General features: G+C 46.2%; 5 protein-coding genes, 4 long non-coding RNA genes and 2 other non-coding genes across 17 annotated transcripts; 5 read left to right on the top strand and 6 right to left on the bottom strand.

Moving 5' to 3' along the window:
- Positions 1–1956: 1956 nt before the first annotated feature.
- On the top strand, positions 1957–32587 carry RRN3 (RRN3 homolog, RNA polymerase I transcription factor). 2 transcript variants are annotated; one of them, XM_059154698.1, is made up of 18 exons: positions 1957–2113; positions 3826–3931; positions 5366–5422; positions 11149–11238; positions 11349–11478; positions 11900–11959; positions 12333–12396; positions 14152–14221; positions 17498–17596; positions 19964–20056; positions 20996–21134; positions 22605–22735; positions 23758–23888; positions 24805–24989; positions 27092–27200; positions 28844–28996; positions 29959–30046; positions 30708–32587. In XM_059154698.1, the coding sequence occupies exons 1-18, from the start codon at positions 2025–2027 to the stop codon at positions 30867–30869; spliced, it is 1956 nt and encodes a 651-aa protein (XP_059010681.1). In that variant the 5' UTR covers positions 1957–2024; the 3' UTR covers positions 30870–32587. The 2 variants fall into 2 exon arrangements, with proteins under 2 accessions (XP_059010681.1, XP_059010682.1); XM_059154699.1 differs by having other exon boundaries at positions 1965–2113; positions 3877–3931.
- Positions 32588–34868: 2281 nt separating this feature from the next.
- NTAN1 (N-terminal asparagine amidase) lies at positions 34869–47428 on the top strand. Of its 2 annotated transcripts, XM_059155622.1 has the most exons (10): positions 34869–35028; positions 40573–40675; positions 40752–40817; positions 41118–41226; positions 42753–42826; positions 43936–43989; positions 44493–44546; positions 45279–45376; positions 46581–46694; positions 47091–47428. In XM_059155622.1, the coding sequence occupies exons 1-10, from the start codon at positions 34948–34950 to the stop codon at positions 47268–47270; spliced, it is 933 nt and encodes a 310-aa protein (XP_059011605.1). In that variant the 5' UTR covers positions 34869–34947; the 3' UTR covers positions 47271–47428. The 2 variants fall into 2 exon arrangements, with proteins under 2 accessions (XP_059011605.1, XP_059011604.1); XM_059155621.1 differs by lacking the exon at positions 40573–40675 and having other exon boundaries at positions 34871–35028.
- Positions 47429–47959: 531 nt separating this feature from the next.
- Positions 47960–98113, bottom strand: PDXDC1 (pyridoxal dependent decarboxylase domain containing 1). Of its 4 annotated transcripts, none has more exons than XM_059155617.1 (23): positions 97946–98113; positions 82248–82321; positions 81650–81712; positions 79650–79730; positions 77655–77801; positions 76155–76344; positions 73900–73968; positions 72585–72663; positions 70210–70294; positions 69258–69306; positions 68860–68961; positions 67929–68054; positions 64101–64151; positions 58496–58559; positions 56205–56293; positions 55125–55230; positions 53573–53744; positions 52857–52975; positions 52455–52576; positions 51168–51260; positions 50986–51082; positions 50031–50135; positions 47960–49631 (listed from the first exon to the last, which is right to left on the bottom strand). In XM_059155617.1, the coding sequence occupies exons 1-23, from the start codon at positions 97964–97966 to the stop codon at positions 49372–49374; spliced, it is 2364 nt and encodes a 787-aa protein (XP_059011600.1). In that variant the 5' UTR covers positions 97967–98113; the 3' UTR covers positions 47960–49371. The 4 variants fall into 4 exon arrangements, with proteins under 4 accessions (XP_059011600.1, XP_059011601.1, XP_059011603.1 ...); XM_059155618.1 differs by having other exon boundaries at positions 81650–81709; XM_059155620.1 differs by having other exon boundaries at positions 82173–82321; positions 97946–98098.
- Positions 79027–79096, bottom strand: LOC131820227 (small nucleolar RNA SNORD45). Its single transcript, XR_009349541.1, has one exon. It is a non-coding gene; the product is annotated as a small nucleolar RNA SNORD45 (small nucleolar RNA).
- Positions 98114–115392: 17279 nt separating the features above from the next.
- MPV17L (MPV17 mitochondrial inner membrane protein like) lies at positions 115393–126302 on the top strand. 2 transcript variants are annotated; one of them, XM_059154584.1, is made up of 4 exons: positions 115398–115759; positions 118719–118789; positions 122831–122860; positions 123148–126302. In XM_059154584.1, exons 1-4 carry the CDS (start codon positions 115450–115452, stop codon positions 123325–123327), a joined length of 591 nt encoding a protein of 196 aa, XP_059010567.1. In that variant the 5' UTR covers positions 115398–115449; the 3' UTR covers positions 123328–126302. The 2 variants fall into 2 exon arrangements, with proteins under 2 accessions (XP_059010568.1, XP_059010567.1); XM_059154585.1 differs by lacking the exon at positions 118719–118789 and having other exon boundaries at positions 115393–115759.
- A 30007-nt stretch (positions 126303–156309) lies between these two features.
- BMERB1 (bMERB domain containing 1) lies at positions 156310–262209 on the top strand. The gene is made up of 6 exons (XM_059154586.1): positions 156310–156578; positions 222287–222410; positions 250502–250575; positions 257080–257194; positions 258491–258573; positions 260946–262209. The coding sequence occupies exons 1-6, from the start codon at positions 156473–156475 to the stop codon at positions 261056–261058; spliced, it is 615 nt and encodes a 204-aa protein (XP_059010569.1). The 5' UTR covers positions 156310–156472; the 3' UTR covers positions 261059–262209.
- LOC131819461 (uncharacterized) lies at positions 166776–176065 on the bottom strand. Its single transcript, XR_009349194.1, has 3 exons — positions 176002–176065; positions 175754–175834; positions 166776–166910 (listed from the first exon to the last, which is right to left on the bottom strand). It is a non-coding gene; the product is annotated as an uncharacterized LOC131819461 (long non-coding RNA).
- On the bottom strand, positions 218689–225167 carry LOC131819464 (uncharacterized). Its single transcript, XR_009349197.1, has 3 exons — positions 225016–225167; positions 219929–220057; positions 218689–218800 (listed from the first exon to the last, which is right to left on the bottom strand). It is a non-coding gene; the product is annotated as an uncharacterized LOC131819464 (long non-coding RNA).
- LOC131819462 (uncharacterized) lies at positions 228792–249036 on the bottom strand. Its single transcript, XR_009349195.1, has 4 exons — positions 248905–249036; positions 242873–243069; positions 242247–242359; positions 228792–229344 (listed from the first exon to the last, which is right to left on the bottom strand). It is a non-coding gene; the product is annotated as an uncharacterized LOC131819462 (long non-coding RNA).
- On the top strand, positions 248897–249060 carry LOC131820214 (U1 spliceosomal RNA). Its single transcript, XR_009349532.1, has one exon. It is a non-coding gene; the product is annotated as a U1 spliceosomal RNA (small nuclear RNA).
- LOC131819463 (uncharacterized) lies at positions 262208–268443 on the bottom strand. The gene is made up of 2 exons (XR_009349196.1): positions 267101–268443; positions 262208–262818 (listed from the first exon to the last, which is right to left on the bottom strand). It is a non-coding gene; the product is annotated as an uncharacterized LOC131819463 (long non-coding RNA).
- Between the last annotated feature and the right edge of the window lie 524 nt (positions 268444–268967).

Raw genomic sequence — 268967 nt, 5'->3', positions numbered from 1 at the left:
CAAAAGTATATACATATATATATATAAATAGTTTAGGAATATATATGGTAATTACATAAGAAAAGTTGAAATGGTTTTAAAGTTAGGGTAGTAATTAGCTTTGGGAAGAAGCAGAGAGAAGGTGGGACCTGGGAGGAACATACAAGAAGCTTCAACAATACAGGTTCAAGTTCTGTTTCATAAATTGGGCCATCATTCATCGGTATCCATTTTATTATAATATATAGCCTGCATTAACATGTTTTTTCATGCATGCCAGGCTTTTAAAAAAGAAAGAATAAAGTAATTGTCAAATTGTTTGCCAGTGCAGAGTTAAATTTCTACTGACAGTGAGAGTGCCAATGAATGTGATTTAATTTTTTTTTCCTTCTGCTTTGGGGATGGAGGGCATGAGATTCCAACTTCCAAGTCTGTCTTGGAGTATCTGTGAATTAGGGTGCAATTTCTTCTGCTCTCAGGACATTGATGATATCTCACCAACATTCCGAAGGAACTCTAAACCAATGGCATAAGAAATGGTGGGACCGGGTCGCCTAGGTGGCTCAGTGGGTTGAGCCTCTGCCTTTGGCTCAGGTCATGATCTCAGGTTCCTGGGATGGAGCCCCGCATGGGGCTCTCTGCTCAGCAGGGGAGCCTGCTTCCTCCTCTCCCTCTGCCTGCCTCTCTGCCTCCTTTTTAATCTTTCTGTCAAATAAATAAACAAAATCTTAAAAAAAAAGAAAAGAAAAGAAAAGAAAAAAATGCTGGGACCGTATGGAGTTGGCAGAGAGTTACTGATTTTACACTGTTGCAAGATAGAACAGTGCTTTATATTTAACAAGTTGCTGTCGTTGGTTTAATATCCTTTTATGGTTCTATACAGTTTCCAAGGGTTGCAACATTTTCCATTCCTAGAAACTGAGGGTAGGGGCAATCCCTCTTTCCCTCTGCTTCCTTCCCACCCACCATGCCTTGGCACCTGCTGTTCCCCACGCTGGAAAACCTTTCGCTGCTTTGTTATCTGGCCAACCCCTGGACCTCCCTTAAAAATTTAAGTTTTAGGGCGCCTGGTTGGCTCAGTGGGTTAAGCCGCTGGCTTTGGCTCCGGTCATGATCTCAGGGTCCTGGGATCGAGTCCCGCATCGGGCTTTCTGCTCGGCAGGGAGCCTGCTTCCTCCTCTCTCTCTCTCTGCCTGCCTCTCTGCCTATTTGTGATCTCTCTCTGTCAAATAAATAAATAAAAAATCTTTAAAAAAATTTTTAAGTTTTAAACAATGAGGGTTTTGAAGGGCTGGGGGGGGTGGGAAGTTGGGGGAACCAGATGGTGGGTATTGGAGAGGGCACGGATTGCGAGGAGCACTGGGTGTGGTGCAAAAACAATGAATACTGTTACGTTGAAAATAAATTTTAAAAATTTTTAAAAATTGAAGTTCAAAGGCTAACGCCTCTTGCAAACTGTCTCGTCTCACCCCAGACCACCACAGCGCGGGGATTTCTGGGCAAATCAAACCTCATCCCCAAGATGCGTTTGGACGTCTGCGAGGGTAGCGCCAAGGGTACAGAGCCCAGGATGCTCCGTGGAGCAGCCTAGTTCGAATCCCCCGGCTGCCCCCATCGCTGCGCGGGTTTGGGTTAATTAGAGCCTCGGTGTCTTGACTTTGACCGAGGGATGCTTTGACTCCGACAAGGTCATACTCGTGGAACCCGGTGACCGCTTAGCACCTCCCGGGGGGTTCTCGCGCTTCCTTCACGACCCCGGGAGCTGCTCGGAGCCGCCCAAGATCTCTCCTCCGCCAGCGCGGTGGCCACTCCGAACCCCGCAGCCCGCGGAAAGTCCTCCAGCTGCGAGGAGGGGCCCTGACGCGGAGCGGGGAGGAGAGCGAGCTCTGGCGGCGCTCTAGCCCGCCGGGAAGCGCCGCGCTCTCACTCGCGAATCCTGATTGGCTGAAGGCCGCCGCTCGCGCGTGCGCCTTCCGGGCCACCGGGCATGCCCGGAGGAGCACGACTTCCGGTGCGAAGCGCCGTCGTCGCGCTCGTCCGGCCCAATGGCGGCCCCGCTGCTTCACACGCGGTTTCCCGGGGATGCGGCCGCCGCAGCCTCTGCAGTCAAGACGCTGGGCGCGTCGAGGACCGGGTGAGAGTCCGGGATGCTTCCTTCTGCGCCTCTGGGACCGAAGCCCAGGGTCCGGGGTTAGGACAGCGGGTGTGTGAAAGGGCCTGGGGCAGAGCTGAGGGAATCGTGGGAGCAACGGGGAGAGGCTCATCTCAGGTTCTCGGGAGTAAGGCCAGGCCCCTATAAGTGGGTGGTAAAGGTGGGAGAGGGGGGCTGGGAAAATGAAGCTGTTCTCCGTTCCGGAGTCCCCATTGCTCCCCACGGGGCTGTCTCGTCGCGCCCCAGGCCGGGGGACTTACCTTCTCCTTTCCTCATCTCTCCGGCTTCTTCGTCTAGACGTGGAGAGAGTTCCCTGAGCTCTTACTTCTCAGGCGAACGTTGTCTTTGATGGCAAATGAACTCGTCATTTTCTGTTGATGTTTGCAATTAGTTTCCACATACACGGTTTTTTTTTTTTTTTTTAAGTCTTCCTCAACTGTTTCTTTAAAAAACGATTTGTCATCTGAGAGAGGGAGAGCGAGCTGGGGGAGAGCCCCCGGGAGAGCGAAATCTCGAGCCCATCTCCCCGCGGAGCTCAGCGCTGGAGGTGGGGCGCGGTCTCAGGACCCTGAGATCATGACCTCAGCCGAAATCAAGAGTCCCACGCGTAACCGACTGAGCCACCCAGGCGTCCCCGTCTTTCTTAACTTTGAAAGCACCTAATCCCCATAAAAAATTTTGGGGGTTAACTTTTGGAGTCATTAGTAGGTTGCTTTTTTTTTTTTTTTTTACCCCCCCCCCCACTACTCCGCTCTGAGTAAAGGGGGGGAAAAAAAACAAAACTTTATGAAACACTTAGCAATTGTATCCTTCATAGTATTTATTAAGTGCCTATACTTTTGTGGTTATACAGTCAAAAACAGGAGCTGTCAAAAGAGACCTCTGCTGTCAGCAGAGCTTAAGGAGGGAAAGACGGTGATCAGGCAAGCAAATAAATAAAAGAATAGCGTGGTTTCGGGTAGAGGTAGCCTGAAGAGATAAAAACAGGGTAGTAGGGGGAGTGAGGTGATGGATCCTTTGAATTTTGGCCCCCCTGACATTTGACCTTTAGCTTGAACCAAGACAGGAACTCCGTGTGTCTAGATCTGGAGCACGAGTATTTCAGATAAAGGGAACAGTAAGAGAAATGGGAATCAGCTTGGCAAGTCTGAAGAATAGCAAGGACACTATGGTCGCAGCATGTTAAGTGGAGGTGAGGTCAGGTAGGTAGGGGCCAGTTGAAGACAGTGACACAGAGTTTGAAATTGTGTTCTTTTTTTTTTAAGATCTTATTTATTTGACAGAGAGATCACAGGTAGGCAGAGAGAGAAAGAGAAGAGGAAGCAGGCTCCCTGCTGAGCAGAGAGCCTGATGTGGGGTTCGATCCCAGGACCCTGAGATCATGACCTGAGCCAAAGGCAGAGACTTAACCCATTGAGCCACCCAGGCCCCCCGTGAAATTATATTCTAAGTGAGGTGGAAGACCTTTGTAGAATGCAACAGGAGAGTAGAGTAGCAGGATCTGTTTTAAGTTTTGGAAAGATCATTAGATCACTGATTGAAGACTTTGGGAGGTTAAAGTGGAAGCAAGGAGGCCAGGTAGGAGGCTTTAGCAATAGTCCGATGGAATGATGTTGGCTCCATAAATATTGACTGTTACAATTTTTATTATTCTCTGTCCTGCACTTAATAGTGTGATAATCTTGGGTCTACAGGCTTTCAGATATGCTCACATTAGAAAATGATTTCTTCAATTCTCCCCCAAGAAAAACTGTTCGGTTTGGTGGGACTGTGACAGAAGTCTTGCTGAAGTACAAAAAGGTAAGAGGCGATAATGTGAGGTTTGGTGTCCTGTCTCCTGCCCACTCCTGCTTGCTTGCTTTAAAAGATTATATTTATTTGACAGAGACACAGCAAGAGGGAACACAAGCAGGGGTAGTGGGAGAGGGAGAAGCAGGCCTTTTGCAGAGCAGGGAGTCTGATGTTGGGCTACATTGCAGGACCCTGGGATCATGACCTGAGCTGAAGGCAGACACTTAATGACTGAGCCACCCAGGTGCCCCTGCCCCCTGCTTTATTGAGATGTAATTGATACGTTGAGGTTTAGTGGTTCTTCTTCTTCTTCTTCTTCTTTAAGTTTTATTTATTTGACACAGAGAGAGAGATCACAAGTAGGCAGAGCAGCAGGCAGAGAGACAGAGGGAAGCAAGCTCCCCGCTGAGCAGAGAGCCTGATGTGGGGCTCAATCCCAGGACCCTGAGATCATGACCTGAGCTGAAGGCAGAGGCTTAACCCACTGAGCCTCCCAGGCGCCCGAGGTTTGGTTAATTTGTTGCTGGTTAGGATACACTCAGGTCTTTATAAAACTAAAGACCAGCAGACGTAATAAAGTGAATTTGAGATGTTAGTCTTGAAGTCAGTTATTTAATAACAGCATTATATTGTCAGCTTAGAATTAGAGTAATAACCTCTTTGCTGAGGTTGTATATCTTCACATGCTTTACTTAGAGAGTATCTTTAAAAAACTTGAGCAAGTGCTAGAATAAAAGTCATTATTAGATCAGAGCATTTTTCTTTCTTTACAAAAAAAAATTTTTTTTTGAAGATTTTATTTATTTATTTGAGAGAGACAGTGAGTAAGAACACCAGAGCAGGGAGGGTCCGAGGGAGAAGCAGACTCTCCACTGAACTGGGAACCCATTGCTGGCTCGATCCTGGGACCCCGGGATCATGACCTGAGGTAAAGGCAGACTCTTACCTGACTGAGCCACCCACGCACCCAAGAGCATTTTATATCTTAAGGAATTCCTACGCATTGTTTGGGACAATAAACCAGCTCTATCAGTAGTGGTTGGTTTTGTTTTTTGTTTTGATTTTGTTTCAGTTTAGAAGTGCTTCTACTAAATCTCGGTGATGGAGGGAAATTATGAATGTTTGTTTTTATACGTATAAGCATTTTAGATCTGCATATGTGAATGGATGGTATCTTGTGTCATCAGTTGTTGTATTTAGGTGTCAGTACACAAGTATACCTAAATGTGAACAACCTTTCAGTATTCATTTTTACTTTTTTCCAAGCTGCCTAGCTGCACTTACATGAGTTTTTAAATGTTTGGAGTTAACAATTTTATAGTCCTGATGTGTGAAAGTTATGATGTTCCTTTTGTAATAGTTAAAAGTCCTGCTGTTCATCTTTAACAGGAAACTGAAGCAAGCAGAACTACTTTTTTTTTTTTTAACCCTGTTCTTGTTTAGGGTGAAACCAATGACTTCGAGTTGTTGAAGAACCAGCTGTTAGATCCAGACATAAAGGTAATTAATTTACATTTGATTGTTAGCAGAATTGTTGCTACTTCGTACAGATTCAGTTTGCACTTTTGGTCCACTTCCATTCTCTAGAACTTGCTCTCTCTGTATTATCCCTCACTGTAATGCAGCCCCTCTCAACCAGGGGCACTTTTGCCCCCAGGGCACATTTGGTGTTGAACTGGAGACATTTTTGGTTGCCCGGTCTTGGGGAGGGAGGGCTACTACTAGCATCCAGTGAGGTGGGTGACGGGGTTGTGGCTAAAAGTCCAGCAATGCACAGGGTGGCCCTCCACAACAAAGAATTTTCAAGTCCAGGGTGTCAGGTTGAGATTGAAGTGCCAGTTCTCAGATTGAGATCTGTGCTTTATCTTTCCTTTCTGGAACCTCTTTCCTCTCTGCTCCATGCTGCTCTCCTGTCTCTTAACTGTGAAAACAAAAACACAAGTTGACTTGTCTTTCAGGCTAGTTCCCTTTTCAGTGTTTTTGGAAATGTTTCAAGAGATGTACCTTTTAAGATATGTACCTGTCATGTAGGCACAAGTCAGTGAATTTTGTTTCCCTTTTCTTCCCTGTATTTTCCAATTTTGGAAAGAGTTGTCTCTTACAATGGCCCTAGTAGTCCTATTGCCTGGGATCAAATACTTACATGGTTTTCCCAGTGTGTGATCTTGGGCAACTTGTTTAACCTCTCTCCCTTTGTTTTGTCTTTGTAAAACCAGGGAGACAGTAGAGAGGGGTCTTTTAAATGTAGAGGTTTTAGAGGATCCAGTGCGTTAATATATGAGAAGCACTTAGAACAGCCCCTGACACAAAGGGCTTTGTAGTTGTTAGCTCTCGTTCCTGCTGACAGCCTGCACTTTCTCAATTCTGTGCATTTTTAAATCGACTGTGAAGTCCTCTGTTGTGATTACCGGGACAGAGAATACCAGTCCTTTCTTACATGCTGATTTTAGCGGACTTCTCCCCCCGCCACCAAAGCCTCACATGAACTTGTAGCAGTTGACACTGTTGGCTGCCCACTTCTTAAAACCTTCCCTTCAGTTTCTGAGATCTTCTGTCTTCTTATCACTTACATTTAATCATTCCTGTGACTGGTTCTTAAATTTGGTGTTGGTGAGGTTTCCAGACTTGACGCTTTCCTTCCTCCGAAGATTCTTCTTTCATGATCTCCTTAGGCCGTCGTGGCTTTGGAACTCACCCATGGCCTGGTTAACTTCCAGGTTTGTATCTACAGCTCAGAGTGCTCATGTGGGCTCCAGACTTGTTTGTTTTAAGGGTTTATTTATTTATTTGAGAGCAAGAGAGAGAGAGAGCAAGCAGGCACACAAGCAGGGTGGGGTGCAGGGAGAGAATCTCCAGCAGACTCCTGCTGAGCACGGAACCTGACATGAGACTTGATCTCAGGACCCCCAAGATCATGACCCCAGCCAAAATCAAGAGTAGGATGCTTAACCGCCTGAGCCACCCATCCTCCCCTTCCCAATTTGTTTCTTAACTGCTAGCCCACAAGTATTACAAGTGCCTCAGATTTAGTATTTTCTCTCTCCCAAATGCACTCCTCTATAGTCTTCTTTATGGGCCTAACTGACGTGTTGCTGACCTAGTTCTTGAGCTAGGAACCTTGGGGTCTGTCTCGACTTTGTCTCCTCTCATTTCCATTGATTCACCAGGGCCTTTGGAGGAAGAAAAAAATCTTTCAAGGCTTCTTGCATTGTTGGTACTCTTTGGTCTGGATTCTTCCCTTTACTCCTTTAGGTTATCTACATTCCGTTCTCCTCCGGCTCCCCGTATTGACCCTCCCCTCCCCCGCCAAATATTACCCTCCACAGTGCAGCTTAAATAATCTCTAAAGCATATACTAAACATGTTATTTTCCTGAGGGAAACCTTCATGGCTTTGCAGGAAAGCCCACCTTAGCATGATCTGCTGCATTTCTTTGTATGTTCGGTCTCACTACTTTATTCCATGGATTTGCCACTTTTTTCGTCTTCTTTTCTTTTATAAATTTTTTTAAAAAGTCATCTCTACACCAAGCATTGGGTGCCACTTCTTTTCATCTTTATCTCTTTGCCTGTGCCTTTTGTGGCTGCAAGAAGGCCTCTGTATCCACTTTAGTTAGTCCCTGTGGGAGCATGGGCTCTGGCTTCATGGCCTCGTCTACTGGCTTTGTGACTGAGAGTAAATATGCAGCATTTCCGTGCCTCATTGCCCCCAGCTATAAAGTGGGAAGCAATGTTAGCACCTGCCTCATGGGATGGTTGTAAGGATTAAACGACTTACTATATGTTCAAATCTTAGAACAGTGGCTGGCAGTAATATAAATTACTATATTAGTTTTACTGTTATTATTACTTTATCTACAAAATTCCTGTTTGAGATCCAGCTGAAGTATCCCCCCCCCCCAAGATTTTATTTATTAGAGAGAATGAGCAGGGAGAGGGGTGAAAGGAGAGAGAGAGACAGACTCCCTGATGAGCAGGGAACCTGAGGCAAGGCTTGAGCGTAGGACCCTGGAATCATGACCCATGCTGAAAGCAGACTCTTAACCGAGGTGCCCGTGAAGTGCCCGCTTTAATGGAAATTTCTTTGGTTCTCTCTAAGCTCATGGGTGTTCATTCACTCTGTTCCCCACCCTTCCAGCACATCTTCCTAATTACAAATCTGACTTACAGGGACTTTGGTGACCATTTATCTCTGCCCCCTTTTGATTCCCAGATTTGTCTGTTGACTTGTTTGCCATATACTCTAGCTGAAACGGAACTACTTTTGGTTTTCTGAATACATGCTTGTTGCTCTATGAGTAATGGAGCCCCCAGAGAACATTCGGTCTGTTGAGAGACAGCAGAAGTGTCACTTCCTGTTTGAAGCTCTCCCTGACCCTTGCGTTCTTCCATTGGTACAAAGGACTATTTTCTTTGTGTTCTGTTGTTGTTTTTAGGATTTTATTTGTTTAAGTAATCTCTTCGAGCGCCAGTGTGGAGCTCAAACTCACAACTCCAAGATCAGGAGTTGCATGCTTTGCCAACTTAGCCAGCCAGGTGCCCCACTGTAGTGTTTTTTTTTTGTTTTTTGTTTTTTTTTTTTTAAGATTTTATTTATTTATTTGACAGAAATCACAAGCAGGCGGAGAGGCAGGCAGAGAGAGAGCAAGAAGCAGGCTCCCCGCTGAGCAGAGAGCCCCATGCAGGGCTCGATCCCAGAACTTTGGGATCATGACCTGAGCCGAAGGCAGAGGCTTTAACCCGCTGAGCCACCCAGGCGCCCCCCCACTGTAGTTTTTATCAGCAGTTCTCATTGTATCTTGATGTACTAACAGTTGCATCATTTGTGTCTCTTGTTAGTTCAGAGAGTGTTGCAAGTGATTTTCAGTACTAAAGCAGCAGAGTCTGCGACTAGTTTACTTTAAAAGAAGGAGCAGTTCAAATGCTAGCTTTATCATTTTGTTGCACCTTTTTTTTAGTGGAAAAGGGATAGGATAGAGTTAACTCATTTTTTATTTGCACGTACCTTAGCTTGTCTTCTCTGCTTCAAGCCTCGGTGAGCTACCAGTAAAGTTACCTTTACTGGTTGTGGACATGATGAAATTACCATAGTGCACATGAGTTGGAATTTCCTTGATTTTACTGCCCGCTTACTTGGGGTTTCATCAGGAAAAGGTCGGTCCCATTGAAGTTTGTTGCTGCACATCACAGACGGTCAGCGGTTGAATGAATGGGGATGGGCTCCTTCTCTTTGTGGAGCAAGGCATTGTGGGAAAGTGGACAGTGTAGTTTTTGACCCAGTCAGACAGGTTTGAACCCAGTTCTTTATTAGCTTCTCAAACGGGCAGGTTGCTTATTAATTTCTCTTGGCCTCAGTTTCCTCAGCTGTAAAGTGGGAACACCAGCAGTCCATTTTAAGCATTGTTAGGGTTGGTAAGAGATGCACTTGTGTGCTCTTGGCACCATGCCTGGAGCCTGCTGTGATCTCACTAAGTGGCGCCCCCATCAGTGATCTGTAATTGCAAGCACAGCCCTGGCTGGTTGTCACGTAGGTACAATATGGTCTGTGATAATCTCCCTAGAAGCACAGCACTGTCTGTTAATCGTCTCTTGTGATCGTCTTTTGTTTGTTTATATGGTCCTTTCCCTCCTGAGCCTGAATCAGCATTAACCATTTCTTTCAAAATTGGGGGTTTATAGTTTGTTCTTATGTATGTTGTGCATATGCATTTATACAAACAATATGTTTTATGTTTACTTAACTGATAACATTTTATACATGGCTTGTTTTCTTTTAGCCGTTTTTTGCATGTCACTAGACGTTATTAATAACGAACAGTTATTTTCTTGCCTAAAAAATGCAGGCTCCCATGCTGAGCAGGGAGCCTGATGCAGGGCTCGACCCCAGGACCCTGGGATCATGACGGGAGGCAGACATTAACCGACTGAGCCACCCAGGCGCCCTGACACTTTTTTTTTTTGAGAGAGAGAGAGTTGGGGGGAGAGAACATGCACGAGCCGGGGGAGGAAGCAGGGAGAGAGAGATTCTTAAGCAGGCTCTATGCTTAGTGCAGAGCCTGATGTGGGACTTGATCTCAACAATACCGAAATCATGACCTGAGCCGAAATCAAGGGTCAGACGCTTAACCAACTGAGCCACCCAGGTGCCCCTATATGTAACAGATCTGAATATGTGTGTGTGTGTATTAAAAAAATATATACTTTATATATATAATATTTATTTATATATATTATTATATTTATATATTTTATCATAATATTTGTATTGTATTATACATTTAAATATAATATATATAAAGTGTATATATACATAAATATACAAATATATAAGTATATATAAATATATAATATATAATAATAAATATATTTATATTAATATATTTATATTAATATATAAGTATATATAAATATATATTTATATATATAAATATATACTTAAACATATTTATATATAAATATATTTAAATGTATAATATAATATAAATATTATATAACAGATATATACACACACACACTTTTTTTTAAAGATTTTATTTATTTATTTGACAGAGATCACAAGTAGGCAGAGAGGCAGGCAGAGAGAAGGGGGAAGCAGGCTCCCTGCTGAACAGAGAGCCCTGCTGAACAGAGAGCCCGAGATCCCAGGACCCTGAGATCATGACCTGAGCCGAAGGCAGAGGCTTAACCCACTGAGCCACCCAGGTGCCCCTGGATCTGAATATATTTAAGTCTAGTTATAGATTGGCTTGAGAAGAAGTTACATGTATTGACATCTCTAATTAATTAGCTTAGACTGAATGTTAACATGTTCACACACCAGCATGAAATTAGAGGAAATTGAGGTAACTCTTGGTCCTTATGGTGTTACAGTATTTGAATTTGCTATCATTCTGCAGTTTGAAAAATTCTCACGTGTCAACATTTGAGGTGTTTCCACTTAGGGCAGACAGAAGCAATCAGAATGAAATATTGCATTTAATTCTCTTTCCTGTGTGTCAGAGTTCATGTGTTACTTTTTTTAAAACAGGGAAAGGTATCGTATCGTCCTTTTGTTTTGATACAAACTAAGAAATTTTTGGTTCAATTTTGGCTTCAGTACAAGTTTGTGACTTTTTTCTCCTAATTTAAATATTATTGTCAGGTGCTTGGTGCAAGATAGGTATCGTCTTTTCAGTTATTTTAGAGGATTTTGTGATTTTGACAGGACTTTTCTTTGTTTGCCTTAAGGATGACCAGATCATTAACTGGCTGTTAGAATTCCGCTCTTCCATCATGTACTTGACTAAAGAATTTGAGCAGCTGATCAGTATTTTATTGGTAAGTTGGCCGCTTATGTCATTGACTAGTTTGTGATTCAGTACTTTGAAAACAGAACACATTGTATCAGTAAAATGTTTCTTTTGTGTGTCTCTCCCTCCCACCCCTAGAGACTGCGCTGGTTGAATAGAAGTCCGACTGTGGTGGAGGAGTACTTGGCTTTCCTCGGTAATCTTGTATCAGCGCAGACTGTCTTCCTTAGACCCTGTCTCAGCATGATTGTTTCTCATTTTGTACCTCGTAAGTGGTGCTTTGCTTTCTTTGCTTTTTCATTTTTTTAAACACCTCTTTATTAAGATACTGCCCTCTCAGAACCCTGTGGGGATTGTACCAACATGGAAAATTCTGAGATGCATATTGGCAGCAGTTTGGGTACCTCTCTGTTCCCTGTAAGGATTTCTGTGGCGGCATCTATATTTGTTGCTGTGATTTTTTTTTTTTAATGTAATTTGCGTTAGTGAGATTCTCAGGAAGTGTTAAAAGTCAGGAATTTTTAGCTTTATCTGTAAAGTTACTTGACTTTTTTTTTCTTTTTCTTTAGACTGCACATTCAATCATTGTACTAAGTTTGGACAATGGAAAAATCACTTTTTTGTGTACCTGTTGATTGTTTAGGTTGGTGACACAAAGAATGACGTATTTTTGTTTTTCCCCTCAAAAGCCCGAGTGGTCATTAAGGACGGTGATGTCGATGTTTCAGATTCTGATGATGAAGATGACAGTAAGTATAAAGAGGACTAAAGCGAGGGTTTCCTTCTGTGTCTGGCAGAATCATGCTGAAGGTTAAAGTATAGAGGCAGCTTTAGGATTTATTCTAATGCTTAGACTGCAACAAATGACAACCTCTGATAGACTCTTTTTTGTTACATTCAGCAGTCACATGTAATCAGTTGCCCTTAGCACATTACTTATGTCATCAATCTACTTAGTCTTCATTGATGGTTGGTTCTGGAGAAATATCTTAAATTTAATATTTTGCTAATAAATGACTCAGTTTTGGTTAGGAGGTGTTTTTAGCTAAAAAACAAAAAACACATAATTTTTTGGTTTTCAGTTTTATCTTAATGCTCATACTCTCACTTTTCTCCTTGTAGATCTTCCTGCCAATTTTGACACATGTCACAGAGCCTTGCAAATAATAGCAAGATATGTCCCCTCGTGAGTATCCTTTTGCTTCTTTCTTTGATCATGGTCTTTAAGTCTCAAGAAAATGGTAATCAGTTAGTGGGCATTTACTATGTTCATAGCATCAAAACTCAAGTTGTATGGTACATGTTTTTGTATCCTGTGATAGAACATTCTACAAAATGGCATTTTAGTTTTCTCTTCATTGTCTGTATTGAAATTATTTAAAAATTGATTTCCGAATTAAGGACTTAATTTAAATTATGTAAATTCTTAAAGCTTGTGTGCAAATTTTCCTCCACATTTTGTATAGTGGCTGAAATTTTGTTTTTATCTTCAATAAGATGTGATACCCCAAAATTTTCAGTGAACAGCCCATGTATCATTCCATATAAATAAAAATTGCAGTTCTAATTTTGTATGTTGATTATATTAAAAGAATTCTTTTCTAAGGATTTATTTTATTTTAGAGAGGGAGAGCCTAAGCAGGGGGAGGTACAGAGGACGAGGGAAAGAATCTCACACAGACTGCCCTCTGAGTGTGGAGCCTGACGTTGGGCTCCATCCTACAACCCTGAGATGAAATCAGGAGTTGGTTGCTTAACCAACTGTGCCACCCAGGCACCCCATATTTGCATTTCTAAAAAGTTAACAGTTCTAAGAAAAGCCTGGGTTTCTTTTGGAAGGGTGGACTTCACGTTCCCCTGTGTCGCGGCCAGCGCGACAAACCGACTAGGAACGTGAGGGTAAGAGGATGGTGAAAAGAAATGAAGAGACAAAGAGATGGGGGCAGGAGGAGCACCAAGGAGGATGTCCCCTAGTGCCCAAGTTTATTTTGCAGAGCTCTGATTTATACCACACAGTAAGGGAATCACCTCCTGTACATCTGGTGCTAGTTTCTATTTTGGCCTGAGAGTAGCCAGCCATGCAGAGATATCAGACAGCCTTGACCTTCGTGGTTTGGACACCTAGGCCATAACACAATATTCACAAAACACAGGAGCCTTATTAACTTAATCTTGAGACAGCAGCTGCAATGGCAACAAGCCAAACCTTACAGTGTTCTCATAACAATCACCAGGGGAAAACGGTGGCACTCTAGCTCGCCACCCATGAAAGTCCTCGGTTGAAGAGGTTCCCAATAACTGTTGCTGTATTGGGTTAACCCCTTCTAGGCACCAGGCTCCCAACACCCCTGTAAGTTTATTATTTGCTAACTTAAAAAAAAAAATGCTCAAGATGATACTTTTTTTCTGCTTTTTAAAGTAAGATATGTGGGATGCCTGGGTGGCTCAGTTGGTTAAGCAGCTGCCTTCGGCTCAGGTCATGATCCCAGTGTCCTGGGATCGAGTCCCACATCGGGCTCCTTGCTCTGCAGGGAGCCTGCCTCTCCCTCTGACTCTGCCTGCCACTCTGCCTGTGCTCGCTCTCTCTTTCTCTCTGACAAATAAATAAATAAAATCTTTAAAAAAAAAAATAAAGTAAGATATGTGGGAAAGCACTATAGAGGGAAACGTTTAGATTTTAAACTGACGCTCTGTTGCTTTTGTAGGAAAAATGATTGATTTGATTTGCCATTGATATCAAAGTTAATAGGAGGCTGTTTCCTGCTAAGTTGATGTAGATCTTCTCTGAAGCTATGTGTTTATGTCAAGTTGTGATTATTTGAAGTAGTTAGTGACCATTTGCTTCCTGCATCCATATTTACTCTTAGAATGGAAATGTCACCTTCCAAGAAAGTCCAGTTAACATGGATTGATCTTTAAATTTTTAAATTTTTTTAAATAGGACACCGTGGTTTCTTATGCCAATACTGGTGGAAAAATTTCCATTTGTTCGAAAATCAGAAAGAACACTGGTAAGAAATCTTTTCATGGGGAAAATAATGGAAAAGTTATCACTTAGTTTTACGTGATGTTTTTTTTTTTTTCTTAGCAGTTGTCTTCCAGATTAAACTCAAGACTAAGAATTTGACTCAGATTCCTTTCTTAGGAACTCACTGAGGATCCCCAGGCTCTTTTTCCCTTATGCAAGTCAGGGAAAGAGTCCATTTCAGAAATATCTGAATAGGCTTAGTGATAATATAGATAAAAATTGCTAGAAGGTAATAGTTTATACATTACCAATTGTAAACAAGCCTTATTTGCACATGAAGGCAGAACTGTCTATGGATGAATTTTTCCCAAGTTTTGTGTAATATTTAGATGACCTGTGGTTTTCAGTAATGACTAATGAATAGTGGTTTCCTACTAAGCATGCTTTTTTTTTCTAAGTAAGGTATTATGTGTATTAAATACAGAGTTAATAAGGTTTGCTAATGTTTGTGATAGTCTGTTTCAAGTGGCATATTATAAATCTTGTATCTCTTATGACTATTGATGTAAAAATACTCAACAACCCACTAGAAAATGGCATTTAGCAACATAAAGAGTTAATGGACTATGGCCAAGTGAAATTTATGCTGGGAATGCATGGTTCGTTTAATACCTGTTAAAATCAGTTAATAAAACACACCATGTCAGTAGAATAGATGGCAGGAACCACATGATTATTTCAGTAGATTCACAAAAGTATTTGAGGAACACCAAAACCCTTTCATGACAAGAATAGAAGGCAGCTTTTTCAACAGGTAACATCCCTCTCAATGGTGAAAGAGTGAGAACTTTCCCCTAAGATAAGGAACAGAACAAGGATGTCTGCTTTTGCCACAGTTGTCTAACAAGGGCACACAGGAAAAGGAAAAGACACCCAGATTGGAAAGGAAGAAGTAAAAATGCCTCTATTGACAGATGACATGATCCTGCATTTAGAAAAATCCTGAGGAATTCTCAAAGCACTATTAGAACTAAGATGAGTTCAACCTGGTTATAGAATACAAGATCGGGGGCACCTGGGTGGCTCAGTGGATTAAGCCGCTGCCTTCGGCTCAGGTCATGATCTCAGTGTCCTGGGATCGAGCCCCGCATCAGGCTCTCTGCTCAGCGGGGAGCCTGCTTCCCCCTCTGTCTCTGCCTGCCTCTCTGCCTACTTGTGATCTCTCTCTCTGTCAAATAAAATAAATAAAATCTTTAAAAAAAAAAAAAAAAAAAAAAAGAATACAAGATCGGGGCGCCCGGGTGGCTCAGTGGGTTAAAGCCTCTGCCTTCGGCTTGGGTCATGGTCCCAGGGTCTTGGGATCGAGCCCCGCATCAGGCTCTCTGCTCAGCAGGGAGCCTGCTTCCCTTCCTCTCTTTTCTCTGCCTGCCTCTCTGCCTACTTGTGATCTCTGTCAAATAAATAAATAAAAATCTTAAAAAAAAAAAAAGAATATAAGATCAATATACAAAAGCCAGTAGTACAAGATAATTTAATGGGGCAAACAAGTCTTTTCCACAAGTGGTTGTGGGACAAGCGGAAGTCTACATGAAAGAATGAAGCAGGGCCCCCCACATGTTAAACAAAAATGACCTCAAAGTGGGTGAAAGACCTAAATGTAAGCTAAAAAAAGGGCTCTTAGTAAGAACACATAGATGAGCACTTTTGTGACCTGGGATTAGGCAACAGTTTCCAGATAGGATGCCCAAAACACGAGAGCCACAGAAAACCAGACCAATTCGACTTCCTTACAGCTAGTCAGCTCTGCTTCAGGACCCCTTCCAGAGAGTGTAAGACCGCTCAAACCTTGCGAGTCGTATAGTGGATAAAGGAGTAATCTAGAATATACGAAGCACTCTTCCAATGTCTTGATAATACAAAGGCAAATAACTCAAAAAATGGGCACACGACCTGAGCAGGTATTTGTCCAGAATTGATAATGCTTACGGTCAATGCGCAAAAGAAAAAAGGTCAACATCGCTAGCCATCAGGAAAAGGCAAGATGAAACCCTAACAAGGTTTCACTTCACAGCCCCTGGGATGGCTGTACTTAGAGGGACAGACAGTGACAAGTAGTGGTGAGGATGTGGAGAAGTCAGATCCTTCCCTTGTTCCCTTGCTGGTGAGAGTGGGGAATGGTTGGTGCTGGAAGTGCTTTGGGAAGGCCTCTAGACCGTCCCTCAGAAAGGTTGAACAGAGAATTGCCATATGACTTAGCATTGCCACTGCTAGGTGTCTAACCAGCAGAAAATACACGTCTACACAGCACTTTACAAGATTATTCAGAAGCAGCATTATCTCTAATAGCCAGAACATGGGAACAACCAAATACTCATGGGTCAGTGCATCAACAAAATGTGTTACATGTATACAGTGGGTATTATTGGGCAATAAAGCAGAGTGGCTACGAAGTGAGTGAATCTTGAAAACATGCTAAAACGTCACATAGCAGAAGATTCCACTTCCATGGCAGGTCTAGAATAGGCAGATCGTTAGACAGAAAGTCAGTCAGTGGTTCCCTAGGGCTTGGGAGGACGTACACTACCCAAAAATGCCCTGCCCTTTTTAGGTGATGAAAATGTTATAAATCAGTTGTGGCGACAGTTGTATAACTCTGAATATACCGGATACTGTTGAATTGTACACTGTAGATGAATGACGTATATCTCAACAAACCTGTTTTTTTTTTTTTTTTTTTTTTTTTTTTTTTTTTTTTTAAAGATTTTATTTATTTGACAGAGAGAGATCACAAGTAGGCAGAGAGGCAGGCAGAGAGAGAGAGGAGGAAGCAGGCTCCCTGCTAAGCAGAGAGCCCGATGTGGGACTCGATCCCAGGACCCTGAGATCATGACCTGAGCTGAAGGCAGCGGCTTAACCCACTGAGCCACCCAGGCGCCCCTCAACAAACCTGTTTTTAAAAATGCTATAGAGGTATACAGATTACAGATTTAATTAATGGGGGTGTGGTGGGGGGCGTTTGGCTGGCTCGCCAGTGGAGCGTGCAGCTCTTGAGCTCAGGGCTGTGAGTGTGAGCTCCACATTGGGTGTAGAGATTACTGAAAAATAAAATCTTAATAAAATCACCCTCCCCAAACAAATTTAATTTACTGGGGGGTAATTAGATTAATTAGACTGAACGATGGAGGAACTGTATAGTTTCTGTGTTGCTGAATAGTCTGTTTTTTTCTGTTTAATTGAAATTAAAGATTGTGTAATTAATGTTTTCTTATGTCATTATGAAATACCCTCTGTTGAAGTGTTTTGTCTTTTTATGTTTTAGGAATGTTATGTTCATAACTTACTAAGGATTAGTGTGTATTTCCCAACCTTGAGGCATGAAATTCTGGAGCTTGTGATTGAGAAGCTACTCAAGTTGGATGTAAGTATTTGATAATCGGTTTTTCTCATTGATTTTCGTTTATTAAATACGTAGTCGTAGTACGTGAAACAGTAGTAGCAATGATGGAGAAGAATCCACATTTCCACCTTTCATTTCTTTGAACATTTCTGGAGCTTGGTGGATGTGCTGGGTTATAGAGATGGCCCCATCTCTCCTGGTCGGGAAACAAGGCATTAGATGGTCACAGCCATGTGAAAGTCCAGTCGTGGTAAATGCTGTGACTGGAACACACGGTCGTTACGTGCTGGTAAACCCGATACCGTGCGAAGGGGTGAGGAAGGCGTTCCTAAGGAAGCGATGTTGAATTCTTAGACCTTTTTTTTTTTTTTTAAAGATTTTATTTATTTATTTGACAGAGATCACAGATAGGCAGAGAGCCAGACAGAGAGAGAGAGAGGAAGGGAAGCAGGCTCCCCGCTGAGCAGAGCCCAATGTGGGGCTCGATCCCAGGACCCTGGGATCATGACCTGAGCTGACGGCAGAAGCTTTAACCCACTGAGCCATCCTGGCGCCCCATCTGAGACCCTTTTGTAAAGAGGCCTGCGGTGGGGTGCAGTGGGAATGAAGGAAAGTCCTGGATGCTAGTGACGGGGGAGAAAGGGCGAACTGGTCCTTGAGACTGGGTTGGAAGTGGGGAGGTAGAGGGTAAGAGAGCGCTTGCTCCCCGGGGAGTAGAGGCGGTGTTAGCAGTTAGAAGTCAGGAGGAGGTTGGGAGAGGAAGAGTTCGTTGTGGATGGATTGGGGGGCAGCTGGGCACCAGACGGAGTGGTAGCGGTGGGGAGGGGCCGGGGCTCACTGTGCTGTGGTGCTGGTGACGTGGGAGACAGGAAGTGTGCCGAGGGGGAGGGAAGGCCAGGGCAGACACCTGCAGGGGATCTGGGAGGAGGAAGGGTTTAGTCAGTGGTGTGAGCTACTGTTGATGTTTTTAAGAAGGCTGAACAGAGCCTAAGTCCTTGGAGTTGGTGATTAGGGAGTCTGTTGCCTTGTCCCTGGAGGGGGAAGCTGCGTTTCGGGGGGGGCAGTGTGTGTGGTTGTCGAGTGGGGCTGTTGGAGGCCTTGGTGAGGGTGTAGGAGGGGGTGGAGCTGGGCTGTTGGTGGACGGCAGAGTGGGAGTGAGGGAGGAGAGCCCTGGTACCGTGGCGGGCCGAGGCCGCAGTGCAGCAGGCCTGGGGAGAGCTGGAGGAGGGTGGGCAGGCTGGTGCGCGGCTCACTGGGAGGAAAGCTGTCCGGCCTGCTGCCTGTGCCACCTGTAGAGTCTTCCCATGGGTCGCACTGGGCAGCGGTGGAGAGCACATTTAGAAAGAGGTCGTGCAGAGAGAGAAAAAAGGCAGGATTTGAATGTTGTGTGGAACAAGGTGTCTGAAGGACCATATACCAAAGTGACTATTCACTAATTCAGGTTGACTTGCATTTTGTCATTCTTCTGCTCAGCTGACGGATGATATGCTTCTTGTACAACATGTAAGAGTTGGGATGCATGTTGGGTTTGTGGAAGCTGATTTAGACCAGCACACTGCATTTCGTAATGATTTTATGGAAGTGTGTAGTGAAAGGGTTTGATTTGTAGTCTCGTAAATTCCTTTGTGACCCGGGCCAGTTCATAGGTTTGCACCATAATTGTATATTGAGTCACAGTATCAGAAGGGATGCTCCTGTGGACTTCTTTAAAGTATGTAATGTGAGGGGTGCCTGGGCGGCTCAGTCCATGAAGCGTCTGCCTTCTCGGGGTCCTGGGATTGAGCCTCATGTCTTCTCCCTCTTCCTCTGCCTGCTGCTCTGCCTACTTGTGTGGTCTATCTCTCTGTCAAATAAAGAAATAAAATCTTTCTCCTTTTTTTTTTAAGTATGTATAGCAGATCAATTTCCAGTACCCAAATAAAGTACTTGTATTTTTTTTTAAAGGAAGAGAGGGAGCAAGTTGTGGGGGGCAGGGTGCAGAGGGAGGGAGAGAGACTCTCATGCAGGCTCCACACTGAGCACAGAGACCACTGTGGGGCTCGATCTCACAACCCTGAGATCACACCCTAAGCCAAAACCGAGAGTTAGATGCTTAACCGACTGAACCATCCAGGCACCCCAAAGTCATTGTATTTTTTATTTTACTTTATTTTATTTTTTAAGATACTATTTGAGAGCATGAGAGAGAGCAAGCATGGAAGCAGGGTAGGGGGGTAAGGGGAGAGGGAGAGGGAGAAGCAGGTTCCCTGTTGAGTAGGGAGCCCTGTCCCAAGACCTGGGATCATGACGTGAGCTGAAAGCAGACACCCAACTGACTGAACCCCCCAGGCACCCCCGAAATAGTTGTATTTTCACTGCCATCATTTTTCCCCCTTTGTTATAATGTAGGTGAATGCATCCCGGCAGGATATCGAGGATGCTGAAGAAGCAGCTGTTCAGACTGGCAGTGGGCCAGATGCCACCGAAGGACTCTTCAATATGGTCAGTGTCCCCCAGGGTGGGTGGGGGTGGCTGACGGCCCCCCATCTTCTCCAAGGCTTTAGGTTAAACAGTTGTTGGGCAGACTTGGAAGTGAGGTTGAAGTGAACGGCTGCCGTCCGGTTGCTTCCTGTCCAGCCGACTTCGGTTACTTCCAGGGCTTTGAATGTGGGAGTGGTGAAGTAGGTTTCATTTTTGTTCTTAGTTTGTGTTTTCTGTTGTTCTGTTTTCTGTTTTTTGTTTTGTAAACCACATATAGTTTGTGAAGGAGTGATACATAGGAAAGCATACCAGTGTGATTTCTCTGTTTTATAAGTCTTAGGCCTTAATGCAGTACTTCTCTGCCTGGGGCTAGGCTTACTGGAGGAGGAGGGCTTGAGAGGGGCATTTAGGTCACTAGGGACAAAGGGCGTGAAGAAGCAGGAAAGGGCAGGGGAGGGAACTAAGCGAGAGTTTGCTCCCAGTAGGAAAACAGCTGCAGCCTGATGACCCCAGATCCCATGTGGGTCCCAGCTTGAAGTCAGGGAGACAGACTCCCGTGACCCCTTGTCAGCTGGGCACTTCAGCTGGGGAGGGGAGGAAGGAGTGCAAGGCTGTTCTCCAGAGAACCGGTGCTCCCAGCAGCCGGGGCACGGGTGCCCTGTCCTGGGGGAGGAGACCTGGCACCAGCAGGGCCCAGCACAGTGGGTCCCAGGAAAGCTGTGGTGCTCACGTGGCCTTGTGCCGGGTGGGCCTTCCCCGTGACTCTCCGGCTGGGCTCGGAATCTTTAGAATGCCATTAGGGGTTCCGGGTCACACCTTTGGTGGGGAGCCTCTGCCTAGGGCGGGGGCCGGTGTCTTGTCTTTGTTTTATCTTTCAAAGGAAATAATCAGCACTGGGAATTTTCCCTCTTACCCCTTTTACCCCAGTTTTTAATATCCGTTTGTCCCTTATCTTCAAAGGATGAGGATGAAGATACTGAACGTGACGCCAAGGCTGACCCTCAAGGGCTCGATCACATGGTGCATCCTGTAGCCGAGCGCCTGGACATCCTGCTGTCTCTGCTGCTGTCCTACCTCAAGGACGTCTGCTTCGTAGATGGTAATGACCCGCACTCGTCGCAGTAGCCGCAAGTGAACTCGGCAGCGCCCCGGCTGTGTGCTGGGTGTTTCTCCTACGTGACCGAGTCCTCCTAGAGGTCCTGTACAAATCCCCGTTTCAAGTACGAGGAAAGGAGGGTCTAGGGAGATCCCGTGACTGCCGGTGTGACACAGCTGGAGAATGTCGGGACCGGATTCGGGCTCAGCTGAATTTGTCTTCAAAGCCCCTGATGGTTTCACTGACTGTTGTAGTTGGGGATGATTCCTGGAGTTTGGTCAGTTTTAGGTGGAGATCAAAACACACTCGAGTTGCTCAGGACATCTAGGAGTAGCGCACGTCAATACAGGGTTGGTGCTAGGGATGGAGTTTGGGGGTGTAGTGCTGTGTTATGCTGTGAACACTTCGGGGCACTTCTTGCCATCCTGGAACTTTGTGCATCTGGAGGCTTTGCCATGGAAACAGGATTCTTCTGTTCGCATTGTGAAGATTTGAGAATGATAGTTGGCCACTCAGAGTAATTTCTAAGATTGGAATCTGAGTTGACTGTATTATTATTTTAATTTTTTTGTGGTTATTATATAGTTGAGAGAAAATTTGCGAACTCTAGGAAAGGATTAAAAAAGACAATTTAAATGTCTGCGTTTGTACTATTCAGAGAACCATTATTAGCATTTTGATCTATGTTTTTCTTTTAGGTTAGCATGTGGATATTTAGGAGTGTGTTTTTCACTGGGTTTGGGGCTCGTGCTGCACACAGTGATTCATAATCTGCCCTTTTCCCCCTGCTGTGAACATTTTCTCTGATCATTCACTATCCGTCTAGGCTGCTGTTGATTGTGTGGATTTAACTGGTCTCTTATTTTTTTTCTCCCTCCCCCCTCTTTTTTTTTTTTGAAAGATTTTACTTACTGGAAAGAGAGAATGAGCAAGTGAGGTGAGGGGGAAGGGTAGAGGGAGGAGAAGCAGGCTCCCTTCTGAGCAGGGAGCCTGATGCAGGGCTCGATCCCAGGATTCTAGGATCATGACCTATGCCAAAGGCAGACACTTCACCGACTGAGCCACCCAGGCACCTTCCCCCATCATTTTTTTGCTATTATAAATGTGTGATGAATATCCTGTGTTTGTGTGTGTGTGTGTGTGTGTGTGTCTGGTAATGCGCCCGTGATCAATTTCTGGCAGTAGAATTAGTGGATCAAAGGGTTCTGCTACATAAATAGTAAAATTGCCCTTTAAAAGGGCTTCCTATTTATGGCACCACAGCGGTGTGTGAGGGGAGGGCCTGCTTCATTGTCGGTGCCGGATTAGTATAGTTATGAAGGAGAATCTGTGCAAAATAAAAATGGCATTTTGTTACAAACATAGCTTAGTGGATGATGTTTCTTACTGGTATCTTATTTTTAGAAATTTGGTAAACGAAAGTGGCAGCTTAAAAATGATGTGTAAGGCTGAAATGTGAAACTGTCTCTTTAGGCAAGGTAGATACCAACAGAACAAAGGATCTGTATCGAGATCTCATAACCATCTTCGACAAACTCCTGTTGCCCACCCACGCCTCCTGCCATGTACAGTTTTTCATGTTTTACCTCTGCAGTTTTAAACTGGTGAGTACTCTCAGCATGGTCTTATTTTTTTCTTGCCCATGATTTTCCCTTAAAAACTGGGGTGAGTGTGGGGGGAGTTGGGAAAGGACACAGGAGGTGAGCCTTTTTTTTTCTGAAGCTCACTTTTCTGATGCCTCTAATGATAGCTCTTCCTAGGCCAGGTGCTCCGAAAGTGGCATTCTGCGTTTGCTCCACTAGGTGGTGCCCTTCCCTCTCCTTCCAGCCCTGGCTATTAAAATCCCGTGGATCTTTAACTGTTTCTCTCCTCATTCTCTCAGTTGATCCTAACGAGCCCCGAACAACTTCTAAATCCAGAGTTTTAAAACTTTAGGCATTGGCTTTCTGTTTGGGGGGCGGGGGAGGAAATATGGACTACTGTTCCTTTGCCACTGTTTTGTAGCTTTCTAGAAGTGTCAGGAGAGTACTGGGCATGGATAAGAAGGTTAAATTCTTTGCCCCGAAGTATGTGTGCCCCGAAGCTTTTGAATATAGCTATTTGGGGAGAAGTTGGAGTTTGTGCCTTTTGTTTAAAAAAAAAGCTTTAGTCTTTTTACTGCGATGAGCATCATTAGTCAAACACTGTCCTTGAATCTGTGTCTGTGTTTCTGGGTAAGGGCTTGGCACTGTCACAGTCCTGCTGCACGGTTCCCCCGCGAGTGTGGCTTGTCCCTGCTTTCCATTTCTGGCCGAATGGCGGGATCAGTTGCAGATTCCAAGGCCCTGTCACTGAGCCTGTGAAATCTGTAGGGTTGTATCTAAATTTCAGCTTGTTTGGGAAACTTTTTTAAGGCTGGGGAACACCTTTAGTTTTTAATACTATCATCTCAGAATGTTGTAAAATTAAGAACCATGAGAACTGCATATATTCTTTATCTAGCAGTATGACAGATACACTAGCACTGTCCTCTATGGTTGTGGACAGTCTTAGGATTCCGATAGCCAGAGATTTCTTCAGCATTAAAAAAGATTAGAGCATTAAAAAAGATTTTAAAAAAGCATTAAAAAAGATTCTCTTTTTATAGGGATTCGCAGAAGCATTTTTGGAACATCTCTGGAAAAAATTGCAGGATCCAAATAATCCTGCCATCATCAGGCAAGCTGCTGGAAATTATATTGGAAGCTTTTTGGCAAGAGCTAAATTTATTCCTCTTATGTAAGTAACCTAATTTTCCAAGTGCTTTTTCATGTCATGCTTTAAAAAGATTATAGCATTGTTTTAAGTCAGAGAAATACCTGCTCTAATTTTTGTCTGCCTTTAAAGTGAAAAAATCTATCCCCCATTCTGCGTAAGACGTTTACATTTCCAAAAGGCAATTTCAGAATAAAATGTCTCCTTTACATATAAAGCCTCATATGGAAAGCTTCTGTCCTCTGTTTTGCATAGTTACACTTGAACATGAAGCCCCATTTGTCTTCATGGATATTGTACAGTGTTTGTATACTGTTTTGATTCTTTTTATAGGTTTGTCATTTTTCATTTACATTCCGAATCAGTTGTATCTTAAAGCTGAAGAAAAAACTCTTTTAAAGGTAATAGAAAGATCTGTTTAGGAGGCCAGCTCTGGGCCTACTTCTTCCAGTGATGTATTTGGGCCAGTCCCTGACCACCGATAGCCCTCTGTCCACTCTACCCAACATTGTAGGCCATAGGACTTCATCAGAACCCTATAAGGAAGGGCGAAGTCAGTCACACACAGTCTCTTCCTTGTAAGATGTTGCTAAGTGTGCCCTTTCCTGCGGCCGTATTGCTCTGAGAGGGCAGGGAGGCCATCGGAGGAGTCCTTCAGAGTCCATAAGGAGACACGGTCCATCCCTTGGGGCCGCGGGCAGCTTTAGGGGCCTGTTCTTGCTAGAAGGTCGCAAGTTCTACTTTAGAATTGAAAAGCTGTCTTCCTGCCACCCATCCATTTCCTTCTTTTGTTTGCTGCTTCTCTGTGCCCACAGGGAATAGACGAAGAAGCCTGCAGACTGACTGTTCTTTGCATGTAGTGAGGCAACTGTGTGTTTTTATGTCACTCTTGGTTTTGTGTGAAGCAAGTGAAGTTGACTTGGGTTTTTCTTGTCCCTAGTACCGTAAAATCGTGCCTGGATCTTTTGCTTAACTGGCTGCACAGATACCTTAATAACCAGGACTCAGGAGCAAAGGCATTTTGTGATGTTGCTCTCCACGGACCATTTTATTCGGCCTGCCAAGCTGTGTTCTACACTTTTGTTTTTAGACACAAGCAGCTTTTAAGTGGAAACCTGAAAGAAGGTCAGTGGTGTGGGGTTGATGGGGGTGAGCTGGATTGTTCTGGAATACTGGCAGTCTTGAGAAAGTGGGGGTCATTTCTTTTTTGAGAATTTGATGAAAACTGTGGAGTCAGAATACTGCCCATGCACTCAAACTTTGACACATAATTTCAAGCAGCCCTTAGACCCCTAAAGCCGTAAGGCCCCTGTTGAGCAGAGAATGGCTTGGCGGTGGAGCACCTCTGTTTTAGAGGGTGACGTCTAGGCTGATTGTGAGCCGTGAGGGGGCTCTTCCTTGGGTGAGGCCCAGCACAGTGCTTTCTGCTGGTCCTTGTGTCGGCCTGGGGAGGGCGGGCATCGTTCCCCCCTCCCAGGGGGACTCTAAGCAGACACAGGATATTGATTGGCAGGATTAGATGAATATGATTCTGAAGCTCAGGGTCATAACAGTCAGGCTGCTTTGTCTAGGGGCTTAACCGTTAACCTACCAGTTTGCGGTTTTGCTAATTTCTAAGGGTTGCATAGAATTAAAATCTACCAGATGAAGTTTGTTTGTCAGGTTAGTGTGACAAGAACAGTACCAGTTAAGTCCGTTTAAATGGTTTTTTTACTTGCATGAATAACTCAAATGGTTTAATAGGCTGTTTCCTCTAAACCTCAAAATCTGACATTCCGGGCTGGGTCTCTGGTTGTTGTGGGGGCTGTTGTGGGCATGTTAGGATGGTTAGTGCCCTCTCTCCACTAAATGCTAGTAGCACCCTCCTGACCGCTGCCCGGACTGTCCATTGTGACCACTAAAACTCTCCAGACACTGCTACAAGTCCTCTTGGGGGCACAGCTGCCTTGAGAGTTGAGAACCACAGCTCTGAACTGAAACTTGTGTGTGTTACATTGTATTGTTTACTCATATTCTGTTACTTCTCAAAAGGTTACAGCTAGTTATATAAATGAGGAATAGGACAAGGTTTTAGCCCTACTTAAGCAAAGTATCTGCTGTTTGGGGTATAAATAAATGGTAAGACTTGGTTAAAGAGCATGTTCTTGTAAGCCATGATGGTATCCCATTTTTAGTTTTATCAGAATATTCATCAAAGAGGGGGCACTTGACTAGCTCAGTCAGAAGACCGTGTGACTCTTGATCTCAGGGTTGTGAGTTTGAGCCCCACATTGGGTGTAGAGATTACTTAAATAAAACTTAAAGAAATACATTAAAGAATTATCTAAAAAAATTTACTTAAGCATAAGTTGGTTTGCTTGCAAGGTATCTTTTACTAATAGAGGAGAGAATTCTGTGTATCTGTTCTAGGAGAGTGGTGTCTAACTTTTACTTCTACCTCCATAGTTTCCTTGTAAGCATAAAAACAGCTATCACACACAGGAATAACTTGCTCAGCTTCACTGGTAATTTCAGATGTGCAGCAGGTCCTGCTGTTGGCTTGCTCTCGTCAGATTGGCATACATGTCTGTCTGACGATGTCGGGAAGGAAGAACACCAGATCATAGTCATTACCTCTCGGGAGTAGAGAGCGCACTTGTTGCCTTAGCTCCATACTGACTTCGAGATTAACTGAGATCAGATCACATGGTTTTTTTTTCCTCTACAAACTCAGAATATCCTGAGTTTACAAATACCTAAATTCCAAATTGTCATAGAAGTTTATAGCCCACTAGGGATGTGCACTTACTTCCAGGTCTTTGAACGAATACACTGTTTTCTTTAGAAAAGTTGACTTGGGGGCGTCTGGGTGGCTCAGTGGGTTAAGCCTCTGCCTTCTACTCAGGTCATGATCTCAGGGTCCTGGGGTCTCTGCTCAGCAGGGAGCCTGCTTCCCCCACCCCGCCCCTGTCTCTCTGCCTGCCTCTCTGCCTACTTGTGATCTTTGTCTGTCAAATAAATAAAATCTTAAAAAAAAAGTTGACTTAGTCACAAGTGGGTGTGGTTTGGCCTGGTGACTTTCTCCAGGCTCGTGTGTATGTGACTGCGTGGCTCTCACCTACTTGAACCATTTCTGTAAGTGACTTTGTGAGAAATATTTCTGGTGTGTGAAGTACTCCGTGCTGCTTCAAGGTATTTCGACTGTTAAGTTTGTACATTTTAACAAATGTGTTGTTTTTTAATCAAAGGTTTGAGATACCTTCAAAGTCTAAATTTTGAACGTATAGTGATGAGTCAGCTAAATCCCCTGAAGATTTGTCTGCCTTCGGTAGTGAACTTTTTTGCTGCAATCACGAGGTAAGTTACTTACACTTTATGGGTGGAAATTACTTAAAAATAAGTTTATGTTAGTATCAGTATTGTACAGTTCCACTACATTTCTGTGAAATTAGTAAAATTAGTCACTATAAAACACATAAAAACCTATAACCCCATCATTTTAGGAAGCATTGTCGTTAAGCTTTTGTTTTTATACTTCGATACTATGGGAAGTTGCTAGTGCTTTGTGTTCAGAGATGATAATTAAGCAGAGGCCTCAGCACTTAGAAATGAGTAAGGCGACTAGGAAGTGGAGAGGTGCAGACCGAAGGTGTTTCTCAGGGTAATACACAGAGACCAGCCGCAGGAGGGGTACGCAGCGGCCGGAGAGGGGCTGGCGAGTGTCTGTCCTGTCAGGCCGTGCGCGGCAGGGGCTGGGTCCCCGCGCACCTGGAGGCGCATCACGCAGGACTCCCTGCGTCCTCCCAGTCCGGGTGGTAGTGCTGAGTCCTGCTTCAGTCCGGGATGGTGGCACCCTGGGGAGACGGGCCGACCTGTGAGAAGGGGCTCCCCGAGGGCCGAGCCGGTGCGCAAACGCAGGCGGTCTAGTGTTACTCCCCGGGTGATTCTGCTCTTGGTACACAATGAGTTGGGGACTTTGAGCCCTTGATCCGGGTGTTCAGGGTAGGATCATAGCTTAGAATCTTCAGCACGTAAGGGTCTGTTCTGTTAGAGACGGAAATAACTCTTCATCCCTAGTCCCTTAGACCACCTGCTGCTCTTACTCGGTAATCTTAGTTTTCCTCTGCTGGGCTTGTAGTTCGGGGTCTTCTGTCTCCTGGGATTTCAGAAATGATAACGGGATCAAGGAAAGGAGCAGACGACGAGCAGGAGTACGGCGGGGGGCGGTGTGAAGGGTCCCAGCACAGTGTAGGGGAGAGCAGGCGGCCGACGAGCAGCAGAGGCAGGAGCCGCTAGACTGTTCATGGCAGGGAGCCCGCTGTGCGAGAGGCTGCGGGTCTGGGGTCCGGAGTGAGGCCGAGAGCAAGAGGTGGGCCCAGAGGTCTCTGTCAAACTGATGCAGTGGCCTGTGGCCGCTGTTTCACTTCCCTAACGGGATGGGGATTCCTGTGGACCCATAACTTGCATTTGATTTGATCTGCTGAGTCTTACTCTGTCCATTTGTTTTTAATCAATTGTTTGTTGGGATTTAGGCCATTACATTTTGAGAATTGGGGGCGGCAGCTTAGGGGCCTCGTTACAGGCGTGTCCGGTGGAGCCCTCACCCCAGTGGCCAGGCCTGTCCCTCAGCAACCACTGTCCTTGGAGCACCCCCTTTCCGCCAGCCTCATTCTCTTACAGGTTGCAGACGTCACTTAGTTTGCAGCATCTTGCAAACCATAAGAATCCTCCCTCAAACACACTGATTTTTAGTGAGTCGTGCGTATCCTAAGCTTGCTGGCGGTGTAGAGCGATGGCCACACCTTCCTGCTCCTGGGCAGGTGTGTAGGCAGCAGGCCTGTAAGCTGCCCCCTAAAAGCATCGCTTCCTTTTTTACGTTTTTTTCCTTGGACGTGTTCTTTGTGACAGCATCTTTGTGGTCAGCCTGGTTGTCACACAGACAGGCACCTCCATGCAAACTTAGCCGCAAGGTTAACTCATGTCTCGGCTCTGTTCCGCAGTAAGTACCAGCTTGTCTTCTGCTACACCATCATCAAGAGGAACAATCGCCAGATGCTGCCGGTCATTCGAAACACGGCGGGCGGCGACTCGGTGCAGACCTGCACGAACCCACTTGACACCTTCTTCCCCTTCGATCCTTGTGTGCTTAAGAGGTGGGACTCTTAGCCTGCGACTGGATGGGGGGTGGAGGGACTGTATGTGGGACATGTATTTGCTGGGGGTTTTTTTGTCGTAAGTGGTGCTCCCGCTGTTTATCAGTGGCTCAGGGTCCCCTTCATGTGTTTCGGATCCCCAAGGCAGAGAAGACCTTTTAGAGGCTGAGGGCTGTGCAAACCTATAGTTCAGGAAGAACCCCAGATTGACACCAGAGGTTTCTCATTTACCTTTTGTTTTTCTGTAAACCAGTTGGTTTCAGCCTGAAAGGGACTGGGCATAGAGGTGCCTGGATGGGAAGGGCCTTTTGTGACTCAGAATTTTCTGCCAGGTGACTTGTTCCTTCCTTTAGAGAGCACATTCCCCGCTGTTGCCAAGGATGAACGGCAGCCGTGTAGTTTATCTGGGTGGGTGATGGTGAGAAACCTCCAGGCCAGTCTTGAACTTGGCGTTTGTATAAGGAAACAGGATTTCTGCGTGCTGTGCAGTTTCTCACTAGCAGCCCCACATTTAGGATTGTCTGGTCTCCCAAGGCATGGTTGACTGAAGCCACCACATTGGTCTTTTTTCCCCGACTAATCTTCAATAGATTTACCGTAGGAATATGAAAAAATGAAATTCCAGAGTAATATAATTTTGTTTTCATTTGGACATATTCTAACTCATTGTCGGTCCTGGCAGAGTTGAGAAATAATTTCACTTGAAAATAAAAAGATGGAAAAAAGAAAAAAAGAAAATAAAAAGATGAGAAACAGTAGCTGAATACGCCTTCTGAGTAGATGAAGCTTTACAGACTGGGAGCCCCATTATGTACGGTACTGACATCCAGTATTTTTTTGCACGACAATTATTTGAGCCGTAGTTTTTATTTTGGATAGTGGATCCTGTGAGAGAAGAGCCAGACATATCTGACCTTTAATGTGGCCTTGAACGTGAATTTGAAATTGACCTCTGTCCACAGGTCGAAGAAATTCATAGATCCTCTTTATCAGATATGGGAAGACATGAGTGCAGAAGAGCTTCAGGAGTTGAAGAAACCCATTAAACAGGTAAGTTTGTGACTCAGCACCCTGGGAAGCTCCAGTGTGGTTACAGACCACAATCAAATGGTCAACAGCAATGTCACACTTAAAAAACACATTTTATTAATTCCGCCTTTGCAAAAAATCCAAACTCAAGTTATATTCTTCTTACCAAAAGAATTTTTTGGCTTTTTGATGAATGTTTAGACACTTGGTAAGTGAACTTTGCAAAGTGAAGGTTAATCAGCTCAGCAAATTCACATCTTCGTGTGATCACCACCACCAAGTACCAATCTCAAATTTATTTAGGTCTCGTTTTTCATAAGTAGTCGTTGGAAACTCTTTTTTTTTTTTGTATTTAGCTTGGCTTGGTGGGGGGGATCGTTCCTTCCCTCATTCACACTGTGTTAGGCACAAGGGTGAGGACGCTGAGCAAGAAAGACGTGTGCCACTGCCCTCTATGAGCTTAAAGTCTGTTCAAAAAAATCAGACCTAATGAGTCGTTACAACGTGTGACGGACAGTTGCGTGGGTGGTTGGTAATGAAAAAGGACGCGTCAGGGGAAGCTTCCAGAATTAAGATACGTTTCTTTACTTTCCTCTTTCCAGAAGTGGCATGTTCCTGAGAGGAACTCTTGAAGTTTCACACCGCCTGGTGTTCCTACTGATAACCTCTGTTCTTTATGCAGGAGGTGGTGGAAGATGAGGATGATGATTTTTTGAAAGGTGAAGTTGGGATCACTCCAAGCTCCTTTGACGCGCATTTCCGAAGTCCCTCGAGCAGTGTGGGCTCCCCTCCCGTGTTATACCTGCCAGACCAGTCCCCTGTGATCGCAAGGGTTTGTGATTGAGATGGGCATTCCTCCCTATCATGCCCGTCAGCACCAGGGCTCACCCTGTTTGGACTAGAGTGAGGACATGCCTCAGGCATCTTACTTGCAAAGTAGACCTACTCTGCCGTCCGAACGGACGCGGTTTTTTTCTTTTTTACTCCCCTCCAGACAAGGAAAAGACTGGATATCATGTGCAATATTTTAGAATGGAGTTGATGATAAATGTTGAGGACTTGGCTGTTTAATGTATATTTTATTTCTGTTAACAGCTTTCGGACATCATTGTGAAATTTCTAATACTGGCAATAGCCTATTTTAACCAATTGCATTTTTCATACAGGTTTTGTCTGAGCCGTAGTCACAAGACTGTATTGATCTGATTTCTTTTCAGTGAAAAAATGCTCTATGTAGACGCTATTCGGTGTCTTTAAAATGATTTACTTTGGACACATTGTTGCGCCTCAGCGGGAACTGGATCTGTGTGTTGGGATTTCAGTGGGGAGTGGGTGGGGGACGGGAGGAAGGTGCGGAGGGGGCCAGAGCTGGTCCCTGATACTGGAAGTTGGAGCTGTCAGAGAAGATCCCCAGGGACTTTGGAGACCAATGAAATCCTAGAGAGAAGTGATGGAGGATTTAGGGAAACAGACGCAGACAAATCATACACTCTTGAGTTTAAAAATGGATTTAAAAGAAACACAGAGTTTGGGGGAAATGGAATTCCCATGCATGGAGAGTGGGGTTGGATTTTTATAAAACGCAGCACCTGACATTTTACCCTGGGGTTCCCAGGAGCTATTAGAACGGAAACTACTCATTTTTAGTGCAATGTTACTTGGATTTTTTTTTTCTTTTTTTTAAACTAGAATCAGTTGGTCATTTTGAGAATTTCTCTGTGCTAATGGGGCGGGGAAAGGGGGGTTTGGGTCATCTGGTGGGATGGTTTCGCTAGCAGCAATAGACCAAGGTCCCAGCTCTGGCTTCTGTCTCCTGGCTCTTCGTACTGTGGATTTCAGCTCAGTGAGATCTTCCTCTGGGGAGGCTCTTTTTGTACTTTTATAACTAAATACTGGGAGGGAGGAGTCGACACAACCTCACTTTATGACACGTGTGCAAACACTGCTAGATTCATTTTGTAGCCAATGCATATTTTAGCTTCATTCCTTATTTGTGAGCTTTTTTGTTACTTGTGAAAATGGACATCTCTAAACATATTTATTTTTCTGCCACTTTTCCTATTATTTAAAGCAAGCGATATTTTCTTGATCACAAATATTTTGTAATGAAATACTTTCTCTTTCCTAGGGCTTTGTATGCTCTTGTATAATTATATTGATGGCAATGTAGAGTAAATATGTTTTTGGAAAACAAATTTTTATGGGTTTCAAAAGTTTTGGATATTGCAGATTTTCTTTTGGTGACTTGGTGGAAAGTGTTTCGAGAACCTTTGGGTTCTCTGTTCCTTTAACTGTTGGCAAAATGGTGGGGTTTTTGTACCCTGGGTAGATGAGTACATGAAAGTGTGTCCCTATAAGGTAACAGTAAGTGGGCCTTTGTGGGTTGAAAAGTGCTAATGTAGTTAAGGCTATCTTTGTAAACAAATCTGTTTAATTTCAAAGGAGTTGGAGGGAAAAGATATTGTGGAAATAAAACAATGGCATGGTTAATCTGGACCTTTGGTTCTTACACCAGTAAAGGAGTCAAGGGAGGTACCCCAATAAAGAGGCTTCTAACACTGATGTCGTGGTTTCTGTGCTTTTTACTGATCTCTGTTAAAGCTCTGTGAGAAACTGCAGCTGAGCCCTTACTCCGTCAGGGGCAGAAGTCACGCCACAGCGGCTGCGGGTGCTGGGAGACGAAGTACATGCTGGGGACGAGAGCGACTTCGAGGAGCAGCCAAGTGTCAGGGACTCTGTGGGCACACCCAGCCACTAGAGTCCCCCAGGCCTGAAAGGGTTCCAGCAGAACAAACACTTATTTGAAAAACGCACATGCTTTAAAGGAACATCAACGGGGGGGGGGGGGGGGGGGGGATTGGGAAATTTCCTTGGGAATTCTAGAAAAAGGATTTTCTATTCCTCTTATTGAAAAGTAGGCCTTCATTCGGGGCAGAGTTCCAAGGTCTGTCCTGTTGTCTGTCTGCTGTGGTTGGCTCTTCCTTAATGAGAAGTGGTGAATTAGCAAGTGTGAAAGGGCCAGGGACTTCTCAAGTGTCACGGATAACACAATCGGTGTTTCTCTAGCCAGCTGTGTGACCTTGAACAAGTCTGAGCTCCACTAGGAGCTGTAAGGTGGACGTAACTATTACCGACCATAGGGTTGTGAGGATTCAGTGAAAATGCATGGAAAGGCAGTAGCTGTTGGGCTGCCTCGTGAGAAGGTAGTTAAGCAGGAAGTACTTCCATGGCAGCGTCTTTACGAGGCAAGGGTAACGTTCACTCCATCCACACCGGTTGCCTCCTTGGTACCAGCTGAAGAGATCTCACCTGGAGAGAAGCGGCCAGTGTTTGCCACCTGCCAGGCATTGCTTCTTAGTTTTGGTCCTAGAATCCCCCTGGGAGCTTTGAAAAATGAAGGTGGTGGAATTCAGATGTCACTGCAGTGTTTGCTCCGTGAGGCGGCTGTTCATCTCACCGCTAGTTTCGTAAAGTTGCCTTCTGGTTACCGTAATGTGGAGTTGGGTCTGTTTAAGGAGTATTAACAAATTTCATAACAGAGAGCCCCTAGGTGAGAGGCCTCGCACCCAGATAACCCGTCCTCAGTAGGGACTAGATGGTATCTTGTTGATCTTCATTCCCAGGGTTCTGAGCCCATCAGTGCGGGCCTCCTGGACGCCAAGCAGCAAGTGCTACTGATGAAGTCCCAGAACCTAAGTCAGGTTCGGTGGGGTGAGGAGGTTCGGAGCCGACGACTAAAGAAAGAATTCTTAAGACATCGTTGGTGCAAAATTGTGGTTTATTAAAGCACGGGGACAGGGCCCGTGGGCAGGAAGAGCTGCGGCTGCCCCGGGTTGTGAAGGTGGGCATGTTATATACCCCACGGTTGGGGGGGAGGTGGTGAAGGAATGGGGGATTTCGACAGAGTTCTCACATGCTAGGGAGGGTCTACAAGGTGCCGGGGGGAGTCTTTGCCATTATGGCTTGATCAATGTCGTCTTTAGGTCAGGCACTAACATCAAGATAATGGGGGATTCTTGGTGGGGCATTATGATCCGGCCATCATCTACATTCCTTTCTACCCCAATCTCCTCCAGTTTATGGTGGGAGGGGGACATTAGGGCTTCAGGAACCAAGAGTTATTTGCCTCTGGAAATTTGTGCTATTGATAAGGTAACCTCCCTGTTTAGGTCTCTAGGACATCTTGTAGAGCAAGGGAGATTCCTGTTCTGCAGGACTGTGATCCCTGCAAGTTAACCATTTATCGTTTTATGGCAGTCATGGGTGCCTGAGGAATGCCACACATATGGAGGGAGCAGGTGAAGAGGGGGTGCAAGGCGCCAGCTTTTGCTGTGTCCTCAGCCAGCCTCCTGCTCCCTCATCACTACTGAGGGTTTCTGCGTGTGTGGGGCTTGCCAGCTTTCAGCTCTATTTTCGCAGTTCAACGTTCATTGTTACTGAACACAGTCCTGTGGAGGAGCACAGCAGCTTCTGCAACTCAGGTAACCTGCTCAAGGTCACGACAAGAAGTAGTAGAGCCGTGATCTTGACTCGAGACGGTCAGATCCCGGAACCCACACTCCGGCCAGGCTGGCCGGCCCGCGAACCGAGCCAAGCAGGGCGCCAGGAGCTGAGGCCCCGCCTTTCCTGGGCGTCCACGCTTTCGGGACTACATTTCCCAGCGCTCCCTGCGGAGGGGGCCGGTCGCGGGCCGCCCCCTCCCGCTTGGACTACATCTCCCACAGGGCCGTGCGGCCCCGCCCTCGGTTTCCCCAGCCGCTCCGGGATGCACCGCCCCCTGCCCCGTGGGACTCCAGTTCCCGGCGGCGCCCGCGGGGGGCGGGGCGGGGCGCGGCGGGGCGGCCCGGGGGCGGGGGCCGCGGGCGGCCCGGGGCTGGGGAGGCCGCCGCCTCCCTGGGCCTGCCGGGGCGGCCGCCTCCGCGATGCCGCTGCTCGTCGAAGGGCGGCGAGTGCGGCTGCCGCAGTCCGCCGGGGACCTCGTGCGAGCCCACCCGCCTCTGGAGGTGAGCGGGGCCCGGGCCGGGGGCAGGGGGGCTTCGAGGCGGGCCCGAGGGACCGCGGCGGGCGGGCCCGACCCCCCTCGCCCCGCCGCCTCCAGCCGCGCTCCCGGAGGCAGAGTTTAAACTTGGCGCAGCGGAGCGGCCGGCGGCACGTCGGGAGCCCCGGCCGCCGGCCGCGACTCTCTGCCCCGGTTCGGGGCGTCGGTGCGGCTTTCCCCTCCCTGGGACGTTCGAGGGCGTCCGCCGAGGCCGGGCGAGGGGCCGGCGGCCCAGAGAGGTCAGGCGACTTGCCCGAGGTGGCACAGCACGCGGGTCGGAGGGCGCCCGGGGACTCCGCGACCGGGGGCAGGCCGGCCCCCACCCCCAGCCGGGCTCGGCCGCTGGAGGCCAACCGGGCAGCGCCCCTGCGCGCCGGCAGTCGTGGGGGACCGCGCCCCGCGGGGAGCGGCTCCTCCCGGCGGGGCTGCGGCCAGGGGCATCCGGCTGCTCCCCCGGGCTCCTTCCTCCCCACCCCCCACCCCCCACCCCCCACCCCCCACCCCCCACCCCCCACCCCCCTCCGACCCGAGGCTTAGGGCCCCCGGGTATTTTTAGCCAGAAGAAAGGGCCCTGCTTTTCCCCCAGCTGAGCCTTGTCGAGGACCACGCCCTGATGGAAGGGTTCGGTTTTGTTTCGTCTTCCTGCTTTTGTCCTCAGCTAGTTCTCCCTGAACCCTCAGTCCACGCTTAGGCAGGGAAAGGGGTTCTTAATGCAAACAAGAAACGGGTCCAGGTCCGGTTGAGGGGGAATCCGTCAGCTCGTGGACTGGAGTCCGTTCGTTCGTCCTGAGCTGCTGCTGTCTGTCGGGCACCGGGTGCGCCTGTGTGTCCTACAATCAGGGCCGAATGCTTCCCCGCCGAGTGAGAGGGGCTGGTCTTAATCACAGAGAGGCTCCGACGCCCTGGGCTGCTAAGTGCCCTACAGGAAGAATGCCGGTTTTCCCTCTGAGAGGTGAGGCACGGGAGCTTGACATAGCCCCCGGGGGCTCGCGGAAGGTCGCTTTGGGGTTTCCTGTTCTCCGTTGCACACTTTGGAATTATTTTGTTTGCATACTTGTGTCGATCTGTCCCCCCACCACCCCCACCCCCCCGAAGTGGGCTTCCTGAACAGTCTGTGTCTGTTACTGCTCCGTGTCCTCCGAGCCTAAGGCAGTCTCTGGTCACGAATCTGCACTTTGTAAATACTTGTTATATCCATGAATGAACAGAGGAACCCCGAGAATGACCCGAAGGATGGGGAGTAGCGGGGGAAAGGGAAGACTCCGTGGTCCCCAGCCTGCAGGTCAAGGAAACAGCTGTGATGTTAGCACCTGGGGTCCGAGCGGACACCGGGCCCTGTGCGAAGCGTTTTCCTGGGGCTGCATCGCTGTTACTCGTTAACTGTTACGAAGTCAGAGTAGGACTCACCAAGGGGAAAATCTTTCAGCTGCCTCCAGAATTTAGGTGACACTCTTTTTATGTTTCTCTGAGAATCTGTGATAAAAGGTCAGAAAAATGAGAGTCCCAAGCGTCAGGCTCGGTGGGGAGTCCGGCCCGGCCTGTGTAGGGGGACGGGGGCAGCGCGCATTCCGGGAAACTGGGGGTGCTCACCGGCCTTTGCAGCAGTCTTGGGGAAGAAGGATGGGCGCAGGGGGAGATGGAGCAGGGGGAGGAGGGTGAGGGCATTCTAGCTGAGCTGCGTGGCCAGGAGGGGAAGCGCCCCCAGGGCGGCTGGACTGGCCAGGGCAGAGGGCGTGAGTCGACGCCCCTGGCGGTCCCGGGTCAGGAGGCGTTTCGGTGGATCTTTCAAAGAATAAGCAGTGGGGGGAGAGGCGAGCTTTCATTAAGTTTTCTGTAACAAGTAGCCTGTCCCCTTTGTCAGAACATATAAATGTCAAGAGGACCACAAGCACAACCACAAACCACGGCGTCCTGGTACCCGTCTCGACAGAGGGTTTTCTTTATATACGAGTGATGTGCTTCTGAAAGTGAGCGCAAACTGCATATTCTGGTCGGTGATGTGTCTTTTTCATGGAACGATGTGGCCTGTGCCGCGGTGGCAGTTAGAAGCCGGTCCCTAGCCAGGCCCGGCACAGAGCAGCCGCCGCCCCCGTCCCTGGAACTGGGGGACTGGGCCCCACCTGTGGAAGCAGGTGCTCTCACTAGGCCTGTTTTAGAGATGAGCCCATTTGAGAGATGAGCCCTTGGAGGCACACACAGGTGGAGTGAGTTGCCCAGAGTCCCGAGCCCTAGAAGTGGCGAAGCCGGCGTGGGGACCTTGGTGGCCTGCCTTTGGCTCTAACGCGGCTCTGCTCAGTGTGGACCCCGACTCTCCCCACTATTTGGGGCTACTTAGGTGCCATTACCAGGTAAGACCATGGAAAGCTCCGTTCCTCAGCCACACTGGCCATGTTTCAGGTGCTCGACAGCCGGGTGTGGCTGGTGGCTACTCTGTGAGGCAGGGCCGGTCGAGGTCATGGTCCGCACCCCAGAACATTCCTTCAGGGCGTGCGCTCTTTGAGCCTTTGCTTTTACCAAGTCCCCCCCTGGGGCTCCGTAACCGGTGCCCCCCAGCACCTTGCTAAGTGTGGTGCCGTAGGATTCCAGGACGTGAACGCACCGTAACTTAGTTCCTGCCTCTGCACGCAGGATGTTTCCAAGTCTCCTGCGTTACCGACATTCACAGAGCTCAGTCTTCCTCAGCCTGTTATGGTTCCCACCCGTGGAATTGCTGGACTCGAAGGGGTTCCGAGCAGAAAAGGGGTGTGACGGAGCCACGTTCAGAACTGACGCAGGGACGGCGGCAGCCATCGGGGAGGGTAGTGTGGGTGGCGAGGGGGACCTCGGGGTCAGGGAAACAGGCAGGCAGGGGGCAGCCCCCTAGTTAATCCTCTCGCGGGCTAAGGAGCAGACGGCATCATTCCCTGCTCCCCAGGGCAGGAGAATTTGCAGGAAGAATGGACAGACTCCAGGAGTAGGGTAAGGGGACACTGGGTCATTCTGTAACTGGCCAGGACCGGGGTCAGCAAACTGCAGCCCCCGGCCTGATGCGGTGTCTGCACAGCCCGTGAGCCACGAGTGGCTTTTACATTTTTAAATGGTGGGGGAGGAGGTGGAAATCCAAAGAGGCGTATTTCGTGACCTGTGAAATGACAAGTTAATTCAGATTGCGGTGTTGTCCATCAGTAGAATCTTCTGGGTCCACGGCGCCAGCCCGGTTGTTTATATGTTGTCTCTGCTGCTCTCGGGCTGCATGGCAGAGCCTGGTGCTTGCAAGACGAGACCACACCAGCAGAGCCCAAAATAGTTCCTCTCGGGCCCTTTTCAGAGAAAAGTTTGCTGAGCCCTGGCTTCAGCGAGCCGCGCGAAGGCACAGGAGTTGGGAAGTGAGAGGCTGCCGGGCCAGGGGCTCCGTAGGGATCTGAGTGTCCAGAGAGCGTCGGAGGTCCAGAGGACGGGGCTCCTTCATTTCGGGACAGGGTGGGAGGTCACCAAGGAGCTGTCGGTGTTTTTCCACAGTGGGGACGTGTGGCTAAACTTTTTCTTAAAATTGGGAAACCAAAACAACATGTTCTTTTCGCTTTGTGGCAGCATCTCGTCTTTTTTTTTTTTCTTTTTAAGGATTTTATTTATTTGACACAGAGAGAGACAAGTAGGCAGGATGGTGGCAGACAGAGGGAGAGGGAGAAGCAGGCTCCCCGCTAAGAAAGGCGCCCGATGCGGGACTCGATCCCAGGACTCTGCGATAGAGACCTGAGCCGAAGGCAGAGGCTTAATGACGGAGCCTCTCAGGGGCCCGGGCATCGTCTGTTCTGATAATGAGTTTATGTGATTTCTGGTCTTGACTTTGCTTTCGGGCGGTGACCCCTCGTGAAGGTGGCCTGCACCCTCCTTCCCGCAGCCCCGAAAGAATAAAGCCAGGGGTGTGTGTGCAAGGAATACCGGAGAGGAAACGCTGCGCTCTCCCGGCTCTTGCTCTCCCTGAAGGTGAGAAGGCGCCCTGGGTGTCAGGATGGCCAGTCCCGCCGGTCCCTCTCGGCCCCACTGACGCGGCAGGTTCTGGCTCCTTCTGGTTGGTTCCACGGAGGAGCCGCTGTCCTGTTCACAGCTGCCTTGCTTCCACTTAATGCAAGTTTGCCAGAAGAGAACAAGGTGTAACTAATCCAGCTGATCGTGGTTAGTGAGTGAGTTCATTTGTTTTTACATCTTGTGTTCTACGAAAGTCTGCAGCCCGGGTGAGCCCCAGCCAGGAGACAAGCCTGTGAGCCCCGAAGGCTCTGCTGCAGGCGCCACGCTGCACGCACCCGTCTGCCCACTGAGATGGGGATTTGTTCCCTTGCTTGTCGCGAGTAGGAAGGAAGTAAGGACACAGCCCGTGTGTCCTATAATGATCGCAGTGTATGTCCACCTGATGCCTTTGAAAAACTTCAGATGGTTTCATTAAAGAATTGAATGCCTGTGGGGTTTTTAAAAAAAAAATTTTTTTTTTTTTTTAAAGATTTTATTCATTCTACAGAGAGAGACCGAGAAGGAACACAAGCAGAAGGAATGGGAGGGAGAGAAGCAGCCTTTCCACTGAGCAGGGAGCCCGACACGGGGCTCGATCCCAGGACCCTGAGATCATGACCTGAGCCAAAGGCAGAGGCTTAACGACTGAGCCCCCACAGTGCCCCTAATTACTATTTTTTAAAATGTGTTTTTAGGCTTAGAGTCTAATAAGAGTATTGAACCTCTAACTCCAGTGTAACTGCCGTCCTGGGGGATAGGTTCCCTTCGGGCGCGCCGTCTGGGATCCTGCACTTGCACGCACGGGTCTGTGGAAGAATTCAGGCTCATGTTCAAGGAGAGGAAGTCCTGACACCTGATGGTACCCCGGCCTTTCCACGGGGTGGCGAACTTCCGGCCGCTCATTTCCGGTTTTCTGCACCGGTAGGGACTCCACCCAAGAGCATCTGCAGAACTGAGCTTCCCGGGTGTAGCGGCCCCTGAGCCCTGCCGTAGAACTGGCACACTTAAGAGCTTTTATGTTTTGGGGTTTTTTTTTTTTTTTATACTTTCGCATGTTGTCCGTGTACCTCGCCGAGCCACCTTCCTCTGTAGTCCCCGGTGTTGCTGGCCGCCCGGCCGTCGTGAGCCGCGTGGGGAGGTGCGTGTTTGGGGTGCATACTCAGTGCGGGGGTCCCACAGTGGGAGGGCCAGACTCGGGACGGGGACAGTCCTAGCCTCCCTCCCACAAGGGCTGTGGCTGCAGAGCGGCTGGGGCGCTCGCCCGGACCCCCCGATTCCCTGCCCAGTGCCAGAGCTGGGCAGAGTCTCTTGCTCCCGAGTTAGGTCTCGTATTGTAGGTTCATCAAAGCCCAGAACCGCACCGTTCCTCCGCCTTGTCCCCTGCAACAGCCGCCGCTGCCCTGTGAGCCTGGCCCGTCCTCTGCGCAGTGCCCACGCGCCGAGCCCTGCCAGCCCTCGCTGGGTACTCAGCCCTACTAATTGCCATCACGATTTTATTTTATTTTTTTTCTTAATTAAACAGGAAAGAGCCAGACTTCTCAGAGGTCAGTCTGTTCAACAAGTGGGACCCCAGGGCCTTCTGTATGTTCAGCAAAGAGAGCTGGCAGTGACCTCCCCAAAGGATGGTAGGTTAGGAAGCAGTGAATTGGGCGTTACCCCCCAAGGCTACTGGATATTTTATTTTCTTTCTTTTTCAAACAGGCTCCATCTCCATTCTGGGTTCTGATGATGCTACCACTTGTCACATCGTGGTCCTGAGGCACACAGGTAGGGCGAGAGGCGCGAAGGGAACCGTTGCTGAAAGCGGCCGCCCACGTGGGGCCATCAGAGCCCGTGCCCGAGTGTCCCCGGGTCCCCTCCGAAGCCCAGCCCCACTCCCCTTCTCTTGAGTCTGCACGGCATCTCCCGGGGCCCTGGTCGGGAGGCTCCGTGGGCAGCACAGGTGTTTCTGTTCCTCCTCCGTCCAGGCTGCCCCGAGGGATGCGGTCCGGAGAGACCAGAGCAGGTGCGCTGTGCGTCCGGGGTTCTCAGTGGGAATAACCCGAGTCATTCCTCCCTTCTCTCCAGGTAACGGGGCCACCTGCTTGACCCACTGCGATGGAACGGACACCAGAGCGGAGGTGCCCTTGATCATGAGCTCCATAAAGTCCTTCTCCGATCACGCCCAGTGTGGAAGGTGAGCTCCACGCCCGTCCATCCCGCGCAGTCGGGAGCTGTGCGCCGTGGTGTGGAGGGGCCGGCCAAGCGGAAGGTCATGGCCATGGCCGGCTTGCTCCAGGGAAGCACAGCTGGCACAGCGCCGGGCCCTCATCTGTGGTTGTGGGGTGACGGGTACAGGCTGACGGTCCCGAAGGTCTGACTTGGAACCTCCAGCGGTCTCCTCGCTCCTGTGCTTTTAGAGGTTCACCTGTCGGACGTCGCTCTGTTAGACCCCAGATGCCGTTCCCTGGGTTCATTCATTCATTCATTCGTTCGTTTGCTCTCAGCCATTTGGCAGGGACTTCCTCCCAGCCAGAACCCGTCCCCAGGCCACAGCCACAACCACAATAGACAGAAGCTGCCCGGGGCGCTCACATGCTAAGGCGGGGCGGGGGGGGGGGGTGCCGCGGGAAGCCCCACGGGCTGGTGCGCACCCGGAAGGGCTGGAGGCCGCCCAGGCAGGGAAGCTCGGCCCGGGTTTCCTTCGTGGCAGCCAGGCCAGGCCGGCTTCAGGGGCCGGTGAGCCGCGCAGGCAGTGCCTGATTTCCCTGTGCCCTGGGCCCCACCGGCAGGAGGCATCCTTGTGCGGTTCTGGAACTGTCAGTGCGCTGGCAGGGGTGCGGCAGGGTACCCTGGCAGGCGAACCCAGAGTCCCCAGGCTAGCCCTGTGGATGTCTCGGCTCCTCTTGCTGGCTTACGTTTGTGGGGGCCCCTTGATGCTTGTCCTGGTGCTGGCGACGTGGCCAGTTCAGGTTCCGACCTCAGGAAGATTTCGTTGGTCCTGGAAAGTGCTGTCCCTCGCTGGCCCTCACTGTCCTGGGCTGCGGACAGATTAGCAGACGAGGGCGGGGAACACAGTGTCCAGCAGGGGAGCTGGGCGTTTCCAGCCACGGGGCTCCTCAGGGCTCTGCTGTGCTCGTGTGCGCGGAGACCGTCCTAGGGAGGGTCACCCCAAAAGAGTGGCATGGTGTCCCCAGCTTGGAAAAGCTGGTGTACTGGGTACACACATGGCTTTAGGAATAGCCCCGTTTCCTTCTGGAAATGGAAGTGCTACTCCCTCCTTCCGGGTGAGGTGGACGGGACATCGTGCGGTGAGGGCCCCCCACAGCCCCCGCAGCGGCTGCCGCCTCCCCTACCCAGCCCTGCACCCTCTCGGGCTGAGTGTGTTAAGAGGTTTCTGGAAGCTCCTGGCGCTGGGTGGGTGAAAGTGTGAGGCAGTCCTGTCCCTGCAGAGCTCGGCGTCTCGTGGGCAGACGCAGCTCCCCTCGGCCATCAGGGCCCCTGGGCGGGGTCCCCAGAGGCTCGCGCAGCCCTGGCAGCCACACCCGTTTCCCCCAGTGCCGCCCAGACGTGTCCTCCCTGCGCCACGGCCCGGACGCGGCCCGGAGGAAGCACTGCTGTAGAGCGAGGCTTCGTGGACGCGGAGAGCTGAGATCCCAAGCACACCCAGGGTCCCCGTGGCTGTCGTGCGGGCCTCTGACCACCGTCCCGTCTCTTTGCCAGGCTGGAGGTGCACCTCGTGGGAGGCTTCAGTGACGACAGGCAGTTGTCACAAAAACTTACTCATCAGCTTCTTAGTAAGTGCCGTGCTTTCTCCCCAGCTCTGATCAAAGTCTGCACCCCCTGTAGCTTGGGTGAAGTCCTCATTCGTGCCACACCCCTGGGGGGGGGGGGGTCCCTGCAGCTTGGAGCCCTGGGCATGGCCCTGCCGGGACTCGTGCAGAACAGAGCTAAGTTTTCCGGGGCGGAGTTTTCTCGTGCAGAACAGAGCTGAGATTTCCTGGGCACCAGCAGTCGGCACCGTGCAAAATAGTCGGCACTGAACTATGTGAAGACAGAACCCTGCTCTGGGCAGGAACGTCCGTCTTCATCTGCAGAATATTAAAACCAACGATGCCACTGTAGTCCTACTAAAGTCGCATGAAAAAAAGCCCCGCTCTGTCCCCGTGCTCACACGCAGGGGACCAGATGCTGCTACAAGCTGCGAGCGAAGCGACCTGGCCCCGGGGCTTCAGTGTGTAGGTTTCATGTCCTTGGACGCAGTAATTCCCACCTGGGACTCTAAGAAAATCATCTGTGTTGTGCATAGAGCTTTAGGCCTAAAGATGGGCAGTAAGAACATTCTTTACGTTAGGAAGCAGTTAAATGTCCACGAGTAAGTAGTTAAGGAGCCACTAAGCAAGACTCAGGATTACCTGGCAGGCAGATGCATAGTCGGGACACAAAGTTGCTCCCAGTCCCGCAGCCCCCGGTGTGGGCTCAGCAGGGCACGGGCGGTAAGGAAAGGCACGCGCTGGGATTGTGGCCGTTAATAACCCACGCACTCCTTACACTTGCCTGTATTTTCCTTTTATTTATTTTTTACAGTGATAAGCCTTTTTATGACTGTTGATCGGGACAGAATTTACTTAATAGTAAAGAGCTTACGAGTCAGCGGTCCCCCCACTGCCCTCACCAGGGGGTCAAGAGGGGATGGCCCAGTCGGTTTCCTTTGGGCCCGAGGCTGGGAACGGGCCTGTCACTCGGCAGGTGGGGTGCGGTGGCATCAGTCGGCGGGAATCTGGCCTCTGCAGACGGGCCAGGTTGTGGCTGGAAGGTTGGACAGGCATGGCTCGGTGGCTGCTGTCCCTCCGGCCCTGTCCCGCCTCGCTCAGCCTGTGCTGCTAACCGAGAACTCTCGTTGTAGGTGAATTTGACAGACAGGAGGAGGACGTTCACTTAGTGACGTTATGTGTGACAGGTGAGTTCTGCCATCCTCCCCAAGACGGGTGCCCTCCCCCTAAAGTAAGACTCTGCACGAGCACCTCGGTCACGGGAGATGGTCTGGCAGCGCTTGGCTGACGCGTGCCCCACTGGTATCCTGTGCGGCCACGACCACCCCCAGCGCCACCTCCTGACCCTGACCCTCCTGACCCTGACCCGACCTTCAGGGCCACTCCCCTCTCCTTCCTGGGGCTTTTCAGAGGCTTCTCCAGCTCCTGGGAAGGAGCAGCAGCCACCACGCGCGGCAGACGGCGGAGGGTGTGGCGTGCCGGGAGGATCCAACTGGGGATGGGGCTTGCGGACCCCAGCCCCACGGCTGAGGGACTTGGCAGGGACACAGGAGAACCGTCCCTTGCATGTTCTGCTTTTTTTCCCCTTTCTGTGGTGTGGGCTCCTCCGAGGCTTTGATTATGGAACATGAAAGCAACTGTTGAGTATTTCTTAAACATTAAATCTTGAACTTTTTTTTGTTGTTGTTAGAATTAAATGACCGGGAAGAAAATGAAAACCACTTTCCAATCATTTACGGCATCGGTAAGTAGTAGGTTTCACCGAGGGTCAGAGGCCAGTCCCGTGCTGGCGGGAGCACGTGGTGAGCCCGCGGGGGCACCGTTTCGGTTCCTGTCCTGGCTCCTCTGTGGGCCCCACGGGGGGGCCCGGGCAAGGAGCGTGCCTTCTCTGACCTCTGTCTACGAAACCAAGAATGTCCACACCCTGAGGCCATGAAGGACAAACAGGGGAGCCGGTAGGAGGCAGACCCGGGTGGCAGTGGTAACGGGGCTCCAAGCAGCGGGGGCCTTTGCGTCTCCCACCGATAAGCGACCTCGTAAGGTCTGGTTGTGAACAAAGTTCCTCCTAAGGAAGGTGTAAAGCTCTCCCGGCTCCAGAGAAGCCGGAACACAAACACTGGATCTGGCCATGATCCCAGGCCACACTTGTGCCCCGGGCCAAGCAGGGGGGTCGGCCACGTGCCCGCCGGGAGGAAGGGCAGGCTGCTGGGGGCGCCGCGCAGCCACCCTGGGTTGGGAGCACAGTCTCCCCGCGGCTGGCCCAGGCCCCAGCGGTGCACGCGGCGGGCTCGGCTGGAAGGCCGTGGTGTCCCTCTCCACAAAGGGGGCCGCTGGAGACCCCTCACAGTGGAAATGGAACGAGAGGACTCTCCTCTCTCGGGGAGACTCTGCACTGTTACAGGTGTTGGAAATGTAAGATCACGCGAACTTTCCATTTGCATCTTAAGTCAAGGAAAATGTTGTTTGTCCCCCGCAGCTGTGAACATCAAGACCGCGGAGATTTACCGAGCATCCTTCCCAGACCGGGGCCCGGAGGAGGCGCTGCGGGCTGCCCGGGCTTTAACAGGAGGACCAGTGAGTGTGAAATCATCTTTGTGTTAAGGGGTTCGGGGAAGAAAGGGCATCGCACTCCAAAGCCTCAAGTTTTATAGACCTTAGAAGTGAACACTTCATGGGAGTTTCTTTAAAGCGATGAAATGATCAGGGGTCACCTCTCTCCCCTCCACACACAACACGGACGAGTAAGGAATGGTTTTAGGTTGCAGGCGCTCGGCCTCGAAGGGGCACAGGGAAGGAACGGGCGCGCCCAGCATCCGGTGCAGCGAGAACGAACCCCTTGTTGTTGGTGCAGCCTTGGCCTACACACGACTCACGAGGAAAGGAGAGCCGGGCAGCGGGGAGCGGCCCCTGCCTCTGCACCTCGGCAGCCACACACGTGTGGACCACGTCCTTAAAGGGCGATCTGCCGCCACAGGTGGATTCGCCCACCAGAATCATCAGGTCACTTTCCACAGGTCTGATCATCAGGGATGCTTTGTAATACTAATACCTTAATTTTGAAGGAAAAAGAACCACCCGAGCCTTACATGTCATTTAAAAATGCCTGAAGGGTTCTCTGGCCCCTTCCTGGGGTGAGACCAGCCCGCGCAGTCACAGCCCGCGAAGGGACGTGCGCGCTGACAAGGTGGGGACGTCCTCCTGGGACACGTGTGGGTTCAGAGCGCGCTCTGGTCAGCCTGCGCGCGGCTGGGAGACGACTCCTGCGCTCTGTCTGGCGGCACCATGGCCTGGGCTCCGCTAACACCTGCACCCAGTCCAGTCTCAGAGCCCAAGCCCGACGGCTGCCGGTTAGAGGCCCTGCCCCGGCAGCTGCGGGGCTCAGGGCCCGGTGGCCGGCAGACACGCACTTGAACGTGGCGCTCTCTCGCTGCCTTCGATTGGGCGGCGGGCGGCCTGTGCGACCTGCTTCTGCGTGGCCGGGTCCGCAGCTGCTCCCCGCAGTGCCGTGGGCCGCTGCAGGCCAAGTGTCTGTCCCTCTGGGCCTCAGGTTTTCACCCCACGTGGGAAAAACGTGGTCTTCCTAGAGGACTGTTTTTGGGACTGAAGGAGATTCCGCTTGTTACTCACCCAGGGCCGGAGTAGCTTCTGTGAGACATTTTCGAGAAGCTTGTCCTCAGGGTAACCGCGGGGCTGTGGGCCTACCCTGGGCTGGCTTTACTGGCGGGCTCTGAGGAGCGGGGAGCACGCGTCACGTTCTGCCCCTGAAATGTCGTTTTAGATGATTAGTATCTACGATGCAGAGACCGAACAGCTGCGTCTGGGGCCGTACTCCTGGGTGCCCTTCCCGCACGCCGACTTCTGGCTGCAGCAAGACGACAAGCAGATACTGGAGGTGAACACTTACGGGTTGGGTAAATCTCCGCACGCTGGTTTCTTCATCTGTGAGGAAGAAAAGGTGCTTAGAGCAGAGCTGCTCGGCTCGCGGCGGGCAGCAGTTACTTCTAGGCTGCGGTGGGCAGCCCCCGTTGAACTTCTAGGTCAGCGGGCAAGTCCCGTCCCAGCCGCGCGTCTGCATGGGTCGGGAGGCGGATGGAGCCAACCTCCTTGCCCCATTGGCGCGGGACCCCTCCTGTCTGGTCACTCTGCAGTGGCTCGATGCTCGGTGACCTGAGTGTCCAGGTCCGGGTTTAAGAACGTGGAGACCCTGCCACAGCTCCATCAGGAAAGGGAGAGAAAGGGAACAGCCAGGTTGTTCCTCTCTCTCATACGCACAATCTTCTCTTTCCAGAACCTTTCCACTTCGCCTCTGGCTGAGCCGCCCCACTTTGTGGCACATATTAGGTCTACCTTGATGTTTTTAAAAAAACACCCATCTCCCACCAGCGCACTGTTTCCTGGAAACAAGGCTCTGCTCTACAAAAAGAATGAAGGTGGCTTGTGGGAAAAGATCTCTTCTCCCGGAAGCTGAACGCGGGATCACCAAAGCAAGCAACTTGCCGGCCTGACGGACCACCGCGGGGCCTGCAAAGAACACGCATCCGAGTCTCCATCTGCCGCGTCCTAGGTCTCCCTCCTTACTGTCCCTTCAAATGACTTTCAAAATAAAATCTTATTTTGGCAAAGGCATTTGTTACAGGGGTTACTTTCTGCTTCTCGGAAGCTGACCTCCAGCCTCTCCTTTTTGGTAACAAGGGCACCAGAGGAGCCGCCTGCCTCGTGACTCTACAAGCAGTCGTCTCAGATGCGCGGTGAGTGCCTCTCCTGCTACGTCAGGGAGTAAAGGGAAAACGGTAAGTTTGTTTTAAAAACCGTATTTAAAATGCACTAAAATTCTCTGAAAATTGATGCATCTCACAGAGGGGTTTTTTGGCCCCCCAAATGTTTTAGAAGCGTCATTTTCAAAGCTGGTATCCTACTTCTAGATGAATGCTAGGTTCAGAATCTGGTCGTCTGCTCTGCAGTATAATCAAAATAATCTGCTAGGAGATTGTATTTAATGAGAGCTACACAAAGCCACTGAAGTCTGTTCTGTCAGGTGTAAGGTCATTAAAATGCCCCAACTGTGATATATGCCAGTCCTACCTGTAGAGACCTTTAGCTTCTGAAAAGGCAGGCACGGGGTCTGATCAATGACTGTGTACAAACTGAACTCACTGGTAACAATTTCAAGAACCTTTATTGAAACCAACATTCAAATAGTGTCTTAAGGGTGAAATTCTGTTTCAGCAAAACCAATTTAACAATTCCAAATATATATAAAAACGTTTAAAAATTAATCTTGTTAAAGGTGATAATTTCCCCTTTCCCCATTTTATCTGCTATACTTCATTGCACCAAATAAACAGGGAAGACTAATCATCTGTACCCAAAAAAAAAAAACCATGTTGACAAGTGCCAAATGTCAGAGATCACATCCAATCAGAGTCTAATTATAGGCTTAATATGGTGTAACTAAGGCTTCCAACAGGACAGTCCACAAGCCCAGTGTGAATCCCCACTACCTTGAGGCGGCCGTAGCCTGACTTGGCCGGCCTGAAGGCACAGGGGCCGTTACCTAGGATAAATGAAGAGGCGCGGTAATTCTGGAGAAGTAGAAACGGGCAGTAATTAAGGGCTTACTTCTAGTTATTTCCGCAGTGGTCTGGCTTGCCTAGCCTGGGCAAGGGGACGTTGCTGGTTCTTGTTTCTGAGCTGGGCCCAAAGAGGTGAGTTGCTAGTGGGGAGAAGCCACAGAAGCTCCCATGTCAACCGGGTCAAAGATCTACTTGTTCTAGAATTGGAACTTAGTTCACATTGGTTAAGAGAAGCATCTCTATCAGGTTTTCAGATATTAAACATAGAAATGAGCACAGCCTGCACCTGTGTGCCAATTTAAAAGCTTTACCCATATTTAAAAATATACATATATATGGTCAAGAGTTTTACAGTTACTCTTCATAGATAGTCCTTTAATGTGTTTACAAATAGTACATAAAGGGAGAAATGACCTGTGGCGGGGGGCTCCCGGCCCCCACAGCCCTGGGGAAGCAGCAGTGGGCACAGGAGGCCCGGGCTCGCTTACTATCCCACTGAATCCGTCTCCGTCGAGCTGAATCCACACCCGCCGAGCGCTGCGGCCCCACCAAACCGAGCGCCCGCCCCGCCCGCTGTCCCCCGCACTGGGTGGCGCGAGCCCAGCGTGCTCTTAACGAAAGCGGCCTCAGCAGAGAGGTACACGTAACCGCATATAGCGTCTTACACTTGGGCCTAGAAAGGCGAGCGCGAGTGTTCCAAGGGGTGGGCACTTGAGCTCTAAGTGTTGTGAATCAAAGTGTTTATGTAACGGGGGAAACCGGTGCAAACTACAGCTGGGCAGACAGAAACGACAGGAGTTGCTCCACAGACCCATGGAATGAGACAATCAACTGCCCTTCTAGAAAGTCTGGCTTTCAGGCACAGATGTGTGCAAAAATGCCAGTTCCGCACAAACAACAGTCATTTCTCTCGCATTAGCACGTGGCACGGTTCACATTGTCAGTAGAACTTCTTCCCTGAAACGATACTACAGTCTCCAAGCACAACACTGACTTTTATCTTAAGCTCTCCGGTTCTTCTACCTGCGGACGGTTGTCTTCTGGGCGCTGGGCCCCGCTCTGGAGGGCGCCCGTCTGCTCGGCGTCCTGCGGGGCGCGAGTGCTGGGAGGGGGCTCGGGGCCGCCGGGCTCTGGGGTGTCGGGCTCGGGCGCGCCGCTCAGCTGCTCCGCCTTCTCCAGGTCCTCACTGTGGCTGACCGAGCTGGTCTCGCTCAGAGCGTCGGAACCTCTCAGGGATCTCCTGAAAGGCTTCTGGCCTAGAGAAAGTCACGGACCGCGCTGAAAGCTCCCGGCGCGCTCCCAGAGCAGCCCTGCGATCCCCAGCCCGGATGCCCCGGAGGGAGGAGGTGAGGAATGGGCAGGAAGCCAGTGTGGCTCAGGCCGGTTGACACCAGGTTAGACACGATGCCAGCCCTCGGGACCCTACCGCCCCATGAGGCGCTACAGAGAAATTTCTCCAAGTTAAAGCTCCAAGCAACTGCCAAGGTTAAAATGAAGTGAGTCTTAAGAATAACAGGACTTTGGGTGAAAGCACCAAGAAAACAGAAGGATGCAGGTAGCACTGAGCAGGAAAAGCCCCAGGACGTGAAGGTCTACGTTCCCCAGAGGAACTGCCAGTTCTCAGGGTTCATACGCCCCCGGGAGACGTCCCGTACCTGGAAGTCTCTGCTTTGTGCGTGTGCCCGTGGGGGTCTGCGGGGGTGTGACGCCTGTGCCTTGTACCTTGTAGACATAGGTGTGTTCCGTGGACTCCAGGGAGCCTGCCGAGGAGAGAGCGGTAAGCGCGTGCCACCCGGGGAGCTGACCCAGGCAGTCTCGTTCCCCAAGAAGCTTCCTCCGGCCCTGCAGCCTCGCTCAGACCAGCAGAGCCTTTGGGTCTCCAGAAACGCACCGGGAACTGGATAAGGCCCCGCAGGAGGTGGAGGGGTCCCCATCCTAAACCTCCCCAGGGATCCTGCACCGCTGGGACGGTCCTCGGCCGGCAGGGTGGCAAGAGCATGCCTGGGGGTCCACATGCACGTGGGGAAGGCGATTTGGCCACAAGGAACAGACACCTTGCTGATGGCTGAGGCCTGGCATGTCAATCAGATTATGGCCCGAGGACACCCTCATTTCCTAGGGAGGGACCTCAGGCTGAGGGCACTGTCCCCCACCAGAACAAGAAAGGAAGAGAGCGACAGCGGGACATCCTTCCCGGCAACTGCTACTACTTGCTGGCTGCCGGCTGTGAAGTAAGCTGGCCCGGGCTCCAGACTACGACCTTCTCGTCTCCCGAGAAGCTGGGGCCCAGCACGCAGACTGCGGGAAGCACTCGGCTAAGCGCCAAGCCAAGGGCGCTGCGTGGAGGACGTGACGGGCCGGGGAAGCACGTTCCCACAGGATGGTGGGGGTCTGCTCTCATGTCGCCGCAGCCAGGGCGCCGGAGAGGAAGACAACACCGTAGTGTCCCCGGGGCAGATGCGTCCTGGCTTCTGGGACCAGTTCCTGGCACAGACCCAGCGCCAAGCTCGGGCGGTGTGCGCACCGGGCTCCTCCACTTGAGTGGGGCATCCCAGGAACCAGGATAAAACTCGCAAAATCAGTGAGACCTGGGATGTTGGTCAGTCCTACCTGCTGTTAAGTTAAAGGTTCTTCCCTTCTGTGAAGCTTGTACCGGAGAAAACCAGTTGAGCACGGACCCCACGACGGGGATCTGCCGCAGCACCCCCTGCAAAACACACGCGCTGCTGCTCACGGCCATCCCGCGGGCGGCCCCGGCGCGGCGGCGGCTGGGGGGTCTGTCTCAGGCTCACCTCTTCCAGAAGCCGCTCTTCGTTTGCCTTCTGCAGCTGAACCTGGGCTTCCTGGATCCCTTTTCGAACCACCTCTGTCATGTTTTCTAGAAGCTGTGTTAGGACCAAGAAAGACTTTACTTGTCCAAGATTGCTGAAGATTTTGTTTAGAGAGAGAAAGAGTGTGAGTGAGAGTGTGTGTGTGTGTGTGTGTGTGTGTGCACGTGCGCGCACAAGTGTGGGGAGGAGCAGAGGGAGAGAGAATCCCAAGCAGACTTTGTGCTTAGCCCAGAGCCCAGTGTGGGACTCGATCCCATGACCCTGAGATCATGACTTGAGCCAAAATCAAGAGTGAGACACCCGGCCAACTGAGCCACCCAGTTACCCCAGCTGTCGAAGCTTGCCTGAGACCTAGAACTATTACCACAGCACAGGCGACATTTTTCAGAAGTGTAGTAGTAAATGAAATCTTGCACTTTTAAGTGTCAGGATAGAAAGTAAAATAGTAAATTAAACAGAAGAGGATAAAATGCCTGGATAAGGTAAGACACATGTTGGTGGCCAGCCTCATCTGTCAGGAAAGGGACGAGAGAAATGTGATCTGTGTCCCCCCGCCAGAAAACAGACACGCGGCTCAGCACTCACGGAACGGAATTGGAAGTGACAGATTGAGTCTAGAAAAACCTTTAGGAAGTCTGCCTGCGACTGAAGAGAGCTGGCTCCTCAGCTCACAGCCAGCCTCCTCTCCCTTCCCTAGCGGGAGTGGCCCACGCACATGCTTTGGTTTCCTCAGAGCCATCTTGCCTTAGTTCCTTTTCTCTGCTTCTAAGGGATCTCTACTGACTCAAGTACCTGGTCTGCGGAACATCCGTGAGGTCTATAGTCTGGTCTCCTTAACAGTTGGCCAAAAGAAGGTCTCTTACTGGCAGGAAGTTCTGCTGTGAGAAACATGCGCCTCACGGAGCCCCCGGAACAGCTACGCTTGGGAAGTCTCCCCTCACCCTGTCAGACAGGGGTGACTCTGTCTTCCGAACGCTCTGCGACCCCAGCTTCTCCCCCACGGCACCTACTGCCACGCCTGGCTTTGCGGTTCTCGGCCTCCCAGCTGTGAGCCCACCCGGGGCAGGGGCTGTGTCCCGTTCCCATGGGCTTCTGGGTTCCGGGCGCAAGGCTTAGCTCAGAGGAAGCCTTCACACACTTTTCAGGAACAAACAGGTATTTCTGAGGGGAGCGGCTTCCTTTGGGACCTCCGCTAGCTGCCTCGAGAGAACCCAGAAAAGGAATGAGACGTGGATTAGTCTTACAGACCCGTGAGTTCTCCTCAATTTCTCGGGCTGTGACTGCAATGGTCTCTACCAGTTCCGAAATATCAACATCGTCACTCGCCATGCCAATGTAGATGCAGCTCTTCATGCTTTTGTACTCAGGGCCTGCGGGAAGATACAACCAACTGACTCGGTTCCCCCGTCCTGGGGCCCAGTTTCCTGTACGACGGCATGACCAGGCACAAAGGAGCCTCCCTCCCCGGGCGAGAAAAGTGCTAATGGGGACACGGGATGTCCGGACAGGCTGTGGGAGCGGGAGGGAGCCAGCCCACCCTAGAAAGAACTAAACCAGCATTTCCTCCCAGGAAACAGAGCCCAAAGTCCCTTAACCAGTCAGAAAATGGCCTTCCGAAGTTCAGAGTTGACTTATAAAAATAGTAGTTACCCATTTTAAATGTAAGGTCGGATTCCAGTTCATTTAACTTTTTCAGGAGTGCAGCATGGATTTTTTCCCCTTCTGGATCTAACTTCAAACTGCTCTTGTCATCGTTAGCATGTTCGTACCTACAGACGAAATCAAGTGACAGTATTTCAGTCTGAAAGATCAGACGCCTCTTCACACACAGGACTGCGAGGGGTCTAAGCTCTGGCTGTTTCCAGGAAGGTGAGACACTGGGCCAAGGAGCCTCGGAGTGTCTTAGGGTCAGACACTGTCAAGAACATGGCAAGGAAGGCCCAAGTCTCCAGTCCGTGAAACTTGAGAGGCCAGGTCTGGAAGCCTCGTTTGTAGCAGAAGCAGGGAGTGTCCCGGAAGGGACAACCATGTGCACCAAGCGACGGAGGGCAGAGCCGTGTGCTCGGCCGATGAGCTGGTCCCTGGTCTTAGTGATCTGTGGCTCCCTGTACCCCGTGGGAGTAACCATGAGCTGTGCACTTATAAGCACCCCTCGCCCCCAGTCACCTGCGAGCTGGTACAGAAAATACAGGGATCGCTATTTTACCGAGGGCAAGGGCGGCCACGCTGCGCTGCGCTGGGCTTTTCTAAGCGTCCAAAGGGTCTCACTCAATTTCTAAGAGATGCGTACGCTGTGCCCATGCAGAGCCGGTCCACAAAATGACACACCCACGGTCTCTGTACGGCCAAGCGGGACGAACACGTACCTGACAACCCCTATTCCAGGCCAGTTCGGGTCATCGACGTGCAGGAGACCTGCTGTGGCTGTCACCTCCTGCTTGAACTCCTCCCGCAGCTGCAGTGTGCAGGTCAGGACGGGCAGCTTGCTCTGCGCGCAGGCCACGAGCTGATCCACGTCCTCCCCCCGCGTGCCTAAAACTGAAACCGTCCCCAGAGAGCTCAAGGAATGTGTAAGAACATGGAGGACAACAGAGGGCAGGGCTCCCCTCTCACTGTTCGGGAATTCGGCAGCTACGGGGACATCTGGTTAGCAGGAGCTGAAACAGTAGAAAGGGGGAAAAAAAAGGCTACCAAGCCCCTCTGGAGAGAGCGGGCGTTGGAAACGGACACAGCCCGCTCCTGCAGGTTAGGACACGGAAGACAGAGTGAGCCCCGGCACCACCCATAGTGACACTCGGACAAAGAAATCAGATTCTTCTCACGGACTCAGAGCATGTCACGAACAACGTACGACACGCTAGAAAGGCCGAGGCAAGCACATGGCTGTCGCCGCACACGAGCATCATGGGAGGGAGGATTCTGGCAGGGGTGTGCAGGAGGCAGGAGGGCGGGCTGACCACAGCTCCCAGGACAGCCTGACGCCCCCACGGCTGCAGGACCCGACATCACTACCCCCGCATGCGACTCAGACAGGGCAAGGGATCCCACTGAGCCTCCGTAGTGCTGCCCCGGTGTCCTCGGCTCGCTCCACTGGGTTTACAGACTAAGCCTCTGGGGCTCAGGCCCCACACAGCAGGTGCAGAAATCACTGCAGACAAGGCCACTAGCCGTCTTCATGGCAGGCTTTTCTTTGCAGGACAAATGCCCACACCCCTCTACTTTGAGGCTTTAGATCAAGTATCTTTCCAAAAATGTTTAAAATATCTGATAAAGAAAAAAATCAAAGATTTTCAGAAAATCTTTTAAATCATCTCAGAAAACAGAATCATCACAGTTTTTAATGCATCTGTCAGCGATTTCTCAGTCCCATGACCGGAGGTGGCCCCACCTCCGGCCCCCCCAGGGCAGGCGGCATCCCAGATGGGCGCAGGTCTGGACGGGAGGCCCCTCGCTGTGGCGCCCACATGTGTGAAACGGCCAAGACGGGAGCGCGCCCAGGACGGTCCATCGTGGGAGCCCACGTACCTGCAGCCGTCTAAAACAGCGGCTCTGTGCAAACCACCTGGGGAGCTCTGAGGCCACAGCCATGGCCTCTGCCCCACAGACCCGCATCTCAGCAGGCAGGGCAGCCCCGGGGTCCGCAGCTCCACGATGCAGACTGAGCACCACGCAGGAGTCAGCAAAGGGCCCCAAGACACCAAAACACAGGGAGACTCGAGAGACTGGAGAAGGCTATTTCTGAGAAGTTACTCTGGAAAACTCATCTACCTATGCGTAGCGCAAAGGCAAAGAAAAAGCCCCTTCGAAGGTAGAGCGGAGTACCCCACGGAACAGCAAACGAAGCCACAGCCCGGACTTGAACACACAGTTCACCGCTGCTCCCAGAACCAGCGCGGGCAACCCCCAGAGACCCGTTACCTGCCGCGGTCATCAAAGGGCTGAACCGGATGCACACGCCCTCCACTTCCAGGTCCATGACCGTGAGGCCGCTCGTGGGCACCAGCTGTCTGAGCTGCTCTCCTAGCTGCAGGGACAAGGGCACGGTGATGAGGCTCCCCCAGGGAGGGACCCGCCGGTCTCCCCACCCTCACCCACGCTCACCCCCCAGCCCCAGGCCCGGAGGCTCCCTGGGGCAAGGCCTCCGAATTCTTTTGATTCTCTTTGAATACGTGTGGCCACTTCATTTAAACGGATTAAAAGTTCTACACTTTTTGTTGCTAAAAAATACAACTTCAGTGTAGAAAAATCTAGGAAATACAGGCAAACCAAAAGAATAAAATAAAAATTACCCACAGCACACCACTGAGAAGCACCCACTGCTCAGGTCTGATAGACCCATCCGGGTGTCTTTTTTCTGTTGCCATAAAACACGACATTCTACGTACTGGGCAGTAACCTGCAGCCTTTCGTGTAAGCTACGATGACCATTTCCTTTCTGCCATAAACACCCAGCGACATGGCTTTTAATGGCTATTCTGCCTGTCGTCGTATGAATGGATCCGGACTCATCAAAGCCCCCAGGTGGGGCCTGACCCTGTTACACCACATGGCTGTGGTGGACACCCTGACACTGTTCAGAAACATTCTTTACACACAAATCCGGGAAGCACAATTTCTGCATCGAATGGCAGCAGGAGCACAATGTCCTCGGTCTGTGCCGTCCGATAGCCAGGTGCTGGGGTGCGTCTGGCTCACGAGCCCTCTGACACCGCTACAGACGCTCACAAGGCCCAGGCGGCTGCCCCACAGTCCCCGTATGGCATGTGGTTTCGAGCCGTCCTCAGCGGCCGAGAAATGGTCAGCCGAGGGAATCACGCTGGAAGGCCCCGCCCGAAGTTACGTGGCCCGGGGACCGGTGATCCAAGGAAGAGCCTTGGAGGGAAGCCCTGGGCCTCCACGGGAGCGTCCCTCCGGGGTCTGACTTCCCCGTCGTTAGCAGTGAGCACGCGCGCCCCCAACCGGGCTGGAGAAGAAAGGGCACCGGACCGCGGGTCTTACCCAGCGATTCAGGGCGTCACAGCAGTGTCTTTCCCGGCCGACTGCTGAAGGTGCTGCGCTGGGCATGGAGACGGCTCTGGGCACTGGATCTGACACGGGAGTACAGGGGAGTCACCTTCTAGAAACACAGCGCTATATGCACCCCTCAAACCCTACTTCACTGAGCTCCCAACATGAGCCCAGGGAGAAGTTGCAAACATTACAGAAACTAAAATGTGTAGCTCGTGATAAATGAGTAAACAAAACACGGTCATCCTCCAAAAGGAAGGAGGTTCTCTCACAAGCTCAATAGGGATGACCTTGAGGACATTCCACTAAGTGAAACAAGCCGGTTACAAAGACGCATGCCGTAGGACTCCAGTGACAGGAGGTTCCCACAAGTCAAACTCAGACGGTGGATGGGGGTCGCCAGGGGCTGGGAGGGAGGCCGGACATGGGGAGTTAGTGCGTAATGAGTGTGGAGCTTCAGTTTTTAAGACGTCAATGTTCTGGAGAGCTGCTGGACAGCGACGTGCATACATTTAACCCCAGTGGACTGTACACATAAGATGGTAAACTTTTCCTTTTACCATAATTAAAATTTTTTGAAAATGTGTATCAGGGGGTTTTAAGCTTCCACATTTTTTTCCTCATGAAAAATATAATGCTTGAATATAGTCTCACAAATAGAATTCTTAATTTCATTTAAGAAGTCTTTCTGGATGCCTGGGTGGCTCGGTCGGTTAAGTGTCCACCTTCAGCTTGGGTCATGTTCCCACGGCCCTGGGATCAAGTCCCACATCAGGCTCCTTGCTCAGTGGGGAACCTTCTCCCTCTGCCTGCTGCTCCCTCTGCTTGTTCTAACAAATAAATAAAATTAATCTTAAAAAATGGAAGAAAGAAAGAAGTCCTTCTTTCAAGGAACCTTGAGAGGAAATGAAAGTCTAACACTTTAAGTCACCAACTAGTCTTATCAGCCACTGTGTGAGGTAAATCAGAGAACCCCAGAGGACCCAGAGTGGGCCTCACAACAAAAATTATCTCCTTCCATCTAAATGGTCTGTGTGCCTGTTCGTACCAGGTGCTGTGCTGAGCACGTGGGATATAAGGCAGACAAGGCTTCTGTCATCCTGCTCTTTCTATTCTATTGAAAAACACCATAAAGAAAAAAATTAAATGACCATATTCTGTTGCTGGTGGGAAGAAAGAAGGTAGGGACTCTGATATAGTCACCTAAGACAGGACAGACACAGAAGGCCTCTTCGAGGAGGCTGTACATTCTGGAGACCTGAATGAAGACAGGGAGCCAGCCAGAAGGCTGAAGGGCAATGTGCTTGAAGCAAAGGGAACAGCAGTTGCAAAGGTCTTGCTCTAGGACAGAACAGAATGTTCTAGAAATTCAAGACCAATCTGACTATAGCACAGTGATCAAGATGAGAGGTGGCCTAAAGGAGACAGCAAAGGGTAGACCCCACAGGCCTCACAAGGTACAGAGCTTGGACTTAATTCAACAGAAACAGTAAGATGCTGAAGGGTCTGGCAGTGACCAAGCACCATGGGACTGCCACATCCATCACCACCCACTCTGCATTCAGAGAATGATCTGGAATGAGGTGTGTGCAGTCCACAGAAGTGAGAGCTCAGTTCAGCGGGTACTGTGGCTGTCCAGAGGACACATAACTGTGCCCTGCGCTAGGATGGTGGCACTTGGGCAGCCTTTAAATATAGCCTCATGTTATTCCCAATGTCAACTGCCCATGTCTTTAATGTATGTTTACCCTGTATTTTAAAGTACTTAACAAATAAACTACGATAAGCACAAAAAAACAAGATTCGAGGGCCCTACTTCAGATACTCACATTCACGGTATCTAAGTGTGTATCCAGATCTCTATTCTCAAGGGACTCTGACCCATTCATTCTAGCTCTAGTCTAGGGACTAGCATTTGGAAACCACTGCTTTGATCATAGGAAACGATCAACAAAATGCTAAGGCATTTAGGCCTGGAGTTTTTGTGAGGTGGTGCTTTGTTGTTGTTTTCCCAGTGAGTGAGTGCAAACACAGGCGAGAGCGGGGTGGGGTTGGGGGGGACAGAAGGAGAGGGAGAGACCTCAAGCAGGCTCTACACCCAAGGTGGAGATCACGACCTGAGCCCAAATCAGGTGCCCCTGAAAATTATTAACATTTTCTGAAACAATGACTGAAGATTTTAGCAGTCAAAATATTTTGGACTATCTATATACGTTGTAATGGTCTAAAATGTGAAGCCCTTAAATACAAATACAAAACCAACACTTTTTAGAATCACTTACCTGAGCCTGGTAATTCCTGGAAAAACCTGAACACCACAACTGGAGAACTGAGCTCATCTTCCACCTGAAAAATCAATCTGCTATTACCAAGTAACATTAAATCCCAACACCTGCAAAATAAAACCAGGGGTTTGAACAACAGGCTACAGATAGCATGTTTTCTTAATCAACATGTAAAACTCAAAGGTTAATTTCAGCTGCTACAGAAACAGCAATCAAGGGTTTAGTAAAATTCTTAGAAGTAATTCTCAGCCGGCTCCGAGAAGGCTCTCCTGCACTGTGACATCTTGACACTGAATGGCGCGCTGAAATTAAAGCAGGAGGAAACTGCGCCACTCCTGAACGTAAGCCTGCCATTAAAGTCAAAGGAGGCAAGGAAAAAGTATAACCAGAATCAGTGTTCGGAGAGCTGAAGCTTTCAAGAATCCAGAAATTAACGCTAACTCAAGCAGGACTGACTGTAACTTTTTTTCTTTTTCTAAGATTTTAGAGAGCAGGGCATGGGGGTTGGAAGAATGGGCTCCGTGCCCAGTGTGGAGCCCAACATGGGGCTCGATCTCATGACTCTTGAGATCATGACCTGAGTGAAACCAAGAGCTGGACACTTAAGTGACTGAGCAGACATCCAGGTGCCCCTGACTGCAACTTTTTATATTCACAGACAAAATATTCTCACATTGTAACACTCTCAGAACAGGATGTAAGTCTTGCTGGCAAGAAGATAAACACAGTCTCGAGCTGAAGCTTCCTATCTTCTCCATCACTGAAGGGGTTCTTATATTTGGGACAGGTCAGATGACTAACTTCATTAATGGATTTCATTACAGACAAAAACATTCACTGCATTAAGATAAGCCAGCATGAAGTTCATGTCCACCATTGCACACACACACAGCGGGCCATCAGCTCCATCAGAGGGTCAGGATACAAAGGGAACAGCAACACCCTTGACAGAATATGGCACACAGGGACAGAAGATCTCTGAGCATTCAACAATTCTAGTCATAAAACCTATTTCCTGGGGTGCCTGGGTGGCTCAGTGGGTTAAGTCTCTGCCTTCAGCTCGGGTCATGATCTCAGGGTCCTGCGATCGAGCCCCGCATCCGGCTCTTTGCTCAGCGGTGAGCCTGCTTCCTCCTCCCTCTCTCTGCCTGTGATCTCTGTCTGTGAAATAAATAAATAAAATCTTTTAAAGCAAACAAACAAACAAACCAAAAGCCTATTTCCTATTTTCCAGGGCACCAGGGTGGCTCAGTCAGTTAAGCATCTGCCTTTGGCTCAGGTCATGATCTCAGGGTCCAGGGACTGTGCCCCTCATCGGGCTCCCTGCTCAGCGGCGAGCTTGCTTCTCCCTCTCCCTCTGCCCCTCTGCTCGTGCTTTCTCAAATAAATAAAATCTTTAATAAACAACAACCACCCCCCCCCCACCTATATTCCAAGGCTCTCCATGGTAGAAATGCTAACATCCAAAGCCAGGAAGGAGCTGGCCCAAGGTCTTCTCTACTAACCTCTCAAAGGATCACACGGATGTGACTTAGATCAAGCAGAGTGTGTATCCAACCTAACAACCAACCGGGCTGATTCCTGCGCTCACCTGTCATCTCCTCTGCCTGTCACGTAAATACATCTAGTAATACTTTAAAGCTGGAGGGGCTGAATGTCTAAATAGAATGGAGCAAACCCAAGATGAAAACAGCCACAAAAGCAGCAAACTCCTACAGCCAGTCCCCATCCTCACTTAGGATAAGGCAGGACAATTTGAGTACCGAGACTTCTATATATAGTTTAATACAGTCCTTGGTTTCTTGTTTCTTTGAGCTCGGTGGTCTCAAATGTCAGTGCATGAGAAATACTGTCCAGGGTTACGTGCACAGAATTCTGGATCTAGCACACGGCAGACTGAAATGCTGGATTCAATATCCTGATAACCCATAAAAACCTTTAAACCACGGCTAGGCTCAGAAGAACAGTGAACCCAAGAAGAAGAGAAAGCAAAGAACATTGTCGGCCGAGCCGGAGCTAGAGGAAGGGGAGCAGACAGAGGAAGGCGGCTTTCACATCTAGTGTCTGCAGGCCCATGTGCGGATGGTGCTCAAGGACCCTCGAAGGACGGTCCTGAGAGGAAAAACCACCCGCTGGTCAGCAAGAGGCTTCCCGCTGCCTGAGGCTCTGTCCGCAAGGGAGAGAAAATTCTCTCACGAGAGACCAAAGCATCAGTGCACACCGCACTGGGCTTGATGTCCTAAGTGGCACAGGAGTCCTAAAGCTGTGGACCTGACGGGACACGGACCTGGACCAGTCACACACGCAAAAATATCTAGCTCACAATGACAAGTTACCACACACACACACACACACACGGAGCAGGAATCAGCAGACACGATCCAGGGGTGACCCAAGATTAAGCAACAATCAGAAACAGACGGTGACCACCATGCTTACAGAGAAATGGAGACCATGCTTACAATTAAAAAAAAAAAAAAATGACCAAAAGCACCAACTTGAACAAGAACTAAAAAGAACATGTTGGAAGGAAGAAAAAGTCACTGAAACACAAAGCAAATGGCTGACGCAGATGAGAGGCCACTCAGGAGCAAAGAAAGGTCTGGAGAAACTCCCGAGGCGGCAGCAAAGAGGCAGCGAGGGGACGTGTCAGAGGGACGGGCGAACACGGAGCGACGAGGTTCAGTATGCTGCCAACTCAAGGTCCAGAGGGAAGAAGAGGTCACAGTTGAAAAAACAAACTTGACAGAATCGATTAGGGAAAAAAGGAACCCTCACGTTTAGTAAGTGCAAGTCCCAAGCAGGAGTTCTTAGAAAATCGCCATTTAGACCCACCACGGTCAAAGTAGCAGAACCCAAGGACAGAGACGATCTTAACAGCCAGCAGGAATGTCAGCTGCACACAGGGGCCCTGTGAGGTTTCAGGGGTAAGGGGGAAACACTAGCTTCCGAGCTTAGAGCGCAGCCCACGCACCCAGCAGAGCCGGTCAGACAGACAGTGGCCACAACGCCGCTGCTGAGAAGACGGGCTCCGCCCCCGGAACGAGCAGCCGCCCCAGGTATCCCGGCGGCCAGACGAGACCCTGGGTTGCTGAGCAGGGGAAGCGTGGCTGTGCTGTGGGGCCGGGAGGCTCCTGAAGGGTCAGCCATCTGACCGGGGGAGGAGGCCCATGGGGCCTTGGAGAAGAGCTACGGTGCTGCAGACACAGCTTGTCTTAGACACGCTGGGTGCAAGTCCTGGCTCAGCCACCTACTACGATGGGACTTGGGACAGGCAGCCACAGTGAAGACAGAAGTGGCGTCACTCCGCCACAGGAACGTCCAGCGAGGACTCAATGCCTGGGACTCTATGGCAGCGCCGCCCAAAGACCCAAAGCAAAACCATCCAGTGATGACTGGTAGTTCATGAGGCCTTACATTCTTCATCCCGCTCTGTCTCACGTTATCTGATCTGCTCTTCGTAACCGGTCACCGAAGCAGGACGAAGAGTAAGTTCTCCTGAAAACTGACCGGGAACAGAACGGCCCCCTGGGTAAGAACACGGGCCTTGCGGTGTGAATCCGAGCTCCACCATGTCCTAGCTGTGTGGCATGAGCAAGTCACTGAACTGCTCTGTGCCTGCTTCCTCACCAGGAAAGAGGGGACAGCCATTGTGACCAACTCACAGAGTGAATTTATTATTCATGCTTAATACCTACTCCCGGCCAAATACTAAACTTGGCACAGTGTGAAAAAGCCAAAAGACAAAAGTCGCTGCCTTTACAAAGCTTTTACAAAGCAAAACAAACAAGGAAGACACACATGGTCTCAGGTAATAAGAACTGCAATGAAGGACACACCCGGGGACAGAGTGATGGACGGTGGCAGGGCTGGTTTACACAGGACAGTCAAGCAGGGCCTCTCTGAAGGCATGACATTTGGTTTTTGTTTTTGGGTTTTTTTTTTTTTAAGATTTATTTATTTTTTTTTGAGAGGGGCGGGTAGGAGGAGAGAGTACGAACAGGGCAGAAGGAGGGAGACAGAGAATCCTTGAGAGCCCAACTAGGGGCTCAGTCCTAGGATCCAGAGATCAAGACCCGAGTGGAAATCAGAAGTTGGATGCTCAACCGACTGAGCCACCTAGGCACCCTGAAGACATGGTATTTGAACTCAGATCTTTTAAGGCTAAGAAACGAATGAAATGAAAAGAAGGGAAAGGGATAGTGTTTCCAGCTAGAATGAAGAGACTCCAGGGAGGGGTAAATGAACGAACGCCCAGGCTCAGTGCCGGACACAGCGCACCGCACGCGTCTCACTCCCAGCAGCTGGGAGAGGACGGTTACCGCAGCGGCAGGGCCGCATGGGGCTGGCCAGCGGCTGTACGTCTCCGGAGAAAAGCATCCACTGGAAGGAGGGCTGGGGAGGGTTCCCGGGCCTTACACAGATGCCCCAAACCCACTGGGGAGTAACCAGCACCAGCACAATCTCCCAGCCTGGAGGAGGAAGGAGAGGGAGAGGGGACATGAGGAGCCCAAGTGGGCTCAGCGAGGGAGGGAAAGAAAGTCCCCTGGCCCAGCATTGCCGTGACTCCTGCCGTCTTGCTCCTGCTAGTCCATAGTCTGGGCTTTTCCGTTTACTAAAGGAGTCCAACCGACATACCTTCACTGACAACTGAGCTCACGGGCTTAGGCAGTTAAGAAAGAGTGACTCAATGTCACAGGGCCTCAGCACTACGGCTGAAATTAGAACCCAAGTCTCCTGATTTACATGCATCTCTCTGCTTCTCCAATGGGCCACTGTCCTCTTCCAAGCTAGAATTTGGGTCATCTCAGGTCAACTGAGCTCCAAGCTCCTACTCTGAAGCAAACGCAGAGCAGCTCTCATCTGGCACTGAACGCAAATTGTGTATTCAATGGAAATCTACTTTATTAACTTGAACCCCAAACTAACTCAAGTATTAGTTTTACACTTAACTGTGTCCTGCAGCACCCAGTGACCCTGTTTTAAATTAGAATCTGACCTATATCTTCTGAAATTCTAAAAATATGATGAAGAAAACATGCAAACATTCAAGCCTGTACTGATACTTAGTTATTAGCCCTGCTAAACCCTCACCTCCTTGTCTGGTAACTACCCCTAGACAGCACTCTCTGACAGTCTGGCATCTTGTAGGGAGATACCCGGGAAGACGAGAGCAAGGTCACGTGCTTATCTCTTCCTTACTCCCCACTCGGTGCAAATGACAACTCTGGTGTCAGAAGGTTTATGAAAATGTCGTCAAAATACTGTGAGAGACAAAATGACTTTTCATATCAGGAAGATGGGTGTTTTAAAATCGCTGTTGGCAAAGTCAATCGTGTTTGTGAGATCTTTGTGCATTTCTAAATGCATTTTTTGTGTGTGTGCATTCTATTTAACAGAGTAAGACTACAAATGATTATATGAAAAGCACCAAGGGGGTTTTAGCAAATGGTAAAAATTTCTAGGGTTTGTGCTTTCTAAGACTTAAAGTCATTCATGATTCTCCTCCAAAGAATGCGGTTTTATTAAAATTATCACAATGATCACTCTAACTTGAACCTTAACTATTTACTTCAAAAACAGATCAAATTATATACTCTACCAGGATTTTGATGTGGTTCACTTTCTTCAAACCTTCTTGTAACCGCTGACTCTGCAAAAGACAAAAAACAGCTAATAATCACTGTGATTTCATTACATTATATGTATTTAATAATTACTTATTGTAATTTCAGTAGATAAACATAACTTTTATTTTTTTTTAAAGATTTTACTTATTTACTCCACACAGAGAGAAAGATCACAAGCAGGCAGAGAGGCAGGCAGAGGGAGAGGAAGAAGCAGGCTCCCCGCTGAGCAGAGAGCCCTATGTAGGGCTCGATCCCAGGACCCTGAGATCACGACCTGAGCCAAAGGCAGAGGCTTAACCCACTTAGCCACCCAGGAGCCCCAAATGTAACATATTAAGAACTGGTTTTCAGGAGGGTCTTTGAAGGCCTGCAAATCTTTCAGTTAATGACTCCTGAATTAGGCTGCCAATTCTTGCTTTTCAACATCTGCAAACGTTCCCCCATCTTTCAGTTGAAAGTTACATGTAGTGCTTCCAGAAAAGCTTTTTCTATTAGACACAAGTGAATTTCTCATATTAGCAACATAAGTCATTCATTCTTTCAAAACCTACTCAGTACATGTCAATAAGTACAAAAATGAACAACCGTATCAAACTGAAAAGCTTCTGCACAGCAAAGGAAACCAACACCAAAATGAAAAGTCAGCCTACTGACTGGGAGAAGACACTTGCCAATAAATTATTTAATAAGGAGTTAATGTTCAAAATATATACAAGTCCTACAACTCAAGGGGAAAAAACCAAAATCCGATTGAACAATGGGAAGATGTGAATAGAGATTTCTCCGAAGAAAACACCCAGACGGCCAACAGGTACAGGAACAGATGCTCGGTATCCCCCTCGTCAGGGAAACGCAAGTCGAAACCACAATAAGCTGTCTGTCAGAACGGCCAGTATCAAAGAGAAAAGATACAACAAAGGTGGGCAAGAATGCGGAGGAAGCGGCAAGTCCTGGAGCACTGCTGGCGGGACGCAAACTGGCACAGCCCCTGCGGCAAACTGTACGGAAGTTCCTCAAAAACTTAAAAACAGAACCACTGTATGATTCAGCAGTTCCACTTCAGGATATTTATCCAGACAAAGCAAAACCCTCCAATTTGAAAAGAAAACTGCACCCCCACGTTCACTGCAGCATTGTTTACGACAGCCAAGATACAGAAACAACCCGAGTGTCCATCCGTGCATGTGTGAGTAGAGAGGAGGTAGTGCAGAATCTACACACACAACGAAGTTCTATTCACCGTAAAAAAGAATGAAATCTTGCCATTTGTGACAACACGAATGGACCTTCAGGACAATACGCTAAGTGAAATAAGTGAGACAGAGAAAGACAAATACTGTATGACAACACTTATATGGGGTATCGAAAACAAAAAAAACCCTATAAGCTCATAAATACAGAGAACAGACTGGTGGGTGTCAGAGGCAGGGGGTAGGAGGGTAAAGATGGGTAAAGGCGGTTGAAAGATACAAATTTCCAGTTGTAAAATAAGTCAGTCACAGGGATGTCATGTTCGGCATGGTAACGATGGTTCTGAACTATACTGCGTATCTGCAAATCGCTGAGAGTAAATCTTCAAAGTCCTAATCACAACAGAAGACAATTTTGTAACAATGAATAGTGACACGTGTTAACTGGACTTGTAACTGTGGCGATCACTTCCCAGTATACACAAACACCGGTTCGTTATGCTGTTCATTAGGCTGTCCTCCGAAGACTGATAAAACGTTACATGCCAGTTAGAGCTCAAAACCCCCCCAACAAAGCTACACAAGTGCAAAGGCACACAAGACACAGAACAGGACACTGGGGAAGAAGAGCCAAGGTAAGCGAGGAAACGCTGTTCAGAGAACAGGTCTACAATACACACACCTGAGTTCAAAATCTCACCCAACTCCATCTGCCACTTACTAGCTATGACCTTGGACACCTTGTTCAGCCTCTCTGTGCTTTGGGTCCGTCAATGAGAAAACCAGGAGGGTAGCTACCTGACAGGGTTGTACGGCAGGACCTGGAAACTGCCTCTAGAACACCATGTGCATCGCCTGTGCGATGACCCCCTCCTCGTTGTACTGCTATCTCCGCCCCAGGTCTTGTTACTGATGTGGGATCAACAAGCAGATACTTCACGGTGTTGGGTTCATTCATTCCGCAGTTACTTACTGAGCATCAGACACTGGAAAACCCCTCACGAAAACTACCCAGTACGCCGTTACCCATGGCCTTCGTGTCTAGGGACGTTCGAATGAGACCGCGCACGCGCACTGCTGCGCGCAGAGTAAACACTCTGTAGCTGCTTCCCAGGAGGAGGATAGGGACGGTGATGACGATGATGATGGGAGGAAGTGGAGGAGGAGGGTACCCGGAGAGGCATGACCATACAGATCACCACATGTGCTACGTGTCCCCGCAGTCTCACGCACACTCGGAGCAGCGGGGAGTCAGCGACAGGCCATCAGAGGCACTCGGCGGTCCTGGGACCAACTATAGCGCTTGCTTGCAGGAAGGCAGAGCCGCAGTGACCTCCATAGCTTGGGAGCGGACGTCTCATTATTTTCCTGTGCTCTGCAACCATGAGGGAATTGAGGAGCCCTCCCCTGACGCCCAGACCTCCCCTGCAGTGCCCGAGTTACCACGGCAACAAAGGCCTCTCCCTTCTGAACAACCAAACCTCAAGACATGAGCCGACAGTCCAGTGACCACATTTTTTCCAAAATGTGCTCCTGTAAACTTAATGAACAGAAACCTCAAAATCATCTCATGTAAAAATCAAACTACTTCATTTACAGTGTTTCTGCTGCATCAGAAATGAGTGTGAGAATGAACGATCCTGACATAACAAACCCGAAGACAGCTGCTACAGGGACGCGAAGACACTAGTTTCCCCTAAACATAAAAATGACACGTGAGGAAGTACTGATTCCACAGAGCACATTTAAAACAAAGATTTATTTTTAAATCAGTCTGCATGGGATCAAGCACTACTGAAAGAGCCTCACAGGTCTGAGCTCATTCAATCCTACAATCTCTTATTACATCACCCGTCTACCAGGTAAGCAAACAGGCGACGTCAAGCTTCCAGACGCAGCTCTCAAACGCCATAAACATGACTTTCTTTGCTATCTAGAGCGTAATTACATCTTCACAATGAGAACACCTCACGGAAGGAAGGAAAATTACAGAACTGTCCCCAGTGCCTTGCCATTTGGGAGCCCAAACCAGCTGGTATTAAAAATATACAGCCCAGGGGCGCCTGGGTGGCTCAGTGGGTTAAAGCCTCTGCCTTCGGCTCAGGTCATGATCTCAGGGTCCTGGGATCGAGCCCTGCATCTGCTCAGCAGGGAGCCCACTTCCCCCTCTCTCTCTGCCTACTTGTGATCTGTCAAATAAATAAATAAAATCTTAAAACAACCACGCAGCCCATCTATCACCAACCCGTAGCAGCCGTATCTCCGCCCCCCCGCAGAGACAGCCAGTCAGGGGCCTCCTTCCCCCCCACCCCCACCCCCCTCGTATGCTTCCTTCTCCAATCCTTGGCTCTCATCTTGTGACTCCTCCTCTCATCCTGTGTTCACACGAGCATTCCTCTGAACTCATTTCTGTGGATGCAACTGCTGGGACACCCCTGCAGTCCCTCCCAGAACTTTGCACAGGAAATGTACGCATGCTCTCCGGTCCCTTCGGAGAAGCCAAATCCAGGCAACAAGGTCATGGACGGAGGGGGAGGCAACGGGGCCGTTTTCTGTCACTGCTTGTGCCACAGTATTGGTGGCTCATTTAAACTTGAGGTTTCTACTCACCAGCTGGCAGGCGTGCTTAATCCTCTCCACAATCCCATCAAGCCCCAAGTACTGTAAAGACAACCACAGCGGCAGGGCACGGAGTTTGTCCGCTGGCTTGTTTGATGTAAGACCGGCAACTAAAGTCTAAAGAAGCCAATATGGTTTTAGTGATCAAAGACAACGAAGACACAGATTAGTCACCATTTTCCTCTGCACTTAGTGGGTGTCAGATGCTACAGCAGGCACTTGGCTGGCCTCTGATCACCTAAAGACCCCAGGAGGGGAGTATTCTAGACAACCCAAGTCAGAGAACTTGCTTTCAAGGGTTCACAGCTCAGATGTAGCAAAGCCAGGATGAGAATCCAGATGGGTCCCGTCTCAGAGCCAAAGCTGTTCTGAGTATCCTCAAACAGGGGACCATTATCAACTGAGCAAGACATTAACTGCTTTAGTAAGAATCACTCAAAACTTATTTTGCATAGGCCTGTCACTGAGGGATCGGCTATTAAGAACCACTTCTTGGGAAAAATACGCTACAATTTTCTAGACAATGGAGATAGAGAGCTTTAATGACTTTTAATAGGTCACTTCTGGGAACCTTTTCTAAGGAAATAATTTGAAGTACAGAAAGATGCTCATTATTTTAGTAACAAAAATTTGAAAACATCCTCAAAGTTGACAAAAGGAGAATGATTAAATTGAGGTAAGTAAAAGAATATTACACAGTCATAAAATGTCATAAAATGTTCTTCATACACATGGGGGCCTCTGAGAATAAATAAAAAAAAACATACACAGTACTGTTTCATTTATGTTAGAAACATTTTTTTGATTAAAAAGAAAGTCACAGAACTGGCATTAAGGAAATTTTTCACTTTTTCCATGTTTTGCTCCCAGACTCCAGAGTGATTAGCCACTCCCCAGTCCCTCCCAGTGAGAGTGAGCTTACCAAGGCTGGGTCGTCGTGTTTATAAAGGGTGACCGCAGGGACAGCTGGCAAGCCCAGCCATGGACCTGGAGTCAATGTCATGCTGTCACATTTGGTCGCAGCCTACCAAAGAGAAAACAACTTTTTGCTACAGACTGTCAGAATCCATTAAACCCAATGCCCTCCTCCATTCATTAAAAAACATGAAAAGCCATCAGGGATTGTTGTTGTTGTGTTTAAGTAGGCTCCATGCCCAGCACAGAGCCCAACACAAGGCTTGAACCCACGACCTTGAGATCAAGACGGGAGCCAAAATCAAGAGTTGGATGCTTAACCAACTGAGCCACCCAGGCGCCTTGGGGATTAAGTGATTTTAAATCCTTCTTAAAAACACAATATTTATTAAATCAGTCACATACCAGCACTGATGAGGAGACATAACCTAGAGCCAAGGTTGCCAGATTCACACTGGAAGAAAAAAAAAAACACAAATTATTTATTGCTGCTTATTCACTGAGTTTATACTTTAAAAAAAAAAAAAAAAAGGCTGTGACATTAAACTGACATTAAACTGACATTAAAATGTCTTTCAGCGGGGTTATAAACATATCACCAGAAAATGCAGTATATACAAATTTCAGCAAAACCTTGAAAATGCACTTTAATCAAATGTGTTTCAGGGGATGTCACCTGCTGATGCAACGTAATGGCTGTCTTATTTTTTATCTTTCAAACCTATTATTTTCCAGTCATCAGTGCTTTCCCAGAGTGACAAAATAACCCAGCCCATATGGTGTGCCGGGGCTGGTCTCCTGTAGCTGCCCATTATCATCCCCTAAGCCACTCTGGGAAAGCACCCCCACCTCCTCCATCAGACCACAGCTCTGGGTGGAGACACTGCCACCTGCTCCACGGGCGAGCATATCACCGACATAATGGAAGTGGTACCTTTCCCTGGCCACGGTGAGGGACTCAGTAGGAGACTTTTGCTGGGACTTCTGACCCTCAGGACGAAAACCTGGAGAGCAAGCTGCGGCCACTGCAACTACTTTGCACCAACATCGCAAAGTCTCTATAGGAGGCACCAGAGAGGAAATGAGGCCCAGTGACGGGGACAGAGGGTGGGGGGAGGAAGATGCCGAGCCCTGGCTGATGCTGCGCCCAAAATAATCCTAACACCACCTTTTTAGTTATGTAAGCCGATACAATCTCTTCTCGCTCATGCCACTCTGGGTTATTTTGTTACTTTTACTACCGAACCCAAAGAGCCCTTAAAGATAAACGTTAACAACAAAGTTAAGAGCCTGGACGCCCGCCCCGATGAGCACTGCGCACAGGCCCACCAGAGAGCCAACCTCGCCCTCCACTCACCCCTCCATGTGAAGCCACATGCCATACTGCTCACAGAGTTCCTTTAAACGTCCAATCTTGTCCGTGTGCCCTACTGCCGCAGTTCCTAGGACGAAAGACACAAAAAAGGATACTAAAAGGAACACGTACTTTCTGAGTCTTTACAGCATGAGAGAAGCTTTGAAATACATTATCTCTCGGAAGAAAGTAACATTACATCCATTTCATTGAGATTAGCTATGTGAACTGGCTTAAAATCAACTTTTACAAGTTGGTTATTCAAATTCCGACGTGTGCATAGTCTCCACTGTCTGTATCTATAGAAGCAAGCTTGTTAATACTGTTATTTAAAACCTCTTTATTAAAGCTTTTTTTTCCCCTACCTACTTGATGTTCTTTCAGGAGAGAGGTATTCAAATCTCTCACTAAGATAGTGGGTTTGTCCATTTATGCTTGTATTTTATCAATTTTTCCCAAGGTTTTCCTTTATCTATTTCCGTTATGCTCATCAGCATTCGTAACTGCTGTGTCTCAGTGGATTACATGCACTGTAATTAGTGTGGAGTCTACCTTATCTCACACTAACACGCCTGCAGTACTTTCGTTCTGTCACTATGTGCCCAAGATACCCATTTTCACGCTTGCTTTTTGTCACTTTCTGGGTTATTTTTATGTAGGTGTGTCTATTATAAATGTAAATAAATTTGCGGGTTGTTTTTTTTTTAACTCAATACGAGAGGTTCTTTGTTTTAAAATAGACCATGCACTCTAAAGTCAGCTGAAACATACTGAGCGCTTTACCCTGTGCCCTGGTTAAGTCCGTTACACTGCAGGCTGGATGGGCGGGTCCCTTTTCCCGGAGCGTGAGTAAAACAGGACTCCGTGCTTTCTCCTGACTGTCCCAAACTTCCAGTTACCAGCATCCCACCTTATTAGGTTGCAAACCCTCACCAACTGCCTCAACAAACACAACCACTGCAAGTGGTTCTTTTGCAGGATTTAGGTCTATAAACCATTTCTAACTGATTTTTGTATATAGAATGAGGTAAGCAAAAGGTTCAGGTTTTTTTTTTCCCCCATGTGCATATCTCCTTGTCCCAAAATCACTGGTGGAAAAGACCTACCTTTCTTTCTTTGAAATACCTTGGCATCTTTGTAACACGTCAAGTGACCCTGTACATGTGAGTCTATTTCTAAACTCTATTGTCTTCAATTAATCCCACACTGTCTTGATTATCTGTGGCTTTATACTAAGTCTAAAGGCCAGATATAGCCTGAGTCTTTGAATTTTGTTCTTTTTCAAAATTATTTTGGCTATCCTCAAATCCTCTGTATTTCCACATAAATTTTAGAATTGGCTTATCAACTTCTGGAAGAAATTGAAGCCTGCTGAAATTTTGTAGAATCTACAGATTAATTTGGCAAATTAAGACTTCATAATATTGAGTCTTTCCACAGATGCATATGCTGTATCATTCTTGAATTTCTCTCAGCAACATTTATAGTTTTCAGTGTACAAATCTTGCATATATTTTATTATATTTATCCATTAAGTTTTCATTTTTTTGATGCTATTATGAATGGCATTTTTAATTGAATTTCAATGGTTTGTTGCTGGTATACGGAAATCCTGCAACACTGATCAATTTGCTTATTTTCAGAAATTTGCAGAAAATTTGCAGAAAAGCCAATGGCTTTTCTGTAGTTTCCTTACGACTTTCTGTCTATATAATCATGCCATCTGCAAGCAAAGACAGCTGGTTTTTTCTAGTACGTGTGTCACATCGTTATTTTTCTTGCCTTACGCACTGTCTAGAGCGTCAAGTACAATGCTAAATACGATGAGGGAAGCAGAACAGAAAGGGGTGGTTGAACTGCCATGTTCAAGGTGGACATTTAAGGATGACATTTTAAAATTCAATTTAGAGGGGCGCCTGGGTGGCTCAGAGGGTTAAGCCTCTGCCTTCGGCTTGGGTCCTGATCTCAGGGTCTTGGGATCAAGCCCCGCATCGGGCTCTCTGCTCAGCAGGGAGCCTGCTTCCCCCCTCTCTCTCTGCCCCCCTCTCTGCCTGCTTGTGATCTCCCTCTCTCTGTGTCAAATAAATAAGTAAATAAAATAATAAAATTCAATTTAGAAAGGAAGCACACGAAAGAGAGAAGTACTTACAACCTAAATGAGAACAGACACACATCCAATAAACTGACTCCCCAAACAAACCCACAATTAAAGGGAATAAAAAGAGCCCAGTGTAGTACTGTAATTCTCACCACGGTGCTGATACAAACTATCTTAACTATGTGGCCCACAAACATTACTTTAGACTTTTTGTTTTTAAGGCTAAGTACCTAGTCTTTTTCTCATATCTGAAATGGTAGATTGAGTTCATAATACCCACCAGCATTTGCTACAAGCAACAGGGGCAGTTTTCCTCGTTCTATATCATCTTTAATCAGTTTCTCCAGGAAGGCAACATCCTAGATAAAAAGGCAAACCACAAAAACATGAAGCAACTTGCATAAAAAGCTATACAATAAAAAATTCTAATTTTCAAAAGAAGCAGATGACTCTCAAAATAAATCATGCAAATCAGTTCTTATCCTTTTTTTTTTTTTTTAAGTAGGCTCCACACTATGACCCTGAGATCAAGACCTAAGCTGAGATCAAAAGTCAAATGCTTAACCAACTGAACCACCCAGGCTCAACTCTTATTCTTGACCATTTTTCTATTTTCACTGATCATAGAGACAAAAATCAAATCGTTTACCTTGAAGACTAAGTACAAAAATCACTTAAATGAGATCAAAGTTAAAAACTGCATATATACAGGACAAATATTTCCCTAATTTTAAATACTTATGAGAATATATTCTCTCAATCCCCCCAAATAGCCAAAAATTTATTTCCAATATTACTCATTGATGGATCCAAACCAGAAGATCAAACTATCTTGGAAAAAGAAAGAGGGAACCCTAAAATCTATGCCTTTTGTTTCTGGCTTCAGTATGAAAAGGCTTAACACTTGGGCGTCTAAAAATCAGCAGAATAGGGGGCGGGAGGGAAGGAAAAAAAGAAAAGATGAAATCAGAGAGGGAAACGAACCGCAAGAGACTCTTAATCACAGGAAACAAACTGAAGGCTGCTAAAGGGGAAGTGGAGTGGGGGACGCGGTAGCTGGGTGATGGGCATTAAGGAGGCCACGTGATGTCATGTGCACCGGGTGTTATGTAAGACTGATGAATCACTGACCTCCACCACTGAAACTAATAATACACTATGTTAATTAATTGAATTAAAATTTTAAAATTTTAAAAATTAAGGAAAAAAGGCAGAATCCAACTCCAACCCCACATTACAATAAAGAACCTCATTTTCAAAATCTGCCATTTATAAATCCAGACAACAATGATAACCTTTCAAAGGATGAGCTTTAGAAGAAATTCTGGTGCTTAATTGGACTCCCAGATTACTACTTAGAGCACGTGATATAGTAATGAAAAGATTCCTTAAGAGGCAGGTGTTCCTGATCTACCTATCACCCAACCTTCATGGACATTCAACCCCAGAAACATGTACTATGCAGTGGAAAGATAAAAGTGATAAATGAACAGGCCAATAATTATCTGGAGGCGAGCAAACAGAATTCAGTCGAAAGGAAGACAAGGTTTCAAAAACAATTCTGTATTATTTTACAAACCAAAAAGAGAACTCACCATCTGATGCTGGGATCCAAACATGGTGTTACATGGCACACGACACAAGCAGGGGAAGGGCAACCCAAGCTACAAGAAGAAACACACCATTTCGTAAGAAAGAGCTCTGCCACCATTCACTTACGCCCCCTAAAGAATGTGGCTCTAAGAAACTCAAAATTACCCTTTTTAAACAGTATCTCTCCTTAAAAACTCTTAATATTATGAACAGATGCTGAAGTACATCTAGAGAGTCAAGTTTAAAAAAAGAGTGAATTTCCAGGAGCAGAAATTCTTTTTTTTTTTTTTTTAAGATTTTATTTATGTATTTGAGAGAGTGCATGCTTGTGAGAGAGCACAAGCAGGGGAGGGGGAGAGGGAGATAGAGAGAAGCAGGCTCCTGGCTGAGCCAGGACCCCGATGTGGGGCTCTATCCCAGGACCCCGGGATCATGACCTCAGCTGAAGGCAGAGGCTTAACCAGCTGAGCTACCCAGGCGCAGAGATTCTTGTAAGAAGATACAGACAATGTAATATCCTGTGTCAACAAAATGAGTAACTATCAACTTGTGTTCTAAATGGGTAACTATCTTTGTTATATTCTAGAATATACCAAAAAATAAAAACACATCCAAACCAAGAAACAACCAAGCTCTAAGCATTTTGGGAGATAATTTAGGATCCTTCCTCCAAGCATTAGTGACAAATAACACCAGCAAAAGGCATCCAAAGAACAGGATCTCATTTACGGATCCACCCACTCCTAAAACAGCAATAAATATGGATCAGCAGATGTACATTTCTTAAAAGAAACGCAGTCAGTGCTATGAATGGAGATAGTAATTGTCAAATAAATTTTATATTCTTTATTTTTAGCTTCCCAATCCTTGAGGAGTTTATAGTTTAAGAAATTTTTAAACAGTGGCAGCATATTGTCCTATGTAACTAAGACTTGGTAGAACCATTTCGAGACCAAAAATTTAATGAGCACACTTTCTCCCCCTTAGCGGATTTTCTTTTAAATTATGTAAATGAAGCCCAAGTCAAACACACACACAAAAATATAGAAGTTTAAAGTGAATATCCCCTCCCACCCCTAAGCCATCAAGCCACTATTGTTAACAAATTAGGATAAAACCTTCTAAATATTTTCTAAGTATTTATAAAAATATTTTTTGAGGGGCACCTGGGTGGCTCAGTGGGTTAAAGCCTCTGTCTTTGGCTCAGGTCATGGTCTCAGGGTCCTGGGATCGAGCCCTGCCTCAGGCTCTCTGCTCAGCGGGGAGCCTACTTCCTCCCTCTCTCTCTGCCTGCCTCTCTGCCTACTTGTGATCTCTGTCAAATAAATAAATAAAATCTTTAAAAAAATTTTTTTAAAATATATTTTTTGATATGAAAAACATGCACATGTACACTTTCTTTCTTTAAAGCAAGCTCTGTGCCCAACCCAATGTGGGGCCTACACTCATGACCCCGAGATCAAGAGTCACATGTTCCACTGACTGAGCCAGCCAGGCACCCCACACATAAACACTTTAAAAAACATGAATATGACCACTGTATATATACTATTCTGCCATCTTCCTGACTTAACAAAATACCTTTATACATTTTTTTTTTCAAGTAAGCTCTATACCCAGTGTGGGGCTTGAACTCATGACCCCAAGACTAAGAGTTGCATGGTCTTGTGACGGTATACCGGTGCCCCCATACAGCTTTTGAAAATGGATTGCTGTTCCTAAGCATTGGGAATGTCCCAATTCCAACTGGAGTCACTGTCCGAATTGTCCCAACCGTCTTGCTGACCCAAGACAACTGTGGGCCCATAAGAACCTGGCCTGTAGTAGTTAGGAAGTAATGTGTTCCAGGTTTCTGTAAGGATATTATAAATCTGCTCTTTCTGTATACACTCAGAAGAGGACATAAGGGGCGCCTGGTGGCTCAGCTGGTTAAGTATCTGACTCTTGGTTTCGGCTTGGGTCATGATCTCAGCCCATGTCGGGCTCTGCGCTTTAAAATACCCACCGTTGGGACGCCTGGGTGGCTCAGTTGGTTAAGCAGCTGCCTTCAGCTCAGGTCATGATCCCAGCATGGTGGGATCGAGTCCCACATCAGACTCCTTGCTCAGCAGGGAGCCTGCTTTTCTCCCTCTGCCTCTGCCTGCCATTCTGTCTGCCTGTGCTCGCTCTCTCCCCCCCCCTCTCTCTGATAAATAAATAAAATCTTTAAAAAAAATAAAATAAAATAAAATAAAATACCCACCGTATACCACCTTACCTGATTACAAAGGTACTGGCCCAGGCCAGGCCTAGCAGCAGCGCTAAGATATATGACAGGCTTTTTATTATATAACACATTGAAACCATCCACTACGAAGTCTTCATAACGAGAATGAATAGCAAGCCTGCAGATCTTTGCAAGTCCTTCTCTTTCTTCTTCGTGGAAATAGGCGCAGCCATTTTCATACCTGTTAAGAGACAGCCATATATCAATATGGTCTTATCGTTGGGTAACTCACATTTTACAATCCTAGTCTTATAATCCTGGAAATAATTCCTTTTTAACCTAGAAACTGTCACTTAGAATGGTCAGAGGGAGGTAGGGGTCACCTGCATCATAGATGGCTGACCATACCTTACAGCTGGAGGCTACAAGGAACAGAGGAAGAGCGCCTGGACGGCTCAGTCAGTTGAGCCTCCAACTCTTGATTTTGGCTCAGGTCGTGATCTCAAGGTCCTGAGACTGAGCCCTGAGAGGAGCTCCCTGCTCAAGCAAGGAGTCTGCTTGTCACCTTCTCCCTCTGTCCCTCCCTCTGCTCGCTTACTCTTTCAAATACATAAATCTTTGTTTATGCCTCAGAACAGAGGCAAGGATTCTTCATCTGTACTCAACTCCACACAGAGCAGCGACTATGATGTAAAAAGGCTGAAATCATGGTTTTGGCTTATTCTACAAGAAGGCCAGCATAAATAACACACTCAAACTTCTTAGCAGTTTTAGCCCTAAAACATCCAAAGTAAATAAAATTGTCAAAAATGCTAGGCAACCCAACTTTTGCTTTTGCTATTATCTGCCTGGGGCCAATTACTCTTCTCAGTCTGCTTTCTAGAGAAGGAGAGAGAATTTCAATTACAGGTGGTAGACTATTACTAGAAGAAAATTTCTTCTTTGCAATACAGTTACCAATACCGTTTATATTCTCATCAGGCCAAGCTCTTTCCCAACATCTGAAAGTGTGTCTCTCACGTTAAATCTTACAGGGTTAGGCAAACATCTCTTTTTTTTATAAGTAACAGCATAAACACAAAAATACCACTGTGTCTTCTACTGACTCCTCACCTGCTATAATTCCTTAATAATGCCAACAGTATCAGAGCATAAAGCAAATTTCCATCTCATAACACAGACTCAAATTCCTTATGGCAGCATTTCCCTTCTACTAAAGCCCAAGCTAGTATTTTGATTAAAAATACTTGAAGCATTTTTCCTACTCTATCTTCTATCAACATATGCCAAGCAGGAATCCTAAAAATAACAACTCTGACATTATCCAAACTATATGTGCATATGTTCTTGGCTCTTGACATATGCTCATTCCTTCGCTCATTTAATCCTCGTAACAATACCATGACATAAATATTAATGTTATCCCCATTTAATAAAACTGAGACATTCAGAGATTAAGAAACCCTTCAAGAGGAAAGGGAAAAAACAGACATGAACTTAAGTAGCACAGCTCCAAAAAAAAGTCTGTACCTAATTCATGTGTGTCCTTACCTGAAAATTCTGCATAGCCATAATGTAGTGTCTGAAAGTATCCTGGTCGTAAGTTTTCTAAGCTTCTCTTTGTCCAGGGTCGAAATATAAGCTCCCAGACTATGCCCCAGCAAAGCTATATGACCTTGTTCTCCAATATTCTGGATTCTATTAATCAAAATGAATCATATTAAAAGAGTATTTATTTAAAATTTTTATTATTTTAAATTTAAAAAATTTATTTATTTAAAATATGAATAAAACAAAACATAGAGACACAGGGTTTTCACAGAAATCTGTCAGACTTGAAATCCACTTAATGGCCTAGAAGTCAAATATTCAGATAAATTTAGGAAATTCATGTATATAAAGTACTGATAATCTGGGGAACAAAAAGATTTAAAAAATTCAAATCCTAGGAGATTTATATCCTTTTTATCGAGTATCTGCTAAATATACAAACTGTGAATAATTTTCTGTCCCCATTTTTTTTTTAATTACATGTCAGCCGTAAGAACTACAGAGCATAATACTGAGATACACTGGGCAGAAAATTTTCTCAAAGAATCATTAGATGAAGATCAATTTCCCCACATACACACTGTCTGTGGGCTGTTTATAACAATACAGCCAATTCAAGGAGAACCACGTAGCATTTTATGCATAATTAAAATGGAAGGACTAATTTCCCTTATAAAAAGTATAAATCGGTAAGAATAAGACAAAAAAATTGGACAGGATACTGAGCAAAGGATGTATTTCATAAAAAAGGAAATATAAATGGGCCTTAAAAAATACATAAAAAGAAACCAAACCTGACTCATAAGGAAAATGTGAACTAAAATTACGCCGACATATCACTGCTCACCTTGCGGACTGGCAACCGTCCCTAGGTCTGCTAAGAGCCTCATAGGCAAGGTGTGGGCAGAGAGACATTCTCATGCACTGCTGGTGGGCCTACAAACTGGCATAATTCCACAGGAAATTTGGCAGTATCTATCAAAATTACAAATATACAAACTACCTGGCCTAGAAATACCACTTTAGGACTTCGATCCCCAGAAGCCCTCGTTTGTATGATAAATGACGCACGTACAGTTACTGGCAGCCGCAATGCTTGCGACAGTAAACATGAACAGGAGACCAGTTAAATAAAATATGGTTCATTCATCAAAAGGAAAACTAACCAGCTCTTACAGGTAAAAGGTCTTTGTATACCAATAAATAACGAACGCCAGGACATAAATGAAAACAGCAACGTGCAGAACAACATACAGTATTTACAGAGTGGAGGGAACGGGGACTTGCTTATGTACACATATCTCTGGAGAACACACGAGAACAAGCGTGGAGGGGGAGGGGAAAAGTATGAAGGAAATTCCCCTTTTCATCCAAGGCCTCTGTAATTTTGGAATTCACATCAATTTTGGGTTCAGGTAACACATGCCATCGTATCACTGACCGAAAACTGCCTTTTTTACTGTTTGAAATTTGAAAAAGGAGAATGCCATTACTTATCTCCCCCCAAATTAAATTTAAAACAACTAACTATGAAACTAAATAAATAGCTAAGTTAGATGAATAAAAATAAATGGATGATTCACAGACAGCGGGGCCTGCCACCAACAGATTCAGCTGCGGCAGTTCTCAGCGGTCCGCAGTGGAAGCATGAAGCAGAAGCCAGCCGCGGCAGAAAGCCCTCAGCAGTGTTCTCTGGTCTCTGTGCCAGCCCCTCTCTACGACTTGATGCCAGAGAAACTACAGGATTGAGTCTGAGTGAGCGCCTTCCTTTTGTGAAGTATGTTCCCTAAAATATATTAAATGTCTCTCCGAAAGGGAAGAAATGACCACTGTGTTAATATCACACGTAACTCTGAATGAAACATAGCTCTGTTTTGGCAACTTGTAAGAATGCAATCACTGTTTACAGGGGGAAAAAAAAAAAAGAATGCAATCACTATCAAAATCAAGAACACATAGACCTTCAAACGGAAGCCGCCAACCGTCCCACATTACCGGGCACTCTGGGGTTCCTCGTCTTCATCTCCGTGCATCAGGTTCTGAACTAACTGGAGGAGGCTCACCATGTCTTGTCCACTGCAGAACGAGAAGAGAGCTGACGGGGGCGTGGAAAGAGCACACATCCCTCCCCACTCTACCTCCCTCACTTGAACCAGCTCTGGCGAGTTGCTCTTTTTAAATTGAGCATCAGAATGTGCTTGAGATACACTAGACATCTTTGAAACACAAACCTCAAATGAACCGAATTCGCAATATAACCATGTCATTATTAAATCTTCCACCCAAACAGGAGATCGATCTCTGAAATTTCACCAGTATTATGTCAGCATTATTTCTCTACCTGTTCATTTGAGTCCAAGGAGAACATTTAATAAGCATGTTAAAGAACCAACACAGTCTTTTTAAGATGCTGGAAGGTCACAGTGGGACTAAGACTACTCCGAGGCTACTGGTATAGCTAGTTTCCCTCCATGGAGGAGTCTTGCCTGGTTGTTCTAACAGACTTAAACATGTAATGCAAGCATCTCTTCTTACCCCGACTTCCCCAAGCAGGGAAACTGGAGATCTACTTCGACAAACAGTTTTACTTCTCTCCAAGATATGTTATTAAACGCTTATTACGTGAGGGGTTGAAAACTTATGAGGAGAATCTGAATGGCTACGGCAGTAAGCAATGACAAGGTGACTTGTAGTAACTAATGTAAAAATAGTACCACTCCACTAATGAGAATAGGACTCACAAAAAGGTTCTCTTTTGAAAAAGCAGCACAGACAAAACAATGCCCTAATTAATACCCCTTCTCCCCAAGGTGCTGACCTTCATGTGAGAGGGGCTCTGGCCCTCGGACACTGTGGAGAGAGTGGGGGCTAGGCACGTGACCTTGAGCAAGCTGCTGAAACTCCCTCAGCCCCACTACAGAACTCTGAGGACACCATCAGTGCATGGAGCACGTTTATCCCGTGCCTGGCAAACACGATCTCCCATGTGGGTGTCAGCATTATTAAGTGTGACTGCTCCCGCTCTGTGGCTTTAATGCCCTCCCATTCTGAGAATTCGAGAAGTTCCTGCTACTACCTCTTGCAGGGAAATTTCTGGGAGATCAGCAGAACCCTTGCATTCCCTTCCAGAGGTGTGCGAAGAGGGGGGTGGCAGGACTTGATTTGTATTCTCAGCTGTAGAACTCACTTCACATCCAAGGGCTTCAGATCAGCACGGTCAGGCTATAGGCAGGAAGCCTATCTTAAAATGCTAGTATCTGGTGTGTTAGACAGGATACTAGTTGACACAAGTGGTCCTTCCTCTATGCTTCTCTTTTGCAACCTTGTATATATTCACATACAGGTCAAAGGACAATTGAAGGGAGTTGTACTGTTTACCTATGTGCAGTTTCCTGGTTATAAAAAAAAAAGCTTGAGGGAAGCTGGGCTGGGACTTTAATTCCAGGCTGAGTCTTAATATCCGGTGAGTATCTTAGGTACACAGCTACTTATTTTTCTGATCTTTGCCTACTAGCTTCAACCCCACACACTGGACAGATTGGCTTAGTTGCCAAAAAATATATATATAAATCACAAAAGATTGAAGCTGACATTTTCATTTTACTGTATTATAAAAATGATATGTCTTATCAAATTAACGTATCTCTTACCACAAAGCCCAGTCTACTGAATAGAGGACAGGTTTCAAGGATGAACTAAGTATGACAGTTGAGTTACAGAATTTTAAGTTTGTGCATCACTTTTGAGTCCTGAAGTTCTTAAATTCTGAATGGGAAATTAAATGCTGAATGGGAAAGGGTGAGAAGCAGGCAGATTCAGTATTATCACAACTAGCCAACGGCATTCTGGTTTTCTGATACGACACGGTACCATATAGGACTCTCAATTTGCTCTGTGCTTATCACAACTAAAATTATCCATCAACTATAGTCTGGAAATCTCGATTTAAAGAAAACACATACCCAACTAAAATATGTATCTTCATTGTCACCTACCTGCCTTGGAGTGGCCCCGGAATATCTCCTGATGATTTCTTTCCATTTTCTTCTTCTGTTCTTCTAATTTAAAGGAAAAAAAATGATTGTTCTATCTTATCAAATTTCTAAGATTTGAACATATAAACATGTGATGATGTTGCCTTTAACCTCTTAGTACCTGACATAGGATTTGAAATACATTTTCCACATCTCTTGCCCTATTCCTGTTGCCCTAGCCCCAGTTTGGGGTACAGTTTGAATTTCAGGAGAGGAACATGAAATGAGTAACACTTTAACTCATTTTTTGGTTAGCTGATGCTCTACATGACCTAAACATAGAGCAAGGAGCATTTATAGAATTCAAATCAATCTGTTAAGTAAATGAAATTCTTAATAGGCAGAACTGAAAATTAGTAAGTCCTGCCCCACAATTTCAAAATCTTTTAATTACAAAGTACCTTCTATGCAAAACAAACACCGTCTTTAAAGTCAGATGAAGCTAAGCTAAGTGTGACATTGTGAAACCAAGAGGTGTTTTTACCAGCAGGAAACCAGTGCCACCAGCTTCACAACAGGCTGAACACGTTTAATAGGGTCACTTCTGTTCCAGGCTCACCTCTGACTGTCCTCTAGCATCTTCATGGCCTCTTTCAAGTTTTTTCCCATCTCAGCTAATGTAGGGTCTGCTATCTGGGCAACAAATCAAAAAAGGTTAAATTGCAATAATCCTGTATTACTTCTGCAACATAATTCATCCAGAAAAATTAAACTCAAGTCAATTTTCTTCTGGGGTTATTAAAAAACACATGGATCTATTATAAAACACATGAATTTGTTTTAAAATACTTGTTTTACAAGTTCTCTATTTTTGTTAAAAATTTTTAAAAGATTTTATTTATTTATTTTAGGGACAGGGACAGAGTGCATACGTGTAAACGGGGGGAGGGGCAGAGAGACAGAGCATCCCAAACAGCCTCCTCGCTGAGTACTGAGCCCAACCTGGGGCTCGAGCTCATGACCCGAGATCACGACCTAAGCCAGAACCAACAGTCAGATGCCTAACCAACTGATCCACCCAGGTGCCCCTAACATACATTTGATTTTAAAATTCCAAAGTACAAACAGGTAAAAAAAAAAACAACAAAAAAACCACCATTCCTACTCCCTAGGGGAAGCCACTCAGGTGTGACGTGTATCTTTCTAAACTCACACACCACCCCTATGAAGTCCCGCAACTTGATTTTTTCTACCTTACAGTGAACATGGTTCCATGTCAGTATATATCCACTTCACTTGTCGTGGTGACACTATACCTGACTCTATGGCTATTTCATCATTTAGCCCATCTTGAATTAATGTTAGATGATTCCAGTTTTACAATCCTAGAAGCCAAGTATTCTATTTGTTTTATCGCTGTAATAGGCTGAAAAATGGTCTCTCCAAACAAATTCACGTAGTACCCTGGAACAGGTGAATGTTACCTTATATGGCAAAGTCCTTGCGGATGTGATTAAAGATCACATTAAAGATCAGATCTTTAAAGTTAAAGATCTAGACATGGACTGTCCAGGTGAGCTCTAAATGCAGTCACATGCATCCAGCTAAGAGAGAAGTAGAAGGAGACTACACACACACACACACACACACACACAAGAGAAGACCATGTGAAGACAGAGTAGAGGGAGATTTGAAGTTCTGGTCTCAAAAACTGGAATGATGGGGCCAGGGACCAAGGAGTGAGTACTGGCAGGCAACATCAGCTGGCCCAAGAAAGGAAGGGACTCTCCCTTCGAACCTATGAAGGGAGTTCAGCCCTGCCCACACCTGACTTCAGCCCACTGATACAGATTTTAAACTTCTAGCCTTCAGAACCGTGGGAAAACACTTTTCTGTTGTCCTAAGGCACCCAGTTTGTGCTCATTTGTCACAGTAGCCACAGGGTACTAATATCCTCATAAATCTGGAAGTGATTCTGGGGCACCTGGATGGCTCAGTGGGTTAGAGCCTCTGCCTTCAGCTCAGGTCATGGTCTCGGGGTCCTGGGACTGAGCCCCACATCGGGCTCTCTGCTCTCCCCGCTGAGCAGACAGCCTGCTTCCCTCTCTCTCTCTCTTTCTGTCTACCTCTCGGCCTACTTGTGATTTCTCTCTGTCAAATAAATAAATAAAATCTTAAAAAAAAAAAAAAAACAATCTGGAAGTGATTCCAAAAACTCTGGAAGCTTCCACAGCCGGTCACAGTGAATGCCTCCAGAGTAGGGAAACTGGAAGGACAAGCATCAGATCAGAGGGAGTCTTTTCAGCTCAAGTCTTTTAGTTCTTTTCTGGTTTTAGTACCAAGTGAATTTTTACTTCCAGTCAAAAGATAACCAAGACAATATTCTAAAAAATCTTGCAAAATTAAACACACAAACTCATTCTCCTTTCTTACTTCTTAATCTCCCTAGCAATCTTAAGGCAAACCAGTTGTCTTGAATCTCCAAACAAGCTGGGTTACAGAGTTACGGAGGCTTTCTTTTGTTCCCCTCTTACCCTTCGAGTGTATTTCAACTGTATTTATGCTTTTTTCCCTTCAGACTGCCTACTGTACCTAATCATAACTTATATGGAGTAAGTGTACAATAGGTTGTTTTACAGTTAGTATTGCCATATCTCCTCAAAATTGTTTTGTTTTGGAGCACCTGGGTGGCTCAGTTGTTAAGCATGTGCCTTTAGCTCAGGCCACGATCTCAGCATCCTGGGATGGAGCCCGCTGCCATGGGGCTCCCTGCTCAGTGGGAAGCCTGCTTCTCCCTCTCCCACACCCCCGCTTGTGTTCCCTCTTTATGTCTCTCTCTGTCAAACAAATAAATAAAATCTAAAAAAAAAAAAAAAGTTTTGTTTTTTTCTGTTTAAGAGAGGGATAGAGAGACTCTTAAGCAGGCTTCATGCACAGTGCAGAGCCTGACATGGGGCTCGACCTCACAACCCAGAGATCTGAGCCAAAATCAAAAGCTGTACACTTGCTTAACTGACAGAGACACCCAGGCACCCCTCTCCTCAAGAAATGCTACTCAGTTTATCCATGTAAGTTCGGAAAAATGTTAACTTTAGGGATCTAGCCCAAGGATTTTCCATTTGTGTTCTTCGGAGTCTTAAGACTTCCAGAAAGAACTTTGGGGAAGTGGGGACGGACAGGGAGTTGGGGCTTTTAGCTCCCTGGCCCCGCCTAAGGAGATCAGATCTGTTTTACAACAAGAATTTTAACTTTCACTTGTAGAAGAAATCACTGAAAAAAAGAAGAAAAAAGTGAAGTATACCGTGTATACCTCTGGTGTACCATTTGAGAAGTGAAGAAACAAAGATTCAGAGAGGTAAAGTGACTGGCCTAAGGTTACAGAGCAAATGAGTGACAGAGCAGTGCCAGAACCCTGGTTTCCTGACTCCTGTTTCTGACCTTTCTGGTACATCACACAGACCCCAAAACAGATTACAAAATAACCGCGTAGCCACGCCCAATACGATTTTACACAGGATAGAAAAATCATTTTAAAACTGGTGTTTGCAAAAAAAAAAAAAAATTCACAATTTTAATGTAACCATAAGATGGGTTACAAAACCTTATCTCAAATGGTCTCTGTGTTCTCAGTTAATGATTGTGAGTAGGATGAGGAACAGATAATGGTCAAGAGAATGCATCTGAACTCCTCCATCTACTGGTCATGTTCCTCATTACCCTTACCCTCTGTGACCCTCCAGGGTGTTCCCAATCCTCTGGCCAAATGAAAAGATAAACAGGTCTGTTTGATCAACCATACATCCCTATTTCATGCTTGTAACACTTGCCCTGTCTGAAATGTTCTTCTGCCTTTTATCTTTCCAGCTATTAAATCACAATTCAATACTTCCAAGAAACTGTGATGGATAAAACCACTTCACTCTCATATTCTCTTTAAAGACAGCAATACTGTTTTTGCTTAACCATAGACTCTGGATCTGGTGCCTGACAAAAAGAACTGTATTTATGGGAACAGAAACACGTGTATATGGAACAGAACATGTGAAACCAGGGCCATTCTAATATGCAACTGCCATTTATCCTTATGATTCCTTGACATCCTTTACTGTGGATTGTTTTAGAGATGATCTTTCCAGTATATTCTCTCCAATTAGATTATAAGCTCCCTGAAGGCAGGGATTCAGACTACTCATTTTGAGTGTTTTTGCAGGACTAGAGGCCTCAAGTCGGCTCGATTCTTGGACTGTCATGTCACATCTGAAACCCGTTCGGAAGGCAGAACATAATGGGCATCAACACACCAACTCTTAGTATGACACAGCTAGCATTTTCCTATAGGACTGGAACATGGTTTTTCAGTTGAAAGTAGACAAAATAGCTGACTTAGTTTAGAACTCGCTTCTTATGAACAGTACTTATTTTTAGACATGAGAATTCACATGTGATGACAAGACACACTGCGAAAGGCAGGAGGGAAACGCAGCTTCGCGTTCTCCGGTGTGAGTCTCTCTGTACAGAGCCTGTGCTCACTGAGAGGAATGGCTTACATTGAAATTGTTCTGGCTCCTCCTCTCATTTAGGAAGCGAAGTAGAGGGTGGAGCAGGCGGCGGAAAGTGGGTGACTAGGGAAAATAACATTTATAGTTAACTTTCAGTAAATTAAATCTGAGTGTGATGGGACTCCAATGCCACACACCCTCAAGGGCTTGTTAACTGGAGAAATCCAAAATATAAAGTGTTACCCAGCTGCAGGATAATAATATGCTCCGTCAAGGAATGCTCTAAGAAAAATGTGTATTTGTTCATTGGTTCCTTCAAACTAAAAACCATGCCTCCTCGGGCTTCTAGTGAGGGCAGCTGTGATTATCTAATTCATATTTCTTATCCTCAGTTCCTGTTACAGTGCCAGACAAGGCAGTTGCTAATACACAACAGAAGGGCAATAGCCAGACACAAACCTAAATGTGTGAATGATTAAGCTTGTGTATCAGGAGATGTCTGGGTGGCACAGTCAGTTACGAGTCTGCCATTGGCTCAGGTCACGATCCCAGGGTCCTGGAATCGAGCCCTACATGGGGCTCCTAGCTCAGCGGGAGCTTCTCCCCATCTGTGGTTCCCCTGCTTGTGCTCTCTTTCTCTGACAAATACAATCTTTACATACATACGTACATATGTGTAGACTCCTTATTTAAAAAAAGGTATCTATTATTCAGTATTTAGATTAAGATTGTTTTAGGCTCTTGAGGGGGAAAAGAGTAGTATTTTGTGCTAGGTTCCTAGGAAGAATGTCCTATCATTTTTTTTTTTTTTTTTTTTTATTCCTTAGCACCAAGCACAGGATGTAGCACAGAAAAAGGGCTCAATGAGATCTGTGATCCTTGTTAATTACTAACAGTTACTGGACTGCTTCCTATATTCCAGGCATTATGCCAACTAAGACTTTTATATGTATTATTTCCTGACTAATCCAAAGGCAGTTAGTATGCTTTAGGGCTGGAATTTATTTTTTTAATTTAAATTCAATTAATTAACTTAGTGTATTATTAGTTTCAGAGGTAGAGCTCAGGGATTCATCAGTCTTGTATGACACCCAGTGCACATGACATCAAGGACCCTCCTCACTGTCCATCACCCCACCCCCCCCACCCCCCTCTACTCCAGCAACCCGCAGTTTGTTTCCTAAGATTAGGAGTCTCTTATGGTTTATCTCCCTCTCTTCATCTTTGTTTTATTTTTCCCTCCCTTCCCCTATGATCCTCGGTTTTGTTTCTTAGATTTCACATATGAGTGAGATCATATAATTATCTTTCTGACTGACTTATTTCACTTAGCATTATATCCTCTAGTTCCATCCACATTGTTGCAAATGGCAAGATTTCATTTTTCGATGGCTGAGTCATATGCATTATGTATACATCCCACGTTTCCTTTATCCATTCATCTGTTGATGGACATCTAGGCTCTTTCCACAATTTGGCTATTGTGGACATTGCTGCTATAAACACTGGGGTGTAAGGCCAGAATTTAAAACAAAGCCTATACTACCCTAACCACTCTTAACTCTTAGTGGTTAGTGCTCTTAACCACTAGGCAATACTGCTTTTCAATTTTATAAAATAAGTAAACAAAGCAACTCACACTTTGAAAAAACCCTGTACTCAAAAGTCTTAATTAGAGCTAAGGCCTCCCACCAACCTTTCTAAAAGTAGGCTCCACCCCCAGCATGGAGCCCAAAGCAGAACTTGAACTCATGACCCAGGGATCAAGACCTGAGCTGAGATCAGGAGTCAGGTGCTCAACCGACTCAACCATCCAAGTGTCCCAGACCTGGTGTTTAAGATAATCCTTCCTTGATTAAAGTTTTCAGCTAGATAAAGTGTATCAGAAGGCTCTCCCTAGTGGGAAAAATTCAGTGTCAACTAGATGACTAGATGACCAAAAACTTACCTCCAAACCAGGACATTTTCAAGAGTGAAGGAAGCAGTGTTAATAATTAAGCCATGACAATAGGTATAAACTGGGAGAGTCCTGGGCCAACCAGGATGTACAGTTACCCTGGCCTTGACTAAAACGTTCATTCCACAGCTCATGCCCTTGTTCCATCCAGCGGAGCCCATGGAAATGTCTATGGTCACGGCTGTCTGAGTTACAACAAGGTAAAATCAAAGACAACGTATAATTTGCAAAGAGTGCACCTGAAGTCCAAGTATTGTCAAAGACTTCTTTTCCTACCTATAAACACATCTGAATCCATTTTCCCTCATTGAAATCTTGAACAAAGTGACCTGACTGAAGATCTGGGGCCTACCAGGAAGAACTTCAGGAAAAAAGGTCCCTCTGTTAACGAAAAGGTCAACAGATTCCAACCAATCCTTTAGAGACCAGGGGCCTTTAGCCGATTCCTTTCCATTGTCTTTCCTACCAACCTTAAGCAAGCCAATCCAGGCTGTAAAGTATGTCAGTGTTGGGGGGGGGGGGGTTTCAGATGCTTTTCTAGGAAAGGGAGCAGGAGGTCAACCTAGACTTTTGAGCTAGACACCCATGGCCTCTGCTCACCCAGGTCCCTAAGTCTTAAAGAGGGTTGCAGCAGTCAGACTGTTGAAACCGTGCAACAACGCATTTACAAAGTGTGTGTACCTAATCACGAAACCACTACATGCTCATTACTGACGCACAGACAGCTATTAGACTGTTAGCACAGACAGCTATTAGACTGTTAGTTGTTAGATTGTAAATTCATAAATTATATTTTCAGTTACGGCTGATTCTGCTGTGTAATGAAGTAGATTCAGTATTTTTGCTTCAATTATATCTCACAAAAGCACATGGTATGGCTTAATGCAATTTCAAGGCTAAAGATGAACCATTCAATTGTTTGTACGATAACTATCACAGAACTGCAACAGCTCATTTTGTAAAACAAGCTCCACCATTCATTATTTTACAAACATTTAAGAGCCTTTTTTTTTTTTTAAGATTTTATTCATTTGACAGACAGATCACAAGTAGACAGAGCAGGAGGCAGAGAATCAGAGAGGTAGGGAAGCAGGCTCCCTACTGAGCAAAGAGCCTGATGCAGGGCTCTATCTCAGGACCTTAGGATCATGACCTGAGCCAAAGGCAGAGGCTTAACCCGCTGAGCCACCCAGGTGCCCAAGAGCCATTTTTATACTAGTTGATTTTCATTACTTTCAGTCAGTGTGGAAGAGCAAAATACCCTGCCACTATCAGAAGAAATACTACACTTGTAATGTTAAAACATCATGAATTAAAGTTCTCAAATGTTGGAAGAAAAAAGTCAAGAGTCAAATGCAAGGGAAAACAGTAAAAGAAGTCATGGAGTAATTCTCAAGTTTTCCAAAAGCTAGTAGAAGTTCTAAATTTATCTGGAGTGGGGCTGTAGGGATTAACGAAAAAGAAAAAAATCACTTACTTTTGCTCTAGGCTAGAAATGTATTAATTCAGTATAAAATAATGCTGGCACTAAATAATAATTTGGAAATACATCCTATTTGTTTTATTCTATTTCATTTTTTGAAAAAGATTTATTTGTCTGAGAGAGAGTGAAAGCACAAGCAGAGAAAATGGCAGGCAGAGAGGGAGAAGCAGGCTCCCCACTGAGCAAGGAGCCTCATGCCGAGCTTGATCCCAAGACCCTGGGATCGTGACTGGAGCTGAAGACAGGTGCTTAACTGACTGAGCCACGCAGGCATCCCAAGTTCTTTTTCATTTTTAAAACCTGCTGATCATGACCTGCTAAGTTGATTTGACATCCCATATACAGGATGTAACCTGTGGTATGGAGGTTGGGAGTTATTACCCAGCAGATAAATAATCATTTGTTAATAAAGTTTATTTACCAAGAAGTTGTTTATGAGAACCTTTCAAAAGTGGAAACTGCAGTAGAAAAATAATTTTAGGGCATAAAATTCGACAACAACTGCTCTACAGTCAATTTTAGAATGTTCTCACAGCTTCCAAGCAGGCTTAATCGAGCTCTTGTATACATTTCCTCAGGGGAACCAAGTGTGACAACAAGAATCATATACTTACTTTCAAATGAATTAGGAGAAAAAAATAACACCTTGAACCCTGAATTCTTAGACACTACTATTTAGTAAAATCTAAGTTTAAAAAGGAGGGCAGATTACAGAACAGAAAGCGTATCTGGGACCCACTGTTAAGAGGCACAAGGGAACTTTTAGGGGAGATGCGAATGTTCCATATCTTGATCGTGCTTGTGATTCTATGTCTGTGTATAACCAATAGCCAAAATGCAACCTGGATCATCAAAGTGGGTATTCTTATTACACATAAATTGTCCCTCAATTTTAAAAAGATGGGTGAACCGATTTTAAAGTCAATTTAGAAGAAACATTAAGAAAATAATAGTGTAAATGGCATACTGATGTGGCAAAATTCAAAAATGGCATATAAATAACAGCTATTTAGGAAATACAGAGCTACCCCTTTAAAAAGAGACAGACCCGGAAGAAAGGGGAAAAGGAAGCCTAAAATGTAATCTTAAAATCTAAAAAAGCACAACATTCATCAATAGAAGTGATACTGTAGTTTTAATAAACGTTTTCATTGGCGGAATGTTCATAATTGGGGAGTTCGAGGACGATTACCAAAGAAGAACTAAGGCATATGAGAATGCCAGCTGCTCATAGTGGACAGAAGACTGTGGTGTCATCAAATGCTAGTTTACAACATATGCATTAGACATGTTAAAAGAAAAAATCACCACCTTGGAGTCTGAGTGGCTCAGTCGGTGAAGCATCTGCCTTCAGCTCGAGTCACGATCCTGGGGTCTAACCCCACATCGGTCCCCCTGCTCAATGGGGGGTCTGCTTTTCCCTCTCCCTCTGCCTCCCACCCCACTCGTGCTCTCTCTCATAAATAAACAAAAATCTTTTTTAAAAAATCACCCCCTTTCTTCAATCAAAGCAATCAGAAAAACTCTAAAATCCTGCTTGGGTTTTTTTTTTTTTTAATTATTTTATTTATTTTATTTGAGAGCAAGAGAGCGAGAGAGGAAGCATGAGCAAGGAAAGGGGCAGGGAAGCAGATGCCCCAATGATCAGGGAGTCCAACTCGGGACTTGACCCTGGGACTTGATCCCAGGACTCAATCCCAGGACTCCAGGATCATGACCTAAGCCAGAGGCAGCCGCTTAACTGACGCAGGAGCCCCCAAATCCTTTCTAACATACTAACTACTGTGGCCTTCTACATCTTTCTACATCTTTCTTTCAAGGTGAATCCCAGAGAGTGATAATCATGCAATTATCATCAACTCTTAAAATCATTTCTTTTCCTCCCCAGTGAAGACACAGTGTCTGCTATCCAGCACTAGCTCGACAAGCACTCCAAACACTACACATCTCTGAGCAGCACCAAGCAGCCGCTTCAGGAACACAGCTGTTCCTTTCAGGTCAACGACAAGAGAAAATTTCTGACAGGGATTCTCTGGGAAGTTGATACAGTGCCTTGCAAACCTGGCTTGCTGTCTTGGCATCTCAATTTCTCCATTTGTAAATACTTTTGCCTGATTTCAACAGAACAGTTTTTCACTAAGAACTAGGCACTACTGGGTACCTGGGTGGCTCAGTGGGTTAAGCCTCTGCCTTCAGGTCGGGTCCTGAACTCAGGGTCCTGGGATCGAGTCCCACATCAGGCTTTCTGCTCGACGGGGAGCCTGCTTTCTCCCTCTCTCTCTGCCTGCCTCTCTGCCCACTTGTGATCTCTGTCCTAAATAAATAAAATCTTAAAAAAAAAAAAAAAGAACTAGGCACTACTGTCTGTGTCTTCTAAGAAGTGGATACTCTTGGAAAACCTTTTTAACTATCACGGACTCTGCTTGAGTGTGTCTGTGAGAACAGGAAGACATACTGTAATCACTGGCTCATTAAGGAGCTTAAGATTCCTAGTTGAAGAATATTCAAATATTCCATCGGGCATTAGGATCTAATCTTACCAATTCAAGAGAAGAGGCAAAACAGAACATGTGGGGAAAAGAAGGGGCAAAAATAGACAGCAGGGAAGTAAGAATCTGGTAGAGGTAAGGAGGCAGCAGTCAGTAACATCAGATCAAACCTGTCACAGAAGCATGCAGAGGGTTTAGAAAGGCATTCGGATCACTCGCTTTAAGATATGTGTTGGGAATGCTAGGGATTCAAGTCTAAGTTTCAACAATGTATTCCTAGAGACCACTCCTCTGAAGAATCAATTCATTCAGGCTTTATATATATCATGAATAAATGCTTCCCAACAACTACACAGATGGAAAGTACCACACACCAGGCAAGCTCTATTTCTAAGACGTTTACTAGTTCATCTGGAATCACACATTCATTCTGGAACACACAAAAAAACTGCCTACAAGAAAGCAAGCTAGAGTCCCTTGAAAATAGAAGTCTTTCGCTGAGATGTGCTTCTCATAGGGAGTGCTTCCTAGGACTTGGTGGGGATGGAATCAGAAAGATAAAGATACCCATTATCCTCACCAGTATCACTCTGTCCCTTACTGAATGGGAACTCTGTAGGGCTAACGCTCCTAGCCACATCTCTGAGGAAAGGAACCCACTGATTCTGAAGCCTTTGTGTGGTATGTATGCATCTTCAGACCTTCAAGGTTGAACTGTGAAAGTGCCTACATTCAACTGTTTTTAATGCACAAAACCCACACAACCTCATAGGCTTCCACCTAATACAATGTACAGTCTAGTAAGTAATTCAGTCTTGCTAGGATCCTGAGATCACTGTGGCTAAATGTTCCATGTCATGGAGTCCCATTTTATTTTTTAAGTAGGCGCCCCACCCAGCCGGGAGCCTAACACGGGGCTTGAACTCATGACCCTGAGATCCTGACATTGAGACCTGAACTGAAATTGAGTCGAGACTCAACCCAACTGAGGCACCCCAAGGAGTTACATTTTAAAGTGCTTTATCTTGCTGTTTCTGCTTTTCCGCATATAGGAAGAGGTTTTTATTAGAAGAGCGTACTCCTCCCTCAGTTCTTTTAAACTCAGAATGCATTTTCCACAGAAATAAAAAGTGGACAGGGTCCCAGGCTAGACTGCAAAGACTATGCAACTTTAAGGCAACTAAATATTTAGCATTTAATAAAGCAAAAAACCACAATAACAGAAATCAAACAAATAATAAAAATTAATTAACATTTTTGTTTTGAATATTGCTTGGAAAAATAGATGTAAGCTAGATTTTAGATATTTTCAAAGTGACTGGAAACATATTTTTTAAATATCTGATTTAAACTTCAAAATGTGAAACAGGTTTCCTTTCCCTTATGATCTACCAGCAATTAATATGAGGCACAATTGTATTGTAAAGTAAGCGTTTACATTTTATTTACATTTTTTAGAAACTAGAAAAGACAGGGTTCTGATAGTCTACCTAAAGAATCTCTTCTACAAAAATCTTTCCTGGCCACTCAATTCCATGCATTTCCCTTTTTATCCTTAATACTTTTTATCCCACTATGCTATATAAGGATTTGTCGAAACAGGTATGCCCCTACCAGAACATAACCTCCTGCGAGGATCAGGTCTTACTCACTTCATGTCTCTCTCAGCACGGGGCTCTGACCATAGCTGGGCTTCAAGAAAAATTATAACTCAAAGCAGGCCACTGCTTTAGGTGAAAACAGCTGACATTAAACACAGGCAACTCCTCTCTATAATTTTAACTCATAATCCTAGATCTGGTGGCACACACAACAGCCTGGGGACCATCAACGGCTCGGTCACTGACTGCCTCTGCAATCTTGAATAAATCAAAAATCCCCGAGGCCATAAATTTTCAGGATCAGGAACTTTGTACCATATTTTCCTGGACACCCAGCATTTGATAACCACTTACCACTTTGGCCACCGAGCACCTGTATGCAAAACCCTTACACGAGCATGATATAGGGATCAGCTTTAAATGAATGTCAAAATTATAGGCCATCATCTCCCATCCCTTTTCTTGTAAGGTCTACAAAGCCAGACCACAGAAAATGGTTCTTCCCCCCCCACCTTTCTTTCATTTGAGAATGGTTATTTCAAACATGGCTAATAGGTATTCCTTTTGTGAGCTTTTAAAAATACAAAACAGGAATAGAAATTCTGGTAGTCTTTATCAGTAATAATCAGGAATTCCAGTCACGCTCCTATTGCTCCTTAAAAACTTACCATCAGTAAGATGAAACAATTTTCCAAAAACAGATCCAACGAGGGTGGGGGAGAAATTTTGCTTAGAAGGAGTACAGGAAAAAATAATGGGTTGGGTTACAATTATTTTGATCAGAAGCAGGGTCAAAGTTGCCTCTTGCAGAGACAAAAAGTAAATATACAACAAATAAACGAGCCCCACTCTCTAGTGCTGCCCAAGAGAATCGTCTATGGTCATGGAAATGTTCTATGTCCGCTCTGTCCGGTTGCACAACCACAAGCCACACCGTCACTCTAGAGCACTTGAAAAGTGTTGACTGAGGAACTGCATTCTAGATTTTAATCTTAACTAATCTAAATTTAAGAAGCCAAAAATAGCTAGTGTATCCCCTACTGAATGGTGTAGCTTCAGATTTTCTAAGTCCGTGGGTCTCAACCAGAGGCAGTCTCCCCACCCCCCCAGGGAACAACTTCTTCATTCGCCGACTCTGGTTCTCACACTACAAGAAATGCCACTGATGGAGACCAGAGATGCAGCTCAACATTCTACAATGCACTGGCCAGCTTCTCCCAAAACGGCATTAACCAGCCCAGCATGCCAGCACAGCAGAGTTTAAGTTTACTCAGGCTGGAATTAAAGTAAATGCAAATAAACTGCAATATGCTTTGTCCAGACATAATACCCAGGAAGAACGAGCTTTTTTAAGGAACAGGAAAAGGTCTGGGCTGTTGTACAAGTTTAAAGGAGCAGGTCTTTACTGAAAAGTGTATGCAGGTGTGTTAACTTAAGATCTAAAGCATCAGAATTGTTATTTCCTGTGGCATTTTTTAAACTTGATTATTAACCTAAGTAAACACTGTGAGACTATGCGACAGAGCCTTGCCCCTTAATGAGTTGGACACAGAGTACTGGGAGACTGAGGCCCCTAAACCTACTCTTCCAGTCTGAATGCCTTGCCCCTTCAATTGACCTGTCTTGGTTTCTTGAGACCTCACTAATTTCAGATACAGCAGAGAGTACTGGGAAAGAAGAGCGGTCAGGGCAAGAAATCGGCTCTGTCATGGCAGGTCTCACATCTACATATTACCTAAAGCGAAGGCAAGCGTACAGAATTATATTTGGACCAAAGGAAATGTACTGACTGACGGTACTACATGAGGACGGACTACTACATTTAGAGAGAGCTATTACTTGAAATTAGAGGATGGGAATCAAGTAACATTGTGGTTTCTGTAGCCAGTGTAAATTATGCAAGGATCCGTTTAAATGGGATCATTCAGGACTGCTCAATAGTTTTATATTAGCAATGTACAATTTAGCAGAACAGCCTATCTCTCAAAGAAACAGGAATAGCAGACACAACTCAATGTTTTTACTTTGATTCAAACTGTTTTTCAGAACATGAAACCCTCCATGTTCACATAGCAATTCTTTTTCTTTTCTGCCCACTTAGCACCAACCGAAATCGCTCATTAGATGTGAACAGGGAATATAAAAATAAGACACAGTCTTAGTCCTCAAACAGTTGCATTCAGAATTTCCACACTGGCCTAAGGCAGAAACTTCCAGCCCACACATTCTGAATTCCTCAGAGATCACTGCCATTTTTGTGAATGCTCCAGCCGTAGGCACTCTGGAATTTCATCGCACTTCAGATCCTCATTTGGAGTTTACGATCCTTTGGCATCAATTAACATTTATAGGGAGAAACCAGTATAATCGACTAATTAAACGCCAGAACAGTAGTATTTAAAGTGGGATTCCAACCCACTGTTTTTGCAGATTTGCCTGTAAGAAACTGTTCTTGGAGGAAAGGTCACACCAGTTCTTTAGGTTTCCAACTGAAAAGACACAACACCCATCCTGTCTTATGAAACTGGACAGGAAACAACACAGAAGAGGCAATTTTAGTATCATTTTATATTCAACTACTGGCGTAACACAGGTGACCTAGACCAGGGGTTCTCAGCCTCAGCATGACTAACATTTTAAGCACATATTCTCTGGTATTGAGGCTGTCCTATGCAAGGTGGAATGTTCAGCAGCATCCTTAGCCTCTAACCACTAGGTGCCAGCAGCACCTCCAGCCCCCCCTACCCGCCCCCCCCCCCAGCTGTGACAACCAAAATGTCTCCAAACAAGCTGCCAAATGTCCCCTAGGGAACAAAACTGCAATGGTGGTTGAGAATCACTGACCTAGCCTGTAACTCAAAAGTATCACAAGGTAGGGATGCCTGGGTGGCTTAGATGCTAAGCATCTGCCTTTGGCTTTGAGGAGAACCTGCTTCTCCCTCTCCCTCTGCCTGCGGCTGCCCTTGCTTGTGCTTGCTCTCTGTCAAATAAATTTAAAAAAAAAAAAAAAAAAAAGGTACCACAAGGTAGACACTGAGTACTAATCAAAAGCCTGGAAAGACTTTATTCCTAGCCAGCAAAACACATAAGGTTAAAAACATAATCTTTTTCTATTCTTGACTGTCTTCCACCCAATTTATAAGAAACCTTCCACGCAATTTATGAGGTGTAAGCTATACATCCGGCTGAACTGGTACAATCACTCCCTTCAACTTTCCAGTGACAAGAGAACCCATCTACAGCAGATGCCACACTTGGCCGGGGGAAGGGAGGGGGACACCATGACAAAGTGTGACATTTCTGCCAGTTCAAAACCAAAATAAGGCAGCACTGCTCCCGAACTCTGCATGCACAAAAGAACAAGGTCTGCACGAGCAGACTCACAAGCTCGAAGACGAAGAACGTGGAGGGAAGACAGGTATCCAAGCACTGGTTCTCATCTACCAGCCCTAAATCAGGGACCATTAGAATCCATCGCCCTTGCCGGAGCAGTGAGCCAGGTACATCCCGCGGCTGCTCCCCCAGGGCAAACCAGAGGAAAGCGAGGCTATCTGGGCACTTCGGATTCCCAACCCACTCCCCCACAGGAAAGGGGGAATAGCAGTAACCCCCAAAACGCAACTCACCCCCTACAGAAGACCCACCCCTTCTTGACCTCGGGGCCAGGGGAGGGGTGGGCTCTTCACAGGTGTTCACAACTACAGCGTCAGAATCCCGTGCGGGAACTTGTTAAACGGGCAGATCCCCGTCCCGCCCCCACGGAGGGTCCGACCGCACGGCCGAAAATCTGGCTGTTTACCAACGGCCCCAGGGGATCCCTAGTCACGCTGAAGTTGGAAACCCCCTGCTTCAACACTGTCTCCCCGCTGACTTGGAGACCACAGAAAACCTACAGGCTAGCAGTCGGCTCCGAAACCACCGGAGCTTCTGTCCACGCTCTTCTGGGGCCGCAAGTGGCTAGCTGTCACCCGAAAGGAGGAACGGAGCGCGGGCAGGCCCCAAGGTCGGCCCCGCGGCTCCCGCACCGGGCTAGGGGCAGAGCCGGCCCGGCCTCTCTCGGGCCACGGGGACCCGAGGGGCTCCCGGCCCCATGACGTGACCAGGCCTCAGCCGCGAGCGCCCAGCCGGACGCCCTCGCGGCCAGGCCTCCTCAGGCAGGGCCAGTTAGCCCCTGGGCCCCTCCCCGGTCACAATGGCAGCTCGCGACGGGGAAACAGTCGCCCCGGAGCCAGGAGACCCCGGGCCGCAACGCCGCCACCCACCCCCTCCCCCCAGCCCGAGTACGGACCTTCTCCAGGGACGCGTCCATGGCTGAGGCGGCCGGCGGAGCCCGATGGAGGCTCCGCGGTCCGAGTGCTACTTCCGCCTCCCGCGGCCCGCCGCGGTATCCACGCTGGCAGCGCTGACGTCCCCCGCGGCCGCGGCCGGCGGGGCGGAGACGAGGAGGAGCTGCCTGGCGTCGCCGCGGGGTGGGAAATCTGCCGGGCTGGGGGAGGCGGGGAGGCGGGGAGGCGGGGCGGGCCCCTCGGGTGGGCGGGGCCCCTCGAGGGTGGGCGGGGCCCTCTGGGCTTCCGTACCTGGCCGTCGCGCCGGCCAGCCCTAACGTTCCCAGGTGAAGGGGGGAGGCACTGTGGAGTCGTTCCCAACACTCAGAAGCCCCTCGCGGGCTTCGGGGTAGACATATCATAACCGCCAGTGATCACTCCTGCGCTGAGAGTCTGGAAATGCTAGGGACGCACCTGTACTTCCGGGCCTAGGCCTCCAAGCTGTCCCCACTGTCAACATCCCTCAGGAATGGAACAGGCCATGCACCACGGAAGGGCGGGGCTGGAGCGCGCCCCCGCGCCTGCGCAGGATGGGCCGTGGACTAGGCGCCCCAGGAGTTTGCGGGGCTCCAGGTGTAAGGTTCTCCGCTCCAAAAAGGTGCTGGTGCGATCCGGGGTGTTTGTCTCAGATCCTCCCGCAGGATCCAAGACGGAAAAGACTTGGAGACAGCTGGTCCAGCTTCCTCCCTTATGTGGAGCCGTAATTATGACTTGTCAGGTGATGATGATGATAATAATAATAATGCAAATAATAATAGTCCGCTGCTCCTGTTCCACTTTATAGTGCAATGACCCTGTGATGGAGAGGTCGTTATCCATTTCCCAGTGCCCGTCAAGGTGGGATCCAGACCCAAGCACCCTCACTGCGGCGCCTGTCCAGTATGCATCCTGCCTCCATAATCGCTCCCCTTCTTGCCGTACAAGCCTGTTTCTCACGAATGCGAGAGGGCATGTATTTGCTTATTCCTTTAATGAGGAAGACTGCAACAGACTTGTCTACCGCGTTTGCAGCCACTAAAGCACTTCACCAAAGACCGATGACGTTACAACCACAAAACCATGCCCTTTCTCGCCTTTTCTGTGCGCGTCTCTAATGAAATCTGCGTAAATGACTGGGTCGCATTTTCAGTGTAGTAATTACATGTTTTGTGCTATCTAATTTGTGTTTGGTAAATTGCCCAGTTATGTTAATAAAATTGTTTTCTACCGAAAGAAGCCTTGTGTGCCGGTTCAGAGCAAAACAAATCACTTTTTCCAATTTATTATGAAAATGTTTAGGGACCCTTGGGTGGCTCTGTCGGTTAAGCATCTGCCTTCTGCTCGGGTCATGATCCCAGGGTACTGGGATGGAGCCCCACCTCTGGCTCCTCGCTCAGCAGGGAGCCTGCTTCTCCCTCAGATTGTCACTCCCCCTGCTTGTGCTCGCTCGCTTGCTCTCTGACAAATAAATAAAATATTTTTTTAAAAGGAAAGAAAACAGTCGAACATTTAGAGAAAAAAAAAGAAAATTAGGCAGTGAACAGCCACGTGCCCACTTTCTAGATTCTACAATGAACATTTCCCTGTATTTGCTTGATTTTGTAAGCATCTAATCTATTCATCAATATGTCTTCTGTTTTGATACACTTCAAAGTTGCAGACATCAAGATAATTTCACCCCTGAACATTTCATCGTGGATATCATTAAAATTTCGTAATTTCTAAAGCCGCTAATGCAAAACCAAGTGTCTTTGCATTACCATACAAAGTAGATTGTACAAAACAGAAACTAGAGAGATGAAACTAACATTTTCTATTCTGAAAGTAAACTTTAAAACATGAAAATTATTCCCCCCATGAAAAATGGGAATAACTGGTTTAATATTTACCCAAATAGTACTGCCTTCGGCAGCACATACACTAGTATTCACCCAAATATATTTGTCGGCTGCCACCTTGGACAGTTTGAAAGTTTTAAGTGATTTTTTTTAAGATTTTATTTATTTTATTTGACAGAGAAAGCTCACAAGTATTTGCCAGAGAGGCAGCCAGAGAGAGAGGGGGAAGCAGGCTCCCTGCTGAGCAGAGAGCCCAATGCGGGGCTCGATCCCAGGACCCTGAGGTCACAATCTGAGCCGAAGGCAGAGGCTCAACCCACTGAGCCACCAAGGGGCCCCTTAAGTGTGATATTTAAAGACTTGGAGTGTTCAATTTTATTTCGCGAAGAAATAAAATAAAGTAACAAAAACCAAGAGGTGGAGAGGATAGGAGAGCTGGTGCAAAGGGCAATAAATTTCCCATTTTATAGAGGAAGGAAACAGTAGATTTTTTCTAAATTAAGTAACAGATACAAAGATTTTTTATTTACAAAATAGAAGGCGAAATCTATGGAATGGGAGTGGGGGTTTAGAGATGAAGGAAAAGAAATTGGCACTATCCCATTTTATATTATTCTGCATTATCGGAATTTTTACCATTAGTATTTCTCTTATGAATTGAAAAAAAAAAGTTAAGTAAGTTTCCTGTAAAAAATAGATTTCAATCATTCTTTAAACCTTACCTGGAAATTTTGGACAGAAGTCTGCAATTCCTAAAGGCAACTTGAGGTGGCAACGCTGAGACCTTGCTTCCTTAGCTTCGTCAAGTTCATGAACACAGTTAAAAAAACAAAAACAACAAAAACAAAAACAGGTTTTATTGTTAAAATATAGGAAACAGCTTAAAAGAAATGGATTGTCCTTGACTAACACCCTATAATCACCATCCCCTCCCTGAGAGGAAACTTCTCAGACACCCCATAAGTCATCTGGGAGCCCCTGCCCAAAACAAATCTGGCTCCCCCCAACCCCAAGAAAAAATAACCACTTTCTGACCTTTACAGCAGTCATGTCCTTACAATTCCTTTGCAGTTTTATCACCCAAATGTGCATCCATAAACACTATAGAAATATATCCATAAAAATATATACATAGTTTCTTAACATAGTCTCTCTTTATATTTTGTCATATATTTATATATGTCATATGTATGTCATATATATATTCATATACATATATGATATATATAGTCACTTTTAATCCATAGGTTTTCCTATATCTTTTCTCTTCCCTTTACATTTGATTTGTTGAAGACATCAGGGTTACTATTCTAGAATTTTCCTTAGCCTGGATTTTCCTCTGTTCTCTGTATTTCCTGCAAATCGGTATATGGATCTAAGGCATAATCAGGTTCAGGTCTGAAGTTCTGGGGACCTACTCAGAGACAGCTGTTGTTCTCTTCATCAACAGGTTTGTAGGGCGCCTGTGTGGCTCAGTTGTTTAAGCAACAGCCATTGGCTCCGGTCATGATCCTGGAGTCCCAGGACTGAGTCCCTTATCGGGTTCCCTGCTGAGCAGGAGTCTGCTTCTCCCTTTGACCCTTCCCCTCTCAAGTTCGCACACTCTCTCTTTCTAAAATTTAAAAAAAAAAAAAAAATGAGGCATGTGCTACCTGGTTTTCTCTTTTTGTGTTGTTAGCAGGCGCTAACATTCTTTACTTTACATTAATTCTGACCTAAATGAGAAAAGCTGTGAATTTTCTCATGCCACCCACATTTTTATATCCAAGGAAGTTTGCCAAGATATGATTCTTATCACCCTTTCGTGGTTGTTTGACGTAATTTTAGACTTGTAGGAAAGTTGCAAGAGGAGTACAAAGAATTCTCTTAAACTCTTCACCCCAATTCCCCAAATGTTTTAATGTTCTCTTTAAATGAATACATGAATACAAACACACACGTATTTTTTCCCTGATTCATTTCCTGGTTGGTTGCAAATGATGTCCTTTCATCTCTAAATAACTTAATGATATTACTCTATTCATATTTGGGCAATTTTCCCAGTAAAGTCCTTAATTGAAAGTCTGGAATAGGGGCACCTGGGTGGCTCAGTGGGTTAAGCGTCTGCCTTCGGCTCAGGTCATGATCTCGGGGTCCTGGGATCAGTCCCGCATCAGGCTCCTTGCTCAGTGGGGAGCCTACTCCTCTGCCTGCCTCTCCCCTGCTTGTGCTCTCTCTGTCAAATAAATAAATACAATCTTTTTAATTTTTTTTTAAAATAAAGCATTAGGAAAAAGTCTGGAATAGTGTGCCCTTGAATAATTCTTTTGTCTCCATGTATCTCACAACAGGTAGTAGTACAGGTCAAATATTTTGTAGACTGTCCATCAATGGGGGTTTCCAACTATTTTTAAGAAAATCCTAATGTTGATATTTAGAATGCTTTGTGATTTTCCTCCATAAATACCTTGTATGGACCAGAGCCCCACCTGATAGAAAAGTAGATGAATTTCTTATTATTCACAAATCTCAGATAATAAATAACGGTGTTTTCCTCCCAAGAAGCCTACAAAAAGTTATAAAAGCGTTCTTTCAACTGTAGACTTATAAAGCAAAGGTATAAACAGTAGATTACGCAGGGGCCAGCTTTTCCCTGGTTCATAGACGAACACACCCTACGAGCTCAGATCCTTGACCTAAATCAATCTGGGCTCTCTGAACCAAAGAGCTCCTCAGGCCAGTTGCTTAACATCATGCTGTTTTTGCTTCCTCATCTGAAAATTCAGGTTATACTCCTCTTTTCATGCTCTTCAAGCATCCTTGTGGCCTTTACATCAAAAAACAAGCAAACAGGGACACCTGGGTGGCTCAGTTGGTTGGACGCTGCCTTCGGCTCAGGTCGTGATCCCGGAGTCCTGGGATCGAGTCCCGCATCGGGCTCCCAGCTCCACGGGGAGTCTGCTTCTCCCTCTGACCTTCTCCTCGCTCATGCTCTCTCTCACTGTCTCTCTCTCTCAAATAAATAAATAAAATCTTAGAAAAAAACAAAACAAAACAAGCAAACATCCACCTCTTCTTTCAGTTACGTTTATGGTCTCAATTTTCCTCACACACGTACCACCAACTCATTTCTTTTTTTTCTTTTTTATTTTTTTTTTTAATTTATTGGACACAGAGAGAGAGAGAGAGATCACAAGTAGGCAGGGAGGCAGAGAGTTGTGGGGCGGGGGGAGCAGGCTCCCCACCGAGCAAAGAGCCCGATGCAGGGCTCGATCCCAGGACCCTGAGATCAGGACCTTAGCTGAAGGCAGAGGCTTAACCCACTGAGCCACCCAGGCGCCCCCACCACCAACTCATTTCAATCCATCTTCATTCCACCCAAACCTCACTAAAGTCATCCCCATCCATGATACACAATATGTCTGCTGCCTTGGATCCAAATAATGGCCTCCTTTTGGAAACTGAGACTCCCCTTGTCTCCCAGGATCAGATCTCTCGGTTGTGCTCTCTGCCTGCCTCTTCTGCATCCTTCGTCCTCTCTTCGACAATTCATCGCTGGATTTCCTCTTTTCTCCCTCTGCCTTGTGTCCTCCGCTCTTTCCCTCAACATCTACACCAGTGTTGTTTTCAAACTGACAGTCAACTCGCTGATGAGTTGTGAAATCAATTTAGTGGGTCGTGACTAGCAATTTTTGAAAAACTGAAATGGAATAGAAAACATCACGGTGCATTATGGGGAGGAGGGATAATTAGGAAACAATCCAAATGTCCATCAACAGGCAAAAAGGAAAATACTTCTTGCCTATTTGTGCGACTCCAGCCCTATGAATACTGAACACCATAAAAGCCAGCATTTTCTGTAAGGATCCTGGTGGCACACAGTAATTATTTCAGGCTTTGGGGACCATTCAGCTTGTCACAACTTTGCAGAGCATAAAGGTACTCATAGACAATATGGGAACAAATGGGCCAATGGTATGTCTCAATAAAACTTTATTTATGGACACGATTTTGAATTCCATACCATTTTCACACTATGAAATATTCTTCTTCTGTTCCCCCCACCACCCAGACATTTTAAAAATATAAAGTCATTCTTAGTGCTTGTACTTTTTTTTTTTTTTTTTTTTTTACACTCCTCAGAATTTTATGTAAATAGTCGGTGGGCCAGATTTGGCCCATAGACCATAGTTTGCGGACTCCTACCCTAAATGAACCTCAGAAACATTATGCTGGCTGAAAGAAGCCAAATACAAATGAAGACATACACTGTGTAATTCCAATTACATGACATGCTAGGCAGTGCAGACTCACCTGTAATGACAGAAGGCCTGGGGCCAGGGATGGAGGGGAATTAACTGCACATGAGTGATAGAAATTTTTGGAGGTGATAGAAATTTTATTTTATTTTTTTTTAGATTTTATTTATTTATTATATTTATTTATTATGATACAGAAGGACACAGTGAGAGAGGAAATGCAGGCAGGGGGAGTGGGAGAGGGAGAAGCAGGCTTCCCGCTGAGCAGGGAGCCCAATGCGGGGCTTGATCCCAGGACCCCAGGATCATGACCCGAACCGAAGGCAGATGCCCAACAACTGAGCCACCCAGGCACCCAAGAAATTTTTATTTTAAATTGTGGTGGTATACAGAGGTATACGCCTTTGTAGAACTCATTGAACTGTACGTGTAATATGGATATTTTTAATTATATGTAAAACCTACTTCAATAAAGTTGGTTAAAAATTATCAGAGTGTATCACATGCAATAAGGGTCACCATGTTTCTGAAACTTGTGACCCCGCTACATACATTCATAGTTGGGCGTCGAACTCATTCTCTTCGGCCCACAACAAAGAGCTCCTCGACATTCTCCTTCCAGTAAAGGCACCATCACCCACCAGGGGGTTTCTCCTTCCCCCAACCTCTTCCAGTCCTCTTAAATATCCCTCACAGCTGTCCCCATCTCGATCCCCACACTTGGACGGAGCCATACCGAAGCAATCTCTGTAGCCCCACCATCCTGAACACACCCATCAGAGTAGCCTGTTAAACAGGAAAATTGGATCCTCTGCTTAGAAACCTTGGGTTGTCCATGAAGTGAAGCATGCCTCTACAAATGCCCTTCCCATGGTCTGCAAATATGGTGGGGTCTCTTTCCACCTCCTTGGACCTCAGCTCTCATTTCTCCCTCCTCCCCCTCCTCCTTCTCTTTCTTCACCTTTTTTAGATTTTATTTATTTGAGACAATGAGAGAGAAAGAGAGAGAGAGAAGGAGCAGGGAGAGAGAAGCGGGCTCCCCACTGAGCAGAGAGCCCGACGTGGGGCTCCATCCCAGGACCCTGGGATCATGACCTGAGCCAAAGGCAGAGGCTTAACCACCCTGGCGCCCCTCCTTTGTGCTTCTTTTTTTTTTTTTTTTTTTAAAGAATCTATTTATTTATTTGACAGACAGAGATCACAAGTAGGCAGAGAGGCAGGCAGAGAGAGAGGGGAAGCAGGCTCCATGCTGAGCAGAGAGCCCGATGTGGGGCTCGATCCCAGGACTCTGGGATCATGACCTGAGCCGATGGCAGAGGCTTTAACCTATTGAGCCACCCAGGCGCCCCCTCCTTTGTGCTTCTAATACAGCAAGCTCTTTCCTGAGAAGTGGTTTTCTTTAACTGGATTGTTCTTTCCTTCCTTCCCCTTGTTAAACTTCTAATCTCTTCAGTAGAAGTTTAAGTATCATTTTCTCAGGGAAATATCCTAAGTGTTCGTATAGGCAGTTGTACTCCTTCCATGTACTTATTAGCACAATTGTAATTATCTGCTTAATGTCTGTCTCCCTTGATAGACTGTAAATGTTATTTCTGCAGAGACAGAGTCTGTCTGTACTATTATTTTGTCCCCAGTAACTAGCAGGTAGACTCTAAAAACGGTTGTGGAATGAATGGATGGATGGATAATGAATCTACACCCTGGCACAATGGAAAGATTTTATTTCCAGACATATCCAGTGTTTCCAATCTGGTTTTAATGAGTATTACATATGAAAGACATTCCATGGGCCAAGCAAGCAATTTTACATCCCAAGTCTCCTCCATAGCCCAGTGTCTGGAACATAGTGAGAGTTCAGCAAATGTATGAATTTGTTTATTGAATGAATGAATGAATGAATGAATGAATTTATTAATGCATTAATTCAACAAATACATTCTCAGAGTCCACTGTATGCCAGGCAGTCTTCTAAGAATCAGGAATACAATGATTAAAACAGTCTCTGCATTTGCGAATCTTCCATTGGAATGAAGAGATAACAAACAGCTCTGTAATATTAAGTAACTGAAGGGCACCTGGGTGGCTCAGCGGTTAAGCCTCTGCCTTCAGCTCAAGTCATGATCCCAGGGTTGTGGGATTGAGCCCCACGTCCAGCTCCTTGCTCAGGTCATGATCCCTTGCTCGCCCAGAAGGCTGCTTCTCCCTCTCCCACTTCCCTTGCGCGTGTTCTTTCTCTCACTGTGTCTCTATCAAGATAATAAATAAAATCTTTAGAAAAAATATATTAAGTAGTTGTAAGTGCTATCAGAAAAACAGCAGGATAAGAGAATAGAGAGTAAATTATGAATGAATCCATCCCTCAGGCTATAAATTCTGTTCCAAAACATGGAAAATTAGCCAAACCAGCCACTACCCTGGGCAGTTTATCATGACTTTTCAAGACCTTGAGGAAGGCATTCCCATTGATTTTTCTATTACTCGAAGGACCATTCTTTGATGTTTGAGCAGTTCGTGCCATTCACAGACCTATTATCCTCCAAATATCATGTGAGCAGGGCTGGGCATGAGGTCTTGGAAAATCTGAAGCAGGTGTGTTAATATTGATGCAGCCATATGGCAAAAAAAAAATTTTAACTGACATTTTAAGCTCCATTTCAACTTATGTTTTAAGACTCTTTCCTCCCTAAAGTAAAACTTTAGATGATACTTAATATTTTAGTTGACATGTTAAAAAGGTAAAATAGTGTAAAAAAGATAAATTCTACCTTTCGTTTGTTTCAGATTTATTTATGTTTTATGAAATAATTCAGCCTTCTCTGAAACTTTGTGTCCCAAAAGATAATGAACAAAAACATTTATAGTAATTAAAAAGGAAAAATGTGCAAATGGTCAATAAACACACAAAAAATCAACATTACTACTGATCAAAAAATGCAAAAATCAAGTGAGATAGCATTTTAGCTTATTAAAGTAACAAAGTTTTTTTTTGTTTTTAATAATATCTACTGTTGGGGTGCCTGGGTGGTTTAGTCCTTAAGCATCTGCCTTCAGTCAGGCCATGACCCCAGAGTCCTGGGATTGAGTCCCACATCAGGCTCCCTGCTTGGTGGGGTGCCTGCTTCCCCTCTCCCAGTCCCCCTGCTTATATTTCCTCTCTCACTGTATCTCTCTCTGTCAAATAAATAAAATCTTTAAAAAAATAATATCTACTGTTAGAGGTGCCTGGGTGTCTCAGTCAGTGAAGCATCTGCCTTTGGCTCAGGTCAGGATCTCAGGGTCCTACGATTGAACCCCACGTTGAGGGCTTCTGTCTCTTCCCCTCCCCCTACTTGTGCATGTTCTCTCGCTCTGTCTCTCTCTCTTGCTTTCTCTCAAGTAAATATATAAAATCTTAAAAAAATAAATCCACTGTTAGAGTAGAAGAAAATAAATACACTTATTCGTTACTGATAGAATTTCAAATCGCTACTAAACCTTTTATAGGTCCCAATGACACTGAACAGAATGCAGTTTGGGCATTTATCATCTTCTGACTCCAAATGCATTATTTTTGCTTGCTCTGTAGCAATGGATCTGGGCCCTGCAAATATTTGCTCCTTGTCAGCTGGTGCAAGGCTAAGTTTTGTCAGTAGAGGGCGCCAGGGAGCCACTGCAGGAAGAAAGGGTTTGGATTCCAAGTTCTTCCTGGTTCAGTGCCCAGCTCCTGCAACTGGTCTTGAATGTGAAGAAAACTACTGTGTGTCTTCTCTACTCAATTCTCTATTACAACACTACTTCATTTCTGACACCAGATGTGTGGGTTTTCCATTCACCAAGCCATTTTCTGTGTCCTACCATTTAACCCAGTTCTGACACTGTCTACCCAGACCTCATGTGAGATCCCACAAGGTTTCAGTCCCACAGCTTGTCCTCCCCCTTCAGATGCCCAATGCAAGAGGGTTGTTTCTCTCTAATCCCATGGTCAGTTTCCCTGGCAACCAAACCCCCACACCTCCTCCCATTCCCCCCCCAGAGGCTTTCCAAAATCCACTTCATTCACAGAAACCCCCTGGTTGAAAGGGGCTTGTTATGGATAATAAGACACCCCTTTCAACTTCAAGGCTCTGGGGCTATTTCAGGAACTGAGGACAAAAGACCAAATACTGTAACAAAAAAAATGCTCTCTTATCACTCAGGAAATTCCAAAAGTTTTAGGAGCTCTCAGTCAGAACCAGAATGAGGACCAAATATATATTTTTTATTATAAATCACAAGATCCCATGTTGGCACCCCCAGCCCCCAGTGGTTTTGCAGCAGAGTACCCTGCCCCATAAAAGCTTACCCTAGAGGGCAGATTTCCAGCAAGTGCCACCCAGCAGGGCACGATAGCCACTGACATTGCCATTCCGTGAGCCAGGGCTGTGCCCTCCCAGCAAGGTCAGGATATCAGCCCTGGGAGGGCAGAAGTGTCTTCCTTGTCTGTTTTATTTCCGTCCCGGCGGTAGCGCTATCCCCGTACAGCTGCTCCTTCTAAACTCTAGACTTCTCGTACTATCCAAACCCTTGTTATTCCAATTCCCCATGAACAATTCTGCACAGAGTCAATCCTCATTATCTGTGGATTCCATATTTGCAACTCAACTACTTGCAAAAGTTTATTTGGAAGCCCAAAACCTATCCTTCTAATACTCCTGCTGTTACTCAAAGTCATGATTCAACATTCGCTAATTTAAGTGTTCATAGCAACTTTATAGAATATAACTATTTTGAAAAATAAGAATTGACTGTATTATACTTCCTCATTTTAAAAAATGATTTTATTTAAAATTTTTTAAAAGATTATTTATTGGGGTGCCTGCGTGGCTCAGTGGATTAAAGCCTCTGCCTTTGGCTCAGGTCATGATCTCAGGGTCCTGGGATAGAGCCCCGCATTGGGCTCTCTGCTTAGCAAGAAGCCTGCTTCCTTTCCTCTCTCTCTGCCTACTTGTGATCTCTGTATGCCAAATAAATAAATAAATAAATAAATAAATAAATAAATGTTTTTTTAAAAAAGATTTATTTATTTATTCGACACAGAGAGAGAGATCACAAGTAGACAGAGAGTCAGGTTGAGAGAGAGGGGTAAGCAGGCTCTCCGCTGAGCAAAGAGCCCCATGCAGGGCTCGAGCACAGGACTCTGAGATCAGACCGGAGCCAAAGGCAGAGGCTTAATCCACTGAGCAAGTCCAGGTTGTCACATCCCTAAAATTTTTTTTTTTAAAGATTTATTTATTTATCAGAGAGAGAGGGAGAGAGAGCGAGCACAGGCAGACAGAATGGCAGGCAGAGGCAGAGGGAGAAGCAGGCTCCCCGCCGAGCAAGGAGCCCGATGTGGGACTCGATCCCAGGACACTGGGATCATAACCTGAGCTGAAGGCAGCTGCCCAACCAACTGAGCCACCCAGGCGTCCCCCTAAAAATTTTTTTATACAGTTTATTTATTTATTTGCCAGAGACAGAGCATGAGAGAGTACAAGCAGGGGGAACAGCAGAGAGAGAGGAAGAAGCAGAGTCCCTGATACGGGGCTCCATCCCAGGACCCCAAGATCATGATCTGAGCCAAAGGCAGACAATTGATCAACTGAGCCACCCAGGCGCCCCTGCTTTCCCTGCTCTAATTACGATGTGACCTCTCTCTGATCAGATCAGATGGGTAGAGTACTAAACTCCTTCCCAGATCGGTATTCTACTAATTAGTTATTTCTTCCACATATTAGTAGAGTTATACATTTCCTATAGTAACTGGAGTTTCAGAGGTTCAAAAAAAGCATAATTGGAGAAGAAAAGCCTTCGTAATTAATTCACCTTTTATGTGGAAATTCTTAATTCATTAGTATTTTGAATAGGCAGTATCTTTTCAGCTACCTCTAATGTTGGGTTTTTCATGATTTCAGATTTTAAAATTTCCTCTTTTTAATGCATTTAGGAGGACTTACTTGCAAAGCTATTTCTTTTTTTCCTAAAACTTAACAATGGAAAATTAATGAAATAAATGTAATTGCTCTATTATCCGACACCAACTGTGGGCAGAATAGTTACTTAAAATAAAGCTGGTGAAAACAGAGTTTCTGAGCCAGAGAAAGGCTCTACTTCAAATATTTCTTCCAAATGGCACCATTTCAAAATACCAAGTTGTAGGTTGGAATCTCAAGTCCACCATCCCTGTGGAGAAATCCATGCAAATATTTTAGTATTCTATTGGGGGAAGGGTAGAAGGCTGAGGAAGTGTTCCAGACTTGCTAAACGAGAGCAAAGAACAGATACAGCTTTAGCCTCAGTGTTTTGTTCCAGCTCTGGCCAACATCAAGGTGTTCTAAAACCCATCCTATGGATCCAAGCACCTTTCCCATAATTTGTGTCAATGTCAATGTCAAGGGTGTGAGAGTTTCCTGGGTCCTAGAGACAGAAATTTTAGGCATGGCTTTTTCACATTAGAGCTGAGATGTAATGATTTCATGACAGAATTGCTTACTGTTGTTCTTGCTTAAAGGAGAAACTGAGGGGCGCCTGGGTGGCTCAGTGGGTTAAGGGCTCTGCCTTTGGCTCAGGTCATGATCTCAGGGTCCTTGGGTTCCAGCCCCACATTGGGCTCTCTGCTCAGTGGGGAGCCTGCTTCCCCCCCCCTCTCTGCCTGTCTTTCTGCCTACTCGTCATCTCTGTCTGTCGAATAAATAAATAAAATTCTTTTTTAAAAAAAGAAGGAGAAACTGAGGTTCTGGTGGGAAGCAGGCTTATAGCTTCTTCTCTCTAATGTCCCATCTGACCTTCTCCAGCTGGAGCACCTGTCCTTTATCTCTGAGTGCATGTTCAGACAGGGAGTAAAGTCACGGCGGTGCCTCACTCTTACCTTCATCATTTCAACCCCATTGCCCATCCAAATAAAAATAAATTTTTAAAAAGATTTTATGTATTTATTTGAGAGAGAGACAGAGCACGAGCAGGGGGAGGGCTTAAAGGAGAGGCAGACTCCCCGCGGAGCCGAGAGTCCAATACAGAACTCGATCTGATCCGAGGACCCAGGATCATGACTTGAGCTAAAGGCAGACGCTTAACCAACTGAGCCACCCAGATGCCCTCTCTTTTCTTTTTTACTTTTGAGGGTTAGCTTTGACTGACTGCTTTCTCCGTTTTTTGGAAAACAGCCCTGTCTTGCAGCCTTTTAAGCACAGAAGCCTTCTGTTTGTTAATAGAAACTTCAGAGAAATCTTAAAGAGGAGATCGAAGATTTTAGACACTGTGGCCCACAGGGTAGTTCTCACGAATTCCCCTCACTTAAATAATAGGAAATAACCACTATTACAATAAGCTTCATTGTAGGGGTGCCTGGGTGGCTCAGTCATTAACCGTCTGCCTTCGGCTCAGGTCATGATCCCTGTGTCCTGGGATCGAGCCCCACATCAGGCTCCCTGCTCCGCGGGAAACCTGCTTATCCCTCTCCTGCTTCTGCTGCTTGTCTCTCTCTTTCTCTGTTAAATAAATAAATAACATCTTTAAAAAAAAAGTTTACAATAAGATTCACTATAATCATCCTAATGTATTTTTAATGTGATCCATAGTCGTTCATTGAGACTCAGCTCCCACATGAGAGCTTACTCCCTGCTGAAAGGCCTCCTCGAAAAATTCCTCTCTTACATTTTCACAGAGTGCTGTGTTCTCCAGCTATCGCCCACTGCTCAGGGATATTAATGTCACATGGAATGCGTTGCCTCGTTATTGCCGGAGGGCTCTGAATCACAGCGAGCCCAGATGATGAAGCACCGATGTAATGAATTAATTTATCTTAGAGCATCTCCTCCTGTTTGAAGGCTATGCAAGTCCTTCAGCATTTGCTTGAGCAATAACTTGTCCTTAATAATCAGATTTTTTATTGTTTTTAAGAAGAGACAAGTATATCACAACCCATGTAAAACCATCTCAGCTTCTCAGTATTTATTTCTCTTTCTTTCAACTCCCATTAAGCAAATACGTTGAGCTGCTTGATAAAGACGACCATAGATTTTGGAGGGTCTATGTCCCTGCAGATGGTTGGCATGTCCCCCTCCCTCCCTGGGTTTCTAGGAATGAATGGGTTGATGCATTGGATGCTTTGTAGGTAACAGACCCAGGTGTGGGTTCCCCAGGATTGTCGGCACCACGCTCTGGGGTGCCAGATTTAGCAAAGTAAGCTTATAAAACAGAGAGTGCTCCGTCCACTTTGAATTTCAGATGAGCAGTGAAAATTTTTTAGGATAAGCCTAGCCCAAATATTGCATGGGGTATACTTATACTGAAAAACGTATGCATTGTTCATCTGATAATTTAAAGTTAACTGGGTCTCCTGTATTTCACTTGACCACTGCCCTAATCGCTCCCCACCCCACTTTCCTGCTTCCGGTCTCCAACCTTGCTCTAGTATTCTAACAAATTTGGTCAAGGGAATGGTGTAGGAACCATCAGGGAAATTTTCTTTTTCTTTTTCTCATAACAAAGGCCACAATTTCTTCTAGGCAGCTATCAGGCTTTTTTTTTTTTTCCCTAGATTTTATTTATTTATTGACAAATAGGCAGAGAGAGAGAGAGAAAGAGAGAGAGGCAGGCTCCCTGCCCAGAGATCCTGATGCGGGGCTCGATCCCAGGACCCTGGGATCATGACTTGAGCCGAAGGCAGAGGGTTTTTAACCCACTGAGCAACCCAGGCACCCCGGGTTTTTGTTTTTTAATTAACATATAATGTATTATTTGTTTCAGGGGTACAGGTCTGTGAGTCATCAGGCTTACACAATTCACAGCACTCACCATAGCACATACCCTCCCAAATGTCCATAACCCAGACACCCTCTCCCTCTCCGGCCACCCCCCCCCCCCCAGCAAACCGCAGTTTGTTTCCTGAGATTAAGAGTCTCTTATGGTTTGTCTCCCTCCCGATCCCATCTTGTTTCATTTTTTCCAAACCTACCCCCCACGATCCCCTGCCCTGCCACTCAAATTCCTCCAATCAGAGAGACCCTATGAGAACTGTCTTTCTCTGGGCAATCAGATTTTTTTAAAAGGCATTGTGAATACAAATCCTTGCCACAAGTGCATAGTTTGCATATGCTTGGCATATCATAGTGCTCGAGAATATTGATCTATTGACTGACTGAATGAAAAAGTGCCGGGGCAACAGAGAAAACGGGCAATTTCATTTCAGCTAACATAATCAATGGCTGTCAGAAGCGATCAGAGGGTTTACAGAGAAGGAAAACATGATAAGGGGGTACAGTAGGCCGAATAATGGCCCTCTAAAGATGTCCACGCCCGAATCCCCAGAAACACTTTATTTTACACAGCAAAAGGGACTTCGTAGATGACCCTTGAGGTAAGGATCTTGAGATACGGAGATTATCCTGGGTAACCCAGATCGGCTGAATGGAATCACAAGGGTCCTTCTAAGAGAGAGACAGGCAGGTCAGAGTCAGAAATGATCGTGCGACAGCAGAATGGGGGTGGGGGGGGCGGCCTGGCTGCTGACTTTGAGCAAACAGAAAGGGTCAAAGAACACAGAAATTGGCAGATTCCTAAATATTGAAGAGAATGGGTGTATTAGCCAACCAGGGCTGCCAGAACAAAATACCACAGACCAGGTAGGTGGGTTAAAAAATAAAATTATTTTTCTCACAGGTCAGGAGGTTTGAAGTCCATAGTCAAGGTGCCAGCTGGGCTGGGTTCTCCGGAAGCCTCTCCCCTTGGCTGGCAGGTGGATTCCTTCTCTCACAGGGTTCCCCCATTGTCTTTCCTCTGTGCGTGCACTGTCCTGGTGTGTCTCTGTGTACACATTTCTTCTTCTTATGAGGACATCAGTCAGATCGGACTAGGGTCTCATTCTTCACTCAATTACCTCTTTTTTTTTTAAGATTTTATTTATTTACTTGACAAAGATCATAAGTAGGCAGAGAGGCAGACGGTGGGGCGTGGGGAGAAGCAGGATGCCTGCTGAGCAGAGAGCCCGATGCGGGGGGGGGGGGGGGGGGGGCTGGATCCCAGGACCCTGGGATCCTGACCTGAGCCGAAGGCAGAGGCCTTAACCCACTGAGCCACCCAGACACCCTCAGTTACCTCTTTTAAAGGCTCTATCTGCAAAACCATCACATTCTGAGATACTGAGGGTTAGGGCTCCAATATACCCAATTCAGCCCACAACAATAAGGTGGACAAGTGGAGGAAGTATTCAAAACAACCCATCAGTCCCCCAGAGTGATAGTAACAATGCAATGCAATGCAGAGAGATCCGGGCTTGGATACCTGGAGAAAGAACTTTAGTGGGACAACTGGCATTGATTTGAATGAGGTCTGTAGATCAGGTAACAGTATTACATCAGCGATTATTTTCTGGTTTTGATCATGGTACTATGGTTACGCAAGATGTCAGTATTTAGGGAAGCTTGGGTGATGCCTATATGGGAACTCTGTACTATTTTTGCAACTTTTTTCTAAGTCTGGAATAATTTCGAAATGAAAAGTTAAAATTAAAACAAATTCAAATGAGGGGCGCCTGATGCTTTCCCTCTCCATCTGCCCCTTCCCTCCGCTCACGCGTGCTTTCTTTCCAATAAAATAAATCTTTTTAAAAAATTAAAATGAAATAAAATAGGAATAAAATGGGTAGAAGGGAGAGAGAGAAAGAGAATAGGTTTGGAGGCGTCAGGGAAGGAAGAAAAAGCAAGGAGGACTGAGTTCCTTGGGGTCAGAGATGGTACCTTGAGGTCCCCATTGGACACCCCCCACCCCCGCTTTTGGAACACTGCCTAGGAGCTCAGCATGTTTTGCGAGGCAATATTCAGTGAGTCACGCACTGAAGAGAAGGCATTAGGTCCCTCCAGCCTCCCTTCCCATTCACGAAAGGCTTCATATTTCGGGTTCCGGATTTGTCTCCTAAGTGACAGGACACCGGACTGCGTGCGTTGGAAGCATGAATTCTTTGCATATAAACATTTAACATACACCGTCCTCTGGGTAACTGGATTTTGGTATCCCTTCTTTCGCACTTTTCTTCCCATCTCGTTCAACCTTTTTTTTTTTTTTAAAGATATAATTAATATACCATACACTTCACCCCCCAAAGAACCGCACACCCGCCCACTCTCTGACAACCACGGGTCTATTTTCCGTCGCTAAGCATTAGCCTATTCGGGACATTTCATGCAAATAGATCATGCATTCCGTGGACCGGCCGCGTTTTTAAAGCTCAGCCCCACAATGGCTAGTGGCCAGGGGATTGGACGGCGCGGGTTGGGTGTGCTCGGGGCGCCCAATGGCTCGGGAGCATCTGGGAAGACAGGTGCAGGTGGCGGAGGCGGCGCGGAGGGCAGGGCCGGCGGGCGGGCGTGGCCCAGAGAGCCGGCGCGGCGGTCGCTGGCGGGCGCCCCCCGCGCGGGCATGGCGGCTTGGTGGCCCGCGATGCTGCGCGCGGTCCGGCGCTACCCGTGGCCCACGAACGTGCTGCTCTACACGGCGCTCTTCTCCGCCGGCGACGCGCTGCAGCAGCGGCTACGGGGCGGTCCGGCCGACTGGCAGCAGACGCGGCGCGTGGCCACCGTGGCCGTGACCTTCCACGCCAACTTCAACTACGTGTGGCTGCGCCTGCTGGAGCGCGCGCTGCCGGGCCGTGCGCCGCGCACCGTGCTGGCCAAGGTGCTGTGCGACCAGGCGATCGGCGGGCCCGTGGCCGTCTCGGCCTTCTATGCCGGTGAGGGGCTGGGATGGGGATTAGGGGCCAGGGCGAGATCCGCCGGGGGTAGGGGAGCAAAGGATCCAAGGTTGGGTGGACTGGAGGCCGGGGCTGGCGGGGCCCAGGGCTGGGGGCGGCAGGGGACTGGGATGGAGCGGGAGCCGGGGGCTCTGGGATCGACTAGGGCTGGAGGCCGTGGGGGGCGGAGGTGGAGGCAGAATTTCAGGATGTTTCCTGAGAGGGCCAGGGTTGAGGTTCCAGAGCTAAGTCTGGGAACCAGAGATAAAGTGGGAGAAGTTGAGAGGTGGTGCCCCCGGGGAGTGAAGGGGTTAGGGTCCCGGATTGCAGCTGGGACTCTAGGGTTGAGTATAAAGCTTTCAGGGGGGCCGGGGGCATCGCCTAAAACTGGAGGGAGGCAGGACTGGGGTTCCATTTCCTCCTGGAAAAGGTCCACATGAATGTCGAGGCAATCACAGCCTGTGGCCATGGCGGCTGCCACAGCTGTGACCCAGTCGTGGGACCGGGCTGTCCTGCTCCAAAGAAAATCCCCTCCAGGGACTATGGCCCTCCTTTCCCCTGACAGACACTCCTTTTCAACACACCAAGCAAATGCAAGGGGCCTCAAGACCATGGGAGCAGAGCAGGTGGAACCTGAGGTAGTAACAGATTCCCCCCAGAAACTTCATGCTCAAGGCCTTAGTCCTGCTTTGGTAACAAGATTTTTCCTTTGGGGTTCTGTCCCTCTGTGAAAATCCAAGAAAATGTGAGTGGACCTTGGACCCTGCCTTGGAGAGCTCTCTGCCTGTGAAAGTCCTGGGAGGCCCCACCTCAGAAAATCGCCCTGGGGCCAAAGGCCAGACTTTGGGAATCCTCCTTAGGGCCTTAAATACCAGAAACAGTGGGCGGGTTTCTGTGGCCTCCACCCTCTCTAGCATTTTCAATAGCCTGCAAGGGAGGGGGTGGGGGCTGTCACCAATTCCCCAAGAAAAGCCAAGGGTCCTGGGCCTGGCATTTAGGGATAGAGAAGGTCTAGAGACCCAAGAAGGTCTTCTTTGCAGTAGCTGCTAATGCCTTCTAAACCAGGTCATGGGAGTCACATCAGTGTCTTGAAGAGACCGACCCTGCCCTTTGGATCTTATTTTGGGGAGCCAGGTCTGGTTCCTTTTCTCACAAAGCCCAGAGGAAGCATGAAGGACCTGGGAGTCTCAGCCAACCGCAGGGCCGATGGGGTCTGTGGGGGCAGCAACATCCAGGACCCAGGGAGGGGGCGCTGCTGGGTGCCTGGTCCCACGGTGTGACTTCCAGGCCACATCTGCAGAGGGGCTCCTCAGGTCCCTCACTACAATTACCTTGAACCCTAGTGAAGGAGTTGGGACCTAGGGGCTGGGCCTTTAGGAACTCAAACAACCCAGGAGGCAGATCCTCTTTGTTCTTGCCGTGTTACAGAGAAGGAAACTGAGTCTCCAAGGAGGTTAACCGACTTGCTGGAAGACAACAGAATCCAGATCTCGGTCTTGAGTGTTGTTATGTCTGAAGCCCGGAAGGGGCCCCAGGAGGCCGGTGATTTAAATCTGAGGCTCCTGACTCGGATTCCGACCCAGATGGCTGCTTTGCTTTGCTTTGTAGATTTCTGGCCCAATTTCCTTCCCTCTCTTCGTGTCAAAGCGAAGGGGGGTGGGGTCGGGTGGATGTTTGTTCAAGGCATTTCCGACTTGGAAATTGCCTATATCAGGTGATCCTTTGTGCTGGAGCCACCTTGGGGAGCTCGGATTGTGATGGAGAGGTCTGGCCTGGAATCCACACCTCGGTTGGACTTGGACTTGGTCCCGTAGTAACCTCCCTGAGCTTCTTTTCTGCCTCTGTAACTCCCAGCCTCAGTGGATTGTTTAGGTGGGTGGGAGGGGCAGGTGTCCAATGAAATAAGGCATAAAAAGTGCTTAGTGCTTATTAATTATTATTTAGTGGAACCTGATACTACCAATTTGGGCCTGGGTATTATAAATCCTGTTCTAAGAAGCTCTTGCAATTGACTAAAAAAACCTCACTCATTTCCCCTTCCTCCTAATCGGATTTTGAAGGAGACTTTTTAAAGCACTTTTATTTTTACTCCTTTCTAAAATAGGAGGATTTTTGTCTTTGCTCCCTGAATTTCTTCTCAGGGTTGTTGAACATACAAAGTTTTCAGGATGTTTTTAGAAAGGCTGAATTCGTGTTCTGCTTTCACATTCTGATTAGAAGGCTGATGGGAACTTGGTAGTTGCCAAAATACCCAAGATCCATCAGCCTTTTTTTTTTTTAAAGAAGGAAATTAAATTTTTAGAAATTTATTTATTTAAAGATTTTATTCATTTGAGAGAGAGAGAGATTTTATTCATTTGAGAGAGAGAGAGAGAGAGAGAGCATGCATATGAGTGGGAGCTAGAGCACAAGCCAGGGAGAGGGGCAGAGGGAAAGGGAGAAGCAGACTCCCCAATAAGCAGGGAGCCCCCATGTGGGGCTCCTTTCCAGGACCTTGGGATCATGACCCAAGCAGAAGGCAGATGCTTAACCAACCATCCAGGCACCCTAAATTTTTAAAATGTTAAACATTTTACAAAAAGTTTGGAAGACAGAGGAGAAAAGTCACTGATCGTTCTGCTATCTGAACACTGTGAATTCTCTTACAATTTATATATAACTCATTTATATATAAATACAGATCTTTCTGCTGTCTCTTTGGTACCCTGCTATTTTCACTTCATATTTATCATTCCTTTAAGATTTATCTAATTTTATTTTTTAAATTCTACTTATTTTTTAAAAAGATTGATCTCATTTAGAATGGAGGTCATGTTGTTGTCAATGTCAGGTCAGAAGGGACATAATGATCCAGAGGTACTGTGGGTACTTCGCATATGAGAAGAGAAAACTTGAACTGTTACAGTTTTCTTTCTACTGAGTCTTGCAAATTTCCGGTGGTGTGTGTTTTTACAAATAGGTATGAGTATTCTCCAAGAAAAGGATGACATATTTTTGGACCTGAAACAGAAATTCTGGAATACGTACAAGGTAAGACAGACTTTGGAAAGGCAACCAAAATCTTTTAGTATATTTGTAACATTAGATACATTTTAAGAAAACTAATTTTTTTTTTGAAGATTTTATTTATTTGAGAGAGAGAGAGCAGGAGAGAGGGAGAAGCAGACTCCCTGCTGAGCCGGGAGCCCAATGTGGGACTCAATCCTGGGACTTCAGGATCACGACCTGAGCCAAAGGCAGTCGCTTAACCAGCTGAGCCACCCAGATGCCTTTTAAGAACTATTCTTAAGGGTTCCAATTGGTTGGCACAAGGGTATAGTATTTTGACAGAGAGATCTTAAATTTGTTTGGAGAGAGAAATGAGAAGAAGCTTTAAGAGTGTCTCTAAGTTAGGAGAGACACGGGTGTCTCTGAGTTTTGGTCAATGTTCACGAAGATTCCTGTTTTTTAAATTTACTCTTGTTAGTGACTACAGTTTATTTAGTGAATTTTGGAGCCAAAGAGGCTATTGCAAAATAGGAAAAGCAGAATGTGAGTGATGAATGGAATCGTTCCGGGGCCAATGTTCCCAGGTGTCCATTCTGCTGAGTCCTTGTGAAGGATACCGTTCCCCAAGATTACTTCTAGACTTAAAGCAAGTTGCCTGTTGTACTGTTTGCTCAGGGCAAATATTCACACCCCAGTCCAACAAATATTTATTACCTTACTCAATGAATATTTATTGAGCAGTATCCGTGAGGCCTGCCAAAAGCAGGGATGCCTTCCATCTCTCGCCAACAGGAAGCTTGATTTTTACTAATCCCAATGAAGTGAAGTTTCAGGATTGTAGAATATACAGACTGGCCTTGGGCTTTGCATGTACTTAATTCCCTATCAGAAGCCGTGCCAAGCCCACCTGCTATTGCCTTACTCCTTCTGGAATTTTCTGTTGACACTGAGCCCCAGCATCACCATTGTCGCTTGATGGTTGCAGGGAGATGACAGGGAGTGTGGCGGCCACATGCTCAGGGATGGTCCTGTTCTTCCTTTTAAGGGGAAAGAGTATTCAGAACTTGTTACTTCTCCTGGGGCAGAAATTATGAGCCTGTTGCATCATCCGAATGCGATTTTCTTTGGCTCTATTTTGGAAAAAGGAACATGTTTTCCCACTAGGTCATGGATCCTGTGGAGGTGTATACATTTAACATTTAAGAAAAGAGCAAGCGAGCAGAATTGGGGAAGAAAGAGGCTTTAAACGGGGATTTGCAGATGCTTCAAATTCTCCTCCTTTAATGAAGACACACAGGCCCACTTTGTTGGGTGTTGAATGTCATGCCAAGGATCCTGGATGTTGGCAATAGTGGCAAGAGAAACCAGCTGGAATGTTATGGTAACCAAGTTCACATAAGACACAGGGAATGGGAATAGGGATGACCGGAGAGCTATTGAGGAGGCAGAATTGGTAGCTCTGGGTGAATGGTGGTCGGGGTAATGGGCAAGGACCATCGAGGATGACCCACAGGTTTCTGGCTTGAGTCACTCCATGAGTGGTGACTCAATACTTGAGAGAGGACATAGTGAGCCAATTGGAAAAAGAAAGATAGATCATTTCAGTTTGAGAAATGCTGAATTCTAGGAGGGCCACCTGGGTGGCTCAATCGATTAAGCATCTGCCTTTTGGGTCAGGTCATAATCTCAGGATCCTGGGATCGAGTCCCACATCGGGCTCCCTGCTCAGTGGAGTCTGCTTCTCCCTCTCCTTTTGCCGGCTGCTCCCTCTTGCTTGTGTTCCTCTCAAATAAATAAATAAATCTAAAAAAAAAAAAAAAAAAAGAATATGCAATGGAGATTTCCAGGTGCACAGAGGAGAACCCAGAGCTAGGGATGTTAGATACGGGAGAAGATGGGTTAAAACTAGGCTCTCAAGTCAACTTGACCAATGAAACCAAGAGCACGAATGGTAGGAGTCAGAAGACAAGAAGCATCCAAAAATAATGTCACTAAAGGCTTTCTTGTAGCCCAAAGGATATGTGAGTAAGAGGAGAACTGTTTTGTTTTGGGGTTTTTTTTGGTGGCAAAGGAGTCAACCCCCTGCCCAATCCACATTCTTAGGATGAAGGTAGAAAGGACACTGCCTAGTTTCTTTGTTGCTGACATGTAGGTACTATTTGAGATTTTGGTTGACTTGGTGGGGGGTTTTTTTGTTTTGTTTTGTTTTGTTTTTGTGTTTTGCAGATGACATGCCATTTCTGTCTCTTTCCACAAGCTAGGGTAGAGGGGCTCCGGGGGGCTCTTAGAAAGAAACTTATCTGATAATTACATTCATCTCTTTCATCGTTTTTGAAAACTTTAATTTGGAAATAATTTCAAACCGATGGAAAAGTAACATGAATAGTTCCAAGAATACCCTTTACCCATCGTCACTGATGGTTAACGTTTTGCCTATTATTACTTTCTGGCCGGATCCATCTATATCCATCCATCTTTCTGTCTGTTTCCTGGAAGCATTTGAGACTAAGTGGCATACAGAATTACCCTTTACCCTAGGACATTTACGTATCTGTTTTCTAAGTATCGATTTTCTAAGAATAAATAGTTCTCTAGGAAGCTCCAGCAGAGTTAGCAACTTCAGTACATTTAACAATGGTAGTGAGCCTTTTATCTCATTCACCTTCCTTCTGCCATTTTTGTCAATCGACTATCTGATGGCCTTTATAGCATTTCTTTTTCCTTTTAGAGATTTTTAAAAAAATTTTATTTATTTGACAGACAGAGATCACAAACAGGCAGAGGCAGGCAGAGAGAGAGGAGGGGAGCAGGCTCCCCGCTGAGCAGAGAGCCCAATGTGGGGCTCGATCCCAGGACCCTGAGATCATGACCCGAGCGGAAGGCAGAGGCTCAACCCACTGAGCCACCAGGCGCCCCTCTTTTTCCATTTAGTACAGGATCCAATCTAGGGTCAGGCAGTGCGTTTAGTTGCTGGGCCTGTTTAGTCTCCACTAATTGGGAACGTTTCCTCAGCCTTCTCTTACCTATTACAACACTAATATTTTTGAAGAATGCAGTTCTGTTCCCCCTCCCCCAAACAACAAGAACCAACAAAACAGCAGCAACAACAAATCATTCCCTTTTGGGGGGCATTTTGTAATACACAAGAATGTCAGTTAAATTTATTCTATAGTAAGAAATAATAGAATATATTATTTGCCTTAAATCTTTTTTTAACAACAACAAAAAATCAAACATTTTAGATAAAATAGTCACCTATGGCTCTTACTGCCTGAAATAGTATAAGATATTATTGCTTTTTAAAAAGATTTTATTTAGGGCGCCTGGGTGGCTCAGTTGGTTGAGGATCTGCCTTCGGCTCAGGTCATGATCCTACAGTCCCAGAATCGAGTCCCACATTGGGCTCCCTGCTCAGCAGGGAGTCTGCTTCTCTCTCTGACCCTCTCCCCTCTCATGCTCTCTCTCTCACTCTTTCTCTTAGTAAATAAATAAAATCGTTTAAAAAAAAAAGATTTTATTTATTTATCAGAGAGAGAGAGAGAGGAGAGAGTGAGGAGGGGGAGGGGGAGGGAGAACCAGGCTCCCCACTGAGCAGGAAGCCCCGAGATGGGCTCGATCTCAGGACCCCAAGATCGTGACCTGAGCCGAAGGCAGACACTTAAGTGATGAACCGCCCAGACACCCAAGTAGAACATATTATTAACAAATCATTCCATGAAGAATGACAAATTTAAAACTTGACTGATGATCCTTTTATAAATATATTCCCGCAGCATTTGCCTGGGCTAACGTATACATATATGTTGTTATTTTGAAAGCGGCAGTTTAACAGAAATGGTGCTGATTCTGGACGCCTTCTCATTCTGGACCTGTGACTAGAACTCCTATAATCGCCTCACACCTCCAAGCTCTTTGCACTGCTCCCACCCTCTCCTACTGGAGGGACTCTAAGGAGTCTGATGTAATCAGCTTAGTCTGAAATACAATCTCACCTCTGGGTTTTATCTGCCTGGTATTTCTTAATCTTCTGCATTGCTTCTTTGTGATTAAAAGGCATACTAATTGAGTTTTTCTGTATTCCAGAGCGGTCTGATGTACTGGCCTTTTGTGCAGGTGAGTTTCCAACTACTCAGAATGCTAACTAATGAGGGCACCTGGGTGGCTCAGTCATTAAGTGTCTGTCTTCAGCTCAGGGCATAATCCCAGGGTCCTGGGATCCAGCCCTGCATCGGGCTCTCTGCTTGGTGGGAAGCCTGCTTCTCCCTTTCCCACTCCCCCTGCTTGTGTGCCCTCTCTCCTTGTCAAATAAATAAAATCTTTTAAAGAAAATATTTTAAAAAATGCAGACTGATGGCAGAGGTTGACATGGAGCTCTAGAACACTCTTTCTTTCTGTTGCAGCTGACCAACTTCGGCCTGGTTCCTGTTCACTGGAGGACGGCTTACACGGGACTCTGTGGTTTTCTGTGGGCCACCTTCCTTTGCTTTTCACAACAGAGTGGCGATGGCACGTTCAAGTCGGCTTTTGCCTTCCTTCATGTAAAGGAGGCCAGTGCCCTTGAAAGGTCCCCCAAGGAATGAGAAGCCAAGGACTCCCTAGCAATGCCGATTTCTTTCATTCCTTCCTTCTCTCTTCCATCTTTCTCTCCTCCTCCCTCCCTCCCTCCCGCCCGTGCAGGGGCTCGCCTACAGATAACAGAGTCTCCTTACCAGTTACTTGCTCCATTTTGGAGACTGACTCTCACATAGACCCCATGGTTTCATTATCCATGAGTACTTAAAATTTTATCCAAACCTTTCTTTTCCCCCCATTTTGGTCTGAAAGCCTCACTTCTCTAATATTTTTACTCCTCTAATTCTTTGGTTAATATTGGTAACAGTGACGTCGTGGCACTTTGCAGTTGCTCCGATTTCTATGCTTATATTTTAATGCTGGTTGATTTAAAGAACCTGTTTTGATCATTTACTTAACGTCGAAAATCTCAGGTTATCCCCCACCCCCAACACATACTTTTGGGTCAGTTTAACTTTTATACCAAAAGTAGTCCTTAGAGAATATTTCTATTTACATAGAGCTCAATCGAAGAGAAGACTAAATAACCAAATTTTTTTCTCTCGAAATACTTTATATAATAATTTATGGTTATACTGATGGTCAGTTCTGTAAATGCATTTTATGCTGTCAAAAAATGGTATCTGATTGGTGTGTCCCATATGGAATGTATTTTTCAGAGATCTTCTACTTTTGTAAATTTTTAGTTAAGTGCTTTTTAGTTAATGTGTTCTAATTTTGAGCCTATTCAGTTGACTGAAGGACCCCATTTTTCTAGACAATAAGAAATTTACAAAATTTCTGGCTTCTTAAAGACATACATTGAATGAAGTTTCTATGAAAATGAGCAATTTTTCTTCCTCTGGAAAGAAAAACTCTATTCCATAGATTTCCAGGGAAAAGAGTTACCCCAAATTTCACACTAAGATTATATTTAAAAACAAAAAAAAATCAATGCTTTCCAGGAGTACCTGTGGCTCAGGTGGTTGGGCATCCATTTCTTGATCTTGGCTCAGGTCTTACTCGCTCAGTCATGAGTTTGAGCCCCAAGCTGCCTCCACGATGGGTGCCGAGCCTACTTAAAAAACAAACAAACAAACAAACAATGCTTTCCAATAAATCGTTATCAGTAATCTTTAAGCTAGACATGACAAACTGGATCCAGACTTTCAGATTTACTCAGTTTGTCTAACCTCAAAACCAGTGGATCTAAAAGTGATATGACTATCGGAAGAAGTTTCAGCAAACTTCACCTAAGAATTGTACCAAAATGCTGCTGCTTCCAGTGAAGTCTTTTTTTTTTTTTTTCAAAGATTTTGTTTATTTGACAGACGGAGATCACAAGTAGGCAGAGAGGCAGGCAGAGAGAGAGGAGGAAGCAGGCTCCCCGCTGAGCAGAGAGCCCGATGGACACTCAATCCCAGGATGCTGAGACAATGACCTGAGCTGAAGGCAGAGGCCTTAACCCACTGATCCACCCAGGTGCCCCTTCCGGTGAAGTCTTGTACGAATTTTAAGGTGGGAAGCACTGGGTTGTTAATAATACATTCATCTTGCAAATTTGTATTTAAGATTAATTGAGAACATACCCTTCAATTTTTTACGCACCTAATTCGTAATATAAATTAATGTAGGTTCTAAGTATCTCATGTCTATGATTTATTTGAATTTAATTGGTATTAACCTATATTACCTTATTGGGACAATAGTAAGGAAATTTCTAGATACCTTCTAAAATAATTTGTTACCTACACTGTTTTGAAAGTTGCTAATATAACGGAAAAGCTGTTCCATCACACTTAAGACGAATTCTTAAGTTTAGAAATTCATTAGAAATTGCATCTTGAGGGCGCCTGGGTGGCTCAGTGGGTTAAGCTGCTGCCTTCGGCTCAGGTCATGATCTCAGGGTCCTGGGATCGAGTCCTGCATCGGGCTCTCTGCTCAGCAGGGAGCCTGCTTCCCCCTCTCTCTCTCTGCCTGCCTCTCCGTCTACTTGTGATTTCTCTCTGTCAAATAAATAAATAAAATCTTTAAAAAAAAAAAAAAGAAATTGCATCTTGAGTAACTATGCGAAATTACTAACTGGCGATTTCTTAGATGAGCTTCAATATTACTTTTAGGATGGAAGAGCAGTGTTTGCATTTTGTGTCAAAGTCATTGGGAAAACAGACCTTGTTTAAATTGTCGAGAGGAAGAAGGCTTATTGTTCATAAACAAGCACACCTCATCCATCTCTACCCAAACCCGTGCTGCTGTATGCTGTAGAGAAGGCACAGCGTGTGTTCTCCGCATTTCTGCAAGTAATGTACTTAGGATTTTTATGCAATAGTGCTTTTCTGTTTTTGTGGGTGAAATGGAAGATATTCCAACTAACGCAATGTTTGTCTATTTTAAAAAGCTGCCAGTCTTGGTATAATACACTCTGAACCTTCCCAGGTTTGCCACTGGGCAGGTGGCCCCTACCCTTCCTCCAGATTTTCCTACTCTGTTAAGTGTCTTTAACTTGGTTATGTGTTGTTTCAGCAGGTTCTTCTGGCCCCTGTGCTTGCTCGGGCAAAGGGAAAAACCCATTATTCATTGTCCTTGACAGAGTGGAGACAGACTGGATTTTCAGTTTCCAGTATGTGTGGAAAACAAAAGGGAAATTTGAAAGGGGAATCTGTGAAATGTCGAAAGCATTTACAAAATTTTAAACATTTTTTAAAAAATTTAAATTCAATTTTAAATTCAATTTAAAATTTAATTTCAATGAACATAGAATGTATTACTGGTTTCAGAGGTAGAGGTCAGTGATTCGTCAGTCTTTTACGACACCAGTGCTCATCCCATCACGTGCCCTGCTCATGTCCATCACCTGTTAGCTCTCTTCTCACCCCACTCCTGTCCAGCAACCCCCAGTTTGTTTCCTATGATTCAGAGTCTCTTTCGGTATGTCTCCCTCTGATTTCATCTTATTTTATTTTTTTCTCTCTTCCCCTAGATCCTCTGTTTCAAAAGCATATTTATTTATTTATTTATTTATTTTTTAAAAGATTTTTATTTATTTATTTGACAGAGAGAGATCACAAGTAGGCAGAGAGGCAGGCAGAGAGAGAGGAAGGGAAGCAGGCCCCCCTGCCAAGCAGGGAGCCCGATGTGGGACTCGATCCCAGGACCCTGAGATCATGACCTGAGCCGAAGGCAGCGGCTTAACCCACTGAGCCACCCAGGCGCCCTCAAAAGCATATTTAAAAAAAAAAAAAAGCTTATAGGATACTGAATTCTGATCCTCTTGTAAGTTAGCTTGAACTCAGGGATCACAAATCCTGCCGTAGGTCCAGGCTTTTGGGCTAGCTACCCTGTGGCTCAAATAGCGTCTCCCGGCATTCCTTTTTTCTGACTCCCTGATTGTCACTGATTGTCACCACTGACCACCACCACCAGGGAGGCTATCTCCTTGGCCCTGCTACCATTAAAATTAAGAGTGCCCCCATCCCATTTTATTGGACACCTGGTTTCCATCTCCAGGCCCGGAAATGGGCCTCTTAGGTAACTCAGAAACGATGTCTCAGTCGAAGGGAGACCTTTCTGTCCACACAAATGGATGTGACCATTGTTATCATCCACCAGTATAATCGTAACCATAACCATGATGATAACTGTGTGGAAAGAATCATGGTCTATTCTAAGAATTATGGACTAGAAGTAAAAAGATGGATAATCAAATTCTCAGGACATTTAGTTCAATCCATCATTCAGTGCTTGAGCAGTGCCTGTGACAAGTGGTCAATGGAAAGCTTGGATATTATCCAAGCAACACCACCCAGCCGCAGGTTACTGGCATAAACAGTGGGTACTTTGAAATCATGCTGCCCTGGGTAATCAAGGAAGGCTTCCTGGAGGAGATGCCTAAGCTGCGTCCTGAAAGGATGGAAAGTCACAAGACTAAAGACCTGTAAATTGGAATGGGGATGGAGGATCAGATGAGAGGAGATGAGATCTTGAAAGAGAAAGCCGAGAAAAGGCCTGTAAGTTCTAACATAGCGGGACATTTCCATCGACTCGTTCCTCAACTTTGGGTAATGTAAATGGTCCTAGCCAGCTTACTTGTGTTTAAATATCATGTAGCACCTGCAACTTCTCAGTCTTTTTCATTTGTAGGAGAATTAATAAAAGTGATTCTCTTTTATCGATATCATGGTTGGGGGAGACAGAATTAGGGAATGTGAGAGTTTGTGTATGTTTAAAAATGTCCCGATACTGAGTTTGAAAGAAGCATGCAAAAATATTTTTCTTGGAATCTGTGCAGTAGGTGATTCTGTAGACAAAGTAATTGATTATTTTTCCTAAAGATTTATTTATTTGTTTGAGAGAAGGGGGTGGGGAAGGGGCAGAGGGAGAGAGGGAGAGAGAATCTCAAGCAGACTGTGCTGAGCACTGAGCCGACTCAGGGCTTGATCTCAGGACCCTGAGATCATGACCTCAGCCGAAACCAAGAGTCAGATGCTTAACTGAGCAATACAAGTGCCCCCCCCAAGTAATTAATTATTGACCCCCCTATACAGTCAGTGAATTTGGCCTTGGGGAGGGGGCTCATACAAATGAGGGGATGCTTCATGAAAACCTTTTCTCTTTTGTATGGATGCTTTGGGGGCCAAAATAAAAACTGTTTCATGACCAGAAGGTATAAATACAGATAGGGTTCAAAGAGGGAAGCATTTTCACATTCTAGGACTTCATTAATAATTATAATTTTGGTTCTTTAATACATTGAAGAAAAATATATTTCTTTCACAATAAAATCTGTAGATAAAGAGATCTAACTTTGCCGTTTGAGGCTGTATCTAAATAGGGTCCCCAGATCAACTATGTTAACCACAACCAACTAAATTAAAGGTAGGTCGTCTCTTCAATTGAGGTACATTACCCAGAACTACAATTTCTAACTCACGTATCACTGCTTGATACTTTACTTGTTTACTGTTCTTCTTCCAAGGATTGTCATCCCTTAGACTTTGTTTGAAGCTCTCAAAAAATACTTTTCCCTGGGGCACCTGGGGGGCTCATTCATTGGGCATCTGCTTTCGGCTCAGGTTCTGATCCCAGGGTCCTGGGATGGAGCCCCACATTGGGCTCCCTGCTCGATGAGAAGCCTGCTTCTCCCTCTCCTACTCCCCATCCTTGTGTTGCCTCTCTCACTGTGTCTCTGTTAAATAAATAAGTAAAATCTTAAAAAAATATATGTATATATATTTTTTCCCTGTGTGGGCAATTTGCTTTTAATTCAGTGGCACTTTATGTGAATTTCTAGAGTATGTGCCAAAACAAATTCTATCCAGAACACACGCAACATATTCTGGAGGCAGCTTTCATTTGGAAATTAGATTCATCTTCTGAAAGTATTAGAACGTTAGTAGATTTTTGTGTCTCAAGATTTAGACTTTGCATTGGCTACCTTCAATCTACTTTACTGATAATGTTTGGAACCTAAAAGAACCAAATCACAGAAAATGCAATTTATTTTTTTTTAAGGTTTTATTTATTTCTTTTGAGAGTGAGTGAGCAAAAGACCACAAACGGGGAGGAGGGGCAGAGGGAGAGGGAGAAGCAGACTCCCACTGAGCAGGGAGCCCAATGCAGGGCTCCATCCCAGGACCCCGAGATCATGACCTGCGCTAAAGGCAGATGCTCAACCGACTGAGCCACCTAAGTGTCCCAGAAAATGCAATTTAAAAACAATTGAAAGGGGTGCTTGCTGGCTCAGTCAGTTAAGCATCTGACTCTTGATCTCAGCTCAGGTCTTGACTCAGGGTTCTGAGTTCAAACCCCGCACTGGGCTCCACGCTGGGCATGGAGGCCACTTAAAAAAAAAAATTGGAAATTTTCCTTTTAATACTGTTAATGGCCAATAAGTGGAAGGGGGAAATCTGGAGTTCAAAGATCAAGTGTGTGCTTGGAGTTTAAAGGTAACAGGAAGAGCTGTGAACGGTAGCCAACCAAGGGGAACAGAAGAGAGTAATTAATAATTGAGTGACATTTTGGGTGTATGTCAGTTCAAAGCGTTTCTTTTCCCAGTTCCCTTCCCCTCCCTAAGTCTGTCTTTCCTTACATAAAATTTTTTTTTAAGATTTTATTTATTTATTTATTTGACAGACAAGTAGGCAGAGAGGCAAGCAGAGAGAGAGAGAGAGAGAGGGAAGCAGGCTCCCTGCTGAGTAGAGCGCCTGATGTGGGGCTCGATCCCAGTACCCTGGGATCATGACCTGAGCCGAACGCAGAGGCTTTAACGCACTGAGCCACCCAGGCGCCCCTCCTTACATGAATCTTAATTCATCCACGTATTCTTTCGAATGGCTACACCTTCGATCCCTGCCCCCAACCACGACCGCCACCCTAACCCTCCAGGAGAGAATCAGGGCCATGACAGGGACCAGAGCACTGAAGCGATGTGGCAGCCTTGCTTTTTAGAGGGTCGTTGGCAGAGATCTCCTCTTTGGGAGAATTCTGAAATGAGCAAACATTCGGAGGCAGCTTCTACTTGCAATTAGGCTCATCTTCTGAAAGTATTAGGAACTTAATGGATTCTCGCGCGCCCCAAGACTTAGACCTTGCGTTGCCCAATTTCTTTTCAGAGCTGTTCTCTTTCCTCCAGGTGCCCTTTACCCACAGTCTCTCAGGCTACAGTGCTGTGTCTTCCAAATTAGTTCTCATTTCCTCTCTTTGCCTCTCAAAACTCCCATTCTCTTCATGTGGCTGATTTCGGCGGGATGTAGAGACGTCGTTTATTACACTAATTTGCTGAAATGTGGATGAGAGCCTTTCTAGCTGAGTTTTTTTTTTTTTTTAAATTGCTAGCACAAATCTCTGGATGGAATTTCACGAACTGTTGCTGGGGTGGGAAGGGGTAGAGAGAAGAGGATGTATTTTTGGCAGAAGACTTTGTGATACAAAGTTACACGGTGCACTTCCCACTGGCTCAGAGCCAGCCGGGCAACGATGCTATGAACTTTCCATAATGGGAGGCCGTGATCTATTTGTATATCTGTGTGTCCTACCAGATCGTGGGCTTCCTGAGGGAAGGATATATTTCTTATATATATTTGTATCTGAAGTGTCCAGCACACAGCAGAAACTCAGTTGGATGAAGTTATGTAGTTTGTGGATTTCTCATCTGTTGTTTTTTGCTGGTGCTGAGAAATCTGCACTGATAGCACTTTTTTTTCTTTTTTTTACAAGATTGCTATTTATTTATTTGAGAGAAAAAGAGAGAGAGTTGGGGAGAAGGGGGAGAGGGAGAGGAAGAAACAGACTCCCTGCTGAGCAGGGAGCCTGATGGAGGGTGTGTGTGTGGGGGGGGGGTTGATCCCAGGACCTTGGGATCATGACATGAGCCAAAGGCAGATACAGACTGAGTCATCCAGGTGCCCCCAGACTATTACCACTTTCATTTTCATCCCATTTGCAGGCAGCTCTCCTGTGTTAAGCTCAGCACAGCCTAGACCTTCAACCTGTTCCATCTGTAGGCTCAGACAGTTCTGTTTTCTTCCGGATGCTTAGGACTTGTGGGCTTTGGTTTCCCCGTGCCCATCTTGCACATGTCCCCAGAAGGACGTCTCTTCACATCTCTACAAGGCTGGATTGTTTGTCTTTGAGACTAGGTGGAATTATGGTAGTTGGACTCTCTCTAATTACTGAGAAATCTTTTGTGATGGTTAATTTTATGTGTCATCTTGACTGGGTCCGGGGAGTTGTGGATATTTGGTCGAACATTCTGGGTGTTTCTCTGGGGTTGCTTTTGGATGAGGTTAGCATTTAAATCAATAGAATGAGTCACGCGGATTACTTTCCCTAACATGAGTGGGCCTCATTTCATCCACTAAAAGCCTGAGTAGAAGAAAAAAGACTGATGTCCCCCAAGTAAGAAAAAAACTCTTCCTCCTGCCTGCCTTCAAACTGGGACGCTGGCTTTTTTTCCTGCCTTTGGACTCAAATGGACACATAGGTCTTTCTGGGTTTCAAGGCTGCTGGCATTCAGATAGGGACATGCCATCAGCTCTCCTAGTTCCCATGCCTTCAGACTCCGAATGGAACTAAACCATCAAGCTCTCCTGGGTCTCCAGCCTCTAAATCACATGGTAGAGGAACTTGCCTCCACAGTCATGTGAACAACTTCCTTATAATAAATCCATATGTATACACACACACGTACATCCTATTGGTTCTCTTCCTCTGGTGAACACTGACCAATACCCCCTTGTTTATGTGCATTAGTATTCCATGGTTCGTGGTTCATGCCCTGTGGTTGTCTGTGGACCATGATCACCAGCTCGTAACTGTTACAGAATTACAATGAACATTACTTTCTGGGAGCCCTGAAATCATACCATGTAGGTGGTCACCCACCCTGCATCTGTAGCCTCTCTAACAGGACCACTAATTATATAATCTGAAAACAGAGGTTCAGCCAGATAGCCAGGTAACTGGCAAATAACTAACTGCATATTCACTTAGCTTCACAGTGGATGGAATGTGCGTGTTGTGAGTTGTGTGAATGTTGGGGGTGGAGAATGGATTCTAGTTAGACTGTAAGCCCTTTTGGCGCTCAGACCATTAAGGACTCCACGGGCTCTCTGCTCTCCCTCTGCCTGCCGCTCCCCCTGCTTGTGATCATTCTCTCTCTCTCTCCTTGTCAAATAAATAATAAAAATCTTAAAAAAAAAAAAGTACAGCAAATGACTCTGCCTATATTGTGTTATTGTGCTGTGAATATTCTGGGAAATATGTAAAGGAAAGGAGATTCATATCCTGTAATCTTCCCTAATCATCTCTATTGGTAATTTGAAATTTATGCCCTTCCTTTGGATTGGGATACAAGTTGTCCTTATCTGTTTATATGTGTTGTCTGTCACGGAATTCTTTCTAAACGTTTGGCTTATTTCCTATGTATGTACAGACGTACATATTCTCACAGAGCTGAAAACTTAGAATTGAAATTTTTCCCAACTGGTTTCTCAAAAGCCATTCTTTTTGAGCATAAGTAAGAAAAAAAACTGCAGTATTGGGTTGCCTGGGTGGCTCAGTGGGTTAAAGCCTCTGCCTTTGGCTCAGGTCATGATCCCAGGGTCCTGGGATCAAGCCCCACATCGGGCTCCCTACTCAGCGGGGAGCCTGCTTCCTCCTCTCTCTCTCTACCTGCCTCTGCCTACTTGTGATCTCTGTCAAATAAATAAATAAAATCTCTTTTAAAAAATCACAGCATTAGGATTCCTCTTACTAATACCGTGGAGGCAAATTTGAACTTCAAGTTACTAAGGCTACTTTTTCCACCATCTAGTGCTGACATGGCTCCTTTGGTCTGCAGTCTGCTATTTTCTTCTTTTGTGATTTAAATTCTTTCCTCTGTCTTGACGGAAATAGATTTCCCTGCACACAGTCCAGGAGAATGTGTTCGTTCTCCACTGAGAAGATGCATTTGAAATATGTGTTGCATTGCTCTGGCGTTGAGTTCAGCAAACCTTGGTATGACTGTCCTGTTTGTGAATGTGTATACTCACGGGCCTCAATGTCACATTGATCTTTTCTGTGGCTACTCTTGCCATATTTACTGCATCTTCATTTAAGGTTCCTTTCTGTTGCTTCACTATTAGAATCAAACTGTTGTGGTGGGGTCCGGGGGGGCTCAGAAGGTTGAGCGTCTGACTCGTGGTTTTGGCTCAGGTCATCATCTCGTGGGTCCTGGGAACGAGTCCAGCATTGAGTCCAAGCTTGGCGGGGAGTCTGCTTGGACGTCTCTCCCTCTTGCCTTCCTCACATGCACGTGTTCTCTCAAATAAATCAATAATCTTTTAAATAAATCAGTAAGTTTTTAAAAATGTTTTATGTCTTTATTTGAGAGAGAGAGAGCAAGCAAGCAGGGGAAGCAGCAGGCAGAGGGAGAGGGAGAAGCAGGCTCCCCACTGAGAAGGGGGGACTCATCATGCAAGGCTCGATCTTAGGACCCTGGGATCGTGACCTGAACCGAAGGCAGCCGCTTAACCGACTGAGCTATCCAGGTGCCCCAGCAAATAAATAATTATTTTTAAAAAAGAAACTGTTGTAGGTAGAAGAGAGAGAGACACATGAAGAAATAGACTCTTAACTCTAGAGACCCCACTGATGGTTCCCAGAGGGCGGTGGGTGAAACGAGAGATGGGGATTGAGGGGCGCACTTGTCCTGGTGAGCACTGGGTGACGTATGGAAGTGCTGACTCGCTATATTGTACTCCTGAAACTAAAATTACACTGTATGTTAACTATCTGGAGTTAAAATTAAAAAAAAAAAACCTGTTATGGGTATAATGGACATAGTAAGCAGCTATCAGCTATATAACACAATGCTTGCCTTTTAATTCTAAAATGTAAACGGGAATTGATCGTATGGAATTAACTTACACATAAAGTTCAGGTTTGTTAAATTTTCGTGTACCATTCTATCTGAATATATTCTGTTTAAGAGTTGTAAACTGAAAAATTGAAATAAAAACAACTAAACCAAAGTGAAAATATTCCCTGTTCACCTGATTTCTGTAATAGCAGACTTCCAAATTGAAAATCAGGAGAATGTTCTTAACAACAACAAAAAAATTGTGTCAGTATAGGCTCTTGTGCATTTTTGGCCAGTTTTCCTTTTTTGCTACTAAAAGAAAGTGGGGGGGGGGAATCAGTTTATGCTGGGGCTGAATGCCAGAAAAAAATGCTTTAGTAATACTTAGAGGTCTTAATAAAGAAACATGAAATATTACATTAATATACTGAACAGTAAGATAAAAACCCACCAGGCAGAAATTATAATCTGTCACATTTTTGCAGACTGTTTTTTACTCCATTATGATAAATAATAGGAAAATGAATCACGATTTCCAGGATTTGGGCCAATAACAAATTTGTGAGGATAAGGTTAGAGAATTTCCTGCAGGTGATGTGTGAAAATTTTGAATAGAGTTAATGACTGCGAATGGTTTATTTTATCCTCTGGGAGAAATGATAAAAAGTGATATCTACATCTTGAGTCATTTCTCAACGGTTTGGAGCAATGATGCTTTCACCTGAAGAAATGAAAAGCTCACAAGGAAAATAAGAAACTATATAAGATACTCAATTGTAAGGTGAAGGCTAGAGGAGGCAATTTTTAACGGCAAATGCAGAGAAAGAATGATGAACGGTACTCGCCAATGTTAAAAGGGAAAAATTGACAATTCCTTTATTTCTCCCCTACACTGCCCCCCTGCCATAGACAGGTTTCTTCATGGTTCTATCAGAACGTCTGGTATTTGCTCATGCGTCCCCTCTTAGGATATTATGTCTTTGCCTCTTTTTTTTAAAATCTGAATTCCGCTCATAAATCCACTTCTGGGGGTCAGGGCGGGGGGATGGCTAAGTTAGTATTCATTCCTGTGCTGGCTTCGGTCAGTATAGGCTCAGAAGGCTCTGCCTGCTGTTTTTTCTCCCAGGGTTAGGGAAAATAGGGCCTGTGCACACGGGGTAAATTAGTGGGCTGGGCCACTTCAGAGCCACAGACATGTCCGTCTTGCTGGAAAGCAAGCACGCACGCAAAGAGAATCACCCTGTAGATCCTGCTCCCGGATCAAGGCGGGCGTTGGCTTAGGCAATGATCTGCACCATCTTCCAACATGGGTCTAGCCCCTCCTTGCTGGTGAGGTCAGTGCTCACACTGGAGCCTTTGAGAGCTCATTCAACTCCTCTCCAGACACGGTCTCTCTGTTTCGAGCCCTCCTCAGACCTCTCTGCTCTGTCTCCCCGTTCCATTTCACCTCCATCTGCCTACCTCCTAGGGCATGGTGATCTGAGTCTTCGTTGATTCTCCACAAATCTATTAATCATTGCCAGAATTTATGCTTTGAGCCCTTTGGGACTCGACTTTTGATTCTCAGAGGTAAATTACTAGACTGTAAGGGATATTTAAAAGTCATCCTTCCATGATAAGTTTCCAAAGCCCGTTTTGAAATCCAGGAGCTAATGATTGACTAACTTCTGGGTCATCTCTGCTTTTTCACTGTGTCTTCCTTCCCATGAGCTGCTGGGGGTAGGGAAAGGCCACGGACACCATACATGGTGGTGGGGAACTCAAAGCAATTCACTATAGCACCTACTACTCATTCATCCATCTATCCTTTTTTAAAATTTTTCTCTTTTTTTCTTTTCTTTTTTTTTTTTTGCAGTAGGCTCCAAGCCCAGCATGGACCCCAAAGAAGGGCTTGAACTCAGGACCCTGAGATTAAGACCTGAGATCAAGAGTTAGACACTCAGGGGTGCCTGCGTGGCTCAGCAGGTTAAAGCCTCTGCCTTCGGCTCAGTTCATGGTCCCAGGATGCTGGGATCGAGCCCCACCTCGGGCTCTCTGCTCAGCAGGGAACTTGCTTCCCTTCCTCTCTCTCTGCCTACCCTTCTGCCTACTTGTGATCTCTATCTGCCAAATAAATAAAATAAAAATCTTAAAAAAAAAAAAAAAGAGTCAGACACTTAACCAACTGTGCCACCTGGGAACACTTTCCATTTATCTATTTATTTAACAAATAATTAGTGAACTGAGTACCTACCTACTCTATGTTTTACACTCGGTGCTCAAAGCCCAGCCCCAAACACCTTGCCCTGAGGCCATCTCTGCCTGTTCTGACTATGCCTCTAGCTCTTCTCTTCTGATTCTCAGACCATGTACCACCCAACCCAATGCTTAATAGTACATTATTGTGTCTTTTAAGTCATCCCAATTATTTTTTCCTCCCAACTAAATTGAAGCTCATGGACGTTAAAGACTACGTTTTAGATTTGTTCTGTATCCCTCCAACCCAGTGCCTTTGCCCAATGGCGTTCAGGAAATATTGGCTGAGTTCTGTGTAAATGGGCACTGACATTGGCATCCTTGCATTCATGCAGAGAAAGCTCCTGAAATTTGAGAAAATGGATTTCTTTGATTTTGCTAGCTAATATAATCAATAATATGCCATTAAATCTCAAGCTGGTGGAGAAGGAAGAGGAGAGAAAGGTTCTCAGCTGGGGATGAGTCTGCCCTCCAGGTAGTGTTGTCAGATTTAGCAAATAAAAATAAAGAATACCCAACTAAATGTGAATTTTAGATAAACAACGAATAATTTTGTGGTCCAAATATGTCCCAAAGGTTGCATTTGGGGCATATGAATAAAAATATTTGCTGTTTATGTGAAATGTATATTTAACTGGAAGTTCCGTGTTTTATATGGCAACACTACACCTAGGGGTTATTTGGCCATGTTTGGAGATGTTTTGGGTCATCACGACCTGGCGATGGGGGGGACGTGCTGTGGGCATCTAGTGGGTAGAGGCCATGGCTGCTGTCAGATGCCCTACATTTCACAGTTAGCTCCCACAACAGAGAATTATCCTGCCCCAAATGTCTATTGTATCACGTTGATAAACTGTTCTACACGTATAAAGAAACTAGTTCCAGGATATTTTGTCTTTGGGGCACTGTGAACACAGCGCTGAGGGTCTCTGGCCTTTTTAAGCGTGTATAGAAATGTTTGACACTTGGAATGTGTGGGTATAGACACACACATATGCCTTTCAGGTATATCCATATACATATATGTAGATACACACAGAGGTATAGCTTCAAAATACAAAAACTCTCAGAAAATTAAAATGAATAAACTTATATGTCTTTAAAAAATAACAAGTTTTGGGGCACTTGGGTGGCTCAGTCGGTTAAGCTGCTGCCATCAGCTCAGGTTATGATCCTAAGATCCTAAGGTCCTGGGATGAGTCCCGCATCAGGCTCCTTGGTCAGCAGGGAGCCTGCTCCTCCCTCTGCCTGCCGCTCCCCCTGCTTGTGCCCTCTCTCTGTCTCTGATAAATAAGTATTTTTTAAAAAAACAAAGAAGATTTTTAAAAAATCATGTTTGCTAATCATCTGAGCTCAAAGCCCATAATTCTAGCATCTCTATTCTTTAAATGTATTTTTTATTTAAATTCAATTAATTAACATATAATGTATTATTCATTTCAGGCTATCATGTATATTAAATATGGGATGTGGGTGCAGTTTAATACATTTAACAGTATGTAAGGTAAGCCTCTAAAAGATGGGGTGTCTGGGTGGCTCAGTCAGTTAAGCGACTGCCTTCGGCTCAGATCATGACCTTGGGGTCCTGGGATCCAGCCCTGCGTCAGGCTCCCTGCTCACTGGGGAGTCAGCTTCTCCCTCTCCCTCTGCCCCTCTTCCCTGCTTGTGCTCTCTCTCTCTCTCTCTCAAATGAATAAAATCTTTTTAAAAAATAGAATAAAAGAGAAAACATACTTCCACACATAAATAAATAAATAAATAAATAGGAGTCCAGGTTTTACAGAGGTTTAAAAATAGCTCTGCTGAAGTCCAAAATAGTGTTTCTGGGTCGGCACACGGAAGAAGGATGAGGTTTCAAGATAGAGAGGATACCAGAATGTTAGGTCCACTTAAAGATTATAGTTGAAAGAGCCATAGATGACTGGTTTGAAAGCACAGGGTAATTAAGGACAGAAATTAGAGACAAAGAGGAAAAAAGAAAAAGCTTTTCTGGGGACCTCTGGCTGGCTCATGGGTAAAACAAGCAACTACTGATGCCAGGGTCAGGAGTTCAAGCCCTGTATTGGATGTGGAGTCTACGTAAAAGTAAAAGCTTTTCTGCATTACCACAAATAATAGGAAATAATTTGTAGGAAAGTGGCCCAAACCCTACCCTCCTTTCTAGTCATCCAAAGGGTGAGCCATTTTACATCACTCCCCCAAGAATTAACCCCTGCAATAGCTCTTCATCTCAAGCTGAAGAAGAGCCAAGATTCTCACAACAGTTCAGAGATCTAACTCCAAACCACACACCCTAGTGTCTTGTCCCTGTCTTTTGTTCTATGTCTTTTATCTTTTCCTCACATTGTCCAGGAACATTTATCTCCCATGTTGCTGTATAACAAATTGCCCCCAAATGTAATTCCAACAACTGACATTTTTCTTCTTTCATGGAGTTGCTATGGGTCAGAAATCTGGGATTGGTTTAGCTGGTGGCTCTGGTTCAGGGTCTCTCAGGAGATTACAGTCAAACATCAGCCGGAGCTGCACGTTTGTTGTCCCTGCACGGACAACACTGACCAGCACTAGAGGATCTGCTTCCCACCTCACTCTTCTTCACTGTTGGCTGGACGCCTCAGTTCCTCATGACATGAACTTCTCCGCAGGGAGGCTCCCAACATGGCTTTCCTCAGAGTGTGAGACCCAAGAGAAAGAACACTAAAGAGAACGCCAACACATGCTATTTAGGACTTAGTTGTCAAGACACACTTCCACTTCTGCCACACTCTATTCTGTGCTCTTCTAAATCCAGCCTTCAAGGGCATGAATACCAAGAGGCAGGGATCACTGGGGGCCATCTTGGAAGCTGGATTCCATAGGGTCTTTGCATGGGCTCTTCCCTATGACAACCTCATGGCCCAGGTTTCTCATTCTCTCAGGTTTCTCAATTCTTTGCTCTGATGTATCTTCTCAATAAGGTCTTCTACTCCCACCACCCTGGTTAAAGGGTCACCAGTTCCCGTTCCTCTTATACTCTCCCAATCCTTCTTACTCTGATCAGCATTATTTTTCAATGGCACCTAACATCTTTTACTACAATAAATAGGTTATTTATTTATTACATTTATGTTTGTTGTATGTCTCCACCGTTCTCTTCCCTCAAGTTCCAGGTGGACAGGGGTTCTTTATCTATCATACCCACTGATGTATCTCAAGCTCCCAGAAAAACATTTGGCATATAATGGGTACTCAACAGATATATTTTTTAAGATTTTATTTATATATTTATTTGCCAGAGACAGAGACAGAGAGAGAGAGCACGCACAAGCAGGTGGAGCAGCAGGCAGAGGGAGAGGGAGAAGCAGGCTCCCAGCTGAGCAGGGAACCTGATGTGGGGCTCAATCCCAGGACCCCAGGATCGTGACCTGAGCTGACGAAAGCAGACGCTTAGCCGACTGAGCCACCCAGACGCCCCACTCAATAGATATTTTTCACCAAATGAAAGAATAAAGAGCATAAGCAGAAACAGTTTATTTAAAATTTTAGAATTTTCTGATGTCTCAGATAAATAAAGCATGTATCAGAGACTCTTTATCTCAAAAGGGAAACTGGAACTTAATCAAGTTTAGCCTTCCACAGGGTAGAAGAAGATGGAAATGAGAGATAAACCAGAAGTCTTTTAATAGATGCATGCGGGTAAGAATGGACAATTCTGGCCCACAGAGTGCTTTTTATGGCACCCACAAGGTTGGAAGACTTGGAAGATTTCATATTAAAAATTCTGGGTTCCTTGCATCATCTAAAAAATGGGAAGATCTGGCCCCATGGTTGCTGTGGTCTCCATTAAGCGTTGTGCAATAGTATCTTCCCATTAGGAAGTTCACCATCGACTTCCACTCCTATGGTCTTACAACCCCCAATGTATTTATTTCCATCACCCACCTGAACACTGTACTGGGAGGGGGCGATCCCTGTTTCTGATGATACACCACGTTGGTGACGTTGGCCAAAAAAAACACACATTGAGCTTAGTTGATAAAGAACATAAGACAATGAAGGGACACAGTTCTGTGACAATATTTCCCGCATCTGTCCACTGATATAATGAGGGACCTATTGGTCAGAGATGGTCTAATTCCGTCTTGCTCACTATTTAGCACATGATATATTAATAGTGGTAACATTTGATGTGGTACAGTATGATTCAGATTTTCTGTTCCATTTCTCATGGCAACAACAAATGTTTTCCTTCTGAGTCAGCATTACCTAGATGCTACTGCTGACCAAAATTAGACCATGTATTCTCAACCACATAAATACGAGCCGTTGAGGATTTTCTTAATATTGATGGCGTATGTGGGTCATATAATTAGCCTACGTTTATAGTTCTGTGATCTATGTTTGGCTGCTACAGAGCCAGAAGGGGAAATGCAAGAGCATTTTCTCTGTTATGCAAACATCATTACATTATAATGAATAGGTAATTTAAAATTGGGCTGATGAGTCATATTACAGTAATCCAATATTTCCTTTGTAAAGTCCCTGAGGTTTATACAAGGAAATCTATTCTAGGAATAACAACGGGGATGATGGAGCTTGTGCCTTTCAGCACCTCAGTCTCTATTTACTAGTTGTGTGATCCTAGGGACAGAGTTCAACCTTCTGTAGCCTCAATCTACTCAGGATTAAATGAGATTAACGGTGTGGAAGCTTGAAGGACAGTACCTGAACATAACAGGATCAATCCAGGTCAGTATATTTTTTAAAATAGAGATTGATTCTTAAGATTCACTAAATGATAGACGAGCCCTTCTCTTGAAATTTATGTCCCTGTGTAGTAGGGGATTACATACTGGGTGCACAGAGGATGATTCTGGAATAGACATAAATGGGGAAAAGAAGAAGATTGATCTTTTTCCTTCCAGCTCTCAAGCCAGGCAAAAGGGACCAAGGCCCTTTATTTGGCATTTCTTTTCTGAATTGACAAAAAATTATAGCAGACCCCTAAAACATGTACTGGAGTAGATCCCATTTTTAATCCCAGTCTATAATTCAGCTGTATCCAGCTCACTTATCTTACTAACGCCATGAAGCAGCAAGAGTTTATGTTTTCACCTTCCCCAAAAGTCTTTCTTTCTCTTCTGGTTAAGATAATTCCTGTAACTTTATCACTTTGTATTTCCCATTCCGATCGTGAACATTAACAAAGATTTAAGCTATGGCCCAGCTGCCCTATGACACACGAGGGAATTGAGGTAAGAGGAGGACCCTGTTCTCAATAGAGAGACTTATGAGCAAAATAGAGCTATCAGATTTTTTGTTTATTTAAGATTTATGTATTTATTTGAGAGAGAGAGAGAGAGAGAGAGAGAGAGAGTGAGTGGCGGCAGGCACAGAGGGAGAGAATCCCCAGGCAGGCTCCCTGAAGAGCATGGACCCCATGTGGGGCCTGATCCTACAACACAGAAAATCAGGACCGGAGGAAAAAACCAAGTCCCACGCTCAATCCACTAAAGCCACCCACGCGCCCCTTAGTGCCACCATTTATTGTGTGCCCAAAGACTGCTGACAGGGCTCCGTGCTACACCCTTCATCAAGCACTAACAGCCAGTGGCGCAGTGAATAGTTACTAGATGCTTCTCCAGCATTCACTCTCCACTCACCCTCCCACTTTCTGTTGGGGATCTCAAGGATGCTACGCCCAATCCCGGCTCACGCAGGGGAGCACATGACCAGGGTTAAGCCAATCGGTGCACTTCCTGCCCCTGGTGCGTGATTGGTTCAGAGATGGCCACGTGACCCACTGTGGTCCAATTAGAGTGAACTGCCTCCCTTCTGCTGGGAAAACCAGGACCAAGGCCTGTATGCTGTCGTCGTCGGGTTTGGGTGCTAATACTGGACGCCTGTAAGTGCCGTGACCCTTTTTATTAGCATGAAGGCAGGGCACATAAAGAAGCAGGTAGCACGGCAGGAATCTCAGACGAACAATGAGGATTTCATCATCTCCGGACCAGCCTATGCTGAAAGCCTACCCTGTCTCCCGGCTTCTGTTACAGAAGCTGATGGATCTTCGTTATTGTGTAACCCGCCGTGAACTGGGTTTCCTCTGACTTGAAGGAAAGCATCGCACATGATCTCATAGTAAATATCAGGCCCATTTTCATAGCTGAGCAAACAAGAGTATTTGTCTCCATCACCACGCCAATACATAGCAGAACTATGATCTCAGTCAAAGTCCGACGGACTCCGAAATCCACGCTCTATGACTGTACGTCCCGCAATCCTAACGCAGTGTAAGAGGTAGATGAAAAGTACCGTAGTGACAGAAAGGAAGGAAGGATCAACTCCCGTGTGTGTGTGTGTGTGTGTGTGTCTGTGTGGTGGGCGTGGAGATATTCCCGGAGGAGGAATGACGTGTTCAGAGGCATGCATGGAGTGACTGGCTCGTGACATATACCGAATCAATGTTTTCTGTTTTATCTTCTTTCACCCATTTCTGAAAAATACACATTGCCAGAGAATCCTAACCTGAGGGTCCCCATCTCTTCATGGGGCCTTGAAGACAACACAGGCAACTGAAAGTAAAGTTACCATTCTAAAGCAGAGTTGCACAGATTAATTCAAACATTCCTCCTTTACCGTTCATAAGAGCTGTGTCAAACCACTGTGGCTACTCCTTGCCACTTGGTCAGCAAGTCCCGTTGTCCCTTTAATGTCATTTTGATCTAGACCCTCCTGCTGATATCACTGCCATTGTTCATTGTCATGTAAAGCCTTGCTACTCAAAGTATGGTCCACAGACCAGCAGCCTCAACATCACATGGGAACCTCTAAGACTTTCAGAACCTCCTCTAAAACCACCTGGATCAGAATGTCCATTTTAGCCCATTAAACTTTGAGAAGCACTTTTGTATTTTACTGCCAGAGCCTCCCTGCCCCTAATTTTATGTCACCTCCTCTCCCCACCCAATTTTCCTGGGAACCACCAAATGACATTTCAGAAATACCGACTGTGCCACTATCCTGCTGAATATCAGTGGTTCCTTCCATGGTCCCCTTGTGGCCTTCTCTATATTCCTTTGACCTAGGTTGTGACTAGGTCACAAATGTGACTCTTTTCTGCCTGGGGAGTCTCATCTCTTGCTGGCCTTGACTCCTACCTATATGGCAGCTTAGTTGTGGAACAGCTCAGTGGTTGAACACATGGGCCTTCGGGTCACATAGACTTGGGTTCAATATCTGGCACCACCCAGGGTGACTTTGGAAATCTCACTTAACCTCCCTGAGGCTGTCTTTGTCTGTTAAAAAGAAGGGGGGACAAAAGGCATGTGTGTGGGTATACAAGTAAAGCCAACTCACTGGCTTGTAACATGCATAGAACCCAGAACTCTGAGCCTGGCTCAGAGCAAGCCCTCAATAGAGCAGCCATTTTGGTTTGGACTTCCCCAAACTCATTTGCATCTTTTTTGTATCTTTCCACTTGCTGTTCCAGCTGCCCAGAACTCTTTCTTTCGCTCTTCACTTGATCACTCCTATCTGTACCTTAAAACCTAGCTCAGGTGTCACCTCCTCCAGGAAGCCTCATTTGTCACCTTTGCCATCTAAATCAGTGCTTCTTGGCATTCGTGGCTTACCTCTATCATGACACTCTTCAGAAGTGCCGAATTAGGGATGCCTGGGTGGCTCAGTTGGTTAAGCGGCTGCCTTCGGCTCAGGTCATGATCCCGGCGTCCTGGGATCGAGTCCCGCATCGGGCTCCTTGCTCCGCAGGGAGCCTGCTTCTCCCTCTGACTCTGCCTTCCACTCTGCCTGTGCTCGCTCTCACTCGCTCTCTCTCTGACAAATAAATAAATAAAATCTTAAAAAAAAAAAAAGTGCCGAATTACACAGGTATTTCTTTAATAAAATGGGCAATCATACGTATTAACAAATGTAGCTTGTTTATAGACAGAATCTAACAAAACAGGGCATCCCCAGGGAAATGAATATACAAGGTCTTCGTTGAAACGTTTATGTTCCTTCTCATGAGAATGTCCCAGGATGCACTTTGTGACACGGTTTTAAGAACCTTGTAACTGATATCCAACAAGAGGGTTCCTTGTTGAGAGAAGTGTGGGAAACACAGGGACAGGGTTACACAAAGTCGCATAGTTCTCAGAGCTTCTAAGGTGCTAATATTCGTAAAGAATTTCCAAGAAGGTGATACATTATGCACTGGCCAGCTGCCCCGGCCACAGTTTCTGCCAACTACTGAACAATACTTCTTCATGGATGAACCCTGGAATCTTGCACGTTCTCTGGCACTGAATTCAGGCTCACAATTACTTGTTGGAAGAGTAAATATTAAATGTATATTGCATTGTCCATGGGGAGACATCGCTGGAACTCAAATTAGTTCAACAGTAATAGAAACAGAGAGGAAGGGACAGGCTATTGGTTAACCAATGTCAAACCACTCAGCCTAATATCAGCAAGATGTGTAGGTCGAAATACACATTTTCTGGCTTGAATGACTGGCTGGAAGAAAAATGTCATCTGCTGTGGCTGGTTTTGAAGAGAAGGGATTCGATGTGAGGTGCTTCTGGGACATTTAGTCTCTAGTGGAGCTGTCCAACAGAGTTGCTTATACACATCTGGAAATACAGATCTGTGAACTTGTGGCTCCTCTACTCACTTTGCTATTAGGTTTATGTCAGCCTTTTTCTAAGAGAGTACGTGACCTGCCTCGGGGCTGACGGAAAATGGTAGAGAATAGAACTGGGTCTGTACCTACACAGCCAGTGTGGATAGGATACAAGGATTTTGCTCCCTGGATGGAGCAGTATTGTAGAGCATCTGGGAATATCAGCCTCGTGTACAGAGGGGGGCTCCCAATCATTCCACATGGAATAGTCAGGTGCACATAGAACAGCACAGAGCATTTGTGTTATGACATGCCTGTGAGAGCTATACACAAATCAGGGAGTTTTTAATAGACTTCTCTTCCACTTACTTAGTTCATTCATTCACTCAACAAACATTTACTGAGTACCTACTGTGTGCCATTCTGTATTCCAGCTCTGACGATTTGCAAGTGAATAGAGCATAATTCTACTCCATGGATAGACTCATGTAAACATGTGAATTGTAATAAGCTGTAGTACACACTTTTTGTATAATTATTTTAAAAATATTTTATCTATTTATTTATTTGAGAGAGAGACGGAGAGGGGGGGAAGAGAGCACATGGGTGGGGGAAAGGGGAGAAGGAGAAGGAGAGAGCAAGAGGCAGATTCCCACTGAGCACAGGACCCAACCCTGGGCTCATGACCTGAGCCAAAGGCAGACACTTAACTGACTGAGCCACCAAGGGATCCCCATGTAGTACACAATTCTGGTGAGTATAACTTGGCAGGACAACTCTGGAGGACAGTTTAACAAAAGGCATCAGGTGCCCTTGACAATGTATATATCCTTTGACTCGGCAATTTCACGTTTAGGAACTCCTCCTAAGGACAGAAAGGATGTCTCCAGAGCTTTCACTGCAAGACTGTTCTCACAGTTTTCTAGATCATTCCACGAAGCTGGGGATAACCTGAATTCCTCAAAACCAAGGAGATAGGTTACATCAATGATTCTGCAGGCAATGGGAATGCAATGGAGGATTAAGCACACGAGGGGCACTGAATGTGTGTGCGCTCCTGGATAATTTTAGAAGCAGTGTGGAGAATGGTCTCTAGTCGGGGGAAAACAGAGAAGATGGTTTTTGCAAGAGTCTAAGTGAAAGATGACGCAGAAGTGAGCTAAAACAAGGCAGTGGAATGGAGGGCACAGTTGGATTTGCGAGAGCTGTCCACGGTAGAATCAGTAGGATTTGTTGACCAACTATGGTCAGGGGGAGACCACAGCACATTGGAGAGTGAGGTACTGAGGAAAAAATGTGAGATTTCTAATTCAGGTGGAACATATTTGGGCAAAGACCTAAGAACCTGATCTTGAAAAATGTTCGCATCTTGAGGTTATAAACCTCTTTTCCTGGGCCTTGCCATTGGTGATTCCTTGAATGGAAAGGAAAGCTTTGAGAGGTGGTGTGAACTGTGGGTAAGTGGCCTCTGGAACTGGTGGGCTGAGATTGAATGCAGGTCCTGCCTTTTATTGTAAGCAGTTTACTTACTTATTAATGAGGAATTCTCTGAGTAACAAGCCTCTATGTCATAGGATACTGTTTGGAGTATAGAGTTAAGTAGAGTAGGTCTTGGGGTGCCTGGGTGGCTCAGTGGGTTAAGACCTCTGCCTTCGGCTCAGGTCATGATCCCGGGGTCCTGGGATCAAGCCCTGCATTGGGTTCCCTGCTCAGAGGGAAGCCTGCCTGCTTCCCTCTCTCTCTCTCTGTCTGCCTCTCTGCCTACTTGTGATCTGTCAAATAACTAAATAAAATCTAAAAAAAAAAAAAAAAGAAGAGTAGGTCTTGTAAAGTGCCCAGTTTGTAGTAACCGATCAATAAATGTCAGTTAAAAACAAAACAAAACAAAAGGGGTGCCTGGGTGGCTCAGTCAGTTAAGTGTCTGCCTTCAGTTGAGGTCATGATCCCAGGGTCCTGGGATCGAGTCCTGCATCAGGCTCCCTGCTCAGCTTCTCCCTCTGGCTCACCCCTTTCCATGCTCTCTCTCTCAAATAAATAAATAAAATCTTTAAAAAGTATTAAACAAAAACAAAAAACTAGAAAAGCGCCATAATACAGAGAGAGTCCCCATGCACCCTGGGGATTTTTCTCCGACTCCCTCCATACCCTACACAGGAACATAGCCTTGGCTTCTCTCATAATAACTTCACGTCTCAGCATGGCTGAAACACCTGATGCCCTCCCCTTGAGCATTTCGTGCAGAAGCACCAGTCCCAGCTCTCCAACAGATGCAGGATTTCAGGTCTTAAGTCTTGGATCTGTATTTCCTTAGCTTCTTTTCTCTCTCCTAAGCCTCCTTCAAGAGTGTGCTTGAAAGCACACAGTGTGCTTTCTGGAACTCTCTTTAACTCTGTTTGCTCCTCCAAATCCATTTCCCTCTTTTGTCAATTTTACCAAGACGGCTGGCCGGGTATTTCCAAGAGGTGGCGGGGGCAGGGGTGGTGGAATGCGGGGGAGGAACAAGGGCTGCGAATGGAAATCAGAAGCCACTGGGGTCGGGGCCACCACAAAGGATAGTTTTAAGTAGGAAGGGGTGAAGAATGAGAAGAGAAGAGCCGGGAGGGGATCAAGACCAGAGAGGTATCCCTGAAAGCCGTGAGCGATGGGGAAAGAGCTCGTAAGGGAGATGGAACCGTGGGGGCTGGAACCAGGATGAGCAGAAAAGAGGAGTTCTGGGAGGCAGGTGCAGTGGGAGTTTAGAGAAGGGTCTGCTTTGCAAGGCTGTAGTTATTTGGAGGGATCAAGCAGGATGATGATTGAAACAAAGAGAATGGATATAACAAGAAATGGGGATCTTGAGCCATTTCAGTGGAATGGAGAGAGGCGACTTGCCCAAAGGTTATGAGCTGGGCAGCGGTGTAGCGAGGACCCCCCACACACTAGAATGTTAGTGGTGTCTCTTGTGTGTTTTGAAAACTAAGGATATGTTATTGCATTGTTCAGGAGACGAAACCCTACACCCCAAGCTCATACTTTTGTGCTTAATCCAGTATTCACTTCTCCCTAAGCTGGGAGGAGGTCTGTCAACACATTTGGTCTATTGTACCCCATCTGTATTTATTTGAGATGCCTAACAAACACATCCAGATTTGCTTTATGGAAGCTTATGAGCTCCTAAGACATTGATCACAGGCTTTACAAACAGAGAACTGTGGGATTCCCAACTCTGCATGAAGAAAAGTACACAGTTCTGCTTTGGAACCAACCCTCCTGGGCCCCCAGCCCTAGGCAACCACTCACCTGCTTCCTTTCTCTATAGAGTTTCTATAGATGTGCTTCCTATATAGACAGACATCCCAGGCACTCCATATAAATGGAATCATGCAATACACATGTGGTCAGTTATGACTGGTATCTATCACTTAGCATAGTGTTCTCAAGATTCACCCATGTTGTAGCATGCTATCGACACTTTTTATGGCCAAATACTATTTTACCTTAAGAAAATGCCACGTTTTATTTGTCCATCGTTGTTGATGGACTTTTCTGCTGTTTCTAGCTTTTGGGATCTCCAGAATCGTGCTGCTATGAACATTGGTGCACACATTTTTATATGGTCGTATTTTTTCATTTCCTGCGGGTGCATAGTCAGGATTGGAATTGCTGGGTCCTATGGTAACTGTGTTTATCCTTTTGAGAAAGTGTCAGGCTGACTTCCAAAGTGACTTCTCCGGGGTACATATCTACCCGTAACACGTGAGAGGTCCAATTTCTGTCCAGAGTCTGTTTTAACAGATCTCTGCTTTGTCTTGGAGACCTGAGTAAATGCCCTCAAGGTGAGAACTCCAAACCATCAGCCAGCACAATGTAGTAGCAGGAATAATAATACAAACAGCAAAGATGATGACAGTTGTTTTGGGGCCCTCCGATGTCACGACACACATGTTCTCATTTTGCCATGGCGGGAGTCCCCCCGCACAGTGTCATTAGAGGCTGAGAGTTAAAGAAAGTGAAGCTCAGGGAAATGAAATGGTATGTCACACGGGGTAACGCAGCTGGCAGGTGGCGGATTCAGGGCTGGAACTTAGATATTCCAGATTTCAAAAGCCTGCGTTTTTGAGCAACATGCTGTTCCGGATACGCTCGGGGTTGCATCCATTTACAAATTGTTAACATGCCGAATAAAGGATCAAATTACCAAGATGATATTGCATTATTTTCCCTTTCAATCAACCCAAATGACAGTTATACAAGTGTGTGGCACTAGCCCTTTGTAATCATCCAGCATCCCCTACGAGTCTGGCATTCCCAGAAGAGAGAGGCGCAGAGCCAGGATGGGAAGCCAGGGCTGGAAGAACCACTTAATAATTCCACACAGATGGTTACTTCAGTCAGTTACCGACCTTGAAGCATTACCACCCTAGACTAACACAAACAGACAGGGTTCTGGGCATGGCTGTGGCAGAGCTCCTTTTGTCCCCTAGGATTACGGAATTGTATTACTCACACATTTTTAGAAACAGAATTCATCCGCCTTTCAACGATGCAACAGCACGTGCTCAGTAGAGATGACTGGAGAATTCAGAAGATTAAAAAGGAAAAGGTTTCCCCCAACTTTCCACTCTTAGAAACAACTACTGTGAATATCATTGTGTATTTGCTCCTAGTCCTTTTATTTTCCATGCATTAAAAAACATTACTGATTCTTTTTCTTTTTATAAAAGTAACACCTATCCCTTCTGGGAACATTAGAGAATTCAAACAAAACATTATTTGTTATCTTGACGGTCCATAGGTAGTCACTCTTAATGCTTTGGTATATGTCATTTCAATGTTTTCTTTTGGGGCACCTGGGTGGCTCAGTTGGTTAAGCATTTGCTTTCGGCTCAGGTCAGGATACCAGGGTCCCGGGATGGAGTCCCACCTTGGGCTCCCTGCTCAGTGGGGAGTCCACCTCTCCCTCTGCTCCTCTACCCACTTGTGCTTGCTCTCTCTCTCTCTCTAATAAATAAAATCTTCTAAATTTTTAAAAAGGATTTTTATTTATTTATTTGACAGAGAGAGATCACAAGTAAGCAGAGAGAGAGGGGAAACAGGCTGCCCACCGAGCAGAGCGCCCAATGTAGGACATGATCCTAGAACCCTGAGATCATGACCTGAGCCAAAGGCAGAGGCTTAACCCACTGAGCCACCCAGGTGTCCCTCAAATAAATAAAATCTTAAAAAAAATAAGTCTTGTTTTATTGGGTATGTATATATGTGAATGGATAACAAAATTGGATCACAGCATTTTTCATTTAATTTCTACTATTATCATTTTATGAAATACTTAATATGACTGAGATCACAGTGTACACTTGATCTTAACAAACGATCAAAAACAACAGCCCATACTTTGCATTACACCGTGTTCTCTACTTTTCCATCTTAAGTTTTGGTGAACGTTGTGTTACAATGTTTCCCTGTGATATTTCAAACTTTTTGTAAACATAATTTTACATTAAGTACAGAATTTATTTAGCCATTTCCCTTTTGTTAGATACTAGACTTTTCCCACATTTTACAGAAATTATAAGAAATACCTTGTGCATATTTTTCTTAATATTTCAAGTATTTCTTAGGGTAGATTCCTAGGAGTTGGATGATTGGATCTAAGAGTCTGGCTATTTTTTCTTTTCTTGTGTTTTTTTTTTTTAAATTATGACATTAATTTTAATTTAATTTAATACAGAAAATTAGAATAACATGACAAAGATCCCTGAACCTACTGACCATTTTGTCTTCAATTTTATTTATACACCCTTTTGTTTAGTTTCTTTAAAAAAAATATTTCATCTATGTATTTGAGAGAGGGATTGTATATATGAGCAGGGGAGAAGTAGGCTCCCTGATGAGCAGGATGAGTTGTGGGGCTTGATCCCAGGACCGTGAGATCCTGACCTGAGTGGGAGGCAGATGCTTAACTGACTGAGACATCCAGGTGCCCCATTTAATTAGTTTTTAATACTGAAATATAATTTCCACACAGTAAAGGGCATTTATATTAAGTGGTTTTCTCAATGAATACCCATATTCACATATATATTATATCCACGTAAGTCATATATATGTGTTTGTGTATACACACACACACCCCACCATGTCATCAATCATTTCAGTACATTTCTAGTATTTTAACGAATCCCTCTTCTTGTGTATGGTTCAGTAGCCCCCTTAAAGTAGCCACCTTTCTGACACTTATCACTATAGATAAGTTTTGTCTGTTTTTGAAACTTACAGGATAGAATCATGCAGTATGTACTATTTTCCATCTGGTTTCCTTAGTTTAATATTAAGTCTCTACATGTCATCCCTTTTTTGGTAGTAGTTTGGTCTATTCCATTGATGCGGCTATAATCCCCCCAAATAAGTATGTATTGCAATTGTTAGTGAGGATGTGGAGAAGTGAGATCCCTCCTACATTGCGGGAGGGAATGTAGGATGGCTCAATCACATGGAAAGCAGTGAGACTGTTTCTCAAAAAGCTAAACATAGAATTACCATATAACCCAGCAAATCCAGTCTTAGGTACCTTAAAATAGGTACTTGAACAGGTATTTCTATGCACACGGTCACAGCAGCACTATTCACCATAGCCAAAAGGTAGAAACCACACACATGTCCATTGATGGATAAACCAAAGGTGGTATATTCATACATGGCATGGCCGTCCAAAGGAAGGAAATACTGATTCATGCTACGGCATGGAGTACGCAAACAGTACGCAAAGAGCAAGAAGCTGGACACAAAATTCACACAGTGTATGATTTCATTCATGTGAAATGCCCAGAACAGGTAAATTCATACAGAAAGAAAGGACTGGGGGTTGCCAGAAGCTGGAGGGAGAGGGAATATGGGATCACTACTTAATGGCCGTGGAAGTTTCATGAAAGTGTAATGAAATGTTTTTTCTTAATATTTTTCTTTAAGGTTTGTGTTTTGGGTTCTTAGCTAACATAAGCTTCTATTGTGAAAGAATAAAGATATTCTTCTATATGATCTTACAAATTTAAAAAAAATTTGTTTTTTCTCATTCAGGTCTTTAATCTACCTGGAATTTTATATATGATATGTATCTATATTAGGAAGTCCAAGGTTGACTTTTTTTCTTTTTTTAGTTCTCCATTTGGTTAGGCAACTCATTTAGTGAAGAGTCTATCCTTTCTGTACTCATTGGTAATGCCTCCTCTGTCATATACCAGCTTTCCATATATATGTGGGTCTATTCTGGGACTCTTGATTTTCTTCATATGTCTTAAAGTTTTACAATAGGTTTTAAAAAATATATTTTATTTATTTGATACAATTCTTATGCTTTATTTATTTTTCCTGTCTAACCAGACCAGAATCTCCCAAAGTGGAGATGACAGACATCCTTGTTTTGTTCCTGACCTTAATGATCAGGCACAGAGAGTCAATAGTAAATGTCAAATGTTTGCTGTTGATTTTTTATAATGACTCTCTAGAAGGTTAAGGAAATGATCTTCTATTCTTAATTTGCTAAGAAAAAAAGACAGACATATATTTGACTGCTGATTTTTTCAATTTTTTTTTCTGTACCCCTTAAGGTCATCCAACAGGTTTTTCTTTTAATCTGTTACTATGGCATATTCTATCAATAGATTTTCTGATTATGAGGTCATTTCTACATTTTTAAAATAAACCTCATTTGTTCACAATGTATTTTAACATTTAGAACATTTGTACCTGTGTTTATAGGTGAGTTCACTCTATAATTATTTCACTGTGCCATTTTAATCTAGGTTTGATATCAAGGTCATATATTATCCTCATAAAATGAGCTCTGAAATAATTTTTATGAAATAAGGATTATCCGTTATTTTGTTAAAGCTCACCTATAAGGGGCACATGGTTGGCTCAGTGGGTTAAAGCCTCTGCTTTCGGTTCAGCTCAGGTCATGATCTCAGGGTCCTGGGATGGAGTCCCGAATCGGGCTCTCTGCTCAGCAGGTAGCCTGCTTCCCCCTCTCTCTCTGATGCCTCTGCCTACTTGTGATCTCTGTCTGCCAAATAAATAAATAAAATCTTTTTAAAAAAATTTTTAAAAAGCTCATCTATAAAACTGTGTGGGCCTGATGCCTTTGAGGGACTAAGGAGAAAAATAAATTTTTATATTAAGAATTCAGCTTTTGGGGTGCCCGAGTGGCTTAGTTGGTTAAGCAGCTGACTCTTGGTTTTGATCTCCGGGTCCTGGGATTGAGCCCCGAGTCAGACTCTGTGCTCAGCGGGCAGTTTGCTTGAGGATTGTCTCTCTCCTTCTCCCTCTCCCCACCCCACACTCACTCTCTTTCGCTAAAATAGACAAATCTTAAAAAAAAGAGAATTCCGTTTTTGAAACAATTATTGATTTTTTTTTTTTTTTACTTCTTAAATGCATTTTAGTAATTTACTTCTTAAAAAAAGTTATCTATTTCAACTGGTTTTAAAAAAAACCTTCCTGTATTTGTATCATGTATCCCTCTTCATTCTTAATTTTACTCATGAATACCTATCCTGGTGGGTCTTGAGTAGTTTGCTTTTTTTTCTTTTTAATTTTTATTTATTTATTTGACAGGCAGTGATCACAAGTAGGCAGAGAGGCAGGCAGAGAGAGAGAGAGAGGAGGAAGCAGGCTCCCTGCTCAGCAGGGAGCCTGATGCCGGGCTCAATCTCAGGATCCTGGGATCATGACCGGAGCTGAACCAAAAGCAGAGGCTTTAACCCACTGAGCCACCCAGGCACCCCAAGAGGTTTGCTTTCTTTACTAGTAATATTCCCCCCAAGGAATGAGATTTTGGTTTTATGGGTCTCCTCTACTGCTTCTTATTTTTCCATTTTTTAAATTTATGCTCTTGTTATGATTTTTTCTACTGCACAGGTTTTTTTTTTAAAAGATTTTATTTATTTATTTTAGAGAGAGAGAGAGTGGGGTGGAGGGGCAGGGGGATAGGGAGAGAGAGAGAAACTGAAGCAGACTTTGCATTTAGCATAGAACCTGACGCTGGCTTGATCTAACGAACCTGAGATCATGACCTTAGCCAAAATTAAGAGTCAGACTTTAGGGTACCTGGGTGGCTCAGTGGGTTAAGTAAACCGCTGCCTTCGGCTCAGGTCATGATCTCAGGGTCCTGGGATCGAGTCCCGCATTGGGCTCTCTGCTCAGCGGGGAGCCTGCTTCCTCCTCTCTTTCTCTCTGCCTGCCTCTCTGCCTATTTGTGATCTCTGTCAAAAAAAAAAAAAAAAAAGAGTCAGACTTTAATCAACAGAGCCCCCAGGGCACCCCATCTATTCTTTTTCATCAAAGTCTTTTGAGTTGAACACTTAACCCATTTTTTTTTAACCATTTTTAAGGGTACAGTCAGTGGTAATAAACTCATTCATTTGTATGCAGCCATCGCCATTCCTCCCCCAAATTATTTTCATCTTGTAAAACTACAAATACTCTACCCGTTTAACAGTAATGCTCTATTCTTCCCTCCCCCAGCTCCAGGCAATCAACATTCTACTTTCTATCTCTATGATATTTGACTCCTCTCAACAGCTCATATAATTGGAATCACACAGTTATCTGTCGTGACTGGCTTATTTCCCTTAGCATCGTGTCCTCAAGGTTTATGACATACTGTAGAACGCCCTTCCTTTCTAAGGCCAAATAGTATTCCATTGTATGGCTAGACCATGTTCTGCTTATCCATTCATCCTTACCCACTTATTTTTAGCCTTGTTTTTTTTTTTTGGAGTCTGTTGGAATTTATTTTTTAACCTAAATTCATTTACTTATTATATATAATTTATTATAATTAATAATAAATTCTATCTTATTACAAGTTATATATAATTTATTAATCACTTAATTATACATAATGTATAAGTATACAATTATGTAGTAATTATATATAGTGTAATAATTATAAATTACATATAATAATATATAATATATTATATATACTATATTATATATTTTTATTTATATGTATAAATATTTTTATTGTATTTATTTATTTTTATTTTATTATAAATAGGGGCGCCTGGGTGGCTCAGTGGGTTAAGCCGCTGCCTTTGGCTCAGGTCATGATCTCAGAGTCCTGGGATCGAGTCCCGCATCGGGCTCTCTGCTCAGCAGAGAGCCTGCTTCCATCTCTCTCTCTCTGCCTGCCTCTCCATCTACTTGTGATTTCTCTCTGTCAAATAAATAAAATCTTTAAAAAAATTTATTTTATTTTATTTATTTATTTTTTATTTTATTTATTTATTTTTTATTTTATTTATTTTTATTTTATTATAAATAAAATATTTTATGTATCACATTTATTTATATATAATATATATTTTTTCAGGGGTACAGCTCTGTGACTCATCAGTCTTATATAATACCCACTGCTCATTATAACACATAACCTCCCCAATGTCCATCACCAATTTTTTTTTTTTACTGTAGGCACTGAAGGCTAAACATTTACTTCCACCAAAACTTAACAAGTTTTGATATGTGGTACTTTCATGGTTATCAGCTCTAAACAGTATATGATTTTCATTTTTATTTCCTTTTTCTCCCATGGGCTATTTAGAAGTTCATTATTGATAATAACTTTTTTTTTTAAGACTTCCCCGCTCATTTTGAGAGAGAGAAAATGTGTGTCTGTTGGGGGAGAAGCAGAGGGAGAGAAGCCCCAAGCAGACTCCCTGCTGAGCACGTAGCCCAGTGTAGGATTCGATCCCTTGATCCTGAGATCACAACCTAAGCTGAATCCAAGAGTTGGACACTCAACTGACTGAGCCACCCAGGTACCCCTATTGATAATGACTTTTTAAGGATACTTACTACCAGTGGCTAAATACTTTTCTTAAACAACTAGGCCATGCAACACTTCCACAAGCTAAAAGGATACAAAAATCACCCCTGATGACATCTTAAAAGCAACAACAACAAACAACTCATATCCTCCAGCCTCCTTCCCACCCCTCCTGCCATAGAGAACACCATATCACAGCAGTGTAAGAAATCAGTTGGCTAAAGAGGCTATGTCCGGATTCAGTTGCTGACCAGGCCCCTTGGTAAGCGTGAAACTTGGAGCAAACCATCTTTTTGCACCTCAGTTTCATGCTCTGTAAAACAAGGCTGAGAAAAGAGCATCTGTTTCACAGTTATTAGGAAGTTTAGCACCCTGCCCTCATTCAATAAACTCTTCCTCATTTTTATCAATCTAGCTGCTGATTTTACTTTGTATTCTTAATGCTTCCATGCTGTGTTGCTAAGATAAACCTCTGAGTTTCTGGAAAGTAGAGATCCGTGATCCAAGCAGTTTTGTTATATTTGTGTCCAAAATATGTTCATGTCTCTCTCAAGTTCATGCAAGCACCTAGGGAATTGATACAGGGCATCGGGGTAGCAAGACTGTCCCATTCCACATTCTAGTTACATGCAGAAGCAAAAGCCCAGAGATTCTCACAAAATTGCACCCGACCAAGCTCAGAACCCCACAGATTCAGGACTACACTCTAGCTTCTGCACACTCCCCACCAAAGATGGATCCATCGCCCACAGGTAGAGAGGCGCTCACCAATCCCACTCAAAACCTAGCAGCCCGCTGACAGATCACAAAGCAGCGCAGTGCCCCGGCAAAGCATCACCACCGGCTTCAGCACGGGAGGGGGCTATGTTTTTACTTCCTTTGGGTTGGTTCGGTTTTAGTTGTTGTTTTTGTTGTTCTTCTTAGAGTTATCATCTGCCCCTCTTTCTCTCTACCCAACCCCCCAGCCCCTCTCGCCTCCAGTGCGCATGCGCCCCACATCCCCCCCCCCCCCACCCGCGCTGGGTACCAGTCAGCGCTCCCCGGCCCTGACGGCGGAAGAGATGTAGCAGCGTCACGAACGCCCGGCCCCTTAAAACGCTGCTGGCTGGAGCCGCCTCCCTCCCTGCAGCCCGCGGCGGGGATGGAGTAAAGGGGGACCCGTCGACCTGCCCGCGGGGATCAGCGATGGAGTTGAAGCAATCTCTGTCCACCCATCTGGAAACCGAGAAGCCTCTTAGGCGCTATGGGGCGGTGGAGGAGACAGCGTGGACAGCGGAGGGACTGGGGAGAAGTGAGTACTCGGTTGGAAGCGGGGGGGAACCGTTGGGGATCCGTGCGCTGGAGCCGGTGGTCGCAGGAGCGCAGGGATCGTGGGGGAGCGGACCAAGGGGAGCGCCCCCGCAGCGGGGCTTTCAGGGCTGGGGGGGATGCGCAGCGCTGCGCAGCGACGCGCTCTTCCGCGAACCTTTTGTTAAGAGGAACCCTCCAGGCTGGGCTTCGCCGGGAGGCTTGGGAAATCTCAAGGCAGCAAGCCGGGAGCCTGGCGTGGACTCGGTAGTCCCGGATCCGTAAGCTCGCAGCTGGTCTTGGAAAGTAAGGTCTTGCCTGCAGCCGAGATTGGAGAGTCGGTTCTCCGGTTCTCCGCCTGGGATGCGCTAGGACGCTGGAGCGGTCGGACCATCCTGGAAAGCGCCCACGTCCCTGGAGGGGGGAGTGTCCGCTGGGTTTCTGCCGTGCTTCTCCCCTCGCGCCGCGAGGTTTAGGGCACACCTGAAACCCCCAGCTTTTCTTCCCCCGCCTTCTCCTGGGTCGCGGGTGGGACAGAAGGGGTTAGGGGAAGGTTAACCCTGTGTGCGCCCTTCTCCTTTCTCCCTTGACTCATTCAGTCTTTCGTTTGGGTATAATCCTAGAAGGCACTTCTGAAACGGGCCGACTTTATTTGCCGAGTCTGTCTACGGTATTTAGGTGTCCACAGTGTTTGCAGATAAACCAAGGATTTTTGTTGTTCATGAATAGGACGCAGCGGTTAAAACTCGTGCTTTCGAGTATAGAGGCAGCCGCAAGGGCCCCACAGGGGCACCAGCCCTCCCTGCAAAGCTAGGGCTCTCTGTGGTGCCCCTGTCTTTCCAGGGCTCCCCCTAGCACGCTGCCTCCTGCCGGGCTGGGAAGGGCCTCTCACCCTTCTGAAGGACCCTCAGCTTCCTGCCTTGGCTCTGGGTAACCGTGCTCATCTCCAGTCGCAGAGCTACGTTGGAATCAAAGTATTGAGTGTGCTCCTGTTTTGACTTGGTAGAAGACGGTGTGGGTCCATGCATGCGTGTGTGTGTGTGTGTGTGTGCACGCTCCCTCTCCACACCTGTTACGGCAAATTCAGAAAATCTTCCTAGAATGGCTCAACCGTCTTCTGGTTCTCAAGGGTTCAAGTTGAAATCACAATCAAATGCCTTCGTTCTGCACCTGGCACCCACAGTGCTCCCAACCTCTTTTCTTGCTCCTTTTAAAATCTGGATCCTTCCTCCTCTTTCCTCTTTTCAAACCCCGTTGGCTTTGGTACTTTGGCGTGACACGGGGGCTGAGGAGCTCTGCTTCCTACAAGCTCAGAATAATCCCCACAATGGCTGCCTTTTATTGCTAAGACAGACATGCACCAGGTTCTGTGCTATAAACTTTAAAGGCATTATCTCATTCAGTCCCCACAGCTATGTCCCGGGTGAATTCTGTGACTCCCCATCTGCAGCTGGAAAAAGCACGGCTTGCTAGGAGCCGTGACGGTGAAGTTTCAGAGGCAGGATTTGAACCCAGAGCCCCTCTCTGCTTTTAACATGAAGGTTTATTGCTTTCACAGTTTCAGGAAGCTCTCTCAAATCTGTGTGAGTCTCAGAACATATACAAGTACACGGCCACCTTTTTGGTCTCTGGAGCCCCCAGTGGCCTTGAAAGAATGCTGGGTCCTTGCAGAGTGGAAGCCGTGTTCAAATACGCTCTGGGTTTGAATGCTGGCTCTGCCCCTCGCTGCCTATGGGACTGACTCAAGGCACATTTCTAAGCCTTACTCTGCCTCTGTTCTCTGAAATGGGGATGGTAACAGGACTTACCTTATAGCTCCACTGCAAAAACCCAGTAAGAAGGTATATGTCGAGCTCAAGGTTTAAGAGCTCAGTACATGTCAGCTGCTTCAATTATTTTATTACTACATCTGTAGAAGCAACAGATTCCATCCTTTCGTCCTTTGCAAGGCACTGCATAAAGAACACACTGGACTCAAACTGCCATGATGGTCAGTTCCCTAATCATTCTCTTACAGCTTTTTATTTTCTCACCATTTTGCTAGGACAGTTTTCAAACATACAGGAAAATCACACTGAACACCTAATGTAAAGCATATTAGCTCCTGAAATTTTTATCCTTCTGAGTCTTTGGCTGCAAACCATTAAAAGCCTAGTAGAAAGGCTTTCTCATCTTCTCTGTTCCAAACCATCAAAGACTCTGACTTTTGCTTCCTATTCACATACAAGACTACAGTTTCTGATCTCCTTTTGCATGGATCCCCAAATCTGCTTTTTTCCCCTCCCGCTTGAACTTGAAATATTCTTAAGGCACCCATCCAGAGTCCCCTTTTGAATCATAAATCTGTGGTTGTTATCTTTAGAAAGCTTTGATCTCTGGACTTTTGTCTGCAATCTGACCTTTTTTATTTTTAAGTCTTTTTTTTTCTTCTTCTTCTTAAAGATTTATTTATTTGAGAAAGAGAGAGAGAGCATGAGCTGGAGGGGCAGAGGGAGAGGGAGAGAGAGAATTTCAAGCAGACTCCATGCCCACTGCAGATCCCCACGCAGGGCTCAGTCCCCAAACCCCCAGGTCATGCCTGAGCCGAAACGAATGGTCAGACACATAATCAACTGAGCTACCCAGGCACCCCTTAAAAACAATTTAAAAAGGGGGGAAAAGATTGCAGAACTGGTCATTTTCAGGATAAGTTGTATGAACTATTATCTTCAATTTTAACTATAGTTTTTAGATGGAAGATACATTTCGTATGGCAAGAATGGGAGTTTTGAAATCTGGTTAAATGGGTCCAAACCGGTTCTAACACTTTGTTGCTTTGTTAGAAATTGGTGAAACTGGTGAAACTCTCTGTGTGTCAGTTACTTCATCTGTAAAATGGGGATATGTTGGCTTGAGATGTTGGGAGCTTCTCCAAGGTGAAATTCAGAACCCCCACACATGGAGAGGAAGGAAGGAGAGACAGAGTCAGGATGTTCCAGAGAGACAGGTGGCAGGTGTAATCAGCAAGGAAATTTATAGGTGGCCGCAAGGCAAGTAGATCTCCATACCTACCCACCAGAATCTTAAATAGTTTCATAGTTTCATGCAGGCCTGAATAGGGTTCAGTTATATATACTTCCAGATGGTCCTGGCAACACCTTACTCTTTCAAGGCTGTGCCCTTGGAATAGCTCCTGCTGTGAAAATGCTTGTACATTTCAAGGACAGGGGAGGTAGTGAGGAGTCTGCAGTTGCTGGGGGGGGGGCAGTTCTTGGGTCAAATGGTGGTCATGTCCTCTCCATAACCTCCCCCAACAGGATGATAATCATAATGATCACTTCAGGCTGTCAGGAGGTTTAATGGAATAATGTATATATTGCATTCAGCACAGAGTCTGGCACACTGTAGGCGCTCAATGCTATAAGGCTGTTGTGATAGGACATAAGTGGATGGTGCCCAACAGCATGGGAGAGGGTTATTCCGAGCTCACCAGTCAGTTCTTGCTTGTGTCCATTGCTTTGTAAATCGCAGATAATGACTGTGTATACACCACGTTCCTCCTCGTGGGAATGTTTGGAGGAATGGCTTTTGAACCCTTGCAAACCACCTGGTATTTTCTCCTTTGAGAAGGATTCGAAGCAATTGCTTGCATCCACTTGAGACAGCATTTTGCCCCTAGCAGCGAGTTAGGGTTTTTTTGTTTGTTTGTTTTTTTCTTTTTACTCAGTTGGAAAATGGATAGTGACATTTCAGTGTGGTTCGATGTATAAAAATATTGCTTTCAACCAACTGTAATTAATTGAGAGAGACACAAAGACAAGGTGACTTCTGAAAAAGCGTGGTGCTTTTTAAAGCACAATTGTCTGTGGTCATAGCCATTTCACAATAGGTTTTCATGTCCCCTAAAGGGTGATCAAGATTTTGGACAGAGGAAATGTGGGGTGTGGGGGTGGGTGGGGTAGGCACTGGAACAGCGGGGAGGAAATGCCCTTAGAGGTAAAAGCATTGGCAAAAGCACGGAGGTAGAAATAAATGAGCTGAGAGTGGGGGACTGGAATAAAGCAGAGAACTGAAACACCAGGGGAGGTGACAATTATTTAAAAGTCCAAGGGTGTGTGCTGACTAGCAAGCAGGTCATTCCACTGGCCAATGTTTCAGGTATTAACAGTGGGGGGGTGGAAATAACATGGATTGCCGGCGATCTACGTAATCGATTCTTGGCAAAGGTTTTATGTTCCTTTCATCTGTCTGATTAACAATGCTAATTTTATTGTCTCAGTTTTATTTTGTCTGGCATTTCTTTTTTCAAGTGTACAGACTAGTATGTGCACTTCATTAAAAAAACTGAAATTCATCTGAAATAGAAAAATAAAAAGTGAAAAATGACTTAATTTGTTCCTCCCGCCCATTCCCCATGTATTCATTCAACAAATAGGTATTGAGTGCTTTGTGACTGCCAGAAAGTGTTCTAGGGGCTTCAGATACAGTGTTGAGCAAGGCAGACAAGGTTCCCACCCATGGGGAGCTTCTGTTCAGGGAAGTGAAGGGGTCAGATAATACACAGGCAAACAAATAATGTAGCTCAAATGGTGTTACATGGGAAATAATAGGGGAGGAATATTTCCCATCTGGTGGTCGGGAAATGCTTCTCTAAGAAGGTGACATTTTGCCAGTAAACGTCAGAGAGCAAACGCAAAGGTCCTTGCCTTGTTAGAGGAAGAGACAGAAGGCCAAGGTGGCTGGCACCCAGAGAGTCAAGGAAGACAATGGAGATGAATCAGAGGGGAGCCATACTGGGTAGGGACTTGTAGGTTGTGGTTACCAAAAAAAGTACATATTTTATTCCTTTTATGGAAGAAGCTACTGCTGAGTGTTAAGCAGGAGACTAACATGAGCTGGGTTTTGTATTTTAAAAGGTCACATAAGCTCCTAGATAGAGAATAAGACCACAGGGGCAAGTGAGGGTCAATGTAATTATCCTTTGCTGTGGTCCTAATTTTTCCTTCATCAATCCCATTGGTAAGTGGTAGGAATTTCCATGAGTGTGAAAGGTATGACAAGGGGTAGGGCAGCTCTGGCTGTCTGGTGGGAGACCAAGCTCTGGCTTAAGATTGAGGAACTGTGACCATCTCTGCTCTAGGCTGGATGGACAGCAAATGTGTAATTTACAGCAGGAACTATGTAGCAGGAACGCGAAGATTATGAACTTGATGGTTATCTAGTATGCACGTGGATCAAATCCAATTATTTATGTTTCTCTGTGTTCATACTGCTGTTTCATTGTTTTAAATTTATTTATTTGAGAGAGAGTGAGAGGGAGAGTAGGAGCAGGGGAGAGGGACAGAAGGAGAGGGAGAAGCAGGCTGCCCTTGGAGCAGGGAGCCCCATGATCATGACCTCAACCAAAGGCAGGTGCTTAAATGATTGAGCAACCCAGATGCCCCCGTTGTTTCATTTTTGCAAGCATTTCTTTCTTATGTATTAATTGAAGAAAAAACTATTTGTGCCTCTTCTTGGTCTCTGATTAGTTATTAAAGACTTATTAATAATAATGGTAGTTAATGAGCTCTAGCTGTGAACTTGAGCTTATTAAATTCTCATAACAACCCTATTATGTCAGCTGAATTCTCACTCCCCTTTTACAGGTGGGGACATCAGGGCTTCAGGAGGTTGAGAAACTTGTTCAAGGTCCCAAAGCTGGTACGAGGCAGAGGTCAAGCCCCCTGCCACTCTAGCCATCTGTGACTGTAAACGTGCCTCGCCTGTGTCTGTTATGCCTAGCATAGATGCTGCAGAGAATAAAAATGAGGTAAGACACAGCCCCCTATCCTTAGGAAGCTTCCAGATTTGGGGAGCGTGGAGACACAGAAGTAAAGAACAGCATAATCTGTAATACCAGTAACAAGAAACGAATGTGAAATGAAGGGACGGGGGAAAATGAGGAAAGAGAGCTCTGCTCTTCCTTGGGGACCCCAGCGTGACAGCAAGGACTGTCTGCACTGGGCCTGAAGGTTAAGCAGGGTTTCAAGGGATATTAGTGGAGAGAAGGGCATTTCAGTGAGCTGCCCAGCCCCAGACAGAGAAGTGGGGATCCCTAAGGCCAGGGTCCATGCACTAGGGTCCTTTTATTTTTTTTTCCTGTTTCTTTCTCATTGGCTCTCAAGTCCTGGGACTCAGGTCTGTGTGGTTCACAGATGTCAATCTCTATTATCTGGAAGAGCCTGCGAGTTGGAGACCAGCATGGGCAGATGGTAATCATGTAGCCACGCAGACCAGTGCTCACAGAGCTCCCACAGGGATGCTGCCCAAATGGTTCATTTGTTCCTCCACTATTCACTTACACGCCAGGCTTGTGCCCCTGTGGGGGTGCTAGCTTCAGAGGAAGAGAGAGGAAAAAGACCCAGGCCCCACCCTTAAGGAGTTCTCAGGTTATCTGTGTTCCAGGCCACCTCCTGCTGCATTTTCGCCTCATGATCTGAGCCCAATCACCTACCTTCCCTACACCTCAATTTCCTCCTCTGAGAAATGGGAGTGTACCAAATACCACTGGACTGTTCTGGGGTCTGGAGAGAAAGTGGTTCTTAAAGCAGCCTGAAAAGATGAACAGTAATTCAGGCTCCTTGCTCAGCAGGGAGCCTGCTTCTCTCTCTGCCTCTGCCTGCCACTCTGCCTGCTTGTGCTCTCTCCCTCTCTGACAAATAAATTTAAAAAAAAAAAAAAAAGATGAACAGTATTTCATTAGTGATTGCAAGGAACAGCATTCCAGGCAGAGGGAACAACATGTGTGAAGACCCAGACTGAAGCAGCAGGATGTAGAAGGCTCACCACATTGAGACAAAACTTTCCTGCAGGGTCCAGGGGGGCACATAAGGACCAGATTCTTAGAATAAGTTTGAATGAATCAGAGTCAGACTTACTAATAATTACTTTTTTCTTAAAATGTCTGTACACATAGGGATGGTTAAAGGAGAAAAAAACAATTATTCTAAGGGAAGTAGAAGGGAATGATTATAAAAACTAACCCGCACAGAAACTTCCTACATGCCTACTTCATGGATGTGTTTATATACATCCTCTAGTTCAATCCTTACAAAACATCTTGTGATGTGAAGTACACGGAGATTATTTATTCCATTTTACAGATGAGGAAATTGGGACTCAGGGAGGTTCAGCAACTTGCCTAAGGTCACTCTGCCCATAGAGGGCAGAGTTGGAACTTGAACCCAAGCCTGGGAGACTGAGTCCTGCTCCCTTCTTGATGTCCTGGGAGTGGCTGGGGTTCCTATTCATTCAGACGGGTAAGGTCACTTAGTGCTTCTAGTACAGCTTCGTGTCTCCTAGTACTGATTCTGAATTCTTGGGCAACAGAGGGGCCGATTAGGGTCGGGTTTGAGAGTGGAACTGCTGCCTACATTTGAATCCTGGCTTTACCCCTCATAAGCTATGTGGTCCTGGGCTGCTTCCTTAACCTCTCTGAAGTTTGGTCTTCTCCTCTATAAAATGGAGCTAATCACAGGACCTGCCGCATATGGTAACAAAGAAAATCCAAAGAGGAAGAGGAGTCATGAGGGCTGAGGTGGGTTGAACAGGGTCGCTACCCTCAGCCAGAGTAATCATGCCAGGTGTCTGGAGCAGGACAAGGGACAGAGGTAACATTTAGAAAGTAGCATTCAGAAAGGCTTGTCTGGCAGTGGTTGCACCCTGGATGGAAGGGCAGGGAAGCTGGAGGGTTCTGGAAACATCTGGTCATGAGGTCACCTAGGCTGGGTTCTTAAAGCAGAGGCAGTGGGCGGGGAGGAAGGGGTGAATCAGATATCCCGAAGGGAGAAGACATTAGTACTCGATTACAGGGAGGAAAGAAGGAGGGTCTCCTACGAGCCACAGTGTGGTAGGGAGGGAATAACTGTGTGGTTAGCCTGGAGTCTTAGGGTTCAAATACACTGGCATCTGTGCTGCCCACTCTCACTTTCAATAGGGCTCGAAGAGGTGCAGGCGTTGTGTGTATGGGGAGAATAATGACCCCGTACATTCATACAGCACTTTCTAGTTCATACTTTTCCTGTGTTTTCTCATTTACTCTTTACAGGGAAGGGCTAAGAGCTGGAACTGTCTTGTCCTTTGGGATGTGGGTTAACAGGTTAAGGACTCACCCCAGGGAAGGGGTTAAGCCAGTAAGGACTGAGCAAGGATCTAATAGTGGAGGTGATTTGCCCTAGACCAAGGTTTCCAGATACATTTTTTATTTGTGTAACATACAACCAACTGCATTATAAATGATATGTCTTGGGGCACCTGGGGGACTCTGCTGGTTAAGCATCTGACTTTTTTTTTTCTTTACTTAAATTTTTTTTAGGTTTTCTAAAGAGAGAAACACACAAGCAGGGGGAGCAGCAGGCACTGGGAGAAGCAGGCTCCCCACTGAGCAGGTAGCCTGATGCAGGACCCGATCCCAGGACCCTGGGATCATCACCTGAGCTAAAGGCAGATGCTTAACTGACTGAGCCAACCAGGCACCCAAGCATCTGACTCTTGATTTAGGCTCAGGTCATGATCTCAGGGTTGTGAGATGGATCCCTGCATCAGGCTCCTCATTGAGCATGGAGCCTGTTTGAGATTCTCTCTCTGTGTCTCTGCCCACCCCTTCCCCCACTCTCCTGCCTCTCTCTCAAAAAAAAAAAAAAAAAAGAAAGAAAAACAAAAACAAAAACCCAAAACAACAAAACCCCAAAAGCAAAGAAACCCAAATGGTAATACTTGTGTCTAGATTCCATAACATCAAAATTGCAAAATAATCACAGTTCTGTGCATTTACTTGAAATCCCTGAGTAGGTCAGTCATTCATTCACCCACTTGCCCATCTACCCATTCATTCCCTCATCCAGTCAACAGCATATTTATTGCTGGCCTCTTATATGCCGATTATTGTGCTAAGCTCTTGAGAATATTTTATTGAGTAGCATTTTGAGTAAGATGTTTACAGTTCCTGCCTTCAAAGTGATTTAAGGTCTACTGGCAAAAATAGAATTACCATATGATCCAGAAATCCCACTTCTGGGTATATATTTGAAAGAAATGAAAACAAGATATTGAAGAGATATCAGCACTCCCATGTTCATTGCAGCAATATTCCTAACAGCCAAGATTTGGAAACAATCTACATGTCCACTAACAGATGAATGGATAAAGAAGATGTGGTGTATATATCCAAAGCAGTATTATTCAACCAGAAGAAGGAAATCCTGCCATGTTCCCTTTGAGACAATGGATGGTCCTTGAGGGCATTAAGCTAAGTAAAATAAATCAGACAGAGAAAGACAAAGACTGCACGATCTCACTTATATGTGAAATCTAAAAAAAGAAAAAGAAGAAAAAGCCAAGTTCAGAGAAACGTAGTAGAGAAGCAGTTGCCAGAGGCTGGGGGATGAGGGAAAGAGAGAAAGGGGTTGGTAAAAGGGGCAAACTATCATTTAGAAGAGGAGTAAGGGCAGAGGATCTAATGTAAAACCTAGTGACTACAGTTGATAACACCATATCCTATAATTAATTGAAACTTGCTAAGAGTAGAACTTAGATGTTCTCTCTCTCTCTCTCTCTCTCTCACACACACACACACACAAGATCAGTAGGTCACGTGATGATGGATATGTTAATCCCTAGATGATAGTTCTTTCATACTGCATCTCCGTAACAAATCACCACAATGTGATCTTACGAGATCTTACGATATTGTCAGTTACACCTCAACCAAGCTGAGAAGAGGGAGTCTACAGGGAGCGGTCCCTGTTTCCAGGGGTGCTGAACCAAAGGACCAAGAGATGAGGCTGTCCCTCTTAGTCCTTTGGAAACAGGATTCAGGTCAGTTGGGTGACCCAATGCGTTCTTAGTGAAATGCTGTCCAGAGATGAATTCAGTTGTTTTGCTAGATGTGTATTTCTGAAGGCCTTTGAGAAGATGAGTCCTAATGGGGTCAAACCACATTTTATGGGCAAATCCAAGTGCAGTGATGTGATCCCGTCTTCTTGCAAGAACAATGATTGCAGAAACCCTGGATGTCATCTGTCGCTGTTCAGTGCTGAATGCGCAGCATCGACCACATTGGCCGGCACTTAGAAGCCTCTCATTCAATCAATAGTTGCCGAGTTAGGGGGCTGTTAATCCACAAAGACTGAGGTGCAAAGGATTTAATCATGTTTTGCAAACCTCTGAAATCATCAAACTAAAGAGTAAAGTTAGCTGGAATCTTGGTCTGAATCGTCTGCCTGTCCCCTGGTTTAGACAGTTTGTTCCCGGGGCTGTAGTTAGATGAGCAAGCGCCCTTGCTTTCCTGCTTCCAGGGAAAGAGGCACGATTTTCAGATCTGATACAAAATAACAGGAATAGGCACTGGTTATTGCCAAGTGGCCCTGTACTAACAGTGTCACGATGGGAGTAGGCTTGGCTAGGTGCTTAATGTCTGAGTCATATCTCCTTGACAATTAGATGTCCACAGAGGCGGGCACGCCGCTCAGAGTTGCTCAGATCTTTTTGCAACCACAGAACCAAAACCCAGCATGGCCACATTAAATATACCAGGCCATTAAAAGACCTTTTAATTTCATGCAGAGAACAGAGTCATCTTAGACGCCGCTGGTGGAACTGTTTGGAGTGTTCCAGGCTTTTTTGGAAAGCCACCGGATAACATCTATTAAAATTTAAAATGCTCAGATGCTTTGACCTAGCAGTTCCGACTCCTGGGACTCTGTCCAACAGAAATAAAAACACCAGCATACAAAAACATATGTGCACAAAATTTTTTAAAAAATGGACACAAAATCAAGGCCCACCAATAGCAGGATACATGAATAAATTGTTCATCTTCGTGCAATGCTGCAAAGCCATTAAAAAGGAAAAAAGGTAGAGGAAGACCAGTTGTCTTAGAAGTATGATTGGGGGGGGGGGCACCTGGGTGGCTCAGTGGGTTAAGCCGCTGCCTTCGGCTCGGGTCATGATCTCAGGGTCCTGGGGTTGAGTCCCGCATCGGGCTCTCTGCTCAGCAGGGAGCCTGCTTCCCCTTTCTCTCTCTGTCTGCCTCTCCGTCTACTTGTGATATCTCTCTATCAAATAAATAAAATCTTAAAAAAAAAAAAAAGAAGTATGATTGGGGGAGGAAAAGGAGAGCCAGGAAAACGTGTGTAACAGGATCTCGTTTCTGTAAAACAAAATTTTCTATGTCTCTGTCTCTCTAGCACATACAATATATAGCATTTATGTGCATGCGTCTGTGTGCGGTTTTATTAGGAAGAGAAAAACACAGAAGGATGCATAGTAAGTTGATGCCATAGGCTACCTGGGGGAAAAGACTGGAGGCAGGGCTGATGTGAGGGAAGGAAGAAGAGGCGGCAGCCATCAGCCAGGGAAAAAAGAAAATTAAACAGCTATTTCCCTGGCAATTAAAAAAAAAAAATCCTCTGATATTAACACACTTATCTATTTGTGCAAAGTTACACATTTGTGGGGTGGGGAAGAAGCATCCTAACGTCAGAAAGGTTAAAATGTGCTGGGAAAGGTGGGTCCCAGAATTGAGAGAGAATTTCCTCGGACTTAATCTTCACCACAGTCCTACAAAGATCAAGCAGTGTGTGTGTGTGTGTGTGTGTGTGTGTGTGTACAGATATATATCCAGGAGCTTAGAGATGGAAATCTTGCCTCATTAGTCAAGAATGAAGGGATTTGAATCTCTAGACTTTCTGGTTAAGAAGTTCATACCTTTTCCTCTACAATGATTTGTAAATGTCCAAGCATATTAAATTCCATTGCAATTTCCCATATTTTAAAAAAGGAAAGGCATCTGCAATAGTTTGTGGAGCTCTATTTTAAGAATCTGGGTCATCCCAGGGTGGACCATGTTCCTTTAGATCTTCTCTCTTTGCACTTCCCAGTTTCCCCCTGGTGGTTCCCAGCGCTGAGAAATGAAGCCGCTCACTCCCCATAATCCAGGTCTCAGAGACAAATTTGGGAAAAAGGCAATAATCAGGAGAGGCAGAGATCTAGAGGCTTTCTTCAACTCCTGTGTTGCTTCCTGTTACAGCTCAGGATGCTGTAACAAAAGGCCACAAACTGGGGGGTGGGGGGGTTATGAAAAACAGAAATTTCTTGCTTATGGTTCTAGAAGCTAGACGTCCAAGGTCAGGGCATCTGCGGATTCTGTGCCTGCTGGGGACCTGCTTCACAGATTGTCTCGTAGCTGCGTCCTCACATGGCTGAGCATAGAGGGAGTTCTCTAGGGTCTCCTTGATCAGGGCACTAATCCCATTCATAATAACTTCACCCTCAAGACCTAATCACCTCTCAAAGGTCCCACCTCCAAACACCACCACCTTGAGGGTGAGATTTTTCACATATGAATTTGGAGGAGGGAGGGCAGAGACATTCTAGCATCCTCCTTAGTCTTGGAAGGAATTAAGATAGCTGGAAGTTGGAGATCTGTCCAGGCTCCTACTCTAGGGGTGAAATGCTTTTACCAGGTGGCCCTTAGAAAGTAGCCATCATTTTGACAAGGAACAAAACTGATTCCCATTTTGGTTCTCTTTGGTTTTTGCATGCCCAGCACCCCATGTGACAAGTTCTCCCACTGGGGTGTTTGCAGTGCTGTGTTCCTGCTGGAAACCAGCCGCCCACCGAGCAGGGATCCGTCCATCTTCAACCTGTTGCCACAGACCTAGGGAAGGTGTTCCCAGAGCACGTCCTGCTGGTTAAATCCGGTGCAATGCCATCCGCCATCCACCATCTATAAGAGCGGCTCAGCCCCGGCCCAGGGCGGCCCCGGGCTGGGTTCCAAGAGCTAAGACGTCTGCTTTCCCAGGGATCAGTTCTGCCTTAGAGCAGGGTTTTTGTTATTTCCCAAATGCTTAGCCAGGACTGGTTTAGTTTTATGTGTCTTTCTTCTCTACAGAAATAGAGATTTTTTTAAAAAAATGAGATAAAACTCAACAATACCATAAAATGAATGCTGAACACTGAAGTGTACAAGTTAGTGGCATGTAGCACGTGCACCATCTTATGCAACCCCTGCCTCCAGCTACTCCCAAGAAAGCGTGTACCCATGCAGCAGTCCCTCCCCATGCACCCTTCCCCTAGTCCCCGGCAACTGCTTTTTGTCTCTATGCAGTTACCTTTTCTGGATGCTTCAGATAAATGGAATGGATCAGTGTGTAAGCTGGCTTCTTTCACTGAGTGTAGTGGTTTTTTAAAAAAGATTTTATTTATTTATTTGAGAGAAAGAGCACAAGCAAGGGGAGCAGCAGGCAAAGGGAGAGGGAGAAGCAGACTCCTGCTGAGCAGGGAGCCCGATGTAGGGCTCCATCCTAGGATCCTGAGATCATGACCCGAGCCAAAGGCAGATGCTTAACCTATTGAGCCACCCAGCCACCCCCTCATTAAACCTAATTACCTCCTTATAGGCCTTACCTCTAACTACAGTCACATGGGGGGGGTGGTGCTAAGGCCTTAAAACAGGAATTTGGAGGGACAATTAAGTCCCTAACAAGAGACTTGGGATTTTGGACTGGACATCATGTTTTAGCATCATGAGGTCTTAGGGCTGGAGGGAAATTTGTGGAGTTCCTTTGTCCAGGATTTCTCGACCTTGGCCTTACTGACATTAACATTTGGAGCTGGATCACGCTGTACTGTGGGGGCTGTCCCAGGCATTGTAGGATGGCCAGCAACATTTCTGGCCTCTGCCCATTAGACGCCAAGTAGTACCACGCCCTGCACTCCTGCCCAATTGTGACAACAAAAAACTACCTCCCAACATTGCCAGATGTTCACGAGAGGGGAGGACTTGTCCCCAGTTGAGAGGCGCCGTTCAGATGTAATTCCTTTTTGATACAGACACCCTAATTTTGTGATGCGGACGATTCCAAAGATTTTTCTACCCCATCTCTGCACTTTGGTCCCAAGGTTTCTGGCCTCTTTTTCTCCACATGCCTCACAGTTTTCTGTTCACATGCACAGAAAGTACTGTTGATAAAAACTGTATGGGCTGTGTTCAGGAGTAAGCCAAGAGAAACCCGATTATGAGCTCCCTAAAGCCTAAAGAAATCTCCCCATGCAAAATGGATTCGATTTTCCTCAAGGCATTCCTGCCTGGGAGGATTTCTATTCACTACAAATTGAAGTGAAGAAGAAATTGTCGCTTACACTGACAACAAAGAAAATGTTTCAGGGAGATAAACATCAACTCTTAGCTCTGCTACCAAAATGAGGGGATTTATGTCAGCCTGGAGAACATGGACTCAAGGTTTTCTCTGGAAAGCTCTGTCCAGGGACTGACCATTTTTTTTTTTTTCTCTATTACTACCCCAAAGAGTGCACAGACCATAATGAAAGGGACCAAGAAAACAGCATAATGGGTACAGATGACATCTCCATTCTTGTGAACTGAAATGAGCCCTTGGTTTGGTGGGGTGGAGAGGAGACGGAACACATGGTTCCTTTAATATACCGGATGAATTTCTTTAGCGTAGACGTGTCCTGAGAAATTTATTTATCAGTATTCCTGTATTCCAGTATTTATTTATCAGTATTCCTGATGATTTGGGTGTCCTCTCCTCTTCTTAAGAATGACTGTGTGGGGGCACCTGGATGGCTCAGTGGGTTAAAGCCTCTGCCTTCGGCTCAGTCATGATCTCAGGGTCCTGGGATCGAGCCCCGCATCGGGCTCTCTGCTCAGCGGGGAGCCTGCTTCCCTTCCTCTCTCTCTGCCTGCCTCTCTGCCTACTTGTGATCTCTGTCTGTCAAATAAATAAATAAAATCTTTAAAAAACAAACAAACAAACGACTGTGTGTATGTGTCTGCCTATTAAAGTGTTTACGGTTCTAGTCCTTCTACAGGGCATAAGACAAAAATTGTTATTTCTGGAGATAGCCTAGCTCTGTGTGATCCTCAGCTCTGACTATACATTAGAATCCCCTGAGTAGCCTTTAGTACAGTTAGCCCACTTCCTCACATCCCTTTTTTATAAAGATTTTATTTATTTATTTACTTATTTACTTGAGAGAGAGAGAGAGAGGGAAAGTGTGTGTGTGTGTGTGCGCGCACGCACGCGTGTGCATGAGTGACGGTGGGGGGAGGCAGAAGGAGAGGGAGAGAGAAAATCTCAGGCAGACTCTGTGCTGGGTGCAGAGTCCAACGTGAGGGCTTGATCTCACAACCCTGAGATCATGACCTGAGCTGAAATCAAGAGTCAGATGCTTAAATGACTGAGCCACTCAGGTGCCCCTCCCCACTCCTTTTTCAATGGACGAGATATTCCTGCCCCACAAGGACGGTGATATTCCCAAATGCTCAAGCTGCGCAGAACCAAAACTTGAACCCATTTATCCTGTCTATTCAAAAGGAGCTAAGTAAATAAGAGTTCCCTTCCTTTTTACAATATTATTTTATTTTATTTATTTGAGAGAAAGAGGAAGCATGAGCAGGGGTGAGGAACAACAGGAGAGGGAGAAGCACACTCCTGGCTGAGCAGGAAGCCCCATGCAGAGCCTGATCTCAAGGCCCTAAGATTATGACCTGAGCCAAAGGCAGATGCTTAACCAGTTGAGCCACCCCAGTCGCCCCCAGAGTTTCCTTCCTAATAAAGGAATTCCTCCCCCAAACCTGAAAACTCTCAGTAAAATAAATTACTCTCAGTAAAATAAATTACTAAATCCTCAACTGTAACTCTGTCCTTGTTCTTGGCAGAACAATTCAACCCACGAGTCCTGTTGCCCTAGATCTGCCATCCATTTCTGAATACAAAAGATACTACTGCTATTATGATTAGCAAACATGGTTCTAAAATTTGTCCTGGATCGAGAGAGGCATACCCAGTATTAGATGGACCAGCCTCTCCATTAATGTAACTCCTTTTCTGAAACACAATCATCTATATTTAGAAAAGATAATTGTTTGCTTGTTCATGTTTCTCAAAGAAACAGCCGGCTACTACACGATGATGTGGCAGTAGCAGGAGAAATTCACCCACAGTTCTAATGGGGCATAGGGCAAGAGACAGGGCATATTTGAGGGAACACAGAAAAACATTAACGTATCTTTGTTATTGTTAAAAGGTAATTTTCAGGGGCGCCTTGCGGGGGGGGGGTGCTCAGTTGGTTTAGCAGCTGACTCTTGGTTTCAGCCAAGGTTGATCTCAGGGTGGTGGGATCGAACACCACGTCCACCTCTGGCTCCACACTCAGTGGGCAGTCTGCCCGAGATGGTCTCTCTCTCCCTCTGCGCCCCCTCCCCCGTTCACACACTCTAAAAATACATAAATCCTTAAAAAAAGATAATTTTCAGAAAAAGGTAAAATCACAACTCTCATGATGATATAAAAACAAACATGTCACAGGGCACTGGGGCTCAGCTGATTAAGCATCTGATTCTTCATTTCAGCTCAGGTCTTGATCTCAGGGTCAGGAGTTTGAGCCTTACTCTGGGCTCCGTGCTGCGCATGGAGCCTACTTAAAAAAAAAAAATTATATAACAGGAGAGCCTGGGTGGCTCAGTGGGTTGAGGCCTCTGCCTTCGGCTCAGGTAATGGTCCCAGGGTCCTGGGATTGAGCCCCGCATCGGGCTCTCTGCTCAGCGGGGAGTCTGCTTCCCTCTCTCTCTCTGCCTGCTCTCTGCCTACTTGTGATCTGTCTGTCAAATAAAATCTTTTAAAAAAATTTATACACACACACACACACACACACACACACATATAGAAAAGAAAAAATTTTTAAAGACCTACATGGTGAAGATTTTATTCTGCTCAGTCCTGGGGGGAACCAAGTAGATGTTACAACCTGAATTCAACAGTCTGAAGAAGAGACTAATATACAGATCAGGAATATCGATACGACGGGGTAACAGAAAGTAAATCTGGGTTTTCTTGAAGGAGAGATAAGTCAGTCGGACCTCTACTAGCTAGCTGAGGATTTGCAAGTGCACGAGCATTATTTTTGCCTCATTATACTACTACTTACAGAGCTGTAAAACAGCTCAAAGACAAGGAAAGACCAGAATCAGATAACCCGGGAGGCGAGCCCTAGGTACATAATCTCCCTTCCAAGCCCTTTCCCCCTTACCCGACCCAGGCACACTCCTCAAGAGGAAGCAGGGGGAGATCAGGTTCTGAATTAACCAGCTTTCCCGCACAGAGAAAGCGACACGTTTTCAAGAGTTAACGGTTAGGAAAATCATCCTTGAGAGCTGAAAATGATTTCAAATGAAACCTGGTCTGGGGAAAGTCTGTACTTGCAAACGAGTCCAGAGGGGACAGAAAAATGAGGGAGAACACAATCTATTAATTATCCAGACGTTGATCTCTTGATGCCAAACATTTTATGGACTTGAAAGCACCATCCAGATGTTCAGCTTGAGAGGCTAAGTTGCTGCTCAGCAAATGAAAATTATCTCGTGTGTGTGTGTGTGTGTACACATGTATGTATATATTTTCAAGTTCATGTATGTATGTATATATTTTCAAGTTCAGGGTCATTTCCATATATCCTGTGACATATCTCCCAACCCTGCCTGGTTAACAGATCTTCCTTTCAAAGAAGACACTGTTAAACACGGGAATTGGCACACACTAGGAATTCCGTGCGTGTCTGCCGAATTGCATTGCAGTAATTGATTCCTAAGCAACTGAGGCATGTTGCTTCTTTTCCAGGAGGAGGTAGGGATACTGGGCAGGATGTTCACAAGCTTCTAAAAATGGCCCTGAGAAAGAAATCACTTTGGCCTCTGTGGGACTGGAATCGGGTGTCTCGATTTACAGTACGTACTCAGCTGCCACTTGTATTATCTAAAAATAAAGCCAAGCAGCTTGGAGTTGGCAAGGGAGTCCAAACCCCTTGGTGTTCCATTACTTACTAGCTTGACATACGCAGCGGCTCGGTGTATAAGATCTGGAGACTCCTCACAGAGGCAAATCGGAGGCAGGGTTTAAAGATAGAAATCTGTGCATCCATTTGTCTTTTTGCCACATTTATGAAATCCGCCATCTGGACGCTCGTGGTCCAATAACATGATCTCTCATATGACCGGAGGCCTTTTCTCAAAGGCAGCATTTCCTAAACCGTGTTCTGAGAAAGAGCAGCTGGTAATAGGTTTTCTAAGAAAAAGGGAGGACTCGGGCGTGAGCTTGGGAATTGCTGGGTGAAATTTAGTGGCGCACAGATCTTGATGGTAGGGATCTTCAGGCTAAAGCCCGCTGTGAATTTCAAAGGTGCAGGACGTGCCTTGGGGCTGGTGTCCTGCCCTCACTTCTGCCCGCTCTGCTGCTGACCAGCATTTTTATCCCCCTCTTTTTTGGCTTATCTCCTCTTTCCCCCAAACTTCCCATTGCCTTTGACATCAAGGGCAAACTCCTCTACCATAGACAGATAGATAGACAGATGGACAGATGGATAGATGGATGTATAGATTTTTTTTTTTTTTTTTTTGAGAGAGAGAGAAAGAAAAAGAGAGGGGTAGAGGGAGAGAGGATCTTAAGCGAGCTCCACACCCAGGGCTCGATCTCAATCTCATGATCAGAGCTGAAATCAATTAGGCATTTAGGCTGGGCACTTAACTATCTGAGCCTCCCAAGTGCCCCACCTCTACCATTTTTTGTTGACTGTCCTTACTTATTTATTTTAAGGTTTATTGGCGTGAGAGCAAGAGTCAGTGGGGGAGGGGCGGAGAGAGAGGGAGAGAGACAGAATTCCAAGCAGGAATTCTGCAGTCCGCCCAGTGCAGAGCCTGAATCAGAGCTGGATCCCACCACCCCAAGATCATGACCTGAACCGAGATCAAGAGGCAGACACTCAACAAACTGAGCCACCCAGGTTCCCCTCATATTTACTTTTTAATTTGAGGATAATACACCCTGCCTGGTCTTCCCCACCCTCCTTAATCCGCACCTTCTCTCCCTCCCGACAGACTTATTTCCCTCCATGGTCTGCAATTCACCTCTGATCTGCGATCAGCTGCCTTCACATCCTCATCTGTAAAATGGGACTAATACGTCCCTATCTCATCATAGTGATGGAGAGTAATCAGTGGAGGTGAGGCACTGAACACAGTGCCCAGCACGTGATAAGGGCTTGATCATAGCAACTGTTATTATTACTGTTGTTGATATTGTTGTGACTCCCTTCTTGGTGCCGTGCCACCCTCCTTTCTTGTCTGCTTAAGCGTGCTCCTACCTTGCCTTGTTGGCAGGTCCAGTGAATTCCCTGCTTTTGCAGCTCCTTTCCTGCGGTGTACACAGTGGATCTCTGCTCCTTCTGTAAAAGAAAATACCAACATAGCCCCCAGGTCCCACCCAGACTGGCTCCAAGTCCCACCTACAAAGAATACACATGTTGCCAAGGTTTCAGGCTCCCCTCCTCCAGAAGCCCCCATATTGCCTTCCAGTCCCCCCGTATTTCGAAGAATTTCTTCCATTTCTGACCTCCTGTTATACTTCCTGTCCTGGGTCCTTGATCTGCCTCACCCCATTGATCCTAATCTCCCCTAGAGCAGGAAACAAGCCTTACCTTTATTTTAATCTCCCTCTAGCGTTTCAGCCAGGGGTTGGCAAACTCTTTCCATGCCGGGCTAGACAGAAAATACTTTCGGCTGCACAGTCCATACAGTCTCTTTCAAAATGACTCGGCCCTCCTGGTGGAACCCCAGAGCTGCCACGCACGAAAACGCCCGAATGAATGGGCACAGCCATGTTCCTTATGAACTTTATCTCTGGACACCGAAATTTGGATCTCATGCCATTTTCCCACGTCGTGAGATTTTCTTCTTGGGATTGTTTTTTCCCCCAACCATTTAAGTGGGCGTCTTTGGCCTTCAGGCTTGTCAACCCCTTGCCTAGACAAATGCCAGGCAGAGAGAAGGCGGTCAGATCCCAAGTGACGGTTTGTTTGCTGCAGGAGAAAGTTCTGGCTGCTTTGCCTTTGCTGTTGTGCCTGCTTCTTCCAGTCACCAGTGGCAGGCTTTCAGCTTGCAGAGCTTGTCCTGCAGGTGGGGAGAATATGTTGCCCGAGAGACCAGTTGGCGTGGTTTGGTGTTTCTCTCATAGGTGCTCGTCTGGGGGCTTTCCGTACATAGGAGATAGGACTGGTTGACAAGCCAACAGAAATCGACTCTGGATAACCGAGAGGCTTTCCATGTGTGGGGGTAACCCCGATCAGCTTAAGGGGCTGCAAACAGAGTTTAAACAATGAAATAAAAGTGAATAGAAAATATGAGGATGCATGTAAGGCACTAAGGGTAAATATTAATTTGATTCTTTTTTTAAAATTTTATTTATTTGACAGAGAGTACAAGTAGGCAGAGAGGCAGGCAGAGAGAGAGGGGAAGGAGGTTCCCTGCTGAGCAGAGAGCCCAATGCGGGACTCGATCCCAGGACCTTGGGATCATGACCTGAGCCTTTAGGCAGAGGATTTAACCCACTGAGCCGCCCAGGCAGCCCAAATCTGTGCGATTCTTATTTTACTTCTGCTTATGAGCGTATGTGGATGCCGGGACCACTCTGTGTGGGTCTCACTGTGGATCCCATTTATGTAAGCTTGCAGAGCAGAGAACCTTAAGGAGAAAAAAAAAGGAGTTTATTGGAAGCGCGCGGAAATCGTTACAGAGTAATAATAATTTTTAAAAAGGCTAAATAGCCAGGTTTTGAAAGGAAGAGGACCCATGATCACTCCCGAGTTCTGGGTACAAAATCAATCAATCCAAGTGGCAGAAAATTCAAGCTGACTCAGCACACCCTTTCCTGGCTTCAGTCTCCAGACCCTGTGCTCAAGATTCAAACACACAAGGAGAGGACAGAGAGACAAATCTCTGAGTTAACCGGTGTCAGCTGTGTTGCCTGAAAAAGATCTGACCTCCTGTGTGCGAAAACTCCCGAAATGAGAACCTAGAAAGGCAGGCCGGACCCTACAAACTTTCCCAGTGCCTCCTCCCGATACTGACCTTTGCAACTACCCTCAGGCAGTGGGCCCCCCCTGGTCACGGTCACAGGACCGGCTCCATGAGCCAACAGTGGCTGCAGGACGGTTGGGGGAAGCCACACTAAGGTCACAGACAAATGCCTATGTTAGTGTAGCTCCACCGGTACCCAAGCCTGGGCTAGCAAGGGGGTGGCATCTTGACTGGCGGTCCCAGCACACAGCACTGCACAAGCAAGAGAGACTCTCACAAATACAACGGAGGTGCATGCAGGGCCAGGGAAAGGACAATGGGTTTGCAGAGCAGAATCTCTCCATCCCTCAACAGATGACCTCCCTCCCCAGGGCGGAGGCTGCTTTTCCCTCTCCCATAAAAGTACCTAGGTTTTTTATTCTGATAACAAGAAGATGAATGCTCATTCTTTTTTTTTTTTTTTACTAGATTATCAGTTTATTATAAAAGGATATAGTTTAGGAAGAGCCGATGGAGGAGATGTGTAGGGCGAGGTATGGGGGCGGGGTGGCGAGTTTCCAGAGGCCCGTCTCCCTGTCTGTCCACACGTTCAGCAGCCCCGAAGCTCTCTGAACTCTGTCCTTCTGCGGTTTTATAAAAGCTTCATCACCTAGGCACGGTTGAGTCATAGTCTTTTTTAATTAAAAATACTGCAGATTATCAAAGAAAGCAAATGTCACTTAAAATAATGCTGCCGCCGTCAGATAGCCGCTGGCGACATCCTCTCAGGTGTCCCTTTGTCCTCCTCCCTTTCCTTCCCCTTTGCCCACACCCGCCCCCCCCCCCCCCTCCTCTGAATCCAAGAGAGACAAATCACAGTTTGGAATCGGGTCCCTTTTCTCACACATTTCCACGGTTCTAGGGCACCCCCCACACACACACACACTATGGACAGGAGGGAGGGTTCTTCTCTTTTTTAGTGTTTGGAGGCAGAGCTGCCTGCAGCTCACAGCAGGTGAAAAGGGGCAGCTCTTTCTCAGTGAGAAAATAGTCCTTGACAAATTGGATGTAACTCACACAATTTAAAGCCACGGTAACGAGAATGGGATGCAACCGAAAGTCTAACTTGACTCAATAAACACACGTTCTGATCCTTTGTGTACAAATGGCTTGCTGGGCACTGGGAGAGGGAGGAAAACCAAGGTGAATAAGGCAGAGTCACTTCCTTCCAGAAGCTCACCTTCCAGTAGGGGAGAGAATGACAGACAATGGGCCACGCCAGCCAGTGGTAAATGCGGGAAAACGTGATTAACATGCAGCTATCAAATTGGTTGGTTCTCATACATTTTCATTTCACAAATAGGCGGCATCCGGTCTGTCTTGCATTCCAGCCTCGCCTGGATCCCCTCCTGGTTGGTTGTTTTACTCTCAGTTCCCAGAGTGGGGAACCTATTCTGCAGGGGGCCTTTGCTTGGATTCTTGCCTTTCTCACCTGGCAAACTCCTCCTTTTCACGCTTTTAGGTGTTCAGTATCAGTGTCCCCCCTAAAAGGCTTTCCCTGGTCTCCCGCAGGCTCAGTGCCCTTCTGTCTTGCCAGTTTCCTTCCCATCACACGGTTACTCTATCCCTGACTCTGTTACAGAGGGGCTCACACGTGCTCTGTTTCTCCAGCGCTTGGCAAGGACTCAATTATTACTGGTTGAATGAATGAGAAATAAGTAAACGCGTCCAATGGGAGAACACACTTTTTGAAAAACAAAATCCAACCGAATACATTTTAAAGATCTTACGGGCTTTAATCACGATTCGGGCAGCAGCCAATCTAGTAGATAGAACAGAGCTCTGAAAAGCGGTACAAGGTAAGAGATTTTATAGCCACAAGGGAGCAGGAAGAAGAAAGTCGTACTAGACAAAAAGGTGGGTTGGTTATGGCATGGTTACTGTCTTTAAGGGGATGGCACAGGTTTGCCAGGTAGAGGATGTAACTAATCTATCAGGCAAGTCCTGATTGGTTTAAGGTTCCATTTCTGGGAGAGCTAAAACTGCAATTAAGTTAAGTCTCAGTGGGGCCTGGCATCAGTGATTCCATTTGGGGTCTGCTGTCTAGTTTCTAACACACTCCAATGAGAAAAGGGAACTGAGACTCATTGTCCTGATTCAGACAGGGCAGCTCTGATTAGTTAACAAAGGGAGACACTAAAGCAGTGTGGAAGGCTGGACTGAATCTTGCAACAGAAAAAGAACATTAATGGGAAGAGTGGTGAATTCAAATCAAGTCTGTGGCTTAGGGAATAGTATTGCACCAGGTAAATTTTAAGTAGACTCCACACCAAGCATGGAGCCCAATGTGGGGTTCGAACTAACGACCCTGAGATCGAGACCCAAGCTGAGATCAAGAGTTGGATGCTTAACTGACTGACCCACCTGGGCATCCCTAAAATTCTTCATTCGACACACGTGCCATTGTTCTGGAAGATATTAATACTGGAAGAAACTGGGTGAAGAGGACATGGGAACTTTCTGCAGTATGACTACAACTTTTCTCTAAGTCTAAAATTATTCCAAAATAGAAACTTCATTTTAAGAAGGGAGGGAGATGAGAAGCAGCAAAGAAGTCAGTGTGTGGGTATGACCAGTGGTGCAGAAGCTCTCTGAAAGTGTGAATATTATTATCTTGTTCTGACCTTTGTTTAGAACTTCTTCCAGAATGCTGGGATAGTGTGGGTCTTTGCTTCTGGCTCCATGATAGCCAATCCAGAAAGGTTTATCTGTGGTTAGTAAACTCATTCAAGTTTTGGAGGTATGGGATAACACTTCAGAGAAGGAAGCAGAGGGACCACACTGAGCTTTCTGTTCCCTCCTGGGCAGTGACCTATGAGGGGTCACTCATTTTCAAGGCTGAATGAACAAAAAAGTCAACCACACTCAAGAATACGAGGAAAAATATTTAAAAAGTTTTTTATTCCCATGTGCCAAGTTTTATGGCCCAATTTTGTATTTTCAGAGAAATATCAGGTCTCCCCATTTTTAATCACATTTTAAAATTTTTTTAATTATTTATTTGAGAGAGAGAAGAGAGAGCCAGAGCATGAGCAGGGGGAGGGGATGAGGGAGAGGGAGAAGCAGACTCCCTGCTAAGCAGAGAGCCCAATGCGGGGCTCGATCCCAGGACCCTGAGATCATGAGCTGAGCTGAAGTTAGATGCTTAGCCGACTGAGCCACCCAGCCACCCCTAATCACAATTATTAAAAAAAATAAGAAATTCTCTAAATAATAAACCCTAATTTGATGCTAACTGAATAATGACTAACTCTATTTCTCCTACACTTGTCGAGCACCTCAATTCAGTCTAGGACATTTATCAAGGTTCTACTGAGTGTGTGGGACAACAGCAGCCATTATTGAAAAAAACAAGAAATCCTACCTCTGGGATCAAATAATTTTCAGTCTCCTAGAAGAGGGTCTTTTGTGATATCAAGAGTGTTTTATTTTTATTTTTTTAAGATTTTATTTATTTATTTGACAGACAGAGATCACAAGTAGGCAGAGAGGCAGGCAGAGACAGAGGGGGGGGAAGGCTCCCTGCTGAGCAGAGAGCCCAATGTGGGGCTCCATCCCAGGACCCCAAGATCATGACCCGAGCCGAAGGCAGAAGCTTTAACCCACTGAGCCACCTAGGCATCCCAAGAGTGTTTTAACTCTCAAAAAAAAAGGGCACATGGGTGACTCAGTCAGTTAAGCCTCTGACTCTTGGTTATGGTTCAGGTCATGATCTCAGGGTTGTGAGATCGAACCCCATCTCAGGATCCAAGCTCAGCGGGGAGTCTGCTTAAGATTTTTCTCTCTTCCTCTCCCTTTGCCAACCTCCCCCTGTGCCCAGGCACATGCACATGATCTCTCTCAAATAAATAAATAAACCTCTTTTTAAAAGTTTCATAAAGTGGCACCTGGGTCGCTCAGTGGTTGAAGCTTCTGCCTTCAGCTCAGGTCATGATCCCAGTGTCCTGGGATCAAGCCCCGAGTCAGGCTCTCTGCTCAGCGGGGAACCTGCTTCCTCCTCTCTCTCTCTGCCTTCCTCTCTGCCTACTTGTGATCTCTGTCAAATAAACAAATAAATAAATAAATATCTTTAAAAAAGAAAGTCTCATAAAATGAGCTTGCAAAATTAATTCCTTTGCATTGCAATAATAAACACATGCAGTATACTTGTTTAAATGTATTTTGCAAAGTCAAGTTATACCTAATCAGATCATAGTGTCAAAACTTATGTCTCATTTTGTTAATGCCTAACTGATTTTTCCTTCTGTCGTCTAACTTGTAATCATTATAAGCTTAGCCATGGCCAGTATTAATTATTAACTGCATTGATGGAGAGCAGTCATGCTTGAATGTGTCCTTCTCAAACAAGCCACTGGAAGGGACCAAGAAGAACTGTCAAGTTTCCGGCCCTACTTGCCTTCCTTCGGGTCCGTTTCTCTTCTGAACTACATATTAAAATCACCTATGCCCAGACAACAGCTCAATCTCAACACAGATTCTAATATCTGGGAACATGCAATAGGCTTTTGACCATAAATGACTTTGCATGAAGCTACAAGATCAAGATCACTACTCTGTTATACTGTGAACATGGTGGGGGCTGAGCAAGAAAAAATGGAGCTCAACACTCAGCAAATTACATTCGAAAGACTCTCCTTTGAACAGAGCAATAGTTCAGATAGTGGAATCTGGTTACAATGAGTATTTTGTGAGAAATCATTTACATGGGCTCCGAAGCATCTACAATCTCTTGCAACAAAGAAGGCTTGAAATGAATAGGGGAAGGATAGAAAAATGTCACCTGAAAAATGCACAATGATGGCCACCACCAGGGTGTTCCAAAATCTTGATTGGCCTGGGACTGCCCCCAGTTGAGCACTGATAAGTCCTGCATTCCAGGAAGCCATCAGCCCCAGAGCAATCTAGGCTAGTTGGTTGCCCCTACTACCTGTTTTATGGAGATTGCAACATAAGAAAGTGTTTGCTACCCAATGGTGCACAATACAACTGGTCACCCCTGCTTATCCCTGACACGAAAGGCCAGGTACTGTGATGCTGGAGGTAGCTGCTTCAAGAACATGGCCCCCAAGGAGAAAAATATATGCATGGAATGAGCCGGTATACTGGATGCACATGAGCCAAGTCAACAAAGCAGGCTGATGTTAACTAGATATCAAGATAGGAAATAGCTTTATTTTAAGGAACAGTCCTTCCCCACAATTCCGGGTTGTGAGTTCGAGCCTCACATTGGGTGTATAAGGAACGTTCCTTTGAAGCATTCACTAACAAGGCAATTTAACCTCTATACTGAAGCCAGGACCTTCTGGCCTGATTTTCCTTCCATTTTCTCAGAAAGGACTGTAGTTAATGTTTGACTGTTCTTTATAGCAATTTCTGGCTAAACAAGTTGACATTTTCCTTTCTCTTCAGGCAGTGGAGAAGTAAGAGATTGAATTAATTTTGTGGTATTTATTGCAGGGGCTGCAGGAGATGCTGTCACTAGGCTTTTAAAAAGTCTTTTAAAAGTCATATGTGCTCATTATAAAAATTCAAGCAATACAGAATGTAAAAAGTAGAAAGTCAGAGCCATTTCTCACCCTTAAACTACCCCCAAATTTGGTGGACATATATTACCTTAAGTATTTCTTCAAGGAAAGGAATTATATGTAGTAAACATAGCCTAATTTTTTCACTCAAAATATCATGGCCAACTTCCTATGTCAATAATACAGAACTAGCTCATCCCCCCATCCCCAACTTTTTTAAAAGATTTATTTATTTGACAGAGACACACAGAGAGAGCAAGCAGGTGGAGGGGCAAAGGGATAAGGGGGGGCGAGTGGACTCCCCACTGAGCAGGAGCTGGACTCAGGGCTGGATCCCAGGGCCCCAAGGTCATGACCCGAGACAAAATCAGGAGTCTGATGCTGAACCGACTGAGCCATCCAGGTGCCCCGTAGCTCATCCTTTTTGATGACTGCATAATCTTCCAATGTCTGGGTACCCCTAACCAGTTCCCTACTGATGGACATGTAAGCCACATAATATTTCTGCTCTTATTGTCAATGCTACAGTAAATATCTTTTTTAGTTTCTGTCACATCTATCCCATTATTTCCTCTGTTTAAATTCTTAAAAGTGGAATTGCTGGATGAAAGGTGTTCTGTTAGGTTTAGATTGTGAGAGGTATATGTAAGTCTGAATTCATTTTGTGGGGTTCATTTTGAAACTATATTAAAATTTCTTAATTATGCCAAAAGAAAATGTGATTCAAAGTGAATGTGATGTAGTAGAAAAAGTAGCAGACTAGAAGCCAAATTCCTTGGTTCCAGTCCTTGTTCACCCCAACCTAAATGTCTGATCTCTGACAATTCCCTTAAGCTGACTCTTGTCTCCCACTCTCTCTTGTCTCGTGAATCTTCCAAATAATTGACAGAGTCATTTTGTACAATATGAGTGTGACCCACTGTTTAAATCCATTAGGAATTCAACATTGCCTTCAGGCTGCAGCTGAATTCCTTTCTAGCTCCCTAGCAGCTTGCCTTTCTAGTTTTATCTCCTTCCACATACCCTACCAGGACCTTGGATGCAGCTGCCAACATTTCCTTATATTACTTGCAAGGCTTACAGTTTAACATGTTTCCAGGCTGTGTTTGAGGTTGCTCCCTCCTTCTAGAATACACAGTTCCCACTTCTCTGACCTGTTAGTTCCTCCTCATTCTTCAATAAATAGCCTGGGCTTCTTGCCTCCTTAGAAGGATTTCCTGATCTCCCCAAGTTGAATGGGTATCCCTCCTTTTGGCTTTCATGGACATAATGTATTATCCCATGCGTCCTCGGTAATGTAGCACTAATCATACTGCACTATAATGGCTGACTGTTTTGTCTGGGTCACATCCCTCTTTAGAGGGCAGAAACTAGGACCTGCTCATCTTTGAGTCCCCAGCGTCTATCACAGTGACTGACACAAGTAGGTGTTGGCTAAATCCTTGCAGAATAAACAACTGATCTGACAAAGAAGTGATTAGATTCAGTGATACAAAATTCTGTAATTTTATGAGAATTAAAAATTGACAGGAGCCCCAGAGCAACCACTAAATACCTCAAAATAAGATAGTGATGGGACTCCTTGGTAGCTCAGTTACTTAAGTGTCTGCCTTCAGCTCAGGTCATGAACCTAGGATCCTAGGATTAAGTCCCGCACTGGGCTCCTTGCTCACCAGGGAATCTGCTTCTCCTTCTGCCTTCCTCTCTCCTTCTCTGACAAATAAATGAATAAAATCTTAAAAACAAAACAAAGATGGTGGAAAACAAACAAACAAACAAACAAAAGAATTAAAATGGCACACTAGAAAATAGAAAATAAAAGAAGTCCTTAAAGGAGCAACAGAGGAATAAAAAGACACAGAGAAAACAAATAGCAAAATGGCAGGTGTAAATCCAATCACATCATTATCACATTAAAGGGACACCTGGTGGCTCAGTCTTAAGCCTGCCTTCCACTCAGGTCATGATCCCAGGGTCCTGGGATGAGGCCGATGTGGGGCTCTCTGCTCAGTGGGAAGCCTGCTTCTCCCTCTCCCCTTCCCCCTGCTTCTGTTCCCTCTCTTGAATGTCTCTCTCTGTCAAATAAGTAAATAAAAAATTTTTTAAAAATCACATTAAATGTAAATGGATTAAATGCTCCAATTGGAAAGCAGAGATTGTCAGACTGGAGGAGGGGAATGGGGAAGACCCAACTACATGCTGCCTATGAAAGACAAATGTTAGATTCAAAGACACAAACAGGCTGAAAAGGAAAAGATGGAAAAATATATACCAGGCAAACACAGGAGAGCATGAATGATTCTACTAATGTTGAACAAACTAGACTTTAAGACAAAAAAAACCCAAAACAAAACACTAGAGACAAGGAGGGACATTTTGTCATGATGAAAGGGTCAATGTAATAGGAAGTTCCAACATTTATAAACAGAGATGCATCTAACCACAAAAGTAGAAGGGAAGAGTAGAATGAGTGGTATGTGTTTTCAGAAGCATCCCCTGGAACCTCTCCAAGTTCTTTTCTCTATTCCATTCAAAGGCATCATGCTCAGGTGTACCATAGTGGGGTCTCTGATGCAGGAAAGAAATCACAGCAGCATCGGTAGGAAAGAGCCTAAGGGAGGAGGCACCATCATTTTTAGGTGGGGCAGTGGGAGGGTGTTCGAGAGCCCATTCTCAACACAGCGCCCCTGGTCCCCAGACTTTTGTTCTCTTCTTCTCTTCTCAGGTCTCTGTTCCCTTGGTTGTTCTCCCATTGCCACACGGCACATCTCATTAGCTCTGGTCTTGATGCCACCAACCTTCCATTTTCTGCATCGAATTAGCACATTTTCTACTTTAATTCCTGTCCCACTTTCAGATGGATAGTACCACCTTCTGGTGTAACCAGGAAGCCCTAATTTAAATGATTGCTTTAAAATTCCCCTAGCCTTCTCCAACTTCCAAGGAAGTGGACTCCCAAGAAGACTTCTCTGAGGGGGGTGAGGATTCTCTGATACAAACTGGAAAAGTCCAGAGAGGACTAAACAGCCCTACCTAAGAAAAAAACCCTAAAAACTACAGGTACAGGGAGTTGGGGGCAGTGCTTGGGACCCTGGAGCCAGCTTGCCAGAGAGGGGTGGGGGACAAAACTGGAGGAGATTCAGGGAAGTATCAAGGGTATACGAGGAAAAGAGATGCAAAGTAAGAAGACATTTAGATATTTTGCTCTGGGATGAGTCAGATAACCATCTCTCCCTAAAGCTTCAATTAAAGAAAAAATACATTACTTCCTGTTGGAGTTGGGTTTGTTGTCTTTGTTTTTCATTTTAATTTTTGATGTTTTTATGTGCCAAAATCAGCCTGAAGGTGGTCAAAGCAAGAAGCAAGGGTGGGCCACATTGAGACTAGGCAGTCAGTGTGACCCGTCAGCAAACCAGCTTAACACACCAATGACTACTGGCTGAGCACCTACCTACCAGCTCTGCCTAGTTCCAGGGATTCCAAGATGAATGACCCACTGTGCCTGCCCTGAAGGAATTTATGGGCTGATGAGAGAGACAGCCACATTAATACATAATGATCTCATATGTTAAGTACCTCATAAGAGGGAAAATCTGGGTACATTGGGAACTCAGAGACTTCTGGCGCAGCCTGGGGAGCCCAGGAGGGCATTCAGACAAATGACCCCTGTGCTCAGGTGACCGGATGAGGAAGGAAACCAACAAAGTCACAGAAGTGCAAAGCAGAGTAGTGCTTCCGGAAACTAAACACAGTTCATTGTCAAGAGAACGTACCTTGCATGGGTTCTATTCTCACCCTTCCTTCCTCCCCTCCCCTTCCTCCCTTCCTTCCCAACCACCCACCCACCCTCCTAACCTCTCTCATTCCTTCCTTCCTTCCTTCTACCTCGCACTCATCCATTCACCGAAGAGAGTTCATTCCATGCCCTCTGGTTTCAAAACTTGCTGCTAGAAGCCAGGAATAAAACACGGGAGAAAGGAACCTACCCATGGCTCTCAATGGAGCTAATGATACCAACAGAAATCTAATTTCCACCTGAGTTAAGTGCTATGCAGGAGAAGTCCAGCTGGGGCTGACAGATAACAATGCCCGGTTAACTTCGAATTTCAGACCACCAAGAAATCATTTTTGAGGTATAAGTATATCCCATGCCACATCTGGAACATACTTATACTAAAACATTGGTTTGTCTGAAGTTGGGAGTCAAGGGTGGGTCTGGGGCACAGACACGGAGGTGGTCGGAGGCTGTGTGCGTGAGACCTGTAGAAAAGAAGCCTTTGCCTGGGAGAGGAGTCCAGGAAAAGGAAGGTGCTTCTGGAGGAGGAAACCACAGGAACCAGAGCAGCAAGCAGCCTGGACAGAGAAAGCATTTGAGAGAGAAGCCCCCACCCCCCGGCCGGGGATGGAGGATAGAGATTTAATTCACTGGGACGTGGAGAGAGAAGCAATTGAAAAATGAATAAATAGATCATGTTTTTAAGGAGGATGCTATAAATGTCAGGTATAGTGACTCAGGTTATTGATTCTAGAAGATTAGTCAAGGGGCAGCTGTGCACCGGACTCGCTCAGTCCTTCTGTTGCCAGATGTCAAATAACTCAGACGCGGGGGCTGGGAAGCAGACAGGCCAGGATTCTGAAAGCAGCAGAGTCATCCCTCAGTGCGTGGGAGTTGGCCTGTAAACACGCATCCACAGAGAGTCTGAAAAACTGGACAGGGTTCTGGGAGGCCCATTTGTTTCCGCCTGAATATAACGTGTTGCCTAACCGATCCGGCTGAGGGACACCATTGCGGAAACCTCTCAGGAAAGGAGAAGCAAACGTTCCTGGCTATGCGGCGACAAGGCCAGGAGGTGAAGAGGATGAGTGCGCGGGCACCTGGGGGCTCAGCCGCTGAAGCCTCTGCCTTCTGCTCAGGTCATGATCCCAGGGTCCTGGGATCGAGGCCCAGGTCGGGCTCCCTCCTCAGTGGGGAGACTGCTTTTCCCTCTCCCCCTGCTTGTGCTCTCACGCTCTCTGTCTCTCTGACAAATAAAAAGTAAAATCTTAAGCACCCTGGACCCAACCTGCTGCTGAAACCATAGGGTAGCAGGTGACCTGAACCATAATACCCCATAACTGTGCATCCGGCCAACTGCCTGGGGCAATGGTTCCCAACCTGGGATGAAGTGGCCCCAGGGTGCTTTGGCAATGTGTGACACATTCTTCCCTGGCCCCCTTCCAGGGATAGATAGAGGGAGACAGAGGTAGAGGCGGGGTGGTGGGACCAGAGGGAAAGAGAGAAACCCAAGCACACATCCGCACTGGGCACGGATTGGGGCCCAAACTCAGGACCCTGAGATCATGACCTGAGCCAAAATCAAGAGTTGGAGGCTTGACCTACTGCGCCACCCAGGCGCCCCCGTCTTAACTGTCACAACTGGGGCTGAAGGCGTGCTGCTGGCATAGACACATACTGCTAAGCCTGTGATGTGCGGGTCAGCCCCCCTCCCCCCAACGAAGACTTATTTGGCCCCAAATGTCAATGTGCTGAGGGCGAGAAATCCTAGCAGGGATGCACCGACGTGGGGAGGAGCGGAAACGTCATTCTGAATCCAACGGCAGGAACGAGGTCCTGTGCCTCCTTCTAATGGCATCATGGGTGGCAGGGTCTTTGAAATACCTTTAAAAGCCTCCATGGAGGGGCGCCTGGGTGGCTCAGTGGGCTAAGCCGCTGCCTTCAGCTCAGGTCATGATCTCAGGGTCCTGGGATCGAGTCCCGCATCGGGCTCTCTGCTCAGCGGGGAGCCTGCTTCCTCCTCTCTCTCTCTGCCTGCCTCTCTGCCTACTTGTGATCTCTCTCTGTCAAATAAATAAATAAAATCTTTAAAAAAAAAAAAAAAAGCCTCCATGGAGTCACTGTTAACAGCAGAAGCAGCCGGGTCCTAACAGGAAGGCTGAAGAAGCCCTGGGGGCAGGAAGATGTGGAGGTGAGGGAGGGGGCATAAAAGGCGCTTCTCTTTGCACACCTGCGGTGGCTGCCCTATCACAGGACCACCGAACAGCCTGCCCTTGGCTTTCACACAGCCTCTTCTGGTAAACCTTCGCTGTAGCCTTGAAAAAGATCACAGTAACTTCTCACCTCACCCGAAAAGATACCACTTTGGGAGAATGCAATTAGAGTCACCCTCATGCCTCACTCTCCCTGCTACCCCACACCCCTCCTCAACCACCCCCCCCACCCCCGCTCCAGCCACAGCAAGTGCCCTAGTGGTGAGGCTGTGGGTTTTCACATGGGGAGATGCCCCAGCATCCTGAAGCAAACATGAGGTTCTTTCTGTATGTGTGTGTTTTGTTTTGTTTGTTTGTTTGTTTTTAAATTTCAGGCACAAGAGTAGCACAGAGAAAGCCTAACACTCCCATATCTATCGTCCAGATTTGGCTATTGCTGAGATCTTTATTTCACATCAATTAAAAAAAAAAAAAAACCCTTAAAAATTCAGCCGAAGATCCCTCTTTTTTTCTCCCCCCAAAGATTTTATTTATTTAAAGGAGAGAGCAGGGGGAGGAGCAGAAAGAGAGGGAGAGGGAGAAGCAAACTCTACACTGAGCAGGAAGCCCAAAGTGGGGGCTCAGTCCCAGGACCCTGGGATCATGACCTGAGCTAAAGGCAGATGCTTACCCGAGTGAGCCACCCGGGCACCCCTGAAGATCCCTCTTTCATCCCCTTCCTTTCCAAAAGTGACTCCTGTATCCTTCGTATCATGCTTATGTTTTTACTGTATGATGTATATATCCATAATATATCCCATATATATGGAATATCACACTGTACATATCTTTTGCCACCAAACATTATATTTTAGGATTTATGCACAGTGATACATATAGACCAATTCTTTTTTTTTAACTGCTCAAAGTATTTATAGTCTATGAATATACCACAAATTCTTCACCCAATGTCCTATTGATAATATCTGGGGAGTTTTTGATTTGCCCCGTTTAGCAAACACTGCTCTCATGATCATCCTGGGATGTATCTTTTTTTCCGGCCCAGAAACAAGAGTTGAGGCAGGGTATTTATCTGGAAGGGAAAGGACTAAGCATAGAGTATGCCCATCTTCAGTTTTAGCAAACACCCTCAAACTCTTACCCAACTGTGACTGTACAAATTCACAACCCTCCCAAAAGGGTATGAGTAGCTGTCTTTTTTAAATATCTACACTGAACAACCGTCAGCTCTCAAGATGATTAAAAGTTAGCCAGTCTGATATTTATTATTTTATTTTTGCATTTTCCTGATTACCAGTGAGGTAAAAGATCTTTTTATATGTTGACAGGACGTTTGAATTTCCTCTTCAGGGAATCCTCCATTCCTTTCCTTTTTTTTTTTTCCCTCCTTACCATGTTATTTTACTTGGTTCCTGATCATAGGTATATTTGTGGGTGATAAATACCTTCACTCAGTCTGGCCTGTGTTTTGTTTTGTTTTGTTTTAACATCTTAGAGATAATTGTGCTGTGCATGCAGCTGTTAAGAAATCCTGGTCTACCTTCTACCCGTGTTCACCCAGTGGAGAACTGTGCATAACTATGGGATAATATAAAAAGCAGAAGGCTGACATTTATCCAATCTGTTGATTTAATTCAGATTTCCCCAAATTTATAAATACTGTGTATATATATTAGTGTGTATGTGTATGTTAAAACTATACAGTTTTTGTTTTGTTTTTGTTTTTTAAACTATACAGTTTTTTTGAGATTTATTTATGTATCTGAGAGAGAGAACGTGCACATGTGGGTTGGGAGGGCAGAGAGGGAGAATCTTCAAGCAGACTCCATGCTGAGCGCAGAGCCCCACATGGGGCTTTCATCTCATGACTCATGAGACCATCTGAGCCGAAAGGAACAGTCAGTTGTTCAACTGACTGAGCCACCCAGGTGCCCCAATTTTGTTGCTTTTTCTCTATTGTTTTGATGTTCTTGGTTCACTGATTCTGCTCTTATCTTTATTATCTTCTTCTTTCTGTGTTCTTTGGGTTTTTTGCTATTTTTTAAAATGTCCTTGAGATAGGAACTTAGATTATTGATATGAGAACTTTCCTCTCTCTACTAGAATTTCCCTCTCTCTACTGTCTTAGCTGCATTCCATATATGTTGACATATTATATTTTTATTTTCTTCTTTTTTTTCCCTTTGCGGTTTCTTTTTTGAACCAAGGATTATTTAGAAGTATATTGTTTAATTTCTAAGTGTTGAGAGTTTTTTTTGTTACATTCCTGTTACTGAATCCATTATGTTCAGAGAACATAACTTGTATGCTTTCAATTGTTTTAAATTTGTTAAATTTGGGTTTGTGGTCCAGATGTGGTCTATTCTGACTAATGTTCCATGGGCACTTGGGGGGAAACTGTGTTCTACTCTTGTTGGCTCAAGTGTCCCAGAAATATCAGCTACATTGAGTTAATCGACAGAGCTCTTCAGTTATTCTCTATCTTTGCTGATTCTCTGTCTAGTAATCTCATCAGTGCGTGGAACTGACAGTGGAGGGTTGAAACCCCTAACTATAACTGCGGATCTGTCCATCCTTTACGCTCTGTCAGTCCACTTCATATATCTTGATGCTTTAATGTTTGGTGCATAAATAGGGTTGCTATATCTTCTTGATGGAATGACCCTTATATAATGTCCCTCTTGTAATTTTCTGTGCTCTGAAGTTTACTTTATCTGATATTAGCATAGCCACTCCTTCTGTCTTTTGATTAGTATTTGTATACTTTTTTCTGTCATCTTACTTTTAATCTGCCTATGCTGTTGTATTTGAAGTGAGGTTTTTTGCAGATAATATATTGCTGTATCATGTTTTTCTATTCACTCTGCCAATTTGGGGGGGTACTTTAGTTGATATATTTAGACCATTTAATTTAAGATAATTATTGATGTGTTAGGACTTAAGTCTTAACTCAATTCTGCTAGGAATCACTATGTTCTTCACTGCTATGCACTCACAGTTAAAAACAAGTAGACATCAGTTTCACTTAAGACTGTCTTGATGCGTGCGTTAGTCAGTTAAGCATCTGACTTCAACTCAGGTCATGATCTTGGGGTCCTAGGATCGTTCCCTGCTCAGTAGAGAGTCTGCTTCTTCCTCTGCAACCCTCTTCCACTCGCGGTCACTCTCACAAAAATAAATAAATAAAATCTTTAAAAAAAAATGTTCTTGGTGAAGCAATAAGAATTACTAATTTCTTGGGGCACCTGGGTGGCTCAGTGGGTTGGGTCTCTGCCTTCTGCTCAGGTCATGATCTCAGGGTCCTGGGATGGAGCCCTGCATCAGGATCTCTGCTCAGCGGGGAGCCTGCCTCCCCTTGTCTCTCTGCCTGCCTCTATGCCTACTTGTGATCTCTCTCTCTCTCTCTGTCAAATAAATAAAAAAATCTTTTAAGTTAAAAAAAAGAATTACTAATTTTTTTGACTCTGGACCCTTGAGAATGTGTCTTTTAAATATTCTGGATAATGGGATGCGAAGGACGTATAAAGCACTGAAGGAAAAACACTGCAATTGTTTGAACTAGCTGCTTTTTTTTCTGTATAGAGTGCCATTTTTACTTAAAAGAATAACTGACAATTTTCAAGGCTTGGATGTCTGCCAGACAATTTCTCAAAAGTGAATGAAGTGAGCCTGTCACTTCAAGGAAAACAAGTGAGAATATTTGTTGCCAGTGATAACACTTGAGCTTTCAATAGATAATCAGGGTTTTGGAAAACTTGCCTCTGTTCCCATGAGCTTGACAGCTTCCCAGTACATGACTTCTTGGATGACACTGGTAGTAATGTGAAGTAATGTGATTTTTCTGACGAAATGCATCAACATTTAGAGATTAGCATAACTCAATGAATCAATATTTTCTAAATGACCAATGCATGACATTAAAAAATTATGCCTGGTTAAAAGATTTCTTCAAAGAGTAAGATAGACCAATGGATTTTCATGTAACACTATAAGAAGTTCATTGATATAGTTTCAGAATCCACATTGCAACTAACCTTGAAGATACTACTTCGTGAGTTTTGGTCTAGTAGAAAATAAGAATATCCACAATAATCTGGAAGGCTATTAAAACTACAATAGCCGGGGCGCCTGGGTGGCTCAGTGGGTTAAAGCCTCTGCTTTCGGCTCAGGTCATGATCCCAGGGTCCTGGGATCGAGCCCCACATCAGGCTCTCTGCTTAGCGGGGAGCCTGCTTCCTCCTCTCTCTCTGCCTGCCTCTCTGCCTACTTGTGATCTCTGTCTGTCAAATAAATAAAATATTAAAAAAAAAAACTACAATAGCCAATGACAGAGACAGCCTAAGTGTCCATCTACTGGTGAACTGATGATGGGGTATATGTATGTACAATGGAATATCACTCAGCCGTAAAAAAGAATGGACTCTTGCCACTGACAATGACACAGATGGAATTAAAGAGTATCATGCTAAGCAAAGTAAGTCAGTCAGAAAAAGGCAAATACCACATGATTTCACTCAAATGTGGAATTTAAGAAACAAAAGAAATGAACAAAGGGGGAGAAAAGAGAGATAAACCAGGAAGCAAACTCTATAGAAAATACAGCTGATGGTTACCAAAAGGGAGGTGGGCAGGGGTGGAGTGGGGTAGGTAGGTGGGATGGGTGAAACAGGTGACAGGGATTAAGGAGGGCACTCGTCACGATGAGCACTGGGCGTTGTATGGAAATGCTGAATCACTATACTGTACACCTGAAATTAATACTATGCTGTATGTTAACTGGAATTTAAATAAAAACCTTTAAAAAGGCTATTAAATTACTTCTCTTTGCTAACCACATAATCCCTGTAAGGCTGGATTTTCTTTATGTGCTCCAACCAAAACAAAATCACAACAGACTGAATGTAGAAGCAGATAGGAAAATAACCAGATGTTAATGCAAAACGGTGCCACTCGTGGAGTTTTTCTTGTTTGGAAAACAGGTTTTTTTTTTCCTAATTAAAAATGTTATTTATGTTAACATGTAATGAGTTTGTGGCAATTATTTTTAAATGAATTAATAAATATTTCTAAAAGTTCTCAGTCTTAGGTTATTTATATAATAAATGTTGATAGATGTACAAACAAAACTCTTTGAGTCCTCAATAATTATTTTAAAGCATTGAGAATTACTGATGTATGGCTTGAAACAGAGATATAATTTTATTTTTTTCTCATGTGAATAACTAGTTTCCCCAGGACTGGGGAATCTATCTGTCTCCACTGATTTATAATGGAACCTCCTGCCTTTAGCACATTTCCATATGCTTGCATGTTGAGACCCTTTTTTATTATGTTTTTCTATTTCTCTGTCTACATGTCAGTTCCACGGTATCTTCATTACTGTTACCTAATATTATTTTGCTATCGGGGAGAATTTGCCCATTTACAATACAAGTCTTCCCATCTATGACCAAGGTATAGATTTCCATTTTTCTCTTTATGTTCTCCAATAAACTTTCATCACTTTCTCTCTGAAGATTTCACATATCTTATTAAATGTATTCCTACAAGAACTCTAGTTTTATTTGGTGTTGTGATTTTTTAAATGAAATTTTTAATTAATAGTTACTGGAGTATAGGAATCTCACAGGTTTGGGGGGATATTAATCTTATAACCAGCAACTTTACTAAACTTTTTATAATATATATGCTCTTAATTTTCTTTGCGGACCATCATGCAATCGGCAAATTAACACTATTTTGTTTCTTTCTGTTTCTTATACTTTTTTTTTCTCATCTTATTGCACTGGCTCAGCCTTCAAGTGTAATGTTAATAGTGGTGATATTGCGCTTCATCAAATGCCATGACTTACTGAATCTGAATTCCTGATGATGAAGAAGGGTGTCTGTGAAAGGGCTGTGCAGGTATGCTCTTAGGGTCATGGTGTGTGGTGGATGAGGCATTTTAGCATGGTGGTTAGAGCATGGCTTTGGGAGTCACGTGATCTGAGTTCACATCATAGTTGTGTCTTGTTCTAACTCTGGGATCTTGGCAATCATTTGATTTCTTACAACCTTGGTTACCTCACTTGTAGAAACTGAATAAAAATAGGGGTACCCGGGTAGCTCAGTTGGTTAAGTGTCTTATTCTTGGTTTTGGCTCAGGTTGTGATCTGATGGGTGATTGGATCGAGCCCTGGGTTGCGCGTGGAGCTTAGTGGGGAGTCTGCTTGAAGATTCTCCCCCTCTACCCCTCTCTTGATTCATGCTTTTTCTCTCTCTCACAAATGAATACATAAATCTTTTAAAAAAAGAATAAAAATAGAAACTTATGGTGTTTTTGTGAAGATGATATAAAATAAACGTCGGTTTTTGTTTTGAGCCCCTCTACCTTGGAGAGGACAATTAGTCTGTTACTGAGTTCCCATGTGGGCAGTGGTGGATTTTGTCAAGACAACCAAGCGCATTTTATTGCTCTTTCCCTTAGGTCAACTATGCAATTATCTCTTCTATCTTACATTCAAGTTCAAGGGAGTGTATGTGCCTATTCTATAAATATTTATCTCTTTGTGGAGATCCCTTGAAAGGAAGGAAAATATAGGGATAAAACAAACTTAAAATACTTTTTCCTAAACACATATCACAATTGTCTGTTAAATCTAGACAACTCAGCATCTACTCGAAAGACTGAATTTGGAAATTCATTTCACATTTCAGAAAGGCCCTTTGGCAATATTTAACAATATTTTAAATGAACCTCTCCTTCGCCTCAGGAATTTCCCTTTTATTTGTGTTTTACACATATTTGCATGAATGCATAAAGCTCTCTATAACAGAATTTCATTATATTATTGTATCTAGTAATGAAAATGTGGAGACAACACAATGTCTATCAATAGCGAAGTGATCAAACTTTGGTAGAGCTTAGCTTTTTTTTAACCTTTTCTTTTAAAAAAAATTGTACTTGTTTGAGAGAGAGAGCACAAAGGGAGAGAGGTGCGGGGGGGAGAAGCAGACTCCCCACTGACTGGAGAGCCTGACTCTGGGCCCTGATCCCAGAACCCTGAAACCATGACATGAGCTGAAGGCAGACACTCGACTGTGTCACCCAGGTACCCCAAACTTTTTCTTTTTTTTTAAAGATTTTATTTATTTGAGAGAGTGAGCAAGAGAGAGCACAAGGTAGGGGAGGAGCAGAGGGAGAGAGGAACAAAGTCCCCACTGAGCAGGGAGCCCAATGTGGGACTCGATCCCAGAACCCCTGGATCATGACCTGAGCTGAAGGCAGCCACTTGACCAAATGAGCCACCCAGGCACCCTGGTAGAGTTTTAGAGCAAAGTACTATGTAGCTATATAGAAAAGACTGTAGTAGATCTATTTTGAAAATCAAGGAAAAGGTCTTCAAGACATGTCAATTAGGTAAAAACAAAAAACAAGTTGTACAACATGTATACTCCCATTTCTTTAAAAAATAAAACCAAGAACCCTGCACACGTGCATATATGTATATGCCTGCCCAACTATCACCAATGGTTGGTTACCTCCAGGAGAGGCTTGGGCATGGATGAGAGATGTCAAGGGAATACTCTCCTTTCCTTTCTTAGTATACTTCTAGAATGTTCCATTGCTTGTATAATTCTAAAACTGATCTTAGCCAAAAGGCTGAGAAGCGATTATTGCTTGTGTAATTCTAAAACATCACTGGGACCCTGAACCAGACCTTCTGGGAAAGACAGACAAGTTTCCTTGCAGGATATAATCCACTGCCATTGATATGGGCACGATACCCACAGCTCCCCAGCCTGCCCAAGTGGCAGAGTGACCTTGAGTAGGAGCCAACCTTGAGAGAAAGACAAAAAAGGCCAGGTCCTACTCTGAGGAACTGCCTAGAGGTATGGGATGATGCTGAGGCTACATCTTCTCTATTTCTAAAGGAAAAAGTCTTTGCTCCACATGGACTGAATTGGATGCCTTGATGTCAGTACCCACAACAAGAACCCAGGAAGTGAGCAGAGATGCTCTTCCTGATTGCCTAGGGTTGGAAGTAGGGAGTGAGATGTCTTGGTGGCCATCAGAACCATCTGCTGATATGGCTTTGAGTCCTGTCACCTTCTGTGGAGTAACTCCCTTTGGAGCGGCAGCCTAGGGACAGAGTGCTGATCCTGGAAGAACCTAGTTGCTTTCTACACAGAGCAGCATGGAGCTGAGTCAAGCTCACATTTCAAGGGCACCTGTGGAAGCAGCCATGACTCACTGCCCCCTCCAGTTTCACACCTGGAGGAGGATATCACTGACAGAGAGCAAAGAGAGGTGACTTCCGGGGGCTGGGATGTAGGAGTGTCCTATATTTAAAACAAAAGCCGAGAAACAAAAAAGGTTATACAGGATTCTGAAATAGCATTTACTGCCTGTGTTCCCAGTTACAAAATTAATCCATGTGCCTGATAATATTTCTAGTTCCAGTTATTTTAATTGGGCATTTATCCTAAGTCAGACACTGTGCTTTAGACTTTACATACATTATCTCATTCGGTCTTTGTAACAATTTGATGGGAGAAGTCCTAATATTATGTCCATTTTACTGACACGAAAACTGGGGAAAAAATTATAAAATGTAAGAGGAGTATTACCCACAATTCCACCTTCCTAAGTTAACCAACATCCTGATGCATGTTTTCTGTCCAGTCATTTCTCCATATATTTTTTCCCCATGCATCTAATAATAGGCAACTCTTCACTTTTCCATATTACACCTTTTTTTACTTGGTACCATATATTGCAAGCATATTCTCAAGTCATCAAGTATTTATTCTTCAATAACTTGATTTTAACCATCCCTTGCAGCTCAACATTTCACATTTCCAGTTTTTCACATTGTAAAGAAGGCTGTTATGGGTATATATCTAGTGGATTAGTCTTCCATGAAAAACCTGAGGAGCGTAAATTCTTTTTTCTATGGAGGTATAACTAACATATAACATGCTATTAGTTTCTGGTGTACACCATGACGACCCAGGATTTGTATATACTGTGAAATGATCCCACTCATCTAATGCTCGTCCCCACACACAGTTATGCATTTTTAAAAATTATTGTCATGAGAACTTTTAAGATCTACTCTCTTAGCAACTTTCAGGTGTACAATACGGTAGTATTAACTGTAGTCACCAGCTGTCCATCACATGTCCAGGACTTACTTTTTTATTTTTTTGAAGATTTCTTTATTAGGGAGAGAGAGGGAGCATCTCAAGTAGACTCTGTGCTGAGCGCGGAGCCCATCTCGAGGCTCGATCTCACAACCCTGAGATCCTGACCTGAGCCCAATTCAAGAGTCGAACGCTGAAATGACTGCACCACCCAGGCAGCCCAGGACTTATTTCTTTTATAACTGGACCTTTCTACGTGTTGACTCCTTTCACCCATTTGGATAAGTTAATTTAAAGGAGAATTCCAAGTGTACGTGCTTTTCCTTCTATAGAAGATAGCTCTGCCTGGCTGAGTCTAAGCCTGGATCAGATCCCAGCTCTCTGCTACTCCCCAGCGCTGCAATCTTAGACGGCTCATTTCCCTTTCTGGGACTCCCTCCTCTATCTATAAAACAGGGTAATGTATTGCTTCCTCCTTGGAAGGCTTGCCCAGAGGATAACTGATGTAATTAAGGCTCACATCTTTATTAGGCTCAGGGAATGACTCTTACCCTCTTCCTGCCTCCCGACCTCCGCAGGACAAGACCCAAACCATCCGTCAGGATCCAGCACCAATGCCACTCCCTCCATGAAATCTTTAGTCTCTTCCCGGCTAGAATTACGTCCTTCCCCCCGCCCCTTGTTCTTTTCTTATTTTTGGTTTTAAATGGAAGCAAAATTCACAGAGTGTAAACTTAACCATTATACAGCGTACCCCTTAGGGTGCTTAATACATTCACAATGTCATGCAGCGGTCACCTCCACCTATTTTCCAAACATTTCGTCCCCAGAAGAAAACTCATCACTTCTCATACACCCCCTCTCCTGGACTACTCTTTCTGTCTCTCTGGATTTGCCTGTTTGGGGTATTTCCCCCTAAAAGGAGTCATACAGCTTGTGGCCTTTTGTGTCTGGCTTCTTTCACCATCTTTACTTCTCTGACATTGAAAATACTTGTTCTAGGGGCGCCTGGGTAGCTCAGGTGGTTAAGCGTCTGCCTTTGGCTCTGGTCATGATCCCAGGGTCCTGGGATCGAGCCCCGCATCGGGCTCTTTGCTCAGCCGAGAGCCTGCTTTTCCCTCTCCCTCTGCTTCTCTCCCTGCTTGTGCTGTCTCTCTCTCTCTCTCTGTCAAATAAATTAAAAAAAAAAAAAAAAAAGCAAGGGAGGGAGGAAGGAAGAAAATAGTTGTTCTACACTTGCTTTTCCTTTTTCCTCATGAATTTCTCTCTCTCCATGGGCTTCAAAGCTCCTCCGCCCAAGACGTCCTTCTGTGTGTTCCCGACACCAACCCTCAGACCCCGCCATCCAGCAGGCGGTCCTGCCCGAAAGAAGCCCCGAACCTGCTTCGCTGAACTGAACGGGAAGTGCGGCCCTGCACAAGTCCTCCGCCTCGGAGGCTAAAGAATTCAGGGAAGACCCCGGAGTATAACAAATCATTACTCACTGTGAAGTGACTCAGAGCAGCCTGGCTGGCTTCGTCCTCACGGGCACGATCCCTCTGGGCTGCTCTTCCGGTAGACCCCCCCACTTCCGGTAGACCCTCCCGCTTCCGGTAGACCCTCCTGCTTCTGGTGGCCCCGCCCCTTCCGGCAGTCTGACCACAAGTCCAGAGAAGGGCTTCAGGCTCTGAGTTAGAGATAACTAAAGATGAGCTCTTCCGCGTGCAAAGTGGAGACCTGGTCGCAGGAAGAGCATCTCCTTTCCGGGCTCATGTTCTTTCAGTGGCTCCCTACTGCCTTCACCCGCGCAGCCGTGGGATAAATGGATTGTGCGGGTTCAAGCCTGGGACCACAGAGTGGGGGCACCTGGGTGGCTCAGTCGGTTAAGCATCTTCCTTTGTCTCAGGTCATGATCCCAGGATCCTGGGACAGAGTCCTATATTGGGCTCCTTGCTCAGCGGGGAGCCCGCCTCTGCCTGCCACTCCCCCTACGTGTGCTCTCTCTCTAATAAATAAGATCTTAAAAAAGAGAGAGAGAGAAACTGGGATCATGGGGTTCTAAGCCGTTGCTTGGCTGATGGGGCCCTGAGACGGTGTGAAGTGGATGGATTCAGGATAAGCTTTAGGAGTCCAGTTAACAGACCTGTGGAGGAAGAAGAGAGAGGAACCTTCAGCCTTGTCTCTTGCCAGTTCCTAGCTCAAATCCTCAGCTGCCCGCCCTGGGTTCTCCTTTCCTCGTAATAGCTAACTCCTTCTTGGAGTGTCACATTAACCATCACTTCCTCAGGGACACCCTTTTTTGTTGTTGTTTTTTAAGATTTTATTTATTTATTTGACAGATCACCAGTAGGCAGAGAGGCAGGCAGAGAGAGGAGGGAAGCAGGCTGTTGAGCAAAGAGCGGATGTGGGGCTGGATTCCAGAATCCTGAGATCATGACCCTATCAGGGACACCTTTCTAACCCCTAAACTAGGTGAGGCCTTGATGCCTTCCCCTCTCCCCGCCCAAACACGTATGTACTGTATTGTAATCCTGGCCCCTGTGATCGATGAGGAGAGAGGGAGGCCCTATCCTTTTCACCTCTGTGTCTGCAGCACTGGGGGCAGCATCGGGCATGTAGTTGGCACTCACTAAACAGTGGGTGCAAGAATGGCTGTTGTCACCTTCAGTCATTGCTAGGTGTCTGGAAGGTCTAGGGCAGGAAGCCATCAGCCCTGCAGACTATAAGATGATGGTTGCATTACTCAGGGCTCTCAGGTTCAAGCAACACGATGAATTCAACTGCCTTAAGCTAAAGAAGGAGGTTACTGGGGGCACCTGGGTGGCTCTGTCCGTTGAGTGTCCGACTCTTGATTTGGGCTCAGGTCATGATCTCCGTCCGGGGAAAAAAAGTCCCACCCAGCAGGGAGTCTGCTTGAGGATTTCTCTCCCTCCTTCTCTGCCCCTCCCCATCCCCCACTTATGCTCACTCTTGCTCTCTCTCTCTCTCTCAAATAAATAAATAAAATCCTTAGAAAAAGAGGTTATTGGCTTATGAATAGATTTCAGGCATGGCTAGATCCAGGGGTTCAGAACCTCATCAGTTCAGTCATGGGTCAGCCGGACGGAGTGTTTTCATCTTCTCTTTATTCTGCATCTAGCAAGTGTTAGATTCTTTCTCAAGACAGGTGCTTTCCATGTGGTGACACCAACTGCTCCAAGCTTATGTGACCCATCAGCTAGCAATCCTAGCAGGGACAGTCATCTTCTCCGGTAGTTTCACTAAATGTCCTGAGACTGACTCTCATTGCTCCAACTGGGATAATCCATCCATCTGAACCAATTATTGTAGCAGTAGAGGGAGAGGAAGAGGTGGCAGTGGAATATTTTGATTGGTCAGTTTCTGGGTCACGTGTCCAGTCCTCCAAAGGAAAATCAGTAAATGCACAGTAGCTGGGGCAAAAGAAAGATGTCATTCAGAGGTCACTGGGCTTGAGGAGCTGGACTCGGAGGCTGGGGGCCTGATTCTGACGTTGCCATCAGTTAGCAAATCTCTGATTCTGACGTTGCCATCAGTTCGCAAATCTCTGCGCTATTCGGGTCCTTCATCCATAAAAGGACAGTCACACCCATCAAATGCCAATAAGTACCAGCCCCGGGAAGACATCGCTCCCTTTTTCCAACCCCCTTGCTTACTTTCTTCAGAAAACAGTTTGGATGATGTCTGAACCGTTTCGACCTGATGTGACTTACAAGGAAATTATGCATGTGTTTTATATCCATTCCGGTCATTTCGGTAATTGGTTCTGAGACACTGTTTATCTCCCCCAGCTCCATCCCAAGTATAAACTGCCATTTCCAGCTATTTCACTGGAGGAAGATGGGGAAGGATGCTTGTTTCCTTCTTGGGAAAAGAGAAGGGACGTAAACAAACATCCACCAGAAAAACAAAACCAAAGCCTGAAACCAATTTGCCAACTCCCAGATTGTCCATTTTAGGCATATTCAACTAGTTTCTCCACCTGCAAACCAGTAATTCTTGGGAGCTGGGCTAGTTAGTGCACAACTGAGGGAGTGATTAGAAATCCAGAAAATCCATTATTTGAGAGGCCCATGCTGATGATTCAGAAGATATAAGATGTTTTGCCTTTAGCTGGGCTATGTGTGAGGATCCTTTCGGGTGTAGGCATCTAAAACCCATTCGACTTAGCCAAGGGGATATTGTTTAGGATTTGGGGGTTAGTTAGGATTGCCCAGAGAAACTCAACATGAGCTATATATCTATATCTCTGTATCTATCTACGTAGATAGATTTTTCTCTATATATAAACATATATATACATATAAATATATAAATATATATATATACATATATATATATATATAGTTTATCATGAAGAATTTGTTCATGTGATTATGGAGGCTGGAAATTCTCATGATCTGCCATCTGATCATTGAAAACCCAGGAGAACCTGGGGTGTAAATCGGTCTGAGTCCAGAGGAAGGCCTGAGAACCAGGGGAGCTGATGATATAAACACCAGATCTTGGGCAGGAGAAGATGAGCTATGCTGTCCCAGCTCAGTCAGTGAAGTAGAAAAAGGAAGGGGTGAATTCCTCTTTCTTCTGCCTTTTGTGCTGTTCAGGCCTTCAACGAATTAGACGCGGCCCACCCACACTGGGCGAAGGCAATTTCTTGTTGCCTCTTAAACCACACAGGTTGGAACTGTGCAGATTCTCTTTTATGAGGATATTTTTCAATAAATGCAGTACAGTCCTACAAATGTATTTTCTCTTCCTTATGATTTTCTTAATACTATTTTCTTTCTAGCCTACTTTATGGTATATGATACATATAATGTATGTTATTGTTTATGTTACTGGTCAAGTTTCTGGTCAACAGTAGCTTATTCCTAGTTAACTTTTGGGGGAGTTGAAAGGTATACATGCATTGGACTATGTAGGGAGAGGGGTGTCATTGGCCCCTGTGTTGTTTGAGGGTCAACTGTGTGGTGTGCCTAAGTAAATTCCCAATGACAGTGAGATCTTGTTACAGTCACCTCTTTTAGATAAAGCTGAGATGGTCTACCCCATAGCACAGCACAGGTTAGGGGGCCAGAGTCCTGGGGTTTGAATACTGGATCCAATATTCAATGACTATGTGAACTTCTTAGGCAAATTAACCTGCCTCCATGTCTTAGCTTTCTCATTTACCAAATAGGTATGATAATAGTACCTACCTGATACATGGGTTGAGACCATTAAGTGTGTTAATATAAGCAAAATGTTCAGAATTCTGCCTGGGAAATAGTAAAGACAATAAATAATAACTATTATCTTTACAGTAAAGTTTATTTCAATCATGGCTTGGATTATTTATCAGATTATATGAAAAAAATAGAAAGTGCTAGAAAGAGAAGTTTTGTGAGTATGGAAAAATAGGGCTAAGTAACCATTACTAAGATTGAATATATCATTGCTGTTGCCTTTGAGATTATTGCTTGAATTCTAGATCGAAATTCATTTTACAACTTTAAAACCTTAAATAGGAGTTTCTTCTAAACAAACTTGTGGAAATAATTAGCTATTCTGCTCATGTTACCTGGCAAGGAAGACCAATTGTTTTTGGTTTTGTTTTTGTTTTACCAAGTTTATCAGCATAAGAAGTTTGGAACTTAAAACCTTTGACATCCTCGTTTTTTGTTTTTAAGATTTTATTTATTTACTTGACAGAGATCACAAGTAGGCAGAGAGAGAGAGGAAGAGAAGCAGGCTTCCCACTGAGAGGAGAGCCCAATGCGGGGCTCGATCCCAGAACCCTGGGATCATGACCTGAGCTATAGGCAGAGGCTTTAACCCACTGAGCCACCCAGGCGCCCCGACATCCTCGTTTATAAAAGACAAGTCACAGAGTCACTTTTCCTAAATGTCTAAAGTACCCCCTTTGGAGAAGGGTTTGCAAACCTTTTCTTAAAGGGCTAATAGTAAATATTTGTGTCTTTGAAGCCATATGGTGTCTATCCCAACCATCCAACTCCGTGTGAAAGCAGCCATAGACGACACATAAACAAATGGGCACATGGCTATGTTCCAATAAAGCTTTATTTATGGACACTGAAATTTGAATTTTGTATAATTTCCACATGTCATGATCCAGTCCTTTCCTTTCGATTTTTTTCCCCCAACAATTTAAAAATGTATCAAAACCAGTTTTAGCTCCCAGGCTGCACAAAACCCGAAGGGTCTAGATCTGGCCCTCAGGCTGCAGTTTGCAGACCCTGCCTTAGGAGCCGGGTGTGCAGGCTTTCTGGAGGAAGGCGGGTGGGAAATACTAGGACCGCCCTTTGCTCCATAGCTGGGTTACTCTAGTGGCATTTTTCAGCCCCCGCTGCTCAGCCTCACACGTTTTTGGATGTTGAGTGGGATGCCTGGGTGGCTCAGTCATTAAGCATCTGCTTTCAGCTCAGGTCATGATCCCAGGGTCCTGGGATCAAGTCCCTCATCGGGCTTGCTCCACAGGAAGCCTGCTTCTCCCTCTTCCACTCCCCCTTCTTCTGTTCCCTCTTTCTCTGTGTCTCTGTCAAATAAATAAAATCTTCAAACAAAAACCAAAAAAAAAAAAAGCCCTCTAAGCACAATTAAAAAAAAAAAAAAAAAAAAGATGCCAGGTGTTAGTGTGACTCTCTACAGGAGACTCCCAAAATGTTTAAGCAAAAACAGGACACAATAGGTTCTATTTATCCAGGAATGGTTGATTCAGGGTTTCAAAATACCTCATTTGTTGCTGCCCATCTCTTGGTTCTTTTTTTTTTTTAAAGATTATATTTATTTATTTGACAGAGAGAGAGAGATCACAAGTAGGCAGAGGCAGGCAGAGGTGGGGGGGAAGCAGGCTCCCCGCTGAGCAGAGAGCCCGATGTGGGGCTCGATCCCAGGACCCTGAGATCATGACCTGAGCCGAAGGCAGCGAGCGGCTTAACCCACTGAGCCACCCAGGCGCCCCCATCTCTTGGTTCTTGACCTCCTTCCATGAAGGCTTTGCTCTCAGGATCCATGTGACAGCAGGTTCATGTCCAGCAGGAAACTGGACAGAGTTTCTCTTCCTGCAAGAGTTCACATAAGAGTTCTGGACCGGATTCCTTGTGTTTTGTCATGGGGCCCCTTGCCCATCAGAATCAGCCCCGGTGGCTAGGGACACATAATGCTATGCCACTCCACAATCCCCAAGACTGGGGGCCGGTGGCCTCATTGGTTCCCCAATGGATGTCGGGGTCTTATTACCAAAGAAAGGCGAAGCATGCAGGGAGGCAGAATCAACAGATGGCCACTGCATGTCAGAGACAGCACACGATGACATTTAGAGCTGAAATGCCCTGATCAAAATGAGCCTGCAGCAGGAACTTGCCCTTTAAACTCCCTTGTCTCAACGAATTGCTGGTCTCCCCTTAGGCAAAATGTTTTTTGCGGGTTCCAGCTTCCCTCGGAGCAGACCCTCTGGGCTTGGCACAGCTGGAACCATGAAAAGTTTTATTTTTCATTTTCCATGCATTCAGGTGGCCTAGACTCCTAGTACTCTGTTGATTGAAATTCTGTTTGGGGGAAGCAGTAACTTGAATAGCTAACAGGCTGGCTCAGCCCCTCGTCCCTCTCAGGCAAGGCAGACCCAGTCCAACTCTAGCTGTGCTCCAAATAGCCCCTTCCTGACGTGGGCGCTGCATGATTCATACTGGAGTTTTCCAGGCTCACGGGTGTTGTTGACAGTTTCTCCTGCTCTTCTCTACCCCATGGCATTGAGCTTTTCCTACCTTTTCCCAAATACCTTTCACTACTTCACATTCACAGTGGGGTACTCTTCATTCCCAGGCTGTTTTTCTCCCCCAACTTATGCGAGAACCAGACTTCAGCCCTCAGTTCCTGGCACCCACTTTAAGAGATGCCAAGCAGTGGGGAGGTGCCTAGGTGGCTCAGTCAGTTTAGTGTCTGCCTTCAGCTCAGGTCATGAACTCGGGGTTCTGGGACCGAGCCCTGCATTGGTCTCCTTGCTCAGTGGGGAACCTGCTTCTTCCTCTCCTTCTGGAGCTCCACCCTGCTTGTGCTCTCTCTCTCTCTCTTTTTCTCAAATGAATAAGATCTTAAAAAAAAAAAAAAAAAAAAGGCACCAAGCAGGTGTAGGGGAAGAAAAAAAAATCTTTTTCTTCTATGCACATTAGGGTCCTGGGCTGGGGGTCTGTAAATTAAACTGACAAAAGATGGATTTACAAGAGAGGAATGAACAGAAGTTTGTGACCATGTGCATCGCACATACACACGGCCTCCATGGTGAGCAGCTCATGGGAGTGGTTAGAATTGGGACAAAAGAACAATAAATTTTTAGAGAAGTGACAAGTCACTTGACTTGGAGCTGCCAGGCAGTACATCGTGGGGAGGTAAATGAACGTGGGAAATTCATGTCAGGGAAGGGCTAATTTTCAGCAGAGTTTGTTTTATAGATTTGTCTGGTAATGATAATGGTCTAGAGTTCTCTCTGGTGATTAACCTCTGCCCTTCCTGATAGTGAGGGGAAGGATACACCTCTGCAGACTGACGTCCTACTTTCAGGCAAATCAGGGAAGGGCAGAGAGCTTTCTTTGTTTCTCATTCGTTTGCTTTTTTTCTTGAATGCCTTTAGCTCAAAACAATTCTTAGGCCAAGGGCGCAAATTTGGGGATGCCACATTCTGCTGGCCTTCACAAGGAACCTTCTGGATGCCCTCCAGGGCTAACTGAGGACTGGGCTGGTGTTTCGGACTCCACTGGGTGCGCTTGGGTGTACGCCCCAAAACACTCTGCCTCCTCATGATTTGAATGCCACACCCCAGGCCGGTCGACCCGGGTCTGTGGGAAGAAGATGGGACGCCAGCGGGCTGTGGGCTGTCCCACTCTCAGAAAGATCCACAGGACCAATTGCTGCTGAGTGGGGAAAAGCAGCAGGCATGTGCCTAATTGCATTTGAAATGATTGCCTTGGTTTTATTTTATTTTATTGCATTTACTGATTGCTCGCAATGACCAGGCCCTGGGCTAAGCACTTTGCACGGGTTGTGATGCATTTAATCTGAGGCAATGGCAGGAGGCTGGGCTGGCTTCCCCTGGGCTGTTCCCTCCGCTGTGTGCTCTCTTCCAGGAGAGAGCAACTGTGGAAACCACCACCAGATCTCCTCACTGCCCCCGTGAAACGGCCTTCTGTAGGTCAACCGCCAGGAATCCAGCCCTGGCCCTTTCCCATCACCTCCTCTGGCCTTTTCCCATAGCTGCCTCCCACAGCGCTGCTCCCCTTTCTCATTTTGCTCCAGCAACATGGACCTTCTCTCTGTTCTTGAATATGAAGCCTGTAGCCATTGAGGGCTTCGGCACCCACAGCTTTGTCTGCAGTAGCGGTCCTTCCTCCCATCTTCTCAAACCTGCTCCTCTTGGCCATTCGATGGCAGCCCAGATGTCATTTTCTCAGAGCAGCCTTCCCAGACCCCAGTGTCAGAAGGGGTCCCCCATCCATCGCTTGGTAGCTCATAAGCACATATTTCTCGCTATGTAATCCAGCCAACTTAAAGGATCCTATCTATCTCCCTTGCTTGTTGCCCATCTTCCCCCAGTAGGAAGGAGGTTTCATTTCCATAGGCCAGCTTCTGGAACATTGGCTCGTGTATGGTAGTTATGTTGAACAAACAGAGAGTCACCCAATTACATGGGAAGCCATGTCATTTGTCCAAAACTCCACAGAGGAAGGGCCACTCGAGGGGACAGAGCGCTGAGTGTTCAAAAAGGATGAATGAACTGAATGAAAAAAATCAGAACCTATGAAAAGAATACGATCTGGTTGAACCTCTGCCTTGCTTTGGTGTCCAGTTTTGTTTTGTTGGCGTCTTCAGTTTTTCTGAAGTCAAGTTGACCCTTGGACGTAATTTTTGCATCTCTTGAAGCATTGCTGGGAGGAGCTGGCTCGATGCCACCCCTCCAGTTCAAGCGGAGACACACAAGAAATTCTGGGCTTTTGCTCCATTTGCATGTGATCCTCTTCATCTTTTACCGTGGGAATATTTTTCTTCCGATTTTGAAAATAACACCGGAGTCTACCCGCAGGGAGGTGTACGTAACTTCCCACCCTGTAAATGTGGGCTGTGCTTGGTGACTTGCTTCCAAATAGGACAGTATGGGAGGTAGTGGGGCGGAGGGCAAGAACAGCCTTCCAGTGGAGGGATCTGACAAATACTACTTGGCCAGGTGGTCAAGGTCCGTATCAGCATGGATAAGTCATCTTGAGAACATGTGCCCTTGATAGAAGGTGATGAGAATGGCTGATCCCCTCTGTGGTCTTCCTCTTTCGAACCCATTGCCTCAGTATAAATATCAGAGAAATAATCAGACAAATCTCAATTGAAGGACATTCTCTAAAACAGCTGGTGAGTACCCCTCCAAACTGTCAAGGTCATCATCCAAAACAAGGAATACTGTCACAGCCAAGAGGACCCTAAATGTCATGGTAACCTGAATGGAATCGGGAATAGAAAAAGGACATTAGGTAAAAACTAAGGGACTCCGAACAAAGTCTGGATTTCAGTTAATTAAAAAAAATTTTTTTTTAATTAAAAAAAAAAGTCCTAAACTCTTGTCTCTGTGATTGATCTCCATGGTGGGGCCATGGCATACTTCTCATGCTGGACTTCCCATCCAGAATCTCCATCTCCACTTTGGCTTCTCTTTCCTTCCTCTCCCATGATCCAGCTCTGCCCCTGGCATCCCAGCGTGCCTTCTGTGTTGGTGAATGTTGACCTTGGCCTACCCATGCTCGCATGCAGTCCTTGCACTGGCTTCCTTGACTGAGGCTCTCTGACCCTAAGACACCTTGAATCACACCCAAATCACCCCTATTCATACATGGTTTATCCCATGTGATTCCCCTCTCTGGCATTCTCTGAATGAAAATAATATTCTCCAAGCAGTTTATCCCTAAGTTTCCAGCCAGTGAAGGATGAAATGAGCCACATGATTTCCAGGCTAGGCAATTTTTAAAAACTGAAATATTACTTTAGACAGTTGCAATTAATTTTCCTCTAGATCCCAATAATTTTAGCCCCACCAAGCATGGTTTTAAGCAGCACCATCTGGTTCTCTAGCCATCCTTGCGTGACCTTCACCCTTCACCTACTTCTGAATTGGTTTGTAAATTGCAAGTGTTAGGGAGTCTTAGTAGAGATGCATGAATCACAGCTCAGGATAGATTCATAATCGTCTATATTCGTGAAATTGTTCTGAGATTGCTGGGCTGGAGGATTTTTTTTTTAATGGGCTTTGAATAATAGAATGAACCTGGAAAAGTACTACAGAAAATATTAGTTGCCTGTGCAATTTTATTTTTTATTTTCTAAAGATTTGTTTATTTGAGAGAGAGAGAGAGCATGAGTGGGAGGGGCAGAGGGAGAGGGGAAGAGAGAATCCTGAGGCAGACTCTGTGCTGAGCATGGAGTCCGACACAGGGCTTGATCTCAGAACCCTGAGATCACAGCTGGAGCTGAAACCAAGAGTCAGATGCTTAACCAGCTGTGCCATCCAGGCACCCCATGTTTATGAAATTTTAATTAGATAATCATATTATTATTATTACAAGGTTATCAATTTCCACAGTTTAAATTTGACATCTCTACCAACTCCCGCTGAATTAGTAAGAATATCTGATTCTCTTACATGGTCTCAAAGGACTTTTGAAACCAACCCAAGCCCTTCCACTCGGGGCTGGGAGAAATATGACAGAGCTGTTTGGTGACTCATTGAAGGTCACTTAGAAGTGTTGGAGGGAGGATGCCAAGTAATGAAAAATGACATTACACATTGTCAAATAATCTGCCAGAACTCATGTGTCATCTCCTTCAAAGTCCCACCTTGATGGTAACACACACATTATTCAGATGAAAACCTTTCTAGAAATCCTCCTTTGGATCTGTAGTCCCAGTCTGTGTTGAGATCTTGTCAACAGCCCAGTAATGATAAAGCTTTGCCTTGGAGAAGAAGTTTGATTTTTTGGAACTACCCAAAGTCGTTCCAAGCCAGCTTGTGCAAATAAAGTGGGTAATCAGATCATGCGAATATAAAAACATGAATTTAAATGCGCTAAACTGCTTTTCTTCAGTGGCTCATAAGCTGATTTGAAAGTAATTATCAAAGAGTTTGTTTATTAATATCTCTCAATATTCCAGAAAGGATTTAATAGTCATGTAAGAGTCTAAGAAGTTTTAAAAGGCTCGAGGAATGTTGGTATTATTAGAAACATAAAGCATTCCAAGATGATTCTTTGAAGGATGATATTCTAGAATTTTTTTTTTTTTAAAAGAATTTATTTCCATTACCTTAGTATCACTCCTCCACCCCAGGCTTAATGTTGGTTTTGTGGATGATGTAGGTGGGGCACAAGATTTTTGGTGCTTCTCATCCTTCCTAAGAAGGCATGAGATGGGATGGTGTATGAGTGGGGTATTCCCAATGAACAGAGTTCTGGGACAGAAGGTAAAAGGGAGAGGGGCTCCCAAAGGACTGATCTCCTCTGTGCTTTGCCACCCATAGCTCCAGCTGTGATGGTGTCTGTGGTGGGGTGCTGTCTCTTTTGATGATGATGGTGATGGTGGTGGGGATGGTGTGGTTGTGGTGATGGCAATGATGGTGGGGATGGTGACGATGATGGTGACAGTGATGATGCAGGTAGTGATTGTGATGATGGTGATGGTTATGGTGGTGATGATGGTGGTAATGGTGATGATGGAGATAGTGATTGTGATGATGGTGGTCACGGTGATGGTCATGATGATAATGATGGTCATGATGATAATGATGGTCATGGTGGTGATGGTGGTGGTGGTGGTGATGGTGATGATGGAGGTAGTGACTGTGATGATGGTGGTCATGGTGATGATGACGGTGATGATGATGGTGATGATGATGGTGACGGTGAATGATAATTGACACTCATCAAGATCTAACTTGGTCTTTTTGATGTACTAGCCTTAAAATCTCTGACTCAGCCCTCACTATGACCATTGTGTAGTTTCTATTATTGTCCTCACTTACAAGTGATGGATAGCTTGCATAATCCCTGCACCAACTGTGCAAATAGTATGGAATGAACTAATATTGTAAGCAAGTATTGTTAGACCCACTTTAGTGAGAAAGAGGAAACTCAAAAGAATTTAAATTACTTGTCCAGGGGCACTAGCCAATAAAGGACAGAGCCAACATTCTGAGTTGATTCATGTCATCAGCTAAACAATACTGTGCCATGGCTGCTGGAACTGAGCTGGGTGACATGGACAATGGCCAGTGAGCTAGAAAACAGTCTCTCTGCTTCATTGTCCCACATCCCTCACTGAGGTCCCCACCCTACAGACCATAGTTTCTTCCCTCAAAGATGATAATGACCCGGTACTAGGACCCTCCATGTAGGTTTCTTCGGCCTTCTCTATTACATAGACTGTGGTAGGCTCAATAATGGCACCTCCAAGATGCCCACAGCCTAATCTATGAAACCTGTGCATATTACCTTGTATAGCAAACAGGAAGTAAGGTGTTCCTAGGAGCTCTCCTGAAAAAGTGGATCTAAACCAGTGATTCTCAGCCAGGGACACTTTTGTCCCCCAGGGGTTATTTGCAAATGTTTGAAGACATTTGGGGTTGGTGGGAGGATGCTCCTGGCGTCTAGTGGGTGGAGGCCAGGGACACTGCCAACATCCTACTGCCCCTACATGCCCCCTGCTAAGGGGGCATAGGACAGCCCCCTTAGCAAAGAATGATCTGGCCCTAAATGTCAGTAGTGGTGAGGATGAGAGACTCGGGTCTAAACAAAATGCTTGGAGGCTGCTGAGCAGGGCTGAGATTAAACCCTTGCCATAGCTTCAGTCTCTGACTTTTCAGAGCAAGCCTTCGATGTTCTCGTGCTCTACTTCCTTATCCGCATTTTACAGATAAGGACACTGAGGCTTAAAGAGGTTAAATCATTTGCCCAAGGTTGGCAGTTAGAAAGGGACAGAGCCAGAGCTTAAACCCAAGTCGGCTTGGCTGTGGCTTGTGTTTTTTAACCCCAGGGCTGGGCGCGCATTCTCCCAATAACTTTTGCCATTTGGACAAGTTAGATGTGGCTGAGAAAACAGAAACTCAGGGAAGCTAAACAATTAGCCCAAGGTCACAACAGAGACTAAGAACCATAAGGTGCAGAACTTGTCTCCAGAACAAGGTCTGGAGACAAGTCAGCTTCCTCAGCTGCAAAACCTTCCTTGCAGGGTGATTGTGAGTATAGAGTACATTCAGGAAGGCCTGGTGCAGCGGGAGGGGCATGCAGGACCCAGCGGCATCCTCCTTCAAGAGGCAGGCTGCGGTGGGGGGCGGGGAGGAATGGAGCAGCCGGGAGTGCTGGAATTAAAAGCAGTTACTGCATCTTCTTGGGAAATGATGACTCATTAAAAGCAACCGCCTGTTTCCTATAATATTCCCGTTATAGCGAGAAGGCGAGATGCTTGGTGCATCCCTTAAGGCAGTGTTTGGGGGTTGAGATGAGCTTCTTTCCTCCATGAATGATTGATGACAATAAAAGGCAGGGGTGTCACCAGGAGCCTTAGAAGTGCATCAGGATATAGTAATGGGGCTTAGATATATTTCCCTGGGATTTAAGACTAATGGGTCAGAAGACATGCATGGGTACGCTCAGTGGTGAGCCAAGAATGGCTCTCAACAGAGGGTTGCTAGGAACCCTCTGGACCCTACTTCCAGGGCAGGTGGAGTTGGAGGATTGAAGTCTTACCTAGAGGGACAGAGGAATGGCCCAGATGCAACCTGTTGATCTCCAGATCTGAGGATCCTCACCCTGTCTTCTTCCCCGTGTCAGTCTGGCTTCTTCCAGGGCAAGGACATGTGAGGGTAGTCAGAATGATACCGAGCACCCTTTATCATGCCAGGCATAGCATCAAGCACTTCACATCTTATGTCCCCTCCTGAGCAGCAGCTCTGTGAGATGGGAGACCTATTTTACCCAAGAGGAAACTGAAATTAGGAGGATTAAGTGGTGAGTCTGGATCACACACTCGGCGATAGAAGCAAAACTTGAACTAGAATCTGTCTAGATCTACTACCATCGGGGATTGGGTGATGGTATACTAATGACCTTCCTCCCTATATGTAAGGTCCTTCCTAGAAGGTCAGCTCAATGAGGGCAAGGATCTTGTCTGTTTTGTTCCATCCCCGTTGCTTAGAGAAGTAGCTGGCACAAAGTGGGTTTCCAATGCATACTTATTAAAGGAATAACAAGGGCAAATATCACAGAGGGAGTTAGAGAGAGAACTTGTTATGTGCCTGGCACTTTGGCAAATTACCTACGAAATGGGTGTGACTGTTCCTGCATTGCAGATGAAGAAACTGAGGCCCAGAGTCATCAGTGGATGAGACCAAGGTCAGCATAGGAGCCAACCCTGAGACCCCAAAGCCCATGCCCATAACGATCCCCTTTGCTTGCCCCCTTCAAAGGCTGTCCTGGCTCCCACAGTGCCTGTATCCACCAACTCTTTTCCTTTGCTTGCTCTTTCTTTCTTTCTTTTTTTTAATCTACCTTGACTTATACCTGCTTATGCTAAAATTCAAATAGAGCCAAAAGCAATGCAACAACATCAGTGTCTTGGTGATGCTGGCAATGGCGGGAGAACTAGGCGAAGGGTATATGGGAAGTCTCTGTGATATCTTTGCAACTTCTCTAGAAACTTAAAATTATTCCAAAATGGGAAGTTTATTTAAAAATTCAAACAATGGAGGGGCACCTGGGTGGCTCAGTGGGTTGAGCTTCTGCCTTCGGCTCAGGTCGTGATCTCAGGGTTCTGGGATCGAGCCCCACATCAGGCTCTCTGCTCAGCAGGGAGCCTTCTTCCTCCTCTCTCTCTCTCTCTGCCTGCCTGTCTGCCTGCTTGTAATCTCTGTCTGTCAAATAAATAAATAAAATCTTTAAAAAAAATTCAACCAATGGAAAAGGTTGTATTAGGTGGGAGGGGCTCCTCGTAACACTGAACCCCCAACCCCACAGCCAATCCCCAAGGCCCTTCTCTCAGGTGTCCTTCTGAGGGCATTCTAAGGATGCTAGATACTTCATAAATGCTTGTTGGGGCTGAGATTAGTATGTCCACTCACGTAATTGCTTCCATGATATGAGCTGGGTTGGAATAATGACTCAGTTGACTGATGCATCTTTGGATGAGAAAGTTGACGCATGGTTGTGACTTACTGTGTTCTCATTCCATTGTCCAGAGACAACTCTGGAGTGTAGGCCTCCTGCTGTTTGTCAAGGGACTCTCAGAACCCAATCTTGATGTGTCCGGTCACACCCTGTTGGACAGGGCTATGAGACTGACTGAATGACCTCTAATACCCTTGCAACCCACAGGGCTAGAATCCCAGTGTATGATTGCTTTTCTAGGGTGGGTGACCGGGGTACCCCCAGTGGTACTCAGATGCTTCTAGCATCAAACAACATCAAATTACATGGTTGCAAAATCATTTTTTTTCCTCCCCTAATTATCAACATTTATGATTACCAGAGAAAGCTTTGCCTTTAATACCTCCTGGGTACTTACTCACTTTCTAGGACTTGCTAATCCACCTAGCTGAGAAGGAAGAATTTGGCTTCAATCTGAGCTTTTAGCCGGAATTTAACAACATTGGTTTGTTTCCACTGGAATTATTTTTATGGCTACTTCCCAATTATGCTAAGTAATAGTGACTTATTCTTCACGGATACAATACGAATTTCCTTTAAGGAGCTTATTTGAGTGGAAAAAAAAAGCCAATCTAAAGAAATATTGAGTAAATGATAATATTGTGTCTCTGCTTGGGCAGCTTTAGCAAAATTCCATAAACTGTAGGGCTTAAGCCATGAATACTGACTTCTCCTGGTTCTGGAGGCTTGGAAGTCCAAGATCAAGGCACCCACAGATGTGGTGCTTGGTGAAAGCTCCTCCCTGGCTTGTTGAGAGCAGTCTTCTCGCTGTGTCCTTGCATGGGGGAAAGCCGAAAGAGAGAAAGTCAGCTCCGTAGTCTTGTCTGATAAGGACGCTAATACCATCATGGGGCCCCACCCACATGACCTCTCTAACGCTGATTACCTACCAAAGAGCCCAACTCTTAATACCATCACACTGGGGTTTAGGATTTCAACCTATGAAATGAGTCAGGGGAGGGTTGGGGTGAGAACAGCCATTCAGCCCATTGCAAATCCACGCAGTGATGGACAGTTTGGAAAAGCTTATCTGTAGCCCTTCGATCTGCAACGTGGGTTTTGAACTCAGACACAGGTCGGAGTTCCAGCTCCGGCACTCACTGGTTCAGTGATTTTTTAGCCCATGATTTACGATCTCTCTGAGCCACATCTTAGCAGTCTGTAAAGCAAGGGTAATAGTGCTAGCATATGGTACCAGGTGCATGAAAGTTACAAAGCAGAAAGAAGTAGGGGATGGTCTGGGGGATGCTGAGTTTAAAGTCCTGTTTGGACCCATGGTTGGAAAAGAGACTATAGGGAAGGCTTCTCTGTTCCCTGGCATGGCTTTACCCTTCCTTGCCCACATTTAAATCTCAAGCTTCTAGGAGATGGCCCGCTTTCATCTACGACCACCACCACTGCTCCCACCCCATCCCTGGACTGCTTTCAATTTTCGAGGTATATGGTGAGACATGCAGGTGCATCTCAGTCATGCCCAGTGCTCAGCTCTTATTAGCTGGCGCTGCAGGGCTTGTGAGCCATGCGTTTCCCTGATGTGGCATTTGGGGATAAAAAGATGGATTTAGCTGCCTCATCCCCCAGAAGTGACTCAGCTCCCGGGAGCTCAGTGACGGCAGTCCCAGTTGGAGCCCTGGGGACCTCCTTGGTTTAGTGCTTGGCGCTCTCTCTATACAGCAGTCCTGGAGACTCATGGGCACGTCTTCTCTAGCGTCTCTGTCATTTTTTTTCCTTTAAGATTTTATTTATCTGTCTGAGAGAGAGAGACAGAGATGAGAGCATGAGTTGGGGGGTGGGTGGTGGATAGGCAGAGGGAGAAGCAGACTTCCTGCTGAGCAGGGAGTGGGACTCAATGCAGGACTCGATCCCAGGACCCTGGGCTCATGACCTGAGCTGAAGCCAGATGCCTAACCCACTGAGCCACCCAGGCGCCCTGCTTGTCCATCTTCTTCCAGGATTTGTCCTCCTGGACACGCTCATCGGCAGCTGTTGGATGCCTGCCCTCTAGCTGGGAAATGTTGCCGGGAAGGTTCCCATCACGCCAGCTCTGTTTGCAAGTTCAGACTGAAAAGCAACCGACTGTGTGTGACGCTCATTTATTTAAAACCTATACCAGCGTTTCTCAGGGTCTGGCCTGGAGGCTTTCTACGGAAGTTCCCTGGACATGACTCCCCAGCCCTGTTTTAGCCTAATCCCTGGGGGGAACCTCTCGGGGTAGAAGCAGAGAATCCGCCTTTTTAACAAGCTACTCAGATAATCACCACGCCTGCTAACACTTGAGAACAGCGACTCCCCATATGCTCAATTTTCTCTCTTGTCAAGATGATGATGATAGTTCTTAAGTGGGGAGGTAGTTCTTAAATGAATGTGATTATTACGACAAGGGCTCTGGAGTAGGACACATCTGACTGGAAATTTCAGCTCTTCTTATTCCTTTTCTTTTTTTTTTTCTAAAATATTTTATTTATTTATTTGACAGAAAGAGAGATCACAAGTAGGCAGAGAAGCATCAGAGAGAAGCAGGCTCCCTGCTGAGCAGAGAACCCGATGTGGGGCTTGATCCTAGGACCATGAGATCATGACCTGAGCCGAAGGCAGAGGCTTAACCCACTGAGCCACCCAGGCACCCTTTATTCCTTTTCTTGAGCTTCAGCTTGCTTGTCTGTGAAATGGGGGTGCTATTAAGTAGGGCTATTTTGAGAATCAAATAAGGTGATTTGATCCTAAAATCCAATAAATATTCAATCAATGTTAGCTCTTTTTGTTACTGGGTAAATCTTTTTTTTTTTTTAATCTTTAAGCAGGAAATTATAGTATCTACCCTCTAGGGCAGGTGTTTTTCTATAAAGGGCCAGACAGCAAATATTTGAGGTTTTATGGACCATGTGGCCTCTGTCGCTGTTAAAACTCTAGCATTCTGTACTTGTAAAGTGGAAGTGGCCATAAATAATATGTAAATGAATGAGCATGGCCAATGCTTCAATAAAACTTTATTTGCAATATCAGGGAGGGGGCCAGTTTTGGCCCATGACCATAGTTACTAATCCCTCACCCAGGATGCTGTGAAGATTAACTGACATGAGGCTTATTGTGAGCCCAGCACAGTGCCTGCTCCTTTCTCCAGGAGAAGGAAAGCACTCAGGAGTGAGACTTTTCAACAGAGGTATCAGCCCTATTCTCGGCCCCAGGTCAAGGCTGAATGTTCCTCTCAGCACCTGGAGACTGGCTGAGCCATTTCCTCCATCCTCCCTCGAGGAGGGAGGTAAAATGCCAATCCATGGGGTGTGAGTAAGTCTTTGTCCCACATTTTGCCCCGGGGTACGTGGCCATTTTCAACCTCTGTCCATGGAAATCAGACTGCGCATCTGAACCACAAGTGAGAAATGAGGATACTTATCTCTGCAGGGTGGTTAATGACACACTTTCCCAACCACAAATGTCTTTAGCCCTGGCCCAGAGGCTATATGATGTGCTTGAGACAGAGAGAGAGATTGAGCCCTGGGTTTGCATTCTGTCTCTGCAATGTTCTGATTGTGTGATGTTGGCCAAGTCCCTTCCTTCTCGAAGCCTCTGATTCATCAGGTATAAAATAGGGATGGAGTGAGATCATATAAAGCCTCAGCACAGCATAGAACATGGTAGCTACTGGAAAAGGCAGGAAGAGATGCTAAGAGGTAAAGAACTCATTCAAGGTCACGCAGCTATCACTGGCCTCAGACCACGGATCTCTACCTCTGCCCCTCCTCCTGGCTGCTTCCTGGCACCCCGGCTGCTTCCAGCGAGGGCTGGCTCCAGGAGCAGTGATCAAGGCTCCCCAAGAGGGGACGTGGCCTTCAGGGAACTTGCAAGCCCATGGCCGTTCATCCCTGTGCTGGGTTAAATAGTGCCCTCCCCCAATTCACATCCGCCCAGAACCTCAGAATGTGACCTTATTTGAAAATAGGGTCTTTACAGAAAAAGACCCAGAAGGGACATGCAGAGCCACAGGGAAGATGGCCCGTGAACATGGAGGGCAGAGGTTACAGCAATCCTGCCACAGGCCACGGATGGCCAGGAGCTACCAGGGTCTGGAAGCGGCAGGGAGGGACCCTCGGCAGAGCCTTTGGAGAGAACACAGCCCTGCTGACACCTTGATTTGGGACTACTGGCCTCCAGGACTCAGAAAAAATAAATTCCCGTTGCTTTGAGCCAACCAAATTTTGTTGATCTGTTCCAGCAGCCCTGGGAAACTAAGACACTGACCTTGACTCTAAGATGAGGATGGACAGCAGGAGGTGGTCTTAAAACATCTGCTTGCACAAAGGGCAGCGGTGATGGGGTGAAGTACCTGCGTTTGGAGGTAGTTGAGGGCTCAGCTCCTTCCCTTGCCACCTCTGAGCCTCTGTTTCCCTCTTTGTTCCACAGAGAACATCTTGATCCTGCTGGTGTATGGTGAGGACTAAAAGAGAGAGCAGGGCAGAGCGGGCTGGTGGTGATGGCCAAGGGCATGGTAACCACACATGGAGGCTGACCGGCCTCCGTTAATTTCATCCTCGCAACTGCCCTCTGGTGTCCTCACATGACTCAGGGGGAAACTGAGTCACGAGATGTCAACTAACTCTCTAGGGCCACACAGGGAGTGAGGGGCAGAGCTGGGACTCAAAACCGAGCCACCTGAATGCACCCCCCACCCCACCCCTGGTCCTTACAACCCTCTATTGCCCTGTGCCCAGAGTCCATGCTCCTTCAACATGGCCCTCCAGCCTGACTGGAGCTGGGCACACAGTAATGCTCAATAAACCTTACTGCTTTTATCCTGTGTCTTCCCTCTTCCCTCTTTCCTCAGGTCGGCCCTCAGTGCCCCAGCCCCGGAAGCCATCCGGTCTCAGGGAGGGGTGGCCACAATAAGTCCCCAGATCTGATTCCGGGAGCCTTGAGGTCCTGACTCAGCATGTCACATGGACAACTCCTAAAATTCCTCCTTGGACATCTGAGACAGCTCTGATCCCCTTCCTTCTCCCTCTTCTTTCTGACTCTTACCCCTTTCCTTCTCCCTGTCTCCACTTCCACCCCCGTTTCCACCCCCAGCCCAGCCTGACCGCAGGCTCGTCTTCAGGACATGCCATGCTTGGAGGGCTGTGGGAAGGGTCTAGAGAATAACCCCGATTTCGCATGTCCTCCATCTGCCCACCTCCCCACCACCCATCTAGACACTCGGCCCTCCTCCCGGCTCAACACCGCGCCTTGTCCATGCTGGAAAACCCGGGAGTTCTCAGAAAGTATAAAGAGAAGCAGATGTTCCTCTGAGGGGCCGAGCCGAGTGGAGACAGGATCTCCAGCGGGCCCAGGGTGGCCATACCACAGTTTCTTTGCCCTGACTCATTTCTTGGTCTTGCCCCTTGGTTTCTCTCTTACAAATTACAAAATACCTCCGAGAGCATTGGCGAGGTCATTCGTTTCAAGGTCAGAATCACTGGTAGGTCATGGCCTTCCTCCTGCTTCCTCAGCAAGACGGAGAGTTCTGAGGGGTGGAGGGGAGGCTTATGGAACAGACGTGTTAGGGGGCACATGAGGGAAGGCAATTTACCCCAAACCTGGTATCCAGTGGAGAACCGAGGGTCAGGAGTTTCCCACAGATGAGAAAGCAGCCGTGTGGGCTTCTGGCAGCGGGCAACGGTTCGAGATGCAAGCCGGAAATACTCAACTTAAGGGAAATCTGCAAATCACAAATCCCCAGGCCCTAGGTCAGGGGTCCAGATCAGGGGTCAGGGCTTCAGGTCGTAGGAGGGAGACAGGTAGAGAGAGGGCAGCTTTCCAAACCTTCGACTTGGAGGTAAGGAAAAAGACAGACGGCAGGCAGCAGAAGGTGCTGGGCATAGAAGGAGAGAGAAAGATGTGGGTCGTGTGCAGTCGGCCTCCGTTAGAGCAATGTTATGTCCCCCTCTCTATCTGTTTTTCTCTGTGAAAGATCTTGGGATACTGCAGCCTTTAAAACCAGCCATTCACACCGGCAACGTGGCCTAAAGTCACCCCTGAGATGCACGCAAGGACTGAGCGTTGAGGATGCTCGTCACAGGGCTGATTATGGTGGGGGAAATGGAAAACAACCTAAACGTCCGGGGGCTGGTGGAGTGATTCACGATACAGCCACAAATAGAAGACCACGCCACCTTTCCCACTGCTGTGGGGGGCGGGGGGGGACCATCCAAGGATGTGGGGAAATGCTCCCGATAGGTTATGTGAAAAGAACAGGTAATAAAGTGTGAGCCCCTAGCTTTCTATGGAACTGGACATGGGTAATGGTGGAAATACAGATATACAAGGGTGTGGGTGTCTGTGGACATTTTTAACTACTCTAACATTGTAGCATACATTTTTCCAGTTTTCTTTTTTTTTTTTTAAGTTATGGCTGTTGGGGCATCTGGGTGGCTCAGTCGGTTGAGCGTCTGCCTTCAGCTCAGGCCAGGATCCCAGGGTCCTGGGATCGAGCTCCGCATCAGGCTCCCTGCTCAGCGGGAAGGGAGACCATGAGATCATGACCTCAACTGCTTCTCTCCCGCTCCTCTCCACTCATGCTCTCTCATAACACTATCTCTGTCTCTCTCTCAAATAAAAAAAATAAAATCTTTTAAAAAAAGGATGTGTATTTACTCCGTATTGCAAGTTTGTACCCTTAAGAAATCTTAAACTACATCAATTGTATCCGCCCTCCCATCCCCTGGTAACCACCGTGGTACTGTTTTCTACAAGTCTGACTTTTTAGCTTCCACAGGGAAGCAGAGCCGTACAGTATTTGTCTTTGTCTCCCTTTCCTCACTTAGCATAAGGTGTTCAAGATCCATCCATGTTGTCCCAAAGGATATCCTCCTTCCTCGTGGCTGAGTACTATTCCATTTGGAAGCTTCATTTGTAATGAAATGCAAAATTCATTTGCAATGAAATTCCGTTCTGTCCCACAGGAAAGCGTGTAAAAAACCCAGATGTATTACCCTAAATATGCATACCGCATATATAATATAAAATCATCTAGTTATTCTAATCATATAAATTATCATATATAGTTATATGATATATAGTTATTCTAATATACAGTTATTCTAATTATATAAATTATCATATATACGGGCGCCTGGGTGGCTCAGTGGGTTAAAGCCTCTGCCTTCGGCTCAGGTCATGATCTCAGGATCCTGGGATCGAGCCCTGCATCGGGCTCTCTGCTCAGCGGAGAGCCTGCTTCCCCCACCCCCTGTCTGTCTCTCTGCCTACTTGTGATCTCTGTCTGTCAAATAAGTAAAATCTTCTTAAAAATAAAATAAATGATCATATATATATGTACATATATATATGGGAAGAATGTACATCAAATAAATATGAGGCAGGAAGAATTTCCATCAACATGTAGATTGTGATTCTCTCTGGGGTTCTCTTAGTGGGGGTATGGATGACTTTTTCCTTCATTCCTTTATTTTGCCTAACTGTATGACCTGAATTTTCTACAACAAACTCGTATTCTTCCTATTACTATTCCTTACCTTACTTAGTATTCCTGTAAGATACTAGTATTGCTGTAAAAGAATGATAATAAAATGATTTTCTGCCTGAAGTTGCCCTTGGCCTTGAAGCTGGGACAAGGGACAAAGAGAGGCTCAGGAGCTGGGACCAGTCAGGGACCGTAAAGCCACACAGATACCCGCGAGCAGGTTTGGTGAGCCCATCTGAGCCTCCCCGTGCCATCCTAACAGGATTCCCATGGAAAGCGTGTTTTCTGGTTTCCAAAGGTTTGACTCCTAAATGCACAGGTGTGGCTCAGAGGGCCATCTGGATGCCCTCGGGGTGCGCCCAGGGAGCTGGGGCTAGGCTGCTCCCTGGACCGAGGACAAGGATGGTCCTCAGAAACCGGGTGGCCTTGGGTTCTTGACACCCACGTTTCGTGTCTCCTGCGCAGATCAGCTGGACATCATCTCCATGGCAGAGACAACCATGATGCCCGAGGAGATAGAGCTGGAGATGGCGAAAATTCAGCGCCTCCGGGAAGTCTTGGTCCGCCGGGAGTCTGAGCTCAGGTTTATGTGAGTGCCTCGGGTTGGTGGCCGAGAAAAGGAAGTGGCGGGGAGGGGAGGACCCCCAGAGAAGCTACCGGGGCCAGGCGCTGGGATAAAGGCTTTATGTATATATAACTGCCTAGAGGAATGGGTATCAGAGTCTTCCATTTTATGACTGATTGATTGATGATTTACTTGGGGGGGGGGTGTTGAACATGAGCGGGGAGGGGCAGAGGGAGAAAGAGGGAGAGTCTTAAGCAGTCTTGGTGCTGAGCGCAAAGCCCAGTGCAGGGCTCCATCTCACAACCCCAAGATCATGAGCTGAGCTGAAACCAAGAGCTGGAGGCTCAACTGACCAGACCCACCCACGTGCCCCAAAGAGCCTTCATTTTTAAACAAGACCTTGAAGTTGGGATTGAATTCAAGCCGGTCTGACTCAAAGACTCCAAGAGCCCAAGCTGCTTCTATGTTTGTTTCTGAGAAGAGAAAAGGGAAGAGAGATAGGCAGACACGGGGACCCAGTGGTGGTACGTGTGTCAGTGTCGTTAAGAGCACAGCCTCTGGGTTCAGAGAGTTAAGAGATCCAAGAAAGTTGGGAGAGTTGGGGGCAGGTTCTCTCTGAGCTTCATTTCCCTGACTTGTGAAATGGGGGAAAATGATAATACCTCTCCTGGGGTCACCGGCACTGGAAAAAGCAGCAGCATCACACCTTCTGGGTGGGCGCTGGAAGGTACATATTCCATTCTTTCTTTCACTGATTTCACTGAGGCCCGTTATGCAATAAAAATACGAATAAAAAACACCTTCCCTTTGATCTGGGGATAAGCGAAACTAATACATACATGAATGTGGAGAAACAATCCCTTCCTCCTCGTGAGTTTTCTGTTTTTTGGTTTTTGGGGGTTTTCGGGTTTTCGTTTTTCAAAAGAACTTGAGGAAGGATTGGTTGTGTGGGAGAAGCATTGACTAAGACCAGGTGTTTGACTAAGTCAGTGATTCCAACCCCCAAGATAGCCAGGACCGAGCAGGAGTTTCAGGTGCCTGTGGATCACCCAAGTACAGAGGAGTGGCGGAAAGTTCTGGGTCTTTGCGCGGGACACCACAGAACTAGACACAGATTCTCGGGGACAGCCCTCAGAGAGGCTAGTAATGGGTCGAGTCACCCCATGGAAACGAGTAGAGAGAAACAGCCAGGATCCACGCATAGGATGGGGCAATGCTGACATCTCCGTGCAGACCCTCCTTCTGGATGGACCCCGGGCAAAGGGAAAACCCAAGAAGTATGGAATGGTTGATAGTTCAGTGGCAGCAAGAGAGTTGGGGATAATCACAGTCTCTAAATAATACAGGTGTGCCTTAGAGGTATTGTGGGTTCGGTTCCGGGTCCCTGCAGTCAAGCAGAACTCGCTATAAAGTGAGTCAGGTGAGTTTTTTGGCAGACAGTGAAGTCTGCTGCATGGATGGATTCTTCTTTTCAAGAACAATTTCTCTGCTGCCTGTGATGCTCCTTGAGGACTGGAGTCAGTCCTGATCCCGTCTTTGCTCGTCCGCGAGAAGCAGCTCCTTATCTGTTGAAAGTTTTATCAAGACATGGTAGCAGTTCAGTCCTGTCTTACGGCTCCACTTCTCATTCCAGTTTTCTTGCTAGTACAGCCACATCTGCACCGACTTCTTCCACCGAAGCCCGGAACCTTCCATTTTTAAAAAATGCGGGATCTCGAGGTGTGCCGGTACATGCAAATTAAGTCTGTCTTCCTCCTTTCTACCTTTAATCCCCATTCATAAAAATGACCTATGCTAATAGTAATGGTCTTTATTAATTTTGACAGATAGTTTTATGACTGTTCTTCTATTACTTAACATATAACCTTTAATTGGGGCACCTGGGTGGCCCAGTCAGTTAAGCATCCACCTTTGGCTCAGGTCATAACCTCAGAGTCCTGGAATTGAGCTCAATATTGGCTGCCCTGCTCAGCGGGGAGTGTGATTTTGCCCCCCCCACCTCAAATAAATAAAATCTTTAAAAAAAAAAAAAAAGATTCTGTCTCTCCCTCTACCAATTTCTGCTCTCAGGTGAGCTCTCTGTCTTAAAAAAAGAAAAGAAAAGACGGAGAACCTCTGAGTTCCCTTCAGGCCCCCAGGTGCTCAAGAGGGAGCAAAGGTTGCTCTTGGGACTGCAGGAATAATGGCCGTCACTTTGCATTTACTGACCTTTGCATCCCGTGTGATTGTGCGCATGCTCACTATCCCCAGCATCTGGCCCAAGCCTGGCACATGAGCACGCAATGACAAGAACGACTAGCGTGTAGGGTCCAGCTCTGGGCCAAGCATGGCCTGACATTCTTGACTCACTGAATTTCCCCATCGTGCCCACCTAGGATAAATTGAAAGCAGCTAGGCTCACCACTGTACCACCCATGCCTCAGTAGATACTGGAATAAACCAAGTTATTCAAAGGATACAGAAGGATGTCAGTGTAGTCAGGACCTAAGAGGGGGCTCAGTGCCATTCTCCAGGGGAGGGACCCGCTCCCGGGCCCCCAGGGAATGGGGAGACTTGTTAGGAGCCTGTAGACAATAGTGGGATCTACTGAACAGCTCCCCCACCAGGCCCAGCCTGGAAGTGTACCCACCTTATCAATCTCCGAGGTGTGCGATGGACCCAGGGACCACAGGATGGAGATCACTGCCCACGCAGACCTGAACAGGGCTAGCAGGCCAGGTGGGGGCCATTCTTGAATTCAGTTTCCTGTCTCTTTCTCGGAGCCAGGCCTTCACACAGCTATAGGGCTCCTATTCTCTCGTCCCTATTAGAAAAGAGAAAATCGGAGGTTAAAAAATTTGCCCACGGTTGCATTAGCTAATCAGAAGCTGAGCTAGGAGTCAGTGATCCCAGAGTATCGATTCAGTGAGTGAATGAGATAAGGGAGGAACGGGGGTGGGGAGGAAGGATGGAAATCCTTTACGGAGTATACACCACAAGGGTAGGAACCTTTTCATCTTCCTCACTGTTCCATCTTCTCAGCCTCTTGAATAGGGCTTAGCATTTATTAGGGCAATTAATATTTGCAGAATATGCACATTCCATCCTTTCCCAACAACTTCCCTACACACACACACACACACACACACACACACACACACACACACACACGAGGGCCCCTGGCACAGTGTAAGAGGGAAACAGAATTTCAGACCATACTAAGCATTTTCAGGCTCAGGCGGGGAAGCTCTGAGTGACAGGAAGGTGACAGCCGTTGACTGAAACTGTCCCAAGGATTGTAGCTGTAATAACCAGGATGAGATTGGTTTTGTCACACCTGCTCCAAAGTAATCAAGTTAATACCCATCGGCTCCTATGGAGACCATGGGAGTCAGACCACATTTCACGGTTGCCAGTGTCTTCTCACTTTTACTGTCTCCCGCTGTATTGATTGTTTTATGAATGGGCCCAATGGCTGCTGCCCCAACACCCCCAATGTTTAACATTTTTCTTTCATGGACTTCCATGTTCTTGTCTTGCTGGTTCAACCTCTCTTCTCGCCAGGATGGTGAGGAAGTAGAAGAGTGAGATTCACCTAATCCTCGGGGAACTAGCATGGATTCAGGAGAAGTAGAGTCAGGGGTTGTCCTGGCTCTCCTGTGTCCTCAGTGGATGACCTTGGGCACATGACAGAGCATAGAAGAGCTGCTGTTTACTCTTTATTCCCTCTCTTCTTTGCCCAGCACTTCTAGAATGTGAGGACAAACTCCTCGTTGGATGCCCACAATCCCACAATTGTGCAATCCCACGTTGGGTTTTGTCTTGTTCCGCCATCTTGAATTAAGTGTGGTGGAAATGGAAAGGATTTTACTGAGGGAGGCTCAGTGAACCAGACTCCATCAGAACTTTTCCACACTCTTTCTCTGGAGAGAAGCAATTTATTTGGAACCCAAAATGATGAGCTCTAACTTAGATAGATGGCCAGGTTTGCAAGTCAACCTCCCAGGAATTCTTGGCAGTGCTCTACAAGGTTCTCAGGGGGCACAGCAGTCAACATTCAGTGAGCCCTTCCAGCGGGCCAGCCCTGAGCACACGTGATCACACCATCTATGAAAAGTACCTACTAATGAAAGGACGAATCAGGGCAACCCCCTATTTTTTTTTTAAAGATTTAATTTATTTTATTTATTTGTCAGAAAGAGAGAGCGTGAGCACACAAGCAGGTAGAGAGGCAGGCAGAGGCGGAGAGAGAAGCAGGCTCCCTGCCCAGCAAGGAGCCCGATGCAGGACTTGATCCCAGGATGCTGGGATCATGACCTGAGCCGAAGGCAGCAGCTTAACCCACTGGGTCATCCAGGCTCCCTAGGGCAACCCCCTATTCGCCTTGACTAAGAGCCACAAGGTCAGGCTTGGGGAAGGGCTATGAGTGGACCTTGGGGGGCAACTTATCTTCTCCACCTTCCTCAGCGTCTCCTCTGGTTTACAGATTGCTACATGGCAGCTGGAGCTCTCCCACATGAAGTTTGGTGATTTTATGAGCTTCATGTGAATGAGTCAGTAAACCCCATCGTATCACAAACACACCCCTGTAATAGGTAGCAAATGTCCGGGAGGTAAAGCCTGGAGTCCCCTTTGTTCTCTCCGTGATCCTCCGTAACCCACCTCCCGTCCCTCTGTCCCTCTGCCGCTGCCCTGGGTCCCTACCACTCCCTCTCGCCTGTCCCACCTGGACTGTCGCCAAGCTCAGACTCCTGTTCTCACCTTTAATTCCAGGCACTGAATCACACCATTAGCTTTTCCTAACTCAGCAGCCCGTGCTCGCCTGCCTGGGCTCTCCTGCCGTCTCCGAACAATCCCAGCCCTGCCGTTTCTCTGGGCTTCAGATAATTAAGAATCTTACGCCTCTGAGCAGGGGCAGGGGGTGGTTATCTTCATTTTACACCCGCTTGCCGGATTTTCATAAAAGGGATAGCGTGCTCTGTCTCTCGGCTTGCCCTGGGTTTTAATCAGGGAGTGTCAGCCGCGCAGTGGGGAGGGAAGGCGGGCTTGTGCAGGATGGATTTCAGGGGCATAGCACTCACTTTCTGCTGTTTCCAGAGTCACGGCCTGAACCCCAGTCACTTGGTTTCATTAAGTAGTATCAGCATGGTGGAGAGGTCAAGCCCTAGGATCCAGATGGCAGGGAGTCCAGTGGGTAGGATAGAAGGTGCATGGGTTGTGAACAGCAGCGTTCCGAGTACTTGCTAGGCTGAACAGCATTCTAAATATTTCATGTGCATTGACTCATTTAATCCTCACCACAACTATAGAGGTAGGCAGCAGCCACGTCCCACCCCGCTACTTCTCATATTATAGAGGACGTGGAAACTAATGCACAGAGAGGTCGCGTAACTTGCCTGGGGTTGCCCAGCATTCATTAAGTAGCAGATACTGGTTTCTCCCAAGTATTCTAGGTCCAGCGTCCATCCCAACCACCATGCTATGGGGGTCTCTCAACTGACTTTGAACCCCAGTTTCTTTCTTTTTTCTCCTTTAAAGATTTTATTTATTTATTTGACAGAGAAAGATCACAAGTAGGCAGAGAGGCAGGCAGAGAAAGAGGAGGAAGCAGGTTCCCTGCTTAGTTGAGAGCCTGATGTGGGGCTCGATCCCAGGATCCCGGGATCATGACCTGAGCCGAAGGCAGAGGCTTTAACCCACTGAGCCACCCAGGCGCCCCTGAACCCCAATTTCAACTTGTAACCAACCGTGTGGCCCTGGAGCAGATTTTTAGCTGTGTTTCAGCTTCAGTTTCTCCCTCTGTACAGTGGGGCATCTACGCTTTTCTGGCAACAAGACAGCCGGAGATGAAAAGAGAGGACGCGTCTGAAAGTAGGTGGCTTTTCCTCCTGAGGAAATAAGCAAATCCTCCCTTTCACTGTTAACGCCATGCTTTGAAAGATCACAGGAGATCAGGGTGCTGAGTCATCCCCAGAGAACACCCAGAACAAGCTCTTCTCCCCGGGAAGCTGGAGAGCGGCTCTCTACCAGTAAGACCAGCTCCACCCTCGGGGCCTTGACTTTATTATCACCCGTGTTATTTTTAAAAATGTTTTATACACCTGCATTGGTTTTTTTGTTTGTTTGTTTGTTTGTTTGTTTTTTTGGTCTTCAACGAGCTGGCGATTCTCAAGTCCGTTAGGAAGAGCTTCAAGCCAAGGGCAAAACGAAGCCTGTGCGTTTATGTAACTTGACACATCTTAGCCACGTTCGGGAATTCTGCCTCACACCCGTTGCACTCTGGGTTTTAAATAGCATCCTCTAAGAACAGGTCACTGTTGACAGAGCCACTGTAGGTATCAGGTGGGAAGAGATGCTCTCAATGCAGAAGATCTGAAAAGCTTTTTTTTTTTTTTTTTTTTTTTTGGACAAAATGTGCACAGATTTGAGGAGTTCGGGGTGGGGGGGAAGGAAAGAGGGAGGGGTAGGGAACTGGAGGGAGAAGGAGAGAGGATGGAGAACATTGCAGGCTGGACCTCTGAGTGGAAAGATCCTCCTGAAGTTCTAAGCATGCCAGGAGGTAGGGATGGGCGTGGGAAACTGGGCTGATCAAATGGAGAAAGATTATGTCCCCCACTCGACAAGTATCTGCTGTTCCAAGTTGCCTTTTGCAGTCAGAACACACTTCAGGAAAGGAAACTCTTCTCCCTGGGAACTCAAGACAGTCTTACCATCCAGGACTTGGTTCTCTTACCTCCGAGGATCTGAGCGTCCTGTGTGCTGGTGAGCTGGGAGGGAGATCACAACAGTAGGCTCTTGTGATGGTGAAGTTTATGTGTCAGCTTGACTCGGGCTGTGGGGTCGCCAGGCATTTGGTTTTACGTTATTCTGGGGAGTCCATGCGGGGAGTTCTGGGTGAGACGAGACATTTGGATCAGTGGACGGAGTAAAGCAGATTTCCTTTCCCGGAGCTGGTGGCCTCGTGCAACCCACTGAAGGCCTGAAAAGAACAAAAAGGCTGAGAAAGCGGGAAATTTGCCTGCTTTCTGCTACGATATTGATCTTTTCCTCCCTGTGGACTTGAACTGAAAAATCAACTCTTCTTGGGGCTTGAGCCTGCCAGCTTTTGGCCGGGAGCTATACCATCGGTGCTCCCGCTTCTCCAGGTGACTGACGATAGATCTTGGGACTTCTCAGCCTTGATGATCAAGTGAGCCCCTTCCTTATAATGAAATAATCAATCGCTCAATCAGTCAATCAAATCTCCTATTGCTTCTGTTCCATGGGAGAATCCTGACTACCACAGCCCTGTTTATTCTCAGAAACTTCCATCTGGATGCTTTCTCTGGATAGCAAAGACCTAGGAAGTTGGCAAAGGCTCATTAAGATGAAGGGATATTGGCTCTAGCACTTTGTAGAACAATCTGGAATTACCTAGTAAAAATGAGCATGTACTTACTCCACAACCAGTAGTTTCTCCGTTGGGGATACCCTGGAGCGGCTCTGTTATGACTGGGCAAGCCCAAGCTCCATGTGGCTATTTCAATTTAAATTCATGGAAATAAAATGAAAAGTATAGTTCTTCATTAGTGCAACTACATTTCAAGGGCTCGTTCATCGACTAAGCCTAATGGCTGTTCTATTGGAAAGCATCCGCACTGTTGTACATTTCCATCAATCTAGTACTGCCCTAAAGAAACTCTCAGACTGACTCGCTCTCGGACACACTCTCTCGGTGACCGAGCCACCCAGGCACCCCTACCTGACCCTTTTTAAATGAAAAATGCTAAGAAACGGAAGCAAGTTTATGATATTTGATATCTTTGCATCAATGTCTCAGATACATCGAACCCAGTATGTCCAGGTCCAAACTCATGATCCCCGCGCCATCTCCCAGGCCTGCCCCCACCAAGCGCAGCTCTGCAAGTGGCCCGGCACCACCATCTACCACGGAAATGCCAAATGCTGAAGTCAGACATCATTCTTGACTCCTTCTAATTTGCCGCCTTGCGTATTCAATCCATTCCCAAACTGAGTCCATTTTACCCCCTAAAGTAGTTTTAAAAACTGTCCACTTTCCTCCTCCATCGTCATGGCCAACACCCAAGTGCACATTCCCACCTGTGTCCCTGATCTCAAGAACCTCCCAGCCTTCTACCCAGCTGCCCTCTGGACCAGGGTACCACAGCCAGAGGGAGCCTTTGGAAATGTAAATCAGACCATGCTCCCAGTTTTAAACACGTTCCAGAATGTGTTAGTGTGATCAAGCCTACCTGATACCGCCAGGTCCATTCCTGTCTCTTCTGCTTTCTGTTCAACCTTCATCGTTCCTTCGCCCCAGCCCCTACCCCTGATCTGCACCCCACGCACACTCCACGCCCTTTCCTGCCACTGAGGCCATTTTCCATCCCTCTGCCTGGACCCCTTCTCCCACCATCCTCTTTGCCTGGTTGACTTTCCCTCTCCCTCCAGAGCTCAGATCCAGAGAAGGAAAGCCTTCCCAGGACTTCCCGGTCTGTGTCCAGTGTTATCCCACAACCACCTTCCTTTTCGTAGAAGACTTTCCCTCCCACTTAGACCTCCGTGCATTGGCATGAGTATGTGCTCACTGTCCTTCTCCTCCCAGACACTGGCCTTGCTGAGAACAGAGGCTGATCTGTTTTCACTCCCAGCACGTGCCCAAACTCAGAGCAGGTGCACAGTGAATACTTACATTATCGATGAACAAGAGCTCATCTTCCCACTTCTCCCAGTGCCTGACCCATTGCAAGGGCTCCCCTGGGGCTGGCAAGTCCAGATAGTGAGAGGGGCCTGGCCCTGCGAGGGTTAGACAGATGGTGGATCCAGTTCATAGCATTCCAGCGGAATGACAGCATGACACACAACTTGCCGTGTAGACACTTTGCAAAGTGTATGAGTTTTTCCCATGGCTGCTGTAACAAAGTCCCACAGAGTTGGTGTCTTAAAATAACGCACATATATGCTCTTACACTTCTGGAGACCAGAGGTCTGAAATCGGCATCACTGGGCTGAAATCAAGCGTCTGCAGGACGACGCTTCTCCTGGAGGCTGCAGGGGAGAATCTTTTTCCTCGTGTTTTCCAGTTTCTAGAGCTGCGTTTCTCACAGTCCTTGGCCGGTGGGTCCTTCTGCCCCCGACAAAGCCAGCAGAAGGGAATCTTTAAATCTCTCTCTGTTGACATCATCCCATCTCCTCCCTCTTCTCCACCCAAATCTCACTCTGTCTCGCTCTTATGAGGCTGCTTGTGAGTACATTTAGAACCCACCCAAATAACCCAGGGAAATCTCTCCATCTCAAGATCCTTAATGTAATTCTACCCGCAACGTCCCCCATATTCCTAGCTTCCAGGGATTAGGCCATCATATCTCTGAGGGACATTATCTCCAGCAGGCCACATTAGGAGAGACAGATAGCAAATGGCACTGGGGCTCAGCATGGAGCTGGAGTCTCAGCGTGGCCACGATGGTGACAGATAGGGCCGTGGCTGAGCTGAGCAGAGGGGAAGGCACTCTCTACATGGAGAATGTACATTGCTTGATCTTATGCTAAATTCTCATTATTTTTTGAAATCTCCCAAAGAAGGGGCATCTTATGAGACAGAGAGAGGGAGAGGGAGCGCCTTGGTAATGCACACATGGCGGCCTGACAATTAAGGGTTTTCTCACTCTCACTGCGTGTTTCTGGAGCAGTGCTGATTTGAATGGCAGCAGAACTTGAGAAGGGCTCGGCAGTATCACTTGATGATCTCAGCGGAGGGTTCAGCTTTTCCTTAGCGCGTATGGAATCAGATAACGCTGGACTGGGCTGGCTTCATTTCCACATTGTCTCTTCGCATGAGAGCCAGCCTTCCCTTGATATTTCCCAGGCAGGATGCCCACAGAGAAAAGGAAGGACGGAAGGTACAAACAGCTTAGAGGGTGTGCCGTCCATGAGCTTTGCTGGCCCCCATCCTCCAAGAAATGTAAATATCCTGATTCACATCTTTCACTTTATTTAATTGGCTACTATTCATTGAATGATCAGATACGTGGATTTTTTTTTTTCCTTCTGGAATTCTGACCCACTCTGGGTCTTTCTTTCCTCCATCCCTTAAAATCCTCAGGTGTTTTGAATTATATGAAGTCAATCCAAGACACTCCTAGTTGGGGTTCTGCCAGTGGGAAAAAAGCCTGTGTTGTCACTTCTGGGTGTCCTCATCTTGGACAGCATGGCCTTCTGATCAAGGGAGAGACCTATACTTGCTCTAGGTTAGATTATACGTACGTTGGAACTCTAAATCTGCCATTTAACAGGCTGTTTAGTCTTGGTCAAATATTTAACCTCTCTGAGCCCCAGCGGTCTCACGTGTCAAACGGCAATGGCTCCAACATTGCACAGGGTGGTTATGGGGAGTAGAGGAAGTCATTTATACATGAAGTGCCCGGACCGTGCCTGCCACAATGTTAGTACTCAGGAAATGTTACTTCCCTTTGCTTCCGGAAGAAATCAAGTTTGGAAAAGAACAGATGCCTTTGTAAGAGCAGACTTTGGGCCCGCACTCTTGGTTACTAGTTGTACAGTTATTTATCTTGAATAGGGGGCACGGGAGAAGGGAGGGAGATTGGAAGGTAGACTGAAGCTCTCCTCCATGACAAGGAATTTCAGACTGGAGAGAAGGCTCAGGGGCACTTGAGATGTGTCTCGAGACAACTGAAGGACTGCCTGGTAGAAGAGGGAGTCTGTTTCTTCTTTGTGCAACCGGGACCAAACACAGATGCCGCTGGCGAATCAGGTTACCATCTCAGCCTTGAGAGAGGGCACCCCAAACACTTGGAGCTGTAAAAAGTGGGAGACTTGGGAGATCTTGAGTTTCCACACCTGGGGATGTTCAAGTGTTGATTTATTCCTTCCTTCATGCAGCCGGCATCTATGCTATTACCATGGGTCAGGTCCTGGGAACGTGGGAATGAACCGTGTAGATGAGAGCTCTGTCTTAATGCCATCTGGGGGAGGACATTAAAAAATGCATGACTCCTGGGAAGGATACGGAAGCTTCAGATGGGTGATGGAGAGGAGGGACAGTGAGTGCCAGGATACTCTGCTCAATTCTTAAGGTCTCTGCCTCTCCTTACACCCCTCTGCAGGCCAGAGCTGACTGGTCCAGACTGACTCAGAGTCTCTCTCCTTGGGATACAGGGAGACTGGGCCAGTTTGGTGAGGGACCTGCAAACCGAAGTCAGTGGATGAGCACAGAAAGCCTGTCTTTGGGAAGGAAGGAGGATAGCACAGCTGCCTCAGGGTAGCAAACAAGAGACACTGTCGTCTCGGAAAGCAGAGAACGATCTCGGCTATGACATTCCCATTCCAGTCCCCAAGCAGCTCAGCTGAACTGGGCCTTTCTATAGGATGTTGTATCTTCTTACCCCCTGGGTGTCTGCTGTTCGGACCCTTGGAGAAAGGCCTCACACTTGTGTGGCCGCAGCCTGGGGAAACCCCAAATCTTCCACTGTGCTGTTAGTGAATTTCAGGGTTTCCCTGCTCAGCTTTTCTCTGCCCCCAGGCTTGGTTCCCTGCATCCTGGAACCCCATCCGCGTGGGTAGGTGACTTGGATGCTTCACCAGTTTCCATAACAACAGAACAGGACAAAGCCCTATGCTACTTCCACAGGTCATTCGAGGAGTTGTCTAACTAAACATCCAGAAAGGGCTTGCACTGAGCCCTTCACAGCTATTTAAAAACCCAGCTTGACATTCTCAGCTAATGGGCTCCTTTTAGGCATCTTGTACCAAGCGATTGCTTTTTCCTGGCCCTTCTCTACTTCCAGGGCCCTGGCTCATCCACCTAGCTCAGACCTCTCCGTTCCCAGGAAGACAACTTCCCCTTCCTGTCTTTTTTTTTTTTTTTAAAGATTTTATTTATTTATTTGTCAGACAGAGATCACAAGTAGGCAGAGAAGCAGGCAGAGAGAAAGGAGGAAGCAGGCTCCCCGCTGAGCAGAGAGCCCGATATGGGGCTTGATCCCAGGACCCAGGGACTATGACCTGAGCTGAAGGCAGAGGCTTTAACCCACTGAGCCACGCAGGTGCCCTTTTTTTTTTTTTTTTTTTTTTAAAGATATGTTTCAGGGAGGGACAGAGGGAGAGAGAGAATCTCAAGCTGACTCCATGCCGAGCATAGAGCCTGATATCAAGGACCTGGGCCAAAACCAAGAGTCAGATGCTCAATTGACTGATCCACCCAGGTGCACCCTTCCTTTCAGTCTCACGCAGAGAAACTTCACCTGCTTCCAAAAAGCCATTGTGCCAAAAGACACCTAGGCTCTTGGACACATTACCCCAGCTGTTTGTCAAGTTAAGATTCTGAGCAAAAACTCTTTCTTCCCCAAGATAAATCTGGGCACCAGCTGTCAAAATGATAACATTTCTCCCCATTTTTTTTTTGGTTAAACTATCTTTCATCAGATGAGCTTGAGACGATTTCTGTTCCTTCTAGCCCATGCTGGGAGGGTCTGTCGAAACCATAGCTCAGTGAGGAACCCCAGAATCCCATTCCTTGTCTGTTTCCGGGTTAAAGGTGGGAGATCCGAGAGGCAGACAGGAAGTGCAGTGTTGATTCACTGAGGGCCGCCATGTTTGGATGAGGAGGCAATCAGATAGAGAAGGCATGGAGGTTCCGGCTCCTCCTGACTTTCGCCGACTTCCCAGCCAGCTTGTCATCCCCAGGGCTGGCCCTGCTGACTAACAGCAGTCCTCCATGTTTTAGACCCTTGGAAGCCAAAACAACAGCCTCCCAAAGACCCCTCCACCTGCCTTCCCTCTACAGCCCCACCTTGATGGCTGTATGTACCTGGCTTCTCATAAGGCTGGTGACTCCTCTGGTCTTCCGCCACCCCTCCCAGACCTGCATGTCCCCAACTCCTCCCACGATGGTAAGAAGTCCAGTTCCTACCGTGTATCCCTTGCCCCATAATTCATGGTGGTTCTGCTTTCCCGAAGGAGCCCTGACTGACACACATCCAGAGCCTTTCCAGAAGAGACTCATCTTATTTTCTTTTCCTAATTTTTTCTTGATGAGAATTGGCCTCAGTCTGAAAGTGTAAAATCTGCCCAGCGTTAGCATGGCTCCTGGAACGGCAGTAGGTACCTCTCTTTCCAGTTGCTTCTAACCGTGATCAGAATCAGAATGAAATGTATGTTTGTGGTCTCTCGTGGCTCATGAAAATCCCAAAGCCATCTGTTGTCTTCATCCTCGTGTCCGTTATCAAAATACACTGATTAGGCCTTTAATTGAACCTGGTGCCGTATTTATCGAGAAACTCACAACAATTAGCTTTCTAAAAGCTTATCACCAGAACCCGAATATATAATCATTCAGCGACAGTCACTTTCAACTTGCTCCATGGCCTACCTGTGTTTGCCCTCGAAAAACCAAGACACAGTCTCCTTTTTTTTTTTTAATTTTTTCAAGAGATCAAGTGAGCGAGCTGAGAGCTAGCAGAGGGGGAATTTCTGAGCTTCTTCACCAAACTGCAGAGGGATTTGGGGGATCAGAATAGAATAGGATCAATGTGGATTCTGGAGCCGGTGGTGCAGGGAGTCACTCCCAGCCTTACCATGGACGGACTGCGGAAACTTTAAGCTTTGAGTCCCTCATCTGTAAAACCGGTACAAATATAATTCACACCCTTTGGAATGAAGAATAAATGAATGAATGTGCATAAAAAACTAGTATAGAGCCCAGCTCCTGTAAGCATTTTCGATGTAGTCATGAGAAAGCTTATCCATGCCTTCTGTGACCCCAGGAGGGAGTCGAGGACCTTGAGTTTGGCCGGGGACAGAAATAGTGCAATTATAAAATGAGATCTGAATTTCACTTTGAAAGCAGCACTTTAGAAAATGCCTGAATAAGCTAACATTTTGGCTTCCCGTGAGGTTTCCCCAGATAGAGCTTGGTGAGCTGGACCAGGTTATGAAAAGGGACCTCTGCACCCGCCTTCCCCCGGCAGAGGGTGATTATCCGCTGTTGCTCCTTGTCTCCAGGTGCTGGTGCTACCTCTTAGACGCGCTAGGACTGGCCTTTCGGATTCTGGGGGGAAATTCCACCTGCTGCTAGGACAATTTAGAGAGGATATGTCTCAGGCTGTGATGATCTCGGATTAAATTCAGGGAGACTTGCCCAGGGCATCATTAACTGCCTGGAGGAGTCAGTCCTCCAGCCATCTGTCGTCTGCCATCTCTCTGTCTGGTTTTTCCTTTGTCACATTGAGCCATCTTGAGAAACTTGGAGAGGACCTCTCCTCTTGCTGCGTTGGCACGGTGAATGAGAAACACAGCGTGGTCAGGGGTTCAGTGTTGGGGCTGAACCAGCACCAGACTTAGAGATGGTACCTGGGTTGAGATCTTGGCTGTAGGACCAAGTGCTGCTGGGGAATGTGACGTAGTCAGCAACAGCTAGAGGAAGCCTCCTGGAGCGATTGAAGGTCAAGAACTTTGTTTGGGTAAGAGCTGATATCCCAGGGGAGCCAGTCACCTGCTCTGTGATCTTGCGAAATTTGCTTACCTTCTCTGTAACTCTTTGGTTTAGTGTTTGATGTTTTTGAGCAAATACACATCCTTCTTCCATACCAACTTTCTGATTCTCTGACCCCAGCGGAATATCCAACCATTTAATTCAATTTTGACACCACCTACCTGGAGTTAGGGTCGGATCCCACAAGTTAAAGGGCTCATTCCCTGCCAAGACTGCACTCACTTCAGATGCTGGTCACAACTACCGGGCATACCTACACTTCTGTCCAGCCAACTACAATTTTGGGGTTCCCACATCCCTCACCCTAGATTGGATAATTCGCTAAATTGGCTCAGAAAATTTAGGAAAGCATTTTTGCTTGTGTTGACTGGTGTATTTTGAAGGCTACAACTCGGGAACAGCCAAATGGAAGAGAGGCGTGGGGCACAAGACAGGGATGGTGGGGTGATGCCGAGCTTCCATACCCTTTCCAGGCACACTAGCCTGCCCAGCCCATGTGCGTCCACCAAGCCAGAAACTCCTTGAATCTCACTGTTCAAGCGTTTTTATAACTCAGTCTGCATTTCTTTCCTCTCTCTCTTCCGAGGCTGGGGAGGGAAGGAGGGACTGAAAACTCCCACCTTCTAATCACAGGTTTGGTCTTTCTGGTAGACCAGCCCCTACATGACACTAACGTGTAGTTCCACTCTGATCACCTCATTGGCAGGAACTCGGGCGTTTTGTTCTCAAGGGGATCATTAGGAATGACAAAAGACACTCCTTTCCCTTGGGAAATTCCGCCCAGGGTTTTAAGAGCTCTGTGCTAGTCGCTAAGGACAAAGACCAAATATATTTTATGATAGTTCCACTGGGATACTTCCCAGACCCACAAGTGGAGGCCTGAAACTACACAGACCACCAAACTCTACATGTATACCATGCTTTTTCTTAAGACATACATTCCTATGAGAAAGGTTCATTTATAAATTAGGCACGGTAAGAGATTAACAGTAGCTAACAATAAAACAGAACAATTATTAACAATACAGTGTATAAAAGATATGTGAATGTGGCCTCCCTACATCTAGGAGCTGACCCTTGTTGAAGGCATTTGAAGAGGCTCCTAATGGCAGGGATGGGACAAAGGTCGGGGGTCCTGGGGCAGAACGGGACAAGCTGGCGTGTCTGTGGAGCACTTCTAGTCAGTGTGTTGCAGTGACATTTGTCAGGGCTCCGGAGTCAGACAATGAGACTGCCTCCTTGCAAATCTTGCCTTCGTCCTTTGTCAGCTGTGTGATATTGGACAATTTACTCAACCTCTCTGAGCCTTCTATAAAGTTAAGAATGATAATACCTGCCCTATAGATTAAATGAGACAGTGCGGGTCCAGTTCCAGACCGGGGTCCGTGCTCAGGTGAAGGCTAGGGGCTGTTAGTACTAGACGTGCTAGTAGGTTTGGCAGAGGAGCTGGTGCACGGGTGGGACCTCAGCAGATAGCCGAGAAAGGACTGCGCAGGAGGGCCCCAGCGCCACCCAGAGGGGGGTCAAGAATAGAATATTGATACCCAAATGCAAAGCAGGATATGTAATTGGATTTCTCGGCGGGGGGCAGGGAGGTGTGACTCACCCCCTTTGATAAATGCTGTTGCCCTCCTGAGGTCTCTATCATGCGATTTGGAAAATTTTCCACCTGCACTCGCTGTCTTGAGGTCTCATTTTAATAAAATTCCAGGACTGTGTGTACTCTGGGCCCGCCTGCCCGCCTACTTTTCTTGATCACAGGCTGACTGCCATGTGTCAGGCACAGGTGACGTTTGAGAAGCATGGAGGGAGGAGGCAGAGTGCTTTAAAGGGTGCACATGGGCGATTTAGGGAGAAATACAAGTGCCCAGGTGATTATCGGGGGTGGGGGGAGGGGAGGTGGATGGACAGTGGTAGGACATGGGGTCTTGGCAATGAGAGTGTAAGAGCACCTGACCAAGCCCGGAGGCATTGGCAAGGCTGTCTTGGGGGCTGCTTAAAAATTAGTCTGAGTTGAAGGTGCTCTGATCCCGGCAAGATTGAAGGGAGAATGGGCTTGAAGACTGCCGGTCAGGATTCGCACAGACCTGCAGGTGGGCTGCTAGCCCCAAATGGGCTCTCCCTGGCTACAGAGGAGGCCAAAGAGATAAAAGGCCATGGAGGGGTTTCTGTTATGGTTACAGTGACCCAAGGCTGGCAGGGTTTGGCTCTGCAGAAAGTGGTGTTCCGTGGTAATTTTAAAACAAAAACAAAATGTCTTAAAAAAATTTTTTATCTACTTATTTGAGAGAGAGAGAGAGCACAGCAGGAGGGACAGAGAGAGAAAGAGAGAATCTCAAGCTGACTCCACACTGAGCACGGAGCCCCATGCAGGGCTCGATCCCACGACCCTGAGATCATGACCTGAGCCAGAATCAAGAGTCGGCTGCTTAACCAACTGGGCCACCCTGACCCCGCAAAACACAAAACACTTTAGAAGTCATCAAGATACCATACCGAGCGTCTTTTCCAATCACAGTGGCTTCAGATAATACATGCATATGGTGAAAAAAATAATTAAAATAAAGAGAAGCAAATGAAAGAAATAAAGTTTCCTTCAAAATCATCATCGTAACATTTTGAATGGAATTTATGCATCGGTCTTGTGCAAAATTGGATCCTAACCTTTGTGAACCATTTTTATATGGTTTATTCTCTGATATCAATCACATCTCTCCTGAGCGCCATTTTTAATGCCTGTGTTATGAATTCCATCATAAATACATCCCATATGTAAGTCAGCAGTCTGCTATTATCGGTGGATAGTTAGGTTGCTTTTTGTTTTTTGTGATTGCAAATAAGGCTGTCCTGCACATAATCACTGCTAAGTTTTCATGGTACCCTTTAAACGACCTCTTTAGGGGTGCCTGGGTGGCTCAGTGGGTTAAGCCTCTGCCTTCAGCTCAGGTCATGATCCCAGAGTCCTGGGATTGAGCCCTGCATCAGGCTCTCTGCTCAGCGGAGAACCTGCTTCCCCCTCTCTGCCAGCTTCTCTGCCTACTTGTGATCTCTCTCTCTCTGTCAAATAAATGAATAAAATCTTAAAAACAAACAAACAAACAAACAAACAAATGAATTCTTTAGGATGAAACCTTATAAATGGAATCAGTGGGCTCAAGAGTTTAATTGTTTTCAAAGCCCTTGACGCAGTTTTCCAATTGTCCCCAATTTTCTCCACCCATTAGCCCATGGGCTGTATTTGCTATTTCGTGTTTTTTTTAAAATAATTTTTCATTTTTTAAATTAACATATCGTATTTGCTATTTCTTCTTGAGGCTTTTCGTCCCTGTCTTCTCAGGCTCCCACACTGCAAGAAACCCGTCAACAGAGGGCTCTCCAGTGGCCATGGGGAGAGATGAGTCTAGAAGAGGCAGCAATTACTCTAACTACTGAGGCCTTCAGGACACTTCCCATTTCCCTCGGCCCAAAACGACCCCCCCCCCCCCACCGCCGCCCCTGGGCTTGGAAGTGAACCTCTTGCTGAAACTCTGGCCTCCCTCTTCTCATAGAATTGCCAGAGAAAACACGGGATGCCATGTTAGATCTGAATTTCAGATAAACCACAGATTCTGTTTTTAGAGCAGGTATGTTCCAAACAAATATTGCCTGAGCCATTCTCATACTAAAAATTATCCGGTATTTATCGGAAAATCCAATACAATTGGGTGCCTTGGTTTTTGTTTTTTGTTTGCTAAATCTGGCAACCCTAATCCCTTAGCATCTTCCCTCATCAATTCTCTGTTGGCTGTATTGTCTTGAGAGGTCCTCTTGAGAAAAGCTTGCGGGTTGGCTGGCCATAGCTTTGTAATGGTTGTTGAGTTCTTCCTTGCAGAGGTGGAAAATTATACATGGAACCACGTGCTGTTACTGGGCATTTATGGTGATTCTTTTTCTCTCTTCCCTCCTCTTCTCTTTTCCCCTCCCATCCTCATTGTTTGAGCCTGAATCTTTATCCACATCTTTAATTCTTTTTTTAAAGATTGTATTTATTTGAGAGAGAGAGAGAGAGTGCATGAGCAGGAGGGAGAGGCAGAGGGAGAGAGAGAAGCAGACTCCCCGCTGAGCAGGGAGCCCAGCGCGGGGCTCCATCCCAGGACCCCAAGATCATGCCCTGAGCTGAAGGCAGATGCTTAACCAACTGAGCCACCCAGGCGCCCTATCCACATCTTTGATTCTTGGTGAACCACTCAGCCAAGGGACTCAGGGCTAGCATTAGAGAAACCCCGGGCCAGAACCCCTCTCCTCTTCCTAGTTTGCTAAGCCGTCCAAGGGAGAACATACGTCTCAGTCTAGGCTCTATCTTGGTAGGAGATTGGGGAACAAACATAGCAAATAAGGAATGAAATCTCAGAACTTTGTGTCTCCTTTAGAGAGACAGAGGACACACAGAAGGACAAATATGGTTGCAAAAACTGCCAGATTACGGTAGCTGGTGCCTGCAGGCAATCTGTTGGCAAACCTTCTATGCTTTGGGCACAGCCCAATACCCCATAGGAGCCTGGAGCAGAGAGTGGGCTGGACCGTTAGTGAAAAGCAGCAGGACCCAGGAGAACCCCACTGGCTTGCTGCGTGGCCTTGGTGGCTGGCCTGGGTCCTCAGTGGCTGGTGCAAGTGAGAACTGAGTCAGGAAGCCCAGCACACAGTAGGCTCTTAGTAAGTATTTTCTGGATGACTGATTTATTAGATAAATCTGCAAATCAATGCATCCAGGATCAATATTCCCTCTCTGGGCTTCTTCATTCATATAAGCTGAGAGCTCTTCCAGCCCCCGCAACTTGATTAGTCTCTGATTAACACATGGTTCTTTCTGAAGATCAGGACACAACAAAACATTTCTACAAAGAAGCAGCCAGTAAAAATCTGAGAGTCCAGCAGGCCACAGTACAGTCTCTATTCCGATGACCTCTGCTGTAAAGCGAGAGCCACCAGTGACAGCATGTGAACGAATGGGCATCACTGAGTTCCAGTAAAACATTATTTATAGGCACTGAACTTTGAATTTCATGTAATTTTCATGTGTCCGGAAATTTTATTCTTCTTCTGATATTTTGCTATTTAAAAATGTAAAAACCATTCTTACCAAGGGCCGGCTGGAAGGCTCAGTCACGTTAAGTGTCTGACTCTTGGTTTTGGCTTAGGTGGTGATCTCAGGGTCGTGAGATGGAGCCCCCTGCGGGCCTCCGCGCTGAGTGTGGAGTCTGCTTGAGAGTCTCCCTCTCCCTTTGCCCGCCTCCCCACCGCATATGTGCATGCTCTCTCTCGCAAAAAAAAAAAAAAAAAAAAAAGCAAAAAACCCAGAAACAGAACAACAACAATAAAAAACCCCTTCTTACCTCATGCAATGTACCAAAGCAGACGGTGGGCTGGGTTTGGGCTGTGGGCCATAGCTTGTCCACGCTGCTCAAGATTCATGAACAAACCTGTCCTCTACGAAGTCTCCTGAGTACTTTGAACAGAAAGTTTAGAGTGAGGGTGCTCTTTCTTCTCGCTGTGTACATACGGGTCCCCACATCTGCCAGACTGGCTTGCACAGACCCATTGCCGGGCCATGCTGTCACTCTAGAACCTAAGATGACTCCCATGGTCGTCCTTTGTAACCCAGACCCACCAAGATGTCCTGTGCTGGTGGATGCTTCACGGCCACATCCTCGGGGACACCACGCCCTTTTCTCGAATCAGTATTTGAGTGAGCTTCCCTCTTTCCATGAGTACCTGGCACCCACCCTTCTTCCTGACCATCCAGGTTGTGCTCCTGTAAGTGGCCCTCGAGCTAAGAAAATTGCTCCCCCGCAACTACTCTGATCTCTGTCTTCCCTGAACTCCTCCCACCGTATGGCTTGGAACCTGCATATTCCCCACTGCAGAGACCAGACTGCCTACGTTCAAGTCCCTGTCACCTACTCCGTGACCTTGAACAAGTTCCTGACATCATGGGAGGGGTGATAATAATAGTACCCACCTAGGAGGGTCGTGGTAAGAGTTAATTGAGATGTTTTGTGGAAAATGTTTAGGCCAAGGCGCTGGGGTGGCTCGGTTGGGTAAGTGCCGTCAGCTCAGGTCATGATTCCAGAGTGCCAGGATCAAGTCCCTCCTTGGGCTCCCTGCTCAGCAGGGAGCCTGCTTTTCCCTCTCCAGCTTCCCCTGCTTCTGCAGTCTCTGTGATAAAATTTAAAAAAAAAAAATTTTTTTTTTTAAAGGGAGTATTTATACGGTAACAAAAGATCAGAAATACCCTTCCAGGCCTTCACCAATATTGCTGATAATTTTTTCAGGTCAATTGTTAATTGACATGCAACATGCACACAGAAAAGGGTACAGACCCCCACGGTTCAGTGTGAGGAGTTTTTTCAGTGTTAGTAATTTCCTTTGACTCAAAAAGGAGCTGGTCTAGAAAAGGGGACAGAAGAGTCATCTGCGCTCCAGGGAGGTGACATTCTTTTGGGAACAGAGGGTCGCATCTAGAAACAAGGGTAGGGTTAGGGTTACAACTGAAGGAGAAGCCACTTAACACCCAGACCTTGAACTTGCCTCAGGGAGCAAACAGGCAGCTTACTTCTCAGTCATGCCTCACAAAGATGTCCCTCTCATAGATGTGTCACCTAAGCCCGTGGCAGGCACCTGTCTGGGTCCTTGATCCCTGCCAGGATGTGGAAAGGCAGCTGAGCCCACGGGCTCCCTGGAGATGTCTCAGTGCTTCTTCTCCCTCTGGGGACAGCATCTGAGCTCATTAATCCAAGAACACTAAACAGATGCCCACATTCGTCATCTCCAAGCCATTCGGTTTGAGGACATGGAAATAGCTCACAAAGGTGAGGCTCTTTCTCTGACGCAGGAATGTTGGCAAAGATTTTTCAGGAGTGTCTGCGAGGCAACAGCCAAGGCTGGAGGGGCTGACAGAAGTGGCCTTCTCCTGTGCACATACTAGATGTGTGCAAAGCTCAGGGCTGCCTGCTCTAGGCCCTAAGCTTTCTTCACGTTCATGCAACCCAAACACAAGGGTGTCATTCCGTTTCCAAGTGAGGGCAGTGAGCCCCAGAGCAGTGAAGGGACCTGCCCACAGGGTACAGTCAGTGAATGGTGGAACTGAGATGGGCACTCAGGTCTGGCTGGCTCTGGGTGCTAGTAGAATATGGCCCCAGGGGTCACCTCATTTTATACATGAGGAAACTGAGCTCCTGGGGGGAGGAATGGCCTGCCTGAAGTTATTATGGTATAATAAGAAGAAAGGGCACTGCAGCCCTGTGCCCCTTTCCCGTACCTTGCTCTGTGTTTCCTCCTCCTCAGGCTGTTCACCTGTATCCTTTGTGATATTGTTTATAATAAATCAGCAAATGTAAATAACTGTTTCCTCAAATTTCACGAGCAGTTCTAGCAAAGTACTGAACCTGAGGAGGGGGATCACAGGAACCCCAGTTTATGGCCAGTTTGTCAGAAGAACAGGTGATTGGGGCTGGCAATCAGTATCTGAAGCAAGGGTAGGCTTATGGGACAGAGCCCGTAGTCTTGGGGTCTTGCTAACCCGAGGCAGCGAGTATCAGAGTTGAGTCAAACTGGAGGACACCTGCCTTCAGTTGGACATCCGTCAAGAACTGCAGAGTTGCTCGGTGCAGAAAAATGCAACATTTGATGTCAGATGTGTAGAGTGTATAGAAAAACAGAATTTTCCTTTTGGGAGAGGTTTGTGGTGGGACGTAGGCTGGGGTCCAGGCTCCAAACGCTAGACTCATCTCTGGATGAGTGTTCCTGCCATCCCCAGAATGCCAAACATCCACATTTTATAAAAGAGCCAGATAGGGCACCTGGGTGGCTCAGGTCATGATCCTGGACTTCCAGGATGGAGTCCCACATTGGACTCCCAGCTCCTTGGGGAGTCTGCTTCTCCCTCTGACCTTCTCCTCTCTCATGCTCTCTCTCACTCATTCTCTCTCAAATAAATAAATAAAATCTTTTTTAAAAAATTTCTTAAAAAAAAAAAAAGAAGGAGCCAGATAAATATGATTTTTTAAAAGTCGGGCTTCTCCTCCATCAGTCTATTTTGACCTTCACATGGCGGTCTCTGCTGTATTTCCACTAGGCTCTAGACCATGTTATTTTCAAAGGTATTTTGTAAAGTAGGTGCATTATTATTCTGACAGAGCTTGATCACCTCTCCAGCCCAGAGCTGGTAAAATGACCGATTTCCTCCATTGTCCCAGCATGAAAGGCTGGGATGGAGAATAGCACAAGTTGGCTTCTTTTCCCTGCTGCGTTCATCAGGTTCTTGGAGATGACATCTCTCTCTCTCTCTCTCTGGAACAAGCTGGCAACAGTAGAGTTTGGTTTCCAGGACTTAGCTCTCTTCCTGCAGAGAACTGGACTAACATGCCTTACTCGAAAGGTCCAGCCAAGCTTCAAAAGTGCTTTGCATGAACTACTGAAATGCTTTCGTAACAATATAATTTAATAGGACTGAAATTCCATTCATGCTTGCATTGAGCAGTACATATATTTGTTTTAGTCAAAGCACACATACCCATGCACATGTATCAGTGAAAATGTCTTCAACTCTAAGTAACAAAACATTCTCTTAATAGTGTCTTAAATCTTAAAGCTCCTGGGTGGCTCAGTCGGTTAAGCATGCGACTCCTGATTTCAGCTCAGATCATGATCTCAGGGTGGTGAGATCAAGTCCCATGTTGGGCTATGAGCTGGGCATGGAACCTGCTTCAGATTCTCTCTCTGCCCCTCCCCTCCCCCCAATTTTTAAAAACCTAATGTCTTAAATCTAGGATGGCCAACTGTCCCTGTTTGCCTGGGACAGAGCAGTTTCCCAGGACATGGGAATTTCAGTGCTGAAGCTGGGACAGTTTTCAGGCCAACCAAGACAGCTGGTCACTCTCCTTAAATCATAAGGACATTTAACATTGCCTTACCAAGAAGTCTGGATGCGGGTGATCTGAGCGTCAGCAAGGTACCTCTTAGCTCCCTTCCCCTTGTCACTCTCGCCACAGTGACTGCAGAAGCATCAGGACGAGGAGCTGGGTAGCACTCGGGTCTCTGATCATCCTTCCCAGGAGTGCCCCCAAGCAGACTTCCTCTTCTATCTCATTGGCCGGAAGTGGGTCTCATTGCTACCTCTAGCTGCAAGGGAGCCGGGAAAAGTGGATGTCTGGCGAAGGCAGACGGGATTGCCATCACTCTTGCCGAGGACTGAATTCTCCCTCCTCGATTCCTATGGTGAAGCCTTGGTTTCCAATGTGATCGTACTTGGAGGTGGAGCCTATGGGAGGAGCTTAGGTCATGAGAGTGGAGGCCCCATGAATGGGATTATGGCCCATAGTGACACAAGGGACCCCAGAGAGAGGATCTCTTTCTTCACCATGAAGATTTAGCAAGAAGGTGGCCATCTCCAAACCAGGAAGGAGGCTCTCACCAGGAGCCAAACTTGGCTGATATCTTGATCTTGGACTTCTTAGCCCTTCAGAACTGTGAGAAATTAACGTTCATGGTTTAAGCCACACAATCTATGGTGTTTTGTTATGGCTTTGGGCACGTTGCTTCATTTCCATTTCCTCGTCTATAAAATGGAGATAAAAACAGCTCTCCCATAGGACGCCCGTGACGATATAGATGAGTTTATGGGTAGAACGTGCTGAGACACTGCCTAGCCCATGGTAAATGTTCGGTACATGGTGACTTTTTGTTTTTGAGGATAAGAGCAGGATCGAATAGAGATTTTTATGAGGAGCTGTGTTGTGACTCCCCTGAGAGCTTCTGAAGAATTCCTCACCTGTTAATGGTGGTGAATTTGAGTGTGTTTGGGAGAACTCAAAATCATGCTGACTGCAGCTTTGAGATGGGCAGAGAGTGAGTGAGAAGGCCTCCCAGGGCAAGCCCGCCATACTTGAGTTACAGAAAGGAAACTCAACTGAGCATGAGCTGGCACGAGCTACACGGAAATACTTGGAGTGGAAGAGTGGCCCCTGGGTGCAGGGGAGGTCAAGGTCATGCGTCATTTTAGTTTCCTTCTTCATACCCATTGGTGTTTTCTAAAACCTCTGCAGAGAGCAGGTGTGTCCTCTACGATTACATAAGAATTTATTTCAAAACTTTGATATAGAGGAAAATACCCAATAAGGATGATTATTTTTAATATTGAACATGTTCCATTTATCACCTATTTCCCCAGCGTTATTTTCTTTCTCTCCCTGCTTCTTTGTCATAGCGAGTAGTTGTACTAGACACAAATTACCGAGCACTTTACCTGTCCCAGGCACGTGCTCAGCCCTTGACATGGGCAGCAAGACTGTTATTATGCCCATCTGAAATATTTTTTTTTAATTTATCTATTTGACAGAGATCACAAGTAGGCAGAGAGGCAGGCAGAGAGAGAGGGAGAAGCAGACTCCCCGCTGAGCAGAGAGCCTGATGCGGGGCTCGTTACCAGGACCCTGGGATCATGACCTGAGCCGAAGGCAGAGGCTTAACCCACTGAGCCACCCAGGCACCCCTATTATTCCCATCTTAAAAAGGAGGAAAGTAAGGCTCAGAGAAGTTCAGCTGCTGGTGCATTGACCCCTTTGAAGGAGAGCTCTTGGGTACCAGGGCTCTTGCTTCTGACCACAGTCTGTCTCTCTTTTGTCCCTTTCATTGCCTTTCCTTCTTTCATCTCTTGAAAATGATCAACCAGGTACCTGTCTCAATTCTGAAGTCATAACCCATGATTTTTCAGCGAGAGAATGACTGACATTCAGACCAGATCATTCTCCACTGAGGTGCCATCCTGCGTGCTGTGGGACATTTAGCAGCATCCCTGGACTCTACCCCGTAGATGCCAGCAACGATCCCCACACACCAGCCCCAGCTGTCACAACCAATGTGTCTCCAGACGTCGCCAAATATCCCTGGAGACCAAAATCATCCTCATTAGAGCCACGGATGGAGGCTGATCTCAGCAGTCGATGTGGCAAAGGATTCTGGAGGCCCTCCAGTTGAACGATCGCCGACGAGAGCCCATGGGAACAGGCTGTGCCCTACTGGCAAGCCCCCAAGCTCACTCGAGGCAGCTGCCACCTGCTAGGACATTTCAGGGCAGGGCCTGACAAACGCTTGGGGGGCTCTGGCAACAGGGAGATGATTCTGCGGCTTGTCCCAAAAGCTGGGAGCTAGGATCAGAAGGAGTAATAATGGGCACTCCTCGGCCAGCAAAGGGAAGGGGGCCCCATGCTGGTCTGTGGAATGCGGGCAACAGATCCGTGGAAGGAGGTAGGAAATCAGCAGGCTCAGAGGTGTTGATTTCTAGTCCTTGTCCTGGCCCCTCCGTGCCCCCAGCCCCTCACTTGACTCTTCTTTAGAGCATGTGACGTTCTGTTGTATTTGTGTTCACGCTCTGTCACCCCACCTAAATTTCAGCTCCCAAGGGCAGAGGAGCCTCGGAGGCTTGGAGCCCATGACTGCCCATGGCAGGCACAGGAAATGTTCCATAAAGACGTGCACAATGAAGGCAAATACCCTCCACGCCCCACGGGGCAGCGATCTGAAAATACATCTTAACAGCCACAGCTGTGTCAAGCCCGTCGTATGCAGTGGCGCCACTTCTGAGAATCCACGGCCCCCACTCCGAATAATCCAACGTGAAGAAAAAGCCTTGTATGAATCCATGTGTAGTCAACAGTGGCTCAAATGGCAGCCCCCAAAAACCCAACCTAAGCCTCTGCTTTCGGCTCAGGTCATGATCTCAGGGTCCTGGGATCGAGCCCCGCATCGGGCTCTCTGCTTGGCAGGGAGCCTGCTTCCCTTCCTCTCTCTCTTTTTGCCTCTGCCTACTTGTGATCTCTCTCTGTCAAATAAATAAAATCTTTAAAAAAAAAAAAAAACAACCTGAAAACCCCACCTAAGTAGTCAAGATAAGGGGATAATTAAAGCAGCCTTGAAAAATACACTTGGTGAAATTCCAGATTTGTGGTATACATACCGTGCACAACAGTTACAAAACTGTGAAGCAGTACTTACCTGGCAGGAGAGTTACTGTGATCACGAAGATGTTTTTCCCAGGGCAAGGGTTACCCATTGCACTCTGGATATGCTGACCCCTGCGATTTCCCCAAATGTGGGAAACTCGAGTGCATAACGTGTGGTAGTGGGGGACTGTGTTCACGCTTTCCCCTGGGGAAAAAACAAAACAAAACAAAACAACTATAAAGCATGTTGCAAGACTGTCTGGGTAGCCCGATAGCAGAGATTATAGGAGTGAGCCTCCTTTCCTGGTGGGAATATGACGCATCTGGAGGGCAATTTGCAAGTTCCTAATTAAAATGCAAGTGTTGCGGCACCCGGGTGGCTCAGTCGGTTGAGCAGCTGATCCTTGGTTTTGGCTCAGGTCATGATCTCGGGGTCCTGGGACCGAGCCCCGCATTGGGCTCCTCGCTCAGCTTGGAGTCTGCTGGAAATGGTCTCTCTTGTTCCCTCTACCCCTCTGCCCTGTGAGCGTGCATGCACCCACACTCTCTCTCTCGAATAAATAAATAAATCTTTAAAAAAAATAAAAACGAAAGGTAAAATGCAAGTGTTCGTGTCCCTTGACCCAGTGATTGCATTTCTAGGAATTAATTTTTCTAGGGATTGATGTGTTTCTAGGAATTTATCCTAGAAACATCCCAGATGTCTGCGCCTAGGAGAATGGTAAAATAAATCACCGTGTATCACGATAATGGAATACTACACAGCCATTAAAAACAAGGAGGTATGCACATACCGACGTGGAGAAACGCCCAAGATAGATCATTAAGTTAAAAAAATTGCAAAACATTTTTGTATGATAGTAATGATGTCATAACTTATAGTATAAACATGAACATTTAAAAAATCTGGAGGAATATAAACCAAGGTGTTGACATTTTTTTTTTCTAAAGGACTGAGGAAGAGTTTTCTCTACATTGTGAATTTCTACAATGTCTGAAATTTTTAGCATAGCTGCTAATGGAAAACACTGGGCCAGCAGCAAAGAAGTAAGGATGTGAGGACCTAAAGCAATTCCATCAAGGGGTCATTAATAGTGATTGATCATTTCTCAGTAGCAGGGTAACACGCACTTTCTGTTTTTCTTCTTCTTCTTTTTTTTTTTTTTTTAAAGATTTTATTTATTTATTTGTCAGAGAGAGAGCGAGCGAGAGCGAGCACAGGCAGACAGAGTGGAAGGCAAAGTTAGAGGGAGAAGCAGGCTCCCTGCGGAGCAAGGAGCCCGATGTGGGACTCGATCCCAGGACGCTGGGATCATGACCTGAGCCGAAGGCAGCTGCTTAACCAACTGAGCCACCCAGGCGTCCCTGTTTTTCTTCTTTTTAAGTTGTTATTTATTTAAGTAATTTCTACACCTCACATGGGGCTCGGACTCACAACAGTGAGGTCGAGGGTCCCATGCTCTTCCCGCTGTGCTAGCCAGGCACCTCTGTTTTTCTTCTTTTGAGGGGGAACTTGTAGGAAGAGCGTGTGAGGCCTTTACAAAGGACAACACCCTCCCCAAACACTTTGTTTAAACTGGGTGATGCTCAGGGTCATAAGAACATTCTGTCAACGTAACCTGCTGTGGGATGGTGTCCTGTCTCCCCAGGATGGACGACATCCAGCTCTGCAATGACATTATGGACCTGAAGCAGGAGCTACAGAACTTGGTTGCCATCCCAGGTAAGCATGGGGGACTCCAGCCTAAGTTAAGGAGGCGCCCAGAGCCCCCCAGCCAGCCCGGTCTGTGCCCCTTAGGTCTGGAAGGCTGAGTTCATCTCTGCTCCTAGCACAGCCCCATTCTTGCTCCCTGTCAGGTAGACCTGGCTTCAAGTCTTCATTCTGGTCCCCTCCTTGACCTTGGGAAAGTCACCTTATCTGACTTTCCATTTCCTGGCCTCTGAAAATAGCGTAGTACTAGTCACAGCCCTTAACTCATTGGGTATAAATCTCATTGTGATACATTGAACATGGCAAGCCATGGGCTTAGCTTCACATCTGGTCCAAAAATGAAGAGTCCAGGAAGTATTAATGATTATTACTATTACTATTCTGTTTGGGGGTGGGTAGAGTATGGGGGTTACAAGCTCTGACTTTGGAGTCCAAACTAGATCTCTCGATTACTAATGAATGAAATGACCGGAAGCATCTTACTCCACCAAATTCAGTTTCCTCACCTGTCAGCTGGGACAATAATGGTATCTACTTCATAGGGTCATTATGGAATTGACTGAGAGGAAAAACATGTACGGTGCTAGACACAGTTCCCATCCTTTAAGTGCTTAAGAAATTAAGTAAGTGCTTAAGAAATTGTTACTGTTGTCCTTGTCGTTAACTAAACAAACTTGTGCCCTCTTATGTTTATACACTAATTCATTTTAACCTGATAGTAGCAAACCTATTACCTTTTGACCTAAGTTCCTTTTTATGGATCCTAATTATCTTTTCTAAACCCACAAATATTTAGTGAAAAGTGGCATGTTCAAAAATTTTTTATGAAATCTCTTTTACATCTTGTTTAAGATATTGCTCTATCTGCTTTGGTAGGTATTGGTAGGGTTGGAAAATATGGTTTTGCTTCAAGTATATGGAATAAAGTCAGATACACACACACACACACACACACACACACACACACACACACACATACACAGAGTGTCTACCCACTGCTTCGGATCTGAATTTATTTGGCCTCTTTTCCCAAGAGAGCTTTCCCTGCTCTCCAGGCTGGGTTAGGAATGAGGGTCTGGAAGGTGCTAATGGAAGGTGTATTGGGTGCAGAAAACAACCCTGTGTCAAGAATCTTGCTTTAGGGAACACCTGGGTGATTCTGTCAGTTAAACATCTGCCTTTGGCTCACGTCATGATCTCAGGGTCCTGGGATCGAATCCCACATTGGGCTCCCTACTAGGCAAGGAGGCTGTTTCTCCCTCTACCTGCTGCTTCTCCCCTGCCTGCCTGGGTTAGGTGCCGGGCACGTGACAAGACAAAATGATTCCCTGATCCAGCCACTCCCAAGTCAGTGGGAAGATGGGGCTTGGCGCTAGTGGTACCAGCAAGTAGTAGCTATGACTAGGTGGGAAGCATAATCGAAGGGGTTGTAGGTCCAGAGGCGCCTGGGTGGCTCAGTCAGTTAAGCGCCTGACTCGGTTTCAGCTCAGGCCATGACTGCAGGGTCGTGAGATCGAGCCCCGTGTGGGGCTCCACGCTCAGGGAGTCTGCTCAGGATTTTCTCTCTCCCACTGCCCCTCCCCCCACCCCACTTATGCACACTCAATATCTTTCTCTCTCTCTCTCTCTCTCTCTCGTGCATTATGGAACCGAGCACTGTTCTAATGCCTTCTCACTAGAACATGTAGGGCTGGGCCATTCTTTGTTGGGGCTGGTGGGGGCTCTGTTCTGTGTGCTGTAAGGTACTCGGCAGCAGCACCCCTGGCCTCTACTCACGAGATGCCCGTAGCAACCCCTGCCCCACAGCTGTGACAACCAAAGATGTCCCCAGGTGTTGCCAAATACACTCTGGCAGACCGGTGCAAAAATGCCACCTAAGGGCCCTTACCTTATATTTTTATTTGTTTAAAGATTTTATTTATACATTTGACAGAGAGAGAGAGCACAAGCAGGGGGAGTGACAGAGGGGGAGGGAGGAGCAGGCTCCCCGCTGAGCAGGGAGCCTGATGCGGGGCTCCATTCCAGAACCCTGGGATCACAACCTGAGCCGAAGGCAGACACTTAATGCCTGAGCCCCCTGCGTGCCCCGAGAACCCCTACTTTAGAGTCCAGGACCTGGCTTTGAATCCATGCTGGCCAGACAGGTGGCCTTCGTGTGGCAACTTAATTTCTCTGAGCCTTACGTTCCTTGTTTGCAAAATGAGGCCAAGAATGCCAGCCTCGCCATGCAGATGCTGTGGGGCGGGAGATGCGAAGCGTGGGAGCGCTCGGTCCATTCCTCTTCTGATGGCAGGGCGGGCGTAAGGGGCCAGCAGATCCTCCGGACGCCGCTGTCCCAGCGATCACTCGCCAGGTGCCAGGCACGGTGCGGGAGGGCGGCACTCAGGTACCGGGCATCTCCTCGAGGGACCAAACTCTTCTAGGATGGCTTGTCGACACGGTTGCATGACTCGATGGGGGACTTGTAATGCAGCGTGAACTCTATCTCGAGAACACCCCTACCACAGAAAGCCAAATGCCCAACGCAAAGCATCCAAAGAAGGGAGCAAGAACAAGGTCCAGACAGCACCTGCTAGAAATTCGATCCTGGGAGTGCGGAGCTCTGGCATGGGTCATTTCTTAGAGCCTCACGTGACGGTAGCAACACCAAGAGTGTAGAGCCACCCCTGAGGACGGCCGGTTCTTCTGTCCCGTTTTTATATCCCACCGAGAACCAGTTTCAAAGGTAGAAAAACCCACCGCAGCTGATGGCAGCACTAAATGGGCAATTACTGGAAGGGCAGAGGAGGCTTCTGGAGCCCTGGGCCATTGCATGAGCGCTCTGTCAAATTCCCTCAAACAGCATGAAACCACCCAAATTGATTCTCTTAGTTCCGGAGGCCGGAAGTCCGGAATCTGGGCCCTGCTCCCTCCGGAAGCTCTCGAGGAGAATCCTTCCTTACCTCTTCCCGCTCCCAGTGGCTGCGGGCGGTCTGTGGTGCTCCTTGGCTTGCGGCTCACTTGTTCCAATCTCTGCTTCTCTCATCCCATGGCTTCTTTCCTGTACATCTAGACGTCTTCTCCACGTCTCCCAGGACAGCTGTCATTGGATTTATGCTCCCCCTAGTGAATATGATCTCATCTCACTAAGTACATCTGCAAAAATCCTCTTTCCAACCCCACTAAACAAGACATTTTGGAGGGGGAGGGGGATACTATTCAACCCCAAACTGGCCTGAAGCTCAACCCAATCTCACAAGGGTTTGGAAACAAGAAAGTTGTTAGAATATTCCCTCCTTCTCTGTCTGTCTGTCTTTCTCTCTCCCCCTCTGTTTTGGATGAGCCAAGCAAGTCCACTCCATCTCCTTCCCATGATCTTATCACCCAAAAACCCAACTCTTCTATGTTTAGGAGGACAGATTAGCATAGCGTATCCTTCCTGTAAACAGATCCTCCTAGTTCCAGTAAGACCCCTTGTCACACATCACTTGCTTGAGAAACAGTGACAAAGATTTACGGTTATCCAGAAGGACCAAAACGGTAGGAGCAAAGAAGAGCAGACGGTCTTCTCTGAGCACTGACCCTCTTGCCTTCTCTCTTTCACAGCAAAAACAAACAAACAAAAACAAAGCAAAACCCCCAAAAACCAACTTTTTAGGGCCTCCGTGTCTTAATTTTCAGCCTCTGAGAACTCTGATGGGCCTAGCAAGGGTTGATTTCCAGGATCACTTTTGTCTCAGCAGAACACATGGGAGCTCCTGAGGCAAAGGAGACATGGGTGTGTGACCACTGGACCAGCCAGGGCCAACTCAGGCCTCAGGGGCTCCAGTCAGGGCCATGGAAGCTTCTAGAATACAGGTGGAAATGGATGGGAGCAGCGGTTCTTGGCTGATGCAGTCCCTGGGGTGCCTGGCTGAGCCAGAACAGGGACTAGGATGAGGAGGACAAGGACAGCCAGGTCACCAAAATCTCCAGTAACCACGACAAAGAATATATTAATGCAATATTTAGAATACCAAAATAGGGGCGCCTGGGTGGCTCAGTTGGTTAAGTGTCTGACTCGTGATTTTGGCTCTAGTCATGATCTCAGGTCATAGGATGGAGCCCCGCATCAGGTTCTGCACTCACCAGGGAGTCTGCTTAAGATTCTCTCTCTCCCTCTGCACCTCATCCTACCCACATGCACTCTGTCAATCTTTAAAATAAAGTAAATAAATCTTTTTAAAAAATTTTAAAATACTAAAACACACACACACAAATCCATAATAAACAAAATACCAAAAATTTAAATTAAGATCAGTACCCACACTCAGCAGGCAAAGTCCAGGGATGCCAAAACCTGCAGCGCAGAAGGAGTCCCACGTGAAGAGTGCCTTCCGCCTGAAATGTCATTGACTATCTGGCTAAGAATCATGGGTTGATAAGGTCATGGGACCAGTTAGCAATAGAGCTTAGGTCCTCAATGCCGGTTCCATTGATTCCCCCAGGAAATCAAGTTTTCCGAGGGACCTTTGTGTAGAAATTCACATATTAAAATTTTCTTTCTTCTTCTGCTTTCCTACCCCCCTCTCCCTACCTTCTCCTCCAACTCCTTGTCGAATCCTTCTGTGTATTCCCTGGCCCAGGGCCAGGTGTCTAGATGGATTCAGCTGAGTGCAGGCAGGGGAAGAAACAGTGCTCCTGACGACACATCAATAAAAGTATCAAGCAAAGAGATCACTGAATGGCCAAGAAATTCACACCTCTCCAGCCAGGGTCAGAAGATCATTCACCAGCTCCCCAGTGGTGGATGCAGATGTCTGGCTGGAGAGAATGCCTGGGGCCTTCTCTGCCTTGAGGACTCCTCTGGGACAAGCCAAGATATGTCATCTCACCTCCACGGCCCCCACTGTCTCCTCAGAACTGGAGAGGTCATGGCATCTTCCCTTGGACATAAAATTAGTGTCTCCCTCATACGGTTGTCAGAAAGGACTAAAGTTGTGGTTCTCAACCAGGGGTGATTTTGTCTCCCCTCCAGGGGACATTGGGCAATGTCTGGAGGCGTTTTTGGCTGTCACACCTGGGGTGGGGTACTGCTGGCCCCTAGTGGGTAGAGATTGGGCATCTGGCTAAACACCATGCAGTATACAGGAAGGCCTTTGCAACAAAGAAGGATCCAGTGTCAAATATCAGTGGTGCTGAGGTTGAGAAACAGGACTAAATGGAAACAACAAGCTCATGGACATAAAAATATAACAGCTGCAATTTATGAAGCACTTCTCATTTGCACACTTAGGCTGAGATTTGCTTTTCGTTCATTAAATAAGTATTTATTTCTTTTGTACCTGATTCGGTAAATATTTAAGAGGGGAGCATTTAGTCATTAAAACAACAGTGACGATATACAATGATCGCTTATAATGGAAGAAGCTGATGGTTCATGAGCCCTTACGAGATACCAGGCAGTGAGCCTACTTTCCTTGGTCTCTCTTAAAATTTGCAGCAACTTCATGATCACTTATGTGGAGAGACTGGATGCCCAGAGGGGTTGAGGGACATGCCCAGAGTTGCACAGCTAGGGAGAGGAGAAGGTAGGGTGTGAAAGCAGGACTGTCTGGTTCTATAATGGGTGTCCAGTTAGGAGGGCAGTCCAGGGAGTCCAGTTAGGAGGGCACACATGGTCCAGGAAGAGATGGCCTGGGCTAAGGAGGTGTGTTGGAGAAGACGAGAAGCCCAGTTGGAGAGTCACGTTGGTAAGCATGTGGAGATGTTGGGAATCAGGTGTGTGCTGCCAGCAAACAGGGGGTGAAGCTGGCAAGCTGGCAATTCTCATTGGCAAGGAGGTGGATAATGTTGGAAAGCAAAAGGATCACATCACCAAGCAAGTGGTGGTGCTTGGAGTGGTGAGTGGTGCATGGAGGCAGTTGGAGGATGCCTGGTAGAAGGTGCGGGTGCCGAGAGGCTGGTGGGTGATGCCTGGGGGCAAGTAGGTGGTCCCTAGAGGCCAGTGGGTGGTGTCTGCAGACAAGTCACCCAACACTTTTCATCTTCTGAAGGGGTCCGGGCAGAGGGAGCAGAAGCAGGTTCAAGTTTCTGCCTCTTTTTCTCAGTCATCTCTAGCCCTGACTCTCTTGTTCTCTCTTTGGCCTTCTAGGTCTTGGTATCTAGGACAGGACAAGAGCTATCAGGATGGATGATGCCCTTGTACACTTTGATTGGCCCTGGCTGTAGAGTAACTCCCTCCTACACCCCTGCCTGGGCCCTCTGAGCCCCTTGCCTTCTGCATGACCCCCTTGTTGCATCATTAACCGCCTCCTAAGTACCTGCTGCGGGCCCAGCTCTGTGCTAAGCCATTCACTAAGACCGCTGCCATTAAGCCCCACCATGTGTCTTTACAGGAAAGGAAACTGAGGCTTGAAGAGGTCCAGTTGAACTTGAAGATCAAGTTCACCCAGCGAGTGACATGGCAGAGCCGGGATCCCAACCCAGGCCCCTGGACTTATGTGCTTCTAGCATTTGCACTTGACAGTTTCTTTGCTGGTGTTTTCTTTTTCCCAGAAAAAGAAAAGACCAAGCTGCAAAAGCAGAGAGAGGATGAGCTAATCCAGAAGATCCACAAGCTGGTGCAGAAGAGAGACTTTCTGGTGGATGATGCGGAGGTCGAGCGGCTAAGGTGAGTTGGCTCCCAACCCAGCGCTGCTAGAACGCAGTCCTAGGTCTCCTCTCAAAGCCGTCTTCTGCTGCAGGGACTCGTGGCCTGGCCTGACAGATGTGGCCTCAACAAATGCTCCCACATACTGGGTCCAAATGAACCCCCAGCCTTCCGGTCTGAGGACCTGTTGCACATCCCAGGGAAACTGGATCCAGCTCCAGAAAGTCTTGCAAAGGCCTGTGGGTCCTAAGACAATGTTACTTGAGGAGGTGACCAGGGAGGAATTATATGACATGATGCGTGACAGAGCCTCCTATGCATTCTCTTCACTGACCTTTCTCCCAAGGCAAACTGGTCATCAAGGCCACTTCCTGAAACTTCTGTGGGTTTCTACAGAAACCCTGCCCCTTGGGCTGACTTGCTTCCTTGCCTGCCCTGTCCACTGCCCGGCTTTGTTCTCTTCTCCTCCCCCTCCCCAAAACCCCCTCACTGTCCCCCACCTTGGTGGCTCCAGCACCACTCCCTAGCTCTCAGGGTCTCCTATTTGCAGATGCACCTGCCACTTGATCTGGACAACCATGGGCACTGGAGGCACAGGGCACCCACTCAGAGGAAAGGAATGTTGATTCTTGAGTATTTTTGTCCTGGAGCCTTGCCTTTGGAAAGCCCCACAAGGACAGAGGCTCACAGGTCTTCTTCCAACCTAGGAAGCATCTAGCTCTTTATTGTCTGTCCTCCTGGGTCCTCTGAAGGCTGGAATGTACCTCGCATGGCTCAGCCAGGCTGGGCCTGCTGACTTTGTTCCTGATGACCCTTGGAAGAGTTCAGGTGAATTGCTGACACTTACCACAGACCTCATGGGAACACAGATGTGTAGGTGACTTAAGGGTACAGGGTCAGGAGAGGTATTACTCAGCTCACTGAAACCCCTGCAGAGGCTGGGTCCTAGCATGGCCTTGCCTTTGCCCTGGGATCTCACCTGAGCCCCAGGGAGATAGTTACTCCATTGTTGATACATGTCTGTGGTTCAGAGTAAGTTCTTCAGATGCAACATGTACACACCACGGACACATAACACACACAAAAAAAACATGGGCACACCACCGACGCATAAAACAGAACATACATTCCCCATCCACATGTAACATGCAGCATACACGTATCAGCCGCACATAATACACAGAAGCATACCCACACCAGCCACAGAGCCTGATGCGTGGTCCCACACACTTAACCTCTGGCCCCATTTCTTCAGTTCCCGGATGCTTTCCTTGCTTACTCTACTTCCCTCTTGTCTTTACATGCCTGTCTCCACAGGGAGCAAGAAGAAGACAAGGAAATGGCGGATTTCCTGAGAATCAAGTTAAAACCCCTAGATAAAGTAACCAAATCTCCAGCCAGTGAGTGCCTACATTCTTCTTCCTCCTTCCCCCATTCAGGAGAAAAGGAAATTTTAAAGAGGTCTGGGAGCCTGAGCGGGGACAAGAAAATACTTTCTAGAGATCAGACTTAGGCACACGATGGCTGCAGGTGGGGCCAGCTTCATGGGCATGCCTCCAAGGAAGCTGCCCAGGCCCCGATGGCCAGAAGGGCACTGTGCTTGTTTTCATGTTCTGCTCCTGCTATCTTGAGGTTCTTGATAGTTTTGGAACAAGGGGCCCTGCATTTTCATTTTGCCCGGGGCTCGGCAGACTGTAGCTGGTCCTAGCAGCAGCTATCTCTTACCAATTGTAGGTTTGGTGGATTTCTCAGAAGTTGCATGGCCACTGAGGCAGAAAGGTGGGGGCTGAGGCTCAGGGAAATCCAGCCTCTGTTGATAATCAGTGCAAAAAGGTTCCATGTGAAACAAGTTTGGGAAATGCTACATATCTGACCTGTTTGGTGCCAATATCTATTAGCCTAAAGAAGTGGTAACAGGTTCTACTTCTCTTTGTTGACCCAGTGAGGCTACTTTTAGTTATAGGAAACATACTCAATTCAAATTTGCAATAGCACGAAGGGGGATTTGTTGGAAGATGTGCAACAGGAACCAGCTTCGAGAACCAGACACTGTTAGAATGCCTTCATTTTCCTTCTATTTCTGCCCCTCTTTGTATGTGAGCTTCATTTTCTCCTACTACATGGATGGGCCTTCTTCCTGGGGCCTGCATTCCAGAACCATAAATTAGCAGCAGCAAAACAACACCATACATTCTCTCTCCTGGTATCCAAACACATCAATCTCAGGGGAAAACTCTGGCCCTTCTCGGATCATTTTCCCACCTCCTAGGGCTTCGCCATCATCAAGAGGCTGGGATGCTATGATTGGCCAGATCTGTGTTGCATGCCTGCTTCTGTAGCCCCAGAGACATCAACTGTTATCAGAGTGAGGGGACTGGAAATCCTGATAGGAAGATAAAACCCAAAGGCTGCCACCATTTACCATGGCCACAAACTCAGTTTTCCTTGACCATCTATTAATATCCCATGAAATGTGGGGTAGAGTACAAGGGAATAAAGAAAGAAGAAGGTCCCCTTTTTCAGGCCCCTAATATCACAAGGCATATGGTCCTTGCCTAAATCCAGCATCCTCAGTGGACTGTCTTTTTCATGAAAAGCCAATCAGAAAAAGTCCACCTAATGGGAGAGAGGAGGAGCAAGGAAAGCACGGTTATGAATAGCAAAAAGTAATCTGGCAAGAAATCAAAACACCCGGTTTTTTGTACCCCATGCAAAGGGCCAAGTGTCCAAATTTGCACAAATCTTCTAGTGCTGGGAACTAAAGTTGAAAAATTAAAATAATAAAAAGCCACTGAAATCTCTGGGGTCCCAGCAAAGTGATACAAAACTGCTCAGTTGAGGACCTTTCTGCATCCCACAATATGTAACCCACAGTTTGGGGGAAAAAAACAACAACAAACAACTCTATGAAAATGAACTGTTGATAAAAATTTTAAACCCATAAAGAACTGAACCCCATGAGTGGAGTCAGTAGATACCACAAAGAGAATGTCTTCCCAAGAACTGGAGATAACAAACTATCTAAAAGAGAAAACAAAGTATATTTGAAATGATGAAAGAGATAAGAGAAGGGATAAAACCCAAAATGAAATAGCAGGATGCCATGAGAAAAGAATTGGTAGATTTGCAAATAATTACGTTTCTTAAAAAACTGTCACAGAAGTAAAAACCTGTAGATTAAACAGAGCTGAAGGGAGAATTCATAAATTGGAAGACAGAACTGAGGAAATTAACCAGCACATAACACAAAGAGACAAAGATATGGCAAATGTCTTCTAAAACATGGAAGAGAGAATAAGAAAGTCCAGCTTACTTCAAATAGGCATTCTAGAAGAAGTGGTAACAGAAAACAAGGAGTTTTCTGGAAGGATAATGTATGACCAATTCCCAGAATTGAAAGACATGAAACCCCAGATTAAAGAGACTTGGACAATATTTCCCATTTATCCATTCACCAAATACTTTGAATGCCAGACCCTGTGTCAGGCTTGGCAGATACAATGGCGAAGAGAACTGAATAGGATAAGAGCTCAAGGCTGTGACTGGAAGCTGAGAACTGAAAGCCAGGGGGCTTCTAGGGAGGTGGGAATAGTTATTGGAACCATATAAAACACACACCAGCTCTCCACCGCACCTGATCTGTAGAGTTGGAGCAAGGCCTGGCTAGGGGTTGGGATGGGACAGGAGCTTCTGATGGTTGGGGCTCTCCTTATGTCACCTCTTCCTCTCTCCCTTTTCCCCTCTCTCTTTCTGTGCCCCTATCCTGCTGCAGGCTCCCGAGCAGAGAAGAAAGCAGAGCCCCCACCTAGCAAGCCCACAGTGGCCAAGACTGGGCTGGCACTCATCAAGGATTGCTGCGGAGCCACCCAGTGTAATATCATGTAGCCCCCCATGTGGGGTGCCCCCGGGGCCACGGGGAACCCCCCTCCCACCCTCTTGTCTTCATAGCCCCTATTTCACAGGGGCCCAAGAGCTCTCCAAGGCAGAAGGGGTTGAAGGCAAGCCTGTGACTGCCGCCAGGGGCCGTGGGCGTGGCGGGCAGGCCCGGCCGCCCTGTACAGAGTGTAGCAATAGGGAGTCCCTCACTGTCGCATGCCCCCCCCCCCCCCAGAGCATGCCAAACCCAGGAGTCTGTCTCACTGTTTATCCAACCACCAGGAAAGGTCCTCCCTTGAAAAAGTATATCTCCACTTCTATCTATCTATATCTAACTTACCGTGCGAATGAACTGGGAGAGGGGCATGATCCCCAGGTGTGTATAGTCGTGACTTTTCAACAATCTAGCACCATGTTGGACACATCCCCCATCCACCCTTCTAGCTCTGCTATCAGGCCTGCCCTGGATGGGCAAAGCTCCCATCTCCCGTCTGTCCTCTCCCAGGGGCTGTGCTCTGGAGGGCTCCACACAGCCCATGCGTCTTGGAGACATGAAGGCCCATCTGTAAAGACTGAGCTTGTGTGTGGTGTTGTGGTTACATCTGCTTCTTCCCCTCCTGTGTCTGGGCACGGTTCACATCGGGAGTGTGTCCATTTGCTCTTGGCTCTTCCTTCCCTTGCAATGTCTGCCCCAGGTGTGTGGAGCAAAGTGGGGATGAGGGCCTGGGCTGGAGCACAACCAGTGCTCAGAAGAGGTAGCAGAGTGCTGGAGGCTCCAACACCAGGCATGGGCAGATGAGAAGGGGACCCAGAGCTGATGCTGACTCAGGCACTCTCCACCCACTGGGGACCACTGGAGGGAGTGCCAGCAGGACACCACTCACCAGCCTAACACGAAGACCTCCGGAAACAGCAGCGGCAGGCGGGAGAGGTGACCTGACCCAACCGTGTCCCATCGTTTGGTGGTGTATTTTAACCAGCCTAATAATTCCACCTGTGTAACTTGATGTACATTTGTGACAGCCAGCCCGGCACAGCCCATGTGACCTCTCTGTGTGTGTGTGTGTTGTGACCGGCCTAACGTAGTTAGCGTAACTCAAGATTCGCTGATGTGCAACCATCCATCAGAGAAAATAAAAATGGAAACCACGTACACAGGATTTTTAACGTTTTTTACTTTTTCCTTGACTATGGAAGTTATCCACATACCCAGTAAACCTTTTAAAAGTATAGAAAGTATAAAGAAGTTTCTCGTTTTCTGTTTGTATCTCCCACAAATTTTCCAACTTGAGACCATGCTGCCCTTGTGGCAGATTTTCCTTCATGCAATTTTTTTTCCCCCACAATCAGCATCATATTGTACCATTTTATAACCAGTTTCTTTTTTCATCTGGTGTTATATCACTACCATTTTCCCACATCATTAAGACCTCTTTGTAACATTAAACACTCTTTACAAATATTTGTAATGGCTGCTTAGTAATCCATCTTGTAGGTATGCCAATAATCTATCTAACTAACCCTACCTTACTATCAGACATTTAAGCTGCTTCTACTTTTTCGGTATTATCAAGAATGTCATGGGGTACCTGGGTGGCTCAGTTGGCTTGGTGTCCGACTCTTGGATTTTGGCTCAGGTCATGATCCCAGGGTCCTGAGATGGAGCCCCATGTCAGGATCCATGCTCAGTGCAGAATCTGTATGTCCTTTTCCCTCTGCTCCTTTCCTGCTCGTGCTCTTTCTCCCTCTCCCAAATAAATAAATGAAATCTTAAAAAAAAAAAAAAAAGAATGTTAAGATAAATACCATGGAGAACAAAGTTTCATCTGAATTTCTGATTTTTCCTTAAGATGAAAGTAAAGCTCTTAGGATCACCTTTTTCAAAAACATTTGTGAATCTGTAGGTCTTTCAAGTTATAGCAGCTTTGCCTTTGACTCATACTATCTCAGACTGAGGACCCCAGAGCCTTGGGTTCCCTGGCCCTTGTAGTGCGCAGCACCCCCTCAGTCCCTCCCACTGTTTCAGATGTGTTTGTGCCTTAGTCCAAGCTTTGGCCTGCACACACTTCCTGCCACTCTGAAGCCGAAGAGGCTGCATTTGGCCACTGCCTGTGCCACCACACCAGCCTTAGGGGACCCCATAGCCTCCTTCTCTGCCCTAGACCAAGCATGAAGTCAGACTCTGTGAGCTGCCCAGGATGCTCCCATAACATGGTACCTCAACCAGGTGGCTGAAAACAACACAAATATATACCTCTCACAGTTCTGGAGGCCAGAGGTCTGAAATCAAGGAGTTGACAGAGCCATGCTCCCTCTGGCAGCTCTAGGGAAGCATTCTTCACTGCTTCCTACTCCTGGCAATCCTTGGCATTCCTTGGCTTCATCGTCCCAGTTTCCACCTCTGTCCTCATATGATTTTGTCCTCTGTGTGTCTGTATCCTATCCTCTTCTTATAAGGTGCACCTAAAACCCAGGGTGCTTTCCTGTAGATCCCTAGCTTACGGACTTCTGCAAAGACCCTACCTATTTCCAGATAAGGTCACATCCTGAGATAGCAAGTAGACATGAATTTTGGCAGGGGGATGGGTGGGAGACATGCTCTTCAAGCCACTCCATGGATGCTTCCCACTCTTGTAATAAAAACCCACAGGCTGCGAAGGGTCTGCTACTTTTCTTTCTTTGTAGAAAACATGGGTATTGAAGGCTTGACCTCAGACCAATTAGAGAGCAGTCACTCACTGATCCAATGAGCCAAAGGAGATCGAAAGCCTCATAAAAATCCTGCCTCTAGTACATCCCCTGAGCCCTGGGATATACCTAATTCATGTTCCTGCTATTTCTATTGATTTTTTTTTCAACAAACAAACAAACAAAACCCCCACCATTTATTCAGGCTTTCACACAAGAGCCAAAGAAAGTAATAATTCAAGGGGGTTTCCAGATCACCAGGGCTGCCTGCCAAGCCAGGAAACCTTGCATACCCAGACTCACTCATTTTGGAAGCTGGAGCAGTAAAGATGCAACAGGAGAAATGTTTACTGAGAGCCACGTGGGCCTTTTCTCTGCAGCTCCTCACATCAACCCCAGAGGCAGATGTTCTCATCACTTCTCTACAAATGAGGAGGTTGTTCCAAGTCCTTGGAGCAACGCCCTATGGATTGTTGGTGGTGGAATCATCATTAATCCAACCTTCTCCTGTAGCCTAAGAGGCCTTTGTTTTCCTATTAGAATTGAAACAAATCTCTCCCATCACCAACCAACCAACCAACCAAGCAACCCACCAAGCAACCAACCCTCCATCCCATTTTCCCCTGCAGCCACCATCTCTCTGTCCCTCTTCATAGCCTTACATGTTCCGAATTATCTGCCATCTTGCTATCTTCATTTCCTCATCTCTAGTCCCATCCTCAACCTATTTCAGTCTGGTTTCTGGCACTCTTTTGCCCCTGACCCCTCTCACTGGGGATGTCACCATGTGGTATGTAGGGAAAGAAAAATCCTTTCCTTTGCCTGTCTCACGTTCTGGAGTCCTTTCAGTGAGATGGGCCAAAGAGAAGACCAAGAGAAAAACAGGCAGGAGTGTATGAACACGGGCACTGCACAAGTACATGTGGGGGCACTGGGCAATCAACAACCCAACGAGGTCCTTGGAACTTGAACTTACATACCACCTGAACTAAAAGGGGAAGGGGTTCTGGGCTTCCGGGAGGGTAGCAAGTTATGGGAAGAGGGCCCAGAAAAGTATGGTAAACAAGGATTGTGTGGTTACGTTTGTTATGCAGAGGTAAGACCTGCCTTTTCCACGGATGAGACTCCTCCTCCTGGTGTGGGAGAGGGAGACACCTTTTACAAGTGGGAATTTCTTTTATAAATGGAGCTCTCCTTTATGAAAGGAGAGCTTTCGCTGCACTTGTTGGTTCTCAAGGAACTTTAGCTCAAAATAATCCATATGTCAAAAGGGCATGACTTTGGCTGGCGTATCCTGGCATCCCGCATTTATGTCGCATCCATGCAGTCAGCCCTCAGGCTAGCTCTCTGAGATGTGTCATGGCCCAGTTACGATACTGCCAAAATACCCCATCTCGAGGAGAACCCCACCACCCAGGAAGACCTCTCTTGGGTCTCCTTTCTCTCTTCCTTGACCTCAGGGCCTGGCCCTCAGCAGTCTGCTCTTGCCCACTGGGGGCCTTAGAAGGCCTTTGTCCCCAGACTGCTCCTGGATTCCTTCCTTCACCTAGAATAGACCTTTCTCCTGTACTCAGAACCACTTTCCCCACTGCTTCCTAGACTCTCCATCTGGAACCAGAAGAGGCACATCAAATGTGACATGTCCTAAACGAGGGGCCAGAGAACCGTCACCTCACCTGCTTATTGTAAATTGAGTTTTATTGGTGGGTAACCAAGAGCAATTGTGCATATATTGTCTCTGGCTGCTTTTGGGGCTACAAGAGCCGAGCTGAGTACTTGTGACAGAGACCCCATGGCTGACGAATCCTAAAATATTTATGGTGGCCCTTTAAGAAAAAGTTGGCCAGCCCCCATCCTAAGCTGCCTCAGTTTCCCCTATGGTTTCCCATTTCAAGAAAGGTTATGGCAGGAGGTGACCTGGACTCATCTGTTTCTCCTCACATTCCCCCAGTTCCCAAGTCTTTAGCTTTTGCCCCCCGAGTCTCCCTAGAGTCCGTGCACACCGCCATGCTCCCAGCATAACCGCCATCCCCTTTTGCTCAGTTACCCACAGGAGCTCTGAACCGGCCTCCTTAGCACCTGCTCGTGCTCCACACTGTGGCCGGCTGCTTTTCTGAGTCATACAAACCTAATTGTCATTCTGCTCTTTATAACAGTGCCTATGCCCTTAGGTTGAAATCCAGGTTCTCTCCTGTGGCTAAAAAGGCCTCAGCACTCTGACCCTCCCTCTATCCCTGGCTTCATCTCCGCTCCCCTGCTGTGCAGGGCCACCAAAGCTTTCTTGGGTTTTTATAGTTCTTCTGGCTATGCCGTCTGTTAGCCCCTCTCGCGGGCCCTCGTACGTTATTCCCTGTGCCAAGAACTTCTCGGATTCCCTGCCAGTTCTTTCTCTGATCTATCTGTGACCTTCTTAATGGGCAAATCTGGCAGGTCTCCAGCTCTCCCGCACCTGCCCCCCAACCCTTGTGGTCCCTGGGGCTGGGGCCTGGTTTGCAAAGCCATTTGTGAACCAGCATCTCTGGGGCCTTCCCTACCCCCTTCCTCCAGACTCCTCCAGCTTCTCATCCTTGCTCACACCGTCGTTTAAGGGAACAAACATAGAAGCAGCTGGGGAGGAAGAAGGAACACCTGGTTGGGTCAAGGCGGGGATTCTGCAGCATCCAACTTGACCCACACATCGCGTGGCTTTAAAAACTGTGTGAAAAGGGCCCGGGGGACATGGCAACAGGAGGGGGTTGGTGTGAGCAGTTTCAGCAAGGGGCCCAGAAGCCAGATGCATCAGGCAGGAGAGTGCCCCCTCCCCCACTGTCCCATTGCATTTCCATGTGACAAATGGGGAAAGTGAGTCTCAGCGAGGGGAAGTGATTAGCCCAAGTTCATACAGCATGTCCGCGGGAGAGCTGGGACCGGAGTCTGAGAGCAAGGTGAGAATCAGGCTCAGTGTTTTTCTCATTTCTAACTCCAACCTCACACCCCACTCCCCACTGAGCTGTCCTCAGATGGAGGTTAGCTCTAGCCACAGCCACAGCAGCTGAGCCTCTTCTGACCCTTTCTGTTCCCTGGTGGCTCGGAAGCCCTGACCTGTGGGAATGCACCAGCTCAGCTCGAGTACAGCTCGAGAAGAAACAGAACGCACCCACTGCCAGCAGCCAAGGCTCAGATACCTGCTACCACCAACAGGACAGCAGGGTGGGCATCATGGGCTGGGGCAAGACATTCGGGAAGGTTGTTTCAAGGAACAAATGTCGGGGTCATTCTTCCATCCGTTCACATGTTCAATTCCGCTACGGAACGGAACACATGGCAGGTGCCAGGGAACACCGATAAACCAGACAGGGAGGGTTCTGCCTTCCTGTAACTTACGTTCTAGCGAGGGAGATGGACATCCAACAGGAGCGCGGAGGTAGACCTGCTCAGTGGCGATGAATCTGACCAAAACCCAGTGACATGCAGGAGTAGCCAAAGGGAGAGCCATCTGGAAGGTGATGAAGGGCTTTGGCTTGGAGTCAGTCTGCCTGGGGGACGATGCCAGCTGCTGCTCTCCCTGGTTGATGTCTTTCCCTCTCGGCAACTCAGTGGCCAGACCTGTAAAATGGAGAGAACACACTGGGGCATTTATGAGACATCAACCGTGCGGGATGGCTGAGAACAATGCAGGCGGTAGATAATGCACTTCGAGAAGTGGGTTCTTGTCGGCCACGGCCGAAGGCAAAAAGCTGTGGGATCAGAAGGCTGCTCAAGCCTTGCTATGGTTCTGGAAGTCCTGGGGTGGAGAGGGTGAGTGAGACCTGCTGGGTCCTGCCTTCATGAAGCTGACAGGGAGGAGATGGCGGGCAGCAGTGACAAAAGTTATTGTTCCCTGAATGTCCACGGGAGCCCCATTCCTCATACTTCCCCAAGGTGTCTGCACCTTCCCTGGGGCTTACGGGGCCTCCCCACGACCTGGCCTGTGCCCCCACTAGCTCTGTACACCCCTCAGATCCCTTCCTATAGCTGTCCTCTCCCTCCTCCCGCCAAGTCCACCGTGAAACTCACCTCCTTTCATCACTCACCACAGAACCCAAGCTACATAAAGCCTCAGGACATGAAGCCGACCTTCTGGAATGTTTATGGAGGTGGGTGTGGGTTTACATCACAGCCGCACACGCCAGTGAAGGTCGGCAGCTCCTGTTCCCACCAGCTTTGCTACCAGCCACTCAAGGGCTCACCTCTGTCCCCAGTCCTCCTCGTGAGCAACTGCCCTCCCACTTATTGGAACAATACAGCTCGCTCTGGCCTTCACCCTAACCTGACTCCAGGCCCCAGGGCCCACTCTCCCCGCCAAGGTTTATTTCTCTATGGATGCGGTGGCTCGTGGCCTGTCCACCCACAGGAGCAGTAGCTGCCACGGGTTTGGGTTTTGATGAATGGTTGAGGACTTTCTGTCCCACTGAGGCCATGCGAGCATGGGAGGGGGCATCTACCGGACTCTGGGGTTCAGGGATGTCCCTGCAGGAGGAGGCACCTCTGCAGCGAGACCAGCACAGACAGGAGTAGGAGGAGGTGAGGCTGGGTGGGGACAGGAGGCCGCTGGGGGCTGCCAGGAACTCTCAGCGGCCACTTCCAGCCCCCTCCATCGTCCCCATGGGGAGCTGGAGCTCTGCGGTAGGAAGCTCTAGGTTGTAAGTAACCGAAACAGAAGACCAAGAGACCAAAACCTAAGAACATTTCCTGGTTCCTGGGCCAAGATGTGGGGTACCCTTGGGTCCAGGGGTTCAAGCACTGTCACCTGGACTTCATGTTTGTCTGCTCTCGGCCTGCCTCCCTCAGGATGGAGGGTGGGCTTTATCTTGGGCAGAGTCTCCTGGTGAGGCACAAAGGCAACAGCTCTAGGCGCTCATCCTCCTTGGGGCATCCTGGACCCCAGCATAGGGTCTTCCAGGTGTGGCCAGCATCAAGGTAAAAAATAAACTAAGGCATATTAAAAACATTAAGTTTGGGGCGCCTGCGTGGCTCAGTCAGTTAAGCATCTGCCTTTGGCTCAAGTCATGATCCCAGGGTCTTGGGATTGAGCCCCGCATTGGGCTCCCTGCTCAGCAGGAAGTCTGCTTTTCCCTCTGCCTGCGGTTCCCCCTGCTTGTGCGCGCTCTCTGACAAATAAATAAATAAAATCCTTAAAAAAATGTTAAGTTTTCTTGAGCAAAAATCAGCTGGAATCAGGCAGTATCCAGTGGAACAGACAGTAAGGCTC

The sequence above is a fragment of the Mustela lutreola genome, chromosome 17, assembly GCF_030435805.1.
Source record: "Mustela lutreola isolate mMusLut2 chromosome 17, mMusLut2.pri, whole genome shotgun sequence".
NCBI classification, from domain to species: Eukaryota; Metazoa; Chordata; class Mammalia; order Carnivora; family Mustelidae; genus Mustela; species Mustela lutreola.
This window is presented reverse-complemented; position numbering and strand designations above follow the sequence as displayed.

What these genes read in the sequence shown, in the direction of transcription:
- RRN3 (XM_059154698.1), top strand. Translation starts at nt 2,025, where the DNA reads ATGGCGGCCCCGCTGCTTCACACGCGGTTTCCCGGGGATGCGGCCGCC. An exon ending in AGAAGCTACTCAAGTTGGAT is followed by an intron (nt 17,597 to 19,963) that starts GTAAGTATTTGA and finishes GTTATAATGTAG; the next exon opens with GTGAATGCATCCCGGCAGGA. An exon ending in GATCCTTGTGTGCTTAAGAG is followed by an intron (nt 28,997 to 29,958) that starts GTGGGACTCTTA and finishes CTCTGTCCACAG; the next exon opens with GTCGAAGAAATTCATAGATC.
- NTAN1 (XM_059155622.1), top strand. Translation starts at nt 34,948, where the DNA reads ATGCCGCTGCTCGTCGAAGGGCGGCGAGTGCGGCTGCCGCAGTCCGCC. An exon ending in GATCACGCCCAGTGTGGAAG is followed by an intron (nt 41,227 to 42,752) that starts GTGAGCTCCACG and finishes TCTCTTTGCCAG; the next exon opens with GCTGGAGGTGCACCTCGTGG. An exon ending in AGTGACGTTATGTGTGACAG is followed by an intron (nt 43,990 to 44,492) that starts GTGAGTTCTGCC and finishes TGTTGTTGTTAG; the next exon opens with AATTAAATGACCGGGAAGAA.
- PDXDC1 (XM_059155617.1), bottom strand. Translation starts at nt 97,966, where the DNA reads ATGGACGCGTCCCTGGAGAAG. An exon ending in ATGTCTCCTCATCAGTGCTG is followed by an intron (nt 68,962 to 69,257) that starts GTATGTGACTGA and finishes TCTCTTTGGTAG; the next exon opens with GCTGCGACCAAATGTGACAG. An exon ending in CCAGGAATTACCAGGCTCAG is followed by an intron (nt 56,294 to 58,495) that starts GTAAGTGATTCT and finishes CTCCCGTGTCAG; the next exon opens with ATCCAGTGCCCAGAGCCGTC.
- MPV17L (XM_059154584.1), top strand. Translation starts at nt 115,450, where the DNA reads ATGGCGGCTTGGTGGCCCGCGATGCTGCGCGCGGTCCGGCGCTACCCG. An exon ending in CGTCTCGGCCTTCTATGCCG is followed by an intron (nt 115,760 to 118,718) that starts GTGAGGGGCTGG and finishes TTTTACAAATAG; the next exon opens with GTATGAGTATTCTCCAAGAA. An exon ending in TGTACTGGCCTTTTGTGCAG is followed by an intron (nt 122,861 to 123,147) that starts GTGAGTTTCCAA and finishes TTTCTGTTGCAG; the next exon opens with CTGACCAACTTCGGCCTGGT.
- BMERB1 (XM_059154586.1), top strand. Translation starts at nt 156,473, where the DNA reads ATGGAGTTGAAGCAATCTCTGTCCACCCATCTGGAAACCGAGAAGCCT. An exon ending in GAGTCTGAGCTCAGGTTTAT is followed by an intron (nt 222,411 to 250,501) that starts GTGAGTGCCTCG and finishes CTGTCTCCCCAG; the next exon opens with GATGGACGACATCCAGCTCT. An exon ending in GAACTTGGTTGCCATCCCAG is followed by an intron (nt 250,576 to 257,079) that starts GTAAGCATGGGG and finishes TCTTTTTCCCAG; the next exon opens with AAAAAGAAAAGACCAAGCTG.